The sequence below is a fragment of the Alosa pseudoharengus genome, unplaced genomic scaffold, assembly GCF_046254945.1.
Source record: "Alosa pseudoharengus isolate Yale_2024_CS ecotype anadromous, Long Island Sound unplaced genomic scaffold, YU_APseudo_1.1 YU_APseudo_1.1_scf_11, whole genome shotgun sequence".
Classification (NCBI taxonomy): Eukaryota; Metazoa; Chordata; class Actinopteri; order Clupeiformes; family Clupeidae; genus Alosa; species Alosa pseudoharengus.
Genome location: NW_027468576.1, coordinates 25,941,970 through 26,226,390, shown reverse-complemented (window position 1 = coordinate 26,226,390; position 284,421 = coordinate 25,941,970). Strand labels below are relative to the sequence as shown.

The window sequence follows — 284,421 nt, the reverse complement described above, 5'->3', positions numbered from 1 at the left end:
TTGGACACTGTTTATGCCCATTTTGTGGCTGGTGAGTGGAAAACTTGGCACAATCATTATAATTATACCTGTAAAATAAATCCAGATAAAAAAAAATTCAACTTAGAAAAATGATTGGACTTACTCATTGTGTTCCTGCCATTGGTTGCATTGTGCTCATCATGTTGGAAAACTGTAGGACTTTTATATATTTGAACTATTTTACCGTCTTCTTTGTTTGTCTTCTGTTTGAACAGATTAGAATCTTCACCAACACATTCACCTTGACACCTTACAACGGAGCAGAGGCATTGGTATGTGTACTGTGTGTATTAACCTACTATTCTTCCTATCAACAGACAACCATACGGTATCAAGCCTCTCCAAATAAATCAAAATATCTAACTTGACCGTTGACTCAAAATATCTAAATTATTGAATGTTACTCAGACCTTATTCTATCGTAGAAATCACTTATGATCTGCACAACAATTTCTACTAATATCATTTATACAGACGGTATAGATGAAACAGTTAGTTAAAGGCTATAACATGTTTGTTAGCAATACTTCATGCTGTGTCCTTTATTGCCTCATTAAATGTAAGGCTATCTATTTACAGTGCTCTCTAGTGGCATTTGGACCCATTTTGACTCTTAAAGTTTTTTGCTGATATTTGTTTAAAAACACCCTCTTGTGTTTAGACCAACGTATGGCAGTTTTATCACTTTTAAAATTAGTGCACATGAAAACATGCATTTTAATCAGCGTTAGTTGCTCCTGTTACCTGATACCTCAAGATATGCGGCAGCCTTGATTTTCCGCCAGCCAGACGCTTGGAAGGCTACACCACACTTGCACTATGAATTATAGAATACATTCACTTGAAACACTTTTGATGACACTGGTATGTTACCATCTTAGGTTTTTAAGTCGGGTGCTTCAACTTGTCTTGGAAATTTAATGTAGGCACATGTCAGCAAGATTGCATATCTTACAATTGAGTTAATGTTCTGAATGTAATGTAAAGCAAACACACTGTGTAGCTTACTTAACTTAATTTAGCTTTCTTTTAACATTAACTTCGTCTACAGAGTGAAAGCGAATATTGTAGGTGCCATAAGGAATTCCTTTATAGCGTTGTCTAATGTTTAGTAAAAGGGAGTAAATTTCACTTTCAGTTTGGCGACAGTAAAGGGACAGTAAAGAACACACCCTAAACACCATTTTAATACCTCTTGTAATTTGTCCCATTAATTGGGTGCAACAATGTGATTTCAGTGTGGAAGGGGTGGATGTACAACAATACCACTGTGTAGGACTGACATTATAGTTGATTGAACAGAAATGAGTGTCTGGTCAGGTAGAAAGCTAGTTACAATATACTGTATGTTCTTACAGGATTATGTGAGAGGATGGAAATGACTCAATTAATTGATCTGTCCTTACACACACCCCCGTCCCCCGCCCCCGTATTGAATACACAGTAATGTCCTTGGTCAACCCTTAGTGCTCTCCTCTCAGTCCACAGTGACTCAGCTGTCATTTCATCTGTTGTTTTTCCTGTTCTTTCTCTGGCAGTTCTGGCTGTTCATGCAGAAACCTGAGTCCCTGGATCCTCTGGTCAAATACCACAGTTTGACCTCTGGGCTCGGCAAAAACTACACTCAGCCTCATAAGGTCAGAACAGACAACCCTCCATCTTATCACTATTTTATCTCCTTTCAATTTAATCACCTTGGAAATGGGCTGGTTTAGTGCCGCATAAAACCACCTCTAATCCATACATGCCAGCACAGCTTTGTCAGAAGTTGCATGATGTGTGCTGGTAAAGCAGTGCAATTTGATGTAAACTGGACATTAGAACATTACACAAACACCTTATCAAAAGCCTGTAACAACTCAACATTACTACCAATTGCTAACTTATATGGATAGCTCTTTAACACCAATGGGACATTAGACTACAAGCATATTTATGATCTTTCACAAAGTGTTGAGCCTCACTTCCATAGTGAATTTCTTTCTTCTTTTCAACTTCTTGAATTTCCCCTGGGGATCAATAAAGTATCTATCTATCTATCTATCTATCTAGTGACATGTAAACTAGGGTTCTTTTTCAGTTATTTCCTTTATTTTCTTTTACGTTATTATGATTTATTTCCATCCTAAGCATCATAGCATGGTCTACTCTTGTTCATTTAATATTTTCCATTATGTCATGTAAAGCACACTTAACCGCATCTATCAATATCTTTGTCACTCTCTAGATGGATATTGATGAAGACTGGTCAGAGGCCCTTTATAAAAAGCTGCGAGACCTTGAAGACAAATTACGGAAGAAATTGGCAGAGGAAGACCAGAATCAGTAATATATGGCATCAGTAATTTGAACAAAATCCTATCATCTGTAGGGTTATTTTGGTCCCAACTCAAACAAGGTGTTGGTTGTTGGGTGTTGGTTCCCACACCTCAGGTCCTTTGGTCAAGGAGTTCACACCTACTGATGCAATACAAAAGACAATATTGGCTTTGCCAACTTTATTTAATTTATCAAGGAAACTGATCATGCAATAGTTACCTCGTTTAGAACTCCCTGAGAGTTTTTAGTTATTGATGTCGTATTTCACTATTCAATGACATATTGGCAATATTTTGCCAGTGACAGGATTGTTTTTTTTTTTTTGCAATAGAAATGTGTCTGTCACTTCTTTGAAGCCTTCTAAAACAAACCTCAAATAAAATGTTTAAATTGCCTAAAGCCTAACATTTGGGGTACATTCAACATTGAGGTTTAATTCCTTTTCCCGCGTCTTGTGAAATCTTATTATATGGCTTTTAAGGGAATTGTAAGATAATTAACATTCCAGTAGTTTGGGGAATCAGTAAAGTTTGCTTTGGAGGATGCTGCATTAGCTCTGCAATTCCTTCAGGCTGCAAGAGCTGATCAGGTGAGGTCTAATCTAATGCATTATATTACATCTTCAGTATATCTTTGTGACAGAATCATCCTGTTTAAAACCAGAACAGGCCCTGAACATCAGTCCTAATTATTTGCTGATTACTGTGAACTGTCCTCTGACAGAACCAGCTGTTCTGGTTTGAATGATGTCACTCTGTCCCTCTCAACCTCTCTGTTCTGTTGTGAACACAGAGCAGCCATCCGGAATCAAATAAAGGACGGGCTGGGGCACAGGGACACTGAGTCTGCAGTGTCATCACCTTCCATTGCCGCGACCTCGGTCGGCATGGGAACTCGTGTCACAATAGCATGATTCTCTGGTTCTCTACAGTTAAGTGTGCAGCTTGCACTCCCCGTTTATTATGAAATTTGATGTTCAAAACTGTTCTTTTCTTATCTTCTGTTATTTTCCAGATAATGACCTTGAGTTAATTTAGTTGTTGGTATATTCTATAGCAAGCTTTAATCAATAAAAAATACATTTAAAAACATGTTGCACAGTGTGTGCTTCACTTCCGGAATGTATTGTCTTTCACATGTCACTCATGTTTTTGTGTGTGTTTTCAGTAACTGTTCAGATGTGTTAAGAGTGCCTTTGTGTACATTCCCTTTACAAAATAAGCAATGTGCCTTTGTGTACATTATCTTTATATAATGCATTACATGTGGAATATGTGATGTATGTATACTATACATATGTTAATAATAATGTTAAACTGATTCATAGTACCAACAGTGTAATAAAAACTTTGGAAGATAAATATTTCCTCCTTGTTGGAATGGGCTTTCTGAGACAAAAATGGTAAAGCCTGACAATGGTTTTTAGAGCTTTAATGTGGAACTCGTCTGGCAAACATGCTCCAGTGTGTGGAACTGTCCTCATGACATTTGAGCACTAAGGTCAGTATAGGCTAATGAAGATATTTTAGCAGTAGAGCTTCTCCAAACTTAGAGCAGTTAGTGAACTTCAAAAGCTGTATGGAAGAACACATGCACACAATCAACCTGCAGAAGTTATAGGCTATGCACCATTTCTGATCTAAAGCCAAGTAAATAACAGCAATGGAACACTGCAACACATTTTAATTGTGAAACGTTTCCCCCCACTTCCATAACTTCATAGCCTGATAGACAGGACAATTACAATCTGAAAGAATAAGCCCATCCATTACGTGCTCTTCTATTGATTTGTTATTAATACAAAATCTTCAGGTTTCCTATATTTCATTGAAGTAGCTTAGGTTAAAGAAGGACACTGACCGCCTTGTAGATCACCTCACCTGTATAGTTTGTCTAAAAGCTGTTATTCCATTCTGTGGCCGCTCCAAAAAACTAAGCAGGCTATCCGTATAGCCTAAAGCAGTTACTTTAAAGAAAAGCAATGTGTCCATTAATGTTCATGATGAGGTAAATGTATGACGTCCCCTACGTTCTCCTCCGTCGTCTATTAAAGTGGTATCAAACCCTGCAGTGCACTTTGAAGTCTCTACAATCCAGTCCCGTGTTCTCTGCAGTTGCTCTGGCGAAGCCAGATGCTCCAGTGGAATGTCGTTAAATGTTAGATAATGAGTCTCGGACTCAAGAATATCGTCATCAATTCCGCTCAGTTTTGGGTTGCAAAAAGCCCAAACCATACCGCAGAAATAGATAAAAAACGTCGCCATCACAAAAAACATCAAAGCATAAGATTCAATCATTGCCTCGCTCACGGAATTTGACATGATTCACTCCTGAGGGTTTTCTTTTTTTAATTAACAGGTGTATTTAAAAGTCAATCTAGTTCAGAGATGTTTTGTATGTGGTCCCGTTCCCATATGACGCTGCGCGTTTTGTTGATGCTGCATCACACCCCATTGTGATGATGCCATCAGCAACATATAATTTCATTCTATTTTGTAGTAGACTACGTGGTCTACAACATCAAAACGTTTCTAAGCACTTCTATGCATGCGTGCCAGAAATATGTCTTTTGTCGACTGCTTAGCCTATTTCTACTGAAGATGTGACCAAACATTTTGTCTATAGATGTCTATATCTCGGAACAACCCTCACTGACAACTTAGGTCACCTTTCCTCATTTGTCAAAACCACATGCAAGAAGTTGGGTGTCTTTGACTCTGGGCTTTCTCTTGATAAACAGATCTCTGTTTAGGCTACTGTCAAGAGGAGCTTTTATCAGTTAAGAACCATCACCAAACTTAAACCTTTTCTGTCATATCACAACCTGGAAGCCACTCATGCATCCATCACGGCTTGATTAGGCCTAGCCTACTGCAATTCCTTCTATCTGTCTCCCCCAATCACTGTCACGCCGCAGATGGCCCAGAACGCAGCGGCTGCTGACTGGTACACAAAAAACTGGAGCTTACCCCAGTCTTTATAGCCTCCCTTCACTGGCTCCCAGTCCATTTAAGGATCCAATTCAAGATTCTGCTAATGGTTTTTAAAGCACAAACCCAATCTACATCTTTGACCTCAGCGTAAGCTATATAAAAGGAAATTTTACTTACTTAGGCCTATGTCTCTCTAAAAAAAACGTGACAAAACGTTCTGTAGCCTATCGAGTTCATCTTCATATGGCCTATTCAATCCAAGTGTCTTCAACACACAAAAGCCGTAGCCTACACTGGTTTAAGGCACAGTTGTTGTTAGCTGATATGTTGTGTTCGCCTCAAAAGGCCTCAACATGTTGCACACGACAGCTCATTTAGGCTAACTGTCATAAGTCACACACACATGGGGCCAATACGGAAAACAATTGAATTGCGCACCACAGAAAAAAAGAAACACTGTTTCAGTTGTTGCCTACTTGCGGCCTAAACATTCTGATAGCCACAAGGAGCACCTCGACAAAACAGTGGATATGCTACTGTTATAAAGAAAGTTATTTTGTATGAGTAAGCCTACATCTATCTTCCATTAGCAATAACTTGACACTTAGCGTTGTCCATACAACTTTGCATAAGTCTGCAAACTGCCATCTAGAAGTGTTCCAAACATTATTAAAAACAGCTACATTCTTGACAGGCTTTTCAAGTTTGTCGTGAAAACGCATCCCTCAGCACGTAAACTGACAGGCAGGCTTTCACTTGAGGCAAGTGCATTGTTCGCTTGGCATTGTTGGGACTAGTAGTTCTCCTACCATAGCTCTGTGTATATCCCTTGCCTGTCAAGACTACATGCCCCACATGGCGCAGGAGTTGAAGTCCCGGATGTCTATCACGCCGGAAGAGAAGGCAATTCCTTTCCCAGCCATCTTGTGGCATCAACTAGCGAAGTGTTCGCACCAAGCCTCGTAGAATCGGAGGAGAATCCTGCTGAAGGGGCGCCATCATGCCCGGACATCTGCAAGAAGGTTTTGGCTGTGTTGTAACCAATCGGTTCGACCAGCTATTAGACGACGAAGATGACCCATTCGAGGTTTTAAAGGAGGCAGAAAAGAAGAAGGACGCGGTTCCTGGTGGTGCCGCCAAGACTGCTGCCCAAGCTGCAAAGGTGGCCAAAAAAGAGTCTCAGAAAGACAGGAAGAACCCTGTTCCCGAGAAGAAAGAAGAAACACAGGCACCCGTAGCCCTTAAGAAAGATGGTATGGTTGTTTACTTAATCGTCTCCATAATTTGAAGACCCGAATGTCTTGGTGCAAGTTGCGCGCTTGAAAGTCCATGCCCCCCCCATGAGGTCAACATGGTCCCTTTTGTGTAGCGTTAAGGGACTTGGGATGCTTAGCAGAAAGTCTTGAATACGTTATCGGTTTTCCTGCGAATTTTGCATTAACACCCTTAACCTCTCTCACTTGAGAAACATGTTTTCCTCTGCGTATTTCTGGTATGTGTAACTAACATTAGCCTACATCTCCTATGGCTTAACGTTAGGCCTTTAGTTCACACTAACTTGGGAAAGTGGTCCTCGTATTCATGTTGACAAATTAACGTTAATGTGCGCGCGATTCCATGGTGTTGTTATGTGCTCTGATATAACTTGCATTTAACGCTAACAAGGTGCTTGTGTTCCCGCCATGTAGTACTCAAACAAATCACTTAATTGTTGGTCTGGTGTGAAATCACACAGTGACTCAGTAAGACTAGCAAGCAGGCTAACTTAGCCGATTAGCTCACGTATCATGGATGGCTAGCAAGCTTTAGCGTTGCGTGACAAACCTCGTGGCTGAAGTTAAGGATGTTAAAGCGTCAACAAGCTTCAGGATAGTCACTCCCTCGAGTGCGTTAAAGTTACAGGCGCACATGAAGGGTAGTTTGTGTACTAACTTGGGTATCACGATTTCTACAAAAATGCTATTTGCCACTCATCTAGTAAAGTTGTATAGAAGTGGTATTTGTAGGCTGCTGAATTGTTGAAATAGAATAAGAATAGGGGACGGTAAAATGTCGACTTGTCTGTCAGATTGGGCGAGACCAGAGAAGACCAGACAGGTGCACACACGAACGTGTTAGCTAGTTACCAGCTGCTGGGGTGTGTGGCTAGCCTCTGGCAAATGTCTATTTTGGTAGGTGGAGGGAGGGCTCAACCAATCCCGCTGGAGGCAGCATCCTTAGCCGAAACGCAGCGAAAATAATGGCGTTAATCTGGCTGGTTTGCCTGTATCTTTGCCTCAAAATACTCACCTAATGCCCACTACTGTGTGATTCATTAATACATAATAGTTTAAGTTCAAACCATATTCAGGAAGGTGTGTTTAAAGCCAAAAAAGGTCACGTGGTGTATTGGTGTGAAACACTAGCGAATAATAAAGGATACCCATTCGATTACAAAACGATTGTGGATGTACACATGCACCTTGTCCTTTGTATTTGATAGACGACAAACATGCACATTTTAACTTAATTCCTCCTCTAATTTACGTATCACATGTAAACAGTCTGGTATCATTACATCAAGACCTGTGTCCCTTTTCATAGATGATCCTCCAGTAGAGCTATATCTAAATCCTAAATATTTGTGTCCTTTTGCATTACTAATGAGCTAAACATTAGCTTTGTATTTGGCTAGTGAAGCTGCAGAAACTGGTAACAAGGATGCCACTACTATCAAAACAGAGTAGCAGAGTTATACTAAGAGCAGAGAAGCAGAGTTATATTAAAGCTATTTTTACATTCACACAAGCAGTAACATGCTTTAAAAACTGGCTAGCATATGAGACCCAATGGATTTTGTATGCGTAACATGTTTTGCCAGAATCTATATCTTCATTCATTGATCCCTGTGGTGGACGAGTTGGGATGTTTACTTGGGCTATTTACTACTAGATGTTGTGTGTGTTGCCAGCATTATCTGTAAATGAACATTCCACTCATCTTGACCACACAATATCCATGTAAAATAGGTTAGGAAAGGTTGCTTGAATTAATCATGCGAACATGCATATTTAATTACATTGTTAATAATTACAATTCTTATAAGAATAATTCACTTTCCCTTGCATTGATGCAGAAACCTGGCACAGATTGATCATAGTCTGAAATAAGTTGAAATAGGTTAAGCACTAAATCCTTTCAGTAGAGCTGTAGAACCGGGTAGTCACTTTTCGTCATTTATTAGCTTTTAGTTGTTTCTTGAGCTGGTCGGCTACCAGCTGTCTGGGGTCTTAAAGAGCCACTTTTCTATTTTAGGGATGAGGAGAATGGGCAGAAGACCTGACCAGCCAGGCCAGACAGGGTCCCAGCAGCAGGGGGGTCAAGGGGAGGGGCGTCCTCCCACGGAGAGGCGGACAGACCGGAGGCCACCACGTGAACGCCGGTTCGACAAGCCTGCTGATGAGAAGCCTGCTGAGGGAGGAGAGTTCTCCGTTGAAAAGTGAGTGACACTAATGATTTTTGCTAACTAACGATGGCTTTCTTTGCAGTGAAGCACCAACACCCTGTGTGAAAGTCAAGTCATATGAAAATATTTTTTTAAAGGTGAAATAGCGGGGGGGTGTCAAGTCATGTGTTAAGTATCACACATAAATCCTAAGACTTTTTTTTTTAGTGCTTCATAAAGAAACTAAAAGAAAACAGCAATATTGTATGTATTAAAATGCAAAAAAAATTAATAGGATAAGATCTAAGGTGTGATGCTTGTCTGCGAATGCACCCTTAGGCCTGCTGGTGACCGGCCGTTCAGGGGCCGTGGTGGCGGCAGAGGCGGGCGTGGAGGACGCGGCAGGGGCATTGGCAGAAGCGACGGCTTTGATGCTCGTGGAAAACGTGAATTCGACAGACACAGCGGCAGTGACCGATCGTAAGTCATGTGTGCACAATTGCTATTGATTTATTTCAGCATTAGTCTACTTTACAGTCTATGTTTTGTCTGGTACTGTCTCCACACTAAGTATAAATTTTTGCTTCAGCAGCCTGAAAGCTGAGGAAAAGCGTGGGGGAAGTGGATCTCACAACTGGGGGACTGTCAAGGATGAATTGAGGTTAGTTTTGAAGAGAGATGAACTGAATCTTAATGTTTGTGAATTTGCTTTGAGTCATGTCATGATGGGTATCTACTTGGAACAGGATAGTAAAGATAATTAATAGGGGTCATTCCACGTCAATTCAACCAGGGCCCACGCACTTAAGTCTCAAAAAATTCTGAAAAAATTACCGATGTACCTTTGTGTTACCCAGGAGACACACTGTAAAATTACTCTTATGTAAGATCAATACTTTCCAAGATACAGCCAGTTTTACAGGGGGAGGGGGGTGTCGATTTTGTTCGGGCTCTTTTTTTTGTCAAAGTTCACAAGCCCACAGCGCAATAACTAAACCATGTAGGAGGCTCAAATTTTGCATGCTGGTACATAAATAGGAATAGTATGTAGCAAAATTGTCACGTTTGGTCTGGATAATCCTGCATGGTCATAGCTGTCCCTCAAAGTTGATACACATTTTATTGGAGTTTTTGGCTGGGCTCTGTTTAAGCCTTCAGAAAACATATTTGTACTCAACATAGGCTCTTGATGTATTTTCCTTACTGAGATAAGTAGAAACACTCTCAAAAAAACAATGAACAGAAAATAAATTCCTTCAGGGTCTGAACAGCAGACCTTAGAAGTCTAAAAAATCATTTTAGTTCTCATTTTCAGAGCACCTAAACACCTTGTGGGAATATACAAAGATTTTTAAAATATTTTTTTCTTTATTCTCCATGATCTTTTCTTTTTAAAAACACCAATTTGACTTGTCTTATGCAAATCTTTCTTTTTCACTTTCCACCCTGAGCATGGGAAAAATGCACCATTGACATCAATATGTTTTGTATAGAGCTACCACAGGTTACTCTATACAACCACAGGTGGCAGTGTGGTGACTATATAAAACATATTGATGTCAATGGGGCATTTTGCCCATGTTCAGGGTGGAAAATAAAAAAGAAAGATTTGCAAAAGACAAGTCAAATTAGTGTTTTCAAAAAGAAGGGATCATGGAGAATAAGGAAAAACATATTTAAAAAACCTTTGTATATTCCCACAAGGTGTTTGGGTGCTCTGAAAATGATAACCAAAATGATTTTTCAGACTTGTGAGGTCTGCTGTTCAGACCCTGAAGGGATTTATTTTCTGTTCATTGCTTTTTGTGAGAGTGTTTCTACTTATCTCAGTAAGGAAAATAAATCAAGAGCCTATGTTGAGTACAAATATGTCTTCTGAAGGCTTAAACAGAGCCCAGCCAAAAACTCCAATCAAATTTGTATCAACTTTGAGGGACAGCTATGACCATGCAGGATTATCCAGAACAAACGTGACGATTTTGCTACATACTATTCCTATTTATGTACCACCATGCAAAATTTGAGCCTCCTACATGGTTTAGTTCTTGCGCTGTGGGCTTGTGAACTTTGACAAAAAAAAGAGGCTGGACAAAATTGACACCCCACTCCCCTTGTAAAACTGGCTGTATCTTGGAATGTATTGATCTTACATAAGAGTAATTTTACAGTGTGTCTCCTGGGTAACATAGGTACACCTGGTAATTTTTTCAGAATTTTTTGAGACCTAAGTGCGTGGGCCCTGGTTGAACTGACGTGGAATGACCCATAGTTAATTGGAAATGGCCCACTCCAATAGAGTACCGAAGTGTGACGTTCTGTTTTCATGACTGCAGTGTCATTGGAATTAAACAAACTTTTGAGGAGGCATCGACAGCATTGCATTTAGACAAGTGGCATCATTTTTAAATAGGCTATAGCCATTTAAACGTGTTTTACCCGCTAGGCAGCCGCTTAGCCACATAACACGGATTCCTTGTCTTATAAAATGCTGACGGCTGTTAAGAGTGTCGTTTTTTGCCTCAAAAATAAAGCCAAGACGCATCTGTGAATTTAAGGACTTTTACCGCATGCTGTGATGTTGTATGCAGGTCTTTTTTACGGAGAAAACCCATGCTAAAATAAAACTCTATAGTCACAAATATGATCGGGTTGGTAGGAATATATGTTGTAGTATGTGATTCCTACAATGTAAAGAAATTATACTGACGTCTTGGAAATGTTGTAAAATTATTTAAATAGATTAAAAAAGCCACCGCTATGGTCACCGCTATGGTTAGATCGATTTGTTTAGATCCAGTGGAATTGCTAGGTCAAGGCTTTGGTATTCTATTCTAATTAAATTTCAAGATGATGCAAATATGTGTGATTAATGTAGGTTTTATTGTAGTTATTGTTTACTGTAGTTATTGTGTGCTAGTGTAAACTATACTTTTATGTGAGTGTGAGTTCGGCTGTTATTGAATTCTCTTTTCACCCCCTCATGCAGTGAGCTTGACCAGTCAAACGTTACTGAGGAGACCCCGGAGGGTGAGGAGCACCCCCCTGCTGATTCTGAGAACAAGTGAGTATCCCATCGCTACAATGAATGCAGAATCACACCCACATAATGACCATTTGTAGAATAAACAACCGGCTGCGTACTACACAAGCACCAGAGCGGTAAATGTTATATACAAAGTAGGTGGTGCATAGACAGGACAAAATATAAAGTGCAGTGTAGACAGTAGTATACAGTTGTTTTCAGAAGGTGGTTTAGAGTAGTATAAATGAAATAAGTATGTGCAGTGTATTAGCAGTAACCTTATAAGAGCAGAATAAATATGTCTTATGTAATATGAAGAATAGCCCTTTTCCACCGACAGAGAACCGGTTCCAGTCCTGTTGGCGAACCAACATATGAACCATTCACAGCAAATGAAACCGTTCGAACATGGCACTTTAGTTCGGAGCTGGAACCAAAAAATAGTTGTCTTCTCCTGCGAACCTGAGTGGCCGTGTCATTCTACGGTTCAGAGGGGAGAAGGCTAAAAGCGTATCAACTGTTGCCATGAGTAAACAAACTAGTCAACTAGCACTACACTGCAGTCATTATCTAGCATTTTACACAGCGGTCATGTCCTCCTGTTTATACATCTAATTAACTTGTTTATGCATGCAAGAGTGTCACAACACTCTCTCTCTGGCTCTGGCAAGCAGAGTTGTAAATAAAGCCAGTTTTGCATGCTCTGAAATGAGCCTTTACTATTGCTACTAGCATTCATGTGAATATTGATTCTCGCGTATGCGTCAGATTAATTTTTGAGGACATGCAAACCAATGCACCAAATGGACACTGTATACGTGGCAGCCATGATGCGTACGCGTTGTTAAAAGCAAGTATATCCAAGGCCAAAGTGTGATACAATTTCTGACAACCTGTGCTTTCTGTCTGCATCCGCGAGCCGGTATGGAGCTCTGTTTTGATGCTTCCACCTGTAATCAGCAATGTCCTTACCATTGGCATGTCTCATCCCAGGGAAAACGAGGCCGGAGAGGTGAAAGAGGAAGGGGCCAAAGAGATGACCCTGGATGAATGGAAGGCCATGCAGGATAAGGAGAGAGCCAAAGTGGAGTTCAACATCCGCAAGGCCAACGAGGGAGCCGACAGCCAGTGGAAGAAAGGATATGTGCTGCACAAGTCTAAAACTGAGGTAGCTGTAATTCCATGAATTATGTTATTGATGTAGTGAAATACTTTGCTTAGGAACCTACAGCGATTGTATTAAAAATTAGATTAATTTAAAAAACGTGTAAAAATATTTTATGGTATTAATCCTGAGTGTCCAGTATAAAGTTTATTCTAATGACATTTTTCTTTTTTGTCATGAAGCCTGGCATGATTGATACTGAAGGGGATATTGAGACAAAGGTATGTATACATAGTATTCATGAATTATTGCTGTTTAAGGTTATAGCAATAATCTATTCAGCTTTGTAGACCGAGATGTACTGACCTGAGTAAACTCTTCTCAGACCGACGATGATCACGCCTCAAGGAAGCCAGCCCATGACATCACATCTCAGCTGGAGATCAACTTTGGAGATTTGGGACGCCCAAGCCGCGGACGCGGAGGTCCAAGGGGGGGCAGGGGAGGCCGAGGAGGTCGTGGAGGCCATGGACCAGAAACCGCCAGGCCGCCACGCGGTGGTCGCACTGATAAGGTAAAATCTAGTCTGATGCCGTCAACTTGCAGACTCTGCTTTATTTGGCTGTAACTGGTGCTGTTGTAGGCATCTCCTCTCATACCCAATATTTTAAAGTCACCAAAATGGCAAATTAATAATAAAATGTAAGTAATATATGTCTAGAAATGAGAAAAGGTACTACAAAATTGTGGTTGTTACCAAACTATCAAATAAGCTCCTGAACAAACAATGCTGCTATCTGTATGTAACATTGAATGTGTAACAACTTACATTTTCTATGTGTTATCTTTTGTGGATGTGCAACATATCTAATACAATTATTGTGAAGAGACTGATCTGGGTGCTCTGTTCTCATCTCCTCCTGTAGCCAAGTGGAGTGTCTGTCCCGAACGTGGACGACCCTGAGGCCTTTCCGGCCCTTGCCTGAGTCCAGTCCCAGTGAGCTGGACCTGGAGCGCCCCCGCTGGGCCCCTCCTCTACGAGGCTTGCATGCTTAAGGATCCTTCAGCAGATGAAATGATGGAAGACTGTCATCCATGCCATTCACCCCTGAGGACTGAAATTTTACCTGTTTTAAAAAAAGGAAAAAAATTAAGAAAAAAAAGGAAAGGACTTCTTGCTACTCTGAAGCAAATTATTGGTAGAGGTTTTGTATTTTAGAAAACAAGGTAGCAGGGATGTTTTCATACAGTATTTTTTTCAGAGGTTATGCATTCTTCATGGATACTTTTTGTATTGCTGCTTGAAAATGCGCATTTCCAAACAGATGTGAAGAGTGCAGCAGTAAGTGTGTGGTATCCTATGGGTTGCGTTTTGTTATTGTAAACAGTTGCCTCCAGTCAAGCACCTTGGGGATCAGACAAGCTCTTACTATGTTGAGTATTTCTGAAAAGGTTACTGCCTTTAGTAAATTGTCATTTGAAATGGGCAGAACTTATCAGTTCTGTTTAACTCAAGGGGGCCAGCTACCAGGGACATGGTAATATGGTCCCTGTGAGTTTCTTGGGTGAATCTTCATGGAAGATTCAAGTGTTAAATGTTAAAGATGTATGCCAAGCTCATCCATCTATACGCCACTGGTGATTATGAAACTTAATGTGAGATGAGTTCAAACAACCCGATGACATGAATGTGACTTAAAAAAAAAAAATTGAATCTGGGGGGGAAAAAAATCCATTTGCTATGTGTACTCTACACCACTTAAGTTCTTTAAAAGCCCATCAATTTGATAAATGTTTACATGATGCACTCCTGTTTACTGAAACTGATGTAAACTCACCTGGTAAGCCTGTTCATGAAAAAAATATCTGTACAAGTGATCATTCTTTCGTATCCCTTATGCTTTACCAACAGCACTACTGCGCAATTGCTCTGAAAGAAATACGGTTGTTCAGTGTGGGACAACTAAGTGCTTATAAAATGTGTGAATTCCAGCCCTGCTATTATATAGACCTCTGTCCATAATTAAAAAGATGGTCGATTCATTTTTGATTGTAGTGTGGCGTTTTCAACCAGTGTGTGAAATACCTTTTTTTTTTTTTTTATTCTGTCAGCAGCAGTCTTTTGAATCAGCTTTGGCCGTGACTCTTAAAGTATTGGAGTTAAGCTTTTCTTTCTTTGTAGCGCTATCCTATTGCGTGCAGAAGGAATTTGAAAGACAACTGTTTATCCCGTCCCTTGGATTGAGCCCTGCCAATGGTGTACCCAGACCCAACATCTTGATGTGGGTCTGGTTTGCCAGGCTACACCTCCAGCTTAATCTCTCCGAAACCAATCTTTTGGTATTCCCAGCTAATACAGCTATTCTCAGACAGTTCAGCACCCAACTTTGGCCCATTTTCATGTATGTAACCAAAGTCCTTTTAGGCAAGTCCCTTCACTCAGTGGCCATATTGCAATGCTTTTTGGGCACTTATTAGGCATCTATTTCGGCAGACGTGCGCATGCTCAAGGCTTCACGACACCAACCTTGCTCCAACGGAGAGATCACAACACATGATTGGCTCTATGTATTCACATGTCAATGTTTTGCCGCGGAAGCGGTGGGATGTGTAGACAACTAACCCCATGCATTTCTATGGAGGAATTTTTGAGTGCTGTGTCCTCATTAGAAAGTAGCCTCAGTCATAGTCATGTCAGTTAATCTTGTACAATATTAGGAAGATCTGACCTTATATAACACAGTATCCCACACAACTTGTGCAGGTTGCCTGTGTAGTGTGAGACCACCACAGATCATTCAAAGGTCAACAGCAGCACCTCTGGTCTAATCAGTCAGAGAAGACACGTTTGTACCTCCTAGAGCATCTGAAATTAAATTCATATTTAATTTAAACTGGATTATATTACATTTTATTGTCATTGTGCAGAGTACAAGTACAAAAACAACGAAATGCAAGATCTGCACTTTGCTTCTTTAACTCCATGATCCAGCTAAGTCCCCTCTCGACCACTGCGGTCCTCTGATACGTGTTTGTTGTGTTGACCATCACAGTTGAGACTTTTTCCCCTGATCTGGTGGAATGAGTTACCTTCTATTTCCTTTCAAAAAAGACTCCTGTTCATCTTGCATTTGATTAATACTTATGGTTATATGCCTTGTATATTTATATTGTTAATATGAAAAGTCATTCATTTGGTTATTACTATACTATTACATTTTCAACAGCTCCATATGTGCCGCTATCTCCAGAAAGCCAGCGTCCCGAGAAATGATTAATCAAGGATCAAAGTCTCCCTCCAGAGGCTGTGGCAAGCAGTGTGGTGCCTGACTTCGCAGAGAGTCTGGCCTAGATCCATTGGCAAACGTTTATTTCCTGGTTGGTGGACGCTTGTCTGAAGTTTGAAATCATTGGAGTTCAATAACGTTTGGTAAAGACGTATGTTAACCACGGGGGATACAACGATAACGATAGGCTTGCAATTTAAACATAATCGCTCTCAGGAACGCCCTCTGTTCGCTGGTTGGTTCGGAGACAAGTTGGCTTTGTGAAGCAGTATTTGCAGGTGTCTTGTCCTGGCTCTCCGCCAGAAGACCTCAAATTTGGGTTTGTGATGCACAAGAATCCTCTTTGCAATGAGTGACCAGTGAGGTAACAGTTGCAGTGAGCCACCAACTTTACTTCACTGGCTCTGGCTGGGCCACAGACTGCAAACAGAAACAACGCAAAGCACAGAAACTAAGGACAATGTCTTACATAAACCAGAAAAGTCAAAGATGACCTGTGTAGTGAGGTGAACACAAACTGAGCCATACGGTTAAACAAAAAAATCTCCATAGAATTGTGATTGTTAACGTCTGGTGTACTTACTTCATTAGACTTTGGTGTGATGTTGAGCTGTTTCATCCTCTGATGGACTGAACCTTTCTGAAAGAAGTTTTGGCTGGCGTCTTTGCACGTAGCTCCTGGCCCTCCCCCACTTACTCAGGGCAAGACCTCAGATTTGGGCTCGCAAATGCCTCATGGCCAGTGAGGTAATTCAGCGTGTACAACCAACTGGTGTTATCATGTCATATCAGTGGGTGAAGGTAGGGTGACCAGACGTCCTCTTTTGCCCGGACATGTCCTCTTTTTGAAACCTAAAAATGTGTCCGGTAGTGTTGCACGGTGTATCGATACTAAAAAGGTATCGCGATGCCTTCACGCAAAAAACGATACGATTTCAGACGTTTTTAGAATCGATACTTTATTAAAACTAGATGTACCGCGTAGCGGTACAAAATATGACCGCCGCTCAGTCCTGCACATCCATTACGCGAAAATAAATCATATTAATGAATTTGTCTCCATCTTCTACTCCATCCCCCACTCTTGAAACTTTTGTGTATGCTTGTTTGGAATGTGCACACATTCCGCACACAAAGTAGCCTACTGGCGCTGCAAAGGTGAATAGATTTGTTTCTGGGCCAAAAAATCTGTAACATTGTTATAAAACCTTTAAAATCTCTAAACAATCACAAGTAGGGCAGTTCATCATAGTCCATCCATTGCAACTGGACTGATGAAAGGTACACCTGTAGGCTACATTGTATTTGGGAAAAGCAGAAGGTAGCAGCATAATGTATTTATTTATTTATTATTAAACTAAAACAATCCCTGTCAGTTCCATGCAGTTTTCAACAGCTATCAAGAAGAGAGGTCATGTCATGGATTTTTGTGAATGTTTCTTCTTCTACATATGCATAGGTTTAGTCATCTAGTTCAAATTATATTCAGCTTTATTGTCAATGCACAAATTAAATACCAGTAGTCTAAAACAAAATGCCGTTTTACCCAGTGGTGCAAATAACTGACATGTCCAAAAGGGCCTTCATGAAATGCGTTGCGAGACTGTTCATACACATTTTAACGGGCAAAGTTGAAGAGCTACTCTCCGTTATTGTTTGTGCAAATAATATGCTGATTCATGTTCCCTTGCATTTTGCAACCATGAGGTCCATGGTTAAGCTCAATCTTTTGACGCAATCTTTTGATTTTCACCCAGCCTAGTCCATGGTAGGCGCCCGATAGAAATATTGTTTAATTTTGCGATTGAGATATCCACGCACTGGCGCCCCCCCTGCGACGTGTTCGCCCCCCGGTTTTAGAGCTATTCTAAATGCAAAAATGCATAGACATTGCATGACAAAACCGTGACTGTTAACAAACTATAAGCTATATAAGGTAGGCCCTATGCTAGGCCTATTACACAACACAAATTGTCACCAGGCTATGCTGGCGACCCAAATAAAATATCCGTTGGAACCAATGGCTTACACCTTACAGTATCAAGCTGCCACCTCTTGGCGAAAAGTTAATAGTTTTGCATATCAGTAGTAATACATTTCACGTAGCTGTGAATCACGGAAAGGGCGAATGAAGTGGACACTTCTAAATGGAACCCAACCCACTGTACAGTAACTCAAGGTCTGTGGCTAAAGCAGCCATAATGAAAGCGTTATCATTGTTTGGATACTTCACACACACGTGTTTTTTAATCGCATAGACTACAACTACCAAGCTGGAATCAAAGCACATCGACTCCCCTCTCACACCCTAAACACGCACTTCGAACAAACAAAAAGCGCCTCAGTCTCACGGAATAGCCATAGGCAAAACTGTATCTGACCGGTGTAACGTTGGTATTAAATCATCCATCGCAAAGAATGATTTTTGTAGCACGTGCAACAAATATGTGTAGGTACAGCCCTGCCCTGAATACATCTCAACGTGCGCTCTAAAACATCTGGTTTAAATGGAGATGTAGATCATCACGGGATCATAGACAGGTTATCTTTCAGGTAGCCTAGGCCTATATATTTTCCATTAAAAAACCATCACGTAGCGAACGTGTTGTGGCTAACTCACTTAGCTCCTGTTAGTAGCCTAGGTTATGGTCATAAGCAAATGAGATGACAGTCGAAAGATACAATTAGTGCTGTTATCGATTTGCTTGGTAGCCTATAAACGCATTTATGGTTTTCTACAAATACATCAATAATCAAATTGGCCTCCATCACTCAACCATGCTAACGGTAACATTATTTTACCTACGTTCTGCTATTGATAGGATTAACGTAGCCTACCTGCAGTAAAAAACAAGCATGTCCGATAAACATTCAAGATTTATTTCGGCTTCATTTTCGGAAATGGGAATTACATTTCATGCAGAAATCATCCTACCCTTAGACGTTCTCTGCGGTAAACTACTGTAGCCTACAGTCTTGTCCTTGTAGGAAGCATAGTGTCTTTCCAACCCATTTAAGATTAACTTCCAACAAAATTACGTCTCACTGCAACGATGCGCCATCTAGTGGACAAACGACTACTTATCGCCAATACTGGAAATGCAGCCATGATGATGATGATGAATATTTATTTTGGTTTTCTTTTAATCCTACTGAATTTGTAATTATGTATCGGCCGTTCTAATACCGATAGTATGTGGGTGCCTGTGTGTGTGTGTGCATGTGTATATGTGTGCACCACCATCTACAGGCCAATGAGTGTAGAGTCACTAAATGTACACATAACTTAATTTTTTAGACCCCCCCATGGATGAAATTCTACGAAACTTGGCATACCCCCAGAGAATGTCAGGTTAATCATACACATAAAATTTGGTGCAGTTCTGAACGTCTTTACTGAAGAGAGGGGCGATTAAAGCAGAATGATATTGCATTTTCATTTTTTACCGGGGGGGTGCAAATCACAAATGAGTGATTATGGGCTAAGTTGATGTGGGCCCTTGAGACCAACATACCATAAAAATTTCTTCATCCTCGGTGCCACGGTTCAGGTAGTTATTGAGGAAAAACTGCATTTTTTGGGTTTCGGGGGGCCCAGCGCGGAGGGGGAGTGGCCCCCGGGGACCAAACGAAATTTTTCCGTAAAAGTCTAGTGGGGCTACATACCCACCAAATTTCATGTGCCCTGGTGTTTCGGTGCCCCGGGTATCGTTGACCAAAATTTCAGGAAGTAGATGACGGGAAAAAAAAAAAAAAAAAAAAAAAAAAAACTTTGACAATCCCTATATGACCGCTTCGCTAGCGGCGGTCATAAATAGCGGCGTATTGTTACAGTACGTGCTAGCAAATCATGTTATCAAAGAAATAGACGTAATGTAGGAATGCACACAGATATATTGCAACAGGTAATGGTGTAGGCCTATCTGACGAAGACCTGAGTGGTTGGAACGTCGTACTTGTACAATGGGCGCAAAGAAGACTATCCTCACATTATCCCCTTTGCAACTGTCAAAGAAATCCCATGAACACGGGAAGGCCTAGGGTAGCCTATACTGTACATCAGATGGCCTAAAGATTAGGCCCCTCTGCATAGCATTCAGTGATTTGCATGCAGTAATTTTAACACTGACCTTGATCTAGCCTAGTTTGGCTATTTAAAGCTACTTTATTGCCAAAACACAACACAATGTAAATTAACTATAACAAACAATAAAGGACTTAATCACAGAAAGTAGCCCTACTACTTTACTGACTATAAAAAATAATAATTATGTAGGAAGTTTAGAAATTTAGAACCCAGAATTGACCTACACACAAAAGTGCACCAAATTCAACACAAATGACTCAATACACTTGGAGGAGGTATGAGTCCTTTTTTTCTCCAGATATCTTAGGATTTCGCCGTAGTATCGTTTTAGTATCGAGCATCGTGATATTTATGGCAGGTATCGTATCGAAGTCATAATTTTGGTATCGTGACAACACTAGTGTCCGGGCGGAATTTCAAAGTCGTCCGGGATTTTGTTATTCTAGCCTCAAACATGTTTACAGCGAATTTGCATTGCTCTCTCTTTCATTCATGGATATATCTATGTCTTTCATTCACATACTAGTCACGGCCTCCCCCTACAGTTCGCTTTGCATTGAGTGGAAAGTGTGTAGAGAGCCTGACCTAGCTACCGTCATTGGTCGATAGTAATCTCAAACATTTAATTGGTCAGTCAAGTCACCTCAATAGCGCAAACTTCCTTGTTTAGTGTAAGTTCACTGACGAATTAAAACGTAAATTTCCATGTTTTTGTCTCGGTCGATATCAACATGAAGCTGAGTGCCGGACCTGCAAAGCACTTACGCGTCGGTCGCAAATAAAGGTGCCAACGACCTACAGTAGGCTACACAATGTTCAGCAAAGCATCGAACGGCAGCGAGGGGTGAGCTCATCAGCTAAAGTGACAGAGTTTTTCGACCTTAAAGGGGTGGTTCAGGATTTTGGACATAGGACCTCATTTCCAAGTAAGCAAGTGTGATATTTATCAGTGGAGACCGTTTTCAACACGTTTCATCCAGTCCTTCTAATTGCGGTTTATAAATAGGGTATATTTGGGTCTTTTTCTAAACTCTCCCCTATCGGGATTCTTCGGGGCTTTATTTCCCTTACTCAGGACATATTGAGGATTCAAAATCAGTTAAGTTTGCTTGTGTTGCAATTTGTTCAACCTTGACCCCTATTTTGGCTTAAAATGACTGGACTATGGCAGGTAGGTCACGCCTCCAGCCTTCACTGCAGTCTGGACCAATGTTAGGGCCACAAAGTCACTGTTTTTGACAATTTGGTTATTGACCAAGGCTGGTTAGGTCTTTCTCGAGCTCCAGTTTGATGTCCTGAGACAACGGGACAACGCCCCGACCTGAGACAACAGGACAAAAAACTGGAAGACATTTACTAGCATCAAGTCTCAGGTCAGATTTCAAATTACTCACAAAACTGCGAAAGGCAAAACGTGCTAACATGCCATGCTAGTTTATCAGGAAAATGGTTTAGACGGTTAAGCGGTTAATTCCCAGGAGAGGTCGGTTATGGTTTGAACATGGTCAGTGGCAGTACAAGAAAGGAAAGTCTTCATAACTACATTAACAACAGTAGTACGACTGAAGGAATTTTAAAATTTTACCCCATATGTAGAACCTTCATCAGTTAATAGTGGCTAACGTTAAAGCTAGGCTAGGTCCACACTTTCACCTAGATTCTATGTCCTAGAACAAAAAACTTTCTCCCATAACAAGGTTCTAATCAAGATGGGGCATTATGTATTTGAATAGGCCTAACTATCGAATTTCCTAATGAAAGGCTCTTCATATACAGTAATTAGTTTTGTTGTATAGAATAGAAAGAATAGTAAGAATAAAAGAGGTCTTTATTCTGTGATAACTACATTGACACAAACTACATTGTGAGCAGTTTATGCTTAATGACTCCCCCTTTATGCAAGCAAAACATTTTACAAATATGATCAGTTTTTTTTATTTTTCAGGTATATTTTCCATTACAAAACCATCGCGTTAGCGAACGCGTTGTGGCTAGTAGGCTAGGCTATGGTCAGAAAAAAATTAGATAACAGTCGAAAGATACAATTACAGTGCTGTTATCAATTTGCTTGGTATAACCGCATTTATGGTTTTAAAATAAATACCAACAATCAAACTGGCCTCCATCACTCACCAATGCTTACGGTAACATTATGTTGCCTTGGATAATTGATATAACATTTAGCATAACTAACATTATCGTACTGTGATCTGTGTGAATTGTGGGACTGTGGGGATTGTTAAAGGAGAATTCCGGTGTGATATTGACCTAAAGCAAAGAGTATAGAAGTAACAAGAGGCGAAACTCTGTTGCAGTTTTGACAACAATCGCTAGTTGGCGCTGCTGTCGCGCTTTCGCCATTTTGGACTGATCATGCCACTATGGCCGTTGACTACAATCAGAACATGCCAACGTAAACCAGCAAGATTGGTCACTATATTGTGCTCAATTTCGAACCACTAGTTCACTTTTAAATACTACAGGTCATATGTATAAGAAAAAAAAATATTTGAATATCACACCGCTCAAATTAAACGGCAATAATATTAGCCTATGTAGGGCTACATACAATACATGGGCTACCTACAGATCATGTCCATTCACTGGGCAGATCTACAACAAGTTTGACAGAAAGACTTTACAATGGATTTTTAATCTACAACATAACAGAAAGTTTACTTTCCATCACTGTTTCCTCCGAACTGTAAGTCTACTTGAAAATACAGTAGGCCTATGTTTAAACTGGAAACAAAATAGATGGCCATCACTTAGCTCAAGCTACGTTAGCCAGCCTGTCAACTGGAATGACTAGAGAGGAAGCTAACTAACTAGCATACATGGCGATCAGCAAGCGGCAAAACGATAATTCAATAATTTCACGACGAGGGACATACAGTTGGATGAAAAGGTAAATAGGCTAATCTTACATAGCCTACCAACTTCATTTCTCTTAGAAATCGATCCATTTTCTTAACTGTTGGCTACTTTACAATCAGTGCCCCTGCTCAGCTTCGTAAATCAAAGCACCAATTACCACCCCTTTCGTTCGAAAATTCTAAAACAACGATGTTTTTTAATACCTCAAAATAACATTTGATAAATGAACCTTACATTTTTCAGTAGCCATGGGTGTGTAGATTTAAACCAAATCTGGTTTGGTTCTTACCGGGGCTTTTACTGCCTGAAATATCCGATTTTGTTTACCACGCTCAGAGTTTAGTGCTGGGCTGGTGGGTGCCTATTTTCCATCTGTCAAATTTGTTGGAAGCTAAATTATTATGAATAAATGTATAGCCTTACTCATCATATTTTGCATTTCTCAACACGATTTATGACAGTTGGGGAATTCAGGGTATAAGAAAAGGTTAGATATATATTTTTTTTTATACTGTAAGAAACGTTTAAATCTGGACCGATATCATTAAGTTATATGACAGTTGTGTTGCGTTCAGTCCAAGATGGCGGAGCTGCAGCTCGGTTATGGGTGTGTTTGTTGCAATGGGACGTTCTATTGAGTTTCGCCTCTTGTTACTTCTATACTCTTTGCCTAAAGTGTGTTGAAACATGATACCGAGTGTGAACGTATGTCTCATAGCCCATCTCGGCTTGTCCCCTGCACTCCAAAATCTGGCGCTAGTTAGCCGATGCTACCAACAGCTTTTTCAATGGTGGTGCTTCGGCATCGGGCTAGCCATGCAAATAAATCACTGTTTTACACCATTTACGAGGCTCAATGTATCTCCACACCTCATTGGTAGACTTCCAAGGGCCCTGACATTTAAAACGAGACATTGAGAACTTTGAAAAAGCACTGGTGCTTGCTACTGGAAGAAACTGGAATCCATGCATTTCCACTGAATTATTTTTGGAATCTGATCCCTTATCAACTGCTTCCTCTGCCAAAAACTGTTTCAAAATAAAAGTCCTCACTACAATATTTCACTGTTAAATAATTTAACCCTTTAAACTACTGAACTTTTTAACTGTTCAGCCATTGTAACTGTTACTTGTCATCAACTATGACTCCTACCCACTGTAGCTAGTTAGCATGGTTAGCATTTTTAGCAAAACTGTTAAAAATGATTAGCTAAGTACCATGGTTAGCATAGCTAACATTGCTAGCATTTTTAGCAAAACTGCTAAAAATGATTAGCTAAGTAATATGGTTAGCATGTTAGCATGCTAGTTAGCATAACTATTAAAAATGATTAGCTAAGTTAGCTAAGTCACATGGTTAACATAGTTAGCATGCTAGTTAGCATTGTTAACATAACTACTAGAAAATATTAGCTAAGTTAGCTAAGTAACATCAAAGATTGTTAAGGCGGAGCAAGATACTTCGTCGTAGTTCATGTCTATGGGCGCGAAAGGGGGATCGATTCCTCTGCATAAAGAGGCGTGTCGCTGACGTATTGATGACGTTCCACCTTCAACAGCTTGGCTCAAAAGTGCCTCTACCCCGTTCACCGCGACACAGATGGCTGCCATAACATCCCGATGTACAGGTAAGATGAATGTGTAAAGATAACGTTAGATGAATAATATAACAAGATGTAACTAGCGAATTATGTTTGTAATATATGTTTTATGTATACGTCAATATTTATCTAGAAAGAAAGCTTTGATAGCCTAGCCTACGATGAAAGGAAACACCAACAAACGGTTATACAGCAGGCTAGCTAACGTTACTGTTTTACTTCTCTAAGAACATGCTGTAGTTAGCTTGCTATGTTTGTTCATGATGTAGGCTACACATCCAAATGAAACCACGAGGCCGTATTTCGATGAAAGGAAAGACACCAACGAAAGATTGTACAGTAGGCTAGCGACTTTTTAAAAAAAAAATTTTGAACAAGAACATGCTGCTTAGGTTGAAGTTAGCTTGATGTTTGTTCATGATGTAGGCGACACGTCCAAATGAAACCACGAGGCCATATTTCGTTTTGTAGAAAATGTAGAATTTATGTATCATTTTTACACATACGCACTCACACACATTTGATAATGCTCAACAGATAACACATTAATCATTATGCTCAACAGAACATTAATCATTGGTGGACAAAGTCGAAGTTGAGTTGACTGAAAGTGGACTGAAAAAGTCCAGTGAAGACTGAACGTGGAGGTACAATGAGTAGCGTTAGTGTTCAAGACGTAAAACATTTCAGCTTTCTCTTGGCCCCTAGTGTTTTTTTGGGCGCATATATTTTGGGGTCATTTACCCTTCTTAATTCAGCATCAATCCTGCAAAGGACAAACTTTGGGACTGTAATTTTCTCCAGCAGTAATGCATGCTCAGGGTGAGCATTCGCAAATTCATGGAATGTGTTTGCCTGCTTTATTTTTTGCATTAATTTTTGTTTACATTTTTGTTGTGACCAATAAAGGGGAATGCCCTCAGCCACCTCTGACTCCAGCTGCTGCACGATCTTGAGAAATATATCAGACGGCTTAATAAGACCAGCGGTTGATGTGTATTTTTTATGTTCAATGAACATCCCCCTGTCTCCTTTGGTGTATGAGTGGTCTTGTGATGTTTTCAGAAGGAGCTCCTGGCAGGTGGAACATGATTCTAAATCTGGGTCCTTAGACGCCACGTTGAGGAGCCATCCTTGATATACAGACCTCCTGTTGTACACAATCACCTACCATGATGTCCTCCCCTTCCACTCCAGCCAAAGAGTCTACTGGAAGATCTGCCACATCTCCTATGACAGACTGGATGACGGTGTTGAAATGTGAATATATGGTAATTATGTCATTTCAATTATTTAGACATGATTATACTAAGACACTCTCCTTGACCATGTAGCTTTGTTATCATTGATGAGAGAAAACAACATATCTGTACAGAATGATGTCTAATTACATACGTGGCAATCAGGTGTACTTTGTTGAAGTCCTGATGGCCCTGGGCCCTCTGTGTTCCCATCCAGGAGCGGTGTTGCGGTGTCCGGCAGGCAGTTGCCCTTGTCGGATTGGAACAACTCCGTGACCGAAGCACTTGTGAGGGCGGCTGCAAATTCCCTACTCGTAGGGTTGTAACGGTGACCTCCAGATTCTGTATAGGAAGGTTTGTATCAGTTATTGCAACTTATCACCCGGTTGCCACTATAGGCGATAGTCATGACTTCATAGCATGCAAAAGAAACAAGTGGTTCCGTTTAAAAAAGAAGCCAACTTTTTGTTTTACAACTTTCTTTGGCCCTATAACAGTGATTGTGTGGACAGTTAACTTGTTTACAGTTGATTCCATTGTTACTTATTGTCATCATACTTACTTCAATGCAATCCTGGTTCAGCTTTGCTGTACAAAGGAACCGGATATTATTTTTGTCCATCTGTCTCCATAGGGAAAGGGTGCTTCTTATTGACAGCACCAGGCCCCACTGGCATGAAGGTATGAATGCTTGTCTGAAATCACATTTGAAAGTAAGTTGCAAATTGATTAAAATTATTTTGTGCTTCTTATTTTAGAGAGATGTGTGTGTGTGTGTTTGGTGGTGGAGGAGGATCACAACCTGAACTCCCAAGTTGGAATTTGGGCTATTTGCTCCTGTAGGTACTGTACTTGGACAGAACTTCCCTTCTGCAAGGGGCGCCGCCAAGGATTTGGATCCTTGCAGTGTCTGGGGAAAAATATATTTCAGATGTGAATGTTGTATGTGACTTTACTACTATGATCAGTGTTTGACACTTCTGGGACCACTATGTGACTGATGGGTTTAGATTGGCATGTTAGTTATACCTTGAATTGAGGATGTCAAATAGCCTATTCATCTCCTCAAAAAAGTCAGCTGTGGTCATGGCCTCAACAGGCAGCCGTCCCATATCGACCAGTGTCTTCATTCCTAAGTAATGACACCATATCATTTTTAGTTTGCAATGTCCATTAGGATATACCCATTTGTACTGTATTCTCCTCACCTGCTGACACAGTGTGACTGAACACCTGTGTGGCCAGCCGGACACGCATGTTCATAAATGGGGGTAGATTGATGTGCCGTTCAGTTAATTTTGGTGCCAGTCTGAGAGTATTCTGCCGGTCCACTTGGAAAAATTGTTCCAAATGTGCCCATTTGGCAGATTTGTCTGCAATCTGTGATAACATATCATCTTTGTCACTATTTTGATATTACTTGATTTCTGAGTTCTGTGTTGAAAGATCTGTTATTGGCAAATCATTGCTATACAAGTTGCATTGAAAGTTAGCTCTGGGGTAGCAAAAATCTAAGTGTGCCGCCTTCACGTACCGGAGATCACAGTATCCACTCGAAGGCAGAGGACAAAAGTGTGTTCAGGAAAACGTCTGCATTTCAGACTTTTTCATCCCCGTGAGAGTTTAACAGGTGCGATAATTCAAAATCCCCATGTTATTTTCCCATAGGAAAAATCGCCAGATACCGGATGTCAAAGATGGCAGCTTTTTTGTAGGCGAACTTCAGAGGTCTATTTCTCATCCTTCTCCTTCTGAAGAGCTGTCTCCAGCTGAGTAGCTCGCTACGAAAATGTAAATGGGTGGAAACCCATTACAAGAGTGTGCTATTGTTTTTTAAAAGTCATGTCTTATTATGCCACAATATTTTTCTGTTTACCTCTTTTTCCTTTTCAAGTGCCTGCTCCAGTTGTTTAACACGCTACAGAACATGATGCAACCGTTATATTTGACATGCTTTGAGATTGTTGTTGTGATTGTTGTTTTTTGTTACCCCTTACCCCCTTTACCTCAAATAGACCTGTTTCTCCATTACTTTGGGAGACTAGTTCTTTACTCGTACTGAGATGAGAGCTGGCTGTTCAAATTCCATGTGTCTCCACTCTGATTGATTTAGGTGGATTAGGGCAATTAATAAGAATGGGCACAGCATCATTTGCAAGGCGCTTCCGTTTGTTCTGTAAAGGTGATGATACACGGGGCAACTTTTAAGGCAATGTTGACGAGAAATACTTTCTCATTGAGGTTGGGCAACTTTTTTGTATCTGAACACTTTGGATACTTTAACGGAAACTTTTGAGATCATCCAATCAGAATGCTGGCAATGAGTCACATGACCATCTTTGAGCATCTGAAATTTCCAACAAAGATGGCGGCGTCTCAGCGACAGTGGAGCGACGAAAAAGAGAGGCTGCTGATATCTTTTTACAGCGGTAAGTTGACATGTTGAAACCAAAACTATGGAAACTTTCAAGGGATTTAATAAAAACATCAATGAAATAATTTACAAACTTTATAGAAAATACGTCACTGATCACATTAAGTTACCCCAGCGCCACCTCATCGTTAGAAGTTGCTAGCAGGATTTGGTTTAGCTGACCGGCGAATGTGTTGTCAAGGTAGAGCGTACGTAGCAACCATCTAACAGCAGCAGAATAAATAACCGGCGCACACCTCATATAAGGTCAATTTTCTCCAGACTGGAATGCTCAAAAATGCTAAAAATGTACTTGAAATGTTCAGAAGGTGTTGGGGATCATGAAAACGTGCCCAAAATTCACATTCCTAACTCTATAGAACTAAGATCTTAGCATATGTGGTGAAATTCTGAGCTATGCCATAGACTTCAATGGAGCAGTCGCTGCCTCTGCTCTGCATAAAGGGGGATTTTGACCCCCCCTCGTGCGATCCGGGTTCCCGGAAGTGGCTCCTGATGAAGTATCTTGCTCCGCCTTAACAATCTTTGGTAACATGGTTATTAGCATGTTAGCATAGTTAACGTTGTTAGCATGCTAAAAATGAATAGCTAAGTTAGCTAAGTCACATGGTTAAAATGTTAGCATTCTTAGCATTTTGGCATAACTGCTATAAATTATTAGCTAAGTTAGCTAAGTCACATAGTTAGCATTGTTAGCATAGTTAACAGCATTAGCATTATTAACATTTTTAAAAAAACTGCTAGAAAACATTAGCTAAATTAACTAAGTTAAGTAACTTGGTTAGTATTATTATCTTTGTTAACATAGTTAGCATAACTAATAGCAAACATTAGAGCCATTTCAACTGTCAGTTATCGTCAACTATCTACCTAAATAATTTAACCATTTAAACTATCCACCTATTTAACTGTTCAGTCATTCCAACTATATTAAACCTCATCTACCTAGCAACCAATATAGTTTGTTTTTACTCTGTATGATATTTTACATCATATTTTTGCATTTTCATGCACTGTATTTCCTTTAGGAAATGCTTTTCTAGTTGAATGAACTGCAGGTGTGGCTGATTGGGGTTACCTGAAACGGAACTGACAAAAGGGGAATGGGGGAAGCGAGAGGGAGATCTACTGACGGCTGCGATTCGACACTCTTGGGTGCGGGAGGGTGTCGTTCGCAGTCCTTTAGGATTGCCGGCGACGAAGACAGGTAGCCTAGCCGGGTTATTCGCTTCCTGAGTTAAGAGGGGAGGTTTGCTGCCTCCTGTATGTAGCCAGGGCCGGGGCCTTAGTAGAGTGAGGAGCCGTGTCTGTCTGCTGTCTGGTGTTCCGTGGCATGGGGTGAGCCGATACGTCCTCCCTCCATATCTGCGCTGTCTGGTTCCATTGGGACTCGAAAGTCAGCGCCACAAACTCAGACCCCAGGAGGGGGTGTCGCCGGTCGGCGAGTTAACTTAAGAGGGTGCGAATCACAAATGAGTGATTATGGGCTAGGTTGATGTGGGCCCTTGAGACAAATACACCATACAATTTTCTTCTTCCTCGGTGCCACGGTTCAGGTAGTTATTTAGGAAAAACATTTTTTGGGTTTCAGGGCGCCGATATATTAAAATGAAATATATCGGCGCAATGTATGATTTCCAGCCGTCTTATTTGCTATTTTGGAACTATTTTTTCAGACACCTCACAACCGCGTATAAACTTCCGCTCAATATTTGAACCTGAAGCATAGACGGTGGCGCAGTAATATCAACGTGCAATGAGTCTTCCAACAGAAATCAATGGGATTTTACAAAAGGGCAAATAAAACACGACAGAAACTATATTTCGCTACGCTACTTGTTTTGGAACATCAACGAACACCACTAACCTCTTGGTGAGTTGCACAGTTTTGAAAATGAACATTAATGGTTGTTTTAGGACATGTTTGAGTATGCCTGTTGGCAGCCACTCTGAGTAGTCAAAGGCAATTCAAAACGAGTCAGAAAAGTCGAGACAGGACCAATCGTCAAAATTTCGGTGTCCACCACTCTAGTTCATCCAAAACAAACCAGAAAAGGGACTCAAAGTGCTAAATACCAGAATTTTCCTTTAACACACCTTAAAAATCAGGTGTTCTGTTTGCTACATATCTAAAGCCTATTTAGACCTCGAATTTCGACTCCACACTGTAGTAACAACATCTACAAAGTCTAAACATGCTAGCCTGATGATCAGATGAGGGCTTAAATACATTTTTAGAGACCCTCAGCCCTTGTAAAAGCAGTAACCAAAAACAGCCCATTCATTCATCGGTCTACACATCGAATTTCAACTCTACACTGTTGTAACACCATCTCTATGGTCTTAAGAAGTGAGCTAGAGTGTCTGATAACGTTTTTAAAGTATTTCCATGGATCGTCAGGTCATTACAGCGGCGATTGATAGCGCATTCATTCATTTTCAATGCATTTAGCATTGCATAGCATCTCGGTTCACATTCAAACTAGCACACAACCTCAATGTCATCGTTCTCAGCCACTCCCTCTTTTCGCTGATTGGACCTGCAGATTTTTGCAGGACAAAACCCGCGAATATACCGCAGACCCAGACGATGTACCAAACATTGTTAAGAGTCTGGTACAGGTCCGGACGCTCCACGTACCACTCGTCATGGCCCTGCTGCAGCAGCCTCTGCACCTTGCTCACTGAGACAGCGCTGAGTCGGGGAATCAGGGTGACCACACTCCTGTCCACAGCACGCTTGCCGCAGATTATGGCAGGGAACATGCTTTTGACGGCTGGGGCGAGGTTCATCAGAATTTTCGGACTGTACGCCAGCCAGGTGTACTGCTGCTGGGCACGGTGGGCGCCGTCCTCCTCGTCATCGTAGTCGTCGCTGTCGTCTGCGTGCGCTTGGCTCGGCTCCTCCCTCAGCTTGAGACAGTGTTTGCACATCAACCTCTCGGTCAGCAGGGTGTAATGAAAGTTCATGCCGCACACTTGCCTGGCGTAGCTGCTGTACCCTCTCTTCTCCAGGTAGTACTCTGGCGGTGCAGGGCAGTTGGTGTTGGGGCAGCGGATCAATGAATTCATCACGCCGACCGGGTGCCAGAAGAAGGCAGGGGTGGTGAAGAAGGAGAGCATGTTGGGCACAGCTCCTTTGACGGCCATAGCAGGTGGGGGCGGGTGGAACTCCATCTTCTCCTTAAAGAGCTTCCTCTCGGCCATCTCTCCCCTGACATTCTTGTACTTGGACACCCTCTTGAACAGCCTGTAGGTCTCGTTGGTCTTCAGCCACTTGATGTTCGCTGGGGCTATACCAAGGGCTTGGGCGGATTCAGGCGGCTGCTCCCAGAACTTCTGCCAGCCCTCCAGCACGACACCACCGGGTTCTGAGGTCTCTCGGTGGGACGAGGGTCCGGGCCTGTCGTCCTGGCACACAAAGCTGGCAAGGTCTCCCCGGGTGGTCAGCTGCGTGCTGACCGACGCCTCGGACTCGTCCAGGACATTCTCTGAAGAGGAGAACACCACAAAAATGTATCAACTGCATTGCTCAATACATACTGATGAATTTCACGTGGCACAAACACAAGTCCTAGCAGCTCTACAGCATACTACAAAGTCATTTCATGTTGATTTCAGCATAATACTACTACACCTGCAGCAGCCAACAACTCGGCATTGCTGGCGTAGTTAGGGTCCTGCTGAGAGAGGTCGGGGACGGTCGGAGGAGCCTGATCTTTCTTCGACAACGCTTACTGCAGAAAATAAAATAAGAGAATAATCTCTTATAGAATAATCTCATAAAATTATACTTTTACTAATACTGGTTACTACTTAACATCAATTACTCAGGTCTAAAAGGTAACCGAGTTTATCTTACCTTCAACCTCCTGTCAAGGTGCCATGTGACAGGAGGGAACTCTCTGGCGTACTCGAGCAGCCGCTCCTTCTGCCACTTCAGCAGCTCGTTCTGCTCTCCCTGCTGGCAGTACTGGAACAGCAACCACACCAGCCAGCCAACATCGTTTTCTAGAAGCCACCTGAAGGTCTGACCGGCGTACTTCCCGAACACGATGACCAGTTGACCTTTCCACAGCTCACCCCCGGACCTCTTGGCAGCCGCCTCTGCTGTCTTGGGATCCAGCCACGTAGGGGCAACAACGGTGCTGGGGTCAACAACGGTGCTGAGTGCCTCTGCCACAGATTTTGTTGCCTCTGTACAATGCAGCCTGGCCTCTCCTTGCCGGTACAAAACAATGTTAGGGTACTGGTGTTGCTGTTGATGGCTGACCAGCGATGATTTGGTGGTCAAGCTCTTCTTGCAGACATCACAGTCAAAGGTCTCCCTAGCAACAGCATGGATCTTCAGATGCCTCGTCAGGTTGGACTTTTCAGTGAAAGTCTTGTCGCACATGCTGCACCGATGTCTAGGCTTCTCCATGTTTCATCTGGTACAGTAGAAATAAGGAAGCGTGCTCAAAACCCTATAGTAGGCCTACTTCAACTGGGTGCTTAAACTTTATTGATAATAAATCAAAGACTTTGAAAAATAAATAAAGCAAGCACTCGACAGTTTCGTTTATTTTTTAATTGCCTCACAAACGTTTCGGGCTGACGCCCTTCTTCAGTGTGAAAAATGGCAATTTCACCCTTGACCCCAAGTAGGTGTGTTTAAATAAACTAGATCATCACCTTAACAACAGCATAAATATGTGACAAACATGAACAACCTATGTCAAAGTCCTGCACACTCCAAACATTACCATATACCACATATTACAAAAAACAAGACGATATAATTTCCTCATTCATCCCTTTGGGAATGAGAGTGCCCAGGGAGTGTATCCAATAAGCCTCCCTCTGAAGTAGTCTATTCTCTCTATACCAGGGGTGGGCAACTAATTTCCCCAAGGGGCCACATGACAAACTGGGACTGTTGACGAGGGCCGGACCCAAAATACCGAACTCAATTCTGTCCAATTCTATTCTGTTCTTGTATAACATTAATTAAATCATATGGTTTTGTTTACTACTACTCGTAAGAACAGATGAAAATGTGAGGGAGACAAAGAAAAAACAGCAATAGGCTATTTAATCTATGTCCAGTATTTAATCCTCATTCTCGAAAATGATTTTTTGACATTGACATTTTTTTTTTCAGTTTTCAAAGACTGATATAAAAAAGTACTACAATATCTATATAATTAGGCTAGGCCATGAAAATGTTAAGGAGTCAGTACAACCATAGGCCTGTGCCACCATTTCATCAACACTCAGCAATATATCATCATTAAATCATTACCATCATTAAATTAACTCTATGCAGAATTAGACTATGAAAATGTGGAGCAGACAATAGTAGGCTGTCATTAGTTAATCAACATGCACAAAGAAAACTATTCTAAAAATGTAGGCTATATTTTTGCTTTAACTTTATGCACAAAACTGTGATTGGTCAACTCGCCCTGTGTTGAGCCGGCTGCTTCAAGCAACCTGTGGGTAGTAGCATCATACTAGTTCGCTAACATAAGCTTTGTAAATAAACTCTGCCAGTAACGTTTTGAAATTAACACTTCGTATCGCCAACAAACAGCAGGAGTTCGTTCTTACTACCTTTGCGGTGGTGAGCGACGCAGACATAAGACACACAAAACTTTGAAAGGTTTACGCCGACTTAAAGGCAACTGCATTGTGTCGACGCAGAAGCATAAATTCTATTCACCAGCACAATTCAGTGAGGGTGTTTAGGCCTACATCGTATGCATCCACGCACAAATGTATGGGCTTACAAATAGCAGTCGCTTTCAATTTAAAAGCAACGATATTGATTTGCGTGCATTATCTCTATGCTAGGCTCTTGACTATTTGTTCTTTCACAGACCTTACGCGGGCCGGTCAGGGAAAGCCCATGGGCCGGATGTGGCCCGCGGGCCGTATGTTGCCCATGTATGCTCTATACCCACCTCTGCGAGGCATTTCCACAACCTCAATCCCCATGTATTTTAAGTCATTGGTACTATGGTTAACCCGGTTAAAATGTCTAGCCACTGATGATTTCTCATCGTGGTTGCGTATAGAACATTATGTTCACATATTCTAGTTTTTAGTAACCGTTTTGTTTTCCCCACATAATACAAGTTGCAAGGACACTTAAGAAGGTAAACCACATACGTGGTGTTGCATGTAATTCTACCTCTCACTGCAATCTTTTTTCCTGTGTTGGGGTGCGAAAAAGTGTTCCCCTTAATCATAGCATAACAGTGTACGCAGTTATGACATGGGAAATTGCCACTGGGTAACACCGGATCTGTGACAAAAAATGTGTGGGCCTAGATGTAAGCAGCTCAGATCGATAAATCTGCACACCTTTCCCAAATGTTGGTTAAGTAAATTATCACCATACCCCCTATCCCTGAATCCATCGCACAGGACTTTGGCATGGGACTCAAACGTCTCGTCAGAGTCGCATATCCGCTTCACTAGTCAACTGGCTGTAAGGGAGGCTTCTCTTTAGAGCAGGTGAATGATAACTGCTAAAATGTAAAAAAGTGTTCCTGTCTGTCTCTTTCTTAAATAGCTCGGTATGCAAGACTGTACCCACTTTTTTAACAAGAACATCCATAAAGGAAATGCGTTCGAAACTAAATTCTAGTGTGAATTTGATCGAATCCATTTTCGAGTTGAGATATTCATGGAACTTGTTTAAATCATCAGTACTGCCACTCCAAATGAAAAATAAATCGTCAATGTACCTCCAATATGTCTTAAGGAACTTAGAATAAGGATTGTTGTTATAAACAAAGTCCAACTCAAATTTACCCATAAATAAATTGGCGTAATTGGCGCACTTTTTAAAACACTGAATGTTACTGAGAGGTACATGTTTTAATGAAATAAAGAACTTATAAACACTACATATTTTTTAAATTAATGAAATAATGTTACATGTTAAATTATTAAATATCCTTTAGTAATAAATTTAGATTTTTACATAACAATTCTGGTTACACTTTATTTTAGCTTCTTAAGAAAACAGGTGCTGAATAGCAGCCAAGGCTTCATCTAACCCCACCACTGAATGCCTATGAACGTCAAAGACAGCCCCTCTGCACTTCGGGCAGTAGTCGTGATCCTCCATCCACCTGTCCACACACGCACTGCATCCTAGCAGGCTTCGGCAGCACACACCAAAAATGGGTTCCTTCATCATTTCTGCAATTTTAGAACAAATGTAAAAATGCAACAGTAGTATTATAGGTAACTCAGCATAGGGAGTCTACAGTAGTCCAAAATTTCCAAGGGATATAGGCTAATTTGACATACCTGTACAAATTAGACAGCTGAAAGCAGTTTTAATTGCCTCCTTCTGATTCAGGCTGAGTGGGGGTGTGAGGGTCAATTGATTGCTGTTGACATAATAGTCAACCAGCTCTCTTAACTTTCTGGACACAACTTCCAGATTGTCCTCCACAGACACAGTCTGGTTGCTGTAAAGTATGTGTGAGCACTCATTCAACCAGCACAGTATTGATGTCATGCATAACTAGAGCTTGTCAAAATCTTTCAGGCATCTACACATACACATATGCTACATACACAAATCGCCAGATTTTTTTTAAATAGACTTTGTCTGTTTAGCTGATACCTTTCTCACCTTCTTTTGTGGCTTCGCAGCCTTTCAATTTCTGCCTCGGTCACAGCAAAGACCTTTCTGGCATGTTGTCGCCAGAAAGCAGAACCTGTGTGGAAAACCTGGTTATGGTCATCTAGTAAAAATATTGATGACTCCTGAACCTATGTTAATAAGAAATAATAATTAAATAATAAACAGCTTATCATAATATCTCAATCCAACTTCCAAAAACAGAATGACATGCACGAAAGATCATCATTCATCAAGTTTTTTTTTCAAATTATATGTATTCAAACACCTTTTTCATTTTTTTACATTCAAACAAAATGACTTATGAAAAATCTTTTGCAACCCCCCTCCACCCCCATGTATTCAAACATCTTTCTTTTGTTTCTGTTTTGTTTTTTACATTAAAAAAATCACCTGTGAAAATCTTTTGCAATTACATCCCTGTCCCATTTACAACTTTACAATACTTATAATATTAACATAGAATATTTGTACTCTTATATTTTATATATATTTCTTTTTCAAATCATTAAGCATTAAAAATATAAGAACCTCAATACATATATATTTTAAATCACGCATTTAAAATTTGTGGAACCGCTTGAGGAAAGAAACTCCTCCTCAGTCTGTTTTAGCCATGTGTGAACGTCTGCTTGACCTCAGTGGTCTTACTCCCTCAGCAGACACCAGACTTCCCACATAGCGGACTTCCTTCTTGAAGAGCTCGCACTTTGTTGGTCTGAGCTTCACACCGTGGCGCTGGCTCAAAACATGTCTCAATGCCTCCACATGAGCTCCTAACGTCTTGGCATAGCAGAGGACATCATCTAAGTAGGGGATGCAGCATTCGTCCCGCAAGGAGTTGAGCATCTCCTCCATACTCCTCTGGAATGCTGCTGGGGTGTTGGAAAGGCCAAAATGGATACGTACCCAGCGTGTCGATAAGATCTTGGATACGGGGCAGGGGGTCTCTGTCTGGAATGGTCTTTTGGTTTAGCAGCCGATAATCAATGCAAAGCCTCAAGGTTCCATCCTTCTTGCAGACACAAACGACAGGAGCGGCATAAGGGGATTTTGATTTTACGATCCACTTCTTAGCCAGCAAGTCCTGGATACTTGTCCTTGTACTTGTCCTTATCCTGGATACTAGTCCTTGACTTCTTTGCAGAGGGGTTTAGGGACAGCTGCATAGGATCGCTGCACTGGGATGTCATCCTTCAGTGTTAAGCTCATCTGGAGACTTGGGACACATCCACTAGGCAGTATCCAGTCAATTGACAAGGTTGTAGAGACAGACCAGAGGCACAGCTTCGAGGTCAACAGTGTCAACTCACCTGAGCTTGTTCCTGTTGGGGAGGATGAAAAAGACCGAGCAGAGCCTATGTCCCAGCTGTGGCACCCTCCTGTTGATATAAGCCATCTAACAGATGAACAACAAGCAACAGTGAGAGGAACGCTGTATGAGGAGTCCAGCGCCTTTGCACGGGATGACAACGACATTGGATGTGTCCCAAGTCTCCAGATGAGCTTAACACTGAAGGATGACATCCCAGTGCAGCGATCCTATGAAGCTGTCCCTAAACCCCTCTACAAAGAAGTCAAGGAGTATATCCAGGACTTGCTGGCTAAGAAGTGGATCGTAAAATCAAAATCCCCTTATGCCGCTCCTGTCGTTTGTGTCCGCAAGAACGGTACTGCAGACCACTTCTAACAAGCAGAGCTACCGTCTCGCGAACAAGCTGTGGCGGCAAACTGGAATGAATAACGGTACTGCAGACGGCTAGCTGACGTCTCTTGGTCCATGTTCATGTAACATAGCATTTTGAGCTCCGACACTGCTTGTTAGAAGCGTTTATGTTGACAAGTTTAATGAGTATGATTTAACAAATACACACGGGTGAAAATGAATAAGTATACACACTGGTTCTAGTAACGATTATTTTGCCAACTTTAATGAGAATGAATAAGTACACACTGGTTTTAGAAACGGTTATTTTGTCAACTTGAACAAGTATGAATTAGTCCACACACACAGAGTTTACAAATGGTTTTGTAAATGGTCATTGCTGTTTAGTTTAAGTGATTTAAAGTGATTCTTATGTCTTGTAGCCTTTGTCAGTAATCAAATGGAGTTTCAATGTTTTAGTCCAGTATTCGCTAGGCAGCTATATGCAGCTACAACTTTAATTACAATGTAGCCATGTTAAAGTACTCTATGAAGCCACAGTGGCCTTGGATAACTTATATGTTGGAATGTGAATATAGAGTACTATATGATATGTGATATTCTGTTATTTTGGGAGATGGCAATATGGCAATGTTTTGTATGAATTGTTTATGTATGCATTGGGGATAAGATTGCTATCTACTATTATATATTTACAGGGCCGTAGTCACCATAGACATTGAGGGGGACGTGTCCCCCCCAATATTCAAATATGACCAAAATGTCCCCCCCAATATTCGGACATAGAAAAATAAAGAAAGAATAAAGCGCTATACTAGGCCTACAGGAAACCAAAACGTATCTGAAATGTAATCAAACGTAAATAACGCACAAATTAGTGACCTATGGTTCCAGAGTAGCCTACACCCCTGGGTGGTTTGTCCTGGTGATTTTCCGTTTTTCGTTAGTGGCGTGCGCTATCAAAAGCTTCCATTTACTGCACCCTACTGCGGTGAGGTAGGGCTGTCAACAATATCGCAAAAGCTACCGGTACAATTTTCACAAAACTTCTTGGAAAGGTGTAGCACAGGCTAAGGAAATCCCATACATGTTTGGAGCCGATCAGACTGAAAGGGAACATTTTCCATATTGTAGCCTATTCTCGCAATGATAGCGAAAGTGAAACGTTTTATTTTAAATGATGAATTTGTGCAAGCTTGTGTCATTTCTTTCACATCTTTCAACATAAATAATGCATTCATATGCTAGTAGTAATGCCAGAAATTACCATGTATAGGCCTCTTAGAAATTATTGTTGCATCTTGCATATTATTTAAATGGGCAATCGTGCATCCATGCAGGCAAAACGTGATCAAATGTGGTGACGTTTACAATACGTGATGGCCTACAGTTAATGTGAATCGCGGACAATAACCAAAGAAAGGAATTTGCACCTCCATTCACCAATTAAAGGCTTTTGTAGGCCTAGTGTTTCTACATGTTGGCACAAAACGTCATTCTGTCAGAAGCCAGTCTATAATGCATACAGGGGTAACATGAGGTGAGTCAGACAGAAGAGGGGCCTGTCTTAGTAGCCTATTCCTGAATCCTGTCCCTTTCAAACTACGTTAAAATTGTGTGATTAGCCGCCAGCATAATAAAATCTAAATTAAAAGACAAAATCTTATTAGGCTCCAAACCTATGAGTCTAAGGCTTCAGGTGTAAGTAATAAGTCAAAGAACCACATTCTGTGTAACATAGAGGTTATCATAAGATATTTAAGATGGACCAGTGAAGTTGCTTCTTCTCCACCCTTCTCTTTTCACAAAACTCACGGGGGGGGGGGGGGGGGGCGCATCTGTGTCCGTCAAAAGTTTGGAATAACCTAATTGACTGACCTAACTAACGACTTGTTTGTGATTTTTAATAATATTTTTGCATGGTAGGAAATGTATTGAAATTCTGTTTGGGGGTCCCTCAGACCCCACCACAGATTTGGTCCCCCCCAATGTTGACATCATGACTACGGCCTTGTATATTTATATATTATATGCTTTATATATTGTACACCACACTGGAACTTTATATTTTACTTAATATACTATATATTTTATATATACTTAATATTCTATATATTTTGTGATTTATTTTGAATAAATAAACCAGATGCAATTTGGGAGAAAACATGGAAAGCTGCTGTGACTAAATCTCCTTTTATTTCACCTGTCTTTCAGTCCCGTATTGTTATTGTTGATTAAGATAAAAATCATAGCATTAAAAAATAAGTAAGGTAAGTTAATCAGGTGTATGTAGCACCCCTCTACTCTACTTAATAATAAATTGTACTTTAAAGTAAAAGGAGGTGCTTCTATGGGTTACTGTTAAGTTTAGGCCAGTTCTAGGTTCGGCATTAAGGGGGGAGTAAATTGACAAGGACACCAGTATGTAAAATGTTATAAATAAATAATGCAGGTTTATTAAATGCAAGAATATCTTTTCTCTAAGAGAAAAGAAGAGAAAATATTAGTAAATAGAAAATAAATAGTAAATAAATACAAAACCTTATAAAATAATAAAAGAGCTCTTAAAAATTCAAAGTATCAAATCAATAGTAAAAAACTCAAATGTCCAAATAAAAAAGAAATACCCGGGTAAGGTGGTGTGAGTGTACAATGTCAGTGTATGTGTGAAGGCTTATCTGTATCCAGGAAACAGATCCAAGGGGTTGGTTATCCAGTATAAAAGGGCAGTTCAAGGGGTTTGTTATCCAGTTGGTTATCCAGTATGAAAGGGCAGTTCAAGGGGTAGGTTATCCAGTATGAAAGGGTAGAACAGTTCAATCGTTTCAAGGGGACTGACTCGCCATCCAGTGTTCCAGTATACATAAAAAACCAATCTGCATACAGCAGTTTGAGAATACAATTAAGGTTATATATTCAATATCAAAGTCGTAAGATATCATTAAATTCCAATTGAACTACAATTCCAGTTCAATTAAATCCTATTAACTTAGCTAGGCACAAACTACGACGTTAGCGTCGCTGGTAATGAGAGAGAAGAGGTGCCGTTCTCACTCACACACACACACAGGCTACTACTGTGCGCGCTCCTCTAAACATTCTAATATTAACGTCTCCTATCTCTTAGGAGTTCGTTACTACCAACGATCATATATTTAAAATCATGTAATTCAATATATTCATTAACAACTTCTCTATTACTCAAAAACATACTTAAAGACAATATCGTTACAATAGCAGCACTTAAAAGGACAATCAAATAAAACATATCTCCGATTGGTTTTTGATTAGTTAGCTCAGTTTTCTAGCATGCTAATCATCCTATTGACTTGAATGTACTATCAGCTAAGGGTGCTAATTACTCGCTAGCAGAATGCTAGCGAAGTATTTTAACTCACCGGAGTTCGAGATTCAAACAACACAGGTCTTCAACAATCCGTAGAAAAATAGATATAAGGAAACGTAAAATGATTCAATACGATCAATAGATTTAGAAAAAGTTAGATTAGAGTTAGATAAAGTTATTATTAATTTTCTTAAGAGGATTATCAGTAACGTCTAATCAATTTCATTCAAGTGGAGTCTCGAGAGTGAAAAACAAACCCGTCACCTAGGAGATGACTATACCACAATAAAAGTATTTTAGAATACCTGCACTTTCAAGCAGACCAAAAAGAGAATGAAAAAGAAATACATATAATTATGTAAACTCAGCTTCTTGTTCTTGCTACTTCGTCATATTTATTCTATTTATTCATATTTATATATTAAAATATTTATTGTAATCAAACCATTCTAAAGCTAAAGTTACGGTCTTAGTAACCAAACTTTAAGGTGGGTTACACCCTCCCCCCTTAAATCACCCTGAGTCCCTTCATGGGTGTCTACAGGTCTATCTTTCTGAAAGCTATATCCTCAGGAGTGAGTGATTGTCTAGCTCATTAAAAGAGACCATGGCCCTATTAAGACCATCTAATATGGTGTGGGCAAAAGAAATAAGGGGGTTCCCTAGCTGGGAATACTGAAAGCGGCTGGGAGCTCTCTGTGATCTCTCAGATCTCCTGGTCGGAGGATCTTCAGAAGGCACTTCATCATCTGGCACCTCATGGAGTTCAGGTGCATCCGAGGGCTCTTTCTCGAAGTTCCCAAAGAGGGGGTCATCTTGAGACTCATTTGCCATATCTGTCCAACGGTCATCCACAGGCTCAGGTAAGCCATTCTCACCGATCGCTGCTCTTTCAGCTTCCGCAGCAGCAACAGAGGCAGGGCTTCCAGCGGCAGAGACAGGGCTTCCAGCAACAACAGCACCACGGACAGGACCCTCAGCAGCGGCAGCACCATGGACAGGACCCTCGGCAGTGGCAACACCATGGACAAGACCCTCAACAGCAGCAGCATGGACAGGACCTTCATCCATGGATTCCACAGGTAAGTATCCCTCATGCTTCTCAGGTCCGGCTGGGTGAACAGCTGGGGAGTCATGGCGGCACTTGGGAATCTTGTAGACTCTGGAGAATCTTGTCTCATAGGGAGTCGGGGGACTTTCCGAGCAGGATGAGTCATCACTCTCAGGGTCTGAAGCTTCACTTGCTGACCGTTGAACAGGGTTGTTCCTTGTTCGGGGTCGTAGTGTCGTTCCCTTCTCGGGTTGCTCTAGAGGTTCCTCATCAGTCAACACTCCACAAGGCAGCAGCAGATCTCTGTGCAGAGTGCGGGTTGGACCATCCGTCCCCTTAGGTTGGACAACATAAACAGGTACGTCATCAACTTGTTTGATCACCCTGTAGACACTGGATTCCCACCGGTCTGCCAGTTTATGCTTGTTCCGTAGTCGAATTGTTTCAAACCAAGACACGGTCTCCCTCTTCGAGAGTGGACTCCCGGACAGACTTATCGAAACGCCTTTTGTTCCTGACAGCCACCTTCTCTGCATTTTTCATAGCCAGTTCATAACTCTCTTTTAGGTGAGCCTTGAGCTTTCTCACATACTGAGAGTGGGAGGTTGACTGAACTCCTTGAACGGGCAATCCGAATGTGATGTTGATGGGTAGACGGGGTTGTCTGCCAAACATCAGCTCATACGGGGAGAAACCGGTGACTTCATTCTTGGTGCAGTTGTAAGCGTGAGTGAGGGGTTTGACAAAGTCACGCCATCTGCTCTTCTTGTCCTTCAGTGTTCCCAGCATACTGAGGAGTGTTCGATTGTACCTCTCCACGGGATTACCTCTTGGATGGTACGGACTGGTTCTCACTTTCCGAATTCCGGTAATGGCACAGAGCTCTTTGATTGTGTGCGACTCGAAATCTCTGCCCTGGTCACTGTGGAGTCTCTCGGGAAATCCGTAGTGGACGAAGAACTGCTCCCAAAGACATTTGGCTACCGTGCAGGCTTTCTGGTCTTTTGTTGGTATAGCCACTGCATACTTGGTGTAATGGTCGGTAATCACCAAGATGTCTTTTGTGTTCTTGCTGTCAGGCTCGAGGGACAAGAAGTCCATGCACACCAGCTCCATCGGTCGTGTGGTCTGAATGTTGACAAGAGGTGCAGCTTTCTCAGTCTGAGACTTCCGTCTGACACATCTGCCACAGGACTTGATCTTCCTCTCGACCTCAGCAGCCATCTTCGGCCAATAGAAGCGGAATCTGACCAGGTCAAGAGTGCGTTCAATCCCAAGATGCCCCATGTCATCATGCAGACTCTTGAGTACAACAGATCTCAACTCATGAGGAAGCACAAGCTGACAGACAGGGCGGGAGTCACACTGCCGGTTCCTGTACAAGACGCCATTCTTCAGTTCAAAGCGGCTCCACTCTTTCACCATCAACTTGAGCTCAGGAGAGTCTGCCATAAGTTGAGGCGTGGCTTGTGCACCTGATTCCAGCAGGGAAATGACTTTTCCAATAACAGGATCAGCTCTCTGGTGGCGGCTCAGTTCATCCTCAGAGAACATGGGGACGGTGACTTGTCCTTCCAAGCAGTCATCCTCTTCAAAGACGTCTGGCACAGCCTCAGGATGGAGCGCGAGGGATTCAACCAGTGTCATGGGTGGTGAGTCTCTGGGGACAGCAGAGATGTTTGTGACAAGCAGCGGAAACCACATCAGCAGATAAGTTCAACTGATCATCTGAGGATGACAAGTGCTGAGAGGTGAACTGCTCAATTCTTTGCTTTTCTTCCAGTGACACACGGTCGTTTACCACCTCGCCATGAGGACGTCTTGAGAGTCCGTCAGCATCCTGATTTTGCTTCCCAGCTCTGTACTTGAGGTCAAAGTTGAATGTCGAGAGGGCTGCCAACCAGCGGTAGCTTGCGGCATCAAGTTTGGCTGAGGTCAGGATGTAGGTCAAGGGGTTATTGTCGGTTAAGACTGTAAAGGTGTTTCCGTAGAGGTAGTCATGGAACTTCTCGACAATAGCCCACTTCAAGGCCAAAAACTCCAACTTGTGCGCTGGATATCTTGACTCACTTGATGACAATCCTCGGCTGGCATAAGCGATGACACGGCTTTGCCCGTCTTGTTCCTGATAGAGAGCTGCTCCCAGGCCTGTGGTGCTGGCATCTGTGTGTAGCACGAAAGGCAGCTTCATATCAGCGAACCCAAGGACAGGGGATGTCGTCAGTTTCTCAATGAGAGTCAAAAACGCCTGCTGACATGCAGGGGTCCAGCGGTCTGCAAACGGCTCCTTGGGATAAAAGTATTTCCCACCGCTGCCAGTCTTGTTCTTGTGATCTTTCCGGGCAGGTGGATATCCAGCAGTAAGGGCATTCAGAGGTTTCACGATCTTGGAATAATCTTTTACAAAGCGGCGATAATATCCAGTGAATCCCAAGAAAGACTGAAGTTCCTAAAGAGTTTTGGGCACTGGCCAGGTGGTTAAAGCTCTTATCTTGTCAGGATCGGTATGGACTCCATCCCTTGAGACAACATGTCCCAGGTATCGCACAGAGGTCTGAAAAAAGCGACACTTATCTGGAGACAACTTCAGGCCGTTTTCTCTGAGCCGTGTCAGAACGTTGGTGAGTCGGCTTTCATGCTCCTCTAAGGAACTGGAGAAGACGATCAGATCATCGATGAAGACAAGCACTTCCTTCAGATGGATGTCTCCCATGCACTTCTCCATGAGCCGTTGGAAGGTGGAGGGGGCGTTGGTTATCCCTTGTGGCATACGATTGAACTCGTAAAATCCCAATGGGCAGACAAAAGCGGTTTTGGGCTTGTCAGACTCTTCCATCTCAATCTAGTAGTATCCAGATTTCAGGTCCATGACCGAGAACCATTGGGATCCAGAGAGAGCAGAAAAGGTTTCCTCCACATTTGGCAGTGCATACGCATCTTTGATGGTTTGGTTGTTCAGTTTCCTAGCATGCTAATCATCCTATTGACTTGAATGTACTATCAGCTAAGGGTGCTAATTACTCGCTAGCAGAATGCTAGCGAAGTATTTTAACTCACCGGAGTTCGAGATTCAAACAACACAGGTCTTCAACAATCCGTAGAAAAATAGATATAAGGAAACGTAAAATGATTCAATACGATCAATAGATTTAGAAAAAGTTAGATTAGAGTTAGATAAAGTTATTATTAATTTTCTTAAGAGGATTATCAGTAACGTCTAATCAATTTCATTCAAGTGGAGTCTCGAGAGTGAAAAACAAACCCGTCACCTAGGAGATGACTATACCACAATAAAAGTATTTTAGAATACCTGCACTTTCAAGCAGACCAAAAAGAGAATGAAAAAGAAATACATATAATCATGTAAACTCAGCTTCTTGTTCTTGCTACTTCGTCATATTTATTCTATTTATTCATATTTATATATTAAAATATTTATTGCAATCAAACCATTCTAAAGCTAAAGTTACGGTCTTAGTAACCAAACTTTAAGGTGGGTTACATGTATAAAACAGAAATTGTAATTACCTTTTGAAGGCACCCTGCCACCATCACCAACTATGTTAATTCTTGATATCAGTTTATTTGTGAGGGCTCTGTCAAAAATAGGATTTAATAAAAAATATGCATGCTGTACAATAACTTGAGTTGCTGTACAATTATTGAAATAATGATCAGTCAATGATCATTATTTGAAATAATGATCAGTTTGGCAGATATTTAGAACACTGCTCACATTACCACCAACACAATGGTAAACAAATTGCTAATTTACAAAATCCAAGACTATTTTAAGTAGCTGCAATAATCATGATTAGTTTCTGTATTTGCATTACATAGCACATATGTCAAACAAATTAGAGCATGCACAATAACATACCCCCATAGCCCTCACCATGTAGCAACAATACAATACAATACATTCAAAACACAAACACTTACACCACGATGAAGGCAGCAGCGATGAATACCAGACATCATCAAGTAGCAGGTAGTACCATCAGGACAGACCGACTTTGACCTGGACAGTTGAAGGAGCCCTCTATACAGTCATAACAACAAACACGCATGAAAAGAGGGGATAAACTAAACACAGTTACAGACACAAATACATGCTCACATATTATAATGTTATGCGATTATACGTGTGTGTGTATACTTCAAACAAGGGGCAAATAAGGGCTAAAGTATAGGCTACGTGCCGTTGGTCAAACAAATGCTTCTTTCAATACCATTGGCTTGTAGGAAAAGAAAAGAAGAGTTATTGCGAATGTAACAAAGTTTAATAGGCTTTTCTTGCATTCTTCAGTTCATGCTTGTTTTCATCGGGAAAGTTTAGATTGTTGTTGAGCAGCAGCTGTGTGCTTGGTTTTCCAACTACTGTGTGCTTGGTTTTCCAAAACTACATGTCCCTGTAGTTTTAACCTTCTAGTAGAATTCTTGTCTTGCTGTATTCAATCCCCTCCGTTATGTTTTGAAGAAGATGAAAATGGGTGCCTGTAAATCCACTGTATATCCGACGTAGGCTACAAGCCCGCGGTGTAATGTCAGGCAGCGGTTCGCCCAAGAGCTGCAAAGGGATGATGCTGTCCAATGTCCTGGCCCACTCTTTAGGTTCCGCTGCGTTCCGGTCGGTGCTTTTGATTGTTTCAGTCTAGCCCACGACTGATTAAAGTGTAGACAGCATATAGAAGAAAGCGCATCCAGGAGTGTTGTCATTTGTTTCCTCGACCGAGTTCGTCCTATACGAGAAAATCTTCAGGGGTCTCAAAGCACACAAACTGCAAGTCATCTTACAATGAAACTTTTTTTTTTTTTTCTCACACTGTCTGATTATTGAAAACATAGTCTGCCTTCCTGTCGACATCACAAGTTGTATAATATTGTTCTGAACATCTCACAAGTTACTCGTTGCTGGATCTCCAAGTAAAGCGAATCACCAAAGATCCTGTTTTTACGCGCAGTGTCAATCGATGTTTGATAAGCTAATATCAGTGTACTTCATGGAGTTTTGCTTATCAGCAGTTGCTACTGCATCATATGTTGTCAACTTAGACGCAGCATTCGATTGACGTGTGTCTGCTATTACGTATCAGGTCTATAAGCCGTGCGCCAAGGAGAAGCGCCCATTCACGTCGCTGGAGCTGCCATGCTTTGCTCTCGTCGTTAGTGTTCTATTAGCTGGCCTGGCGCTCTCGGGGCTGAGAGGCAGACGGGTAACACGCGGGAGGAGCTTTAAGTAGGCTATTTTGACCGGTAGCTTTCGCTTACGGCCATACCACGCTGAACACGCCCGATCTCGTCCGATCTCGGAAGCTAAGCAGCGTCGGGCCTGGTTAGTACTTGGATGGGAGACCGCCTGGGAATACCAGGTGCCGTAAGCTTTTCCCACCTTCAGCCAGTGCAACTGTTTTTTGTTTTTTTTAGGCTGTCTTTCTGTGCGTGCCTGCTCCGTTCACCATTGGCTGCCCGGCAATTTTTCTACACCTTGACTGTTTGCTTCCTGTGTTTGCAAAACCATAAAATAAATAAACAAATGAAAATGCATACGTATTTTCTAAAACAATGTATAAGCGAGCAACCGGTTGGGGAAGAAAAGGACGAGTTGACTGCCAACAGCTGGCTTGGCGTTCTCGAGGCTGAGAGGCAGGCGGGTAACACGCGTGTGACTCCTAGCCGGGTTGAAGAGGCTTTAAGAAGGCTACTTTGACCGGTATCTTTCGCTTACGGCCATACCACGCTGAACACGCCCGATCTCGTCCGATCTCGGCAGCTAAGCAGCGTCGGGCCTGGTTAGTACTTGGATGGGAGACCGCCTGGGAATACCAGGTGCCGTAAGCTTTTCTCACCTTCAGCCAGTGCAACTGATTTTTTTTTAGGCCGTCTGACTGTGCGTGCCTGCTCCCTACCTTCCTTCACACATTTGGTCGCCTTTTCTACCCCCTTGACTTTTTGCTTCCTCCGTTTGAAAAAACAAAGTTCCCGGTTTTGCGCGCAGTGTGAATTGATATTTGATAAGCTGATTTCAGTGTACTTCATGGAGGTTTGCTTGACAACAGTTGCTACTGCATAATGTGTTGTCAATTTAGACGCAGCATTCGATTGACGTGCGTCTCCTATTACGTATCAGGCCTATATGAGCCGTGCGCCAAGGAGAAGTGCTCATTCGAGTCTCCGTCGCTGGGGGGAGCGCCGCGCTTTCAGTCGTTAGTGTTATATTTCTGGACATGTATGGATCATTGTCCACCGGTGACCCTATTTCACAAGGCGAGAACTACAGTTGGAGCAGGTAATTGTGTCTTTTTCCGTCCAGTAGTTAAAGCAAATTGGACCCGTGAAACACCTGTCTTGCTGTAGCCTAGTATCTAGCGTTCACCACACACGATCTGTATGCGCCTTCCTAACTGGCCAGACAGACCTAACTCGGAGCCTCCGCATCCCGTCGGCTAAGTGTAACTTGTTTATATGGAGAGGCTTTCTGAAACGAAGCTGATATTTAACGAATTGTAAATTAGGGCTGTTCTCTCGAGTGAAACGTCCCCCAAATGTTTTCACTCTGCTTAAAAACAGCACTTTTGTTTTTTTTCTTTGTTTTTACTTCGTGTTTTGTGTTTCATCTTTTTTTTTTCCTTTTAAAAAAAAGGGGGGGGGGGGGGGAAGCTGATCCTTTTTACTCTAATGATATTTTCAAACATCTATTTTAGTTAAGCTTACTTGTGGTAGTTTCACTAAGTGTACACCAAGTGGTTTTTGCCATGCTATGTCACCTTTAGAATCTGTTGAGAATCTAAACAAATCTGTAAGCGTCTTAATCAGAGATGATTTTTCCCGACCTGAAAAAAAAATACCTGTATATGAGAGCTTTTTGTTAACTCATGTTATCTTGTAGCCTATTTCTTCACATTATTTTACATTCCACTGCTGATATTTACAGGGTCTTCCTAATTCACTGCACTGGTTTTACTAGGCTATTGTATCTATCTCCTTTCCACCCTCTGAATTCTCGTCTTTACTTTATTCTAAATATCTGATGTTTTATTTATCGGTTTGTTTATTTGTATTATTTTATTTTTCATTCTTTTCCTTTTTCTCTATTATTGGGTTAAGTGCTCCAAACGTAAAGCACTTTGAGCTGCATTCTGTGTATGAAAGGTAGGCTACTATGTAAATAAAACGTAGTATATTATACCCTACACAAGTTGAACTGTGAGTAAAGTATAGCCTACGTGCCGTTGGTCAAACAAATGCTTCTTTCAATACCATTGGCTTGTAGGAAAAGAAAAGAAGAGTTATTGCGAATGTAACAAAGTTTAATAGGCTTTTCTTGCATTCTTCAGTTTACAATTTTTTTTGTGAAGCTTAATGCTTGTGTTCATCGGGAAAGTTTAGATCGTTGTTGAGCAGCAGCTGTGTGCTTGGTTTCCCATGTCCCTGTAGTTTCAACCTTCTAGTAGTAGAATTCTTGTCTTGCTGTATTCAATCCCCTCCGTTATGTTTTGAAGAAGATGAAAATGGGTGCCTGTAAATCCACTGTATATCCGACGTAGGCTACAAGCCCGCGGTGTAATGTCAGGCAGCGGTTCGCCCAAGAGCTGCAAAGGGATGATGCTGTCCAATGTCCTGGCCCACTCTTTAGGTTCCGCTGCGTTCCGGTCGGTGCTTTTGATTGTTTCAGTCTAGCCCACGACTGATTAAAGTGTAGACAGCATATAGAAGAAAGCGCATCCAGGAGTGTTGTCATTTGTTTCCTCGACCGAGTTCGTCCTATACGAGAAAATCTTCAGGGGTCTCAAAGCACACAAACTGCAAGTCATCTTACAATGAAACTTTTTTTTTTTTTTTCTCACACTGTCTGATTATTGAAAACATAGTCTGCCTTCCTGTCGACATCACAAGTTGTATAATATTGTTCTGAACATCTCACAAGTTACTCGTTGCTGGATCTCCAAGTAAAGCGAATCACCAAAGATCCTGTTTTTACGCGCAGTGTCAATCGATGTTTGATAAGCTAATATCAGTGTACTTCATGGAGTTTTGCTTATCAGCAGTTGCTACTGCATCATATGTTGTCAACTTAGACGCAGCATTCGATTGACGTGTGTCTGCTATTACGTATCAGGTCTATAAGCCGTGCGCCAAGGAGAAGCGCCCATTCACGTCGCTGGAGCTGCCATGCTTTGCTCTCGTCGTTAGTGTTCTATTAGCTGGCCTGGCGCTCTCGGGGCTGAGAGGCAGACGGGTAACACGCGGGAGGAGCTTTAAGTAGGCTATTTTGACCGGTAGCTTTCGCTTACGGCCATACCACGCTGAACACGCCCGATCTCGTCCGATCTCGGAAGCTAAGCAGCGTCGGGCCTGGTTAGTACTTGGATGGGAGACCGCCTGGGAATACCAGGTGCCGTAAGCTTTTCCCACCTTCAGCCAGTGCAACTGTTTTTTGTTTTTTTTAGGCTGTCTTTCTGTGCGTGCCTGCTCCGTTCACCATTGGCTGCCCGGCAATTTTTCTACACCTTGACTGTTTGCTTCCTGTGTTTGCAAAACCATAAAATAAATAAACAAATGAAAATGCATACGTATTTTCTAAAACAATGTATAAGCGAGCAACCGGTTGGGGAAGAAAAGGACGAGTTGACTGCCAACAGCTGGCTTGGCGTTCTCGAGGCTGAGAGGCAGGCGGGTAACACGCGTGTGACTCCTAGCCGGGTTGAAGAGGCTTTAAGAAGGCTACTTTGACCGGTATCTTTCGCTTACGGCCATACCACGCTGAACACGCCCGATCTCGTCCGATCTCGGAAGCTAAGCAGCGTCGGGCCTGGTTAGTACTTGGATGGGAGACCGCCTGGGAATACCAGGTGCCGTAAGCTTTTCTCACCTTCAGCCAGTGCAACTGATTTTTTTTTAGGCCGTCTGACTGTGCGTGCCTGCTCCCTACCTTCCTTCACACATTTGGTCGCCTTTTCTACCCCCTTGACTTTTTGCTTCCTCCGTTTGAAAAAACAAAGTTCCCGGTTTTGCGCGCAGTGTGAATTGATATTTGATAAGCTGATTTCAGTGTACTTCATGGAGGTTTGCTTGACAACAGTTGCTACTGCATAATGTGTTGTCAATTTAGACGCAGCATTCGATTGACGTGCGTCTCCTATTACGTATCAGGCCTATATGAGCCGTGCGCCAAGGAGAAGTGCTCATTCGAGTCTCCGTCGCTGGGGGGAGCGCCGCGCTTTCAGTCGTTAGTGTTATATTTCTGGACATGTATGGATCATTGTCCACCGGTGACCCTATTTCACAAGGCGAGAACTACAGTTGGAGCAGGTAATTGTGTCTTTTTCCGTCCAGTAGTTAAAGCAAATTGGACCCGTGAAACACCTGTCTTGCTGTAGCCTAGTATCTAGCGTTCACCACACACGATCTGTATGCGCCTTCCTAACTGGCCAGACAGACCTAACTCGGAGCCTCCGCATCCCGTCGGCTAAGTGTAACTTGTTTATATGGAGAGGCTTTCTGAAACGAAGCTGATATTTAATGAATTGTAAATTAGGGCTGTTCTCTCGAGTGAAACGTCCCCCAAATGTTTTCACTCTGCTTAAAAACAGCACTTTTGTTTTTTTTCTTTGTTTTTACTTCGTGTTTTGTGTTTCATCTTTTTTTTTTCCTTTTAAAAAAAAGGGGGGGGGGGGAAGCTGATCCTTTTTACTCTAATGATATTTTCAAACATCTATTTTAGTTAAGCTTACTTGTGGTAGTTTCACTAAGTGTACACCAAGTGGTTTTTGCCATGCTATGTCACCTTTAGAATCTGTTGAGAATCTAAACAAATCTGTAAGCGTCTTAATCAGAGATGATTTTTCCCGACCTGAAAAAAAAAATACCTGTATATGAGAGCTTTTTGTTAACTCATGTTATCTTGTAGCCTATTTCTTCACATTATTTTACATTCCACTGCTGATATTTACAGGGTCTTCCTAATTCACTGCACTGGTTTTACTAGGCTATTGTATCTATCTCCTTTCCACCCTCTGAATTCTCGTCTTTACTTTATTCTAAATATCTGATGTTTTATTTATCGGTTTGTTTATTTGTATTATTTTATTTTTCATTCTTTTCCTTTTTCTCTATTATTGGGTTAAGTGCTCCAAACGTAAAGCACTTTGAGCTGCATTCTGTGTATGAAAGGTAGGCTACTATGTAAATAAAACGTAGTATATTATACCCTACACAAGTTGAACTGTGAGTAAAGTATAGCCTACGTGCCGTTGGTCAAACAAATGCTTCTTTCAATACCATTGGCTTGTAGGAAAAGAAAAGAAGAGTTATTGCGAATGTAACAAAGTTTAATAGGCTTTTCTTGCATTCTTCAGTTTACAATTTTTTTTGTGAAGCTTAATGCTTGTGTTCATCGGGAAAGTTTAGATCGTTGTTGAGCAGCAGCTGTGTGCTTGGTTTCCCATGTCCCTGTAGTTTCAACCTTCTAGTAGTAGAATTCTTGTCTTGCTGTATTCAATCCCCTCCGTTATGTTTTGAAGAAGATGAAAATGGGTGCCTGTAAATCCACTGTATATCCGACGTAGGCTACAAGCCCGCGGTGTAATGTCAGGCAGCGGTTCGCCCAAGAGCTGCAAAGGGATGATGCTGTCCAATGTCCTGGCCCACTCTTTAGGTTCCGCTGCGTTCCGGTCGGTGCTTTTGATTGTTTCAGTCTAGCCCACGACTGATTAAAGTGTAGACAGCATATAGAAGAAAGCGCATCCAGGAGTGTTGTCATTTGTTTCCTCGACCGAGTTCGTCCTATACGAGAAAATCTTCAGGGGTCTCAAAGCACACAAACTGCAAGTCATCTTACAATGAAACTTTTTTTTTTTTTTTCTCACACTGTCTGATTATTGAAAACATAGTCTGCCTTCCTGTCGACATCACAAGTTGTATAATATTGTTCTGAACATCTCACAAGTTACTCGTTGCTGGATCTCCAAGTAAAGCGAATCACCAAAGATCCTGTTTTTACGCGCAGTGTCAATCGATGTTTGATAAGCTAATATCAGTGTACTTCATGGAGTTTTGCTTATCAGCAGTTGCTACTGCATCATATGTTGTCAACTTAAACGCAGCATTCGATTGACGTGTGTCTGCTATTACGTATCAGGTCTATAAGCCGTGCGCCAAGGAGAAGCGCCCATTCACGTCGCTGGAGCTGCCATGCTTTGCTCTCGTCGTTAGTGTTCTATTAGCTGGCCTGGCGCTCTCGGGGCTGAGAGGCAGACGGGTAACACGCGGGAGGAGCTTTAAGTAGGCTATTTTGACCGGTAGCTTTCGCTTACGGCCATACCACGCTGAACACGCCCGATCTCGTCCGATCTCGGAAGCTAAGCAGCGTCGGGCCTGGTTAGTACTTGGATGGGAGACCGCCTGGGAATACCAGGTGCCGTAAGCTTTTCCCACCTTCAGCCAGTGCAACTGTTTTTTGTTTTTTTTAGGCTGTCTTTCTGTGCGTGCCTGCTCCGTTCACCATTGGCTGCCCGGCAATTTTTCTACACCTTGACTGTTTGCTTCCTGTGTTTGCAAAACCATAAAATAAATAAACAAATGAAAATGCATACGTATTTTCTAAAACAATGTATAAGCGAGCAACCGGTTGGGGAAGAAAAGGACGAGTTGACTGCCAACAGCTGGCTTGGCGTTCTCGAGGCTGAGAGGCAGGCGGGTAACACGCGTGTGACTCCTAGCCGGGTTGAAGAGGCTTTAAGAAGGCTACTTTGACCGGTATCTTTCGCTTACGGCCATACCACGCTGAACACGCCCGATCTCGTCCGATCTCGGAAGCTAAGCAGCGTCGGGCCTGGTTAGTACTTGGATGGGAGACCGCCTGGGAATACCAGGTGCCGTAAGCTTTTCTCACCTTCAGCCAGTGCAACTGATTTTTTTTTAGGCCGTCTGACTGTGCGTGCCTGCTCCCTACCTTCCTTCACACATTTGGTCGCCTTTTCTACCCCCTTGACTTTTTGCTTCCTCCGTTTGAAAAAACAAAGTTCCCGGTTTTGCGCGCAGTGTGAATTGATATTTGATAAGCTGATTTCAGTGTACTTCATGGAGGTTTGCTTGACAACAGTTGCTACTGCATAATGTGTTGTCAATTTAGACGCAGCATTCGATTGACGTGCGTCTCCTATTACGTATCAGGCCTATATGAGCCGTGCGCCAAGGAGAAGTGCTCATTCGAGTCTCCGTCGCTGGGGGGAGCGCCGCGCTTTCAGTCGTTAGTGTTATATTTCTGGACATGTATGGATCATTGTCCACCGGTGACCCTATTTCACAAGGCGAGAACTACAGTTGGAGCAGGTAATTGTGTCTTTTTCCGTCCAGTAGTTAAAGCAAATTGGACCCGTGAAACACCTGTCTTGCTGTAGCCTAGTATCTAGCGTTCACCACACACGATCTGTATGCGCCTTCCTAACTGGCCAGACAGACCTAACTCGGAGCCTCCGCATCCCGTCGGCTAAGTGTAACTTGTTTATATGGAGAGGCTTTCTGAAACGAAGCTGATATTTAATGAATTGTAAATTAGGGCTGTTCTCTCGAGTGAAACGTCCCCCAAATGTTTTCACTCTGCTTAAAAACAGCACTTTTGTTTTTTTTCTTTGTTTTTACTTCGTGTTTTGTGTTTCATCTTTTTTTTTTCCTTTTAAAAAAAAGGGGGGGGGGGGAAGCTGATCCTTTTTACTCTAATGATATTTTCAAACATCTATTTTAGTTAAGCTTACTTGTGGTAGTTTCACTAAGTGTACACCAAGTGGTTTTTGCCATGCTATGTCACCTTTAGAATCTGTTGAGAATCTAAACAAATCTGTAAGCGTCTTAATCAGAGATGATTTTTCCCGACCTGAAAAAAAAAATACCTGTATATGAGAGCTTTTTGTTAACTCATGTTATCTTGTAGCCTATTTCTTCACATTATTTTACATTCCACTGCTGATATTTACAGGGTCTTCCTAATTCACTGCACTGGTTTTACTAGGCTATTGTATCTATCTCCTTTCCACCCTCTGAATTCTCGTCTTTACTTTATTCTAAATATCTGATGTTTTATTTATCGGTTTGTTTATTTGTATTATTTTATTTTTCATTCTTTTCCTTTTTCTCTATTATTGGGTTAAGTGCTCCAAACGTAAAGCACTTTGAGCTGCATTCTGTGTATGAAAGGTAGGCTACTATGTAAATAAAACGTAGTATATTATACCCTACACAAGTTGAACTGTGAGTAAAGTATAGCCTACGTGCCGTTGGTCAAACAAATGCTTCTTTCAATACCATTGGCTTGTAGGAAAAGAAAAGAAGAGTTATTGCGAATGTAACAAAGTTTAATAGGCTTTTCTTGCATTCTTCAGTTTACAATTTTTTTTGTGAAGCTTAATGCTTGTGTTCATCGGGAAAGTTTAGATCGTTGTTGAGCAGCAGCTGTGTGCTTGGTTTCCCATGTCCCTGTAGTTTCAACCTTCTAGTAGTAGAATTCTTGTCTTGCTGTATTCAATCCCCTCCGTTATGTTTTGAAGAAGATGAAAATGGGTGCCTGTAAATCCACTGTATATCCGACGTAGGCTACAAGCCCGCGGTGTAATGTCAGGCAGCGGTTCGCCCAAGAGCTGCAAAGGGATGATGCTGTCCAATGTCCTGGCCCACTCTTTAGGTTCCGCTGCGTTCCGGTCGGTGCTTTTGATTGTTTCAGTCTAGCCCACGACTGATTAAAGTGTAGACAGCATATAGAAGAAAGCGCATCCAGGAGTGTTGTCATTTGTTTCCTCGACCGAGTTCGTCCTATACGAGAAAATCTTCAGGGGTCTCAAAGCACACAAACTGCAAGTCATCTTACAATGAAACTTTTTTTTTTTTTTTCTCACACTGTCTGATTATTGAAAACATAGTCTGCCTTCCTGTCGACATCACAAGTTGTATAATATTGTTCTGAACATCTCACAAGTTACTCGTTGCTGGATCTCCAAGTAAAGCGAATCACCAAAGATCCTGTTTTTACGCGCAGTGTCAATCGATGTTTGATAAGCTAATATCAGTGTACTTCATGGAGTTTTGCTTATCAGCAGTTGCTACTGCATCATATGTTGTCAACTTAAACGCAGCATTCGATTGACGTGTGTCTGCTATTACGTATCAGGTCTATAAGCCGTGCGCCAAGGAGAAGCGCCCATTCACGTCGCTGGAGCTGCCATGCTTTGCTCTCGTCGTTAGTGTTCTATTAGCTGGCCTGGCGCTCTCGGGGCTGAGAGGCAGACGGGTAACACGCGGGAGGAGCTTTAAGTAGGCTATTTTGACCGGTAGCTTTCGCTTACGGCCATACCACGCTGAACACGCCCGATCTCGTCCGATCTCGGAAGCTAAGCAGCGTCGGGCCTGGTTAGTACTTGGATGGGAGACCGCCTGGGAATACCAGGTGCCGTAAGCTTTTCCCACCTTCAGCCAGTGCAACTGTTTTTTGTTTTTTTTAGGCTGTCTTTCTGTGCGTGCCTGCTCCGTTCACCATTGGCTGCCCGGCAATTTTTCTACACCTTGACTGTTTGCTTCCTGTGTTTGCAAAACCATAAAATAAATAAACAAATGAAAATGCATACGTATTTTCTAAAACAATGTATAAGCGAGCAACCGGTTGGGGAAGAAAAGGACGAGTTGACTGCCAACAGCTGGCTTGGCGTTCTCGAGGCTGAGAGGCAGGCGGGTAACACGCGTGTGACTCCTAGCCGGGTTGAAGAGGCTTTAAGAAGGCTACTTTGACCGGTATCTTTCGCTTACGGCCATACCACGCTGAACACGCCCGATCTCGTCCGATCTCGGAAGCTAAGCAGCGTCGGGCCTGGTTAGTACTTGGATGGGAGACCGCCTGGGAATACCAGGTGCCGTAAGCTTTTCTCACCTTCAGCCAGTGCAACTGATTTTTTTTTAGGCCGTCTGACTGTGCGTGCCTGCTCCCTACCTTCCTTCACACATTTGGTCGCCTTTTCTACCCCCTTGACTTTTTGCTTCCTCCGTTTGAAAAAACAAAGTTCCCGGTTTTGCGCGCAGTGTGAATTGATATTTGATAAGCTGATTTCAGTGTACTTCATGGAGGTTTGCTTGACAACAGTTGCTACTGCATAATGTGTTGTCAATTTAGACGCAGCATTCGATTGACGTGCGTCTCCTATTACGTATCAGGCCTATATGAGCCGTGCGCCAAGGAGAAGTGCTCATTCGAGTCTCCGTCGCTGGGGGGAGCGCCGCGCTTTCAGTCGTTAGTGTTATATTTCTGGACATGTATGGATCATTGTCCACCGGTGACCCTATTTCACAAGGCGAGAACTACAGTTGGAGCAGGTAATTGTGTCTTTTTCCGTCCAGTAGTTAAAGCAAATTGGACCCGTGAAACACCTGTCTTGCTGTAGCCTAGTATCTAGCGTTCACCACACACGATCTGTATGCGCCTTCCTAACTGGCCAGACAGACCTAACTCGGAGCCTCCGCATCCCGTCGGCTAAGTGTAACTTGTTTATATGGAGAGGCTTTCTGAAACGAAGCTGATATTTAATGAATTGTAAATTAGGGCTGTTCTCTCGAGTGAAACGTCCCCCAAATGTTTTCACTCTGCTTAAAAACAGCACTTTTGTTTTTTTTCTTTGTTTTTACTTCGTGTTTTGTGTTTCATCTTTTTTTTTTCCTTTTAAAAAAAAGGGGGGGGGGGGAAGCTGATCCTTTTTACTCTAATGATATTTTCAAACATCTATTTTAGTTAAGCTTACTTGTGGTAGTTTCACTAAGTGTACACCAAGTGGTTTTTGCCATGCTATGTCACCTTTAGAATCTGTTGAGAATCTAAACAAATCTGTAAGCGTCTTAATCAGAGATGATTTTTCCCGACCTGAAAAAAAAAATACCTGTATATGAGAGCTTTTTGTTAACTCATGTTATCTTGTAGCCTATTTCTTCACATTATTTTACATTCCACTGCTGATATTTACAGGGTCTTCCTAATTCACTGCACTGGTTTTACTAGGCTATTGTATCTATCTCCTTTCCACCCTCTGAATTCTCGTCTTTACTTTATTCTAAATATCTGATGTTTTATTTATCGGTTTGTTTATTTGTATTATTTTATTTTTCATTCTTTTCCTTTTTCTCTATTATTGGGTTAAGTGCTCCAAACGTAAAGCACTTTGAGCTGCATTCTGTGTATGAAAGGTAGGCTACTATGTAAATAAAACGTAGTATATTATACCCCACACAAGTTGAACTGTGAGTAAAGTATAGCCTACGTGCCGTTGGTCAAACAAATGCTTCTTTCAATACCATTGGCTTGTAGGAAAAGAAAAGAAGAGTTATTGCGAATGTAACAAAGTTTAATAGGCTTTTCTTGCATTCTTCAGTTTACAATTTTTTTTGTGAAGCTTAATGCTTGTGTTCATCGGGAAAGTTTAGATCGTTGTTGAGCAGCAGCTGTGTGCTTGGTTTCCCATGTCCCTGTAGTTTCCACCTTCTAGTAGTAGAATTCTTGTCTTGCTGTATTCAATCCCCTCCGTTATGTTTTGAAGAAGATGAAAATGGGTGCCTGTAAATCCACTGTATATCCGACGTAGGCTACAAGCCCGCGGTGTAATGTCAGGCAGCGGTTCGCCCAAGAGCTGCAAAGGGATGATGCTGTCCAATGTCCTGGCCCACTCTTTAGGTTCCGCTGCGTTCCGGTCGGTGCTTTTGATTGTTTCAGTCTAGCCCACGACTGATTAAAGTGTAGACAGCATATAGAAGAAAGCGCATCCAGGAGTGTTGTCATTTGTTTCCTCGACCGAGTTCGTCCTATACGAGAAAATCTTCAGGGGTCTCAAAGCACACAAACTGCAAGTCATCTTACAATGAAACTTTTTTTTTTTTTTTCTCACACTGTCTGATTATTGAAAACATAGTCTGCCTTCCTGTCGACATCACAAGTTGTATAATATTGTTCTGAACATCTCACAAGTTACTCGTTGCTGGATCTCCAAGTAAAGCGAATCACCAAAGATCCTGTTTTTACGCGCAGTGTCAATCGATGTTTGATAAGCTAATATCAGTGTACTTCATGGAGTTTTGCTTATCAGCAGTTGCTACTGCATCATATGTTGTCAACTTAGACGCAGCATTCGATTGACGTGTGTCTGCTATTACGTATCAGGTCTATAAGCCGTGCGCCAAGGAGAAGCGCCCATTCACGTCGCTGGAGCTGCCATGCTTTGCTCTCGTCGTTAGTGTTCTATTAGCTGGCCTGGCGCTCTCGGGGCTGAGAGGCAGACGGGTAACACGCGGGAGGAGCTTTAAGTAGGCTATTTTGACCGGTAGCTTTCGCTTACGGCCATACCACGCTGAACACGCCCGATCTCGTCCGATCTCGGAAGCTAAGCAGCGTCGGGCCTGGTTAGTACTTGGATGGGAGACCGCCTGGGAATACCAGGTGCCGTAAGCTTTTCCCACCTTCAGCCAGTGCAACTGTTTTTTGTTTTTTTTAGGCTGTCTTTCTGTGCGTGCCTGCTCCGTTCACCATTGGCTGCCCGGCAATTTTTCTACACCTTGACTGTTTGCTTCCTGTGTTTGCAAAACCATAAAATAAATAAACAAATGAAAATGCATACGTATTTTCTAAAACAATGTATAAGCGAGCAACCGGTTGGGGAAGAAAAGGACGAGTTGACTGCCAACAGCTGGCTTGGCGTTCTCGAGGCTGAGAGGCAGGCGGGTAACACGCGTGTGACTCCTAGCCGGGTTGAAGAGGCTTTAAGAAGGCTACTTTGACCGGTATCTTTCGCTTACGGCCATACCACGCTGAACACGCCCTTTTTGTTGAGCTTCAGTGTGCTGTCGGTGGCTGCAGTGGAGGGAGAAAGGCTCCCTCGTTTTGAAACTTTTTGAAGATTTGTTTTCGTTTAAATCTTTACTTTTGAGTTTTTATTTTTTGAGTTTTCTGGGAGCTAACCCAGCGGAGTCTGGGGGAGCTAAACCCCGCTCTGAAGATGAATGGACCTCATGGCAATCGACTCGGAATCCCTGACAAAGACATGGACAATCCCAAAAGCATGCCTAAGAAATACACGGTAAAAGACACGGACTGTACAACGACTAAGAGCATGAATGGAGTTCTGAACACAACGACAAGGCAAAGCATGATGAGGAAAGAAGCGGCGAAAGTCGTGGACGAAAACAAAGATGGAAACTATGGTGAACAAAGCATGATGAAGGCAAGTGTGGAGAAGGAGGTGGTGAAGGATTCGGCGAAAGTCGTGGAAGAAAACAATGGAAACTATGAAAAACAAGTGATGGATACCCAAACAAATAACCAACAAGAACGGAAAGAGAAGGGAAGTGAGAATGCTGCAAGACATTTTTCAAGAGATCTGTCCGTAATCCTGGAAACAGAAGATCTGGTACAGGTGAAGCCAATCGCACTGATAAAAGAAATCGAGAAACTGGTGGGTATTGGGAAGCTCATGGCCCTAAGACCAAAAGGAAAACAATTCGAGGCTACTTTCGATAATATTGAGTGTCTAGAGATTTTAGAGGAGGGGATCTCTTATGATGGGAAGTGGGTGGAGGTTACAAGGCTCCGCAGATATGAGACCATGGTCTCTTTTTTACATCTACCTCCCTATACCACAGATGGGGAAGTTTTGGATAAATTGGTCAGGTGGGGAGTGAAACCCATCTTACCCTTAAGAAGGCGGTTTTACCCCGGTACGACGGTGGCAGATGGCACAAGATTCATTAAAGTATTATTTCCTAAGGAGGTCGCCTCGCTGCCCTACAGCGTGAAGTTTGATACATCGGAGGGTCCGCAATATTGCCGAGTGATTCATGACAACCAGGTTAAAATCTGTAGGCAGTGCATGGGACCTGGTCATGTAATGAAAAACTGCCCAGACTTCACCTGCAGAGAATGTTTGCAGCAGGGACACTTCGCGAGGGACTGCACTACACTAAAATGTCCTGACTGCCGTCGAGCGGATATTCGATGCACCTGCAGAACATCGGAGGTGGAGGACGAAGGAGAAGTCAGCGACAGTGCTGCAGCAGAAGAGGGGAGAGAAGCTGTCTCCATATTGCAGGAGGGTAGGCCCAGCTCGGGGGAGGAGAGCCTCCCGTGCACACAACAGTCCGTTGAGTTGACGTCCTCGGTGTCGGGAAGCGCAGGCAGAGGCTTGGACATGTCGATGGTATTGGAAACAGAGACGGAGATCGAAAACAACACGCAGGGTACACAAGGTGAAAACATGGACATGGATTTTAATTATGACAAAAAGAGGAAGAAGGACATAGAAGATGAGGGTGGGTTTTTTTCCAGACTTCTTTCTTTTAAACAACCTAGATCTGCACCTAAACCGACAGTTAATCTTAAAGGGGCTCTAGAAGCCCAAGAAAGCCGAAGGAGGAGAAGGTTGGAAGTTACTCTAGCAGGAGGGGAGGACTAACTGACTTAAAATGGGTTGTTCTTATTTATCTGAGTTATTTTTTGTTAGATATTTGTTTTTATTTATTTGTTTAATGGGTTTAAGTTTTGTCTCTTTGAATTTAAGGGGAGGGATAAACCCTGAGAAGTTACAACGGCTGGTGCAAGAAACTGAAAAAAATGACATTATTTTATTACAAGAAACAAACTGGACAAATGTGGTTGTGGAGGGTTTCAAGAAAAGATGGAATGGGGAGGTTTTTTTTAACAACAGTGAAGGAAGAGGACGAGGAGTTGCTATATTAATTAAAAGAAATGTGTGTGATAAAGTAACGGAAATGTATAGTGATAAAGAAGGGAAAATCTTAAATGTTAGAATTGAAAAAGATAATGAAAAAGTAAATATTTGTAATATACATGCACCAAATGAAGATAAAGAAAAGGTTTATTTTTTTAAGAAACTTAAGGGGTTATTAGAAAATTGGGGGGAAACTGTGATTGTGGGTGATTTTAATACGTTTTTGGAGAAAGAAGACATTGCTGATAATATGGTTTTTAAAGCAGAAAGAGGAAGAAATGAGTTAAAAAATTTAATGGATGATTATAATATGCAAGATGTGTGGAGGGAAAGAAACAAAGGAGTGCGAAAATATAGCAGAAAACAAATAGTAGTGGATCAGTTGAAACAAAGTCGAATAGACATAGTGTTAACAAAAAGGAGTTTTGAGGACCATATCAAAGGTATTTATTATAAAAGGTGTGGTTTTAGTGATCATGACTTTATTGTGTTTAAGATAGATCTCAGTAAAGTGGAAAGGGGTCCTGGAGTGTGGATTTTAAACACTGATGTTCTCAAGGATAATGTGTATAAAATGGAAATTGAAGAAATAATTGCTAACAGTAGCAGGGAAATGGCCATATATGGGAATAACTTGGGAATATGGTGGGATAACTTGAAATATGATATTAAAAATTATTCAATAGACTTCTGTAAAAAAATAAGTAAAAACAAGAAAAGCAGGGAGAAAGTGATAAGGAAAGAACTGGAGAATGAAATAAGAAAACTAAATGGAGCAGAAGAAGACATAGATAAAGTGGTAGAGCTTGAAGATGAACTTAAAAAAATAGAAGAAAATAAATATCAAGGAGCAATGATAAGAAGCAGAGCTAAATATATGGTAGAAGGTGAAAGATGTACAAAATTCTTTTTTGATCTGGAAAAGAATAGACAAAAAGCAGAAGAGATCAAAGGCATTAAAAATGAAGATGGGGAAAGGATAATAGATAGAGAAAATATACTTAGGGAAATACAACATTATTATTCCAATCTATTCACTAAACAAGGAGTTGAAGAGGAAGCAAAGAAATCTCTTTTGAATAACATAATTAAAAAAGTTGGTAAAAAAGATAAAGAAATGTGTAACAAAGACATTGAAAACGAAGAAATTGAAAAAGCAATTGATGGAATGAAAAATGGAAAGAGTCCTGGGTTAGATGGATTGCCATGTGAATTTTATAAGGTTTTTAAACATTGTTTGATGCCTTTTTTGAGATTAGTTTTTGAGGAGGTGTGGGAGGGAGGAGCGCTTAGCCCCACCATGACAAGAGGGGTCATTAAAATCATTTATAAAAGAAAAGGAAATAAGGAAGAGCTTCAGAATTTCAGGCCAATAAGTCTTCTAAATTGCGATTATAAAATATTGGCTAAGATAATGGCAAATAGGCTAAAACAGGTTCTGCCATCAATTATTCAAACAAATCAAGCTTATGCAGTAATGGGGAGGGATATCTCTGACACAGTAAATAGTGTCAGAGATAAATTATGGTTCATGGAAAGAGAGGGAAAGAGTGGTTACTTAATTAGTGCGGATTTAGAAAAGGCTTTTGATAGGGTAGAACACAGTTTTTTATTTGCAGTTTTAGAAGAGTTTGGTTTTGGTAAAAAGATAATAAAATGTTTGAAATCTCTTTATGTAGAGGCCAAAAGCTGTGTGAAATGTAATGGTTTTTTAACTGATTTCTTTTGTTTAACAAGATCAATAAGGCAGGGCTGCCCGCTATCAGCATTGCTATATTCTTTAGTGGCTGAGCCCTTAGGACTAGCCATTAATGCTGACTGTAATGTCAAAGGTGTGGTAATGGATGGCCTTAATAATGCAGAGACAAAAATTTACCAATACGCAGATGACACAACTCTGATTTTACAGGATGAACAAAGTGTTATTGAAGCAATTAAAGTCCTAGACTTATATAGTAAAGGTTCAGGAGCTAAGATGAATATGAGGAAAACTGAATTTTTAAAGATCGGTAATAGAGATAATTTATCAATGACTCTTCCCTTTAAGGAGGTCAAAAATAATCTCAAAATTTTGGGAGTGAGAGTAGGACCAAATGAAAAGGAGAATACCAAGGTAATGTGGGAGGAAATGTTTGGGAAAGTTAGAAACAGATTGGCCTTCTGGAGGATGAGAAGTTTAACTCTTAAAGGAAAGATACTGGTGCTTAACACATTATTTTTATCCAAAATCTGGTACGTCCTTGGATCAGTGAGTCTACCAATAACCGTAGCTAATGACTTCAAGAAAATAGTCAGAGATTTTATCTGGGATGGTAAGCCATCCAAGATAGCATACGATACGCTAGTAGGAAAAGTAGAGAAGGGGGGTTTAGGGTTATTTGATCCAAGCATAAGAATGAAGGCATTACGGGTTAAAACGGTTAAACTTTTTCTGGGAGAGGAGAATAAAGAGTGGAAAGGAACTATGCTATACTTTTTAAACAATCAGTTTGGAATGGGGACATCAATCTTATGGATGAAGACGAAGGATTACATGACTGTTGGAATCCCTGAGTTCTACAGGGAAGTGTTAAGGGCATGGGGGGATTTTATGGAGAATGTGCATGTTAAGCCAGAAGGGAGAGAAGAAATCCTTAATCAACCCATTTTTTTCAACCCAAATATGCATATTGGGGATGGGGGTATTTCAAAACAATGGTTTGATGCTGGATTCCGTAGAATAAGAGACCTCCTTTATGAGGTAAGATCTGGATTCCTACCGTTGCAAGCATTTGTTGATGAGATTGAGAGAGTGAATGAAGATTATACAAGAGAGAAAATCAAGAAAGATTTTGATATCATCAAGAAAGCAATACCAAAAGAATGGTTGTGGACAATTCAATGTAATGTAAAAAAGAAAGAAGAGAAATCAATGAAAATATTTATCAAAGAATTAGAAACACCCCTTGATATATGTGTGCTGAAGAATTTTTATGTCTATTTCAGGGATAAAGCTTTTAGACAACCAAAAGCAAATGAGTATTGGGCTAAAATGTTTGACGATTTAAATGTGGGAGAAATTTGGACTAATATAAGAATCTCCTTGAAGTGTCCACTTTTGGAAAATTTTGATTTTCTTTTGGCGCACAATTGTATCTTAAATGAAATGAGACTTTTTAAAATGGGTTTTGTGAAAGATGAGCAATGTAAAGTGTGTAAGGAAGAGAAAGAAGGGCTAAAACATATGTTTTTTACATGTAAAGAATTAGAATGTTTCATTAGAATCGTGAAAGAAATAGTAATGCGTTTTGGACAAAAAGAAACATATATTCAAGAAAACTGGGAAAAATTGTTTTTATTTGGAATCCTTGAAAAACAAAAGGGAAAAAACAATCAGGCACTTAACATATTTCTATCAGTAGCAAGGCATTCAATATGGATAAGAAGGGCAGTAATTAGAAAAAGAGAAAGGTCTATAGACATTTGTAAATTGTTTGAAACAAAGTTGAGAAGAGTGGTGGAAACATTGTATGCTTACTTCAGTTCCAGTGGGGATGTTGAGTGTTTTAACAAAATGTTTGTTTTCAGCAATCCTTTCATCCTTATTACATGGGAGGGGGTGAGACTAGAATTGCCTAAATGCTCTGTACATTAATGTGTGCTTTTTTAGTACTGTATGTAAATAATTGTACAAAGTCATCTTGCAGATTCGTATAAGTTGAATAACTAGAATGAATTTGTAATATTGTCATAATGTAATATTGAGAATGTGAAATGTAAGGTAATGAAACCTTTTTGTACATTTATAAATAAAAGACAAAAAAAAAAAAAAAAATCTCGTCCGATCTCGGAAGCTAAGCAGCGTCGGGCCTGGTTACTTGGATGGGAGACCGCCTGGGAATACCAGGTGCCGTAAGCTTTTCCCACCTTCAGCCAGTGCAACTGTTTTTTGTTTTTTTTAGGCTGTCTTTCTGTGCGTGCCTGCTCCGTTCACCATTGGCTGCCCGGCAATTTTTCTACACCTTGACTGTTTGCTTCCTGTGTTTGCAAAACCATAAAATAAATAAACAAATGAAAATGCATACGTATTTTCTAAAACAATGTATAAGCGAGCAACCGGTTGGGGAAGAAAAGGACGAGTTGACTGCCAACAGCTGGCTTGGCGTTCTCGAGGCTGAGAGGCAGGCGGGTAACACGCGTGTGACTCCTAGCCGGGTTGAAGAGGCTTTAAGAAGGCTACTTTGACCGGTATCTTTCGCTTACGGCCATACCACGCTGAACACGCCCGATCTCGTCCGATCTCGGAAGCTAAGCAGCGTCGGGCCTGGTTAGTACTTGGATGGGAGACCGCCTGGGAATACCAGGTGCCGTAAGCTTTTCTCACCTTCAGCCAGTGCAACTGATTTTTTTTTAGGCCGTCTGACTGTGCGTGCCTGCTCCCTACCTTCCTTCACACATTTGGTCGCCTTTTCTACCCCCTTGACTTTTTGCTTCCTCCGTTTGAAAAAACAAAGTTCCCGGTTTTGCGCGCAGTGTGAATTGATATTTGATAAGCTGATTTCAGTGTACTTCATGGAGGTTTGCTTGACAACAGTTGCTACTGCATAATGTGTTGTCAATTTAGACGCAGCATTCGATTGACGTGCGTCTCCTATTACGTATCAGGCCTATATGAGCCGTGCGCCAAGGAGAAGTGCTCATTCGAGTCTCCGTCGCTGGGGGGAGCGCCGCGCTTTCAGTCGTTAGTGTTATATTTCTGGACATGTATGGATCATTGTCCACCGGTGACCCTATTTCACAAGGCGAGAACTACAGTTGGAGCAGGTAATTGTGTCTTTTTCCGTCCAGTAGTTAAAGCAAATTGGACCCGTGAAACACCTGTCTTGCTGTAGCCTAGTATCTAGCGTTCACCACACACGATCTGTATGCGCCTTCCTAACTGGCCAGACAGACCTAACTCGGAGCCTCCGCATCCCGTCGGCTAAGTGTAACTTGTTTATATGGAGAGGCTTTCTGAAACGAAGCTGATATTTAACGAATTGTAAATTAGGGCTGTTCTCTCGAGTGAAACGTCCCCCAAATGTTTTCACTCTGCTTAAAAACAGCACTTTTGTTTTTTTTCTTTGTTTTTACTTCGTGTTTTGTGTTTCATCTTTTTTTTTTTCCTTTTAAAAAAAAAAGGGGGGGGGGGGGAAAGCTGATCCTTTTTACTCTAATGATATTTTCAAACATCTATTTTAGTTAAGCTTACTTGTGGTAGTTTCACTAAGTGTACACCAAGTGGTTTTTGCCATGCTATGTCACCTTTAGAATCTGTTGAGAATCTAAACAAATCTGTAAGCGTCTTAATCAGAGATGATTTTTCCCGACCTGAAAAAAAAAATACCTGTATATGAGAGCTTTTTGTTAACTCATGTTATCTTGTAGCCTATTTCTTCACATTATTTTACATTCCACTGCTGATATTTACAGGGTCTTCCTAATTCACTGCACTGGTTTTACTAGGCTATTGTATCTATCTCCTTTCCACCCTCTGAATTCTCGTCTTTACTTTATTCTAAATATCTGATGTTTTATTTATCGGTTTGTTTATTTGTATTATTTTATTTTTCATTCTTTTCCTTTTTCTCTATTATTGGGTTAAGTGCTCCAAACGTAAAGCACTTTGAGCTGCATTCTGTGTATGAAAGGTAGGCTACTATGTAAATAAAACGTAGTATATTATACCCTACACAAGTTGAACTGTGAGTAAAGTATAGCCTACGTGCCGTTGGTCAAACAAATGCTTCTTTCAATACCATTGGCTTGTAGGAAAAGAAAAGAAGAGTTATTGCGAATGTAACAAAGTTTAATAGGCTTTTCTTGCATTCTTCAGTTTACAATTTTTTTTGTGAAGCTTAATGCTTGTGTTCATCGGGAAAGTTTAGATCGTTGTTGAGCAGCAGCTGTGTGCTTGGTTTCCCATGTCCCTGTAGTTTCAACCTTCTAGTAGTAGAATTCTTGTCTTGCTGTATTCAATCCCCTCCGTTATGTTTTGAAGAAGATGAAAATGGGTGCCTGTAAATCCACTGTATATCCGACGTAGGCTACAAGCCCGCGGTGTAATGTCAGGCAGCGGTTCGCCCAAGAGCTGCAAAGGGATGATGCTGTCCAATGTCCTGGCCCACTCTTTAGGTTCCGCTGCGTTCCGGTCGGTGCTTTTGATTGTTTCAGTCTAGCCCACGACTGATTAAAGTGTAGACAGCATATAGAAGAAAGCGCATCCAGGAGTGTTGTCATTTGTTTCCTCGACCGAGTTCGTCCTATACGAGAAAATCTTCAGGGGTCTCAAAGCACACAAACTGCAAGTCATCTTACAATGAAACTTTTTTTTTTTTTTTCTCACACTGTCTGATTATTGAAAACATAGTCTGCCTTCCTGTCGACATCACAAGTTGTATAATATTGTTCTGAACATCTCACAAGTTACTCGTTGCTGGATCTCCAAGTAAAGCGAATCACCAAAGATCCTGTTTTTACGCGCAGTGTCAATCGATGTTTGATAAGCTAATATCAGTGTACTTCATGGAGTTTTGCTTATCAGCAGTTGCTACTGCATCATATGTTGTCAACTTAGACGCAGCATTCGATTGACGTGTGTCTGCTATTACGTATCAGGTCTATAAGCCGTGCGCCAAGGAGAAGCGCCCATTCACGTCGCTGGAGCTGCCATGCTTTGCGTCGTTAGTGTTCTATTAGCTGGCCTGGCGCTCTCGGGGCTGAGAGGCAGACGGGTAACACGCGGGAGGAGCTTTAAGTAGGCTATTTTGACCGGTAGCTTTCGCTTACGGCCATACCACGCTGAACACGCCCGATCTCGTCCGATCTCGGAAGCTAAGCAGCGTCGGGCCTGGTTAGTACTTGGATGGGAGACCGCCTGGGAATACCAGGTGCCGTAAGCTTTTCCCACCTTCAGCCAGTGCAACTGTTTTTTGTTTTTTTTAGGCTGTCTTTCTGTGCGTGCCTGCTCCGTTCACCATTGGCTGCCCGGCAATTTTTCTACACCTTGACTGTTTGCTTCCTGTGTTTGCAAAACCATAAAATAAATAAACAAATGAAAATGCATACGTATTTTCTAAAACAATGTATAAGCGAGCAACCGGTTGGGGAAGAAAAGGACGAGTTGACTGCCAACAGCTGGCTTGGCGTTCTCGAGGCTGAGAGGCAGGCGGGTAACACGCGTGTGACTCCTAGCCGGGTTGAAGAGGCTTTAAGAAGGCTACTTTGACCGGTATCTTTCGCTTACGGCCATACCACGCTGAACACGCCCGATCTCGTCCGATCTCGGAAGCTAAGCAGCGTCGGGCCTGGTTAGTACTTGGATGGGAGACCGCCTGGGAATACCAGGTGCCGTAAGCTTTTCTCACCTTCAGCCAGTGCAACTGATTTTTTTTTAGGCCGTCTGACTGTGCGTGCCTGCTCCCTACCTTCCTTCACACATTTGGTCGCCTTTTCTACCCCCTTGACTTTTTGCTTCCTCCGTTTGAAAAAACAAAGTTCCCGGTTTTGCGCGCAGTGTGAATTGATATTTGATAAGCTGATTTCAGTGTACTTCATGGAGGTTTGCTTGACAACAGTTGCTACTGCATAATGTGTTGTCAATTTAGACGCAGCATTCGATTGACGTGCGTCTCCTATTACGTATCAGGCCTATATGAGCCGTGCGCCAAGGAGAAGTGCTCATTCGAGTCTCCGTCGCTGGGGGGAGCGCCGCGCTTTCAGTCGTTAGTGTTATATTTCTGGACATGTATGGATCATTGTCCACCGGTGACCCTATTTCACAAGGCGAGAACTACAGTTGGAGCAGGTAATTGTGTCTTTTTCCGTCCAGTAGTTAAAGCAAATTGGACCCGTGAAACACCTGTCTTGCTGTAGCCTAGTATCTAGCGTTCACCACACACGATCTGTATGCGCCTTCCTAACTGGCCAGACAGACCTAACTCGGAGCCTCCGCATCCCGTCGGCTAAGTGTAACTTGTTTATATGGAGAGGCTTTCTGAAACGAAGCTGATATTTAACGAATTGTAAATTAGGGCTGTTCTCTCGAGTGAAACGTCCCCCAAATGTTTTCACTCTGCTTAAAAACAGCACTTTTGTTTTTTTTCTTTGTTTTTACTTCGTGTTTTGTGTTTCATCTTTTTTTTTTCCTTTTAAAAAAAAGGGGGGGGGGGGGGGAAGCTGATCCTTTTTACTCTAATGATATTTTCAAACATCTATTTTAGTTAAGCTTACTTGTGGTAGTTTCACTAAGTGTACACCAAGTGGTTTTTGCCATGCTATGTCACCTTTAGAATCTGTTGAGAATCTAAACAAATCTGTAAGCGTCTTAATCAGAGATGATTTTTCCCGACCTGAAAAAAAAATACCTGTATATGAGAGCTTTTTGTTAACTCATGTTATCTTGTAGCCTATTTCTTCACATTATTTTACATTCCACTGCTGATATTTACAGGGTCTTCCTAATTCACTGCACTGGTTTTACTAGGCTATTGTATCTATCTCCTTTCCACCCTCTGAATTCTCGTCTTTACTTTATTCTAAATATCTGATGTTTTATTTATCGGTTTGTTTATTTGTATTATTTTATTTTTCATTCTTTTCCTTTTTCTCTATTATTGGGTTAAGTGCTCCAAACGTAAAGCACTTTGAGCTGCATTCTGTGTATGAAAGGTAGGCTACTATGTAAATAAAACGTAGTATATTATACCCTACACAAGTTGAACTGTGAGTAAAGTATAGCCTACGTGCCGTTGGTCAAACAAATGCTTCTTTCAATACCATTGGCTTGTAGGAAAAGAAAAGAAGAGTTATTGCGAATGTAACAAAGTTTAATAGGCTTTTCTTGCATTCTTCAGTTTACAATTTTTTTTGTGAAGCTTAATGCTTGTGTTCATCGGGAAAGTTTAGATCGTTGTTGAGCAGCAGCTGTGTGCTTGGTTTCCCATGTCCCTGTAGTTTCAACCTTCTAGTAGTAGAATTCTTGTCTTGCTGTATTCAATCCCCTCCGTTATGTTTTGAAGAAGATGAAAATGGGTGCCTGTAAATCCACTGTATATCCGACGTAGGCTACAAGCCCGCGGTGTAATGTCAGGCAGCGGTTCGCCCAAGAGCTGCAAAGGGATGATGCTGTCCAATGTCCTGGCCCACTCTTTAGGTTCCGCTGCGTTCCGGTCGGTGCTTTTGATTGTTTCAGTCTAGCCCACGACTGATTAAAGTGTAGACAGCATATAGAAGAAAGCGCATCCAGGAGTGTTGTCATTTGTTTCCTCGACCGAGTTCGTCCTATACGAGAAAATCTTCAGGGGTCTCAAAGCACACAAACTGCAAGTCATCTTACAATGAAACTTTTTTTTTTTTTTTCTCACACTGTCTGATTATTGAAAACATAGTCTGCCTTCCTGTCGACATCACAAGTTGTATAATATTGTTCTGAACATCTCACAAGTTACTCGTTGCTGGATCTCCAAGTAAAGCGAATCACCAAAGATCCTGTTTTTACGCGCAGTGTCAATCGATGTTTGATAAGCTAATATCAGTGTACTTCATGGAGTTTTGCTTATCAGCAGTTGCTACTGCATCATATGTTGTCAACTTAGACGCAGCATTCGATTGACGTGTGTCTGCTATTACGTATCAGGTCTATAAGCCGTGCGCCAAGGAGAAGCGCCCATTCACGTCGCTGGAGCTGCCATGCTTTGCGTCGTTAGTGTTCTATTAGCTGGCCTGGCGCTCTCGGGGCTGAGAGGCAGACGGGTAACACGCGGGAGGAGCTTTAAGTAGGCTATTTTGACCGGTAGCTTTCGCTTACGGCCATACCACGCTGAACACGCCCGATCTCGTCCGATCTCGGAAGCTAAGCAGCGTCGGGCCTGGTTAGTACTTGGATGGGAGACCGCCTGGGAATACCAGGTGCCGTAAGCTTTTCCCACCTTCAGCCAGTGCAACTGTTTTTTGTTTTTTTTAGGCTGTCTTTCTGTGCGTGCCTGCTCCGTTCACCATTGGCTGCCCGGCAATTTTTCTACACCTTGACTGTTTGCTTCCTGTGTTTGCAAAACCATAAAATAAATAAACAAATGAAAATGCATACGTATTTTCTAAAACAATGTATAAGCGAGCAACCGGTTGGGGAAGAAAAGGACGAGTTGACTGCCAACAGCTGGCTTGGCGTTCTCGAGGCTGAGAGGCAGGCGGGTAACACGCGTGTGACTCCTAGCCGGGTTGAAGAGGCTTTAAGAAGGCTACTTTGACCGGTATCTTTCGCTTACGGCCATACCACGCTGAACACGCCCGATCTCGTCCGATCTCGGAAGCTAAGCAGCGTCGGGCCTGGTTAGTACTTGGATGGGAGACCGCCTGGGAATACCAGGTGCCGTAAGCTTTTCTCACCTTCAGCCAGTGCAACTGATTTTTTTTTAGGCCGTCTGACTGTGCGTGCCTGCTCCCTACCTTCCTTCACACATTTGGTCGCCTTTTCTACCCCCTTGACTTTTTGCTTCCTCCGTTTGAAAAAACAAAGTTCCCGGTTTTGCGCGCAGTGTGAATTGATATTTGATAAGCTGATTTCAGTGTACTTCATGGAGGTTTGCTTGACAACAGTTGCTACTGCATAATGTGTTGTCAATTTAGACGCAGCATTCGATTGACGTGCGTCTCCTATTACGTATCAGGCCTATATGAGCCGTGCGCCAAGGAGAAGTGCTCATTCGAGTCTCCGTCGCTGGGGGGAGCGCCGCGCTTTCAGTCGTTAGTGTTATATTTCTGGACATGTATGGATCATTGTCCACCGGTGACCCTATTTCACAAGGCGAGAACTACAGTTGGAGCAGGTAATTGTGTCTTTTTCCGTCCAGTAGTTAAAGCAAATTGGACCCGTGAAACACCTGTCTTGCTGTAGCCTAGTATCTAGCGTTCACCACACACGATCTGTATGCGCCTTCCTAACTGGCCAGACAGACCTAACTCGGAGCCTCCGCATCCCGTCGGCTAAGTGTAACTTGTTTATATGGAGAGGCTTTCTGAAACGAAGCTGATATTTAACGAATTGTAAATTAGGGCTGTTCTCTCGAGTGAAACGTCCCCCAAATGTTTTCACTCTGCTTAAAAACAGCACTTTTGTTTTTTTTCTTTGTTTTTACTTCGTGTTTTGTGTTTCATCTTTTTTTTTTCCTTTTAAAAAAAAGGGGGGGGGGGGAAAGCTGATCCTTTTTACTCTAATGATATTTTCAAACATCTATTTTAGTTAAGCTTACTTGTGGTAGTTTCACTAAGTGTACACCAAGTGGTTTTTGCCATGCTATGTCACCTTTAGAATCTGTTGAGAATCTAAACAAATCTGTAAGCGTCTTAATCAGAGATGATTTTTCCCGACCTGAAAAAAAAAATACCTGTATATGAGAGCTTTTTGTTAACTCATGTTATCTTGTAGCCTATTTCTTCACATTATTTTACATTCCACTGCTGATATTTACAGGGTCTTCCTAATTCACTGCACTGGTTTTACTAGGCTATTGTATCTATCTCCTTTCCACCCTCTGAATTCTCGTCTTTACTTTATTCTAAATATCTGATGTTTTATTTATCGGTTTGTTTATTTGTATTATTTTATTTTTCATTCTTTTCCTTTTTCTCTATTATTGGGTTAAGTGCTCCAAACGTAAAGCACTTTGAGCTGCATTCTGTGTATGAAAGGTAGGCTACTATGTAAATAAAACGTAGTATATTATACCCTACACAAGTTGAACTGTGAGTAAAGTATAGCCTACGTGCCGTTGGTCAAACAAATGCTTCTTTCAATACCATTGGCTTGTAGGAAAAGAAAAGAAGAGTTATTGCGAATGTAACAAAGTTTAATAGGCTTTTCTTGCATTCTTCAGTTTACAATTTTTTTTGTGAAGCTTAATGCTTGTGTTCATCGGGAAAGTTTAGATCGTTGTTGAGCAGCAGCTGTGTGCTTGGTTTCCCATGTCCCTGTAGTTTCAACCTTCTAGTAGTAGAATTCTTGTCTTGCTGTATTCAATCCCCTCCGTTATGTTTTGAAGAAGATGAAAATGGGTGCCTGTAAATCCACTGTATATCCGACGTAGGCTACAAGCCCGCGGTGTAATGTCAGGCAGCGGTTCGCCCAAGAGCTGCAAAGGGATGATGCTGTCCAATGTCCTGGCCCACTCTTTAGGTTCCGCTGCGTTCCGGTCGGTGCTTTTGATTGTTTCAGTCTAGCCCACGACTGATTAAAGTGTAGACAGCATATAGAAGAAAGCGCATCCAGGAGTGTTGTCATTTGTTTCCTCGACCGAGTTCGTCCTATACGAGAAAATCTTCAGGGGTCTCAAAGCACACAAACTGCAAGTCATCTTACAATGAAACTTTTTTTTTTTTTTTCTCACACTGTCTGATTATTGAAAACATAGTCTGCCTTCCTGTCGACATCACAAGTTGTATAATATTGTTCTGAACATCTCACAAGTTACTCGTTGCTGGATCTCCAAGTAAAGCGAATCACCAAAGATCCTGTTTTTACGCGCAGTGTCAATCGATGTTTGATAAGCTAATATCAGTGTACTTCATGGAGTTTTGCTTATCAGCAGTTGCTACTGCATCATATGTTGTCAACTTAGACGCAGCATTCGATTGACGTGTGTCTGCTATTACGTATCAGGTCTATAAGCCGTGCGCCAAGGAGAAGCGCCCATTCACGTCGCTGGAGCTGCCATGCTTTGCTCTCGTCGTTAGTGTTCTATTAGCTGGCCTGGCGCTCTCGGGGCTGAGAGGCAGACGGGTAACACGCGGGAGGAGCTTTAAGTAGGCTATTTTGACCGGTAGCTTTCGCTTACGGCCATACCACGCTGAACACGCCCGATCTCGTCCGATCTCGGAAGCTAAGCAGCGTCGGGCCTGGTTAGTACTTGGATGGGAGACCGCCTGGGAATACCAGGTGCCGTAAGCTTTTCCCACCTTCAGCCAGTGCAACTGTTTTTTGTTTTTTTTAGGCTGTCTTTCTGTGCGTGCCTGCTCCGTTCACCATTGGCTGCCCGGCAATTTTTCTACACCTTGACTGTTTGCTTCCTGTGTTTGCAAAACCATAAAATAAATAAACAAATGAAAATGCATACGTATTTTCTAAAACAATGTATAAGCGAGCAACCGGTTGGGGAAGAAAAGGACGAGTTGACTGCCAACAGCTGGCTTGGCGTTCTCGAGGCTGAGAGGCAGGCGGGTAACACGCGTGTGACTCCTAGCCGGGTTGAAGAGGCTTTAAGAAGGCTACTTTGACCGGTATCTTTCGCTTACGGCCATACCACGCTGAACACGCCCGATCTCGTCCGATCTCGGAAGCTAAGCAGCGTCGGGCCTGGTTAGTACTTGGATGGGAGACCGCCTGGGAATACCAGGTGCCGTAAGCTTTTCTCACCTTCAGCCAGTGCAACTGATTTTTTTTTAGGCCGTCTGACTGTGCGTGCCTGCTCCCTACCTTCCTTCACACATTTGGTCGCCTTTTCTACCCCCTTGACTTTTTGCTTCCTCCGTTTGAAAAAACAAAGTTCCCGGTTTTGCGCGCAGTGTGAATTGATATTTGATAAGCTGATTTCAGTGTACTTCATGGAGGTTTGCTTGACAACAGTTGCTACTGCATAATGTGTTGTCAATTTAGACGCAGCATTCGATTGACGTGCGTCTCCTATTACGTATCAGGCCTATATGAGCCGTGCGCCAAGGAGAAGTGCTCATTCGAGTCTCCGTCGCTGGGGGGAGCGCCGCGCTTTCAGTCGTTAGTGTTATATTTCTGGACATGTATGGATCATTGTCCACCGGTGACCCTATTTCACAAGGCGAGAACTACAGTTGGAGCAGGTAATTGTGTCTTTTTCCGTCCAGTAGTTAAAGCAAATTGGACCCGTGAAACACCTGTCTTGCTGTAGCCTAGTATCTAGCGTTCACCACACACGATCTGTATGCGCCTTCCTAACTGGCCAGACAGACCTAACTCGGAGCCTCCGCATCCCGTCGGCTAAGTGTAACTTGTTTATATGGAGAGGCTTTCTGAAACGAAGCTGATATTTAACGAATTGTAAATTAGGGCTGTTCTCTCGAGTGAAACGTCCCCCAAATGTTTTCACTCTGCTTAAAAACAGCACTTTTGTTTTTTTTCTTTGTTTTTACTTCGTGTTTTGTGTTTCATCTTTTTTTTTTCCTTTTAAAAAAAAAGGGGGGGGGGGGGGGGGGGGGAAAGCTGATCCTTTTTACTCTAATGATATTTTCAAACATCTATTTTAGTTAAGCTTACTTGTGGTAGTTTCACTAAGTGTACACCAAGTGGTTTTTGCCATGCTATGTCACCTTTAGAATCTGTTGAGAATCTAAACAAATCTGTAAGCGTCTTAATCAGAGATGATTTTTCCCGACCTGAAAAAAAAAATACCTGTATATGAGAGCTTTTTGTTAACTCATGTTATCTTGTAGCCTATTTCTTGACATTATTTTACATTCCACTGCTGATATTTACAGGGTCTTCCTAATTCACTGCACTGGTTTTACTAGGCTATTGTATCTATCTCCTTTCCACCCTCTGAATTCTCGTCTTTACTTTATTCTAAATATCTGATGTTTTATTTATCGGTTTGTTTATTTGTATTATTTTATTTTTCATTCTTTTCCTTTTTCTCTATTATTGGGTTAAGTGCTCCAAACGTAAAGCACTTTGAGCTGCATTCTGTGTATGAAAGGTAGGCTACTATGTAAATAAAACGTAGTATATTATACCCTACACAAGTTGAACTGTGAGTAAAGTATAGCCTACGTGCCGTTGGTCAAACAAATGCTTCTTTCAATACCATTGGCTTGTAGGAAAAGAAAAGAAGAGTTATTGCGAATGTAACAAAGTTTAATAGGCTTTTCTTGCATTCTTCAGTTTACAATTTTTTTTGTGAAGCTTAATGCTTGTGTTCATCGGGAAAGTTTAGATCGTTGTTGAGCAGCAGCTGTGTGCTTGGTTTCCCATGTCCCTGTAGTTTCAACCTTCTAGTAGTAGAATTCTTGTCTTGCTGTATTCAATCCCCTCCGTTATGTTTTGAAGAAGATGAAAATGGGTGCCTGTAAATCCACTGTATATCCGACGTAGGCTACAAGCCCGCGGTGTAATGTCAGGCAGCGGTTCGCCCAAGAGCTGCAAAGGGATGATGCTGTCCAATGTCCTGGCCCACTCTTTAGGTTCCGCTGCGTTCCGGTCGGTGCTTTTGATTGTTTCAGTCTAGCCCACGACTGATTAAAGTGTAGACAGCATATAGAAGAAAGCGCATCCAGGAGTGTTGTCATTTGTTTCCTCGACCGAGTTCGTCCTATACGAGAAAATCTTCAGGGGTCTCAAAGCACACAAACTGCAAGTCATCTTACAATGAAACTTTTTTTTTTTTTTTCTCACACTGTCTGATTATTGAAAACATAGTCTGCCTTCCTGTCGACATCACAAGTTGTATAATATTGTTCTGAACATCTCACAAGTTACTCGTTGCTGGATCTCCAAGTAAAGCGAATCACCAAAGATCCTGTTTTTACGCGCAGTGTCAATCGATGTTTGATAAGCTAATATCAGTGTACTTCATGGAGTTTTGCTTATCAGCAGTTGCTACTGCATCATATGTTGTCAACTTAGACGCAGCATTCGATTGACGTGTGTCTGCTATTACGTATCAGGTCTATAAGCCGTGCGCCAAGGAGAAGCGCCCATTCACGTCGCTGGAGCTGCCATGCTTTGCGTCGTTAGTGTTCTATTAGCTGGCCTGGCGCTCTCGGGGCTGAGAGGCAGACGGGTAACACGCGGGAGGAGCTTTAAGTAGGCTATTTTGACCGGTAGCTTTCGCTTACGGCCATACCACGCTGAACACGCCCGATCTCGTCCGATCTCGGAAGCTAAGCAGCGTCGGGCCTGGTTAGTACTTGGATGGGAGACCGCCTGGGAATACCAGGTGCCGTAAGCTTTTCCCACCTTCAGCCAGTGCAACTGTTTTTTGTTTTTTTTAGGCTGTCTTTCTGTGCGTGCCTGCTCCGTTCACCATTGGCTGCCCGGCAATTTTTCTACACCTTGACTGTTTGCTTCCTGTGTTTGCAAAACCATAAAATAAATAAACAAATGAAAATGCCTACGTATTTTCTAAAACAATGTATAAGCGAGCAACCGGTTGGGGAAGAAAAGGACGAGTTGACTGCCAACAGCTGGCTTGGCGTTCTCGAGGCTGAGAGGCAGGCGGTTAACACGCGTGTGACTCCTAGCCGGGTTGAAGAGGCTTTAAGAAGGCTACTTTGACCGGTATCTTTCGCTTACGGCCATACCACACTGAACACGCCCGATCTCGTCCGATCTCGGAAGCTAAGCAGCGTCGGGCCTGGTTAGTACTTGGATGGGAGACCGCCTGGGAATACCAGGTGCCGTAAGCTTTTCTCACCTTCAGCCAGTGCAACTGATTTTTTTTTAGGCCGTCTGACTGTGCGTGCCTGCTCCCTACCTTCCTTCACACATTTGGTCGCCTTTTCTACCCCCTTGACTTTTTGCTTCCTCCGTTTGAAAAAACAAAGTTCCCGGTTTTGCGCGCAGTGTGAATTGATATTTGATAAGCTGATTTCAGTGTACTTCATGGAGGTTTGCTTGACAACAGTTGCTACTGCATAATGTGTTGTCAATTTAGACGCAGCATTCGATTGACGTGCGTCTCCTATTACGTATCAGGCCTATATGAGCCGTGCGCCAAGGAGAAGTGCTCATTCGAGTCTCCGTCGCTGGGGGGAGCGCCGCGCTTTCAGTCGTTAGTGTTATATTTCTGGACATGTATGGATCATTGTCCACCGGTGACCCTATTTCACAAGGCGAGAACTACAGTTGGAGCAGGTAATTGTGTCTTTTTCCGTCCAGTAGTTAAAGCAAATTGGACCCGTGAAACACCTGTCTTGCTGTAGCCTAGTATCTAGCGTTCACCACACACGATCTGTATGCGCCTTCCTAACTGGCCAGACAGACCTAACTCGGAGCCTCCGCATCCCGTCGGCTAAGTGTAACTTGTTTATATGGAGAGGCTTTCTGAAACGAAGCTGATATTTAACGAATTGTAAATTAGGGCTGTTCTCTCGAGTGAAACGTCCCCCAAATGTTTTCACTCTGCTTAAAAACAGCACTTTTGTTTTTTTTCTTTGTTTTTACTTCGTGTTTTGTGTTTCATCTTTTTTTTTTCCTTTTAAAAAAAAAGGGGGGGGGGGGGGGGGGGGAAGCTGATCCTTTTTACTCTAATGATCTTTTCAAACATCTATTTTAGTTAAGCTTACTTGTGGTAGTTTCACTAAGTGTACACCAAGTGGTTTTTGCCATGCTATGTCCCCTTTAGAATCTGTTGAGAATCTAAACAAATCTGTAAGCGTCTTAATCAGAGATGATTTTTCCCGACCTGAAAAAAAAAATACCTGTATATGAGAGCTTTTTGTTAACTCATGTTATCTTGTAGCCTATTTCTTCACATTATTTTACATTCCACTGCTGATATTTACAGGGTCTTCCTAATTCACTGCACTGGTTTTACTAGGCTATTGTATCTATCTCCTTTCCACCCTCTGAATTCTCGTCTTTACTTTATTCTAAATATCTGATGTTTTATTTATCGGTTTGTTTATTTGTATTATTTTATTTTTCATTCTTTTCCTTTTTCTCTATTATTGGGTTAAGTGCTCCAAACGTAAAGCACTTTGAGCTGCATTCTGTGTATGAAAGGTAGGCTACTATGTAAATAAAACGTAGTATATTATACCCTACACAAGTTGAACTGTGAGTAAAGTATAGCCTACGTGCCGTTGGTCAAACAAATGCTTCTTTCAATACCATTGGCTTGTAGGAAAAGAAAAGAAGAGTTATTGCGAATGTAACAAAGTTTAATAGGCTTTTCTTGCATTCTTCAGTTTACAATTTTTTTTGTGAAGCTTAATGCTTGTGTTCATCGGGAAAGTTTAGATCGTTGTTGAGCAGCAGCTGTGTGCTTGGTTTCCCATGTCCCTGTAGTTTCAACCTTCTAGTAGTAGAATTCTTGTCTTGCTGTATTCAATCCCCTCCGTTATGTTTTGAAGAAGATGAAAATGGGTGCCTGTAAATCCACTGTATATCCGACGTAGGCTACAAGCCCGCGGTGTAATGTCAGGCAGCGGTTCGCCCAAGAGCTGCAAAGGGATGATGCTGTCCAATGTCCTGGCCCACTCTTTAGGTTCCGCTGCGTTCCGGTCGGTGCTTTTGATTGTTTCAGTCTAGCCCACGACTGATTAAAGTGTAGACAGCATATAGAAGAAAGCGCATCCAGGAGTGTTGTCATTTGTTTCCTCGACCGAGTTCGTCCTATACGAGAAAATCTTCAGGGGTCTCAAAGCACACAAACTGCAAGTCATCTTACAATGAAACTTTTTTTTTTTTTTTCTCACACTGTCTGATTATTGAAAACATAGTCTGCCTTCCTGTCGACATCACAAGTTGTATAATATTGTTCTGAACATCTCACAAGTTACTCGTTGCTGGATCTCCAAGTAAAGCGAATCACCAAAGATCCTGTTTTTACGCGCAGTGTCAATCGATGTTTGATAAGCTAATATCAGTGTACTTCATGGAGTTTTGCTTATCAGCAGTTGCTACTGCATCATATGTTGTCAACTTAGACGCAGCATTCGATTGACGTGTGTCTGCTATTACGTATCAGGTCTATAAGCCGTGCGCCAAGGAGAAGCGCCCATTCACGTCGCTGGAGCTGCCATGCTTTGCTCTCGTCGTTAGTGTTCTATTAGCTGGCCTGGCGCTCTCGGGGCTGAGAGGCAGACGGGTAACACGCGGGAGGAGCTTTAAGTAGGCTATTTTGACCGGTAGCTTTCGCTTACGGCCATACCACGCTGAACACGCCCGATCTCGTCCGATCTCGGAAGCTAAGCAGCGTCGGGCCTGGTTAGTACTTGGATGGGAGACCGCCTGGGAATACCAGGTGCCGTAAGCTTTTCCCACCTTCAGCCAGTGCAACTGTTTTTTGTTTTTTTTAGGCTGTCTTTCTGTGCGTGCCTGCTCCGTTCACCATTGGCTGCCCGGCAATTTTTCTACACCTTGACTGTTTGCTTCCTGTGTTTGCAAAACCATAAAATAAATAAACAAATGAAAATGCATACGTATTTTCTAAAACAATGTATAAGCGAGCAACCGGTTGGGGAAGAAAAGGACGAGTTGACTGCCAACAGCTGGCTTGGCGTTCTCGAGGCTGAGAGGCAGGCGGGTAACACGCGTGTGACTCCTAGCCGGGTTGAAGAGGCTTTAAGAAGGCTACTTTGACCGGTATCTTTCGCTTACGGCCATACCACGCTGAACACGCCCGATCTCGTCCGATCTCGGAAGCTAAGCAGCGTCGGGCCTGGTTAGTACTTGGATGGGAGACCGCCTGGGAATACCAGGTGCCGTAAGCTTTTCTCACCTTCAGCCAGTGCAACTGATTTTTTTTTAGGCCGTCTGACTGTGCGTGCCTGCTCCCTACCTTCCTTCACACATTTGGTCGCCTTTTCTACCCCCTTGACTTTTTGCTTCCTCCGTTTGAAAAAACAAAGTTCCCGGTTTTGCGCGCAGTGTGAATTGATATTTGATAAGCTGATTTCAGTGTACTTCATGGAGGTTTGCTTGACAACAGTTGCTACTGCATAATGTGTTGTCAATTTAGACGCAGCATTCGATTGACGTGCGTCTCCTATTACGTATCAGGCCTATATGAGCCGTGCGCCAAGGAGAAGTGCTCATTCGAGTCTCCGTCGCTGGGGGGAGCGCCGCGCTTTCAGTCGTTAGTGTTATATTTCTGGACATGTATGGATCATTGTCCACCGGTGACCCTATTTCACAAGGCGAGAACTACAGTTGGAGCAGGTAATTGTGTCTTTTTCCGTCCAGTAGTTAAAGCAAATTGGACCCGTGAAACACCTGTCTTGCTGTAGCCTAGTATCTAGCGTTCACCACACACGATCTGTATGCGCCTTCCTAACTGGCCAGACAGACCTAACTCGGAGCCTCCGCATCCCGTCGGCTAAGTGTAACTTGTTTATATGGAGAGGCTTTCTGAAACGAAGCTGATATTTAACGAATTGTAAATTAGGGCTGTTCTCTCGAGTGAAACGTCCCCCAAATGTTTTCACTCTGCTTAAAAACAGCACTTTTGTTTTTTTTCTTTGTTTTTACTTCGTGTTTTGTGTTTCATCTTTTTTTTTTCCTTTTAAAAAAAAGGGGGGGGGGGGGGAAAGCTGATCCTTTTTACTCTAATGATATTTTCAAACATCTATTTTAGTTAAGCTTACTTGTGGTAGTTTCACTAAGTGTACACCAAGTGGTTTTTGCCATGCTATGTCACCTTTAGAATCTGTTGAGAATCTAAACAAATCTGTAAGCGTCTTAATCAGAGATGATTTTTCCCGACCTGAAAAAAAAAATACCTGTATATGAGAGCTTTTTGTTAACTCATGTTATCTTGTAGCCTATTTCTTCACATTATTTTACATTCCACTGCTGATATTTACAGGGTCTTCCTAATTCACTGCACTGGTTTTACTAGGCTATTGTATCTATCTCCTTTCCACCCTCTGAATTCTCGTCTTTACTTTATTCTAAATATCTGATGTTTTATTTATCGGTTTGTTTATTTGTATTATTTTATTTTTCATTCTTTTCCTTTTTCTCTATTATTGGGTTAAGTGCTCCAAACGTAAAGCACTTTGAGCTGCATTCTGTGTATGAAAGGTAGGCTACTATGTAAATAAAACGTAGTATATTATACCCTACACAAGTTGAACTGTGAGTAAAGTATAGCCTACGTGCCGTTGGTCAAACAAATGCTTCTTTCAATACCATTGGCTTGTAGGAAAAGAAAAGAAGAGTTATTGCGAATGTAACAAAGTTTAATAGGCTTTTCTTGCATTCTTCAGTTTACAATTTTTTTTGTGAAGCTTAATGCTTGTGTTCATCGGGAAAGTTTAGATCGTTGTTGAGCAGCAGCTGTGTGCTTGGTTTCCCATGTCCCTGTAGTTTCAACCTTCTAGTAGTAGAATTCTTGTCTTGCTGTATTCAATCCCCTCCGTTATGTTTTGAAGAAGATGAAAATGGGTGCCTGTAAATCCACTGTATATCCGACGTAGGCTACAAGCCCGCGGTGTAATGTCAGGCAGCGGTTCGCCCAAGAGCTGCAAAGGGATGATGCTGTCCAATGTCCTGGCCCACTCTTTAGGTTCCGCTGCGTTCCGGTCGGTGCTTTTGATTGTTTCAGTCTAGCCCACGACTGATTAAAGTGTAGACAGCATATAGAAGAAAGCGCATCCAGGAGTGTTGTCATTTGTTTCCTCGACCGAGTTCGTCCTATACGAGAAAATCTTCAGGGGTCTCAAAGCACACAAACTGCAAGTCATCTTACAATGAAACTTTTTTTTTTTTTTTCTCACACTGTCTGATTATTGAAAACATAGTCTGCCTTCCTGTCGACATCACAAGTTGTATAATATTGTTCTGAACATCTCACAAGTTACTCGTTGCTGGATCTCCAAGTAAAGCGAATCACCAAAGATCCTGTTTTTACGCGCAGTGTCAATCGATGTTTGATAAGCTAATATCAGTGTACTTCATGGAGTTTTGCTTATCAGCAGTTGCTACTGCATCATATGTTGTCAACTTAGACGCAGCATTCGATTGACGTGTGTCTGCTATTACGTATCAGGTCTATAAGCCGTGCGCCAAGGAGAAGCGCCCATTCACGTCGCTGGAGCTGCCATGCTTTGCGTCGTTAGTGTTCTATTAGCTGGCCTGGCGCTCTCGGGGCTGAGAGGCAGACGGGTAACACGCGGGAGGAGCTTTAAGTAGGCTATTTTGACCGGTAGCTTTCGCTTACGGCCATACCACGCTGAACACGCCCGATCTCGTCCGATCTCGGAAGCTAAGCAGCGTCGGGCCTGGTTAGTACTTGGATGGGAGACCGCCTGGGAATACCAGGTGCCGTAAGCTTTTCCCACCTTCAGCCAGTGCAACTGTTTTTTGTTTTTTTTAGGCTGTCTTTCTGTGCGTGCCTGCTCCGTTCACCATTGGCTGCCCGGCAATTTTTCTACACCTTGACTGTTTGCTTCCTGTGTTTGCAAAACCATAAAATAAATAAACAAATGAAAATGCATACGTATTTTCTAAAACAATGTATAAGCGAGCAACCGGTTGGGGAAGAAAAGGACGAGTTGACTGCCAACAGCTGGCTTGGCGTTCTCGAGGCTGAGAGGCAGGCGGGTAACACGCGTGTGACTCCTAGCCGGGTTGAAGAGGCTTTAAGAAGGCTACTTTGACCGGTATCTTTCGCTTACGGCCATACCACGCTGAACACGCCCGATCTCGTCCGATCTCGGAAGCTAAGCAGCGTCGGGCCTGGTTAGTACTTGGATGGGAGACCGCCTGGGAATACCAGGTGCCGTAAGCTTTTCTCACCTTCAGCCAGTGCAACTGATTTTTTTTTAGGCCGTCTGACTGTGCGTGCCTGCTCCCTACCTTCCTTCACACATTTGGTCGCCTTTTCTACCCCCTTGACTTTTTGCTTCCTCCGTTTGAAAAAACAAAGTTCCCGGTTTTGCGCGCAGTGTGAATTGATATTTGATAAGCTGATTTCAGTGTACTTCATGGAGGTTTGCTTGACAACAGTTGCTACTGCATAATGTGTTGTCAATTTAGACGCAGCATTCGATTGACGTGCGTCTCCTATTACGTATCAGGCCTATATGAGCCGTGCGCCAAGGAGAAGTGCTCATTCGAGTCTCCGTCGCTGGGGGGAGCGCCGCGCTTTCAGTCGTTAGTGTTATATTTCTGGACATGTATGGATCATTGTCCACCGGTGACCCTATTTCACAAGGCGAGAACTACAGTTGGAGCAGGTAATTGTGTCTTTTTCCGTCCAGTAGTTAAAGCAAATTGGACCCGTGAAACACCTGTCTTGCTGTAGCCTAGTATCTAGCGTTCACCACACACGATCTGTATGCGCCTTCCTAACTGGCCAGACAGACCTAACTCGGAGCCTCCGCATCCCGTCGGCTAAGTGTAACTTGTTTATATGGAGAGGCTTTCTGAAACGAAGCTGATATTTAACGAATTGTAAATTAGGGCTGTTCTCTCGAGTGAAACGTCCCCCAAATGTTTTCACTCTGCTTAAAAACAGCACTTTTGTTTTTTTTCTTTGTTTTTACTTCGTGTTTTGTGTTTCATCTTTTTTTTTTCCTTTTAAAAAAAAGGGGGGGGGGGGGGGAAGCTGATCCTTTTTACTCTAATGATATTTTCAAACATCTATTTTAGTTAAGCTTACTTGTGGTAGTTTCACTAAGTGTACACCAAGTGGTTTTTGCCATGCTATGTCACCTTTAGAATCTGTTGAGAATCTAAACAAATCTGTAAGCGTCTTAATCAGAGATGATTTTTCCCGACCTGAAAAAAAAATACCTGTATATGAGAGCTTTTTGTTAACTCATGTTATCTTGTAGCCTATTTCTTCACATTATTTTACATTCCACTGCTGATATTTACAGGGTCTTCCTAATTCACTGCACTGGTTTTACTAGGCTATTGTATCTATCTCCTTTCCACCCTCTGAATTCTCGTCTTTACTTTATTCTAAATATCTGATGTTTTATTTATCGGTTTGTTTATTTGTATTATTTTATTTTTCATTCTTTTCCTTTTTCTCTATTATTGGGTTAAGTGCTCCAAACGTAAAGCACTTTGAGCTGCATTCTGTGTATGAAAGGTAGGCTACTATGTAAATAAAACGTAGTATATTATACCCTACACAAGTTGAACTGTGAGTAAAGTATAGCCTACGTGCCGTTGGTCAAACAAATGCTTCTTTCAATACCATTGGCTTGTAGGAAAAGAAAAGAAGAGTTATTGCGAATGTAACAAAGTTTAATAGGCTTTTCTTGCATTCTTCAGTTTACAATTTTTTTTGTGAAGCTTAATGCTTGTGTTCATCGGGAAAGTTTAGATCGTTGTTGAGCAGCAGCTGTGTGCTTGGTTTCCCATGTCCCTGTAGTTTCAACCTTCTAGTAGTAGAATTCTTGTCTTGCTGTATTCAATCCCCTCCGTTATGTTTTGAAGAAGATGAAAATGGGTGCCTGTAAATCCACTGTATATCCGACGTAGGCTACAAGCCCGCGGTGTAATGTCAGGCAGCGGTTCGCCCAAGAGCTGCAAAGGGATGATGCTGTCCAATGTCCTGGCCCACTCTTTAGGTTCCGCTGCGTTCCGGTCGGTGCTTTTGATTGTTTCAGTCTAGCCCACGACTGATTAAAGTGTAGACAGCATATAGAAGAAAGCGCATCCAGGAGTGTTGTCATTTGTTTCCTCGACCGAGTTCGTCCTATACGAGAAAATCTTCAGGGGTCTCAAAGCACACAAACTGCAAGTCATCTTACAATGAAACTTTTTTTTTTTTTTTCTCACACTGTCTGATTATTGAAAACATAGTCTGCCTTCCTGTCGACATCACAAGTTGTATAATATTGTTCTGAACATCTCACAAGTTACTCGTTGCTGGATCTCCAAGTAAAGCGAATCACCAAAGATCCTGTTTTTACGCGCAGTGTCAATCGATGTTTGATAAGCTAATATCAGTGTACTTCATGGAGTTTTGCTTATCAGCAGTTGCTACTGCATCATATGTTGTCAACTTAGACGCAGCATTCGATTGACGTGTGTCTGCTATTACGTATCAGGTCTATAAGCCGTGCGCCAAGGAGAAGCGCCCATTCACGTCGCTGGAGCTGCCATGCTTTGCGTCGTTAGTGTTCTATTAGCTGGCCTGGCGCTCTCGGGGCTGAGAGGCAGACGGGTAACACGCGGGAGGAGCTTTAAGTAGGCTATTTTGACCGGTAGCTTTCGCTTACGGCCATACCACGCTGAACACGCCCGATCTCGTCCGATCTCGGAAGCTAAGCAGCGTCGGGCCTGGTTAGTACTTGGATGGGAGACCGCCTGGGAATACCAGGTGCCGTAAGCTTTTCCCACCTTCAGCCAGTGCAACTGTTTTTTGTTTTTTTTAGGCTGTCTTTCTGTGCGTGCCTGCTCCGTTCACCATTGGCTGCCCGGCAATTTTTCTACACCTTGACTGTTTGCTTCCTGTGTTTGCAAAACCATAAAATAAATAAACAAATGAAAATGCATACGTATTTTCTAAAACAATGTATAAGCGAGCAACCGGTTGGGGAAGAAAAGGACGAGTTGACTGCCAACAGCTGGCTTGGCGTTCTCGAGGCTGAGAGGCAGGCGGGTAACACGCGTGTGACTCCTAGCCGGGTTGAAGAGGCTTTAAGAAGGCTACTTTGACCGGTATCTTTCGCTTACGGCCATACCACGCTGAACACGCCCGATCTCGTCCGATCTCGGAAGCTAAGCAGCGTCGGGCCTGGTTAGTACTTGGATGGGAGACCGCCTGGGAATACCAGGTGCCGTAAGCTTTTCTCACCTTCAGCCAGTGCAACTGATTTTTTTTTAGGCCGTCTGACTGTGCGTGCCTGCTCCCTACCTTCCTTCACACATTTGGTCGCCTTTTCTACCCCCTTGACTTTTTGCTTCCTCCGTTTGAAAAAACAAAGTTCCCGGTTTTGCGCGCAGTGTGAATTGATATTTGATAAGCTGATTTCAGTGTACTTCATGGAGGTTTGCTTGACAACAGTTGCTACTGCATAATGTGTTGTCAATTTAGACGCAGCATTCGATTGACGTGCGTCTCCTATTACGTATCAGGCCTATATGAGCCGTGCGCCAAGGAGAAGTGCTCATTCGAGTCTCCGTCGCTGGGGGGAGCGCCGCGCTTTCAGTCGTTAGTGTTATATTTCTGGACATGTATGGATCATTGTCCACCGGTGACCCTATTTCACAAGGCGAGAACTACAGTTGGAGCAGGTAATTGTGTCTTTTTCCGTCCAGTAGTTAAAGCAAATTGGACCCGTGAAACACCTGTCTTGCTGTAGCCTAGTATCTAGCGTTCACCACACACGATCTGTATGCGCCTTCCTAACTGGCCAGACAGACCTAACTCGGAGCCTCCGCATCCCGTCGGCTAAGTGTAACTTGTTTATATGGAGAGGCTTTCTGAAACGAAGCTGATATTTAACGAATTGTAAATTAGGGCTGTTCTCTCGAGTGAAACGTCCCCCAAATGTTTTCACTCTGCTTAAAAACAGCACTTTTGTTTTTTTTCTTTGTTTTTACTTCGTGTTTTGTGTTTCATCTTTTTTTTTTCCTTTTAAAAAAAAGGGGGGGGGGGGAAAGCTGATCCTTTTTACTCTAATGATATTTTCAAACATCTATTTTAGTTAAGCTTACTTGTGGTAGTTTCACTAAGTGTACACCAAGTGGTTTTTGCCATGCTATGTCACCTTTAGAATCTGTTGAGAATCTAAACAAATCTGTAAGCGTCTTAATCAGAGATGATTTTTCCCGACCTGAAAAAAAAAATACCTGTATATGAGAGCTTTTTGTTAACTCATGTTATCTTGTAGCCTATTTCTTCACATTATTTTACATTCCACTGCTGATATTTACAGGGTCTTCCTAATTCACTGCACTGGTTTTACTAGGCTATTGTATCTATCTCCTTTCCACCCTCTGAATTCTCGTCTTTACTTTATTCTAAATATCTGATGTTTTATTTATCGGTTTGTTTATTTGTATTATTTTATTTTTCATTCTTTTCCTTTTTCTCTATTATTGGGTTAAGTGCTCCAAACGTAAAGCACTTTGAGCTGCATTCTGTGTATGAAAGGTAGGCTACTATGTAAATAAAACGTAGTATATTATACCCTACACAAGTTGAACTGTGAGTAAAGTATAGCCTACGTGCCGTTGGTCAAACAAATGCTTCTTTCAATACCATTGGCTTGTAGGAAAAGAAAAGAAGAGTTATTGCGAATGTAACAAAGTTTAATAGGCTTTTCTTGCATTCTTCAGTTTACAATTTTTTTTGTGAAGCTTAATGCTTGTGTTCATCGGGAAAGTTTAGATCGTTGTTGAGCAGCAGCTGTGTGCTTGGTTTCCCATGTCCCTGTAGTTTCAACCTTCTAGTAGTAGAATTCTTGTCTTGCTGTATTCAATCCCCTCCGTTATGTTTTGAAGAAGATGAAAATGGGTGCCTGTAAATCCACTGTATATCCGACGTAGGCTACAAGCCCGCGGTGTAATGTCAGGCAGCGGTTCGCCCAAGAGCTGCAAAGGGATGATGCTGTCCAATGTCCTGGCCCACTCTTTAGGTTCCGCTGCGTTCCGGTCGGTGCTTTTGATTGTTTCAGTCTAGCCCACGACTGATTAAAGTGTAGACAGCATATAGAAGAAAGCGCATCCAGGAGTGTTGTCATTTGTTTCCTCGACCGAGTTCGTCCTATACGAGAAAATCTTCAGGGGTCTCAAAGCACACAAACTGCAAGTCATCTTACAATGAAACTTTTTTTTTTTTTTTCTCACACTGTCTGATTATTGAAAACATAGTCTGCCTTCCTGTCGACATCACAAGTTGTATAATATTGTTCTGAACATCTCACAAGTTACTCGTTGCTGGATCTCCAAGTAAAGCGAATCACCAAAGATCCTGTTTTTACGCGCAGTGTCAATCGATGTTTGATAAGCTAATATCAGTGTACTTCATGGAGTTTTGCTTATCAGCAGTTGCTACTGCATCATATGTTGTCAACTTAGACGCAGCATTCGATTGACGTGTGTCTGCTATTACGTATCAGGTCTATAAGCCGTGCGCCAAGGAGAAGCGCCCATTCACGTCGCTGGAGCTGCCATGCTTTGCTCTCGTCGTTAGTGTTCTATTAGCTGGCCTGGCGCTCTCGGGGCTGAGAGGCAGACGGGTAACACGCGGGAGGAGCTTTAAGTAGGCTATTTTGACCGGTAGCTTTCGCTTACGGCCATACCACGCTGAACACGCCCGATCTCGTCCGATCTCGGAAGCTAAGCAGCGTCGGGCCTGGTTAGTACTTGGATGGGAGACCGCCTGGGAATACCAGGTGCCGTAAGCTTTTCCCACCTTCAGCCAGTGCAACTGTTTTTTGTTTTTTTTAGGCTGTCTTTCTGTGCGTGCCTGCTCCGTTCACCATTGGCTGCCCGGCAATTTTTCTACACCTTGACTGTTTGCTTCCTGTGTTTGCAAAACCATAAAATAAATAAACAAATGAAAATGCATACGTATTTTCTAAAACAATGTATAAGCGAGCAACCGGTTGGGGAAGAAAAGGACGAGTTGACTGCCAACAGCTGGCTTGGCGTTCTCGAGGCTGAGAGGCAGGCGGGTAACACGCGTGTGACTCCTAGCCGGGTTGAAGAGGCTTTAAGAAGGCTACTTTGACCGGTATCTTTCGCTTACGGCCATACCACGCTGAACACGCCCGATCTCGTCCGATCTCGGAAGCTAAGCAGCGTCGGGCCTGGTTAGTACTTGGATGGGAGACCGCCTGGGAATACCAGGTGCCGTAAGCTTTTCTCACCTTCAGCCAGTGCAACTGATTTTTTTTTAGGCCGTCTGACTGTGCGTGCCTGCTCCCTACCTTCCTTCACACATTTGGTCGCCTTTTCTACCCCCTTGACTTTTTGCTTCCTCCGTTTGAAAAAACAAAGTTCCCGGTTTTGCGCGCAGTGTGAATTGATATTTGATAAGCTGATTTCAGTGTACTTCATGGAGGTTTGCTTGACAACAGTTGCTACTGCATAATGTGTTGTCAATTTAGACGCAGCATTCGATTGACGTGCGTCTCCTATTACGTATCAGGCCTATATGAGCCGTGCGCCAAGGAGAAGTGCTCATTCGAGTCTCCGTCGCTGGGGGGAGCGCCGCGCTTTCAGTCGTTAGTGTTATATTTCTGGACATGTATGGATCATTGTCCACCGGTGACCCTATTTCACAAGGCGAGAACTACAGTTGGAGCAGGTAATTGTGTCTTTTTCCGTCCAGTAGTTAAAGCAAATTGGACCCGTGAAACACCTGTCTTGCTGTAGCCTAGTATCTAGCGTTCACCACACACGATCTGTATGCGCCTTCCTAACTGGCCAGACAGACCTAACTCGGAGCCTCCGCATCCCGTCGGCTAAGTGTAACTTGTTTATATGGAGAGGCTTTCTGAAACGAAGCTGATATTTAACGAATTGTAAATTAGGGCTGTTCTCTCGAGTGAAACGTCCCCCAAATGTTTTCACTCTGCTTAAAAACAGCACTTTTGTTTTTTTTCTTTGTTTTTACTTCGTGTTTTGTGTTTCATCTTTTTTTTTTCCTTTTAAAAAAAAGGGGGGGGGGGGGAAAGCTGATCCTTTTTACTCTAATGATATTTTCAAACATCTATTTTAGTTAAGCTTACTTGTGGTAGTTTCACTAAGTGTACACCAAGTGGTTTTTGCCATGCTATGTCACCTTTAGAATCTGTTGAGAATCTAAACAAATCTGTAAGCGTCTTAATCAGAGATGATTTTTCCCGACCTGAAAAAAAAAATACCTGTATATGAGAGCTTTTTGTTAACTCATGTTATCTTGTAGCCTATTTCTTCACATTATTTTACATTCCACTGCTGATATTTACAGGGTCTTCCTAATTCACTGCACTGGTTTTACTAGGCTATTGTATCTATCTCCTTTCCACCCTCTGAATTCTCGTCTTTACTTTATTCTAAATATCTGATGTTTTATTTATCGGTTTGTTTATTTGTATTATTTTATTTTTCATTCTTTTCCTTTTTCTCTATTATTGGGTTAAGTGCTCCAAACGTAAAGCACTTTGAGCTGCATTCTGTGTATGAAAGGTAGGCTACTATGTAAATAAAACGTAGTATATTATACCCTACACAAGTTGAACTGTGAGTAAAGTATAGCCTACGTGCCGTTGGTCAAACAAATGCTTCTTTCAATACCATTGGCTTGTAGGAAAAGAAAAGAAGAGTTATTGCGAATGTAACAAAGTTTAATAGGCTTTTCTTGCATTCTTCAGTTTACAATTTTTTTTGTGAAGCTTAATGCTTGTGTTCATCGGGAAAGTTTAGATCGTTGTTGAGCAGCAGCTGTGTGCTTGGTTTCCCATGTCCCTGTAGTTTCAACCTTCTAGTAGTAGAATTCTTGTCTTGCTGTATTCAATCCCCTCCGTTATGTTTTGAAGAAGATGAAAATGGGTGCCTGTAAATCCACTGTATATCCGACGTAGGCTACAAGCCCGCGGTGTAATGTCAGGCAGCGGTTCGCCCAAGAGCTGCAAAGGGATGATGCTGTCCAATGTCCTGGCCCACTCTTTAGGTTCCGCTGCGTTCCGGTCGGTGCTTTTGATTGTTTCAGTCTAGCCCACGACTGATTAAAGTGTAGACAGCATATAGAAGAAAGCGCATCCAGGAGTGTTGTCATTTGTTTCCTCGACCGAGTTCGTCCTATACGAGAAAATCTTCAGGGGTCTCAAAGCACACAAACTGCAAGTCATCTTACAATGAAACTTTTTTTTTTTTTTTCTCACACTGTCTGATTATTGAAAACATAGTCTGCCTTCCTGTCGACATCACAAGTTGTATAATATTGTTCTGAACATCTCACAAGTTACTCGTTGCTGGATCTCCAAGTAAAGCGAATCACCAAAGATCCTGTTTTTACGCGCAGTGTCAATCGATGTTTGATAAGCTAATATCAGTGTACTTCATGGAGTTTTGCTTATCAGCAGTTGCTACTGCATCATATGTTGTCAACTTAGACGCAGCATTCGATTGACGTGTGTCTGCTATTACGTATCAGGTCTATAAGCCGTGCGCCAAGGAGAAGCGCCCATTCACGTCGCTGGAGCTGCCATGCTTTGCGTCGTTAGTGTTCTATTAGCTGGCCTGGCGCTCTCGGGGCTGAGAGGCAGACGGGTAACACGCGGGAGGAGCTTTAAGTAGGCTATTTTGACCGGTAGCTTTCGCTTACGGCCATACCACGCTGAACACGCCCGATCTCGTCCGATCTCGGAAGCTAAGCAGCGTCGGGCCTGGTTAGTACTTGGATGGGAGACCGCCTGGGAATACCAGGTGCCGTAAGCTTTTCCCACCTTCAGCCAGTGCAACTGTTTTTTGTTTTTTTTAGGCTGTCTTTCTGTGCGTGCCTGCTCCGTTCACCTTTGGCTGCCCGGCAATTTTTCTACACCTTGACTGTTTGCTTCCTGTGTTTGCAAAACCATAAAATAAATAAACAAATGAAAATGCATACGTATTTTCTAAAACAATGTATAAGCGAGCAACCGGTTGGGGAAGAAAAGGACGAGTTGACTGCCAACAGCTGGCTTGGCGTTCTCGAGGCTGAGAGGCAGGCGGGTAACACGCGTGTGACTCCTAGCCGGGTTGAAGAGGCTTTAAGTAGGCTACTTTGACCGGTATCTTTCGCTTACGGCCATACCACGCTGAACACGCCCCCTTTTGCTTCAGTGAGCGTTTGGCTGCAGTGGAGGGAGAAAGGCTCCCTCGAGTGAAGTCGATTTTTATTCTTCATTCATAGCACGTTTAAACCTTTTTTTCAGTTAGTTTTTGTTTCTTTTTTCTCTCGGGAACAAGACCAGCTCAGGCTGGGGGAGTTCAAACCCAACAGATCACACGGTAATCGACCTGGACTGGAAATGGAGGATTCTGAAACAGACGCGGAACGGGCAAGGACAACGAATTTGGACATGACAAAGGTGGACATCAGTACAGAAAGTGTGGAGAAGGAGGTGGGTGAAGGAGGAAGAAGAGAGGAGAGAAATCAAGAAAAAGTGAACGACCCCAGTGGAACAAAACTAGGCCTACCAGACAGCACGAAGATAAGACATTTCACAAGAGACCTTTCCGTGATCATCGAAACGGAGAAATTGACGAAGGTGAATCCAATTGTGTTAATTACAGAGATTGAGAAGTTGGTTGGAGTTGGGAAGTTAATGGCGTTTAGACCAAAAGACAAACAATTTGAAGCTACTTTCGAGCACGTGGACTGTCTGGAGATTTTAGAGGAGGGAATGTTATATGAGGGGAAGTTGGTCGGAGTAAAAAGACTACGAAGAACCGAGATTCTGGTTTCTTTCCTACACTTGCCGCCTTACACGACTGATGGGGAAGTATTGGAGAAACTGGCTAGGTGGGGAGTGGAGCCAATCCTTCCTTTAAGAAGAAGGATGTACCCGGGAACAACAGTGGCAGATGGAACGAGGTATTTAAAGGTCAGATTCCCAAAAGAAGTGGCTTCATTACCATATAGTGTAAAGTTTGAGACGTCAGACGGACCGCAGTATGTGCGAGTGATTCACGACAAACAAATAAGAATATGCAGACAATGTATGGGGCCAGGACATATCATGAGGGACTGTCCAGAATTCACATGTCGAGAATGTCTCCAGCAGGGGCACATGGCCAGGCAGTGCACTGCGCTCAAGTGCCCGGACTGCAAGAGGGCGGACATTAGGTGTATCTGCGACACCGGAGAAAGAGAAGATGGAGAGGAGAGCAACGAGAGTGCAGGAGAGGAGGCTACGTCGACGTCGAAGTTGGTGAGAGCAACAGAGTTGGATGGTGGGAAACAGACAGAGGGAGAGGAGGTGACTGTGCAGATGGGGGGAGAACCAGTGTCGGAAGGAGAGAGACAGACTGCAGGAGTGGAGGTGGAGACGCAGTTGGTGGGAGCAACAGTGTCGGAGAACGAGAGACAGACGGCAGGAGTGGAGTTGGAGACGCAGTTGGTGGGAGCAACAGTGTCGGAGAACGAGAGACAGACGGCAGGAGTGGAGGTGGAGACGCAGTTGGTGGGAGCAACAGTGTCGGAGAACGAGAGACAGAAGGCAGGAACGGAGACTACGACGAAGCTGGTGAGAGCAACAACGTCGGAGGGGGAGAAAGATGACACGTCGTTGCTGCTGACTGCGGAGAGTATCGATGGGCAGCAGTCGAGACATGAGACGGAGGAAGATGAGAGTGAGGAAATGGACCTTGAAAGTCAAAACAATAAGAGAGAGCGGGAAGCAGATGATGAAGGTGGGCTTTTTTCCAAACCTATAGGTTTCAAACATTCAAGAACTAGGTTAAAGCCAACAATTAATATAAAAGCAGTGCTGGCTGAGCAAGAGAAAAGAAGACTAAGATTGCCAGTGCCGGAGTGTCTGTTGAAAAAGACATAAATAATAATGGGGGGGAGTTTTTCACTTTTGTTTTTTATTAGATTTTTTGTTTTATTTATTTTGCTAATGGGACTTAATTTTATTTCTTTAAATTTAAGAGGAGGGGTGAACCCAGAGAAACTACAGAGACTGATCAAGGACACTGAAAGAAGTGAAATAATCATCTTACAAGAGACTAACTGGACAGACAAGGTGGTGGAAGGAATAAAAACGGGGTGGGACGGAGAAGTTGTTTTTAATAATGGAAAAAAAGGAAGAGGAGTGGCTTTCTTAATTAAAAGGAATGTGTGTGATAAAGTAACAAAAATATATAGTGATAATGAGGGGAAAATATTAAGTGTAAGATTTGAAAAGGACAATGAAAAAGTAAATATTTGTAATTTACATGCACCAAATGATGATAAAGAAAAGGTTTCTTTTTTTAAGAAACTTAAGGTGTTATTAGAAGATTGGGGGGAAACTGTAATTGTTGGGGATTTCAATACTCCTTTGGAGAAAGATGACATTGCAGATACTATGGTTTTTAAAACAGAGAGAGGAAGATATGAATTAAAACGTTTAATAAATGACAATGACCTGCAAGATGTATGGAGAGAGAGGAATAAGGGAGTAAGAAAATATAGCAGGAAACAAATTGTGCTTGATCAGTTGAAACAGAGTAGAATTGACATGGTTTTAACAAAGAGGAGTTTTGAGGAAAGTATCAAGAGCATTTATTATAGAAGATGTGGGTTTAGTGATCATGATTATATTGTTTTCAAGATAGATTTGAGTAAAGTAGAAAGAGGTCCTGGAGTGTGGTGTTTAAACACTGATGTTTTAAAAGATAATGTGTATCAAATGGAAATTGAAGGTATAATTGCTAACAGTAAAAGGGAAATGGACCTGTATGAGAATAATTTGGGTATTTGGTGGGATAATCTAAAATTTGATATAAAAAAATATTCAATTGATTTCTGTAAGAAAAGGAGTAAAGATAGGATAAGCAGGGAAAATGTGATAAGGAAAGACCTGGAGAATGTAATAAGAAAATTAAATGGGGCAGAAGAGGATATAGATAGAGTGGTAGAGTTGGAAGAAGAACTTAAAAGAATAGAAGAAATGAAATATCAAGGGGCAATGATAAGAAGTAGAGCTAAATACATGGTAGAAGGTGAAAGATGTACAAAATTCTTTTTTGATTTAGAAAAGAATAGACAAAAATCTGAAGAGATTAAGAGCTTAAAAAATGAGGAAGGGGAAAGAGTAACAGATATAAAACATATACTAAAAGAAATACAAATGTATTACTCCAAGCTCTTCACAAAACAAGGAGTTGAGGAAGAAGCAAAAGATTTTCTTTTGAGTAAAATAAAGAAGAGGGTTGGGAAAGCGGATAAAGAAATGTGCAACAAAGACATTGATTATGAAGAAATAGGAAAGGCAATTGAGGGAATGAAAAATGGAAAGAGTCCTGGGTTAGATGGTTTACCATGTGAGTTCTATAAGGTCTTTAAACATGTTTTGATACCTATTTTGAGACTAGTTTTTGAAGAGGTGTGGGAGGGAGGATCACTTAGCCCCACTATGACGAGAGGGATAATTAAAATAATTTATAAAAGAAAAGGAGATAAAGAAGAGTTACAAAATTTTAGACCAATAAGTCTTTTAAATTGTGATTACAAGATATTGGCAAAATTAATAGCAAATAGATTAAAGCATGTTTTACCGTTAATTATTCAGACAAACCAAGCATATGCAGTATTAGGAAAGGATATATCAGATACAGTAAACAGTGTTAGAGATACTTTATGGCATATGGAAAGAGAAAGAAAGAGTGGTTTTTTAATTAGTGCAGATTTAGAAAAAGCTTTTGATAGAGTAGAACATGGTTTTTTATTTGCTGTGCTAGAAAGATTTGGGTTTGGAGAAAAAATAATAAACTGTTTAAAAGCTTTATATGTTGAAGCAAAGAGCTGTGTTAAGTGCAATGGTTTTACAACTGATTTTTTTTATATAACACGATCAATAAGACAGGGATGTCCTTTATCAGCATTATTGTATTCCTTGGTGGCTGAACCCTTAGGGTTAGCAATTAATGCGGAGAATAAGATAAAAGGTGTGGGGGTGGGGGAGTTTAATAATACTGAAACGAAGATATATCAATATGCAGATGATACAACATTGATCTTAAAAGATGAACAGAGTGTTAATGAAGTGATAAAAGTTTTTGAAGTATATAGTAAAGGCTCAGGAGCTAAAATGAATATGAATAAAACTGAATACTTGAGGATAGGTAAAAATGTCTCATCAATAAAACTTCCCTTTAAAGAGGTACATAGTAATCTTAAAATTTTGGGTGTGAGAGTAGGAGCAAAAGAAATAGAGAATACAAAGACAATGTGGGAGGAAATGCTTGGAAAAATGAAAAATAGACTGACTTTTTGGAGAAGGAGAAACTTAACACTTAAAGGAAAGATTTTGGTGCTCAATACCTTATATTTATCAAAAATATGGTATATCCTGGGATCAGTGAGCCTTCCAAAAACAGTGGCTAAAGACTTAAAGATAATAATCAGAGATTTCATTTGGGATGGGAAACCATCCAAAATAGCCTATGACACTTTAATTGGGAGAGTGGAGGAGGGGGGGTTGGGATTGTTGGATCCAAGTATAAGAATGAGGGCATTGCGGATCAAAACAGTAAAGCTTTTTCTGAGCCAAGGGGATAGAGAATGGAAAAAAACGATGCTGTATTTTTTAAACAAACAATTTGGAATGGGAGCCAATATCTTATGGATGAAAACCAGAGACCATATGACTATAGGAATACCAGAGTTCTACAGAGAAGTCTTGGGAGCATGGAGTGATTTTATAGATAATGTACACTTTCAACCTGAAGGGAGAAAAGAAATTTTGAACCAACCAATATTTTACAATCCAATGTTTAAATGTGTGGGAGGGGAGACTGCAAAACAGTGGTTTGAAGCAGGATTCCATAGAGTGGGAGATCTTTTCTATGAGGTAAAGAAAGGATTCCTGCCTTTAACAGTTTTCTATGATGAAATAGAGGCTGTAAATAAAGATTATGGTAGAGAGAAAATTGAAAAAGAACTTGAAAGTGTAAAGAAATCAATACCAAAGGAATGGATGGAGACAATTGACTGGAATGTTAAAAAGAAGGAAGAGGGAACAATGAAAGTTTTTCTAAAAGAAACAAAAGTAACACTAGATATGTGTGTACTGAAGATTTTCTATGGATATTTTAGAGATAAAGCTTTCAGACAGCCAAGAGCAAACATATATTGGACTAAAATGTTCGAAGACTTAAATGTTGAAGATATTTGGAAAAACATAAGAAATACCTTGAAATGTCCAACTTTGGAGAATTTTGATTTTCTATTGGCCCATAATTGTATTTTGAATGAAATGAGACTGTTTAAAATGGGTTTTGCGGAAGATGAACTATGTAAAGTGTGCAGAGAAGAAAAAGAAGGTCTAAAGCATATGTTTTTTGGTTGTCAAAAGTTAAACATTTTTCTTAAAATGATGAAGGAAATAGCAAAAGGTTTTGGACAAGAAGAAATATACATACAGGAGAATTGGGAAAAGTTGTTTTTATTTGGGAGTAGTGATAAGGGGAAAAAAAGTAACCAAGCATTGAACATTTTTTTGGCAGTAGCAAGACATTCGATCTGGATAAGAAGAACAGTAGTTAAAAAAAGACAAATGGGTTTGAATATTTGTCAATTATTTGGATTTAAATTGAGAAAGTTGATGGAAACACTGTATGTATACTATGGAAATACTGGTGATATGGAGGTTTTCAATGAAATGTTTATTTATAATAACCCATTCATTCAGATTACATGGGAAGGTGTGAAAATAGATTTGCCAGATTGTTCTGTATATTGAGACAAACCTGCTTTTTTGCACATATTTATGAAAGCTCAATGTGATGTATGTAATGTAATGTAGAATGGAAATGCTATAAAGCATGAGGAACGTTTTTAAGGAATGTAATGAATGTAATGTTATGAAGACTTTTGGTATTTTTATAAATAAAAGACAAAAAAAAAAAAAAAAAATCTCGTCCGATCTCGGAAGCTAAGCAGCGTCGGGCCTGGTTAGTACTTGGATGGGAGACCGCCTGGGAATACCAGGTGCCGTAGGGGAGCGCGGGGCACAAAGTAACGCGGGGTTAAATGTAACACGGACTTTTTCCCTATTTGCAGGGGGTTGATCGAGGCATGCTATTGGTCAGTTAATCACACTACTATGAGACGGTGTTCCACAAATTTTCAGTCAGTATGGACGTGTTTCCACGTAGATCTGCAGCAAAACGCCTTTTGAAGACATCAACGTAAATGTCTAGGTTGTACTTGTCTTTCCAATACTGAGTTGTGGGTGCAGCTCACTGACTCCAATCTTGTATCATCTTAATAACCGTCTTGTAGGCTAAAAATGAACACCGTTTTGAAACATGTAGCCAACTCATAGCAGGAGCTAGCTTATTTTATAACAAACGTGACCCAGCGGGGTTAGTTGTAACGCGCTGTTACAACTAAGCCACTCATACTGTATAATGATGTTGCAATACAAAAATATGCGCGTATTAGTGTTAGTTTAGTTAGTTTTTGTGATGTTTTGCATTTTGCCTCATGTGTTTTCAGGTTTGAGGGCTTTTCTTGGCAGGATTGACCTTGGTTAGACTCTTAGCTTCCATTGGCGCATATTTCTCATGTTATTTCTCCGTATAGAAAATAAAGTCAATTTTCGACACACGTCTGTTGTTAGTTCATGACTTATGTATCATAAATAGTCAGATCCTATTCTATCATACACATTCAGATACATTTATTGAATTAATTTAATTAAAAACAGCCTTTGGGATGAGTGTTACAACTAACCCCGCATATGGGGCAGGTTGTAACATTTCACCTATCGCCACTCTCGGTGGAATTGTAAAAGAACAGTAGCTCCTACAAACAAACTTCCAGTGCATATGTGTAACAGAGATATGTATGTTGCTTGTTAAAAAGTATAACTAGTGAAACTCAAATGATTTTAGAATTATTTAGCCATAACCAAAAAGTGTTACTTTGTGCCCCGCGCTCCCCTAAGCTTTTCTCACCTTCAGCCAGTGCAACTGATTTTTTTTTAGGCCGTCTGACTGTGCGTGCGTGCCTGCTCCCTACCTTCCTTCACACATTTGGTCGCCTTTTCTACCCCCTTGACTTTTTGCTTCCTCCGTTTGAAAAAACAAAGTTCCCGGTTTTGCGCGCAGTGTGAATTGATATTTGATAAGCTGATTTCAGTGTACTTCATGGAGGTTTGCTTGACAACAGTTGCTACTGCATAATGTGTTGTCAATTTAGACGCAGCATTCGATTGACGTGCGTCTCCTATTACGTATCAGGCCTATATGAGCCGTGCGCCAAGGAGAAGTGCTCATTCGAGTCTCCGTCGCTGGGGGGAGCGCCGCGCTTTCAGTCGTTAGTGTTATATTTCTGGACATGTATGGATCATTGTCCACCGGTGACCCTATTTCACAAGGCGAGAACTACAGTTGGAGCAGGTAATTGTGTCTTTTTCCGTCCAGTAGTTAAAGCAAATTGGACCCGTGAAACACCTGTCTTGCTGTAGCCTAGTATCTAGCGTTCACCACACACGATCTGTATGCGCCTTCCTAACTGGCCAGACAGACCTAACTCGGAGCCTCCGCATCCCGTCGGCTAAGTGTAACTTGTTTATATGGAGAGGCTTTCTGAAACGAAGCTGATATTTAATGAATTGTAAATTAGGGCTGTTCTCTCGAGTGAAACGTCCCCCAAATGTTTTCACTCTGCTTAAAAACAGCACTTTTGTTTTTTTTTTTTCTTTGTTTTTACTTCGTGTTTTGTGTTTCATCTTTTTTTTTCCTTTTAAAAAAAAAGGGGGGGGGGGAAAGCTGATCCTTTTTACTCTAATGATATTTTCAAACATCTATTTTAGTTAAGCTTACTTGTGGTAGTTTCACTAAGTGTACACCAAGTGGTTTTTGCCATGCTATGTCACCTTTAGAATCTGTTGAGAATCTAAACAAATCTGTATGCGTCTTAATCAGAGATGATTTTTCCCGACCTGAAAAAAAAAAACCTGTATATGAGAGCTTTTTGTTAACTCATGTTATCTTGTAGCCTATTTCTTCACATTATTTTACATTCCACTGCTGATATTTACAGGGTCTTCCTAATTCACTGCACTGGTTTTACTAGGCTATTGTATCTATCTCCTTTCCACCCTCTGAATTCTCGTCTTTACTTTATTCTAAATATCTGATGTTTTATTTATCGGTTTGTTTATTTGTATTATTTTATTTTTCATTCTTTTCCTTTTTCTCTATTATTGGGTTAAGTGCTCCAAACGTAAAGCACTTTGAGCTGCATTCTGTGTATGAAAGGTAGGCTACTATGTAAATAAAACGTAGTATATTATACCCTACACAAGTTGAACTGTGAGTAAAGTATAGCCTACGTGCCGTTGGTCAAACAAATGCTTCTTTCAATACCATTGGCTTGTAGGAAAAGAAAAGAAGAGTTATTGCGAATGTAACAAAGTTTAATAGGCTTTTCTTGCATTCTTCAGTTTACAATTTTTTTTTGTGAAGCTTAATGCTTGTGTTCATCGGGAAAGTTTAGATCGTTGTTGAGCAGCAGCTGTGTGATTGGTTTCCCATGTCCCTGTAGTTTTAACCTTCTAGTAGTAGAATTCTTGTCTTGCTGTATTCAATCCCCTCCGTTATGTTTTGAAGAAGATGAAAATGGGTGCCTGTAAATCCACTGTATATCCGACGTAGGCTACGAGCCCGCGGTGTAATGTCAGGCAGCGGTTCGCCCAAGAGCTGCAAAGGGATGATGCTGTCCAATGTCCTGGCCCACTCTTTAGGTTCCGCTGCGTTCCGGTGGGTGCTTTTGATTGTTTCAGTCTAGCCCACGACTGATTAGAGTGTAGACAGCATATAGAAGAAAGCGCATCCAGGATTGTTGTCATTTGTTTCCTCGACCGAGTTCGTCCTATACGAGAAAATCTTCAGGGGTCTCAAAGCACACAAACTGCAAGTCATCTTACAATGAAACTTTTTTTTTTTTTTTCTCACACTGTCTGATTATTGAAAACATAGTCTGCCTTCCTGTCGACATCACAAGTTGTATAATATTGTTCTGAACATCTCACAAGTTACTCGTTGCTGGATCTCCCAAGTAAAGCGAATCACCAAAGATCCTGTTTTTACGCGCAGTGTCAATCGATGTTTGATAAGCTAATATCAGTGTACTTCATGGAGTTTTGCTTATCAGCAGTTGCTACTGCATCATATGTTGTCAACTTAGACGCAGCATTCGATTGACGTGTGTCTGCTATTACGTATCAGGTCTATAAGCCGTGCGCCAAGGAGAAGCGCCCATTCACGTCGCTGGAGCTGCCATGCTTTGCGTCGTTAGTGTTCTATTAGCTGGCCTGGCGCTCTCGGGGCTGAGAGGCAGACGGGTAACACGCGGGAGGAGCTTTAAGTAGGCTATTTTGACCGGTAGCTTTCGCTTACGGCCATACCACGCTGAACACGCCCGATCTCGTCCGATCTCGGAAGCTAAGCAGCGTCGGGCCTGGTTAGTACTTGGATGGGAGACCGCCTGGGAATACCAGGTGCCGTAAGCTTTTCCCACCTTCAGCCAGTGCAACTGTTTTTTGTTTTTTTTAGGCTGTCTTTCTGTGCGTGCCTGCTCCGTTCACCTTTGGCTGCCCGGCAATTTTTCTACACCTTGACTGTTTGCTTCCTGTGTTTGCAAAACCATAAAATAAATAAACAAATGAAAATGCATACGTATTTTCTAAAACAATGTATAAGCGAGCAACCGGTTGGGGAAGAAAAGGACGAGTTGACTGCCAACAGCTGGCTTGGCGTTCTCGAGGCTGAGAGGCAGGCGGGTAACACGCGTGTGACTCCTAGCCGGGTTGAAGAGGCTTTAAGTAGGCTACTTTGACCGGTATCTTTCGCTTACGGCCATACCACGCTGAACACGCCCCCTTTTGCTTCAGTGAGCGTTTGGCTGCAGTGGAGGGAGAAAGGCTCCCTCGAGTGAAGTCGATTTTTATTCTTCATTCATAGCACGTTTAAACCTTTTTTTCAGTTAGTTTTTGTTTCTTTTTTCTCTCGGGAACAAGACCAGCTCAGGCTGGGGGAGTTCAAACCCAACAGATCACACGGTAATCGACCTGGACTGGAAATGGAGGATTCTGAAACAGACGCGGAACGGGCAAGGACAACGAATTTGGACATGACAAAGGTGGACATCAGTACAGAAAGTGTGGAGAAGGAGGTGGGTGAAGGAGGAAGAAGAGAGGAGAGAAATCAAGAAAAAGTGAACGACCCCAGTGGAACAAAACTAGGCCTACCAGACAGCACGAAGATAAGACATTTCACAAGAGACCTTTCCGTGATCATCGAAACGGAGAAATTGACGAAGGTGAATCCAATTGTGTTAATTACAGAGATTGAGAAGTTGGTTGGAGTTGGGAAGTTAATGGCGTTTAGACCAAAAGACAAACAATTTGAAGCTACTTTCGAGCACGTGGACTGTCTGGAGATTTTAGAGGAGGGAATGTTATATGAGGGGAAGTTGGTCGGAGTAAAAAGACTACGAAGAACCGAGATTCTGGTTTCTTTCCTACACTTGCCGCCTTACACGACTGATGGGGAAGTATTGGAGAAACTGGCTAGGTGGGGAGTGGAGCCAATCCTTCCTTTAAGAAGAAGGATGTACCCGGGAACAACAGTGGCAGATGGAACGAGGTATTTAAAGGTCAGATTCCCAAAAGAAGTGGCTTCATTACCATATAGTGTAAAGTTTGAGACGTCAGACGGACCGCAGTATGTGCGAGTGATTCACGACAAACAAATAAGAATATGCAGACAATGTATGGGGCCAGGACATATCATGAGGGACTGTCCAGAATTCACATGTCGAGAATGTCTCCAGCAGGGGCACATGGCCAGGCAGTGCACTGCGCTCAAGTGCCCGGACTGCAAGAGGGCGGACATTAGGTGTATCTGCGACACCGGAGAAAGAGAAGATGGAGAGGAGAGCAACGAGAGTGCAGGAGAGGAGGCTACGTCGACGTCGAAGTTGGTGAGAGCAACAGAGTTGGATGGTGGGAAACAGACAGAGGGAGAGGAGGTGACTGTGCAGATGGGGGGAGAACCAGTGTCGGAAGGAGAGAGACAGACTGCAGGAGTGGAGGTGGAGACGCAGTTGGTGGGAGCAACAGTGTCGGAGAACGAGAGACAGACGGCAGGAGTGGAGTTGGAGACGCAGTTGGTGGGAGCAACAGTGTCGGAGAACGAGAGACAGACGGCAGGAGTGGAGGTGGAGACGCAGTTGGTGGGAGCAACAGTGTCGGAGAACGAGAGACAGAAGGCAGGAACGGAGACTACGACGAAGCTGGTGAGAGCAACAACGTCGGAGGGGGAGAAAGATGACACGTCGTTGCTGCTGACTGCGGAGAGTATCGATGGGCAGCAGTCGAGACATGAGACGGAGGAAGATGAGAGTGAGGAAATGGACCTTGAAAGTCAAAACAATAAGAGAGAGCGGGAAGCAGATGATGAAGGTGGGCTTTTTTCCAAACCTATAGGTTTCAAACATTCAAGAACTAGGTTAAAGCCAACAATTAATATAAAAGCAGTGCTGGCTGAGCAAGAGAAAAGAAGACTAAGATTGCCAGTGCCGGAGTGTCTGTTGAAAAAGACATAAATAATAATGGGGGGGAGTTTTTCACTTTTGTTTTTTATTAGATTTTTTGTTTTATTTATTTTGCTAATGGGACTTAATTTTATTTCTTTAAATTTAAGAGGAGGGGTGAACCCAGAGAAACTACAGAGACTGATCAAGGACACTGAAAGAAGTGAAATAATCATCTTACAAGAGACTAACTGGACAGACAAGGTGGTGGAAGGAATAAAAACGGGGTGGGACGGAGAAGTTGTTTTTAATAATGGAAAAAAAGGAAGAGGAGTGGCTTTCTTAATTAAAAGGAATGTGTGTGATAAAGTAACAAAAATATATAGTGATAATGAGGGGAAAATATTAAGTGTAAGATTTGAAAAGGACAATGAAAAAGTAAATATTTGTAATTTACATGCACCAAATGATGATAAAGAAAAGGTTTCTTTTTTTAAGAAACTTAAGGTGTTATTAGAAGATTGGGGGGAAACTGTAATTGTTGGGGATTTCAATACTCCTTTGGAGAAAGATGACATTGCAGATACTATGGTTTTTAAAACAGAGAGAGGAAGATATGAATTAAAACGTTTAATAAATGACAATGACCTGCAAGATGTATGGAGAGAGAGGAATAAGGGAGTAAGAAAATATAGCAGGAAACAAATTGTGCTTGATCAGTTGAAACAGAGTAGAATTGACATGGTTTTAACAAAGAGGAGTTTTGAGGAAAGTATCAAGAGCATTTATTATAGAAGATGTGGGTTTAGTGATCATGATTATATTGTTTTCAAGATAGATTTGAGTAAAGTAGAAAGAGGTCCTGGAGTGTGGTGTTTAAACACTGATGTTTTAAAAGATAATGTGTATCAAATGGAAATTGAAGGTATAATTGCTAACAGTAAAAGGGAAATGGACCTGTATGAGAATAATTTGGGTATTTGGTGGGATAATCTAAAATTTGATATAAAAAAATATTCAATTGATTTCTGTAAGAAAAGGAGTAAAGATAGGATAAGCAGGGAAAATGTGATAAGGAAAGACCTGGAGAATGTAATAAGAAAATTAAATGGGGCAGAAGAGGATATAGATAGAGTGGTAGAGTTGGAAGAAGAACTTAAAAGAATAGAAGAAATGAAATATCAAGGGGCAATGATAAGAAGTAGAGCTAAATACATGGTAGAAGGTGAAAGATGTACAAAATTCTTTTTTGATTTAGAAAAGAATAGACAAAAATCTGAAGAGATTAAGAGCTTAAAAAATGAGGAAGGGGAAAGAGTAACAGATATAAAACATATACTAAAAGAAATACAAATGTATTACTCCAAGCTCTTCACAAAACAAGGAGTTGAGGAAGAAGCAAAAGATTTTCTTTTGAGTAAAATAAAGAAGAGGGTTGGGAAAGCGGATAAAGAAATGTGCAACAAAGACATTGATTATGAAGAAATAGGAAAGGCAATTGAGGGAATGAAAAATGGAAAGAGTCCTGGGTTAGATGGTTTACCATGTGAGTTCTATAAGGTCTTTAAACATGTTTTGATACCTATTTTGAGACTAGTTTTTGAAGAGGTGTGGGAGGGAGGATCACTTAGCCCCACTATGACGAGAGGGATAATTAAAATAATTTATAAAAGAAAAGGAGATAAAGAAGAGTTACAAAATTTTAGACCAATAAGTCTTTTAAATTGTGATTACAAGATATTGGCAAAATTAATAGCAAATAGATTAAAGCATGTTTTACCGTTAATTATTCAGACAAACCAAGCATATGCAGTATTAGGAAAGGATATATCAGATACAGTAAACAGTGTTAGAGATACTTTATGGCATATGGAAAGAGAAAGAAAGAGTGGTTTTTTAATTAGTGCAGATTTAGAAAAAGCTTTTGATAGAGTAGAACATGGTTTTTTATTTGCTGTGCTAGAAAGATTTGGGTTTGGAGAAAAAATAATAAACTGTTTAAAAGCTTTATATGTTGAAGCAAAGAGCTGTGTTAAGTGCAATGGTTTTACAACTGATTTTTTTTATATAACACGATCAATAAGACAGGGATGTCCTTTATCAGCATTATTGTATTCCTTGGTGGCTGAACCCTTAGGGTTAGCAATTAATGCGGAGAATAAGATAAAAGGTGTGGGGGTGGGGGAGTTTAATAATACTGAAACGAAGATATATCAATATGCAGATGATACAACATTGATCTTAAAAGATGAACAGAGTGTTAATGAAGTGATAAAAGTTTTTGAAGTATATAGTAAAGGCTCAGGAGCTAAAATGAATATGAATAAAACTGAATACTTGAGGATAGGTAAAAATGTCTCATCAATAAAACTTCCCTTTAAAGAGGTACATAGTAATCTTAAAATTTTGGGTGTGAGAGTAGGAGCAAAAGAAATAGAGAATACAAAGACAATGTGGGAGGAAATGCTTGGAAAAATGAAAAATAGACTGACTTTTTGGAGAAGGAGAAACTTAACACTTAAAGGAAAGATTTTGGTGCTCAATACCTTATATTTATCAAAAATATGGTATATCCTGGGATCAGTGAGCCTTCCAAAAACAGTGGCTAAAGACTTAAAGATAATAATCAGAGATTTCATTTGGGATGGGAAACCATCCAAAATAGCCTATGACACTTTAATTGGGAGAGTGGAGGAGGGGGGGTTGGGATTGTTGGATCCAAGTATAAGAATGAGGGCATTGCGGATCAAAACAGTAAAGCTTTTTCTGAGCCAAGGGGATAGAGAATGGAAAAAAACGATGCTGTATTTTTTAAACAAACAATTTGGAATGGGAGCCAATATCTTATGGATGAAAACCAGAGACCATATGACTATAGGAATACCAGAGTTCTACAGAGAAGTCTTGGGAGCATGGAGTGATTTTATAGATAATGTACACTTTCAACCTGAAGGGAGAAAAGAAATTTTGAACCAACCAATATTTTACAATCCAATGTTTAAATGTGTGGGAGGGGAGACTGCAAAACAGTGGTTTGAAGCAGGATTCCATAGAGTGGGAGATCTTTTCTATGAGGTAAAGAAAGGATTCCTGCCTTTAACAGTTTTCTATGATGAAATAGAGGCTGTAAATAAAGATTATGGTAGAGAGAAAATTGAAAAAGAACTTGAAAGTGTAAAGAAATCAATACCAAAGGAATGGATGGAGACAATTGACTGGAATGTTAAAAAGAAGGAAGAGGGAACAATGAAAGTTTTTCTAAAAGAAACAAAAGTAACACTAGATATGTGTGTACTGAAGATTTTCTATGGATATTTTAGAGATAAAGCTTTCAGACAGCCAAGAGCAAACATATATTGGACTAAAATGTTCGAAGACTTAAATGTTGAAGATATTTGGAAAAACATAAGAAATACCTTGAAATGTCCAACTTTGGAGAATTTTGATTTTCTATTGGCCCATAATTGTATTTTGAATGAAATGAGACTGTTTAAAATGGGTTTTGCGGAAGATGAACTATGTAAAGTGTGCAGAGAAGAAAAAGAAGGTCTAAAGCATATGTTTTTTGGTTGTCAAAAGTTAAACATTTTTCTTAAAATGATGAAGGAAATAGCAAAAGGTTTTGGACAAGAAGAAATATACATACAGGAGAATTGGGAAAAGTTGTTTTTATTTGGGAGTAGTGATAAGGGGAAAAAAAGTAACCAAGCATTGAACATTTTTTTGGCAGTAGCAAGACATTCGATCTGGATAAGAAGAACAGTAGCAGGGGCGATTCTAGACCTAGAGCTTTGCTGGGGCACAGGCCCCCAACTCTCAATACATAAAAAAAAAATAATAATAACTGTGCGCGCAATATGAATAAATGGCTAGCCTGATTTGGACCATCACATATCTCCCCTAGGTCACAGACATCCTCCTCCATACTCTGAATAGTTTTACGCCTAGCCCCCATCATGTCCTCATCCGTTTCTTGCCTGTCTCTCCTCCTCCTCCTCCTGCCTGGTATTGGACTGCCCAGCCTGTGCTCTTTCTCCCCTCTCTTCTCGACCTTCTCCTCCTCCTCCTCCTCCAGCACTCTCTCCCTCAATTGTTGTAGCAGCCACTATCCAGCAACATCCAAACACATAGGCATAAGTAGGCCTATACTCACATGCATTAATTTAATAGGCTTTCCTACTAACACAAGGGAAGCTTATTTTTAGTCAAAAGTGAGATATACTTCCCTCCCAGGCAAGGGTCCTATATACATCCTGGCAATACTGCAGTTCTTTGTAGCTTAAATAGCCTACTAAAGCCTTCATACTGAGTTTTGGTGATAATTTGCAAATGTAGCCTATAATAATCTACACAGATGGCTATTCTGATTCTGTGTATATTATTATAGGCTACATTTGCAAATGCAGCAAACTTATTTAAGTTTGCCATTAAACCATTGATCAAATCACAGCACTGGCTATTACCAGCATAAATGTTAATGTTACCGTTAATGTGGGCAAAATGATCATACCTCCCTCATCCTCCTCACTGTTCCTCCCCCTCTGTTCAGGAAGAATTTTCTGATGTCCATCTCTGAATAGTCAGAAGGCTGTGTTTAGTTTTACAGTAGGACAGCTTCACAAACAGTATAGGCTACTTTTACAGGAGTCTCTACAGTATACATATAAATCCTTATTAATTGTCCGCATGTGTGCATGCAGCCTACGCATGGTGTGCGTGTGTGTGTGAGGGAGAGAGCACAAGCTGGTAAACTGTTGCTAAATTTAGGCTACAATGACGCTAAGCATTGAAAAACAGATGCTAGTTATGTTATGTTACCCTAACACTCTCTAACAGCGATCAACTTGTATTTTTTTCTGTCAAACAAGTTGTGAATTTGTTGTAACATTAAACAGGGGACGACTTACTCTATGCTCAAAGTGATTCCACAATCCACAGTGTATGTGTGTGCAGTACAACGAAACACTCGGAAGAATCATGTGAACGATTTTCATTGGTTGTTGCGTTCAATCTTAGCCAGCTACAGAGGTGCTATTTCCTGATTGGCTATTATGGCCCCTTTCTTTATTCCTTGTTTTTTTTTTATTATTGGCTGGTAAGTGACAGACTCGAGCCATGATTAAAGCAGGCACGGAGATGCGCTCATGAATGCCGTTTCCAGCTAGAGCCGCGCTAGAATTTTACTGGGGCACTGGAGACTTTTACTAAGGCACGTGCCCCAGTGAATAAGGTCTAGTGACGCCCCTGAACAGTAGTTAAAAAAAGACAAATGGGTTTGAATATTTGTCAATTATTTGGATTTAAATTGAGAAAGTTGATGGAAACACTGTATGTATACTATGGAAATACTGGTGATATGGAGGTTTTCAATGAAATGTTTATTTATAATAACCCATTCATTCAGATTACATGGGAAGGTGTGAAAATAGATTTGCCAGATTGTTCTGTATATTGAGACAAACCTGCTTTTTTGCACATATTTATGAAAGCTCAATGTGATGTATGTAATGTAATGTAGAATGGAAATGCTATAAAGCATGAGGAACGTTTTTAAGGAATGTAATGAATGTAATGTTATGAAGACTTTTGGTATTTTTATAAATAAAAGACAAAAAAAAAAAAAAAAAATCTCGTCCGATCTCGGAAGCTAAGCAGCGTCGGGCCTGGTTAGTACTTGGATGGGAGACCGCCTGGGAATACCAGGTGCCGTAGGGGAGCGCGGGGCACAAAGTAACGCGGGGTTAAATGTAACACGGACTTTTTCCCTATTTGCAGGGGGTTGATCGAGGCATGCTATTGGTCAGTTAATCACACTACTATGAGACGGTGTTCCACAAATTTTCAGTCAGTATGGACGTGTTTCCACGTAGATCTGCAGCAAAACGCCTTTTGAAGACATCAACGTAAATGTCTAGGTTGTACTTGTCTTTCCAATACTGAGTTGTGGGTGCAGCTCACTGACTCCAATCTTGTATCATCTTAATAACCGTCTTGTAGGCTAAAAATGAACACCGTTTTGAAACATGTAGCCAACTCATAGCAGGAGCTAGCTTATTTTATAACAAACGTGACCCAGCGGGGTTAGTTGTAACGCGCTGTTACAACTAAGCCACTCATACTGTATAATGATGTTGCAATACAAAAATATGCGCGTATTAGTGTTAGTTTAGTTAGTTTTTGTGATGTTTTGCATTTTGCCTCATGTGTTTTCAGGTTTGAGGGCTTTTCTTGGCAGGATTGACCTTGGTTAGACTCTTAGCTTCCATTGGCGCATATTTCTCATGTTATTTCTCCGTATAGAAAATAAAGTCAATTTTCGACACACGTCTGTTGTTAGTTCATGACTTATGTATCATAAATAGTCAGATCCTATTCTATCATACACATTCAGATACATTTATTGAATTAATTTAATTAAAAACAGCCTTTGGGATGAGTGTTACAACTAACCCCGCATATGGGGCAGGTTGTAACATTTCACCTATCGCCACTCTCGGTGGAATTGTAAAAGAACAGTAGCTCCTACAAACAAACTTCCAGTGCATATGTGTAACAGAGATATGTATGTTGCTTGTTAAAAAGTATAACTAGTGAAACTCAAATGATTTTAGAATTATTTAGCCATAACCAAAAAGTGTTACTTTGTGCCCCGCGCTCCCCTAAGCTTTTCTCACCTTCAGCCAGTGCAACTGATTTTTTTTTAGGCCGTCTGACTGTGCGTGCGTGCCTGCTCCCTACCTTCCTTCACACATTTGGTCGCCTTTTCTACCCCCTTGACTTTTTGCTTCCTCCGTTTGAAAAAACAAAGTTCCCGGTTTTGCGCGCAGTGTGAATTGATATTTGATAAGCTGATTTCAGTGTACTTCATGGAGGTTTGCTTGACAACAGTTGCTACTGCATAATGTGTTGTCAATTTAGACGCAGCATTCGATTGACGTGCGTCTCCTATTACGTATCAGGCCTATATGAGCCGTGCGCCAAGGAGAAGTGCTCATTCGAGTCTCCGTCGCTGGGGGGAGCGCCGCGCTTTCAGTCGTTAGTGTTATATTTCTGGACATGTATGGATCATTGTCCACCGGTGACCCTATTTCACAAGGCGAGAACTACAGTTGGAGCAGGTAATTGTGTCTTTTTCCGTCCAGTAGTTAAAGCAAATTGGACCCGTGAAACACCTGTCTTGCTGTAGCCTAGTATCTAGCGTTCACCACACACGATCTGTATGCGCCTTCCTAACTGGCCAGACAGACCTAACTCGGAGCCTCCGCATCCCGTCGGCTAAGTGTAACTTGTTTATATGGAGAGGCTTTCTGAAACGAAGCTGATATTTAATGAATTGTAAATTAGGGCTGTTCTCTCGAGTGAAACGTCCCCCAAATGTTTTCACTCTGCTTAAAAACAGCACTTTTGTTTTTTTTTTTTCTTTGTTTTTACTTCGTGTTTTGTGTTTCATCTTTTTTTTTCCTTTTAAAAAAAAAGGGGGGGGGGAAAGCTGATCCTTTTTACTCTAATGATATTTTCAAACATCTATTTTAGTTAAGCTTACTTGTGGTAGTTTCACTAAGTGTACACCAAGTGGTTTTTGCCATGCTATGTCACCTTTAGAATCTGTTGAGAATCTAAACAAATCTGTATGCGTCTTAATCAGAGATGATTTTTCCCGACCTGAAAAAAAAAAACCTGTATATGAGAGCTTTTTGTTAACTCATGTTATCTTGTAGCCTATTTCTTCACATTATTTTACATTCCACTGCTGATATTTACAGGGTCTTCCTAATTCACTGCACTGGTTTTACTAGGCTATTGTATCTATCTCCTTTCCACCCTCTGAATTCTCGTCTTTACTTTATTCTAAATATCTGATGTTTTATTTATCGGTTTGTTTATTTGTATTATTTTATTTTTCATTCTTTTCCTTTTTCTCTATTATTGGGTTAAGTGCTCCAAACGTAAAGCACTTTGAGCTGCATTCTGTGTATGAAAGGTAGGCTACTATGTAAATAAAACGTAGTATATTATACCCTACACAAGTTGAACTGTGAGTAAAGTATAGCCTACGTGCCGTTGGTCAAACAAATGCTTCTTTCAATACCATTGGCTTGTAGGAAAAGAAAAGAAGAGTTATTGCGAATGTAACAAAGTTTAATAGGCTTTTCTTGCATTCTTCAGTTTACAATTTTTTTTTGTGAAGCTTAATGCTTGTGTTCATCGGGAAAGTTTAGATCGTTGTTGAGCAGCAGCTGTGTGATTGGTTTCCCATGTCCCTGTAGTTTTAACCTTCTAGTAGTAGAATTCTTGTCTTGCTGTATTCAATCCCCTCCGTTATGTTTTGAAGAAGATGAAAATGGGTGCCTGTAAATCCACTGTATATCCGACGTAGGCTACGAGCCCGCGGTGTAATGTCAGGCAGCGGTTCGCCCAAGAGCTGCAAAGGGATGATGCTGTCCAATGTCCTGGCCCACTCTTTAGGTTCCGCTGCGTTCCGGTGGGTGCTTTTGATTGTTTCAGTCTAGCCCACGACTGATTAGAGTGTAGACAGCATATAGAAGAAAGCGCATCCAGGATTGTTGTCATTTGTTTCCTCGACCGAGTTCGTCCTATACGAGAAAATCTTCAGGGGTCTCAAAGCACACAAACTGCAAGTCATCTTACAATGAAACTTTTTTTTTTTTTTTCTCACACTGTCTGATTATTGAAAACATAGTCTGCCTTCCTGTCGACATCACAAGTTGTATAATATTGTTCTGAACATCTCACAAGTTACTCGTTGCTGGATCTCCCAAGTAAAGCGAATCACCAAAGATCCTGTTTTTACGCGCAGTGTCAATCGATGTTTGATAAGCTAATATCAGTGTACTTCATGGAGTTTTGCTTATCAGCAGTTGCTACTGCATCATATGTTGTCAACTTAGACGCAGCATTCGATTGACGTGTGTCTGCTATTACGTATCAGGTCTATAAGCCGTGCGCCAAGGAGAAGCGCCCATTCACGTCGCTGGAGCTGCCATGCTTTGCGTCGTTAGTGTTCTATTAGCTGGCCTGGCGCTCTCGGGGCTGAGAGGCAGACGGGTAACACGCGGGAGGAGCTTTAAGTAGGCTATTTTGACCGGTAGCTTTCGCTTACGGCCATACCACGCTGAACACGCCCGATCTCGTCCGATCTCGGAAGCTAAGCAGCGTCGGGCCTGGTTAGTACTTGGATGGGAGACCGCCTGGGAATACCAGGTGCCGTAAGCTTTTCCCACCTTCAGCCAGTGCAACTGTTTTTTGTTTTTTTTAGGCTGTCTTTCTGTGCGTGCCTGCTCCGTTCACCTTTGGCTGCCCGGCAATTTTTCTACACCTTGACTGTTTGCTTCCTGTGTTTGCAAAACCATAAAATAAATAAACAAATGAAAATGCATACGTATTTTCTAAAACAATGTATAAGCGAGCAACCGGTTGGGGAAGAAAAGGACGAGTTGACTGCCAACAGCTGGCTTGGCGTTCTCGAGGCTGAGAGGCAGGCGGGTAACACGCGTGTGACTCCTAGCCGGGTTGAAGAGGCTTTAAGTAGGCTACTTTGACCGGTATCTTTCGCTTACGGCCATACCACGCTGAACACGCCCCCTTTTGCTTCAGTGAGCGTTTGGCTGCAGTGGAGGGAGAAAGGCTCCCTCGAGTGAAGTCGATTTTTATTCTTCATTCATAGCACGTTTAAACCTTTTTTTCAGTTAGTTTTTGTTTCTTTTTTCTCTCGGGAACAAGACCAGCTCAGGCTGGGGGAGTTCAAACCCAACAGATCACACGGTAATCGACCTGGACTGGAAATGGAGGATTCTGAAACAGACGCGGAACGGGCAAGGACAACGAATTTGGACATGACAAAGGTGGACATCAGTACAGAAAGTGTGGAGAAGGAGGTGGGTGAAGGAGGAAGAAGAGAGGAGAGAAATCAAGAAAAAGTGAACGACCCCAGTGGAACAAAACTAGGCCTACCAGACAGCACGAAGATAAGACATTTCACAAGAGACCTTTCCGTGATCATCGAAACGGAGAAATTGACGAAGGTGAATCCAATTGTGTTAATTACAGAGATTGAGAAGTTGGTTGGAGTTGGGAAGTTAATGGCGTTTAGACCAAAAGACAAACAATTTGAAGCTACTTTCGAGCACGTGGACTGTCTGGAGATTTTAGAGGAGGGAATGTTATATGAGGGGAAGTTGGTCGGAGTAAAAAGACTACGAAGAACCGAGATTCTGGTTTCTTTCCTACACTTGCCGCCTTACACGACTGATGGGGAAGTATTGGAGAAACTGGCTAGGTGGGGAGTGGAGCCAATCCTTCCTTTAAGAAGAAGGATGTACCCGGGAACAACAGTGGCAGATGGAACGAGGTATTTAAAGGTCAGATTCCCAAAAGAAGTGGCTTCATTACCATATAGTGTAAAGTTTGAGACGTCAGACGGACCGCAGTATGTGCGAGTGATTCACGACAAACAAATAAGAATATGCAGACAATGTATGGGGCCAGGACATATCATGAGGGACTGTCCAGAATTCACATGTCGAGAATGTCTCCAGCAGGGGCACATGGCCAGGCAGTGCACTGCGCTCAAGTGCCCGGACTGCAAGAGGGCGGACATTAGGTGTATCTGCGACACCGGAGAAAGAGAAGATGGAGAGGAGAGCAACGAGAGTGCAGGAGAGGAGGCTACGTCGACGTCGAAGTTGGTGAGAGCAACAGAGTTGGATGGTGGGAAACAGACAGAGGGAGAGGAGGTGACTGTGCAGATGGGGGGAGAACCAGTGTCGGAAGGAGAGAGACAGACTGCAGGAGTGGAGGTGGAGACGCAGTTGGTGGGAGCAACAGTGTCGGAGAACGAGAGACAGACGGCAGGAGTGGAGTTGGAGACGCAGTTGGTGGGAGCAACAGTGTCGGAGAACGAGAGACAGACGGCAGGAGTGGAGGTGGAGACGCAGTTGGTGGGAGCAACAGTGTCGGAGAACGAGAGACAGAAGGCAGGAACGGAGACTACGACGAAGCTGGTGAGAGCAACAACGTCGGAGGGGGAGAAAGATGACACGTCGTTGCTGCTGACTGCGGAGAGTATCGATGGGCAGCAGTCGAGACATGAGACGGAGGAAGATGAGAGTGAGGAAATGGACCTTGAAAGTCAAAACAATAAGAGAGAGCGGGAAGCAGATGATGAAGGTGGGCTTTTTTCCAAACCTATAGGTTTCAAACATTCAAGAACTAGGTTAAAGCCAACAATTAATATAAAAGCAGTGCTGGCTGAGCAAGAGAAAAGAAGACTAAGATTGCCAGTGCCGGAGTGTCTGTTGAAAAAGACATAAATAATAATGGGGGGGAGTTTTTCACTTTTGTTTTTTATTAGATTTTTTGTTTTATTTATTTTGCTAATGGGACTTAATTTTATTTCTTTAAATTTAAGAGGAGGGGTGAACCCAGAGAAACTACAGAGACTGATCAAGGACACTGAAAGAAGTGAAATAATCATCTTACAAGAGACTAACTGGACAGACAAGGTGGTGGAAGGAATAAAAACGGGGTGGGACGGAGAAGTTGTTTTTAATAATGGAAAAAAAGGAAGAGGAGTGGCTTTCTTAATTAAAAGGAATGTGTGTGATAAAGTAACAAAAATATATAGTGATAATGAGGGGAAAATATTAAGTGTAAGATTTGAAAAGGACAATGAAAAAGTAAATATTTGTAATTTACATGCACCAAATGATGATAAAGAAAAGGTTTCTTTTTTTAAGAAACGTAAGGTGTTATTAGAAGATTGGGGGGAAACTGTAATTGTTGGGGATTTCAATACTCCTTTGGAGAAAGATGACATTGCAGATACTATGGTTTTTAAAACAGAGAGAGGAAGATATGAATTAAAACGTTTAATAAATGACAATGACCTGCAAGATGTATGGAGAGAGAGGAATAAGGGAGTAAGAAAATATAGCAGGAAACAAATTGTGCTTGATCAGTTGAAACAGAGTAGAATTGACATGGTTTTAACAAAGAGGAGTTTTGAGGAAAGTATCAAGAGCATTTATTATAGAAGATGTGGGTTTAGTGATCATGATTATATTGTTTTCAAGATAGATTTGAGTAAAGTAGAAAGAGGTCCTGGAGTGTGGTGTTTAAACACTGATGTTTTAAAAGATAATGTGTATCAAATGGAAATTGAAGGTATAATTGCTAACAGTAAAAGGGAAATGGACCTGTATGAGAATAATTTGGGTATTTGGTGGGATAATCTAAAATTTGATATAAAAAAATATTCAATTGATTTCTGTAAGAAAAGGAGTAAAGATAGGATAAGCAGGGAAAATGTGATAAGGAAAGACCTGGAGAATGTAATAAGAAAATTAAATGGGGCAGAAGAGGATAGTGGTAGAGTTGGAAGAAGAACTTAAAAGAATAGAAGAAATGAAATATCAAGGGGCAATGATAAGAAGTAGAGCTAAATACATGGTAGAAGGTGAAAGATGTACAAAATTCTTTTTTGATTTAGAAAAGAATAGACAAAAATCTGAAGAGATTAAGAGCTTAAAAAATGAGGAAGGGGAAAGAGTAACAGATATAAAACATATACTAAAAGAAATACAAATGTATTACTCCAAGCTCTTCACAAAAAAAGGAGTTGAGGAAGAAGCAAAAGATTTTCTTTTGAGTAAAATAAAGAAGAGGGTTGGGAAAGCGGATAAAGAAATGTGCAACAAAGACATTGATTATGAAGAAATAGGAAAGGCAATTGAGGGAATGAAAAATGGAAAGAGTCCTGGGTTAGAGTTGTGAGTTCTATAAGGTCTTTAAACATGTTTTGATACCTATTTAGAGACTAGTTTTTGAAGAGGTGTGGGAGGGAGGATCACTTAGCCCCACTATGACGAGAGGGATAATTAAAATAATTTATAAAAGAAAAGGAGATAAAGAAGAGTTACAAAATTTTAGACCAATAAGTCTTTTAAATTGTGATTACAAGATATTGGCAAAATTAATAGCAAATAGATTAAAGCATGTTTTACCGTTAATTATTCAGACAAACCAAGCATATGCAGTATTAGGAAAGGATATATCAGATACAGTAAACAGTGTTAGAGATACTTTATGGCATATGGAAAGAGAAAGAAAGAGTGGTTTTTTAATTAGTGCAGATTTAGAAAAAGCTTTTGATAGAGTAGAACATGGTTTTTTATTTGCTGTGCTAGAAAGATTTGGGTTTGGAGAAAAAATAATAAACTGTTTAAAAGCTTTATATGTTGAAGCAAAGAGCTGTGTTAAGTGCAATGGTTTTACAACTGATTTTTTTTATATAACACGATCGATCAATAAGACAGGGATGTCCTTTATCAGCATTATTGTATTCCTTGGTGGCTGAACCCTTAGGGTTAGCAATTAATGCGGAGAATAAGATAAAAGGTGTGGGGGTGGGGGAGTTTAATAATACTGAAACGAAGATATATCAATATGCAGATGATACAACATTGATCTTAAAAGATGAACAGAGTGTTAATGAAGTGATAAAAGTTTTTGAAGTATATAGTAAAGGCTCAGGAGCTAAAATGAATATGAATAAAACTGAATACTTGAGGATAGGTAAAAATGTCTCATCAATAAAACTTCCCTTTAAAGAGGTACATAGTAATCTTAAAATTTTGGGTGTGAGAGTAGGAGCAAAAGAAATAGAGAATACAAAGACAATGTGGGAGGAAATGCTTGGAAAAATGAAAAATAGACTGACTTTTTGGAGAAGGAGAAACTTAACACTTAAAGGAAAGATTTTGGTGCTCAATACCTTATATTTATCAAAAATATGGTATATCCTGGGATCGATCAGTGAGCCTTCCAAAAACAGTGGCTAAAGACTTAAAGATAATAATCAGAGATTTCATTTGGGATGGGAAACCATCCAAAATAGCCTATGACACTTTAATTGGGAGAGTGGAGGAGGGGGGGTTGGGATTGTTGGATCCAAGTATAAGAATGAGGGCATTGCGGATCAAAACAGTAAAGCTTTTTCTGAGCCAAGGGGATAGAGAATGGAAAAAAACGATGCTGTATTTTTTAAATAAACAATTTGGAATGGGAGCCAATATCTTATGGATGAAAACCAGAGACCATATGACTATAGGAATACCAGAGTTCTACAGAGAAGTCTTGGGAGCATGGAGTGATTTTATAGATAATGTACACTTTCAACCTGAAGGGAGAAAAGAAATTTTGAACCAACCAATATTTTACAATCCAATGTTTAAATGTGTGGGAGGGGAGACTGCAAAACAGTGGTTTGAAGCAGGATTCCATAGAGTGGGAGATCTTTTCTATGAGGTAAAGAAAGGATTCCTGCCTTTAACAGTTTTCTATGATGAAATAGAGGCTGTAAATAAAGATTATGGTAGAGAGAAAATTGAAAAAGAACTTGAAAGTGTAAAGAAATCAATACCAAAGGAATGGATGGAGACAATTGACTGGAATGTTAAAAAGAAGGAAGAGGGAACAATGAAAGTTTTTCTAAAAGAAACAAAAGTAACACTAGATATGTGTGTACTGAAGATTTTCTATGGATATTTTAGAGATAAAGCTTTCAGACAGCCAAGAGCAAACATATATTGGACTAAAATGTTCGAAGACTTAAATGTTGAAGATATTTGGAAAAACATAAGAAATACCTTGAAATGTCCAACTTTGGAGAATTTTGATTTTCTATTGGCCCATAATTGTATTTTGAATGAAATGAGACTGTTTAAAATGGGTTTTGCGGAAGATGAACTATGTAAAGTGTGCAGAGAAGAAAAAGAAGGTCTAAAGCATATGTTTTTTGGTTGTCAAAAGTTAAACATTTTTCTTAAAATGATGAAGGAAATAGCAAAAGGTTTTGGACAAGAAGAAATATACATACAGGAGAATTGGGAAAAGTTGTTTTTATTTGGGAGTAGTGATAAGGGGAAAAAAAGTAACCAAGCATTGAACATTTTTTTGGCAGTAGCAAGACATTCGATCTGGATAAGAAGAACAGTAGTTAAAAAAAGACAAATGGGTTTGAATATTTGTCAATTATTTGGATTTAAATTGAGAAAGTTGATGGAAACACTGTATGTATACTATGGAAATACTGGTGATATGGAGGTTTTCAATGAAATGTTTATTTATAATAACCCATTCATTCAGATTACATGGGAAGGTGTGAAAATAGATTTGCCAGATTGTTCTGTATATTGAGACAAACCTGCTTTTTTGCACATATTTATGAAAGCTCAATGTGATGTATGTAATGTAATGTAGAATGGAAATGCTATAAAGCATGAGGAACGTTTTTAAGGAATGTAATGAATGTAATGTTATGAAGACTTTTGGTATTTTTATAAATAAAAGACAAAAAAAAAAAAAATGTCGATGTTTGCTACTGCATAATGTGTTGTCAATTTAGACGCAGCATTCGATTGACGTGCGTCTCCTATTACGTATCAGGCCTATATGAGCCGTGCGCCAAGGAGAAGTGCTCATTCGAGTCTCCGTCGCTGGGGGGAGCGCCGCGCTTTCAGTCGTTAGTGTTATATTTCTGGACATGTATGGATCATTGTCCACCGGTGACCCTATTTCACAAGGCGAGAACTACAGTTGGAGCAGGTAATTGTGTCTTTTTCCGTCCAGTAGTTAAAGCAAATTGGACCCGTGAAACACCTGTCTTGCTGTAGCCTAGTATCTAGCGTTCACCACACACGATCTGTATGCGCCTTCCTAACTGGCCAGACAGACCTAACTCGGAGCCTCCGCATCCCGTCGGCTAAGTGTAACTTGTTTATATGGAGAGGCTTTCTGAAACGAAGCTGATATTTAATGAATTGTAAATTAGGGCTGTTCTCTCGAGTGAATCGTCCCCCAAATGTTTTCACTCTGCTTAAATACAGCACTTTTGTTTTTTTTCTTTGTTTTTACTTCGTGTTTTGTGTTTCATCTTTTTTTTTTCCTTTTAAAAAAAAAAGGGGGGGGGGAAAGCTGATCCTTTTTACTCTAATGATATTTTCAAACATCTATTTTAGTTAAGCTTACTTGTGGTAGTTTCACTAAGTGTACACCAAGTGGTTTTTGCCATGCTATGTCACCTTTAGAATCTGTTGAGAATCTAAACAAATCTGTAAGCGTCTTAATCAGAGATGATTTTTCCCGACCTGAAAAAAAAATACCTGTATATGAGAGCTTTTTGTTAACTCATGTTATCTTGTAGCCTATTTCTTCACATTATTTTACATTCCACTGCTGATATTTACAGGGTCTTCCTAATTCACTGCACTGGTTTTACTAGGCTATTGTATCTATCTCCTTTCCACCCTCTGAATTCTCGTCTTTACTTTATTCTAAATATCTGATGTTTTATTTATCGGTTTGTTTATTTGTATTATTTTATTTTTCATTCTTTTCCTTTTTCTCTATTATTGGGTTAAGTGCTCCAAACGTAAAGCACTTTGAGCTGCATTCTGTGTATGAAAGGTAGGCTACTATGTAAATAAAACGTAGTATATTATACCCTACACAAGTTGAACTGTGAGTAAAGTATAGCCTACGTGCCGTTGGTCAAACAAATGCTTCTTTCAATACCATTGGCTTGTAGGAAAAGAAAAGAAGAGTTATTGCGAATGTAACAAAGTTTAATAGGCTTTTCTTGCATTCTTCAGTTTACAATTTTTTTTGTGAAGCTTAATGCTTGTGTTCATCGGGAAAGTTTAGATCGTTGTTGAGCAGCAGCTGTGTGCTTGGTTTCCCATGTCCCTGTAGTTTCAACCTTCTAGTAGTAGAATTCTTGTCTTGCTGTATTCAATCCCCTCCGTTATGTTTTTGAAGAAGATGAAAATGGGTGCCTGTAAATCCACTGTATATCCGACGTAGGCTACAAGCCCGCGGTGTAATGTCAGGCAGCGGTTCGCCCAAGAGCTGCAAAGGGATGATGCTGTCCAATGTCCTGGCCCACTCTTTAGGTTCCGCTGCGTTCCGGTCGGTGCTTTTGATTGTTTCAGTCTAGCCCACGACTGATTAAAGTGTAGACAGCATATAGAAGAAAGCGCATCCAGGAGTGTTGTCATTTGTTTCCTCGACCGAGTTCGTCCTATACGAGAAAATCTTCAGGGGTCTCAAAGCACACAAACTGCAAGTCATCTTACAATGAAACTTTTTTTTTTTTTTTCTCACACTGTCTGATTATTGAAAACATAGTCTGCCTTCCTGTCGACATCACAAGTTGTATAATATTGTTCTGAACATCTCACAAGTTACTCGTTGCTGGATCTCCAAGTAAAGCGAATCACCAAAGATCCTGTTTTTACGCGCAGTGTCAATCGATGTTTGATAAGCTAATATCAGTGTACTTCATGGAGTTTTGCTTATCAGCAGTTGCTACTGCATCATATGTTGTCAACTTAGACGCAGCATTCGATTGACGTGTGTCTGCTATTACGTATCAGGTCTATAAGCCGTGCGCCAAGGAGAAGCGCCCATTCACGTCGCTGGAGCTGCCATGCTTTGCGTCGTTAGTGTTCTATTAGCTGGCCTGGCGCTCTCGGGGCTGAGAGGCAGACGGGTAACACGCGGGAGGAGCTTTAAGTAGGCTATTTTGACCGGTAGCTTTCGCTTACGGCCATACCACGCTGAACACGCCCGATCTCGTCCGATCTCGGAAGCTAAGCAGCGTCGGGCCTGGTTAGTACTTGGATGGGAGACCGCCTGGGAATACCAGGTGCCGTAAGCTTTTCCCACCTTCAGCCAGTGCAACTGTTTTTTGTTTTTTTTAGGCTGTCTTTCTGTGCGTGCCTGCTCCGTTCACCGTTGGCTGCCCGGCAATTTTTCTACACCTTGACTGTTTGCTTCCTGTGTTTGCAAAACCATAAAATAAATAAACAAATGAAAATGCATACGTATTTTCTAAAACAATGTATAAGCGAGCAACCGGTTGGGGAAGAAAAGAACGAGTTGACTGCCAACAGCTGGCTTGGCGTTCACGAGGCTGAGAGGCAGGCGGGTAACACGCGTGTGACTCCTAGCCGGGTTGAAGAGGCTTTAAGTAGGCTACTTTGACCGGTATCTTTCGCTTACGGCCATACCACGCTGAACACGCCCGATCTCGTCCGATCTCGGACGCTAAGCAGCGTCGGGCCTGGTTAGTACTTGGATGGGAGACCGCCTGGGAATACCAGGTGCCGTAAGCTTTTCTCACCTTCAGCCAGTGCAACTGATTTTTTTTAGGCCGTCTGACTGTGCGTGCCTGCTCCCTACCTTCCTTCACACATTTGGTCGCCTTTTCTACCCCCTTGACTTTTTGCTTCCTCCGTTTGAAAAAACAAAGTTCCCGGTTTTGCGCGCAGTGTGAATTGATATTTGATAAGCTGATTTCAGTGTACTTCATGGAGGTTTGCTTGACAACAGTTGCTACTGCATAATGTGTTGTCAATTTAGACGCAGCATTCGATTGACGTGCGTCTCCTATTACGTATCAGGCCTATATGAGCCGTGCGCCAAGGAGAAGTGCTCATTCGAGTCTCCGTCGCTGGGGGGAGCGCCGCGCTTTCAGTCGTTAGTGTTATATTTCTGGACATGTATGGATCATTGTCCACCGGTGACCCTATTTCACAAGGCGAGAACTACAGTTGGAGCAGGTAATTGTGTCTTTTTCCGTCCAGTAGTTAAAGCAAATTGGACCCGTGAAACACCTGTCTTGCTGTAGCCTAGTATCTAGCGTTCACCACACACGATCTGTATGCGCCTTCCTAACTGGCCAGACAGACCTAACTCGGAGCCTCCGCATCCCGTCGGCTAAGTGTAACTTGTTTATATGGAGAGGCTTTCTGAAACGAAGCTGATATTTAATGAATTGTAAATTAGGGCTGTTCTCTCGAGTGAATCGTCCCCCAAATGTTTTCACTCTGCTTAAATACAGCACTTTTGTTTTTTTTCTTTGTTTTTACTTCGTGTTTTGTGTTTCATCTTTTTTTTTTCCTTTTAAAAAAAAAAGGGGGGGGGGAAAGCTGATCCTTTTTACTCTAATGATATTTTCAAACATCTATTTTAGTTAAGCTTACTTGTGGTAGTTTCACTAAGTGTACACCAAGTGGTTTTTGCCATGCTATGTCACCTTTAGAATCTGTTGAGAATCTAAACAAATCTGTAAGCGTCTTAATCAGAGATGATTTTTCCCGACCTGAAAAAAAAATACCTGTATATGAGAGCTTTTTGTTAACTCATGTTATCTTGTAGCCTATTTCTTCACATTATTTTACATTCCACTGCTGATATTTACAGGGTCTTCCTAATTCACTGCACTGGTTTTACTAGGCTATTGTATCTATCTCCTTTCCACCCTCTGAATTCTCGTCTTTACTTTATTCTAAATATCTGATGTTTTATTTATCGGTTTGTTTATTTGTATTATTTTATTTTTCATTCTTTTCCTTTTTCTCTATTATTGGGTTAAGTGCTCCAAACGTAAAGCACTTTGAGCTGCATTCTGTGTATGAAAGGTAGGCTACTATGTAAATAAAACGTAGTATATTATACCCTACACAAGTTGAACTGTGAGTAAAGTATAGCCTACGTGCCGTTGGTCAAACAAATGCTTCTTTCAATACCATTGGCTTGTAGGAAAAGAAAAGAAGAGTTATTGCGAATGTAACAAAGTTTAATAGGCTTTTCTTGCATTCTTCAGTTTACAATTTTTTTTGTGAAGCTTAATGCTTGTGTTCATCGGGAAAGTTTAGATCGTTGTTGAGCAGCAGCTGTGTGCTTGGTTTCCCATGTCCCTGTAGTTTCAACCTTCTAGTAGTAGAATTCTTGTCTTGCTGTATTCAATCCCCTCCGTTATGTTTTTGAAGAAGATGAAAATGGGTGCCTGTAAATCCACTGTATATCCGACGTAGGCTACAAGCCCGCGGTGTAATGTCAGGCAGCGGTTCGCCCAAGAGCTGCAAAGGGATGATGCTGTCCAATGTCCTGGCCCACTCTTTAGGTTCCGCTGCGTTCCGGTCGGTGCTTTTGATTGTTTCAGTCTAGCCCACGACTGATTAAAGTGTAGACAGCATATAGAAGAAAGCGCATCCAGGAGTGTTGTCATTTGTTTCCTCGACCGAGTTCGTCCTATACGAGAAAATCTTCAGGGGTCTCAAAGCACACAAACTGCAAGTCATCTTACAATGAAACTTTTTTTTTTTTTTTCTCACACTGTCTGATTATTGAAAACATAGTCTGCCTTCCTGTCGACATCACAAGTTGTATAATATTGTTCTGAACATCTCACAAGTTACTCGTTGCTGGATCTCCAAGTAAAGCGAATCACCAAAGATCCTGTTTTTACGCGCAGTGTCAATCGATGTTTGATAAGCTAATATCAGTGTACTTCATGGAGTTTTGCTTATCAGCAGTTGCTACTGCATCATATGTTGTCAACTTAGACGCAGCATTCGATTGACGTGTGTCTGCTATTACGTATCAGGTCTATAAGCCGTGCGCCAAGGAGAAGCGCCCATTCACGTCGCTGGAGCTGCCATGCTTTGCGTCGTTAGTGTTCTATTAGCTGGCCTGGCGCTCTCGGGGCTGAGAGGCAGACGGGTAACACGCGGGAGGAGCTTTAAGTAGGCTATTTTGACCGGTAGCTTTCGCTTACGGCCATACCACGCTGAACACGCCCGATCTCGTCCGATCTCGGAAGCTAAGCAGCGTCGGGCCTGGTTAGTACTTGGATGGGAGACCGCCTGGGAATACCAGGTGCCGTAAGCTTTTCCCACCTTCAGCCAGTGCAACTGTTTTTTGTTTTTTTTAGGCTGTCTTTCTGTGCGTGCCTGCTCCGTTCACCGTTGGCTGCCCGGCAATTTTTCTACACCTTGACTGTTTGCTTCCTGTGTTTGCAAAACCATAAAATAAATAAACAAATGAAAATGCATACGTATTTTCTAAAACAATGTATAAGCGAGCAACCGGTTGGGGAAGAAAAGAACGAGTTGACTGCCAACAGCTGGCTTGGCGTTCACGAGGCTGAGAGGCAGGCGGGTAACACGCGTGTGACTCCTAGCCGGGTTGAAGAGGCTTTAAGTAGGCTACTTTGACCGGTATCTTTCGCTTACGGCCATACCACGCTGAACACGCCCGATCTCGTCCGATCTCGGACGCTAAGCAGCGTCGGGCCTGGTTAGTACTTGGATGGGAGACCGCCTGGGAATACCAGGTGCCGTAAGCTTTTCTCACCTTCAGCCAGTGCAACTGATTTTTTTTTAGGCCGTCTGACTGTGCGTGCCTGCTCCCTACCTTCCTTCACACATTTGGTCGCCTTTTCTACCCCCTTGACTTTTTGCTTCCTCCGTTTGAAAAAACAAAGTTCCCGGTTTTGCGCGCAGTGTGAATTGATATTTGATAAGCTGATTTCAGTGTACTTCATGGAGGTTTGCTTGACAACAGTTGCTACTGCATAATGTGTTGTCAATTTAGACGCAGCATTCGATTGACGTGCGTCTCCTATTACGTATCAGGCCTATATGAGCCGTGCGCCAAGGAGAAGTGCTCATTCGAGTCTCCGTCGCTGGGGGGAGCGCCGCGCTTTCAGTCGTTAGTGTTATATTTCTGGACATGTATGGATCATTGTCCACCGGTGACCCTATTTCACAAGGCGAGAACTACAGTTGGAGCAGGTAATTGTGTCTTTTTCCGTCCAGTAGTTAAAGCAAATTGGACCCGTGAAACACCTGTCTTGCTGTAGCCTAGTATCTAGCGTTCACCACACACGATCTGTATGCGCCTTCCTAACTGGCCAGACAGACCTAACTCGGAGCCTCCGCATCCCGTCGGCTAAGTGTAACTTGTTTATATGGAGAGGCTTTCTGAAACGAAGCTGATATTTAATGAATTGTAAATTAGGGCTGTTCTCTCGAGTGAATCGTCCCCCAAATGTTTTCACTCTGCTTAAATACAGCACTTTTGTTTTTTTTCTTTGTTTTTACTTCGTGTTTTGTGTTTCATCTTTTTTTTTTCCTTTTAAAAAAAAAAGGGGGGGGGGAAAGCTGATCCTTTTTACTCTAATGATATTTTCAAACATCTATTTTAGTTAAGCTTACTTGTGGTAGTTTCACTAAGTGTACACCAAGTGGTTTTTGCCATGCTATGTCACCTTTAGAATCTGTTGAGAATCTAAACAAATCTGTAAGCGTCTTAATCAGAGATGATTTTTCCCGACCTGAAAAAAAAATACCTGTATATGAGAGCTTTTTGTTAACTCATGTTATCTTGTAGCCTATTTCTTCACATTATTTTACATTCCACTGCTGATATTTACAGGGTCTTCCTAATTCACTGCACTGGTTTTACTAGGCTATTGTATCTATCTCCTTTCCACCCTCTGAATTCTCGTCTTTACTTTATTCTAAATATCTGATGTTTTATTTATCGGTTTGTTTATTTGTATTATTTTATTTTTCATTCTTTTCCTTTTTCTCTATTATTGGGTTAAGTGCTCCAAACGTAAAGCACTTTGAGCTGCATTCTGTGTATGAAAGGTAGGCTACTATGTAAATAAAACGTAGTATATTATACCCTACACAAGTTGAACTGTGAGTAAAGTATAGCCTACGTGCCGTTGGTCAAACAAATGCTTCTTTCAATACCATTGGCTTGTAGGAAAAGAAAAGAAGAGTTATTGCGAATGTAACAAAGTTTAATAGGCTTTTCTTGCATTCTTCAGTTTACAATTTTTTTTGTGAAGCTTAATGCTTGTGTTCATCGGGAAAGTTTAGATCGTTGTTGAGCAGCAGCTGTGTGCTTGGTTTCCCATGTCCCTGTAGTTTCAACCTTCTAGTAGTAGAATTCTTGTCTTGCTGTATTCAATCCCCTCCGTTATGTTTTTGAAGAAGATGAAAATGGGTGCCTGTAAATCCACTGTATATCCGACGTAGGCTACAAGCCCGCGGTGTAATGTCAGGCAGCGGTTCGCCCAAGAGCTGCAAAGGGATGATGCTGTCCAATGTCCTGGCCCACTCTTTAGGTTCCGCTGCGTTCCGGTCGGTGCTTTTGATTGTTTCAGTCTAGCCCACGACTGATTAAAGTGTAGACAGCATATAGAAGAAAGCGCATCCAGGAGTGTTGTCATTTGTTTCCTCGACCGAGTTCGTCCTATACGAGAAAATCTTCAGGGGTCTCAAAGCACACAAACTGCAAGTCATCTTACAATGAAACTTTTTTTTTTTTTTTCTCACACTGTCTGATTATTGAAAACATAGTCTGCCTTCCTGTCGACATCACAAGTTGTATAATATTGTTCTGAACATCTCACAAGTTACTCGTTGCTGGATCTCCAAGTAAAGCGAATCACCAAAGATCCTGTTTTTACGCGCAGTGTCAATCGATGTTTGATAAGCTAATATCAGTGTACTTCATGGAGTTTTGCTTATCAGCAGTTGCTACTGCATCATATGTTGTCAACTTAGACGCAGCATTCGATTGACGTGTGTCTGCTATTACGTATCAGGTCTATAAGCCGTGCGCCAAGGAGAAGCGCCCATTCACGTCGCTGGAGCTGCCATGCTTTGCGTCGTTAGTGTTCTATTAGCTGGCCTGGCGCTCTCGGGGCTGAGAGGCAGACGGGTAACACGCGGGAGGAGCTTTAAGTAGGCTATTTTGACCGGTAGCTTTCGCTTACGGCCATACCACGCTGAACACGCCCGATCTCGTCCGATCTCGGAAGCTAAGCAGCGTCGGGCCTGGTTAGTACTTGGATGGGAGACCGCCTGGGAATACCAGGTGCCGTAAGCTTTTCCCACCTTCAGCCAGTGCAACTGTTTTTTGTTTTTTTTAGGCTGTCTTTCTGTGCGTGCCTGCTCCGTTCACCGTTGGCTGCCCGGCAATTTTTCTACACCTTGACTGTTTGCTTCCTGTGTTTGCAAAACCATAAAATAAATAAACAAATGAAAATGCATACGTATTTTCTAAAACAATGTATAAGCGAGCAACCGGATGGGGAAGAAAAGAACGAGTTGACTGCCAACAGCTGGCTTGGCGTTCACGAGGCTGAGAGGCAGGCGGGTAACACGCGTGTGACTCCTAGCCGGGTTGAAGAGGCTTTAAGTAGGCTACTTTGACCGGTATCTTTCGCTTACGGCCATACCACGCTGAACACGCCCCCTTTTGCTTCAGTGAGCGTTTGGCTGCAGTGGAGGGAGAAAGGCTCCCTCGAGTGAAGTCGATTTTTATTCTTCATTCATAGCACGTTTAAACCTTTTTTTCAGTTAGTTTTTGTTTCTTTTTTCTCTCGGGAACAAGACCAGCTCAGGCTGGGGGAGTTCAAACCCAACAGATCACACGGTAATCGACCTGGACTGGAAATGGAGGATTCTGAAACAGACGCGGAACGGGCAAGGACAACGAATTTGGACATGACAAAGGTGGACATCAGTACAGAAAGTGTGGAGAAGGAGGTGGGTGAAGGAGGAAGAAGAGATGAGAGACATCAAGAAAAAGTGAACGACCCCAGTGGAACAAAACTAGGCCTACCAGACAGCACGAAGATAAGACATTTCACAAGAGACCTTTCCGTGATCATCGAAACGGAGAAATTGACGAAGGTGAATCCAATTGTGTTAATTACAGAGATTGAGAAGTTGGTTGGAGTTGGGAAGTTAATGGCGTTGAGACCAAAAGACAAACAATTTGAAGCTACTTTCGAGCACGTGGACTGTCTGGAGATTTTAGAGGAGGGAATGTTATATGAGGGGAAGTTGGTCGGAGTAAAAAGACTACGAAGAACCGAGATTCTGGTTTCTTTCCTACACTTGCCGCCTTACACGACTGATGGGGAAGTATTGGAGAAACTGGCTAGGTGGGGAGTGGAGCCAATCCTTCCTTTAAGAAGAAGGATGTACCCGGGAACAACAGTGGCAGATGGAACGAGGTATTTAAAGGTCAGATTCCCAAAAGAAGTGGCTTCATTACCATATAGTGTAAAGTTTGAGACGTCAGACGGACCGCAGTATGTGCGAGTGATTCACGACAAACAAATAAGAATATGCAGACAATGTATGGGGCCAGGACATATCATGAGGGACTGTCCAGAATTCACATGTCGAGAATGTCTCCAGCAGGGGCACATGGCCAGGCAGTGCACTGCGCTCAAGTGCCCGGACTGCAAGAGGGCGGACATTAGGTGTATCTGCGACACCGGAGAAAGAGAAGATGGAGAGGAGAGCAACGAGAGTGCAGGAGAGGAGGCTACGTCGACGTCGAAGTTGGTGAGAGCAACAGAGTTGGATGGTGGGAAACAGACAGAGGGAGAGGAGGTGACTGTGCAGATGGGGGGAGAACCAGTGTCGGAAGGAGAGAGACAGACTGCAGGAGTGGAGGTGGAGACGCAGTTGGTGGGAGCAACAGTGTCGGAGAACGAGAGACAGACGGCAGGAGTGGAGTTGGAGACGCAGTTGGTGGGAGCAACAGTGTCGGAGAACGAGAGACAGAAGGCAGGAACGGAGACTACGACGAAGCTGGTGAGAGCAACAACGTCGGAGGGGGAGAAAGATGACACGTCGTTGCTGCTGACTGCGGAGAGTATCGATGGGCAGCAGTCGAGACATGAGACGGAGGAAGATGAGAGTGAGGAAATGGACCTTGAAAGTCAAAACAATAAGAGAGAGCGGGAAGCAGATGATGAAGGTGGGCTTTTTTCCAAACCTATAGGTTTCAAACATTCAAGAACTAGGTTAAAGCCAACAATTAATATAAAAGCAGTGCTGGCTGAGCAAGAGAAAAGAAGACTAAGATTGCCAGTGCCGGAGTGTCTGTTGAAAAAGACATAAATAATAATGGGGGGGAGTTTTTCACTTTTGTTTTTTATTAGATTTTTTGTTTTATTTATTTTGCTAATGGGACTTAATTTTATTTCTTTAAATTTAAGAGGAGGGGTGAACCCAGAGAAACTACAGAGACTGATCAAGGACACTGAAAGAAGTGAAATAATCATCTTACAAGAGACTAACTGGACAGACAAGGTGGTGGAAGGAATAAAAACGGGGTGGGACGGAGAAGTTGTTTTTAATAATGGAAAAAAAGGAAGAGGAGTGGCTTTCTTAATTAAAAGGAATGTGTGTGATAAAGTAACAAAAATATATAGTGATAATGAGGGGAAAATATTAAGTGTAAGATTTGAAAAGGACAATGAAAAAGTAAATATTTGTAATTTACATGCACCAAATGATGATAAAGAAAAGGTTTCTTTTTTTAAGAAACTTAAGGTGTTATTAGAAGATTGGGGGGAAACTGTAATTGTTGGGGATTTCAATACTCCTTTGGAGAAAGATGACATTGCAGATACTATGGTTTTTAAAACAGAGAGAGGAAGATATGAATTAAAACGTTTAATAAATGACAATGACCTGCAAGATGTATGGAGAGAGAGGAATAAGGGAGTAAGAAAATATAGCAGGAAACAAATTGTGCTTGATCAGTTGAAACAGAGTAGAATTGACATGGTTTTAACAAAGAGGAGTTTTGAGGAAAGTATCAAGAGCATTTATTATAGAAGATGTGGGTTTAGTGATCATGATTATATTGTTTTCAAGATAGATTTGAGTAAAGTAGAAAGAGGTCCTGGAGTGTGGTGTTTAAACACTGATGTTTTAAAAGATAATGTGTATCAAATGGAAATTGAAGGTATAATTGCTAACAGTAAAAGGGAAATGGACCTGTATGAGAATAATTTGGGTATTTGGTGGGATAATCTAAAATTTGATATAAAAAAATATTCAATTGATTTCTGTAAGAAAAGGAGTAAAGATAGGATAAGCAGGGAAAATGTGATAAGGAAAGACCTGGAGAATGTAATAAGAAAATTAAATGGGGCAGAAGAGGATATAGATAGAGTGGTAGAGTTGGAAGAAGAACTTAAAAGAATAGAAGAAATGAAATATCAAGGGGCAATGATAAGAAGTAGAGCTAAATACATGGTAGAAGGTGAAAGATGTACAAAATTCTTTTTTGATTTAGAAAAGAATAGACAAAAATCTGAAGAGATTAAGAGCTTAAAAAATGAGGAAGGGGAAAGAGTAACAGATATAAAACATATACTAAAAGAAATACAAATGTATTACTCCAAGCTCTTCACAAAAAAAGGAGTTGAGGAAGAAGCAAAAGATTTTCTTTTGAGTAAAATAAAGAAGAGGGTTGGGAAAGCGGATAAAGAAATGTGCAACAAAGACATTGATTATGAAGAAATAGGAAAGGCAATTGAGGGAATGAAAAATGGAAAGAGTCCTGGGTTAGATGGTTTACCATGTGAGTTCTATAAGGTCTTTAAACATGTTTTGATACCTATTTTGAGACTAGTTTTTGAAGAGGTGTGGGAGGGAGGATCACTTAGCCCCACTATGACGAGAGGGATAATTAAAATAATTTATAAAAGAAAAGGAGATAAAGAAGAGTTACAAAATTTTAGACCAATAAGTCTTTTAAATTGTGATTACAAGATATTGGCAAAATTAATAGCAAATAGATTAAAGCATGTTTTACCGTTAATTATTCAGACAAACCAAGCATATGCAGTATTAGGAAAGGATATATCAGATACAGTAAACAGTGTTAGAGATACTTTATGGCATATGGAAAGAGAAAGAAAGAGTGGTTTTTTAATTAGTGCAGATTTAGAAAAAGCTTTTGATAGAGTAGAACATGGTTTTTTATTTGCTGTGCTAGAAAGATTTGGGTTTGGAGAAAAAATAATAAACTGTTTAAAAGCTTTATATGTTGAAGCAAAGAGCTGTGTTAAGTGCAATGGTTTTACAACTGATTTTTTTTATATAACACGATCAATAAGACAGGGATGTCCTTTATCAGCATTATTGTATTCCTTGGTGGCTGAACCCTTAGGGTTAGCAATTAATGCGGAGAATAAGATAAAAGGTGTGGGGGTGGGGGAGTTTAATAATACTGAAACGAAGATATATCAATATGCAGATGATACAACATTGATCTTAAAAGATGAACAGAGTGTTAATGAAGTGATAAAAGTTTTTGAAGTATATAGTAAAGGCTCAGGAGCTAAAATGAATATGAATAAAACTGAATACTTGAGGATAGGTAAAAATGTCTCATCAATAAAACTTCCCTTTAAAGAGGTACATAGTAATCTTAAAATTTTGGGTGTGAGAGTAGGAGCAAAAGAAATAGAGAATACAAAGACAATGTGGGAGGAAATGCTTGGAAAAATGAAAAATAGACTGACTTTTTGGAGAAGGAGAAACTTAACACTTAAAGGAAAGATTTTGGTGCTCAATACCTTATATTTATCAAAAATATGGTATATCCTGGGATCAGTGAGCCTTCCAAAAACAGTGGCTAAAGACTTAAAGATAATAATCAGAGATTTCATTTGGGATGGGAAACCATCCAAAATAGCCTATGACACTTTAATTGGGAGAGTGGAGGAGGGGGGGTTGGGATTGTTGGATCCAAGTATAAGAATGAGGGCATTGCGGATCAAAACAGTAAAGCTTTTTCTGAGCCAAGGGGATAGAGAATGGAAAAAAACGATGCTGTATTTTTTAAACAAACAATTTGGAATGGGAGCCAATATCTTATGGATGAAAACCAGAGACCATATGACTATAGGAATACCAGAGTTCTACAGAGAAGTCTTGGGAGCATGGAGTGATTTTATAGATAATGTACACTTTCAACCTGAAGGGAGAAAAGAAATTTTGAACCAACCAATATTTTACAATCCAATGTTTAAATGTGTGGGAGGGGAGACTGCAAAACAGTGGTTTGAAGCAGGATTCCATAGAGTGGGAGATCTTTTCTATGAGGTAAAGAAAGGATTCCTGCCTTTAACAGTTTTCTATGATGAAATAGAGGCTGTAAATAAAGATTATGGTAGAGAGAAAATTGAAAAAGAACTTGAAAGTGTAAAGAAATCAATACCAAAGGAATGGATGGAGACAATTGACTGGAATGTTAAAAAGAAGGAAGAGGGAACAATGAAAGTTTTTCTAAAAGAAACAAAAGTAACACTAGATATGTGTGTACTGAAGATTTTCTATGGATATTTTAGAGATAAAGCTTTCAGACAGCCAAGAGCAAACATATATTGGACTAAAATGTTCGAAGACTTAAATGTTGAAGATATTTGGAAAAACATAAGAAATACCTTGAAATGTCCAACTTTGGAGAATTTTGATTTTCTATTGGCCCATAATTGTATTTTGAATGAAATGAGACTGTTTAAAATGGGTTTTGCGGAAGATGAACTATGTAAAGTGTGCAGAGAAGAAAAAGAAGGTCTAAAGCATATGTTTTTTGGTTGTCAAAAGTTAAACATTTTTCTTAAAATGATGAAGGAAATAGCAAAAGGTTTTGGACAAGAAGAAATATACATACAGGAGAATTGGGAAAAGTTGTTTTTATTTGGGAGTAGTGATAAGGGGAAAAAAAGTAACCAAGCATTGAACATTTTTTTGGCAGTAGCAAGACATTCGATCTGGATAAGAAGAACAGTAGTTAAAAAAAGACAAATGGGTTTGAATATTTGTCAATTATTTGGATTTAAATTGAGAAAGTTGATGGAAACACTGTATGTATACTATGGAAATACTGGTGATATGGAGGTTTTCAATGAAATGTTTATTTATAATAACCCATTCATTCAGATTACATGGGAAGGTGTGAAAATAGATTTGCCAGATTGTTCTGTATATTGAGACAAACCTGCTTTTTTGCACATATTTATGAAAGCTCAATGTGATGTATGTAATGTAATGTAGAATGGAAATGCTATAAAGCATGAGGAACGTTTTTAAGGAATGTAATGAATGTAATGTTATGAAGACTTTTGGTATTTTTATAAATAAAAGACAAAAAAAAAAAAAAAAAAAATCTCGTCCGATCTCGGAAGCTAAGCAGCGTCGGGCCTGGTTAGTACTTGGATGGGAGACCGCCTGGGAATACCAGGTGCCGTAAGCTTTTCTCACCTTCAGCCAGTGCAACTGATTTTTTTTTAGGCCGTCTGACTGTGCGTGCCTGCTCCCTACCTTCCTTCACACATTTGGTCGCCTTTTCTACCCCCTTGACTTTTTGCTTCCTCCGTTTGAAAAAACAAAGTTCCCGGTTTTGCGCGCAGTGTGAATTGATATTTGATAAGCTGATTTCAGTGTACTTCATGGAGGTTTGCTTGACAACAGTTGCTACTGCATAATGTGTTGTCAATTTAGACGCAGCATTCGATTGACGTGCGTCTCCTATTACGTATCAGGCCTATATGAGCCGTGCGCCAAGGAGAAGTGCTCATTCGAGTCTCCGTCGCTGGGGGGAGCGCCGCGCTTTCAGTCGTTAGTGTTATATTTCTGGACATGTATGGATCGATCATTGTCCACCGGTGACCCTATTTCACAAGGCGAGAACTACAGTTGGAGCAGGTAATTGTGTCTTTTTCCGTCCAGTAGTTAAAGCCAATTGGACCCGTGAAACACCTGTCTTGCTGTAGCCTAGTATCTAGCGTTCACCACACACGATCTGTATGCGCCTTCCTAACTGGCCAGACAGACCTAACTCGGAGCCTCCGCATCCCGTCGGCTAAGTGTAACTTGTTTATATGGAGAGGCTTTCTGAAACGAAGCTGATATTTAATGAATTGTAAATTAGGGCTGTTCTCTCGAGTGAATCGTCCCCCAAATGTTTTCACTCTGCTTAAATACAGCACTTTTGTTTTTTTTCTTTGTTTTTACTTCGTGTTTTGTGTTTCATCTTTTTTTTTTCCTTTTAAAAAAAAAGGGGGGGGGGGGAAAGCTGATCCTTTTTACTCTAATGATATTTTCAAACATCTATTTTAGTTAAGCTTACTTGTGGTAGTTTCACTAAGTGTACACCAAGTGGTTTTTGCCATGCTATGTCACCTTTAGAATCTGTTGAGAATCTAAACAAATCTGTAAGCGTCTTAATCAGAGATGATTTTTCCCGACCTGAAAAAAAAATACCTGTATATGAGAGCTTTTTGTTAACTCATGTTATCTTGTAGCCTATTTCTTCACATTATTTTACATTCCACTGCTGATATTTACAGGGTCTTCCTAATTCACTGCACTGGTTTTACTAGGCTATTGTATCTATCTCCTTTCCACCCTCTGAATTCTCGTCTTTACTTTATTCTAAATATCTGATGTTTTATTTATCGGTTTGTTTATTTGTATTATTTTATTTTTTATTCTTTTCCTTTTTCTCTATTATTGGGTTAAGTGCTCCAAACGTAAAGCACTTTGAGCTGCATTCTGTGTATGAAAGGTAGGCTACTATGTAAATAAAACGTAGTATATTATACCCTACACAAGTTGAACTGTGAGTAAAGTATAGCCTACGTGCCGTTGGTCAAACAAATGCTTCTTTCAATACCATTGGCTTGTAGGAAAAGAAAAGAAGAGTTATTGCGAATGTAACAAAGTTTAATAGGCTTTTCTTGCATTCTTCAGTTTACAATTTTTTTTGTGAAGCTTAATGCTTGTGTTCATCGGGAAAGTTTAGATTGTTGTTGAGCAGCAGCTGTGTGCTTGGTTTCCCATGTCCCTGTAGTTTTAACCTTCTAGTAGTAGAATTCTTGTCTTGCTGTATTCAATCCCCTCCGTTATGTTTTGAAGAAGATGAAAATGGGTGCCTGTAAATCCACTGTATATCCGACGTAGGCTACAAGCCCGCGGTGTAATGTCAGGCAGCGGTTCGCCCAAGAGCTGCAAAGGGATGATGCTGTCCAATGTCCTGGCCCACTCTTTAGGTTCCGCTGCGTTCCGGTCGGTGCCTTTGATTGTTTCAGTCTAGCCCACGACTGATTAGAGTGTAGACAGCATATAGAAGAAAGCGCATCCAGGATTGTTGTCATTTGTTTCCTCGACCGAGTTCGTCCTATACGAGAAAATCTTCAGGGGTCTCAAAGCACACAAACTGCAAGTCATCTTACAATGAAACTTTTTTTTTTTTCTCACACTGTCTGATTATTGAAAACATAGTCTGCCTTCCTGTCGACATCACAAGTTGTATAATATTGTTCTGAACATCTCACAAGTTACTCGTTGCTGGATCTCCAAGTAAAGCGAATCACCAAAGATCCTGTTTTTACGCGCAGTGTCAATCGATGTTTGATAAGCTAATATCAGTGTACTTCATGGAGGTTTGCTTGACAACAGTTGCTACTGCATAATGTGTTGTCAATTTAGACGCAGCATTCGATTGACGTGCGTCTCCTATTACGTATCAGGCCTATATGAGCCGTGCGCCAAGGAGAAGTGCTCATTCGAGTCTCCGTCGCTGGGGGGAGCGCCGCGCTTTCAGTCGTTAGTGTTATATTTCTGGACATGTATGGATCATTGTCCACCGGTGACCCTATTTCACAAGGCGAGAACTACAGTTGGAGCAGGTAATTGTGTCTTTTTCCGTCCAGTAGTTAAAGCAAATTGGACCCGTGAAACACCTGTCTTGCTGTAGCCTAGTATCTAGCGTTCACCGCACACGATCTGTATGCGCCTTCCTAACTGGCCAGACAGACCTAACTCGGAGCCTCCGCATCCCGTCGGCTAAGTGTAACTTGTTTATATGGAGAGGCTTTCTGAAATGAAGCTGATATTTCATGAATTGTAAATTAGGGCTGTTCTCTCGATTGAAACGTCCCCCAAATGTTTTCACTCTGCTTAAAAACAGAACTTCTGTTTGTTTGTTTTTACATGTTTGTGTTTCATGTTTAAAAAAAAAATAAAAATAAAAAGCTGATCCTTTTTACTCTAATGATATTTTCTAACATCTATTTCAGTTACTTGTGGTAGTGTCACATGGTGTACACCAAGTGGTTTTTGCCATGCTCACCATTAGAATCTTTTGAGAATCTGTAAGCGTTTTAATCAGAGATAATTCTTCCCGACCTGAAAACATACCTGTATATGAGAACTTTTTGTTAACTCATTTTATCTTAGCCTATTTCTTCACATTATTTTATTTGACTGCTGATATTTACAGGGTCTTCCTAATTGAGAGGCTTTCTGAAATGAAGCTGATATTTCATGAATTGTAAATTAGGACTGTTCTCTCTAGTGAAACATCCCCTAAATGTTTTCACTCTGCTTAAATACAGAACTTTTATAGCCCATTAAATACTTAGTTTAGGTTGTATATTCTCATGGCCTCTCTTCTTTCCTAACCTTTGTGTTTCATCTTTTTTTGGAAAAGCTGATTCTTTTTACTCCATTGATATTTTTCTAACATCTATTTTAGTTAGCCTATACTTGTGGCAGTTTCACATGGTGTACTCGAAGTGGATGGATAATTGGCCACGAATGATTCTAGCACATATGGGGAGAACTGCTGTTGGAGCAGGGTTTTTTTCTTAGGGCGGTGGTGGTAGAGTACTCAGAAAAGTTGTGGGTTGAATTCCTGGCTTCCACCATTGTGCCCTTGAGCAAGGCACTTAATCCTGAGTTGCTGGGACAATGTAACAATGTTAAGACACAAAATAATTACAATTAGCACCCCAAAATAATGGGACATTGCCTGTTTACTCACTATGAAATTATTCACAAGTTTTCTTTTGCTAAGTAGAAGATATGTTGTGCAAAATGTATCTTTGCAGACAGTGGCTGATTCGTTTTAGATTCTGCGATTTTCTGTTTTCATATAGGCATCAACATAGTTATCAAGATTTACATGACCTGGTAAACTACTGTAGATATGAGAAATATTATCATGGCATCGACAGAAGCTAAAATAATGAATGTTACAGAGATTGATGTATACGGGCCTTCAGACATGCTTTGTCCACACAATGCAACCAATGTAACATAATTGGTTGTGAAAATGTTTGAATCCTGCATGTAGAAAGCTTCAAGTCATTGGCTTGTCCAAGGGAAATTGGCAAGAATTTCAATTGTCCATTGGTATTGTAGCTTTCTTGCTTGACACTGGCATAAAGTTTGTTAAGGCTATTGGAGTAATTCCTAGATGTCATGTTTTCAGCAATGCATAAAAAATGGTTCATCCAAGAAATTGCTACAGTCAATTTTCACAGAGTCCAAAGTAAGCTTGCCCCCAATGGAAACCTTAGGGTCAAAGAGCGGACAGGGAAGGAACCTTGGTCCATCCGTACACACGTCCTCTTCCTCTTGCTGCTGCTCTCCATCGCTCTCACCACTCAGCATCCCTTGTGAGGAGATGTAGTCCACAGTCACCTCTGTGTTCTGAGACTCTTGGGTCTGATAGGACTCGTGCGAGAAGCTCTTCAGGTAGGCACTAGGGGACTTGAGGCTGAAGGAGAGGCACACATCCTGTCCCTGCTGCTGACCGCTGCTGGTGCTGTCAAGGCCCATCAGTGCACCGGGAATCGAGCTCTCGCTGGGCATCTCCTGCACCTCCACTGTGTCCGGTTCATCCTCGCTCACACTAGAGTCACTCAGGTACAGTTTCAAAGTCATCTCACCCTGTGGAGAAATGGTGGTGGGGGTGGATAGGGGGGTTGATGTAAGATAATGGTATGATGGTATGAAGAACAAAATGTAACTGACACATAAGATAAATGGTATGCCTACCTTTTCACCTGAACACTCTTTGGCCCATTTACTGTTGGCTGGATCTGGAACCATGTCCGGAAGGAGGTGACAGCATCTCAAAAATCTAGAGTGAGAGAGGCCACAACAAATCGGATATCAGTGTCATAACCCAGTCACAGAGTTGGAGAGTAGAAATACAGCCAAATACTTTTTTTCATTTTTAGACCACTGCAAGGTAACACTAAGGACCTGATATCCGTATGTTCTCTTCTCTGTTCTCTGACTTTTCTCAAGAACATTTTTGAAGTTTTGTTGACTGTAAGCTAAACGCTCAATATTTAGGCTTGTATAAGAAAGTGCTCTTTCATGAATTAATGTTATTATCTTGTCGTTAGAGATGTCCGATAATATCGGCCAACCGATATTATCGGCCCGATATTAGCATAAAAATGTAATATCTGTTAATATCGTTATCGGATTTTTTTTGCCTTAAAACCGATAACATAATGCTTGCGTTACACACAAATAGTGCCTATGCGCTCCTGAAGCGTTTACCGGCGCACAGATGATGACCTCATCAATCTGCGTCTTGAAGCATACAAACAAGCGTGGATTGTCACTCCCCGATGTGAGTCGCTACCCGATGTGAGTCACGCATGCTCAGATTGATAGGTTTTACGGCATAACGCCAAGGGATCCGACTGAAATCCATAAAATAATTCACTTTTCTGTTTCAAAAACGTTTTAGCTATCTAAGATTGTTTGATTGCTAACGTTAGCAAACTCCATTCAAGTGACAGCCTTTGTTGTGCTTGATTGCTTACTTACTTGCCAGCAGTTAACAAACTTCGTTATGTAGGTACATTTTTATTGATATTACAGAAGTCTCTCGCTAGCAGGCTACTTCAGCCTCTAATCTAGAACTGACATTAGAGATCATGCCGTGAAAATGTGATGCCTTACGCTAAATAATACATTATTGCTGTGTAGGCTAATGTCATTATTCTGTGGCTAACAGCACAGGTAGTCGCAAAGTAGCAAAGTGACGCATGCGCGACTCACATCCGGTAGCGACTCACATCGGGGAGTGACATGGATGGCTGCAGTAACAAACTTGCTCGTGGCCGTAGTAGCCCCTTGCGTTGGCCGTGACGCCCCTTTGAAAATCAGAGGTTTACAGGCCACGGTGGCCTTGGTGCCCCCTTCTTTAAATATTCTGCTTTGCGTCCTACTAATAGCGATATATATTTAGCCTATGGCCTATGGCCAAATTACGCAGTGGAGAAAGTGACAGCGCAAGAAAGAAAGTGCGTCCAAATTAACCCATCCTACTCATCACACAGACATCACAAGTATCACACGAAAGAGCTTTTTCTCAGCTTTTAATCGATGTTAGCCGCTAATTGCTGTGGTGAACGGTTCGCGAGAAAAGTAAATATCATTCAATTTAATCATAAATTCTACCGAAGGTTTTGCGTCCATCTCCCTACCCATTCATCTCGGTGAAATACTTCAGAACCCTTCGTTTAACACATGACAAACCATATATCAGAATAAACAGCAGACCTTACCGAACAGAAAGGTGTAAAGCAGTCCCCTGTACAGTTAGCCGTTCCAGACTAATCCCGTTTTGAATTTGCAGTAAATTTCAACATACATGGATGTCTCCAAATTTGGGATTTAAGTTTTACACTGTGTTTAAATTGTTCCACATTATTTCATAACGGGCCAAATACAAAACAAATATTACAAATGTCGCCTAGATATCGGTAAATCAGAGGACAGCTGACTATAAGAGTTTGTGAAAGTAGCCTTCATGATCACAAAATGCTAAGCATGCATCTAGGCTATTTGAGTTTCTTAAAGCTGAGCTGTGCTTAAATTGTTCAATACATGATTTCATAACAGGCCAAATATAAAATAAATGTTAAATATAGCCTAGATATCTGTATATGAGGAAGGACGGGTTTAGAGTGAGGGTCTGTCTTGTCTGTAAAAACAGACACCCGTGACTCATATTTGTGCATTCATTCAATTAAGGTGATTGAGTTTTAGTTAAAGAAACAGTTCATGAAGAAGTCAATTTGAAAAAGTCAAATTTGCCGTATTTGTTGTGGGCATTGTCAAGATTCTCAGGGAGAGTGTAATCCAAACTGTTGTTTGAGACAATTAAAAAAAAAAAAATAAACATGGCACTTTTTCCCTAAATTAAGTTGAAGTATTTTTCTTAGTTTGCACAGACAATGTTAACATTTGGAAAGCCTTGTTGCATTCAAGAATGCATCCAGTGGGGCATCACAATAACATTAAGCATGTTGTGTTAATTCCATAACAGGAGATATGTGATGTTACCTAAATTAGTTTTGAGGAAAAATAACCCACATATCGACATCGGTATCGGCTGATATCGGAATCGAAATTTGAGAGTTGGACAATATCGGCATATCGGATATCGGCAAAAAAGCCAATATCGGACATCCCTACTTGTCGTCTTTACCTTTGGTGAAGTGAGAAGATATGACACAGGCACATGAGAACCACAAGAAAAGGCACAACACTGCAGCTGGCTACCAGGATCCCAAAGACCAGAGGTGAAGTTTTCTCTGAAATCACGAATAGAGTGGTTCAATTAAGGACAAGACAATGATAGAAGGTTGAAGATCTCTGGGAATTAAGTTCATTATGTACTTTTACTTATTCCAGTTACATTCACAGCTTACATTCACAGCTCGGATACGGTAAGGTAAGTTTGCAGAGTGGAGCATTAGCTCAGGTGATTTAGGCATAGATAGTACCGCAATTGCAAAAAAGTTGGGAAGCAGTGTAAAATGAGAATAAAAACTGCATATGGTGATTTGTAAATCATGTAAACCCTGTATTTAATTTATCTTTAATGGTTAAATTCCTTGTGCTGTAGGGTATTTCCCACAGTGGTCAATCAACAACCAAGCCTATATAAAGGAATTTTTACCAACACATTAGCTTATTTGTCATCTCCCCCAGAGTTAGAGAAGATGATATCCGTGCCAATGATACCCTCATCTCTGTGAGTGCAGAAACTCAGTCTGACACACTGTTAGTCTACATTAGCATAGCTCACTGAGGTGGTTGGAACTAACTAGTTCAGCTTATAGCTCCCAAAAGGGACAAAATAACTCCAACACTTACCTATTTACATGTTGTGACTAGTATAATTATTCAAATTTGTACAAATAGCAATGTAAGAGACTCAGCGATTTTCTAAGCATATGCTTACTTGGAACTATATTCTCATTCAGGCGAAGCACTGCTGCTTACAATTTTGCACATGGATTTGCAGAAGCAACAACAGGGCTTTTTGAGGTGCTTTGTGCAAATCACTCCGCCCAAGTAGCAGTGCTTCTGTCACTGCATAACCACAATGCACAAAAACAATTAACTTTCCATTAGGCAACTTACGGTGTTTAACGGTGAAGGAGTGGGGGTCTCCAGGTGGACTCTCTCCAGCTTCGGTCCAAGCAGTCATAAATACTCTGTACTGCTGACCATCTGTAAGACCAGAGACGCTGAAGTTTTTAGACATGAGCTCTGTCGACACATCTAGAAGAGATAAGGGCATAGTTTCAGCGGAGCCTATGAAATACTACAAGACTCCCTACAGTATATTCTACATTTTGTACTCAAGTAGTTTACAGGAGTACACTTAATTTCAATGTAAAATTAGTCAGGATCCCAGTGTTGTACCAGTGAGGAATTAGGGCATCTTTGCTTTGATCATTGCTGTTGAAAGTGTTTAGTGTTTACCATATTGGACACTGGTCCTTGGTCCTTGAACATAGATGGTGTACTTAGTGAGGCAACCCCTCAACTTTTGTCTTGGGATTGGCATCCATGTCACCAGCATGGTGTTGTCCACTGTGACCAGTGACTGAATACGATTAAGATCAGGGCCTTTCTCTGGAACTGCAAAATTGCTATGTTCAATATAGAGCAGTTGTATATAAATTCATATGGTTCTTTGGTAACACACCACAATTAAAGGATGAATCTAGCTTGAAAGATTTCTGCAGATACAGTATGTTTTCCATTTAGACTTACCCTTAGGCTGAGGAGAAATGTAAAATTCTGCCTTTCCTCTTCCGTCTTTGAATAGAGCGTAAACTCTGACTTTATAACACTCATGTGGCTCAAGACCTTTATACAAGAGAACAGTAACAGACAGGGGTGAGGCAACTGGAGATACTGAATAAAAAGGTTAAACTTACTTCTATTTGCTTTTATTATTCAGTTTAGACAACTGTTAAACTGTCATAAGATGGAAATGTACGTAATTTACAAACATTACAGAGGTACCGGTAATATTGTTCCAATCCTCAACAAGTGGGTTGTAAGAGGCTGCTCATTAATATACTGTAAATGTAAGGAAAAAAGCACATCCTTATTCTGTCTGACATCAAATTAGTGAGTGTGCACACCGACCTGTGATGTTGATACTCAGTTGCTCTCTGTTCAGTCTTTGCCACTTAAGTTCCTTATAGAATCTGCCAGCAGGGCACCACTCCACAAGGTAGCTAGTCACTGCCCCCACTGCTGCAGTGGCAGGCTTCTGCCAGGAGATGGCAATGCTGCCATCACTCTGAGCTACATGGGACACTTTCTGAGGAAGTTGTGCTGAGAAAAAGAACCATGGAAAACACTCATTCATTGAATATTGCTAATGGATTTAGACAAGACCACCATAGGACCACAAAACGGCCACTATGCATGGGAAAGAGCCACATCCAAACCACTGAACAGTACACTCCATGATACAAAAAGTACACTTAAAGAAGAATGAATTTAAGGGTTTGCTGAGAGCCTACCTCTTTCACCTAGTATGGCTATATTAGCAGGTGGAGAATAGCCTCTAGAGTTGAAGGCTGAGACGGTGATGACACACTGAGAGCACAGCTGATCAGTAACATTTGTGAACGTGTTTGTTACGTTCCAGGATGTGGTCTTCTTTGTCGTAGTGTTCTTAACTAATACTGTGTATCCAAGGATTCTTCCCCTGGCTTCTGTCTGATTCAGTTCCTGGGATCAAGACAGACAACTCACAGTATTTCATACACACCTGAGAACAAGATACCATGTAACATCTAATAATGTATGCAAATTGTAATCATTGAAATAATAACTTCAAGTGCATCATAAGCTCAATACTTCAACAAAAATAACACCTGTAGGTTAAGCGGCGTAATTAAATCTACCATAGAACCTGAGTGCCATGTTACTCTCCATCATTGTGGGCAGAACAACAAGGATCAAGTTATATAGACGTTTCCTCTCTGTGACTTGTAAATTTGGTATTTATTGTAAACTGAAACTCCTGAGATGTTGGACATCTGGTTTCAAACTAACACGTCAGATCACATTCTGGGTTCACACTTCAATTCACACTTCAAGAGCCGCAGGTAGCAAGTGGCTTTGGGGGATGTCTGTGCCTGCACTGCCAGCCCCAGCACATTTGGGCCACCATGCTTCATCTGTCTGTCTGTCTTTCTCTGTGTGTGTGTCCTTCACTGTACCAAAAGGAAGAAGCACCACAACACCATTTTCAACTCTGTCTGAAGAGCCTTGTCCAGAGCCAACATATAGCACAATGACTTTGCTAAAAAAAAAAAAAATCACCACACCATTTTCAGCTTATGAGAAAAAAAAAAAAAACAACCTCTCACACTTTCATTCTTCAGTTATGAGCGGAGATTTGGTCTAGATAGATACAATTTAGGTGCTTTTATTCAACAACCTTCCTTTCTTGACATCATGAAGGGAAGAGTTCTAAACGACTCATTCTTGTGTCACTGAATCATGTTTCCAACCCTAGGCAGCTCATAAACGAACTGGGTTTTGTGATTTTGTTGTTTTTGCATTGGCAGCTATCCCAGATACCCAAATAAATGCGTAAAAGCTCTGAGAGCTCTTTTTTTTACATGCAAATATTTATTTATTTATGTATGTATGTATGTATTTATTTTTGTGAAACTAATCAACTCCCTGCACGCCTAAGGTTCGTCCTTACCTTGACCCCAGCACACTGGATTTCTTGAAAAATCTTCACACCCACATATATATAAATAGTAGATGTGTAAGTCACAAAGAGGAAGAATCTATAATTTGACTGTTGTTGAACAGCTACCTGGGCAGTTTTGCTGTTCTGCCCAAGTAATGGTGGATATTGTGGCACAGGTCTTTTTTCGAAGACTGCAGTATATTTACATATCTACCTAAAATTATGGTTTCTTTTAAATACATATTTCTTCTGAATGTTCTTGGTAATGACTCATACCTTCCAAAGTAAGATTATCCAGGGTGATTCTTTAATGTACCAAATATCCAGCTTTTTAATTGGTGCTGAAAAAAAGACATACATGCTGTTAAGAAATCCATGTCTTTACTAAGCCTGGGTAAGATTTCTTGAAGGGTATATTTATGTTTAAAGATCATATATTGTAAAAACTGTGCATAGTGTGCTATGACTGTTCTAGGTCTTCACACTGATTAGCATCAACTCTATGTTCACAGATTTTTTTCTCAGGACGTGTGTCAGCAAAGACTAATTTTCCAAAAATGTTTTTCCATGCAATCAGATGTGTGTGTAAATCATGTAGATATTTATATCAGGCTATTGCTAAACCTGACAAATATAACTTATTTCCTTGCATTAGGCAAAAAACAAATCATACAAATGTAAAGCATATCTGTAACTACACAATGCAGGTTTAAATTCCTGACCAGCCATGACTATTTTTATATTTCTTACCACATCACCAAGTTCAGATTTAATTACATAACAATAGATGGCCTATTACTCTTTGCTACGTGCTATTGCACTGTGCAGTAGTCAGCTAATTGCAAAATCATCTATAATGGGTGATTATAGTTTTGGGGTAATTATTAGAGATTAAATCAAGCACATTCTGTACATATATGCATCTGTCTCATGTGAAATGCAAGTGCTAATAAAGCATTGACTCTTCTGTTCAGTTGTACAGGAACTGTTAAAACATTGTCATGAGAAGAATCACCTTCTTCCTCAGTCCGCTGGTTGAAACTGCTCCACTGGCTCCACAAACCCATGTGTGGTCTTAACTTCAATTTGACACGGAAATGGTAAAACACGAAGGGCTCCAACGAGATAGAGATGTTCCAGTTGTGGTTTGACTCTGTGCGCTGGAGAGAGATTTACACCGATCATCAGACCACAGCTGCTCACTCTAATATTTTCATTGATGAAAAAGCATATGAACACACACACGAACAGGAATGAGCCCCCGGATGTGCAGTGATGTCACCCAAAGCTTGTTTGAGAAAAAAGGTCATTTAACAAAATCCCCATTCTGTGACATTTCTCCCTCTCAGTCTGATTCACCAAAGAGGTCTTGTGGTGTACAGTTTGAGTAATTTCTGTGAGGGTTTTGTGGGCCCGCCTGCGCACCCTGAGTCAACTTCATGTTGATGCTGCTCGCCACTCTGCGTAAGCAAGCTAATCAGCTCATCTTGGCTGTATGCGCCCGTATTCGTCTGCTGGTGTCTTGATTAACCCAAGCTTCTCCTATCTATCAACCACATCATATGCACACGTAGGTGCACACACACACACACACACACACACACACACACACACACACACACACACACTTGTACACTACAACAGTTGATGCAGTGCAAGTTGTCTACCTACATTGAATAGCTGTGTAGACCAGTGCCCATGATTCCTTCTGTGTTGAACCTCAAGCATGTGACAGGAGCCCACGTTGGTGATGTGGAGGTGGCAAAGGCGGGAGGAACATTCTATCTGAGCCAGAACTGGAGGTGTGGGTCTCACTGTAGACAGAGGGAGAGGAGGTGATGTGAGTGGCCAGAGGCAGCCAATGAAGGGGTCATCCTCTTACTGGGCCATTAGAGCCAGTGTGTGGGCAGTTTCACGAACACTGCATGTCAGAAACAAGCTAGGCTGATCCTGCACCACTACAAAATGGACAAATTAAAGGAACACGCCACCCAAAATCAGTAGTGATATATGTTCTTACCAGGCTTGGAATTTCACCATTCTGGGGGCAAGGCCACTTGGCCTTCGGTTGGGCATATTTGGTGGGGGGCACAAAGGCCAAAGTTAACTATACAGTAGTAGGCTATAAAAATGATCAAAGTTGTATTTAGCCTATTCACTGCAGTACACCTGCATCACTGTATGAAACATTACAAAAACATGAAACATGACATTACATAGAACTGTAAATCATCTGATCATCTAATATTTACAGATATCTAGGCTATATATAACATTTATTTTATATTTGGACTGTTATGAAATCATGTATTGAACAATTTAAGCACAGCTCAGCTTTAAGAAACTCAAATAGCCGCATGCTTAGCATTTTGTGTACAGGGGACTGCTTTACACCTTTGTGTTCGGTAAGGTCTCCTGTTTATTCTGATATATGGTTTGTCATCTGTTAAAAGAAGGGTTCGTAAAGTATTCCACCGAGATGAATGGGTAGGGAGATCATGGGACGCAAAACCTTCAGTAGAATGTATGATTAAATTGAATTATATTATTTACTTTTCTCGAAAAACCGTTCAACACAGCAATTATCGGCTAACATCGTTTAAAAGCCGAGAAAAATCTCTTTCATGTGATACTTGTAATGTCTGTGTGATATAGGCTACTTCGCGAGTAATTGAACTGAGAATGGGTGAATTTGGACGCACTTTCTTTCTTGCGCTGTCACTTTCTCCACTGCGTAAAAGACTAAATTAATTTGCGCTGTAAATGCTAAGATTATTTTGACAGGCCACAGGCTAAATAAAAATCGCTATTAGTAGGACGCAAAGCAGAATATTGAAAGAAGGCCACAAGGCCACCGTGGCCTGTAAACCTCTGATTTTCAAAGGGGCCTCACGGCCAATGCAAAGGGCTACGACGGCCATGGCCGTCGTGGCCGCCGTGAAATTCCTACCCTGGTTCTTACCGTAACTTTCACGAGTTGAGTCGTACCTCTCCCGCGTCGGTAGGTGCACTCAAACGCTCTGTCGCGCGGCGCGAATGTGTTAGCATGTTGCTATGCTAGCGGGCTCTGCCGTGGCCGTAGAGAGAGGCACATAGCAGTATTCAAACACCTCCATGTTTTACCTACTTAAATACAGTTGCACGAGTAGTTGATGAAAAATGTTAGGGCACACAACATGAAACATGACGATTTTCCAAGCGAATAAACAGGAGAACTACAATGTGTGGCGCAATAGCACTTGGGAGTACTTCGACCTAGCGTGGTAATATTATTAACACCTAATTGTAGATCCTATCCACCACAGAGTTTAGAATCCATGCTGGATCGACCCTCAGCCTCTCCCTCCCCTATGAGCGAGAGAGGCACACACACTAGAGATGCGCTGATGGGCTATTATTTCAACCATAACTGCATAGCAAAACTTATCATCCATCAGCCATCCATCAGCACCAAAGTTTGTTGACCAATTTTCAAAACTGCACCCGCCCACCATCCGCTGGTTGTTTTAATGTAGGCTATATGGGTGATGCAGCGCTGCTGACGTGAGGCTAGAAAGCCCTTGCCTGTTCTAGAAAGACTGATCTAATGCAGCAAATATATTAAAAGGCAAAAGTCGTACATTGGCTAGGCCTATCCCCAGAATATCAGCAGCAAACTCAGTCTCTGTCGCGCAAAACAGTCTCCAAATAAAACGCACATCGGCCTGTTGCCTATTCTGCCAGCTTGTGACAATATATCGTCCAAAATGCTTGATTGCATTGCATTCTCCACATTTTTAGCTAAATTTTCATGTACCACATCAGCATTTTTGTTCAGTGAATCTTTTGTAAATTGCTTTACAATTACCGTCGGGCCCTTGTCAGCAGACTTCGGCTTGCCTCTTGCCATATTCACTCCTTGTCTTCCGATGTCATTTCTGAGTCATCTACAGATGTTCACCTCCCTAAATAGAACCAACTTCAACCTGTGTTATATCCTAGATGAGACTGCCTGGGTTATTTTGTTTAGATATTAGCCTAGCCTATATATAAAACACATAATTGTAGCCTACCATGCAGGGAATAGGCATTTAAAAGAGAGACAGAGAGTGATATGACTAAGAAATGACATCGGACGATGGCAGTGCGAGATGTTCAGAACGTAAGAGCTAAAACTTCTACAAACTCACTAACATCCACAGCGGAAAAAGAAGGTAAGAAAAATAGTCGGAAAACTTAGATGTGTAAGGCAAGCAAGCAAGTTTGGCGGTTGTTACTAAAAATGTGAACATGCACGTTGCATTGTTGTGCGGTGGACTTTCAGAATGAATGGAGTCGGAGTTTCTTTAATATCGAGGCGTCATATTTGTCCGATGGCCTGCTATAAAATGAATTGCGATGTCTGTCTAAAAAAGACGCGCTCGTGCAGTCAAAATGAATGGGAGTCTTTAGAACAGGCTTGTCAGTCAACCTGACATAACAGTGTGTAAAGTAGCCTATAATGTGAATGACTTGTTATTTTATCAAGGATTTCTTGCAAAAAATAAAGTACAATAGGCATTAATTAGTAGGCCAGGAGCATGCTGAAATTATGTGGCAAATTGCGTTTTTTATTACAATGATAAAATTGTAAAAGGACGTGACCGAAGCTGAGGCAAGCCAGGCAATAGGCCTATAGGCCCGACGGTAATTGTAAAGCAATTTACAAAAGATTCACTGAACAAAAATGCTGATGTGGTACATGAAAATTTAGCTAAAAATGTGGAGAATGCAATGCAATCAAGCATTTTGGACGATATATTGTCACAAGCTGGCAGAATAGGCAACAGGCCGATGTGCGTTTTATTTGGAGACTGTTTTGCGCGACAGAGACTGAGTTTGCTGCTGATATTCTGGGGATAGGCCTAGCCAATGTACGACTTTTGCCTTTTAATATATTTGCTGCATTAGATCAGTCTTTCTAGAACAGGCAAGGGCTTTCTAGCCTCACGTCAGCAGCGCTGCATCACCCATATAGCCTACATTAAAACAACCAGCGGATGGTGGGCGGGTGCAGTTTTGAAAATTGGTCAACAAACTTTGGTGCTGATGGATGGCTGATGGATGATAAGTTTTGCTATGCAGTTATGGTTGAAATAATAGCCCATCAGCGCATCTCTAGTGTGTGTGCCTCTCTCGCTCAGAGGGGAGGGAGAGGCTGAGGGTCGATCCAGCATGGATTCTAAACTCTGTGGTGGATAGGATCTACAATTAGGTGTTAATAATATTACCACGCTAGGTCGAAGTACTCCCAAGTGCTATTGCGCCACACATTGTAGTTCTCCTGTTTATTCGCTTGGAAAATCGTCACGTTTCATGTTGTGTGCCCTTACATTTTTCATCAACTACTCGTGCAACTGTATTTAAGTAGGTAAAACGTGGAGGTGTTTGAATACTGCTATGTGCCTCTCTCTACGGCCACGGCAGAGCCCGCTAGCATAGCAACATGCTAACACATTCGAGCCGCGCGACAGAGCGTTTGAGTGCACCTACCGGCGCGGGAGAGGTATGACTCAACTCGTGAAAGTTAAGGTAAGAACATATATTACTACTGATTTTGGGTGGCGTGTTCCTTTAATGTAGTCTTCCATCCTGAGTTTCTCAGCATAGTTGACAGGGCAGATATATGTCAGACAAAGTCTTTGCCTTGTCTTTGTGTTAGCAGTGAAGTAGTAGATAACCACATTGCAATGGAAACACACAGCTGGAGAGAACGATTAACATTTTACCTATGTGACTGAGAGTGAAATTAATGTCACCAGCAGCACTGTGTCCCAGTCTGTTGGAAGCCCTCACGCTGACAAAGAACTGAGTCTCAGAACCGGGATGGAACGTGGCTGAATGCTCCTCAGAGATGACGTCAGGGCTGTTGTCAGATGCAGTCCTGACACTGAAAGAGAATAATGCAGTAGAATCCACCAGCATGAACTCACAGAATCTCACTCCATGACATTTTTAGTTGCAAAGATGGAAAGCACGCTGACACCTCATGCAGTTACTTATGTTATTTGCACAGCTCTATGGTCGTGTAGCTGCTAAAATATATACAGGTGGGTCTCAGAAAATTCAACATCAGTGAACAAACTTAAAACATCCGTTATGTTGTTACCAGATCTTTGACATTTCTTGTAAGTGCATTTTGTTTCTGTTTCTGCTGACCTAAACTCTGATGTTGTCTGCAGGCCGGTGTCCTTTCCTGGTTTCCAAGTGCAAGTGACATTTCCAAATTCTCCGTTCTGCTCACAGGTCAGATTTTGAGGGACCTCAGGTAGGTCTGAAAGACAAGATGGCGTACTCCTAAACTGAGCAGCACCCTCTGCATAGCATAATGCATATAGACAGACTGATAGGTTATATGCTACTGAGATCACTTTGCATGTCAAGATTAGGTAGCATTTTACAAATACATATAAAGATTAAAGGCCTGCGAGCAACACTTTGGTTTCAACAGTCACAACCACATAGGCTAACACATAATGCGTTTCACTATTCAGTTTACTGTATCTACAACTATAGTGAAACACAGCCATTTTCATTTGACATACACTCTTAAAACAAATATGTTGAAAATAACACAACTTGTTTTGTTTTTAAACACATATCTATGTCCAGATATGAACAACACCGTTTGTGTTGTTTCTAACACAGCACTTTTGTTATTCATTTTAAGAGTGTGTTGTTTTATTTAACACATCTCTATGACGAGATAGGGACAACACACACATTCGTTTTAAGAGTGTACTTTATTATACATATTTAGAAGTTAGATGTGTAGCCTACCATGAATAACTATAAGATAAATAAAGACATGTAATGTTAAAACATAGTGTAGCCTAATACTTACATCCAACAACTATATCAACGCCACAGACCAGAGACTTCTCCGCACATTTGCAAGTATATGTGCTATTCCCCATTATTCCCTGAACCTCGTGCATTACTGTTGTGGCATTTACTCGTTGGTGACGTTGTTCGTGATTGGTATCGCGGTGAACAAAGATACTCTTGCAACCACCTTGAATGACGCAGAAAATGCTGAAATTTGCGCCCACTTCAACAAACTTGCCAAGGCTGGGATTTGCTTCGCAAGGACGCTGGGCTGAATAACACAGATTAACTTAATGAGTGACTTGTCATTCTACATTTAAATATTTCAAAACGATTTAGGCCTATCATGTATAAAATAATTCCACATGCACATCTACATTTAAACATTTGCCCCATTTCTTCCTGAACATAGAATTGCAATTTGCCATGTCCATCGATCATTGTTGAAACATAATGCGTATAACAGTGATTAGTCCTAGGCTATAAATTGATGCAACGAACCTTTGCAGATTCCTACTGCGCATAGCAAGAGGAAAAGTGCGTGGATTGTCATTGCAATACATGCCCCGACAGAACGCTGATCATCAACATGGGTCCACTGCACGTCCACATCCAGTTACCTACAACTGTAAGATTAGCGGCATTTTAGCCAGTTGAAATAAGCAACAACTGAAAAATATTCGTCATGGAAAATTACCAACTTTTCAGCAGTAGGCTAATCTTATGTTGAAATGAAAATGTGGTGAAAAACGAATACCAGGCTAATGGATCAGGATGATGACCCGCTATTATCAGAGTGAGTTCATCTAACTTTTGAGGTTTCTTCATTAAAGAACAAGAGATTTCGTCTAGTTATAGAGCGGCCGACACCCGCGAAAGTAAAATGCAATGTTTAAATCTATATTTAGTTGACTTGTTAAGTCGCCATTTTTCGTATTGGTAATAGAGGTAGATGTCTTACTCACACAACCCATACAGGTGGTAATGTCGACACCGTCTCCGACGACTTCATCTAGACCAATTGTCTTCGACATTAAAGCGTAATATGCCTTCGTCCATCATCCTGAGGTTATTTGGCAGTTCCCTGAACATTGTTTAGTTTCTGTTTCAGAGTTTCACTGATATCGACAGTACCATATTTGAGAGTTGAAGTCGTGCTTCTTGCCCCATCGAACGACTGGAAGTGTGTCTTTGGGTTGACATTTCAGTGCATGACCTCAGTTCCCAGTTCCCCCTCCCCTGTGGTATGCGTATGCGTAGCCTAGCCTGTGCTAGATGGTCCACACTCTTCTTTCAGCACCACTATGCACCTTCATATTTATGTAACTTTGTCATTTGTTTCATTTAAGAGCATTAAGATGCTGCAAACAAATAAAACCAAATAAAGTATTACTCTGTCTGGAGTAGAGGAGTTACACACTGAACTATTTTAAACCACAAAAATCTAGTTCGAGTAGGCCAGCCAAAGCATCAGACTCACAGTGAGTTAATTAGACCATGTTTGTGTTTGTGGTTATTTGAAAGGTTATTTGAAGGGGACAGTGTCTGATGGAGAATTTGTCTCTCACTGATTGACACTAACCAGATTTTAAAGAAACTGCAACAATTTGCCACTTTTAGAGGCATGCTTTTGTCAAGCAAGTTTTGCTACCATCCTCAAATTCATTTTGATGATAGATGGTCATGTTAAGGACATAATAGGTGTTATTCCCAGACTCCAACATGCAATGAATAGAAAACCTTTCACAGCAAGACATTGCTGACTAAATCAGCACAACACCAGTTACAGTGTTCAGCTTCTAACATTGTAAACAAAGGCTCTAGGTGAAGTTTGCAAGGTTTTGCATGCCTTAGGTAGCTAGTTTGATCGTTTTTTGGCTAACACAGTGCTGCTTTGAGCCTCTAAATGTCTATTTAGGGGGCAAATGCTACTTGCTGTAAATCTTTTGTGGGAATTATTTCCTATTTTGCTTACATTCACAACACAAGAGAGCTTAAATGAGCCATCCAGACAGTACTTTAATAGAACAATAAACACATACAACATCCCAATTACAAGCCTCATAAGCGCAAATGCTTTGTGGTCATCAGTTGCCATTGAAATAGTTTGTGAGCTCAATATCACACTTCTCTTTTGGTGACTATTCCTGGAAACGCCTCTCCCTCCGGCTCAAGAGCATGTCTTAGCCTAGTGGTAATTCACACGAACACTCTCATGCCAGCCAAATAAACACTTTTTTCTTATGTATAGTGAAATGTTGAAATGTTTACTTTTTGTGTGCATTCCTATGTGACATTCCTTAACAACAGTTGAATGAATCAGGCAGAAACTAGCATCCAACAGCAAAGCTAAACTAAGACGTAGCAGCAGGCACTGCATGATGTGCAAACCAAGAAGCAGCAGAAGGGAGTGCAAGAATCTAAATCAGTAAAGAGGCAAATATACACTCTGAAAGATGCCTTGGAGGATGTGAGAAACAGAACTTCAGGAAGTAACTTAACTGCCATGCAGTCGTGCAGATGTGGGTAAACTCTGTGGCCTTGAAGTCAAACAGAGGGGAAATAAACATAAACATGCACATTGCACAACCATCAAATTATCTAGATAGCACAGGGAATATCTTAGGTTATGGCACAGATAATGACATTTATGGATGTGATTTACAGCATAACTGATGTACATCTAAAGGAGTAATTACATATGATATACATTTACAATTTATGAACATTTTAATTAATAAAGTGATTTTCAAAGGGCCCAGTGAATGCTCTGCCAGACCGTTGTCAACACAACTTAATTGAAGATGAAAAAGGTTTGTTGTCTAAATATGAATTGTGCAATTAATTGTGTAACATGCATTGAAGTGAACCCTGTTTCAAAACTTTTGAACTCCCCTCATGGTCATTGATTTCACTTTCCTCAGTGTGAGCACATTGTACTTTCCAAGTACAGTAGGAGGGGATGTTACCACTGGCAGTTACATTCACAGTTATGATGTGAATATCTTTTCATGGCAGTTGAAGCTGTTACATTCTCCATAGTATTTCACTAAATAGGCCTATATGGATAATGTAGATTGTTTGGCATCAGTATTTCTGCAGAAACGGTAGATGCATCTGTTAGAAAATGTGCATTACGGTTTTACAATACAGAGGTGAGATGTGTCAGAATATGAACCAAAAGAGAGTTAGGTTGATGATTACAGTCTCAATATACACTATAAGCTCAGGGTGCTTACAGCTCATAATATTTTTAATGTTTCCAGTTACATGCAGCAGATATGGAAAGTGTTAAGTGCATTTGGCTATCAGATACATAATGTCTTAAAGAGTTCAAGTGACAAGTCTGATATAATGCTTAATGACAGCAATTCAAATTGCTTTCCCAGTTGTGTACATTCACAGTCCAAAGTGCCCTCACAGCAGAGTACATCTCCCTGTGAGGAGGTCTCTGTAGTTGTTGGAGTCCAAAAGTCTCCATTAGGTATTATGTGCAACTTTAAGCCAACATCCCTGAGGTGAGTAGGGGTTTATCTGTGGTGACCGAGTAGTTAGCAGGTCATTAGGCAATACAGTCTGCTCCTCAGTCAGCAAGGCCAGTGAGAAACCACTCATGTCCCTCATGCCAGCACTCATATTTGTGTGCCACTCAGTCTGCTTGGGGTCAAGCAAAGGGGGACAAAGAAGATTCCCTGTGACCCCTATGCCCTTGAAGCCTCCTAAGGTCACATCACCAAGGCCAATATCCTTCCCATAGGAAGGCTGTGGGAGACATGCCCACAGGGGGCACTCTTCCTCTGTGTCCTCCTCGGGCGCCACCTCAGGGGTTTCAGATAGATGGGTGGAGCTGACTTGACACGAGTCTGCCCACTGCGGCTTGTAAGGATCCACAATCTCCGGTCTGGCCACTCGGACCTCCTTGGCTTTCTCTTTGTCGTGGACGGAGGGGAAGAGGAACGTTTGGACGATGGGCTCTGCGATGTCCTCCACAGGGGAGATGGGCGGGTCGATATCACTGCATACTGACATCCAGAACGAGTCTGAGCCGCACCTCTCGTCCTACATGGGGAAACCAAAACAAACAAATAAACAAACGAAAAGAGGAAGATGTGGTTTCACTGAAATTGGTGAGCATCGCTAGCCTGGGTGCCATTCCAAACTTAGTCCTGCCCACAACATTTGAGGTTAGGAAGTAGAATTGAGTATGACTACGTCAGGCTAGAGCATCGCTACATTAATCAAATGAAATAAAGTTTAACATTTAAAATTTAAACATGGCCGAGCACTGCACATTCATACAAATAAAACAAGATTCTCTTAAGATATAGATGTGCTATGGACTCTTTACCTTCAATAATTTGATGGCATTGCTATTTCCGACTTTTGGAAATGTCTCAAAAAGCCATGCTGGTCCAACTGTTACACACGCTGCTCTAATTCTGTTGGTTAAAATGTTCACAAATAATAATTCAGAAAACGAGTTATGTACCCATAACTGACAGTTTTATTTTTTATAAATACATTTTCACATTTAGAATTGTATTATGTATTACATATGCAATAGTGTCCTATATACACCATGCAATTAAATCGACATCTGACAGTCTATGTTTATCGTTACAAAATAAACTCTAAGGACAACTGTATTAACTGTAAAACGAAGAACTGAAACTCAGAACTGCACACAGAAAGCTCTAAGCTTTGGCCTTCACAAGGCTAAGTTGCAGTTAATAAAAGACACCAACTATGAATTCTCTATTTCCATTTTATCATCATAAGATCAAGAGATAAAAAACACTCTAATTATACACAGATGACTAACAGGCATTTCAGTTCCCAATCAATCAATTAGCTCATCAAAAAGTGGTACAGCCCGGCCTGGTGTTATTGGGTAACTCTGACATCTCAGACAAACAGACAATATTAATAATATTAATATACAATCAAGAATATTTTGAGGATATTGAAACATTCAGGTAACACTGTCAACTGATAACACTGCTTTACTTAGATCATACTCCTCTTGACTGCTTACCTTGTACGAGCACATTTCAAGCATATCAGGTTTGCTACAAGCACCAAGGGGACAGCGGCCACCACCCAAATCCCGACAAACATTCCATCTAAATCAGAAATGTATGGACCAATGAAGATGGTAAGAATTTCTGAACTCTATCCTGAAGTTGAATCTGAGGGGGGGGGGGGGGGGGGGGCGTGTGAGTTAGGATGATTCAGCACTGACGGGGCCCCCAGAGAGCGCCCCCCAATAATACTAGACAACTATTATTGTCTGTCATAGGGCCCAAATGATCTAACAGAGCCCCTGCAAAGGGGTCAGAAGTCTTGTTTCCTATCAGAATTTGGTGTTCACTTCCTCGGTATATGACTGACTTCTTGGCAAACCAATCAGGGATGTGACATCAGTCAGCTTTACAAAGTGTTCTTGGGGTTTATAATGGAAACTTTTCTATCCTCAGACAACCAATGCCCTCTTGTTTAGCTTAGACTTGTTGTTAACCAAATGTACCCGTGAAGTTGTGGTCACAACCCCAGTAGCAGTCTATAACTGCCATATATTTTCAGATGGCAGACTGCAGTTATAAATAGTCAGTGAAACAAACAGAAAAACCTGAATAAGAACATAAAAAGCTGACGGACAGACTGCTGGTTAGTAAAATCCTCAATTATGGAAAATAAAGGGCTGGCGGACAAACAAACGTTTCTCTGACGGCAAACACTTGTTGTGTTCATACGAACCTTCTCTGAAGACAAGACAACTTTGTCCTTTGCCCTCTGTGTACATTCATTTTAGGCTATAATACTAATTAAGACAAATTTCCACGACATGTTGGAGTTAGATTTGAGCCTGTGGACTTTGAATCTTACTCATTCATGTGTTTTTTTAACGTACATGTACCAAAATTCATAGACTACATGCTCAGTGTCTATTCCACAATGGCTTCTGCTACTCAGTAGTACATATAGGCCTTTATGGGTATTTACTAATAGAGAGGGATCTCCAATCTCTAATCTTAATCTTAAAGAATGGGGTGGGAACCAACAGTGGCTAAATCTGAAGCTAGCAAGAGCAGCAAAATTCACTGACTGCAGCTTTTTAACTCCCTGTGAAAATAGAAAGCAGCTGTCAGCAGCATTATTTTTATTCCTTCTCTACAAACAAACAACAGACCTGATTTCAGTCTCTGATAGGAGATAGGCACCCCTTTAAGTCCCTCTCCTGCAGCATTCCAGGCCGATATACAAAGCTCAAAGCCAGTGTCCAGTGTGTCCAGCGACTGCTCTCTTGGAGATGAAGCGTTAACCTGAACTGGAGGTGAAACAACAATGACTTCAGGAAGAGTGAACACAGGAAAACAAACTCAAATTCAAATTATGTAGCTAAAGGATTGAATGTTTCCAGAGTTAATGTATTTGCTGATATGAAAAATGACTGAAAGTGTAAAGGCTTTGAAGGATATCTGTTGTATTCACGTTTACTGACACTGTACACCGTTTTCTGTTTGTCAAGGCTGTGAAGACATGACTCAAGACGAGAAAAACGTATAGTTTGTTTCCTGTTAGGCTTCATGTGTCGCGGTTACATTTAGACTTCACCGAACATGCTTTCTCAAACATATCACACAACTGTACAGCAGGGAGAACTAAAAACGTTATTGTCATCAGTTAGTCTGGGGTCTGTAGTAGCGAGTTCGGCTTCTGGGTGACAAAAACTCTCACTTTGCTTCTCGCTGAGAGCGTGTGCAACCAGCCGCGTCTTCCGCCGCAGCCTGCACTTCCTGTACTACTGAGAAGGCCTGTGTTAAGAATAGCCCCTGATTTTTGCCGAAACAGCAGAGGTCAGGGCATTCGCAGAAGAAGCAAGTCTGCTGTCGAACGCACTCTGGACCTGACCTCCTGATATGTAAATTCACTGGTCATTTTTTAGGGGTGTAGCTCTATTTGAAGGGCAGCAGATCTGAGAATAAAGCAGGTGTAAAGTCAGTTAAGTGAGTGTGTTTCTTCATACTCTTGTCATGCCAAAGTTCAAGGTGTCAACTACATCTTGAATGTATGGGGGGAAGGGGTGGGCAGAGGGGCTTTCTCACTGGAGGGGTTGGCATGTCTGCTCTGGTATGGCCTACTGAATGACCCTTTTCACATCTGCCGCCTGGTCTGATTCCTCGATCTTCTGTTGAAATGCCTGCAGTGCTATTGTGGGACACGGCTGGCGGTAGTGCTGTGCAAGCTCTACTGGATGGGGCCATTCTCACAGCCTTTGTGATTCAGAGCCACAAGAGGAGAGGCGTTCCTGTAACCAGGCGCCTCTTTCAGTAAATGGTGGAAAACCCTGCTCTTGCACTGTGGCTTTGGGGGATGTGTCTACTCGAAAAGAAATGAAAAGGTAGACATTTGTTTTTCCGCTACGAGAGGGATGGCGTTGTGAATCTGAGACCGAGAGCAGGCCTTACACATTCCTGTGTGTGTGTGAGAGTGTACTTATACACACTTGCACATGTGCATTCACCAACATACATATTAACACCTCCCCAAACCCAGCCACCCACACATATGTACATGCCCACACACACACACATGCTCAGTACACCAATACACAGGGCTGTAGAACATAGCATTTTCTCACACATTGGTTTAAAATTTCCAGTTCCGTGCTTGCGGATGTAGATGGTATAGTGGGTGATGAACCCTCTCTGCTCTTCAAGGGTAGGCTCCTCCCATATGACCTGAATGTGCTTTGAGCCAGTGCTGTGAATAAAGGCCTTCGGTCCAGACAGTGGCTCTATAGGAGAATTGTAACAATTGTAACATCCAAACTAAATTGTAACAATTGTAACATCCAACAGTGGGATATATATAGTATAACCTGGAATATATATATATATATATATATATAAAATATATATATATATATATATATATATATAACATAAATATATTATATAGACTTGCTTGTATCTCTTAGTTGATGGATTTCATGTGAGAATTACAGCCAAAGCACAGTCAAACAACAATCCATTTCTCCAATCCAATTCCATACTCATAACCATCTAACTACAATGTGTAAATGAAGACTCCTCAAAAGCATTTCATTATAACCCTGCAATGTTGGGTAAAACACTCACTTCTCTCCTCTGAGTACACTTGCAGAAAGGCAGGTTTAGAGAGCCCTCTTGTGGTCTCAGCTTGTAACAGCACATCATATCTCCAACCTGGTTTCAAGCCTGAAACAGAGGATACCTTTTAGGGTTAGTCTCAAAACGTCTCACCTTATACAGTCTCTGCCTCCAAGATACACATGGAGATGATCTGATCTGATAATTCTTTAGGATATTTAACATGTTTACACAAGTACATCTTGACACTGCCTTAGAAAATGCTTGTTTTCATAAACGGTGTGCCTTGTTACAAAAACATTTCAGAACCAATGAGCTAGCTAGAGGTCCAGCCAACATGCGAGCCTGGAAGCAGTCACCAGCAGCTCAAGTCCTGACTCATATAACAACCAACCTCCAGCCGCCTTTTCCTCAATGCCTCATTCACAGGGATGGATGACTGAAGGGCCTACCAGGCCCAGGGGCCCAAGGGGGCCCTGAAGCCCAAGCCTCTGTGTGAAGATGCTATTTTTGCCTCCGCTGGTATCTGAATGGAGCCCCTCAGTCAAATAACACATGCCGTAAGATCGTTCCCAGGACTTGGTGCACTGCCCAAGTAAAGGGGACAGGTACAGGACCTACTCATGCAGCCTTTGCTCTGTGATCACAAGGCTGTGCTCAGTGGCTCATAATCCGTCCATGCTTATCCAAATGTTATATCCATATTGTTCAAGTCTTGCCTTGATGAATTAGCAAGCTGACTACTACCAGAAGCCAACAATGACAAGACTATGGGTGTGTGTGCTCTCTCTCATACAAAATGTGTGCATGTACTAGGGCTGAACGATTTATTGCATTTGCGATAATATCGCGATATGATGAAACGCGATTTTCAAACCGCAAAAGCTGCGATTACGCTTCGTAATCTGTGACGTCACCAAAACGCATACTTGCGCTTGCCGACGCGCCACGATTCTTCACACCGACCACTGAAGAAGCAAAAAACGTAAACAAGAGGACCAGCTAACAGTGTCAAAAAAGGTCTGATCAGTAGAGCTACTTTGGTTAAAACTAAACCTCTTCATTACCTTTTGCTCAAACCTGCCATGTCCCTGGTTCTAGTTCATAATTCCCCTGTGCTGCTACTCTGGCTGGTAACTTCGTTCACCAGCTGATGATTAAAACTCCACGAGTGTTTAGGCTGCACTGCACAGCAGCCATTCACCTGTGCACTGGGGACTTTGTTTACTGGAGTACAGTGACAGTGGGGGCATTTGCGATATCCAAGGGGGTTGGCTGCGCAAACATTTCATCTCACAGGTAATGAATTGATGCATAATGTTATCCGCAAGTAGTTGACACAACCACCATAAACCCAGCTGTTCCAACATTAGCTTACCTACTAAGGCTCTAGGCTACATACATGCTGCTAACTGCTGCTAACTTTGCCTGTTTAAAGAGTTTTGTCTCCGCGATTGGCTTTGTTGTGATAAACAAACTAGTTAATTTGCATGCATGCGTATTGCGCTGCGGTGTTGATAATGCTAACCTTTAGTTATCACCGAGCGGACCGGTCATTTGGCCGCATTTATTTGTGCTGCAACAATCTACAGTAGTTTGTTCCGATTCACGTGCAAGTAGCCAACAGAGGAGAGGAGCGGTTGTGTGTGTGTGTGTGTGCGTGTGCGTGTGTGCGCGCGCGCGCGGAGAGCACAGGACAAGGAGAAGCCGTGTCAGTGCCACTGCATGTAGACCTAACTGTTAACTAACGAAAGAAGATCATATCTACATAAAATAGAAACGTATAAGAATCATTAAATGTTTACAAGGCTGGAAGTTCAACAAATATAGGTCTACTAATATGATTAAAATAGTTAAATAAAAAAATATTTCATTCATCAATCTTATTCAATGACCTAATGCCATCATAACATAGGCCTGGGCTCCAGGAAATAACAGTTTATGTTTAACTTATCTAATTTTGTGTTAGGTCTACTAATGTGATTAAAATAGTTAAATAAAAAATATTTCATTCATCAATCTTATTCAATGACCTAATGTCATCATAACATATGCCTGGGCTCCAGGAAAGAACAGTTTATGTTTAACTTATCTAATTTTGTGTTGGTCATACTATATTGCTTGTCTTTGTTGAATAAGACAGAAGATAAAGAGCTTAAAAATAATCGCATATCGCATCGCAATCGCAATATTGGTGAGAAAAATTCGCAGTTAGATTTTTTTCCAAAATCGTTCACCCCTAGCATGTACTGTAGGTATGCAAAGTTTCATCTTGTGTCTCAATCCGTATGTACAGTTATAGACAAAATTCGATTTCAAATTGGTAAATTTTTTAATGTTGAAAAAAATAACGTCTATACACAGTGAATAAGTTTACTTAGAGGAGTGAACACATAAATAGAACAAAAGATTGCATACAATTACGGAATTACTAATGTAATGCGATGTATGCTCTCACCTCTGATATATGTTGAGTTACAGTCTCTGGACAGTCTTCTCCATTGGACCGGGGAGTCCTTGCATTGCCACTGGATGATATATCCCAGTGGAAACCCTGTAACCCCAAGTTTCATCTGACAAAGCCAGGACAGAAGCACAGTGTCCTCCTTTGGGGAGGAGACTCTCATTACCGGAGCTGCGATATCTGAAAGAACAGTAAGGAACACATTCATGACAAGACCTCAGACATATTGCTGTGACTGCGAATAAAATCTACAGTGGTAAAGCCACACAGGAGCAATGGTTAAAAAAGGACACCGATTTGTATTTCCTACAATAATAATAATAATGATAATAATAATAATAATTATAATAATAACAAGTTTATCCAATGTCCCTCTTATCTTAACCCATACACACACTTGCTTGATTCAGTATCCCCTATTTTGTGTCTAATAAGTTTTGACTTTTTCTTCTCCCCCCGACCATTTCGGTGTAATTGCTTACTTGTGTGGGTTAGACTCAGAGAGGCAGGAGGGGAGCTCCCTGCTGATGTGACGACAGTGAGGTTGACCTCCTTTACTTCGGCTGGTAGCTGAAGCTGCACCTCTGAGACATTGACTGGACAGGGTACCAGTCTCTGACCATGCTGCCAGTAAGACACCTCATAGTACAGGGTTTTGAAATCCTCAGATTCCATGGACTGCAGAAGCAGAAGCATCAGGTGAGTTATATTTGCGTAATGCATAATAATATACAGCCAGATTTTCTTAGCCACATGTATTTATTCTTAGACATGAATGAGTATATATTATGCTATCATGGTCACCCAATAATGTTAACCCCTTATTTAAGTAAATTTGTTTGCTAGTAAGTAATGGGCTTTCTATGTATTACAAACATTGGTACTTGCATATTGCAATATGTCATTCATTTAAATTGTACTAGATGGCGCCATTGTATAACTTTGTGGAAATCTTGACACGAGAGATTATTCTCATGCAAACGGAGAGGATTAGTTGATTGAACATGGGTAAAATACCAGTAAAAATCAAACAACAGAATTCTGTGTTCTGTTACTACACACACTCGGTAGGATACCATAAGTAGGACAAAATTAGTTGTGAGAAATATAAAACCATTACCTCCCAGAGCACAGTCACATTCTGAACACCAGGCCTCTCTGTGTGACCAACTGTTCTCCAGGCAACAGGTTTTTGTGTTGGTGCTATGTGATATCAAAACATAATGGTAATTGAATTGGATTGTCATGGCACAAATATTATTTAGGATATTGGTGTTACAGTTGTAGAACTGGTGTGTGACCTTATGATAGTGCCACATTACCATCAATACTGATATTATTATTCCAGAATGTGAGCAACTACCATATTACAGCCGCAAAGAAATAAAACTTCAGTATGCATATTGGGCAAGCCTTTCAATTTATGCAATGATAAACCTTACTGATTAAGTCTTAACTGTAGCAGTTACTACTTGCACTTTCCATTTACAAGGCTCAACATTTCAAAATAAAAAGGTGTGTTCACAAAATAACCATGGACACATATATTCCAGGGGCAGTCATATTGTGTTGGAACAGAAGATCTCCAGTCCAGTTATCCTCACCAATCCCTGGGGTAACTGCGCCAATGGGTGCACTCCACAGGCTACACTTTGGCTTGGGGACTTGGGTGCACACCCTCAACTCGATTGTGTACATGGTCCTCGACTTCAGACCCTCCACTGCAACACTACCTCCACTGCCACTACTCTGGGTGGCATTTCCCTCCTGGTGCATGGACAAAATATCACATTTGCATCAAGTTAGCACCATTTCTGTGTAAGAATTCAATAAGGGGAAATACAATTTACAAGGATGGCTGTATATGATAGGCTACATGTCATGTGATTTAAAAAGAACAAAGAACAAGCAAAAGGAGAAACTGTACAGTGTGGTGTAGGTATCGAGTGTAACTTGTCACTGCCTTACCCAGATCAGCTCCGCACCAAGGTGAATTCTGTGCTTCACATGCTCAGAAGACTCTAAGCTGTTCCAGGTCATTAGAAAACTGGAGCCTGTCATGTGAGTGAAGTTGACCCATTTGATAGTGGGGGCGTTGGGTATCACTGTAAGGGAAGAGTAGACATTCACTTCTTCAACAATAGCACTTTATATACAACAAGTCTGACAAACCACTGAATATTGGCAACCACTGAATTAAAACACAGCCTAAGCTCCAAAGGTCACACGCTACCGTTTTTAAACAGATACAGTTACACAGCAAAAGATGATGTACAGTCCAACACTGGAAGGTCAGACATAACTTACAAAGAAACTTGCATGCATATATGCACGACTAGCTGGGGCTTTCTTACCTACATCTCTGACTGAGAAGGCGTAGACATCAGAGGTAGAGATTCCCAGAGCATTTTGCGCAACCACATGCACATCATACTTTGCACTCTTGCTGAAGCTGGTTCGTGGTATGCTAACAGAGCTGCAACCTGGGCGCTGACAGGGGAAATACTTGCTTCCATTTACACTGCATTGAGATAGCAAGAGCAAAGAAAGACCCAACCAGTAGACGTTAATGACTTCATCTCCAACCGATGTCAAGACTGAGAGAGTGATGGGGGCTCTCCACTCACCTGCTAAATCTAACTGAATAGTTTGTTGGAAGGTGGGATTCCCTTCCGTTAATCCAAGAGCAGTTGATGGTGTCAGACTTAATTGGTGTGAAACAGTTAAACTGAGTCGCTTTGGCTGGCCGATCTGGGAAGGACAACATAACACACATACCTCAGCTTCATAGCATTTGGATCATCATTCTTTCAATATTTATTCATATTTTTATGCATTTTTAGTCAGTAATTAAATTAGTCAAATATGCAAAATATATTTCAGCTGTAAAATTGTGTAAAAATGCATAAAGTGTATTGATATATTTTAACCTTTTGATAATATTAAAGCAACACCAAAGATTCTTTTGTACCCCTTTTATAACCGCACTAATGCAAGTTTGCCAGATCGGGTAGCGGATCTGTAGTTTGAACAAGACATAAGAAACTACAAATTTGCTTTACGGCAAGCGTTACAATAGCCGATAGGTGGAGCAAGGCTCTGGGTGGAACCAAGGGGGCAGGCGAATTCCCGGAAGTAGAAGCATCGATGTAGCGGTGGTTATCAACTCTCTGCTAACCCCATAGAACGCCCATTCATTTAGGATTTTTTTGAACTCCCATAACTTAATATAACATATATCATGTGCCGATATTTTAGCTTCTGTGTTATCTACATAAACTCGACTACCTCGTACGTAACGTTAGGTTCCCGTAAGAAGAATGTTTAGCATGTCCGGTTGAAGGTAAGTTAACGCACTGAAGCGAGATAACCGTATTGTTTGGATAAGAAGCGTAGTCCAGCCAGCACGGAAAATCGTGAACAAAGCTATGTAGCCTGCAATAGCATTGTAGCCTATGTTAAGGTAAAGCATAGAGGCAAGTAAACCTAATGGAAAAACAGTAGTTTTACCGTTAGGTAGTCTAACGATAATCATTTCAGAGGTTTTCGATGGATTGACGTAGGTCAGAAAAGTGGAAAGAAGATTAGCCTCAATGCTATAACTTTTTTGTTTTGTTTTACCATAACTGTTTTTGAAGATGATCATGTGTGGTAGTTTCAACATTAACACGACTTGATATCACTTGTGAGGATGATATTAATAATAATACATAAATAAATGTTTAACTTTGATGACTTTGAAGGCGAAGGAAGTGTGAGAAGAATTTCTGTGTAGCCTATCTATCATATGAGTTACGATGGCTAACGTCACGAAGTTAAGTGCGAGTCTGCGCAGTACTGGGGGGACCAACTGAAAAATGACTCTTCTGTTCGTCCGTGAAATGAAATGTCTGTTCGTCCATTTCTTTTACTGTCTATTAGTGGGGGGCCTTAAGCACATTTTCGCGCAAATTCATCTAAAAGCGCCAAATTTTGCACAGATGTAGCTTAGGTCATACTGAAATGATTTAGCTAGGGCGCCGGAGACAGCGACCCTTGGGGCCAAGATGGCGGCCAAATCCAATATGGCCGCTGCGTGAAAAGGGTTCCGGCTATAACTTTTGAACTACATGAGTTACAAATACAAACTTGATATCTTTTTCAGCTTAATTGATCATGGTGAATACATTGGAATGTTAATATTTATGACCCGGTGCATCTGGACCACTTATTCCTCCAATTCTAATATGGCCGCTGTCCAAAAAAGCAGTTTCGGCTGTAGTATGGGGCCTTACACCCCATTGTTTGTGCAAATTAATCTACAAGCAACAAATTTGCCACGGATGCAGCTGAGGGAATAATGAAATGATTTAGCCAGGCCGCCCAAGCCAGTGGTCCCTGAGACCAACATGGCAGCCAAATCCAAAATGGTTGTCGCCTGAAAGAGATTCGGCTATAGCTTTGGAGCCAGATGCGATACAAATACAAACTTGATGTCTATTTTACCTTTTTTGATGATGGGGAAACCCATAGGAATACTTACATGATTATGATTGGGTTTATCAGGACCCCCCAAATTCCCTAAATTCAATATGGCTGCTGTCCGAAAAAGGGTTTTGGCTTCAAATTTTGAACCAAATGCGCTACAAATGAGGATGTTGTGTCTATTTTTAGTTTATTGACCACAGGAAGTCCATGGGCATATTTTATATGTATGCTTGTGTAAGTCTGGAACCTGTATTCTTTTCAAGACTTTGGTTGAAAATCTTTTTTTACCACAACTTTGAAGGTTATTCTCAATGTGGATTAATTTCCTTATAAAAGTGAAATGCTTTCAATGTACCACAGGTGAATACATTTTGAAATGTAATCATATTAGAAAGAATAAGACAATTATTATTGCAAGGCAATATTTATAATATGTCAAATTGTTGAAAAGAATAATATAGTCAATTTGTCCAAAACTCTTCAAAGGTTTGCTTAGCATATCAAAAAAACAGCAATAACATAAAAACAACAACAGTGAATTCTCATGGTCTCTCTCATGAATGTTTGCCTGAAGAAGACCCAGCAGGGTCGAAACGTTGCCTGTTGTGCATTAAATATATGGGAGTCAAAAGCAGTGTTGCGGACATTATATTTTTTCAATTGAGTAAGTTTTAATTTGTCCTGCACCTGCCAGAAGGTGGGATGTGCACACAATAACTGTTTGCTCTCTCATGAATTCTCATTCTCATGGTCTCTCTCACAATTGTAGTCATAAGAACAAAACACTTATGGAAAAAAATACACCTGGTTAGGAAGGAAGTTGGTAGGAAAGGAAGTAGTTGGCTAAACACTGTTGTGACCACTACATGGACCCATTACAATTTGCATACCGTCCAGAGGTGGGTGTGGAGGATGCCTTAATCTGCTTCATAGAACACACTCTCACCTGGACAGGGGCTGGTAGTATTGTGAGGATCATGTTCTTTGATTTCTCAAGTGCTTTTAACACCATACAGCCTATGCTGCCACGTGACAAGCTTTGAATGATGCAAGTAGACACCTCCACATCTTCATGGATTACTGATTACCTGACTGACAGAGCACAGGTTGTGAGCATGAAAGGGTGTGTGTCTGAACAGGTAGTCAGTCGCATAGGAGCACCAAAAGGGACTGTGTTGTCTCCTTTTCTTTTCACACTGTACACCTCAGACTTCCAGTACAACTCTGAGTCATGTCACCTGCAGAAGTTCTCAGACAGTTCACAGACTGCAGTTGTGGGGTGTGTCAGTGATGGTGAGGAGACGGAGTACAGGCAACTGGTGGACCACTTTGTGACATGGTGCAGAAACAGCCACCTTGTCTTGAATGTGGCTAAGACAAGGGAAATGGTGGTGGACTTTCGTAGGGCCAGGCCTGAGCTAAATACCATTTCAATACTGGGTGAGGAAGTTGTTGAGAACTACAAATATGTGCGTGTTCTTACAGACAATAAACTGGATTGGAGGTACAACACTGAGACTGTATACATATATATACTCTTTTGATCCCATGAGGGAAATTTGACTGCATTTAACCCAATCCGTGAATTAGTGAAACACACTCAGCACAAAGTGAACACACAGTGAGGTGAAGCACACATTTATCCCGACGCAGTGAGCTGCCTGCTACAGCGGCACTCGGGGAGCAGTGAGGGGTTAGGTGCCTTGCTCAAGGGCACTTCAGTTGTTTCTACTGGTTGGTGTTTGAACCGGCAACCCTCCGGTTATAAGTCCGAAGCGCTATCCAGTAGGCTACGGCTGCCCCAAAGAAGGTACAGAGAAGACTCTTATTTTTTGAGAAAACTTAGGTCATTTAATGTGTAGTCATGGTAAAAAAATAGTTTTCATCTGTAGCTTATTCGTTTCAAAAGTTGTAGTCAAAACCCTTTTTCGGACAGTCACCAGATTGCATTTGGGGACTTTGAGGGTCCACATATACCCAATCATAAATATATATATATATATATATATATATATTGTGTTTCCCATAGACAGAAAAGGTGAAATATTTATTAATTTTACATTTGTATCTCATCTGGGTCAAAATATGTAGCCTACAGTAATCCCTTTTCAGGTGGCGGCCATATTGGATTTGGCAGCCATCTTGGTCCCAGGGGCCACTGACTCCGGCATCCTCGCTAAATCATTTCAGTATGCCCTCAGCTGCATCCATGCCAAATTTTGTGCTTGTAGATAAATTGTCGAAAACAATGGGGTGTAAGGCCATATTGGAATTGGAGGATTAAGGGGTCCAGATATAATGGGTCATAAATATAAACATTTATATGTGTTTCCCATGATCAATTAAGCTGAAAAAGACATCAAGTTTGTACTTGCAGCTCATGTGGTTCAAAAGTTATAGTCGGAACCCTTTTCGGGCAGCGGCCATATTGGATTTGGCTGCCATCTTGGCCCCAAGGGTCGCTGGCTGCGGCGCCCTAGCTCAATCATTTCAGTATGACCTGAGCTACATCTGTGCCAAATTTGGTGCTTGTAGATTAATTGGCGCAAACAATGGGGTATAACTACAGTCAAAACTGCTTTTTTGGACAGGGGCCATATTGGAATTGGAGGATTAAGCTGTCCAGATATACTGGGTCATAAATATAAACATTCCTATGTGTTTCCCATGATCAATTAAGTTGAAAAAGACATCGAGTTTGTATTTGTAGCTCATGTGGTTAAAAGCTAGTCGGAACCCTTTTCGGGCAGCGGCCATATTGGATTGGCTGCCATCTTGGCCCCGAGGGTCTCTGGCTCCGGCGCCCTAGCTAAATCATTTCAGTATAACTTGAGCTACATCTGTGCCAAATTTGGCGCTTTTAGAAGAAATTGCGCGAAACGACCTATTTATGTGCTTAAGGCCCCCCACTATATGGGTGGAGCGTACTCGGCAGGTACATATAAATGGAAGACGGTAGGCTGCGGTAGGTTAAATTATTTACGACAGCGGTAATGGACAATTCTACTTCCAACCTGTAGGGGGGCCGAAGAGGAAAAGTGCTTTGGAGTTGCTTTAAATCAGCGTTTCTCAAACTGTGTGTCGCGGAGACATGCCATGTGGGGCGCGAACTGACGTGAAAAACAGGAGTTTTTTTTATTTGTAGCCTAGGCCCAGGTAGCACCCGATGCGCAATGGACGCACTGTGTTATTCATAGGGAAGCGCTCGTGTCAAGGCAGCTTAGTTAGTCCCGACCTACATGAGATTTTGAATGTTGTTGTGAGAGTGATGAATTTCATCAAAAACCGGCGCTTAAAAGCGCGTCTATTCTCCGCATTTTGCGAAGAGATGGTAGCTGACCAAAAGGCTGTACTGTTTCACAGCGAGGCAAGGTGGCTTTCCCGAGGTACAGTAAAGTGCTGTCGCGCGTGTTTGAGCTCCGAGTCGCCTCTTCTTGGAGGAAGAGCGCATGTTTGAATCTGCAAGCACGTTCACTAATGAACATTTCTTGACGAAGCTGGCCTATCTTAGCGATATATTTGATATATCTTAGCGATACATGAGTTAAATGTCCAGTTACAAGGCAAAGACAAGCACCTATACCTCACCTAGCAAATAAGATTACTGCATTCACCAAAAAAACTTATATGGGACAGGCGCCTCGATCGCGATGCCTTTGAGATTTCTGAGCGAAATCGGCTGATTTTAACTCTTTTGAAGGGGATATTTAGAACTTGTCATTATTTCAATAAATTTGACAATTTTAAGCTTGACCTACCACTTTCTTAGAGCGATGAGGGACAGGTGGGGCTCGAGAACGCCCCCTTGATCAAAGTGGGGAATGAAAGAAAACGTTTGAGAACCACTGCTCTAAGGAGTGACTCAGAAAGTCACACAGACAACTGTCTCACTCTCAAGACACTAACTTATAGCTGTCTCACTCCCAGGGTACTAAGCTACACAATAACATAATGGGAATTTGTTGTCTCATTGGTTCCTTATACCTTATATAGGAAAGCTAACAGCTTTCTATAAGGATCTAGTTTGTTAACTACCACAGTCATGAGTTGGGTCGCGATAGTCTCATTTTTCAAAAGTGGGTCCCCAGAAAAAAAGTTTGAGAAACACTGCTTTAAATCAAGCTAATATATATCAAGTATTTATGCAGCCTAAGCTTGAAGCAAAACAAATATCAACTTACGTCCAGATTTCAGGTCTATTCCACAAACAACTTGTTTGCCCACTAAACAAAACAGATGGGAAACCAAGGCAGTCATGTTGGCTATGTGGAGCCGGGCTGTCGTGCAGTTCTGTTCCACAAGGAGTAGTGGCTTGTAGTTGAGCTTTATGGAGAAGGGGTTTTGAGGACCTGCATGGCACTCATTTATCTGGCAGAAGACGCTCAACGAAGACCCCCATTCCACCAGTGGGCCAGGGTCCAGCGTGAGTTTCCCCGTACAGGTCACCTCCAAAGCCCCTGGGGCAGGAAAGAAGCATGGTCACATTCAGATTATCACTGAACAAGAATAATGTGCTATTTTCATCCTGGGTGTATCAACAGTCAGGACACTTAGGCATGTATTTTGTTGTTATGAGTGAGTTCAACTGAATCATCTATATAGTTTGTCTTTAAGTGTACAGTATGACAAATATAGATCACAGACATTGACTCATTTAATTGACTTTGATATGCTCCCCCATTTCTCTTCAAAAACAACTGATCCAAACAGTCTAGACAATGACAACAAAACACTTTTTTTATTTTGTACTTACAGTTTTGATGCATGATGGAGGTTAAACATAGAATCACGAAAGCAGGCCAATTTGGTGGTGAAGCATCCATTCTGCTTTAACCTCAGTTCAACTATCATGCCGATTGATTTGGTGAACTCTTGTTGCTCTTGCTTGTGTTCCTCCTTTCATTTCCTCTTACTGCAATTATTTTAATTGGAATAACAAAGGAGTGACACAGGTTGCTATCATGTTCTGCAAACCATATGTGTGATCATTATCACAGGCATGCTTGTTAGAGACAGTTATCAAGAGGAACATTCACGTTATTGTTCATTTTGACATTAGCCAGAGTTGGAAAGCCTTGCTCTTGCTTTTTCGCACACTTGTCCTCATTTATAGGTTATTGACCTAGATTTGTGGCATTTCTGCCTACCTCAAGAGCTTTGAACCTCACAGTGAGCAGGCAGTTGTCCCACATTGTCAGCCACCTTTTCTGTCACCACAAGCAGAGTTGTTTGCTCAGTCCTTCCTTTTTACACTTCATTTGAGAAATAAAGCCTTTCACTGGAGAACATTTGAGCAACGTTTTTGAAAATATTCAGATTCTGTTTAGTGCCGTTATGTTTGACTCGCACAATGCGTATAGTGACACATTATCCTAAACGATATGGAGAGTAACCTAAGCTACAGTAAACATTGGATTATGAGCACGCCATTTGATGTGGCGTTGGTAGAGAAAAAAAAACTGTTCTGATTGTTACATGAAGAACAATGATCTGCTGATAAACATCAAAATATGTCTAAGAGACTGGATCTTATACTTACCACTCAGGTTTTACATCAAGGTGATTCTTCTTTACTTTGACATGTTTTTGGACACCTCAAAGGGTCAATAAGAAGACTTGGTCTTTTGGTCTGTAAAAGACAGAAATATTAGAGGCACGTACAGCAAAGCCAAATCATAACGCCAGCCTGTTAAACCGGTCGGTCCATCCTTTTACATAAGGACCAAATACAGCTTAATCCAGAACAATGTTCTCCAAGATTCGAATTCTAGCACAAATGCAGAGGCAAAACATCAAAATAAACAATGTTTCCCTGCTGCATGGATATTTATTAAGTGGCATATGGATATTTACCATGGTGCAGTTCAGACAGAGCAGCCATCCTTTCTGTGCCATGTCCTCTTGAGTACTCGTCATGAGTGAGAGTGTGTGTGTGTGTGAGGAGAGATACCACGCAGTAGTAATGTGGTGACTGACTGTGGGAGACAGACTGTGCGAGAGCGCATGTGACCTTCCTCTGAGTTTCCATTTCCATCTTCAAAATGATTGTGTGTCTGGGAAAGTCCCATCTTTGAAGGACAGCATGAGATGAACGTCCAGAGGGCAGTGATTGAGAAAGGCTATTGGCATGCCATTGCCGGATGCATGAATGGGTGTTTCTCTAATTGATTGGTATCTAAGTACATGATATCATATTTGTTCGGTTTACCAACAATGTGTTTTCTTTCCAGATCTATGGCTATTGGTTGATTGAGTAACTTCTAACTCCTGAGTGGCAAACTGAAATACCGTCAAAGTGATAAATACTTGCTGATAACAAGGTGCAAGGCCATATCAAAAGACTTGGCAGCTGAAACCTGCTATGCAAAACATGCAAATGCATATCATTTCATCTGTATGTGCTGGCAGGTGCTGTGAAAATCAGATTAATTGATATGAATCATGTTTTTACAAGAACCTAATCTCATCTGTATAGATGGGTTTCTAGCCATCTAGTTCTTCATTACAACCTCAAGGAGAAATACCCTAAGAACAAGTTTTTTGCATGGTCAGGACAACTTCAAATCCAGATTCTCCGTTGAAATGTATGTGTCCATCATTGATACTTCTAGATGATCCCAATTAACAAGTTCATCTACTCAATGTCATATGAGGGATTTTAAAAAGATTGACATCGATCCCAGTAACCACTCTTTAAGTGGCATGTATTAGTTAAAAGATTAATTAAATTAAATGAAAAGTATAGGATATCAATTTCACATTGTTCCTGTCTAGTTATTTACTTCAAAGCGAAGCGTTTGCATATTTCAAACATTTTTCATTAGGAATGAATGTGTAGGTGTTGATGATCTCATGTGCTGTGTGACTGTTAAGCCTTTGAAGTCCCCCCCATTTCCTGCACTTTCATGTCTGATAGAACCTGTACATCACATTGAGTGATAACCAGTTAGTCACGCATTAGAACTAACAGCTGAGTTTCCCAACATGCAGGACATATTGACTCTTCGATCTGTTAATAATTGACACACTGCATTTGCAGCATAGGCATATTGTGCAGTCTCAATGGAAAGCAATGAAGTAGAGAACATGAGACCCACATTTGCTGGCTATGTGGTAAAGTGACCTGGATTTCAGTCATACCAGAAGTGAACACATGCATCTTACATTCAACATGTGTAGTCTACATATGCAAGTCACACCAGATCATGTGATGTCCATGGAACATTGTACGGTTTAGTATGCATTAACCTATCGAAATGCAGTGTGCTACAGTCATGCAACCCCACCACTGGCTTTGCGCAATCTCTGAACCAGGGTGACACTTTACACAGATTTGCTAGAATTAAGCAGACTTAAAAGTGCTTAAAACCAGCTAAAATGACTTTTCTTTTCATTTGAACTATGATACTGCCTCCAAAACATACAAAGAAATACCTGTAAAAACACTCAGCCAAAAGAGTATGAGACTCTTGATGATTTTATTGCAAAGAATTAGGGGGCAAGAGAAATCAAAAAGAACTTGGATATCTCTGAGAACTTGAATCAGAAAACAGATACAAATAAAAAATAAATTAAAAATAAATTAGACGTAGAAAAGCAATTTACATCTCTGCAAAACATGATTTAGAAAAAACATGTGTTCCATCTTTAAAGAGAGGAGATACAAACAACCACCACAAATAAAAATAAAAAAATTTTGGCTGTAGGGGTGAAAAGGAGTCTGGAGACTAACATAAAGAAAACAAAATAAAAGCAGAGAGACAAAGGCCCTGTTGTTCTGTTTTATGGTCATTGTCCTTTAATTCGGCTCCATTTTTCATTTAATCAATCATTTATTACAAATACATGTACATTTCCCTGAGGATGTAAAACCACTCAAGGTTTATAAGTCCTAGTGGCTGAACTGTTCTTTAGACAGACACAAAATGCCTCTTTATGTGTTGTTAGAACACACAGTAAAAATGATACATTTACAACATATTTTTCTTCAATTTGTTTTCTATGTACCTTTCTATGGAGTATAACATGTTAGATTAGAGCTGTGTTTAAGGGCATGAGACATCTTGAAGACAAAATTAAATTAGATTTCGGTGTCTGCTTCCAGATTTGCAAATTACATTTGATTAAAGACTGTGAATAAGGTGCCTGGCCTCTTATCTGACAACAGACTGTATAAAGCCCCCTTAGCAACCGCATGGTCCCGTGTAAGGGCACAATTGGGAAAAGGTATTGACACAAAGCACTTCTACAAGATAAGGTGTTCAACAGTATATAAATAAAAAATCTGCAGCAACAATTAAGAAAGCAGTTTTCACCCATGAGTACATTTGTTGTGGGGTCTAGCCACTGTTAGAAAGATAGAGGGAAAGGCAAACAGAATGACAGAACATCGTATAACAAAGACCATGAGAAAAAGAAACACATTCAATAAAAGACTAGAACTTTCCATCTAGTTTGAATGAATCGCTCCTGTTTACAGTGGAATCCCTTATTTCATGTTTTAAATAAAATGGGCATTGCATTGTGGTGATGACTTAAATAGGTAGACATTGACCTCCTTTTAAAAGATCAGTTCAAGAGCCAAATGTTATTTTATAAACCTCTATGACAAAAATGAAAAGGGAAAAAAGGGGAAATGCCCAGTGGATGTACACTGAGAACAAAAGAGATCAATACGCATACCAGCCCTCTTTCCAGACATGACAAGACATTTACATCATCTCAACAGCACAAAAATATACAGACAGACATCTGATCTGGACAATCTATGACCAAACAGTACCAAAAAAACAATACAAAACAAAACAAACAAAAAAACATAAAAAAGCCCTTACTCTGATATTAAAGAACAAACCTAGAATTGTCTAAACACACCTAAACAATTCCATTTCAAAAAGCTTAATTTAAATACATGAATAAATGTACATCTCAAACAAATATACAGCCGGAGTTAAAGTTTTAACAGTCCACATATTTGGACACACTAAAATATTCTAACAAATTTTGGAGCAATTGTGGGACATTCTTTCGGTAAATTTGATATTTCCAGCATTTTATTTGAACACTTTGGGAACAGTATATATATTGTAATGCTGAAAGCATATCTCACATTTCAAAAGAGGAAGAATCATAGCGGACCAGTTCAAACAAGTTTGAAAAAGTTGCCTCTGACCCTCAATAGACTAACTGGGGACAAATTGGAATAGGTACGTTATGAGTTAAAGATAGCATGTAAAATCAAATGAGATTAAGATGACAGGTATTTTCTGCTGAACATTTTTTTTTTTTTAAAAAGTCTTCCAAACTAACTTTATTTTGGGAAAATCATATTTTCATCATCAATAAATCACATGGTCAAACTGCAACATATTGTAGGTCCATGATTACATTACTCATCATAAATTGTATTGACTTTTCCTGAAATACCAACCATGAATACGTTTGAGGAAAAACTTTTCCTTTTTCGCACCTGACTAAAATCAGTGCCAACACCTACAGTACATCCGTATCGTACATAGTGTTGCTGGCATTACAACAGCACCTATGGACACTCATACGCCAGTCTGCAATACTTGACTGTAAATCAGATGTTCAGTTGGGTTCTCCTTATACTGACTTCCATGTGAATAGACAAAATAAACTCCTCAGGAACCCCCAGTTGGGTTCTCCTTCTACTGACTTTCATGTGGAAATACAAATCAATTGCTCAGGAAGCCCCACTGCTTGATAATAAAGAGGTGCTTGACGTCGGAGGACCAAAGATGAGATGATTTGGAGAATACAGCGAGGCAGAAGGCCAGCTAGTGCAGAGTGAGAATGCTCAGGACACATTACTTACACTGCTGCTGAAATCTGATGTCAATTCCAACACGACGCAACGTATACTATATATATATATATATATATATATATATATATATATATATAAAGACCTTTAAAAAAATACCTCACATGGACATGTGCTGTATTTAAGCTGATGCTTTCCCTAAGTGGACATACACTGGATTCTGACATGATATGTCACCATTTAAAGAGAGGAAAACAAAACAATTAAACCGAAAAAAATAAAATAAAAATTGCATACAGGACAGACAGACGTGTGGCTTTTAACCCTGCTGGCCAAAATTCCTCGCCTGCAACGCATACACGGCATGAAATGCTGGCGAGAGAGAGACAAACAGCACTCTTGCAGGAAGGCCAGCGATACACCTCAAACCAAAGCCTCTTCTCGGTCTCCCCTCAGGCCCCCATTGCCTGTACGGAACAATGTGCTCTATTGGGAGGGCAGCCCACGCCTCTGATTAGTGCTGCCGGCGGTGAGTTTGATTCTCATTCTGAAGAGCCCAGCTCTAACAAATGTGTCCACCTTGTCAGTAGCGAACCCAGTCGATGTGTTGTTTGTTTGAAAAAGAAAGTGCACACAGCAAAGGGACTTTTTTCACAATGCCTGGCCTTTTAGTCTGCATCATCATCATACTAAATTCTTCCATGGGAAGAAATGAAAAAAAAAAAAAAAAAAAAAAACAAATCGATTAATATATAGGTGTAAAAATGACTGTCTTGCAGATCCATCAAGGTTTTTCTGTTAATAACTTACGGGAGTTTATGATTTCACATGCATGAGTAGTTGCTTTTGAATGCAAACCTTTGGCATGCAGCCTGTATATAACAGCCTAATTTAAACAACAAGTTTACAATTGCATCAGAACACTTGGAGACCTCTCTACTCCACGGTGAGGATGGCTGGCTGCTGGAGAGAGGTGGGCAAAAGGGTGTCGTGTAAGAAAAGCACAGACTGCCTGTTTGTCGTTCTTATTTTTTTTCTTTCATTTTTTGATTACCAAAAAAAAAAAAAAAAAGAAAGAGAAAAACAGTGGTGCGTTGCACAGGATCTCAGCACTGTAAAAAAGAAGAAAGAAAAAATACATTGGGTTTCAAAGCGATACCATTGAAGTTGGATAACCCAGTAGCAGGCTCCCCAGTGTTTCCAGGCTCTCTGAGTGGCTGACCTGCAGTTCCCAGCCTGGGGGCACCACTCAGCACGAGCCTGAGGGGGGTGGACAAGTCTGAGCAGAGACAAAACACAAGAAAAAAAAAAAAGCACACAGCCCTAGTTGTGTCCATGGCCACAGCTGCAGGTGTCGTAGTAGGAGGTATAACTCTTTCAGTTCTTGCCATTGCTGTTTGTCCGTGTGTTTCTTTTTCCCAAACCTGGGTTGTTTTTTTTCTGTCTCTTTTTGCTTTTTGCGTCTAGAACATCTTTTATAAATGTTGACCGTTTTCGACACATTTCTGCTGCTCTGGTCCCAATTTAAGCATGGGCAACAGGTTGGGGGCACTAGTAGTCTTGGGGGAGGAATAGGATGGGGGGCGGGGGGATGCTAGGATGCTGGGATGATCTGGTACGAGCCGTTCTCTGGCCGAGGCGGGGGCTTGGCCTCCGTGGTGGTTTTGGGCTTGGGGGGCCAATCGGGGTCCACGCTGAGCTCCTGGGCCAGGTGCATGTAGCGCGCTTTGGGCACCTTCCTCCTCTGGCAGGTGAGCCACGACACACACCGGTGGCCCCACAAATCAACACTGCCCTAAAGAGACACAGGCAGACAGGTGCCAAGGAGGAGAAGGACAGAGAGAGAGAGAGGGGGGGGGGGGGTGAGAGAGTAAAAGTAGTAGAAGAAGAGTAGAAAATCCACTAAAATCCAAAAGATGCAGACTTTTAAAATGCTTTTTCTGGTGAAAGGACAAGGACACGAACATTTCATGAATATAAAAAACAAGGAGCGAGTGCACCCTTTTATCTTAACTTTAACCTTAATTTGAGGGCAAAACTTTCCATACCATGCAGTTGCAAACTATCAGCGACATACCTATAGGCCTGCTGACAGTTAGAAAAGCTTGGCAGTGGACAATTCTCATAAACAATATTCACAAATGTCACGTGGCAGTCAAACCATCAAGGTTATACTTCAAAGCATGGCTGCATCACATGTATCAATGTTCTCATGCAAAACTGGGACACTGCCCTCAATTATGCATGAAGATGATGTTTGCACAGTCTCCACTGCATGTCAGTAATCGGGGTCAGCATTACCATAAGCTCAGTAAGCGAGTGGGTGAGACTCAACCCCATTACCAAGTGCATGCTCAGCACTTGAAGAGATACGTACCTGAGTCACGTTGCTTATTCAAATACACCAGTGTATATGCACTCACGCACACACATGCATCCCCACACACACACACACACACACACCAGATAAACAGAGGCCTGATGGGCATGCAGCAATGTTGGAGCCACGGGACAGAGAGAAGGTACACACAGACAGAAAGAACAGGGGTAATCGGTCCCCTTGAGCTGCAACAGCAGTGACAGGCCACTAGGGGGGGCGAAGAGCACATGGAGGAAAATCATGTTGGAGCATGCAGAGGCAGAGGTTAGGGGGAGTGTGGTGCGAGGGGAGGGGGAGAACAAACAGCCAGGACCAGATGAGATTACATACACATCAAAAGTATAAAGAGACTGCATTAGTCAAAAATGTAATCAGGATTTCACTGCTTGAACCGCAACTGCCTGAGCCCATACGTTTTTAACAAGGCAGCTAGTGGGGAGCAGTTATTCTCTAATGTGTTGTATCACAAGTATGATTAATAATCACAATGACTAATTAGAATACATGTTCACATTCCTCAAGAATTGTTGAGGTGATACATCTTTTTTCATTGAGTACTACTGGTATGCTTACTCATACTTTCACAATGAAAAGTGAAGGCTTTTTATAGAGATGTCTTGTACACTATTCCCTTACTTTAGGAGAAAGAAATGTCAAGCACTCGACTTGACCGTTACAGTGTAACAGTGTGTTACACTGGACATTGGCCTTCTCAGTTGACTAATAAGTAGGCCTACGTCACAAGGTCTAGAGTCTTACAACAAATCAACCACAATTACAAGCACACAGCTCAACCAATCTAATGTGAAGTGTTATTTATCTGCGATTCTATTGAGCCACATCAGTCAGGACACGTAGAGACTGATGGACAAGCTAGTGCAAGAAAAGTAACACTGGTTATAAGCTGCTGGCTCAAGCGAGCTGCTAGCAGCTACTACATATTAAAAATACACGCAGAGGACTGTGAATATGTGCTCTTTATGCACTGCTTGTGCTCTGTATATTCATCTGGTCTGGAGAAAAGAGGTATCAGTGGAACAGGGGGAAGAGAAGAGATGGGGAGAGGAGTGGAGAGGGAGGAAGGAGGTGTGAGTGTCCGAACCTGTGGTGTCGGGGCGGCAGGGCTGGCGGCGTAGCTGCCCTGCTTGTCTCGGCTGAACACAAGCTTCCATAAGACGACGTCAAGGACGAGGGTCTATGGAACAAGGCCGTGGTGGAGCGGGAAGAACGGAGAGAGCTACTGATCACACTGCTGGTTCATTCAAGATTTGTTTGTTTGCTTGCTTGTTTGTTTGTTTCACCCAGTCTTGAACATTTAGAATAGACGCTACACACTGTGCTTGCTTTGTGTTTGCTTTACTGTTGGTGATTCAGGCTGTGCGTTAGTCATAAGAAGAGGCAGAGAGGATGTTGCGCACTTTACAGAAAAAAAACAACAATAATTTAGGTGATTATTGTTAGCAAAACACACCATCTATAAGACACTGAATCACTGTGTTGTGGATTTATGAGGTAAAAACACTTGATTGGACAAACTCGGTCCACACTGATTGGATGCTTGACAGGTGCAGAGGCCAGGCCGCGGCGGCATTGGCTTTACTAGCATCTAGAGGGGGAGGGGGTTATCACTAGGGCTAGCGGCACAGGGCAGGGCAAGCCATGGGTGGACACAGCCAATCAGAGTTGAGCACTGTGGTCTGCCCATTCCTGGGAGAGACCAATAGATTCTCTCCATCTCTCAGGCAAGATAAAGAACTGGAAACAGAATAACTATGAAAATCCACACTACAAAATCTGGCTGACAATGGTATCATCGCATGAATATGACATAATGAGGTAATTATGTTTTATAGTTTCATGTGTGTTGAGATGTATGCCAGATAGCAGATGAATGTTGGCGTGAGTCAGGGAATGAGTGAGTGTAAGACTGAGGGGGTGTGTGAGGCATATACCAAAAAGCAAATGAATGCTGTTGAGTGAGCGTGTGAGAGAGGCTTTGTGTGTGAGTGTGTGCAAGCGAGTGTGAGAGTATGGGACTGCGTGTGTGTCTGTGTGTGTGTGTGTGTGTGTGTGTGTGTGTGTGTGTGGTGAGGCCTTGTCTGAGTCCAGGTGCAGTAGCTGTTTCATTGGGTTACAGTCAGGTGTTAAAACAGAGAGCTGACATAGAAAACAACAAACTACATACTTAACAGACTTGAACTAAATGTGATGATGTGTGACAATAGTTTTAAGTATTATATAAGGTAGAAGAAAACAAAACTCAACTTCAGGTCTGCAATCTCATATGAAAGTGGTTTTGATCATACTGACTACATAGACATGAAAAGTGTACAGAAAATGTCTTACCTCCACAAAGATAGAGACAACAGCATTGAGGAAGATAATTAACAGTATGGTGAGGCGCCATTCCATAGGAACACACACAATCTGGGGATGAATCAATTAATCAAAATGTCACAAAAGACATTTCCAAGGACATCTCTATGGATATTATGTCCAGATAGCCTCTCAGACCTTAAGTGTGTGTAAGCAAAATAACTGACAGCCATTTGTAAAAAGTGTATCAATCTGCAGTCTGAGCTAAGCCATAAAGCACTGACCTCCAAAAAGTCGTCGATGGCACTGTTGCGGTAAAACAGGAGGAAGAGCAGAAATGCGTACAGGCTGCACGCTGACAGCACGAAAGGCCCTGGGGAGACAGACAACAGCCCCTCGCTCACTTCATTCTCCACAAACTGTCATTTCTCTCATGTTCAGAGTACTTAAGGAAAGCAAGCAATAAAACATTCATTGCAGGCACTTTGGGTCTGGCAGTCAGACCTTGTAGGTAGGTGCCTTTTGGGTTGTACAGACGCTCTGACAAACCCACTGTTTTGTTATCACACTTTATTGTACCAGGCAAAGGGCTTTGTTTATAATGGACAATTGCAACATCAAGTACCGAAGCATGCCTGGACATGTCCGTGGTGCTGTTTAAATTTTTTTGCTCATTAGGTCTGGCACTTCTCTCAGTATGGGATTTGCCATGGCAAATTAAGTATGTTCTGAACAAAGCTTTAGTTTGCCACTCACAGTTTTTATAGCTTGGCTGTCGGAAGGGCTTCCCCTTGGAGAAGACAATGGCCACAATGAGGTACTGGAAAGAGGAGACGTAGAAGAGGGTAGTGTTCTCGTAGTTCTTAATGTTGTGGTCATCCAGCTCTGTGTCATTGTGCTCGACAGAGATGTTGCTAGAAGAGGTCAGGTTGCAGGCACTGCAACATACAGAGAACAACAATTGTGTTAAAATTACAAATGTTACATAAATCTAAAACACAAAATAGTAATCAAATGTTACATAAATCTAAAACACAAAATAGTAATCTAATGGTTTGAGTTGATATGGTAACCATTTTCCAACTGAACATGCCGACTTCAACATTTTGGCTTGAATATTGGCAAACATCTTTGTAGCCTTATAAACATGGGAAACTAACTGGACATCACAATTTGTTACAATGACGTACATGTGACACATTTCATTTTATTTCATGAGTCAACTGCACAGAGAGGACTGTCTCCTTGTTCTGTCAACAGCAACATAGAACCGGAAAAGTTTACCCCGCCATGAGAGAGACAAGAAGTGAATATCAAGGTAGCCCCCCCTAAGGGGTTTAGAGTCCAGGCAGCCACTGGCCACATGCCCAGGCAGGGTGGAGTACTCACTCGGACGAGGGCGTCCACCTGTTGTACCAGCTCTGCTGGCTGACCCAGAGGAAGGCTAGTGTTTGGAAGCCGAAGCAGATGAGGATCTGGGTGAGCACAGAGAAGAGCAGCGGCCCCGAGATCAGGCCGGACGGGGGCCGCCGTGGGACCAGCTCCTTCCACGCCGGGTTCAGACTCACTGTAACAAACACACACACAGACACATAAGAACAAATACAGACTACACACACACACACACATATGCATAGGTAGGAACAAGCAAACCAATGGGAGCACCACATGCTACTACTCACATCTGCGGAGAAATTTGCAACTTGGCACACACTTACTGGTGAAGACGATGATGAGGATGATGGCGATGTCTATGAAGAGGAACTGGAAGTCTCCCAGATTGCTGAGGATCTGAAACACAAGACGCCAGAACAGCCCTCGTCAGCACAAGGCCCGCCACAAAAATACCCAGCAGGCAGTGGGTCTCCATAGACACAGAGGAAGCGGCTTGTGCCCCCACCCCCCACCCCACCCCCCCCACACACACACCCAGGAGTCAGTCCCATGGGAGCTCTGAGCTGTGCAGGAGGATGCAGTGGGACAGGGCACTTACAGAGTAGAGCAGCGTGACGCTGATGTACTGGATGATGCTGTAGAGGGCCATGAACTTGAACACACAGAAGGACGTAATAAGGGCTGCCCGGCCTTCCCTGTGGGGAGGAGTGCAGTGAGGAGGCGTTACTGACACAGTGGCCCATGGATTTACTCATTTACTTCCACACAGCTGGAACTCATAGAGCTTCAGATGAACTTATTAATTAGTCTCCGTTTACTTATTACCAGGGCAAAATACGCAGGATTTTACAGGTGGAACAAAATATGTGAGACCTACTAATGCTAAGTGCTCTGGCAATGTGAAAGTATAAAGCAGCACTCTAACTTGATGATGTATCTACACTTTAATTTGTAACAGTATTATAGAGAGTGTGCATCAAAACATGGTTTGAAGTCAAGGCTCTACATTCGCCAAAAGTGTCCTTGTTGGTCCTGAGCAGCATGTGTGTGTGTGTGTGTGTGTGTGTGTGTGCAGTGCAGTCTGTACCTGATGAGGTTGGGCACGCAGGAGATGTTGGGCGTTCTAGAGGTGAAGGGGGAGGCCACGGATGCCTCCAGCTCCGACAGAGAGATGCCCCCATGGGCTCTCTTCAGCGCCTGAGGAGACATGGGTCCAAGACGGATGCACCACGGTAGTCAGAGGGTATGTCTCTCTCTCTCTCTCACACACACACACACACACACACACAGACAGACAGACAGACAGACAGACAGACAGACAGACAGACAGACAGACAGACAGACAGACGCACATACACACACACTGCAATCTGCTCATTTTTTTGTAGTCGGGATTTAAAATGTAAACATTCCAAATAAGTGACATCCCAAGACAAAACACATTTAGGGGAAAGTACATACAAGAAAAAAGTATTAACTAATATCAATTCAGTATGTCTGTGTGTGTCTGTGTGTGTAATGAAAATTAAATTTGTGAATGAAGGGGAAAAAAGCCACTTACACCACAGTCGTTTGCACCATCACCACACATTCCCACAAAATAGCTGAAAAGGAGGAAAGAGAAGAACTTATGCTATACAAGGCAGGACACAGGTTGCATCATACACCTGGGTGTGGATGTGTGAATAAACATAACTGTACAGTGTGTAACTACCCCTCCCCCCATTGGGATGTATATTCTCTATGAAACTACATTCTCCTGTGATTGAGTGTGTGTGGGTGTGCTTATCCTATACAAATATCTATGTTTGTGTGTGTGTGTGTGTGTGTGTGTGTGTGGGCATGTACACTCACTCCACACTCTGCAGCGCCTCCACTAGCTGTGTCTTCTGATCCGGCGCCATCCGGGCAAACACTGTGCCATGGAGCACCAGCTGTCAATCAAGCAAACAAAGATCAGGGGAACTTCAGATCACATTCACAGATTACAGACATTACTAAATGTGGGCTCTGGAATGTGGCTCGTTTGGAGAAGCAGGTTCCTCCGATGTGTAGAACAGGACACAGCACACGCATTTAATAGAAAATAAAAGAGTTACGAGAGACATCACTCATCAGTCATGGTCAGCCAACAATTTAAACCATAACAGCAACCAGCACTTATAGTGCCAGACTTACTGGTTACTCTCTGGGGGAAAATTGTGCCTTGGGGCCCTGCAGGCAGACTAGCCACTTGGCACACTACACACCAACAACAAAGTATTGATAAACTGTACACAGACACAAATAATGGCAGTTCACAGCCAGACTATTTCAATCCCAATAGTCATGGGGGTTGTGCTGGTGTGGTTGCTACCTTCGGCAGCAGGTCCTGGAAGTGCTCGGTGATGACGGCAAAGGCCTTGCCGCTCATGGCAAAGTGGTAGCTCTCCTGCGGCTTGAGTTCATCGCCCTGGGCCACGTCCTCCAGGCTGATCTCCACTTCCTGTGCACATAGGAAGCCACAGACAGGTGTGAAACAGCGTTTTTAGGATATCACCATAGCACTGCGGTTTCGGTGCCGAGGTGAGGGGGTGGAGAGAGAGTTGAGGGTATGAGGGTATGCTGAAGGTTGGCACCATGCCAAGTGTTATTCTGGCTGTGATAGCTGGCTAGGTGGGTAGCATTCGTTACAGAAGCCCAATCTACAGAAAGACTGCTGAAGCATACAAACAACCCATGAAAACTATGGACCTATCTAAGCAAATAGACAAATAAGGAACAACTTACAATGGCAATGCAGGATAAACAAATCTATCCAAATGCTTTTGTCAGGTAATTTGAGTCATGCAAATGTAACCCTGGCAGCTGCAGCGCACCTTCAGGATTTACATGAAGAGGAAACACCCCCTGCTTCCTCTGCTCTCAATGATAGAGTGTGTGTGTGTATGTGTGTGTGTGTGTGTAGGTCCGCAGTAGGTCCACTCAGCTGTCCATTGTTTTCACAAGCAGCCAGACAGCATTGGCCTCCATGGGCGACTTTGGAGACCAACAAAACACATTCATTCATTCCTCGGACCCAACGTCACTACCAATTTTGAACACTGATGTCACGCACACACACACACAGACACACACACAGACACACACACAGTATGCCTTTGACTGACACTCAAGATTAGTTTGTTTGTGCAACTTGGGGATCTGAACTGAATCTGAAGCTAATCCCAGGTCATTCAAATAAACAGGTGGAGAATCAGAGCCCTGGAGAAAGTGATGCATCTCAATGAGGTGTCTGTGTGCTTGAATTTCAATTGTGCCAGGGCAAGCTGATCCTGTGTTCTAGAAGAGTTTGCTGATCCCAAGTTCTTTGTATTTGTAACCTTTCCAGTATTTTGGTTGGAATGACAGATAAACCCCTGCCTAGCCAAGGTATTTCTAAGCAACTTAACAATGCTTAATAAAGAAAATGATTACAAAGTGAGTAACGTTATATAGTGTGTGCTGTTTTCTAAACTGGCCTCTTTGAAAACTATGAAGCTTTTGTATGTCCAACAGAGGGCGCTGACCTCCAGCCGTGGAGCCTTGGTGGAGTTCTTAGTGGGGTTGTCCGCGTAGCGCCAGTTGATCTTGGCCGCCTGGCCGTCCTTGGGGGGCAGTGCGTCGGCGATGATCACCCGGTCCTCGGGAGGGATCATCCCACAGTCCCGTGCTACAGATATGGCCGTCAGCATGTTGTCACCTGAGCCAATCAGACACAGAGAAACAAACAGACCAAGGAGAGAGAAGAGAGTGAGAAATTAGGAAGAGCGGAAGCTTATGAAGGAAAAGGGCCGTAAGAGAGAGAGTGATAAGACACTGGAGAAAGAACTCAAGAGAAAGACTCATTTTTCACATGGCTTGATTTCGTGGAGGTAAATGGGGTGCTTTCATTCTTCGCTGCCTTGTTCTCAGACACAGCGCAGTTATATAATCACTTTGGCCCTCACCCAAATGGGCTGCATGTCCCTGACCAGGTTGTGTGCGGGGGCGAGGGAGGGAGAGCAAGCGGGCGGAGTTGGAGGCGAAACTCAATCTAAGAGCATGATTACATTTACAATGGCGGGTGGGGGGGGGGGGCAGCTAGCCGGCCTCTCCTCAGGCTCTGGACTTTGGAGCTCTTTGACGGTAAGCCGCAGCACTGAACGCTTTATTAGACGGGATTCCAGGAATGCCGCGCAAATGCGGGCGGAATTAAGCCCTGAGCCTCGCAGGAAAAACAAGCACCCTTGGCTCCCCTCGACCTCTCCTTTGTTCTACCGATGCCTACCCGCTCAAACCACACGCCTCAGACAGGTGGGTGAATGGTGTGTGGGGTTGGGGGGGGGGTTATATGGTCTTATGGTCTTTTGGACCCCGACAATCTACTTCAAGGCAGCGCTGCCTGGCGCTAGGGCAAGGCAAGGGTTAGATGCCTTGAAGTCGACGGTGACAGCGCTGCCTTGAAGTCGACGGTGGGGCCCCAAAGGACCATGATATTCATCTCACCTATAGGTCACCTATAGAAGTGAGGAGGCACATTTGATCTTGCCTTGTTCCCTTTGGCTCACTGATGGCAACCACTGCCAGTCTGAGCTACTATGGTCCTATGGGGGAAGAGGGTGTGTCTGAGGTGTGTCCAAAAACTACCCCCGCACATCAACACTTGTTCTACATAAAACCTTTCATTAATAAAATAAATCAAGTCACAGCAAGATCCAACTCTAACTTACTGCATTCCAAAGGTCTTTTGAAGAGTAGGCAAGCCCGCGCTTGACGACGGTCTGGCATGCCAACACAAAGCCATCCTCTGCACAGTAGTGCCCACCATTTCCGTGCTAAGGGGCTAAACGCTCAAACAGCCACACTCGTACCTGTGACCATGACGGTGCGGATGTTGGCTCGTCGGAGGTCCTCCAGCACACCAGGGGTCTCTGGCTTCAATTTGTTTTGCATGATGATCAGGCCAAGGAACTCCATGTTGGCTTCAATATGATCCCTAAACACAGACAACACATGTGGGAGAGAGAGAGAGAGAGAAAAAGAAAACAATAGACTTACACCAGCAGGCAACGGCATATGGTGTACCTGCTTGTTTTGCGGAAGGTCAATCCAGGTCAAACAACAGCAAGAAATATAAACACACGCTGCTGTGATCAAAGCGACCACACTCATTTGTGTATTGTCGTATGGTTACACATTATACAGCAAGTGTGAGGTGAATCAGATTGTTAGTCCATTGTAAAAGTTTAACTATGAACTCCATTGGGAGAAGGGAGGGCCTTCCTCTCACTCCTCAACCACACACACACACACACACACACAGGTCTGTCTATGTCCTTTAAAAACTTACCGGTTCACGTTCTGGACTTTGTGCCAGGTCAGCTTGGACTCCAGGCGTCGGTGTGCCAGGGCAATGACCCGGAAGCCCTGTTTTGTGTAATCCTCCAGTACCTCCGCAAAATCCTCTGGCACTGCATCATGGGGAAAAAAATAATAAAGGATATTTCATAGAGTCAAGAATAAGGATTTGGATTTATTTCTGGTCTAATCAGTTAACCATTTCTGCAATACTGAATGATTTCTGATAGCTGAGCTATTTGTCCTCAAAGCTGAGTTAGTCAAAGCAATCACAACGTGTTTAATTTTCTTGGTATGCAAATGTATCCCTTAGCCAAATGTACTGTACACGTGAAATAATGCTGGACATCCACACCACGGACAATGGGACTGTCCAGCTTTTGAGATGTGTCTGATCAGACTAACAGGCCCTGGGGCCTGGTAAGGAAGGAAGGAGAGCAGCCCCTGCGTGCCCACCTGAGTCCTTCTTGCAGAGGCTGGCCACCACCTCGGGGGCGCCCTTGAGGAAGGCGTCCATGCGTTTCTCCCCGAGCGTCCGCGTCACCACACACATCCTCTGCAGTGCCGAGGAGAAGGGGAACTGCCGCACGATCCCAATCTCGTAACCAGTCTGCTGGAAAAGAGAAACGGCATCGGAGCGAGAGAGTGAGCAGGCTTTTGTGCCACTGTGAACGCAGCTATGCAAGATTCATGTGTCTGGTACTGGTTGCGCTCGTCTCGTCTCGTGTCGTGTGTCAACTCACCGACAATTCATACAGCTCCTGTGGCAGCGAGGGAGAGAGTGAGAGTGGGAGAGAGAAAGTCATTAGAGTGAGCCAATCAGCTCAGTGCAGTGTAAGGGTTAGCCATTAGCCTCAGCTGCACTCAGGTCAGGTCAGGTCAAATCAGACAGGTCTACGGTTACACAACACTGCAACAGATCCCAGTTACTACTAGACTTTAATTAGTAAGTAGTTACTACTTCCAGATCTCGGTGTGTGTAAGAAGTGAAATCAGAATATGTGAAATGTGACTGATCTCAAAAGTACACAAAGCATGCATACCATTTTGCTATGCCAGAGAATTTGTCCAGTGCAATATTGAGGACAAGGAGGGATCATTATAGAAGATTTAATCCAACAGAACTGTGACATGCAAACACTATCTGCATCATAAAACCTTTTTGGAACCTAAGGGTGTGTGTGTGTGTATAGCAACTGTACCATGTCCTGATCAGGTGACACGATGGGCTCTGGAAGGAGCTGTTTGGGCGGGCGCACCACAGTGGGCATGATGCGGTTATGGAGCGCTGTCTCCTCCTCTGTGGCCTCCTCCAGGATCTGATGACACACACACACACACACACACACACACACACACACACACACACACACACACACACACACACACACACACACACACACACACACACACACACACACACACACACACACACACACACACACACACACACACACACACACACACACACACACACACACGGACAAATTTAAAGCAAAATGCAAATAGCAAAATGAAAAGCCACGTGTACACACAAACACACACACACAATCATAACCATAACCCAAATTACAGGCAAGTCCAGGTCTCCCATGGCCTATATGCAGCCACAGCCATAAACCACTTCACAGATTCCAGCTTGAGGACATAAAACAAGCCTGTTGCCTGCCACACAGACAGGCCAAGGCTAAAAGCTCACTTCATAGCACATATGTATACTTTTGAAAGATGAAGCCACTTCAAATGCCTGATTTGCCGAGGTCCATGTGAGTACAAATGCATCAGCATGCCCTTATGCACCATACTAGCGCACGTGAGTGACCATGACAGTGACTAGCCAGTACTAACTGGACTTCAGCTAACCCTGCCTTTAGCTAAACAAAATAAAATGCTGCATCATTGTATGAAGTCAACACAGATCTGAGTGTTCCATTCTGGAACAACCTGACAACCATGTTGCATGTTTGCTGACGCTATGTGTAATTATTTACAACCACCAGGAAAACAACTTTTGATTAATAAGTGTGCTAGCACTAGAGGCCATGCTGGGGGCTCTTTTAATCAGTGAACTTCATTAGCAACAGGACAGTTATTTTATAATACTAACTTTACTTTTATTAATGCCTGTACTTTATGGGATTAAATTGTGAGGTCTTGGTTTAAACATAAACTGTAATTCATTATCACATGACCAATATACAAATAGTTATCCAGACTGCTGTCATCAAAACATCCTGACAGGCACGCACATCTGGAGTTCATCATCTCAGCAGCTATGACATGTCTTAAGTGTGCTCTTCACAACTAGCACTGACTAATCTAACCATAGTCTTGGCCGGCTTGCTTGGGTGTTGAGATCATGCCAAATAAACAAACCCACTAACAGCTCCGTTAATATTTCAGACTCAGTAGTTTGAGATAACGTGTAAACCTAGACTTGCTATTTGAAGACAAGAGTGTCACTGTGCATAAGCCCCATTCACATATACAGTGACTAACTGCAAGAGACCATGTAATGTAATTCAGCAATTATAATAGTAATAATAATAGTAGATATAAACAGCAAATTAATCACGTGACAAAGAATAAAAATCACGTTTGAACTTTTGAGGCGACAAGTGAATCGCTGTATATGTGAATGGGGCTTTGGTGTCAGGTGGGGATCCCTACTTACCCAGCCAGTGGCCTCAAACATCTTGAGGTCCAGGGGGTCCCCAGAGATCTGGCCCTCGATCTTGGTGAGGGAGTGGCAGGCGGCCATGCACGCCACAAACGAGGACTTCACTAGACTCTCCTTGTAGGGGTTCTCCTCCGACAGTAGGAAACTAAAACACCACAATGGAGGCAACAGGACTTTACAGTAGGAAACTAAAACACCACAATGGAGGCAACAGGACTTTACAATGGGGACATGGCTTGCAGGCTTGTGCAAAATTCCAGAATTTAATTGAAACTGGCTCTTAAATTCCAATTCAATTCTTGAATTTCACTTGCATTTCAGTTGAGGTAGCAAACAGGAAGCAGAATTGCAATTGAATTGTGCACAACCCTGATGGCTTGTTTGCCATGATTAGAGTGAGGGGAGTGGCAAGGTGTGTGTGTGTGTGTAGGTAGGTGTGTGTGTGTGTATTCGCGTGTGTGTATGCGTGTGTGTATGCGTGTGTGTAGGTGTGTGTGTGTGTGTGTGTGTGTGTGTGTGTGTGTGTGTGTGTGTGTGTGTGTATTCGCGTGTGTATATGCGCGTGTGTAGGTGTGTGTTTGCGTGAATGCGTGTGTACACTAGCGTGGAGCAGGATGTGTTATGCCTCATTGAACATCATAATGCTGTTCTCTCAGGTCGTGTGTGTGTGTGTGTGTGTAGGTGTGTGTGTGTGTGTGTGTGTGTGTGTGTGTGTGTGTGTATGTGTGTGTCTACTCCAAAAGGAACAAAAGCTGCTGCTGACATTCAAGGCACAGCCACAGCCGGTTTTCTGCCTCTGCACTGCTGTTGTGTTGAGTAGGCAAACGTCTTTATTACGGTTGCAGCACAGGCAACTACAAATATAACAGCAGCAGTAACCTTATCAACATGCCTTAAGCAAAAACACTGACAGTCATGATGGCGAGGAGGAGGAGGAGGATGGCCAGCATCTCACCTTTTGTTCTCCACTCTCTGGACTCCCCACAGGTCCAGGCCATCCTCGGTGAGGGTGCCCGTCTACGAGAGAGAGGAAGAGGGGTTGAGAGGTAAGGTAAGGTACGTTTATTTATATAGCGCATTTTTATGTGCACAGAGTGCAACCCAAAGCACTCCACACACAGACATCAAGACATAATCAGACAAATTAACAAATAATTGATAATAATCGGAAACAAGATGCCGAACGGAGTGGCGTATTGGCCAGCGTACCCGTAAAGTGCAGACATCAAGACCTAACGTTAAACAGACAAATAGGCTTAGCAACACATGGGCATTGGGCAGTGAGGACGACTCGTGTCATGTGAAAAACATGAAACATAAAACATATGGTGCTCGTGAACAGTTAATACACGGGTTTCCCGTTTACCAACAAAACTAGATGTGCGCGCAGCCGTGGGGCAGAAGACGATTGGTGGCCGTCAACAACGTTAGAAACTTTAACCTAAACAGTTGGCTGCTGTAAGCTACAATCGGAATTTTTTGTATACCCCTGTTGTCTCAATGATAATAACATGTCATTTCAGACTATATTTCAGAGTTTGCAGGTTCATTTGCATAATTAATATAACATCGTATTTTGTCATTTTTGGCGAAGACATGCATTCCGTTAGGGATATTGAACATAATTGAACATTCTCTAACCATTGTGATTTCAAATTGGTGCAGTTTTCAGCACAAAAACTAATTTTATTCTTTTCATAGACAGCACTGCTCTATGCTATTCTGTGGTGCTTTCTGCCTCTTAGTTGCACACGCATGTTTTCGTGACATTGCATAGAAATCCATGTATAGAAGCACAGGTCAGCGGTCCTCCGCAGTTTCCCCAGTCAAGGTTAGAGGGGTGGGGAGAGAGACAGTAACGGCATTCCTTCCCTCCCCTAACTGTTCCCACAGTGTTAAAATGTTAAAATGTTACCACACGTGCCGGCCCAGATTAGCAGATAACCCAGTTCAACTCTGTTCACAGATACTTGTGGAGGAGGGCTGCTTGCTTGCCTACCGGCGGTCTCACTATGCGGCCTCACTATGAGGTATTCTTCGGGCAACCTTCAGTTGGAGAACTGGATAGAACTGGTTTGACTAAATCGGTGCAATGACTTAGGCGTACAAACATTCAGTACCTCCATGTCAACCAGTGACTGAATACCTTCCCTTTGTTGTGAAACGTCATGTCTTTGCGGTGGAAATTTATGGTTTTGAGTCTTGGCTCAAGATATAGCAAATATTGTCTTAGTCAGATTGCACTTGTGTGTTCTGTGTGTGTGTGTGTGTGTGTGTGTGTGTGTGTGTGTGGTTGGAACGCTGACCTTGTCGAAGCAGACCAGGTTGAGCTGGCCGCAGATGTTAATGCGCTGCGGGCTGATGCAGAAGATGCCGATGCGCTTGAGGCGGCGCTGGGCGTAGACGATGCCCGCCGTCATGGCTGCCGGGAGAGCAGGGGGCACCGTGATGGTGATGATGTCCAGAGACTCGATGATGATGGTCTTAGCTGGCACCTAAAGGGTGAGGAAAGAGGATAAATGAGAACGAAGACCTGACGGGGGAGAGGGAATTGACTACAAATATGCATCTTAATGGCCTTAATCTAAGTCTGAATATTGATGTCCTTAAAATAAAATAAAAATAAAAATAATAAGAGCAGTGTGTGCAATTGTGTTGTTTATAAAAATCAACAACACAATTGCACACACTGCTCTTAATTCTTGGAGACATATGCATATACCCATCTCTTTTTAACTCCTGTCCGAAAGGAGCCCTAACTCCTTGTGAGTGTTTCTGAGTGACCTCACACCTGGTTCATGACGCTGAGGACGATGGAGTAGATGAAGCCGATGCCGGCCACAGCCACCAGGCAGAGCAGAAAGAGGGAGGCGTCACGGTACAGCTTGAAGTCCGTGGGCTTGGGGTACAGAATGGAGCGCACCAGCTGCCCTTTGGCTGTGCTGAAGCCTGGAGAGAGAGGATGGTAGTGTGAGTATCTTACACAGAGAGAGAGAGAGAGAGAGAGAGAGAGAGAGAGAGAGAGAGAGAGAGAGAGAGAGAGAGAGAGAGAGAGAGAGAGATAAACAATGATAAAACTGATATTTTAGGTACCATCATCATATATTTAATGTTTTCTTTTCTTAATAGTTATTATTAGTAGTCATGCTTATGTTGTAACTTCTAATAATGCTTTGGCAATATTGCATCTTTAGTCATGCCAATAACTGGATTTAATTTAATTGAGAGAGAGGAAGAGAGAAAGAGAAAAAAAGAGAAACAAAGAAAGAAAGAGAGAAAGAAAGAAACAAAGAGAAAGAGAGAGAGAGAGAGAGAGAGAGAGAGAGAGAGAGAGAGAGAGAGAGAGACAGATGTTAGAACAGAGTACAGACTGATTTATTGGCAGACAAAGACACACAAAATCCATACAAATATAGAATCAAATGTATTACTGGCCCATTAAATGCTGCAATAGACAAAACAGGTCATCAACTCTCTAAAACTCCCAGCAGCACTAAAATACACAGAGCACTCCCAAACACAACTCCCAAACACACAGCAGCTACAAAGAGAGCATTCAGGCTGCTGCTGGGTGGATGCTCTCCGAGCCAGATGGTCTCAAGTTAATGTAATCAACATGCTGAGAGAGCACAAACACACACGCACACACAAACACACCACTTCAGCCCATCCAAGAATGACTGACGTGCACACCCACAGATACGCACACCCTCAAAACCACAGTTCCGCACACACACACAGACCAGCTTGAAAGCACATAAAGACAATATGTTATGCAAATATCAGTGTAAATCCTATATGTGAGGACGAACACCACAATGCACAAACAGTCTCTCTCACACACACACACACACACAAAGACTTACAGAACAAACAGAACAAGCACACAGTCACACACAAAATATGCTGTGTGTGTGTGTGTGTGTGTGTGTGTGTGTGTGTGTGTGTGTGTGTGTGTGTGTGTGTGCACGTGTTCCTCACCAGTGCGGACCACCACGGCTTTGACCAGCTCCCCTGAGTAGAAGCGGGTCTGGATGACATTGGTGCCACAGAACAGAGTGTGCCTCTTGTGTTCCTCGGTGCAGTAGAAGCCATCGCCCTCGTCCCCCTTCTCCCCCTGGCGTGGGTTGGGCAGGTTGGTTTTGGTGACGGGCACACTCTCACCTAGGACACACACAGGGACATGAAGGCAAAACTCAGTATAAGAGCCCATTTAACAGCACCAGTGATACGAATATGCAAACAAACATGCATTTTTCATCTCATGGGGATGTTTTGAGTCAGGGACACAATCCCATGGGAGGCAAGTGTAAATACAGGCAGTTTATTTTAATTAGCTTCCTTACAGAGATCCAATAAGTACTTAACTGCACTTAAATCTCTGAAACAACACTCAGACAGCCATGACCTTTATAGAAGCCTTCAGAGGCCTAAGTCTTTGCTTTCAAACATGCTGGGATAAAAGAACATTGAAGAGAGGAGCTTTTTGCAGAAGATTCTTTTCTTTCTTTTTTTATTTTAAAGTGCTGGATGCTCACCTGTGAGCATGCTCTCGTTGACAATGCATGTTCCACTGATCAGCACGGCATCGCAAGGCATGATGGTCCCATTGCTGGGGATCACCATGACATCACCCGGGACGAGGTCAGTGGACATGGCCTCCTCGATTTCTGCGGTGAGAGGAGGGATATGACAGAGACAGAGAGAGAGAGAGAGAGGAGAGAGAGAGAGAGAGAGAAAGAGAGAGAGAGAGAGAAAGAGAGAGGAGAGAGAGAGAGAGAAGACAGAGGATGAGAGAGAGAGAGAGGAGGGAGAGAGAGAGAGGAGAGAGAGAGAGAGAGAGAGAGAAGACAGAGGATGAGAGAGAGAGAGAGGAGGGAGAGAGAGAGAAAGAGGAGAGAGAGAGAGAGAGAGAGGAAGAAGGGGAAGGAGAGTCAATAAAACAGGTCAGTGGACAGAACGAGTGAGGTATTGTGTACAAAAGAGGGTGTGAAGGGGAGTGAGGGGAAGGACAGAACAGTGAGAGAGGGAGGGAGGGGAAGTCGGGGAGAGAGCAAGGAATGGAGAGCAATGCCAAAGAGAGGTCAGAACCGAAAGGTCCAAAGGACAGAGGGAGAGATAGACAGAGGGGGGGAGAGAAGAGGAAGAGAGAGAGAGAGAGAGACAGAGACAGAGCAGGACAGACGAAACGGGGCCACAGACAGACAAAACAACAGATAGGAGACAGAAAGACAAGTGCGTGGTCAGAGCATCAGGCCACCTCTTCCCCTCCCCGCCCCACTTCTCTCTCTTTCTCCCTCCCTCCCTCTCTCTCTTTCCCTCCCCCTCTCCTCCTCCCTTCCCTGTTCTCTCTCCCCCTCTCCCTCTGGCTCAGCAGTTCCCTCATTCCTCACGCTCCTCTGGGCAGCAGGCATACTGCTGAGTCATTGCCAGTGGAGGCCAGTGCACCAGGTAATACACCACCCCTCCAAACAGCCCTCTCTACATCCCTCTATCCATATCTCTCTTACTTTCTCTATCCCCCTCTCTATCCCTCACTCTCTGTCTCTTAGTCTCCCTGACACTCACACATATCTGCTTCATACACGCATACTTCCACACGACACACACACACACACACACACACACACACACACACACACACACACACACACACACACACACACACACACACACACACACACACACACACACACACACACACACACACACACACACACACACACAGCACTGTCTGAGGCACTTCTGGGAGTCGGCCACATAAAAGTCTTGAGCAGCTCTCTTTCCACGCAGATATGGGCCAGGCTTAGATAACGTCTCCCGGCTCCTTCTCTGGCCCATTCAAACGCCTGCGAGCTCTTGTGTGGTCCGATTCCATACCGTTACAATACACACACACACACACACACACACACACACACACACACAATACACACACACACTCCACTCTGCTCAGGAGCATTTTCACTTTCAACTCCGTTATATCCAGGGGTTCACACTGTGCTTGGTAAAAATGCAACGATGTGCAAGAGACCAGAGAGAGAGCAGGGAAAACCTGGGCATCTGTCCTTAATCTACTATGGCTGGCTGAAAGAAAGGGACTCTTACCATTATTGGCTCTGATAATGGAAACTCGGACAATACTGTGAGCTGCCACCATGTCATGAAGCATGACGTATTGCTGTAGAAAGAAACACAAAAAGTATTTCAGGATAAATCAATTCAAATAAATAATTAGCTGGTCATGCTTTTCAAAGATAAACTGTAGAATTATTAATAAAACTGCTGTTTCTTTTCTTTTTATTTCTTTCATTTACTTCTGTATGGCCTCCACCAAATCACATGCAGTCACTCCTTATGCAGTGCTTTTTGCAGTACTTTTCACACAATGTTTTCTTTCCACTACATCCTGTGTCTGTGTATCCTTGTTCTCTGTTGTGCAGTGTCCTCTGTGTCTGTGTCTGTTTGTATGTAGTGTATAGTGTCTATGAACTTTACAGTGTTCCGTGTTTGTGCTTCTGTTTGTACGTGATGTATAATGTGCCTTTTTAATTATACAGTGTCCTTGGGTAAATTGAAAGGTGCTTATAAATAAAATGTATAATAATAATAATAATAATAATAAGAAGAATATTATTATCATTATTATTATTATAAAGATTTAAGAGGTAGAATGACTGGAGGAATTATAACAGAGTTTTATGGTCTCTGCTCTCAGGCCTTTTATTCCCTTACAGAGGTACAGTAAAACCAGTGGCAGGCGCAAGTTGGGTCAGTTCCATGCCAAGTTGAGGAACTCAGCAGAACCCTCCTGCCATGCTCTGTGCCTCGGACCAATTCAGCAACTTGGCCGTTCCAGTCCGTGGCCAGTAAGAAAAGCTTAGACAGCGGAAAAACTCGCGCCAGCTCTGCTATTTGATAAGAGAGGTAGCCTGACTAAGTCGACCCACTGGAGCACTCTCCGTCATAGCCATCACCTGAGCCATGCACTCAACACAGTTCAACTGTGAATAACAACTTTTATGTTTCATTTTTTTTTTACATTTCCATTTAACCATTTGGCAAAAAATGTCAAAGGAACAACAAATCAAGCTTCTGTAATTTAGAGACCTTTTGAGAGTCAAACAAAGGTCTAGTCTATCTTACTAAAGTTTCATTGTTCCTTCTTAACAGAGCTTCTACAATGAATCAGAACATCTGACAGAATTTCTAAAATCAACCAGACTTTTTTTTAGCAGAACCACTAGAAGCTCTTCTACAGGGAACCGGAATGAACCCCTTCTTTATCCGGCCAGCCAGTGCGGTCCATCCAGCCTGTCTCTGAGCCCCCAGGGGCTGTGACCCCACGGTCTCCCTGGGCAGCAGACCGTGCAGAGATGGGCCCGTGCATGTGTGAATGGGTCCGGATTAGACAGGCTCTTTCCATGTCTGACGCAGGGGCTTAGTGTGTGGGGGACTCGGTGGGGGTAGTGGGAGGGCTACTGAGGGGCGCTCACCTTTTTGATGGTGTACAGGGAGGTAGCTATCGATATGACAGACATAAAGACGATGGCCGCGGCGTAGTAGTAGTACTCGTCCGCACTCCAGAGGATTACACTGAAGAGCTGGAAGATGTAGAAGGGGTTGAGGACCTGGGAGGGAGAGAGAGAGAAAGAGAGAGAGAGAGAGAGAAGGAGAGAGAGAGAGAGATAGAGTAGAGAGCGAGAGAGAGAGATAGAGTAGACAGAGAGAGAGATGAACAAAGGCAATGAATCAAGGGGGAAGAAAGAAAGAGAAACGAGAGAAGAGAGTCAGCAGATGATCAAGAGTTTGTCACGTGCAAGAAGAAAAGTCAATGGGGAACATTAGAGGAAGGCAAAAAGACAGCGGTGAGGAGATAAAGGAGGAAGTGGGGGGGGGGGTGAGTGGTGGGGAGAGGAGGAAAGAGGAGGAAAGACAAGCAGAAGGGAGATTTACAGCACTTTGATCAAGGCATACGTTTAAGTACACTTTACATCAACTCTGGATGGAAATGAATAATTAATGACGAAATCATCATCTTTGGCTAGATCACAGGGGTAACATGATGCGTTTGCTGCATGAGCAATTCAGGGCTAAGGGGGTATACTATACCTCACACACATACACACACAGACACAAACCTACCTCCTTAATTAGCAGCTTGAAAACAGAAGGCACTTTCACTGCAATTTCATTCACTCCAAAAAATAATCTCCTGTTTCAATGATAAGAACACATGAAGGAACAAATTAGCAAATTAGCACTGCGTATTTCTATGTGTGTGTGTGTGTGTGTTTTTGTGTGTGTGTGTTTTTGTGTGTGTGTGTTTTGTGTGTGTGTGTGTGTTTCTAGCGTTCCTCCTGAGCAGTGGAACCTCAACCACCTCCACTGCTCTGAGAGAAGCCCTAATCTACTCAGGTGAGGGGAAAGCAGATCAGGTGCGGAGAGCGGGCAGGTAAAGTGGGTTAGCGCTGGCCTGGCCACAGGGAGTACCGTTAAGGGCTCAGCGGGTGAGGGAGTGGCTCCTACACCCCCCCCCCCCCCCCCTCACTGGGACTGGAGCAGGAGGGGGAACACTGCAGTTCCTTCACCCTCACAAGAACAACATAGTTCCTATAAAGATCTGAGAAATACTTCTGCAGGGACTTTGGAGATTTGTTTCCACAGAGAACCCTTGAGTGGCAAAAGAGGTTCCCTGAGGCCATTAAATATGCTATAAAAGTGCAAAGCCCAGTTTTCAGTAGACGCTTCAATGGTTCTTCCATGGAGACATGGATTCTGCATTGCTGCCTATTTTTCCAAAAGTGACCAGATAAGCTGATCTGCAGCAGTGTGTCTGGGAGGATTGGCTGGCCTGCCTTGTCCAATCCCTCTCGGGGGATCTCCTCGCCGGCAGGATTTAGTGGCGCGACGCTTATCTAACCAGCACGGTACCGGGACTCACCGGCTCCACCTCATGGGCCCGAGCCACTCAGTCAGGTGCATTTAGCAATTAAGGAGCCCTGTAATTACACTGTGCACAGTGCTCACTGCAGTGTGTGTGTGTGTGTGTGAGAGAGAGAGAGAGAGAGAGAGAGTGTGTGTGTGTGTGTGTGTGTGTGTGTGTGTGTGTGAGTGTGTATGTAAGTATGAGTGTGAGTGTGTGTGTGTGTGTGGGGGGGGGGGGGGGGGGTTCCCCCCCCTCCTGCTGGTTCCTTGAGAGCCCTGCGCTGTGCTTCGAGTGGACGGTGGAGCAGGTCACCTCCAGATCCTCCAGGCCACTACACAGGAGGCGGAAAGAAGGTAGAGACAAGACAGCAACTTCAATAACTTAAGGTTGTAGCGCAGGAGGCAGAGATTACTTCAAGGTCACTGGACATCTCTGGACTATTGTGTGTGGGGAGAAAGCAGAAACACTTACGTGAACACCTCAAAATTCTGGGACGTGTCACTCCAGTAGTACTTTGTGCTGTGGAGTGTGAAATAGCGGATCTGGAGGACAATGAGGAAATGAAGGTCAGCAGATTCAAATGAAACACATTTACTGTCAGTATGCTTCGTGAAGTGTGTGGGGCAGTGAGAAGATAATGTGTGAGAAAATGAATGAACGTGTGAGTGTGTGTATAATACGCATCATGTCAGACCTATGTCTGTGCGTGTCTAAAAATGACATATCTGTGTGTGTGTGTGTGTGTGTGTGTGTATGTGGGTCTTACCTGCACAGGCTGGTACTCGGCATACTTGTGGATTAACTCCTGGGGGGGGCTTTGGGAGTTGTGGGTGGTATGGCCGTTGGCCACGGAAGTCGAGGTGGTCTGAGAGTCCAGGTCGTCAAACGGGTCCCTGCCAGGGGCCAGCATCACGCGCACCTTAGCCAGGAACCAGCGTTTGAACTCGTCCTGAAACACACACAAACGTATTGTGGCACCAACTAGGACATATGTAAAAGTGAACCAAAACAGTTTAGACAAGTATTAGTGTGTGTGTGTGCATGTGGTGGCACAGGACTATCTCATCCCCTAATATGGAAGTACAAAGTATGTGTCTGTGTGTGTCTGTGTGTGTGGGATTGATTCAGTTTATGTGTTTTTATGTGTGTTTATGCATAGTCATTTCTGTGTGCTTACGTTTGTGTGTGTGTGTGTGTGTGTGTGTGTGTGTGTGTGTGTGTGTGTGTGTGTGTGTGTGTGTGTGTGTGTATCCCATACTGTGGACTGGAGCAGCACCATCTCGGCCTCCTTAACGGTGGTGCGAGTGCAGGTGGCCTTGACGCACCACTCAGGCATCCAGTAGAGCAGCAGCAGCAGGAAGCCGCCCGTGCAAACCACCCCCACCCCCACCAGTGCCAGCTTCCAGCGGCACAGACGGTACCCGCCGATCTCCTACACAGGGGGGAGGAGGGGTGAGAATCACACTTCCAGGAAAACAAAAACAAATACAAACAAACAAACAACCCACTGTACTCAGCGTGGAGGCTGGCATGACTGACTTTCAATCTGTTCAATGGTGGCTCGGATCATATAAAAGCCTTGTTCCTCAAATAAATAAAATACCAAGACTTCATCATTTCTCATAGCTTTGGTCCTCTGAACTGGCTGTTTATTTTATAAGCATGCTCAAACAAGTGCTGTTTCCCCAACACACAAAGCCCACAGTGGTCTGTACGCACATCCGAAGATGAGAAGTCTAAATGGTTTGTGTGGCTAGGCAGTGGTCACGGCTAGATGCCCATTTTGCACAGTGCTTAGGCCATGTCCCGCGGAAATGTGATTGGCCCAGTGGTAATGAGCGGACGTAAATTAGATTGGATTTGCCAAAGTCATTATGCTGGGAACCAGTCGAGTGGATCTGGTGGATATCTCTCTGGAAACTATGCAGGGAGCGTGTGGGTGTGTTTTTGTGCGTGCGTGCATGTGGAATGCAGCTCACTGTTTAGGCTCTAAGGGAACCAAAGACCTGAGTTGAGAACAGCTTTTAGTTGCCCAGACCACCAGAGAAGACCTTGGCTGCTGCAAGTCCTATTAATTCCTGTTATTAAAGATTGTTGAGTTTTTCTGTTGATCTTTAATACTCCACCTATTCCCACTTCTCCATGCACCACTATTCTGTTTTTTTTTTCCATTCGTCTCCCTCCGTGTTCATCCATCCATATATTTACCCAGCTCTCCATGCACTTAGACATACCATCTCGTCCTCCAGCCCCTTGTTGACGATCTTCAAGTCCTCCATGGTGAAGCAGAGTCCAGCCCAAACCACAGCTGCTTACCTGAAACAGACAAAGACACCATCCAGAGCATATTAAAGAACCCAGTCAAAATAACATGGTGCAAGTTTTTTTCCACAACCCTTGAAAGAACTCAAATAACTTCTAATAAAATGAAGGAGAGACTGGCTCAGAGCTGTGAAGCAGATGAGCAGCACGTTAAAACTGCTGTTGTCACTCTCCATGCTTCACGTTCCATATTTGACCCATGCGTTGTGGTCTGATTATATCGGGGCCAGAGATCAAGGGTACAGTACGCGAAAAAGGGCCACAGATGGAAAGGCCTTCATGCGCAGGCACGCTGAGGGGGGTTCGACAGTCACGGCAGCACATGACTGTCAATGTGGAGAGGAGCTGGGACTAAATTACACATGGTGCCTGCTGGCCACAACACCAGGACACACCCTGAATATAGAAATGCTCACCAACACATAAAGATATGCACGCGCGCACGCATGTGCACGCGCACGCATGTGCACACACACGCACGCGCACACACACACACACACACACACACACACACACACAAATGCGAGTGTGCATGCGAAGCATTTCCGGCCCCAGTGCCCCGAGACAGCTGAGGCCTCTAAGAGGAGACTCTGGATTGCTCCGGCTGGCACACATTTGATGACACAGTCAGAGCCAGGGTGACCGGGACACTGCAGCCTGACAGTAACATAACCTCAACCCTTCTGTGTGTCTGTGTGTATGTGAGAGTGAGAGTGTAAGTGCGTGTGAGTGTGTGAGAGAGATTAAGTGAGATTAAGTGAGTGTGAGTGTGTTTGTGAGAGAGAGTAAGTGAGTGTGTGTGTGTGTGTGTGTGTGTGTGTGTGTGTGTGTGTGTGTGTGTGTGTGTGTGTGTGTGTGTAAGTGAGTGTGAGAGAGAGACAGAGATAGAAGTGTGGGGAGGAGACTGAGGATTGAGGACTACTGGAAATGAGTATGCCAGTGGCTTACTGTGGGGCAGAGAGTGAGAGAGTGTGTGTGTGTGTGTGTGTATTATGGATGTATGTGTGAGTGTGATTTAGAGAGACAGAGTGAGGGGGGAAGGGGGGGGTGGCAGGGGGAGGCAGCACCTCTAACACACAGCCGACTTTTCATGCCAAGGCTTTAGTTCCATGAGATAAACCTGCAGATATAAGGATCATTACATAAGATCCAAAGAACCAACAAGCAATTTGGGGCCACAAGCCCAAAGCGGACTCTGAGTAAACCCCTCATTACTGTAGACAGAAGGGAGCTTAATGCATAATGAATGCTCAGACACAGCCTATACCTCAGTGGGACACTAGCCAAAAGGATCTTCTTTTATAATTTCCCCCAACACTGCAAAGAAAACAATGAAAGAAAGAATGACTGAATGGTCTGAATTTGACAAGTTATGCAACCACACCCCTCAGTCCCTTTTGGTTAAACTCTTAGAACTCTTTCACACTCTCCAAGTTCCTTGTGGGAATTTCTGAAAGACAAAACATAATACTATACCTACTATACCTATATATAAGCTCTCTCACACACACACACACACACACACACACACACACACACACACACACACAGCTAGCTCTAGCGCCAACCCTCAGGGCCCTGCAGGAGGGCATGTGTGGGTAAATAAATAAGTTAAAAAAAAATAAAAATAAAAAAAAGATTGTGCCAGGTGCTTTTCACCAGCCCACAAAAATACCAAACATATGCTCCGGAGCGGTATAGTGCCCAGAGGGGGTCTATCCTCTCTTTGTATGCGGCGCTGTTTGCGTTGCATGAAAGGCCAGATCAGGGAGATTTAGCCGCGCTGCTGCGCTGAGGGCCACAGGCCGGGGAGGAAACGGGCCTGCCTGTGCTCGTCTGTGATTAGCAGGAGCACAGAAGGCTGGTCTCTCTCACACATACACACGCACACGCACACACACACACACACACACCACACGAGCACACCCAACCACACACGTGAGGGCATGCGTGCACACATGTGGACACACAAAATCTCTCTCCCTCCCTCCCACTTTCTCTCTTACTCTCACTCATTCTCTCTCACTCTGACACACTCACACACACACAAAATCACTCACTCACACCACACCGGCAGCCGTTCCCATGGAAAGAATGTAGATTTTAGATACTCCGCCAATTTCACATGAAATGCCCTTATCATTCCATTCCATGACGGAATGTGCTGAAAGCAAACTCCTACCCTGCAACGGAAACTACTGATAATCCAATTACCCATCCACAAGTAACGGCACGACTAACCTATGCAGTTAGCGATTCATTCGCTAATTATGAATGATTCACAGATGTTTAGTATCAGAGGTCAGAAGTAGCCTTACTACTCATGCGAAGGCAGGACACACCACAACACTGAGTTGAGGAACGAGGAAACCAAAATGTAAATCAGTGACACTGGTCAAACTCAAGCACAGAGCAGTTATTTACGCCTGCATGGCAGCAATGCAGCCTCCACCTACTTGGACCCACCGAGATAGAGAGAGAAAGAGACACACAGACAGAGTTAGACAGAGACAAACAGAAAGATAGACAGGGACGGGGACGGGGGTGGCAGAGAGAGATTACAGATAAGGAAATCACATTTTATACGGACAGCTCTGCTGAAATAACAAGAGAGTGACAGATTAAAATGACTGATTAGAGAAAGGGAAAGCCAACACAAGAAAAGGCCAATTTAAAGAGCTCAAGAGACAGACAGAGAGGAGGAGAAATAACAAGAGAGAGTGGGAAAAAGAAATAGAAAGATATGCAGACAAACAAGCACAGTGCATGCAAGACAGAAACAATGAGTGTTGGGAAGAGAGGAGGAAAAGATAGAAAAAGGAGGCGAAGACGACCAGTATAGTGCAGACTACAGAGCCCAGTATAGTGGCAATGAGTGCAAAGGAGACCCAGCTAGTTGGCGGTGGCTGTGTGTGAGTGTGTGTATGAGTGTGTATAAGTGTGTGTGTGTGTGTGTGCTGGTGTCGTGGCTCTTGGCAGAACTTGCCGCCGTCTTAACAATTGAAGGCTGTCGCACAGTGGAGGCAGCCAGGCTCGAGAGCGTCGCTGGGGCGGCTGACCGCATCACCGCCACCAACCAACCCCCCCCCCCCCCCACTGCGCTCCTCACCTCACGAAGCCCCTGTCCCAGTGCTGTGCCACAGGCCCTGATGTTATCTGCCCCCCGCTCTTTCACAGCCACACAAGGGGAAATTTTGCTTGGGGCCAAGCCCTTCCTCGTATTTATTGCCAGGAGGCCAGGCGCTAGGCTAGCACGTTTCTGATGACAATAATAAGGGAGGGAAAAAATTGGCCCGAGCAAATTTTTTTAAGAACTGTTTAAGCAGACAAATGACATTGTTTTTTTTTTATGCTTGGAGGGAGGGAGGCCGGCTTTGCCCTCATGTCTAAACAAAGAAAAGGACAAAGACTCAACAAACAAAAGCTGAAACTCATAGGCAAGTGACGTCATTCAGCTAATGGGTTTTCATTACAGTGAAAGTAAATGTCACATTGGACTTGATTAATAATCATGAATTCCCACTGATTAAGTAATGTTCTCATGTCACCGTCACAAGAAATTTCAAGACAACCATCTGGATCAGTGCTCAAACATGCTCTTCATCAAAACCCATCTCAATTGTTCACCCAGGAGAGCTGACGATTTAACCAAACCCAGAGCAGCCAACTGCTGCTTGGTTCAATCACCTGAAAGAGTGGTCTTACCTGCACACCTGGGACGCAATGGCCCAGGATAGCCTTCAGACTAGAAGAGCTCTCTCACGGCACAAACCTGGACCCCTGCAAGCAATGAACATGAGAGAGACTTTTGAGTAATCACGCACACATACACACACTCCAAATTCTTTCCTCATCACACACCCTATTGTTGCACTGTTGACCGGTCAGGTCAGTTTGCTCCAGATAAATCTTGCATGTACAGAGCAGTCCAGAGTTAAGTTGAATAGACAATGAGGTTATTTATCTACTGAGGTGAAATACATGATGTCAAAGAGAGTACAACTTCTTCAAGTAATGATGTTGCATTCCTGATATCCCTTTATTTCAGAAGAAAAAGTCATTTACTACATCATTCTGGTTAACACTGCCACATGACAAATGCATCACACATTACTCTGTCACTGAGGACTGAGGCCATAACACTACTGAGGACTCCTCATGATACTGTACCAAGACAAACAATCTACTCACTGTACTACTAATTCTGAATGTCATTCCATAAGCTAAAAATAGGTCTACTTCCCAACACCGCCCAAAGCATTTATGGTTAAAAAATCGTCTAACAAGATTGCTGAACAAGAGGTCTAAACATAGGCCAGAATCAAACAACACATAAATGATGACCACTGCACTTCTCATCTTCATTCGATTAGTCCATTTGAGCTGGCCACCCACCGGGGACAAAGATGCGTCCCCTCAGGGGGGCATGCGGCAGAGGAGAGTGTTGGGGCCGATCCTCCCGGCCTCTAGTGATACCCACAGGGGAACGGACATTAGTCTCTGTCATGTTTGAACCTTTTTGTCAATGATGCTCTCAGAGTCTTCCTGACCTAATCTTCAATTTGAACTGGTGCATTAGAATGGATGCAGATAATTACAATGACCAGAAAAAAAAGGATGACTAGGCTCAGCAGGAACAGATTCGAAATTAACCGCACACTGCATCTGTGAGTGTGACAGCACCAGTTGGTTTGCGGGACATTTCGAGGGCCTTACAAACAGCCGATGGTGAGCCACCATTGTGTCAGAGACCACCAGGTTCATGAAAATTCAACGGCGTGATTGAGACAAACTTCAGCAGAGCTTTGCATGATCTGCCTGCGTCTCTCCAGCCCCTAATCAGGAAGAGACATTTCAGTGATTTAGAGGAGATTAGACGGCCCGAGTGCCTGGGGCACATGCACTTGCCCCCTCACTCCATCTGTGGACAATGAGACCGCAATCTTTAACAATGAGCATGACTTAATGACCAGGACAAGAATTCTAGGAAACTTTCAGAGGAAGGGCCCTTTTTTTTCTCTCTCTCCCTCTATGCCTGCGATCATACTCTGAGCTCAATCTGCTTTTCTTTATCGCTTCCCTCTCTAATCACAATCTATTCTGTGGCGGGGGGGGGCTACTGTCCCCGTTCGGCCGGGCTGAGCCACACCGCGCCGCCATATATCACCCCCGACCCGCTGCCCTGTCCCACAGTCACGCGGCCCCTCTTCCTGTCACTGAGGTCACCGCCTAGACCTGCACCCCGCACTCCCACACCCAGTCTTCGCTCACTCACTTACCATAAATGTGTGTGAAAGTAAGAGCGAAATGGGTAGGACTGGTGTGTGTGAGCGTGTGTGTGTGCATGTGTGTGCGTGTGCGTGTGTGTGTGTGTGCGCGTGTGGACTGAATTGAGAGTGAGATAGATGAGTGAGAGTTGAATTCGAAGCTGAATGGAAGAATGGCGCGCTGAGGACACTGATAAGCCTCCAGCCCAAACCACTCATTCATGGGCCCATGCTGTCAGACACCATTCAGCAGCTGGGTGGGCCCTGTAGTTATGGTGTGACCCAAAGCCATACTATTCAACCGCTGACAGCAGGAACTCCATCATAACTGTCTACATTCCTTCCTCCAAGTCAGCAGCTCTTGGTGAGAAATACAAACTGCACAGAAGACGTTGTATCTGCTGGGCCTACAAAGAACATTCAAAAAGTACTTAATCTTTCAAAGAGAAAGAATAAGATACTACTTACAGCAAGAGGAGGGAATTCAGAGGCATCTCAGAGACCAACACTTAGATAATGGATACACTCCTCTCTTGGGTTGGCTATATGGAGCCAACAGTTAACAGGGTACATGTGTTTAGTCATTACCCATATGTGCCCATTATAAGAATGACAACGCATGGCCAACCACGGTCATCGCCACAAGACAAGGAGATGAGCAAATGTTCAGACAGCTGAGTAGTGGTTTCACAAACATCTGATTCATCACTCATCACAGACTGACAACAGTGGTTCTTTAGCCTACCACTAAAATATCATTAGCTTGTATGTTATCACAAAGAGGTTTTGACTATAAAAAACCTTGCAAACAAATGGACAAGCAAGGACCTTTAATAACTCTGTCTTACTGCACCTTGCTTGAATCTGAATGGTTGCCAGATAGGATTGTTTACTGACGGAATTCTATCTTTGCAATTATCTGAACTTCCTGGAAAGAAAAATTGCACTATTGCGATCAGTAATCAGTGCTATCAGGCAATGACCAATGAATCCTGAACTGGTGCGACACAAGAGCTCCTTTTCAGCTAGTACTGGTATTTAACAAAAATATGATTTTCTCTGACAAGTTTATTTTTAATTGTAAGCTGCTTACACAGCCAAGCTGATAATGTTAATCCGATTGAGGGTCAATAACTTGCATTGGGGGTGTGATCAAAGCGAAAATGATGTTGAGAAAATAGCCCCTCTCAATGTGAGAATCAGCCTACCAAAGTGCATGGACTTAAGAAAACGTCAGAGTCTAAACAGTTATATTTATTTCTGTAACGTTAATTTCTTCAAGAGACATATGAAAGTAATTAAGTTATTCAGCACACTATGTCTGAACTTCACCCTCTCACACAGAGTGTTAATTACAACTTACATCTCTTTCCACTACACATTGTACTAGTCTAAGCATGTACAATGGACTTACATGTTCTCCAATAAAGAGGGGATTAAAAAAAATAACCCACCTTATTGTGCTTTCCGCTAAATATCAGGACGTCTCCACAACATTTACAATCTTCCCTGGGTTGTACACCTGCAATAACAGGCACCTTCGGCCGGATCGAACAATATGGTAATTGAGAAATCCTCTACACTTTATAGCCAACACGGATGGCAGACGTCCACTGCCTGGTTAGGAAAGTGAACACTGAAGGAGATGAGGGACAGGGCAGGACTTGAGTCGAGCCTTGTGATGCGTCGCACCTCACTGTACACAGCGAGTCGCACATTAAGAGTGTGAGAGACAGAAACAGAAAAGAAAGAAAGGAACACTTTAAATCTTTTAAGATCTAACAGCCTTGGACCCTTAAGTCAGGCCACATGTTCCTGGATTAGTGATACTGAGCTACAGTCTAAGAGGGAAAAAAACTCCAGATAAACCTTGACCAGATTAAGCCTCTTTTTTACATAAATCATAATTGTTACAGAGGTCGGAGTAGCCGCCACTTTGCCCTGCTGCAGGTAGGACTGGGGTGGATCCAGCGCTCTTCTTCAGACACTGAAGAACATCTTTCATGTTGAATATAAAAGAAAAGAGAAGCAGACATTCTCTGTAGAAGAATATGACAACCTTGTGACCGTGTAACTTGAAAGGCTTCAAGGAGTCTGTGACTGTTTTGAAGCAAGTCACTTATTGATGTACAAGCTGAACGAGAATGATACATTCCTTGATCTTCTATTTTACCAGATCCAGAAATGTTATTTTCCTGAACAGTAACAAATTGACACTGTGGTTGTACTTCATTGATCTGGTCTATCTGTTCTGTTCTTTTTCAGGAAAGAACAGTTTGAATTTTGAACTCTTGGCTGGAGTCTTCACTTTGATCTTCGCACAGTCTTCCCAAATTTCACATTTGTTTCTATTTTCATCCAAAACACTTCATCACGCCCCCGGAACGGAGGGCCGGTTTATCTTGGCCTTGTCGGAGGTAAACCGCAGGCAGGGCACTAGAAAGGCCTCCCTCTTCACAGTCCGTCCCCGCGTCAGCGTGAGCAAACACGGCTCAGCTGCTCAAGGGACTTGCACCATGTCAGGACATTTCTCAAGCCAGCTCTGATTCAACACTGGCAGCCTTTCTATCATGGGCTGCTGTCTTGGAGTGCACCTGTGAAAATCACATTCGGCTCAGGCTCAAAGGCCCCCAGGACAAACTGCTTGTGGCGCCTCCGTAGCTCATTCCAAAGGCTCTTAATCCTCAATTGACTAGCCTGGCGGGTAGGGGTGTAAATCGGAGTCTTCATGACGATTCGATACAATATCGATTTCTTAAGCCAATGATTCGATTATTTTCGATACTTCAGAATTCCCCACGATACGATTCGATACGATTCAATACTCAATATTTTTACATGATATCTATGAAGTTTCAAATAAATCAACAAAAGTTCGGAATGTAGGAGGTATCTAAAGCCTTCGTTATACAGCCTCATGTCTTTGCATATAAAAAAAAAACCCACCCGCAGCTTAGGAGTAGGTAGTGCGCTTACATCGGAGCCATAGACAGAAAAAGAAAGGTCGGAGCTGATGCTGAAAATAGATAGGCAAACAAACAGGCGGCAAAATAAACACATTAATCGATACTCTTGCGGACGAATCGATGCATTGAATCGCCTGCTGCATAATCGATGCATCGATACGAATCGATTAATATTTACACCCCTACTGGCGGGCCATCCTATATCATTGAAATGTATAGTCTGGAATCGAATCATTCACCTGCTTAATCCAAGGGGCGGGCAGAGAATTGTCTTTCAAACTGCCTAGGCATGCAATAGGCCAGCGCTACGACCATATCCGTATCCGGTCGGCAAAACGGCAAATACATCCTTCTTCGAAAGGAATGACTTAAGTGCATTGTGTTGCTCTACTTTCAAAGAAAGTCCAACTCCTCCAAAGTTGACGCCAACACCGATTCAAACAACCGCTCTTCGTTCGCCATAGCCACCTTCCTTGTTGTTCACCGTCGCAGGACTGTCGTTATCCTGTTAAGCCCGCCTTAAGACTCTCTAACAAAATAGAGCGCTGTGATTGGATGAGGTCCACGGCGTCAGCCAATCAAAATTCCTATGGTTCGATACTAGACGTACAGGCTGAGCAAATTAATTTGCTGCCGCTAGGGTGCGTCTAGATCAATCGACATCATCGTCAGTCAGGATAGGGTGAGTGTTTTGGTTACTGGTGTAGCAAGGGGGAGTAATTAAAGGTATGGTCTCAAATGCTGACTCCAGTTTAACCTTGGCATTGAGAGACAGGATGGCCCCTGTGGCTTGAGGTTGATGATGTGAGTGTGACCCATTGCTGGTGTCACATAGAGGGTGACAATTTTTCGGGACTCCCGCGGGTCACGGTATTCCCGCGGGTTTCCCGCAGTACGGGAGTAAATTTCACTGTTGGTAACGTGATTGGGACGGGACAGGAAATAATAAACGGGAGCTGGCGGGAAGCCAAAAATTAGGCTATTAACTTAAAAAAATGACAATGCAGTTAGTGCGCCCAAAGACGTGAGACATTTCGTTTTAGAAAAGATAACCAATTACAACCCACAATACGTTTGTTGTTGATTGGTAGCCTATCAGAGCAAGACAAGCAGCTGCCCTGTTCACAATCAATCAGCTTCAGATAGGCCCTAATATAAGGCAAATGGATGCAAAGAAACAGTTACAGGCGAAAGTGTCAGCAAAGGACAGCTCTATTCAATTGCACGAGCTGTCCGGGAAAGCGGATCTCGTTGTTTAATGTGTCATGCAATGTTGGGGCATGGCACCTCAACGATCGCATTCCTCAATATATTTAGTAAGGGATAATGTATAGAACGCCGGTCATTGTCGGGAGATAGGTCCCGACAGGGCGAACCGGACCCCGACGCGCAGCAAAACGACACAATAAACTCCCCACGATATGACTCTTTAGCCTACATAGCCTAGGCTATAGCCTATTTGTTACCGTTTCATCATGGCTTTTGCTGAGAAACAAATAGTTCGCAACAACACACGCTGAACTTGAATCAAACATTCTTTAGAACACAGCTGATCAACCGTCTGCTTTCACTTTTGAATAAAGTTCCAATCCTTGCGTAGTGATATGAAAGAATTGACTTAGAAGCACAAAGACCATTTTCCTTGACAGCGGTCTGTTATACTTAGCAACGGTCTGTTATTCAGAATTAGCAGACCGCCGAACGTTGGGAAGGCCCATTCAAGTGAATGGAGCATTCTGCAGCACTATGAAGAGCCGTGTAATAAGCCTATATATCGCATAACCTGGCGGAACGCAAAAAATAGTTTTGTTTACTCATAGCAACAACGTTGCTATGCTTCGCTGGTTTAACGTGATGAGAACGGTGCAAACTTAACTGATGGGATGAGATCTATGAAATGATTTAAGCATAGCCTACAGCAAAGTACTGTAAAATATGTAATTTTAATGTAGCCCAAAATGATCGGCTATTAAAGAAAAGTTAGACAAGGCTTTCTGCCCTACCAAAATGTAGCCTATGGTCACCGCACGGAACTGTAGCCTAACAGTCGGATAACTTTAGACATCAACATATATAGGGAGTGGGACGGGATTCGGGAGTCTTTCTCTCGGGATTTTGCGGGACAGAATTTTTTTGGGGGGGCTGTCACGTGATCGGGATATGACGGGAGTATTTGTGCGGGCTCGGGATGGGACGGGAGTGAAAATTGCTTCCCGTGTCACCCTCTAGTGTCACACCACATTTGCAGGTGTTGGAGTAAGGAAAAACCCAAACAATGCAAGCAAAACGAGATGTGGTTTTTGTGCCCTTTCATACCCAAGCTGGCAGAGGTCAGGTCTGTGAGCAGCATCAGTGTGCTCTTTCGACTTTAAATGTCAGACAGGCTACATTGTATGACTTGGCTTGAAGGCCACACAAAAAACAAACAAAACTGGTCCTTAATAGGCCAACTGCCAAAATCAATGTTTCTCCATAGATTAAGTGCAAGCAGTTGACAGAACGTCACTTGAGGGAGTGCACATAAACTCTGCCATAATAACCCTAACTTTTGCCCTAACTTAAGAATTGTGCATTCCGGTTGAATCCTGTGTTTATTTCTCCAGCTGAGGAGAGCCAGGTAAAATAAATCTCAATGAAAGAGAGAGAGCAGAACAAAGGCCATGTCTATTTGTTAATCTAGGAACTCTGACAATTGTTATATCACTTTTATATGGCTTCTTGATTACTCCTTCTGCAGAGCATCATCTTGAACACAAAACAAAACATCAACACAACCCCTGCAACTTCAAAGCGGAGTGAAATATCTGGAAGAATTACGACATTTGTTGATAGCAGCAATGGGACGTGTAATGACCTCACTTGGCGGGTCTGGTCAAGTACGGTCTCGAACGATCTCCCAGCAGATCAGGAAGTTTGCCCATTTTTAAGCAACAGGTCTTATGCAACACATTTTCATGTCACTAACTTCCAGTTAGCATATGGCTTGCCTGCCTCTTGACAGGCTTTAGGGGAAGTAATTCTCAACAGTCTAGGCCTGGCTGATGTTTTTGACTTCCACTCACAACTTCACAGTATATAAGAGTAGGATATATAAGAGTAATCTAATAAGTTAAACAGAACTTATTGCTATGCCTATTGCTCAGGCATATAAGTGTGACTGAACAGTGTTGGGAAAGTTACTTTTAAACAGTAGTGTTCTTAAAAAGTAACCAGTTACTTTACTTAGTTACCCTCTATGGAAATTAACTTTTTATGTTACTCGTTACTTTTACGTTACTTTTATGTTGCTCGACTTTGGGCAGAACCCAATATCTGTTCCTAAATATGTAGGCCTACATAAAGTTCTACTATGAAGGACATAACAGGTATTTCTTTTGTGCTCTTTATTATAAAAAATGACACAAACAGAGCACTTGACAAGAAAACATTGGGCTATTATAGGCTTCAACACCAACACTAAAGCCTTATGAAACAATATCAAATAACATAGCCTAGATACATCTTAAGGGCATATAGGTGAACAAAATACATAAGGGATTATTTTTATGCCTTATACTCTTTCATTAAACAGGCTCCTCCGAAATTGGTGCAAAGCTGGTGCAAATCGTATCAATAGGCTGGCAGTTGAGTTTAATGGCAGTGGACAAAAGTTTCTCACCAGGGCACAGTGTAGGCTACACTTTACACTCACATCCCTCCCCTTAGTTTCAACAAGTTTGACGTAATGTGAATACCATCCTTCAGAAGTCCGTCTCGTCTCGCTTGCTATGATTGCTCTTCATTGCCACCAGCCTCTGTCACGTACTGTGTGGAGCTATGATTGCACTTCATGCTACCTTCCTCTGTCACGAAGGCTGCCGTGTGGAGCTTGTGCCTGTTGCGCAATTGCGCAGCTGAGAAAGCAGTGTCGCTGTCAAATCTGTCCCTTGGGAAAGTAACGTTTCACTGATTTGAAAAAGGAACTACGTTACGTTACCAAATTTTCAGTAGTTACACTACTTTTTACCCGAAAAAGTAGTTGCGTTACTTTGTAACACGTTACACACAACACTGCTCCTGAATGTGGAACTCAACATTGTGTTGTTGATTCAAACCAAGTTAAACAGAAATGTCCAGTACGTTCTTGTCACACTATGGGAATAGAACTCTGATCTACATTGAAAAATCCAAATAGTTCCTATCAGATCCTTGTCACGAGACTGACGCAATTTTCTGGCCACATCAGACTACCACAAGACTGCATTTACTGTCCACAGGCCAACAGATACGGCCATGCTCAACATTTTCCTTGTAGCGGTTTATGCTATTCATAAGAATGGAAGTGGGTAGACCCAGCCTTACCCGATACATTATACCACAAAGCTGTAGGGGGAGCTCCATAGAAAAAATGTGACAACAAAAGTGAGAAATCAGCAAAGAAACTAGTGGAGTTACAGAACATATAAGGGCCTTGAAAACATAATTTGTATTGTGGAGATCAAAACAACTATCAAAAGAGTATGACATTTCTCAAGAATATGATTAGACCACCCAAAGGACAAGCCACCTGTGCATTGTGGGCTGGTCCTCTGCTTCCTTTTGAGGCTTATCATATTTGATTGCATACAATTTGATTACATACAATATTTACTCAACTGCTTTAAAGGGATATTCCACCATTTGGGGAATTACACTCATTTTCCACCTCCCCTTGAGTTAAATTGATTTTTACCTTTCTTCAGTTCATCCAGCCGTTCTCGGAGTCTGGCGATACAAGTTTTTTTTCTCCAGCCTAGCATAGATCATTGAATCTGATTAGACCATTAGCTTCTGACCTGCTAGCATCACGTTTAAAAGTGACTAAGATTTCCATGTCAAATCAGCCTAGAAAATCGCTACGTTTCATTTTCCGTTGGTCTTATTACACTTTCTAACTTGAGAGGAGACAAGTTTTAAATAGGAATATTACCGGAAATCTTAGTCACTTTTAAACGTGATGCTAGTAGGCGAGATGATAATGGTCTAATCCGATTCAATGATCTATGCTAGGCTGGAGCTAAAAGTGGTATCGCCAGACTAGATGAACGGCTAGATGAACTGGATAAAGGTAAAAATCAATTGTTTAACTCAAGTGGAGGTGGAAAATGAGTGTAATTCCACAAATGGTGGAATATCCCTTTAAGTGAGCCTTCAGTACACTAAAAAATAAAACATGGGTTGTGGTAGCACAGTGGTTAAGGAGCTGGGCTAGCATGCAGTAGCCAGAAAGTCCTACAAAAAGTTAGCAGGTTGATGGGAAAAACACACTTGAACAGTTGCAGAATAGTAAAGCAACTATAGTGTCTAGGAATGAATGATTAATGTAGCCCAAGTCATTGTATGCTTTCTTTTCTTGAGCAATGATTTACCAAAGGAAACAAGAAATTATTTTTTCCAAGCATGATATATATATATATATATATATATATATATATATATATATATATATATAATAAACTTATTTATAAACTAATAAAAATACAAGAAAAAACTACGGCATACAATACATGTTCATTCGTGAGTTGTGTACTTGTGTACTGTGCTGAACAAATTTTGGCATCTGGATCTCTCTGGACCTCATTGCAAGTAGACTATTCAACATCCAGCAGGAGATCGACAGCACTTTTACAGAAGACGCCATCATAGGACAGACTTTGGCTTGAAATACACTTGAGTGTAGGCCATAGACAATAAAAGAAAGTAGGCTACAACATGCACTCAACACTCCACTGAGATAAGCGCTCATCAATGAAATGTACCGGTAAAAAATAACGAAAAAGTTACACAATTTCAGCGAAATTAGAAATGGGCAGGCTTAGCACTTCTATTATTTCACACATTTTATAAAGGATTAGCCTCTGTCAGGGATGAAATGTTTTTCAAAGAAAACTCGTGTATAATAAAAGCATTTAAGGTAGTGCGTTCGCAGTAGATCTGAAAGGCGCCTTCAAGTCTTCAAGTCCCGCTGCAGGTAAACGTGAACAGATCCTGCCCTACTGCAATCTTCTGTCGCACCTGATGACATCGGAAAAACGGCAGAATGGTCTAAGTGAAATAAGGTCAACAGAACGTAGTGTTGACTGGGAACGACCAGCGCGCGTTCAGCTTGTACAGTGCTGAAGTTCTTTGCGACATCGATTAGCGACATAAATGTGTATTAAAGTGTTGGAGATACGTTTTGCTGAACTAACAGGCAACATGTGCAAGCTACTGTCCCTCGGCGTTGGCGAGCTAGTTATGCTAGCTACTGCCCATCAGATCTTTGGCTAGCTTCCCATTTGCATTTGGCGCAAAGCCACAGCTGCTACACATTGGTGCAGGCTGTCATGAACAGCACTGTATAGCGACTGTTTCGCTATCTGATTAAAATAACAATACGTAAGTTTATCTATTCAGAATGTGTTGAATTGATTTATCCACATAATTGACTCTCGAATATCATCACGCTAGTGTAGGATGCAGCTTGCCTACCTAGCAATCGGAAAACCTGCTTGCACATCACCACTGATGTCTGGTACCATGTTCGACCATGGTAGCGATAGATAGTTAGCTCGCTAGCTCACCAGCACAGCTACCGTTAGCGCGTGGCGGTGAAATTCAATGTATGCTAGCAATCCTAACAAGCTAGCTGCTATGGTATTCAATGTAAACAACAAATAACCTAAACAGTGGCTAACTGGATTCGCTGTATATGATAACGTTACAGTACTACCACGGGTAAACTAGCGAGTAATCTGTAAACGAATAACGTTAGCCAAACATTAACTAACGGAACACTGACAGTCTATTATAAACACCCCCACGTTGACTTACGTTAACCTAACACGGTTAAGCCAGAACGTATTGAACACTGCATGCCTCTGCGTATTTAACATATATGGTAGCAGTTATTCGGGACTAGCCAGCGACAACTGATTGGTTTCCAATGTCAGCTATCTATCTCAAAGTCTTTAAAAATACATCTGGTACATAATTATACGTTAGCATGGACAGATCATGTTCGACACTGTACGTATCGGAGAAAAGACGTCCCTTAAACGATTAAGTAAAGTGGCTTCTCGGCCAAGAGTTCACCGCCAAAACTAGCAAACGTTACACCCCAAATGCTTACAGTGAGTTTCATCACAACGGAATTCCTACTTCGTGACACATGCAAATACTCCTTCCTATCCTATCCACCTCAACTGAGGGCGGACTCAATGGCTGGTGACTAACACTAGCATCGCTCACATGCTGTGAGTGCCCAAAACGAAATAAAGACGAATCTTACCAGAACCACCTGGACACTTTAAGGATCACCTCAGAGTCATAATGAGACGATTTGATCTCGTTTCAAAGGACAATCCGCCAAGGACCGTTTTGACTCAAATTAAGTTTTGTAGTCGGCAGCCTATGTCTGTCAGACGGAGCGTGTGGTCTGTTGACAGCTCGTCGGAGGAACAAACGTGTCGTGGTGGGGGATTGACTGCCTAAGCTTGCTTGCTTGCTAGCTGACGATCGGAGGAAGTGAGGCACAGGATGTGAGATCACTACAGACACACTCAGGGTCAGGTGAAAATGCGCAAACTGGCATCATTATTGAGAAGGTAAAAGTGTCAGTCTTTATGTAAGTCATTATACTACGGCTGAGCTGTGCATTTTACCGTGTTCCTTTCTGCGAGATATAACCTAGGCCTATATTGTGTTGCAGCAGAGTAGTTATTGCAGTATCTTCTGTGGCATTATGCGTGATACACTTTGTCAGTTGCAATGGCCCATATCCTGGCCTGGGTTGGTTAGTGAGCAAATGTGTGGGATTTCTGATGCGAGCATCGCTCTCATTTTGCCTGTAGTCTATTGGTGACGCATTAAACACTCTTAGGGGTTAAGAAAGAAAAACATCGAAACCCCATTCACAATTTTAGTTTTGATGTCCTTTTTTCCTCTCTGAAAGTTGTAAAAACAAAATTCCACCAATCTGGAGTACGCTGGAGTTTGTTTGTTTTTTGCCTTCAGTCTCCAAAAAGAGATGGGATTAACCTCAAGCCCTACTGTAGACACTCAGAAGCCAACTGCTTAGTAAAGCAAATTAAATGACATAAGAGTTTTTGACATAGAGGTCTATAAGCCTGCTTTACTTTTTGCCAAGTCAGGAAATTGTTCATTTAGCATCACCTCTCCTTTTCTAGTGTGTAGGCTGACTACAAGGGTAGTGAGCGTAAATTGAGAGGTACAATTTCTGAACTTTTGGTTGAAGTACCAAGACAAAGTTCAGGAGGATAGGAGTAAGGATTGTGACATCAAGGGCCGCTGCACCTAGCCTGCTTATGGGCTATATGGAATAAGAAACACTGCATACTAGCCTATTCGTTTTGAGTAAAGGCAATTTCTAATTTTCATTTCAAATTAATGCAAAAGTTTCGTTTTCACTTCGAAATTGTAGATAAATGTCTATCGAACAATTTTGGTTAGAGGGCCAATCAAGCTGATCAAAAAATGCCCTCCAATTAGTTTATAGATTTCCCATTGAAATGAATGGGATTCTTTGGATTTAGGTGGAAAAGGATACAACCAGTACACTTTGGTCTAAACCATGAAGGGGAAACGGATTCTCCCTTATATACCATATATTTTTTGAAAGGTTACACCCTTAGGATGTGATCTGATATGAATTGTATAAAGTATCTGAAACCCACACTTGAGTAGAAGTACAGATATTTGATCAGAAAATGACTTAGTATAAGTATATATACTTTTTTGATCCCGTGAGGGAAATTTGGTCTCTGTATTTATCCCAATCCGTGAATTAGTGAAACACACACAGCACACAGTTTACACACAGTGAGGTGAAGCACACACTAATCCCGGCGCAGTGAGCTGCCTGCATCAACAGCGGCGCTCGGGGAGCAGTGAGGGGTTAGGTGCCTTGCTCAAGGACACTTCAGCCGTGCCTACTGGTCGGGATTCGAACCGGCAACCCTCCGGTTACAGGTCCGAAGTGCTAACCAGTAGGCCACGGCTGCCTTTTACTTAGGTAAAAGTAAGTCAACTATAAGCATACCACTTAAGTAAAAGTATAAAATAATCTATTATTTACAGTACTTAAGTATGACAAGTAGCCCAGTATAAAACATACTTAAGTACTGAAAGTAGAAGTACTAGTAAAAACCTTTTTAAACCCATGCATGCTATTACACACAGGACTGTGCCATGAAGGAAAAAGTATCCTCTCCGTCCCCCTAAACTATACCTTTTCTAAAAGCATATTCCCTCAGGAGATCATGAAATACTGTAAGTTGAGACATGTCCCACCCTCCCCATCACTTTGCTACCAATGTACTCTATATTGTATTGGGTATTATCAATAAGGGTGTACAGCCAATACCTTCGGTCTTGTGACCAGGGTTAGTGGGACCTGTCCCAACTTATGTTTTTTCATTTGTCCCCCCCCCCTCCAGCATAATATACATGGGCTTTAAGAGTGGGGTGGGACATGATAAAATGTTTTTAGTTTGAATCTTGATTGTATAAATAAGCTTTTAGAAAATACATGGTTTATGAGGTCTTACCTGTTTCACCTATGGTGCTGGACTAAATGTTGTTAGCTATACCCCCAATTTGCCAACAGCCAATTTATTATTATGGACTGCATAATAATGAGAAGGTGGGACATACCTCATGCCATATCATATCACATCCTGAGAGTGTAAGCTTTCAGGAAATATATGATTGCTATGGTAGAATCAGTTTCCCCTTCATTATTTAGAGAACAAAATGTACTGATTGTAAACACTTTCGCCTAAATCTCAAAAATCCCATAAACTCTACATAACTACATACACTCTTAATTGGGGAGTAATTTCTTGATCAGCTTGCTTGGGCCTCGAACCAAAATTGTTCTATAGAGCCCTATCTTCCATTTAGAAATGAAATTTAAACTTTTGCATCAATTTGAAATGACTGAGTGCCGATGCACCCTACTATATTATAAGAGCTTGCCATTTATAAAATCTTGTCTGACAGAAAGAGAAAGGTTTGTCATGATCTAGCACAGAAAGTCACCGCTTTGCCTGTCCAGTCAAAGGCAAATAATAGGGAAAACTTAGGCCAGTGCTCTATTTATCCATATTAGACACATCATAATGAGTAAATGTAATGGGGAAGCAAAGAATGTGCTACAAGACTTGCATCTAATCTGCACATTGTCCTGGTATCAGACTGGAAGGGAAGTCTTGTCAAAGCCCATCTGTTAAAACAAGACTAGCAACCAGACACAATGAGGCTGAGCCTCTGAGTTACATGACAAGACAAGCAGAAGAGGGCCTATTACAAAGCGAAAAAGCTGGCTCTGGCCACCTTGTCTGCCTCTTATCAAGCTGAGCTTTTTTCCAGTCCAGCCCTGATAAAAAGGCAGCTATCAAAATAAAGGAAGCGACCCCTTGACTTGAACAGACTGTAAGTGGACACACTCTCGCTTTATTGTGGCAGACAATGTGACACCTCCCTCCATTTATCATTATTTAGTGCCATCTACACAAAAACAGTGAGCGATAGTTTTTTTAATTATTATTATTTTGGTGCCATCCCATCAATCAGTGGTTTGGCTTAGAGGAAGGAAACCACGCCTGGAGCCAATGCGAGTGAAAGGGGGAGTGCTGACCAAACAAGCTCCCTCGCGAGGCAGATCTGAACCATTTAGATATGGTGCGACTCTGACTTAAATGCTGCAAGCAACATTAGTGGTTTCTGGAAACGGTCAGACATGCTGTGCGTACAAAAACAAATTGCCAAACAGGGATGTCCATGAAAAAACTTGTCAGTGTGGCTGAACCATTCAAGCCCTACTGAGAATTCCAGAGTTGTTTTCCCACAATAACATAAAGAAAGTACAAGTAGCGTATAACAAAGTTCACTTCCTGTATGCCTCAGCATCCAATATGTAGAATATATTCATTTAGACAGTTATTTGGAAACTAAATGCCAGGTGGATCCGTTACTGGGGCAGCCGTGGCCTACTGGGTAGCACTTTGGATTTGTAACCGGAGTTGCCGGTTCGAACCCTGGCCAGTAGGCACGGCTGAAGTGCCCATGAGCAAGGCACCTAACCCCTCACTGCTCCCCGAGCGCTGCTGTTGTTGCAGGCTGCTCACTGCGCCGGGATTAGTGTGTGCTTCACCTCACTGTGTGTACTTCACTAATTCACGGATTGGGATAAATGCAGAGACCAAATTTCCCTCACAGGATCAAAAGAGTATATATACTTATACAGAAACGTTGGGTAATTTGTGTCAAACTGTGATATGCACTAGCAATTCAAATAAACCAATTAAGCATTGATAAATCATTATGATTGGTTTTATTATATAATGTAATCCTATGACAACGTGGTAGTGCAAGGTTGTTTTCTACTGTTGTTAGTTGTAGCCCATGCTCGTAAATTGCGGTGTTGGTCGGCAAGGGCTCTCCAGTTATTTCCCAGAGCATGACTCAGTCTTCTCACAGTCTGTCAGTTCGTCAGCAGCCATCTTTATGGTCAGACCCTTGTCATAAGAGCAGAAGGGAGTGCCTGGTTGGGTGTTGGCGGTCAGGGTTGGCTTCACTGTCCACGGCTGCAGAGGAAAAGCCTCCATGCAGTCCTGCTCCTTTGAAACCTTGCACCACTGCGTAGAAGCTGCCTCCTCAAAATCCCACTGTGCAGAAGAGACCAATTTGAGTAAAGATAGTTTGTAACTGTCAGTCATGTACCAATAACTTGTTTTAGAAGTATTACAACATGCATGATTAAGACTTGACACAGGGCACTGAAATGAGAATAACAGATTAGCCATGGGATACATTTATAAAGTACAGAACATTGATACACTGGATGTCCGCCAACTGGACATTTGCCCACCCTAACAAAAGAGGTGTTTAGATATAGTCATCTAGATGAGTGCCACACTAAATGGAGCACAAGCTCATGTCTAGACAGTCACTTCCTTTAAAAGGGAGTCCTCATAATGTCTTTCTAATGCTGCTTTCAGAGACAAGGTTAAACTAAACTCCCAAAAATAGCAGAGCCAGAGTCCTCCTCCCCATGGACTGCCTTACCATATTGTACCACTTCCGGAACAAAGGGGGTCCAGCCCCGGACTTTAATCATAACGTTCTAACAGAAGAACAATCGGGTCATTTCACAATTCCACTCAAGTCCAAATGAGACTGCTCAAGACAAGTGACATAGAAAGTATTCCTTAACTGGACTAACTAAGATGGATTGATCAGAGTGACTACTAGTAACACAAACAGTGCACGTCTTTGTAGTTACTGGTCAATTGCTAAATATTGTTTTAGTTGACTTTTTTTATTTTTAAATCACATTTCACGCAATGACCAGTCCAATGACTGAGTTGACCCAGAATCCAGGGTACGATTTGCGGGAAAGTTTTAGGAACAGATAAGGCGTATGCATGAGTGAGATGTGTTGCTGAATCCTATCAGACGACCTTGACCTTTGCCAGGGCTGAGGACTGACAATAAAATATAGACCGAGATATCTACTCTAGATTTGTTAGCTGTACAAAGTTGAGCAAAGAGCAAGTGCCCCATTATTGGTCTTCTATTAGTGCAATTACAAACAAGCAGAAATATGTTAGAAAATGAAATCTTATTACACATCCAAATTGCTGATTATCACTAAAGTTGGAACATGAAAAGTAAAAAGCACATTGTGCCACATTCTAGCCACACTTTTGTTTGTGGGAGGCTCACATGCGTTGCCTCTTCCTGTTTAGTGAATTGCATAAAGTACCAATTGTTAGCACTCCAAGTTCTTTTGCCTTTGTTTCGAATTAAATGACATCCTCCATCACTAGCCTTCTCAGGGAGTCACTGAGAAAGTTCTTGGCATGATCAGAGTGAGGTTGCGATGTTTCACTATAAGGAAACACTCCATGGCCAAATCTCAGAGAATATTCACAAAAAGAATCAACAACACACATTTTAATACAAACATTCATTTTGAAACACCTAAATGAAAACACCTTATGGGATTCAGTTTGTTCTCACAGACTGTTAAATTATATATCTCTACTGTACAAATGACAGGCCTTACTGGTCAGGACCATATTTATAGCTTAAAATGTTTATATTTATTAAGCATACATATACAATCCATTGTAATTTAACATTAGTCAGTAATTTCCTTCAATTTGTCTCCATCTATTGGCAAAATCTATACTTGCATCCAAATATTTAAACCTGAATATTAGGGATATTCTCTGCTTGATGTTGTTGTGAGCCATTTTTATTTGAATTTTTAAATTGAGTTTGACAATATAAAACTTCCCATGGTGTGATGAACAAATTGTATTTCCACACTTATTTCATGTGCCTTCATGCTGAACCTCAATTTGCACAAAAAACAGTGCTTAAGAGAATGCATTCACCGTTGCCTGCAACTGCCTGGTGAGGAAATGGCTGCTAACCTCTAGGTCGTCAGAGTAGAATGAGGAGGAGTCTGAAGAGCTGCCTGAGGAACAGGCGTCATCGACCCTGACCACTTTTACCGTCCTCTTCAGCGGCTCACTCCCACACTGACCCTCACGTGACACCCTCACTTCCTTCAGACACACCTGCAGAACAAACAGGTGTGAAGTGCTCAAAGGGGAAGTCAAGACATTGATGTGATAGAAATCCTCTCTGTATTACTCCATGATGAATCCGACTAAACTAGGTTTGTTACTGCTTCTAATGCACCTCTAAGCGGATGCAGCAATTTAATATTGTTGATATTAAACCACATAATACTGAGACATGATATAGAGCAGCACATGTTCATTTTATTTTATAGAACCCCTCCGCCACTGAATGTGGCAAGCAGTGTTTCTGTACACTTCTATCCCCTCAGCTGAGCACATTTGAAACTGGTAAACTAACATAATGCAGTGACAAATGCAAAGTTACTGAGCGATTGCTGCAACAGCGGTCAAGGTAAGGAAACACAGATTTGAAGCATGGTTTCAGTCACAACTTTCACCTACTTTGTGCCGTTAAAAAAAATCATCTGATTTGATATTAACATTTTTAAAAGAAACATGTATAGCCTATGCCTAGTGGTGTTGTGCAAGTTTACACCATCAAAAACAGATTCACAGTGAGTACATATTCAACAATGGTGTTTCCCATCATATTTTCTGCCCTGGTCCAGTTCAGGGATGGACAAAAATACATCAAAATACACTTTAAAATAAAATAGCAAATACCCTAATTTGAAGTGTATCAAAATGAAGTACAACATACAGTAGCCACGCCATACTATGCCATGTATTTTGAAATACTAAAAATACTCTTTAAATAACCGTCTATCATTCTTAGAAAATGTAGGGGTGTTCCATTTTATGTCAAGAAAAGATTCTTCTATATTCTGCGAAAAGGAATATCAAAGTGTTGTTCTTCCCCGAAACCCACAGATACGTCTGAACAGGCTTTACAGGTTTGTTTATCTGGCTTAGGCCAGGAAAACCGAGGAAATGCAACACACTCCCACTTATATCCGAGTGCATACCAGGTGAGTGAAAACAATTCCCAAATTCTGCACCAGCGCACCCCAGAGCTAACGCCCCCACGTTACAATGATCAAGTAAAGCCAATGAACTGCAACAGAGACTTTCTAATGTGGAGACACAGCACTCAAAAAATACTCCATAGAAATGCATGGGGCTAGTTTGTCACGCCAATATGGCCGTTGTCTACACATATCCCACCCCTTCCTCGGCAAAACGTCGACATGTGAATACATTGAGCCAATCATATGGTGTGTTGTGGAGACATCGTGCCAATCATGTGTTGTGATCTCGCCGCTGGAGCAAGATTGGTGTCGTGAAGCCTTGCGCACGCGCAGTTCGACCCAAAGACTGTGCCCGATGAGTGCCCATAAAACGTTGGTATATGGCCGCCGAGTGGAGGGACTTGCCTAAAAGGACTTTGACTGCAATCCCACTACATTCATATGTATTACTGTATTACTGTATATTTGTTACATCATACCCCAGTGCATTTAGCAAAAAGTGTATGACCTCTGCTCACGTAATAACAAAAAAACATGCTTGGTTTTTTTTATTATTATTATTATTATATTGTGTGATCAATATGCCAGAATAAATGCACCGGGGTGCAAATAGCATACACTGATATTTGTACCAGACGGGGTATTAATAGAACACATTGCTGTGTGTACCGGGTACGAATAGCATACATTGATATTTGTACCAGACGGGGTACTAATAGGACACATTGCTGTGTGCACCGGGGTACGAATAGAATTCACTTCGTTCTTATTGCACCAGGGTACGAATAGCATACACTGCTAATTTTACCAGGGGTGCAAATAGCCTTACCCAATAAAATAACATTAAGTAGGTTAACCATAGGTTAATAATGCATGAAAAAAATGGTGTTTTGACCGCAAGTGCTAACATTATGGGATTCCATTCCCCAGATTTTGCTCATAGCCTATAGCCATAGAAAGAAAGAGCCTTAAAAATGAACAAAATCTCTGTGGACCGACCTTAGTTTTTTTTTCTAAACTTGATCATCAGACTCTGCCCCGCCTATTTGTCATCCCAGCTACTGGTCTATTCCATATCTGTCTATTTAATCTATTCCTTCATCAATACACTGACTCTGTTGGTTAAGTGGACAGTGTTTGAGAGCAACAGCTTTTCTCTGCCTACAAGACATGCCATTAACCTGCAAACAGTCAACAGATCAACTATGCTGACCTACGTGTTACATCTCATAGCCTAAATACTGTTATCAGAGATGCACTCAAAAGTCACAACTGAACTGGTCAAGTGGTACAAAGTGGGGACTCTGTCAGTGTCAATGCATGGCCAGATGGCTTGATATTGCACTGTGTAACACTGTGGATCAGGTAGGATGACCCTTTTAGTTTGTTTTTAAAGGTGCTCTAAGCGATACTGGGTAACGTCATTTCTGTTGACATTCAAACAAAACAAAAAGCTAGCTCGCTACTTCCTCCCCCTCCCTCCTGTGCAATTGAAACTCTCCTAAACAAGCATCTTGTCTGTGATTTGTTGGAACAGTTTGTTATATTTTTATGGGCTAGGTTTGCCCAGGTTGTTTTTGTTGGCGTTTTTAGAGCCTGGGCTGTCCACAGATCGCGTTTTTTACAGTGTATTCAGGACACAGGCAGATAGCGGATGGTGAGGTGATATTTGCTGTAAGTGACAAAAAATGTTTTAGCCTAAAAAACGTGTGGCATCGCTTAGAGCACCTTTAACTAATTGGGTACTGTGTAAGCGCTAAATGGTGTTATATTGACGTCAAGGGGCATATGAATTTTTCATTGTGTAGCAATGTTGGATGGCAACCACATAAACAGTACCACGTGTTTCAATTGGACGATTAAACTTCATCACATCAGTGTCATCACATCACCAAAAGTATTGGTTTTACCAAAAATATTTGGCAATGTTTTTAAACTACAGAAATACAGTACACACCTTTAAAGTATTTTGTACGAAGTACGAAGCCATTTTCTTCAGCTCAATAAAATACTAATTTTGTATTTGAAATACGTATTTTAAATACATGCATCATAAATACTGCCAATCCCTGGTCCAGATAGACTATAGTAGATGTAGATTGTGTCAGAGCCGCTAACAACTCACCTTACGTACAGGCTGAATGTTAACATCCATATAGTGTCCCATCTCAGTCCTCTTAGGTAGAGTACAGTTAGTCGTTGGGTAAAAAGGAGGTGCATCTTCTTTGTCCTGGAGCTAAGCAATTAAAAACACCAGTTATATTTTTACACTTTTACGGGTCTCAAAGTACTATGCATGCAACTAGTATAGTGCAACTACACTATTGAATGCATAGTGCACTAGCTGCACTATTGAATGCATAATGTTATATATATATATATATATACACACTGCTCAAAAAATTAAGGGAACACTTACAGTTTTCCACAATTGTTAAAACACATTTTTTGAAACCTTCCACCCTTTATATATGTGTGGGAAATTGTTGGATGGCGATTTACCTTGCGTTTCCTGGCACCCTTCCCTGTGTGACTGCCACTAGCCAACAAGGCCACAGTGTCTGAGCTGAGAGATCTTACCGTCTGATGACGGACAGATCTCCTTCTGCTAAGGGACAGGGCCAGGATCTGGGGTCAGAATTTAAGGCACTTAAGCAACCTGGGGATTACATTTTACTTTGAGAGCTCCAGTGAAGTAGGCCTAACGAATTATGCTGATTGGATACAAATTCAGATACTAATATGATTCATTGCTGTACATGACATTGATGCATTGAAGAATTTTGATAATCTCAATTCATAGTTTTGTTTGCATATACTACTGACTAGGGTTTATGACCCGATGAGTCAGAAGAGAACAGAGTAACAATCATAGTTTGAGTAGCGTTGGTCAACCCAATGGGCAAGCAGGTGAGGTGGATAGGCCATCCCATAGCTTAAGAAAACAAATTAGTTCAGAATTCCATAAAAAAATTAGGTAAAGTCTTACCAGTTATTTTGCATTTGCATTTGCTTTGTAAAACCATTACTATTTTTGCTTAAAAGAGGCAAAGGATACAAGGAATTCCAAGACTCCCCAACATGTTGAGGACATAATCCATGGCAAGGCTTTGACAACAAATGAAAGTCTTGTGTCATGGATCAAGATGGCAGCTGTGTAAAGGCCACCAGCCACAGCATACAGAATCCCAGCCATGGAATGAACTGTTCCTCTTTGCTTTCTATTGTACTAGGAAGATGCATTTTTGTCAATGTAACAAGCAGTTCATAAAAGGTAATTTAAAGGATATATCAAAATATTTATCTTAGAGGCATTTTATTTACAACTCTATCATGTCAAAATTGTAATAATTTATTTTAAAAAATCATATGAACAATATTAACTGTCAACAAATAACACGTGACAACCTGAAATATAATGTTACTGTATGTTTACCAGTCAGTCATGACATTTCTGGATTTCAGATGTTGCATCACTTACAACGATCACAATAACTGGAAAACGGGACGTCCAGCTGATCACAAAACTCAGCAGACCAAGTATGTAACCCAGGAGCTCCAAACTGTCCTTTATCAAAAAAACAATATTCAAATTGCTCACCATTGACACGTTAACCTTCTTTGCATAATATTATTGGATATGAAAACATGACCGGGCTGTTCAGATATCTATAGGCCTACAGTAAATCAACTGTAGACAGTCATTACTGTTTATATTACATATTCTAATGCTTCAGTACATCCCAGGGGAAGTTCAACTGTCTATTGAAATCAACACAGCCTTTTAGATTAAGGTTGGAACTAACTGTACAAATTGTGTAGCTGAAATACAGCGGAATGCCTTGTGGAGTGCTGGTGTATTTACTGACCTCTAGAGTATTATTAATTGTGCATTTCATATGACTTTGACTCACATAAACAATGGCACCTAAAAGTCGTCTCCTGTAAGGACCATAGGTGTCTACAGGGTGGGCATGACTCCTGGCTGTCAGGTGCATTCCCCCTCCGACCACCGTTAACAGGAGACACACACTCAACAGGTTCTGTCTCCTCCTCATCTTCATCATCCTCATCCTCCTTCCTAATTAGACAGCAGATGTTCTAGCTTATGGTATGTTGCATATCCATTGCCAATCAGATGTGCAAGTTATGGACATCATCATCATCATGAATGTAAGGTGACCACACTGCTAAACATTTCAACCTTTTTAACAAGTAATTGTAATTTCAACAAGTCAAAAAATTAACGTTTAACGTACAATAACAGAACCCGTCCTCGCAATCAACATAATCGGCCATTCTTGTAAAAACAATATAGGCCTAGGCTATATATAAACCTGACCTACAGTTGCGTAAGAGGTGGCACTTCAATCAAACATTTACTGTACACATCATATATTTGTTTTTTAGGAGGCTCCCAAACGGAATTAGACCAATAAGAAGCTCAAGGGTCCTCTAGGCTTACCCTTTTCCGAGTGAGAAAACAAGTACATAGGGAGCAAGACGGCGAAGAAAGTAATCAAATCCAACACTGCCCAAAATGCACCCATTATGACCTGTATATAAACCAAAGAGAACATTGACATTTAATCCCCCAAAATAGGGCTACATCATAAGTCTACCATTACACAGTAGGCTACATCTCACCTGAAAGGATAACTGCTTGGAAAGAAACGCTCCAACACTGTGGCACAAATGGCCAAGGACACAATAGACGGCGCAGGTGGCAGCGTCGGCTGTAATTTGCTTTCTCAAATAGCATCTTTGGTATGTCAGGCTACAGAAAAGAGTAGTTTATAAGATAAATTGGGTGATTAGGTAAAATATGTTCAGATCACTGATGAATGCCTATGTGTAGCCTACTCACAGTAAGCATGCGACGACTGACACAAATGCAGACAGAAGGCAGAGTCCATATGCGATACAAACTTTCTCTTTATCCTTGAAGCAGCTGACAAGTACATCGTGGCTAAACCAAGATGATGACTCAAAAATAACGTTGTTTTTCTGAACGCTATCCCTATCTGCATCTGCTAGAAACAGAACTTGAAACATTGCTGCTAATTCCAATTTTCACTGGAGTCTTGCAAAATGACTTCCTCGAATCGATTCCCAGTTTCAATCATGGCTTGCGGCTTGGCAAAACCCGAGACCAAATTTAAAGGGCAAAGTCTGCAGTTCATTATGGCAAGTGCTTACCGGTAATCAGATTTGACAACCTATACAATAAGCGTGATAAATTAACTTTTACACTTCTTCCTGCTCAATGACTACTGATGGTTCATGAATTATTTTGGATAGAAGGAAATATTCTGGATATTTATGGCCCTCCCCCCACCCAATTTCAAAAGGCTTGCTATGGCCCTATTACAGTTTTTCTCAGTTGCTAAAACCCTACAACCCATAGGCTGAAGAAAGTTCTCAGTTGCTTGAACTCATTAAGCGAATTGTTCAGTCTGTTGTCCTTAAACCATTTCACAAAACACAATTTGCAGATCTCACCTACAATTTTTTAGCAAAGCGTTGAACACATTCTCATTCTCAAAACACATTCTGCACTCTAACGCACATGCATCCATACTGGTAAACACAAGTGGCAAAAATGAAATACAAATAGACATACACATGTCACTTAACATTGTGCTTTCCATTTATTTACAGTACTGACTGCGCAATAGATTTTGACTGGTTGCATCAGAAGATAAGTTTGTGAGATGCAAGGTACTGTAAAAATAGGGGTACAAGGAGGAGGAAGAACAAAAAAATGCAAAGAGCAAAGCAAAGTACTTAATGTTTTCGTTCATCAAAAGACAATGACGGAAAAATATGACATTTGTTTTGAGATTAAAATGTACTTCTCCTTAAGAACTATATGTTTTGAACAAAGTTTACTGACTGCTTGATATCATTTTGATCACTTTGTTTATGATTTGAGAGCAGTGTTTGATTTTGAGCACAAGTAAAACTGTTTTGAAGCGAAAGTTTGATTTTGCAAGAGGAGTCAGAGGTTTTGTAAATAGTGCTTGAAGCTGAGGTTTTGTGTTTAATGTTTTAAGAAAACGGAGCAAGGTTTCAGAAGTTGTGTTTTAGCAAATGAGAAAAACTGTATTATATAACAAAGTGAGTTACACTAACTTACTAAGCTAAAGGAAAAAAGAGGCCTAAAAGAGGCCAAACTGCAAAACTGAACAAGAAACGTGTCATGAAATCAGAAAGACAAAAACAGGAAAATATTTTATTCAAAACTGGAGTGTAAAGTTCACTAAACTGTCACAAGACATTAGTCAAACTATTTACAAAGGAGTGCATATTTTCAAGTCAGAGTGGCAATCAGAGGTTATTTTTGTTTATCCAAGTAAGGATGTCATTGAATTGTTGGTAAGTGTGCCATTAGTGGCCGTGTGCTTATGGCAGCTCAGAACAGTTCAGCTCAACTTACAAAGCATAATTCCAAATATGAGAGACTACAATTTTTCCAAGAAAAGGGATATTTGGTCCTCCTTCACACTTTCATTTCAATCCAATTTACCACAAGTCAAAAATCCTTATCCAATGGTGAATTCCATATCATCATCCAGATCCTCCTCCTCTTCTTTCACCTGTTGCTGTGCTGCTCTTGCCGCCCTCTCTCTCTCACTTGGCTGTATATAATTGTCTTCAATGAAGCCATCATCATCCTCTTCATCTCCTTCCTCTTCCTCTTCCTCATCATCATGATCTGCTATTCCATTTGATATCGTGCCTGCTCCTCCCCGCGAGGCGAAGCCCACCTCATACACATCTGGGTCATAGTGGCTTTCTGAGTCTATGTTAGAAAACCGTGAGTGACGATAGCTGGCCAGGTACTGGTGGAGGAGTTTGCATTTGGCCACTACTGCAACAATGATGGACAGTGTTATGGCTGTAATCAGCACTCCCACTAGAAACTTCCAGTTGTGAGCGGGAACGCGAACAGGAGTAGTGTCTGTCAGTGGAAAAAGAGATGTCACCCACAGCTTTGTATAAAATATTGTTGTTAGTGTATTGAGAGGTGAATGCTTACCATTAAGGGTTGTGCTTGGAACTGGAGTGGTTGAAGGGAAGGGATCTTCAGCTAGTAGTTTTCTGTGGTTTACTTTACCACTGATACGTTTTTCCTTGAACCCTGAGAGTTATACACAAACCAAACTGTTATCACACAAATACTTAAGTTAAATGGGCTGCTGACTGAGCTGAACATAATAGGGCTGACCTTCATAGTCATGGTCATGTACATGTCCTTTTGATGCTTTGAATCTGGTCACTTTCTGGGCTCCCTTTTGCTCATCATATGGTGCAGAACTGTCACGAGGATTGCCTTGTAGGTCCAGGTAGGATAAGACACCTCTAAGTTCCTTCAAGGTGGTAGACACTGAAGGTTGCAGTCTGTTGTGCCCTAGAAAAAGCCTCTGTAACCTGGGCAAGCCTTCAAAGGCTTCTGTGTCCACTACAGAGAGCTGACACCTGCTGAGGTCCAGGACTTCCAGAGATGGGAGGCTGCTGAACAAGCCTCTGGCCAGCAGGGGGAGGTAGTTAGCTGACAGATTCAGGTGGACTAGCTTCTCAAACTTCTGCAGTGTTCTCGGAGTGTCAGGATGGCTGAGGATAAGACCGTTGTCTGAGAGATCCAGTCTGGTTACATTGGTCCATATTTCTTCTGGAATCTTTGTTAGCTTCTTCTGACCACATTGGAATGATGCCTGAATTGCACAGGAAGGATACATTTAACCCCAAGTCTACAATATTGTTTAATATTTCTGTAACATCAGAACACAAGGTAAATATCTATCAAACAAGTCATAAAGACAGACTAAAGACATTCATAATACTTTTCCTAACTTATACATACATATCAAAAAATCAAAACAATTTAATGGATCTATATACGGACAAACTTGAGGTTAAATCATTTAGCTGATGAGCTGTTCATTAAATCATTCATTGACGATCGCTCATTTGAATATATATTAACCAACCAAATGATTATTCTGGATATGTTTATAAAGACCAAAAGGGCTTACACTAAGAATGCCGCAATGAAATCATTACACACTAAGGTCCCGTGCCGTGACACATTAGACAAGACTTTGCTCCAGAGTCACCTTGTCATCAAAAACAGGAAATTTGTGCCTACAAACAGGATATTCCCAGTCCTTGTTATCCACTCAGTGGTCTGGAGAACAAAAGGGGCAAAAAAGCAATGTTTTCCACACACCTTGCCTGTGTCCACCAAGCAGGGGCCCACGGTGTGGAGAGAGGCATCAGTGACAGTGGCAGAAACGCACAGAAGCAACGACACACAGAGCAGGTGACCCCATGACCCCATCCTCCCCCTGCTTCCTGAGAAAAAAAATCACAGTTCAACCAAAGATAACAAATACCAGTCAGACTAATGATGATGGCCTCTGTCTTGCAGTCTGAAAATGTAGTCACTGTAAATGAAAGATTTTCCATAACAGGCAGAAAAGAGTCAGAGTCAACATTAACCAGCAGTTTAAAAGGAAATCAATATCTATTGTCATTCTTTAATGCTGGGCAGTATGATCTACTCTATGTCCTTTGGAGATGATCACAATGAGTCTAGTTTATTGCTGTATCTGACCTCTATTCTCATGAACTTAAACTCTAAATGACCAGACTTAGCCTTTTCATTTTCTCTTTTCTGGTTCTGTAAAATGTCTTGCATTGCCTATTTTATTTTCCAGCCAAAATCAATAAGTTCTCTTTATAAATGAATTACTATAAGAACAGTGTTCAAACTTTACTGTTCCACCCATACATCAATAGAGTTCCCATCATATAAAGATTTCAATACAGAATGCACAACTCAACACACACAATTATGTTGTAAAATTACATAAACACAAGATGCTCTGTTCTCTTAGTCTGCATGAGAACTTGCAAGGCAATTTCACAAGATACTTTGAATACCACTTGAACAGAACTTCTGTCAAGGAGGAAAGTGTCTCCTGTTTTTACTTTTTGACTTTTGAGTGTGCATAAGGGGAGCAGTGTTGGAGTAACTTGGGCAACATGATAAATGATGTTCAGCATTGAGCACATTGAGAAGTGTCCGCCGATCATAAATAATTTGGTCAATGTTATGGTGAAAACAGCTTAAAGAACCTACACGGTCTACCTGTGGGTCTCACACTTTGCACAGTGCACACTGACTATAGAGTTGCACGGTCTGAAAGTGTTACAATACCACCGTGCCCTATGCCTCCCATAGGTCTGTGTGTACGTGTGCACCCCTAGTCTTGTAGACCCCTCTTGGCACAGAAGCCATTTTTCAGCGAGGGGCCTGGTCTGTTATTAGACCTCTTCCCCTCTCTCCCTCCTGCTATTGAATTCTGCATTGTTGGCTGTAAACACTCGTTAGGGGCTCCCATTATCTCTTCCTGTCCCACTCTGCTCACAGGCACAACAACACATCACGCTGCACCCTGCAGCCTGTGAGGTGAAGCAGGAGTGGCTGTTTGTGTGTGTGTGAGTGAATGTGTGTGTTTGTGTGTGTGTGAAAGGGAAGAGTGAGAGAGAGTGAGAGAGAGAGAGAGAGAGAGAGAGAGAGAGAGAGAGTGAGTGAGTGAATGAGTGAGTGAGTGTGTGTTTGTGTAATTCTATGTTTTTTTTTAAGTAAAAGTCCAGAGACGTAATAGTATGTCGTAGTAAATCATGTGCTCATGCAATTTGTAAGTTTCTCTTTGTCGTAATATATTTGATACACAAAACGTATCAAACATATCACTCAATCATGTCTGCAATCTTTTCTATGTCATACTATATTATGTCTAGTTTTATGTGGGCCATTGGCCCTGCACAATAAGCATCTTTCCCACCAACACAGTAAAACATCAGACACCCAGTGCCTTATCTTACTCTGACCAGTTGTTACTCAGAGTGGAATTTAATGTGTTCCCCAGGCTTCTTTCGTCTCGTCAGACGGCGCAAAGTGCGGAAATCTCACACAAAGAGTCCTTCACTTGACCCCCATGGTGAAACTTGGTGCTCAAGCCCAAGAGTAATTCCCTTCCCCCATGTACATACACAATCTCTTGTCTTTGCTTTAAATCTCAGGTAGATTACATGATATCATTGTAATTTACCACCCAGTACACAGAGAGAGGCCAATTTCCTGTGTTTCCCTCATGTTATGTCATACACTTAGATAAGACACAAACAAAGATTCAGCTACAGTATGTTGTGGTTTCCATTAGCTTATGCAATTCAGACAATATATGTCTCTGTGTTTAGTTCAAGTTAGTTATATTAAGGCTAATTCTCACCCTCAAGCACATGAAACCATTAGCCGTTTAACACTTGATAAACAGGGTGAATAGGGAACAGATTATGTATTTTGTTTTACCTTTGGTTGTTACTGTAAAGTTGTTACAGGCAGCCCCATGAAGAACAATCCAGTTCTGTATTCTACTCTGAATGGAAACTAGAAGAGAGATCACCTCTCTTCAAGATCATACCTGATCTTATTTTGGTTCAAAACAGAAAGGCATGCAGTGTTATACGGGTTAGACTAAATGTAGCATAACACAAACACTGACCATTCCTAATCCTGTTCACCTCTCAGTAGATTATCTAGTACGTTTAAATGATACATTTAAGATCAAGTGTTAGACTGAATTCTGAAATCAAGTGTTAGACCACTTACATATGAAAGTATGAAAGGTATGAATTCAGTGCAAGCACACTGTATGCTAAGTGCAAAGTTCAGTTTCACCCACCATAAACATGGCTGGGAAGACATCTTACCAAGAATCTGACGTTGTTTAGTCCAACAGCTCCTGGTATATCACAGCTACGTCAAAGTGTAATGAGGGATAGAACTGTTTACCTGGATGAAGACAGAGGGAGAGCCATGTTGTGTCGAGTCTGAGAGCATTGTGTCTTTACATGTATAGTTTCCCTTAGTCTGGTTAATAAGTAACTCTGTAACCAGATAAGTCATCCCCCCATTCTCTTTGTACTTTGACTTAACCCAATCACCGTCAGAGGAAATTAGAATGTCAACAATTATTTCTTTGGAACACGGAACACAAGAAAAACCACAAAAGTTATATGACTCAGAATGATCTCAGAATAAATTCAAATGGTTTATGTATATGTGCTAAGATACACTTCAACAGGCTGAACTTAATACTTGTTCTAAAATGACTTGTAGCTAAAAGTTCTAAATTATGCAGCACTTTGGATTTAGACACTTAAGTCCTTGCTATCACGAAGGTGACGCAAAGCAGTGACCACCATTTTGGTGGCTGTGAAGAAAATAAGGATAGCTAAACAATGGAGTAATCCCCCCCTCTGTCATGTGTGTGTGTGTGTGTGTGTGTGTGTGTGTGTGTGTGTGTGTGTGTGGGTGTGTGTGTGTGTAAAAGTTACTTAGTTGTCAAGTTTTAAAGCAAGTCTGCATGAAAAAGTGAAATTTCTTCAGATAGCTTTCCACCATCTTCACTCTGCAACATTTTAATCTGTTTCATTTGTTTGATTATTTTCATTTTGAGTAATATGTACATTCTTTGGTACATGTTATGTTCCATAACCTCCTTCTCACCTCATTCATTTTGTTTCATTTGCAGCTTCATTTTTATTTGTGGCAAAAATGAGCTCTTCACTCTGATGGGTGTACACATATGCAGTGTAAGTGTAAATTATCATTATAATGATTCATAATGACAATAATTGTTGTTGTTAATCATGGTGATTGCATGTTTGTTTGTTTGTGTCCCTATTGTTGCAGATGTTACAGACATGGCTGGTGTGGAGAGGGTCACAGGTCTCCACAGGGACAGCTGCAGTAGCTTCGCTCTGTTGGTCAGGAAAAACAACTGACACAAAAACAATAGCCATGGAGTCCACAAGGTCTACTCACTCAAGATGCGGGTGTTTGGCACATCATACCCTATTTAGAGATTCAGACCAGCTGTCTGGATATCCCACATCTTTTTCTCACACTCTCACTCTCTCAATCTCTCTTCCCTTCTCTTTCTCTCTCTCTCTCTATCTCTCTCTCTCTCTCTCTCTCTCGCTTACACTCACTCTCTGGCACACACATACACTTATACCCAACCCCCCCCCCGTCCCCCCCCCCCGAACACACACACACACACATACACTTATACCCTTCCCACACACACAAACACACACACACACACACACACACACACACACAACCACATGTTGCATACTCTGGTTATTTTGCATCTATACAGTTCCTTATAAGCATCTGAACATTCCATCCATTTTGAAATGGGAACTACCAACATCCTCACTGCATTGAAAACCAGATGTGATTTGTTCAGATGGTAATCCAGTGATTTTTATCACAGCACTGTTTAGTTTGGCTCATGAGCATGTGAACAAGAGGGTTATGACAACAGAACCAATATACTTTCAAAAGCCTATGTAGTGAAGGTTTGTTCATTTCAGCACTGCACTCTGTGAAATCTACCTGCCCCTTGTTTTGTCCTGATTTGTTCAACACAGCTGTTGGAATGTCAGCCAATGCATGCACACCATAGACTATATATGTTCTATACAGTCTATGATGCACACATATCAAATAGTTGCACCAATGTGACTGCTGATGTTACTGTTGCTTTAATACAAATTTAAAAAAATAATCTTTTGAGTGTATTGGTGATCAGGGGGCATTCTTCACCCATTTACTTAAATTCATATTCTCCCAGATGCAAATGACTTGTCTCCTAAACAGCAGCAGTCAACAAGTGTGTCATTTTGTGTTTTACAGGCACCTTTCCCCCCGGTTGTCGTAGCCTGTAAATGCTTAAAAGTCACATTCAGTGTCCCAGATTAATTGCCCCTCCAACCTCGAATCCATCGAAACACACTTCAAATCTTAAACAATAATCTAACATAGTTTATAGCTCAAACAAGCTACACTTTTACTACACAACAACACAAATGAGAATGTTTACTGTCAGTATTAAATATTTTACTGAAAATAACTATTTAACATGCTATGGTTGTATGATGTCATAGTTTTATTTTCTGCAAGTGTAGTTCAATAAGATCAAACAACATATAACCAAGGAGGACAAACTCAACAACTAATCATTAAAAGAGCAAGCTAAACTGTAACACACTAGACATGACAGTCTTCCAGAGTTGACCAGGGACAAAAGTCCTTCCAGCATTTACACCAAAACAAAAATAATCTTAAATCTCAGCTGTGGTACAAGTGGCTGCAGTATCCATACCACATTCTGGTTCATGTGCTCATGGGGATCTGAGTTCAAATCTGATTCACGGTTGTTTCCCAATCCCATCTATCTCAATCCTATCTCTCTCCCATATCGTGTTACTCTTCACATATTTACTGTCTTATCTGAACAAAGGCTGTTCTATACCTGAATGAAGACAAAAAGCCTGTAAAAGAAATCTGAAACCTCTGGCATGTATTTTCCATATCTCAGGGGGTAATATACAACATGCATGAAGACCCCCAATGAGTCAGCAGTAATATGTATACATATATGTATGTTGCTGAGTACTGCCTTACTGCATGTGTTCATGGGGTGCTTTGTGAATCTCTTGGTCAGGGGCGGAGCTACGTGGTGGCCAGGGGGGGCCACGGCCACCACTGGTCAAAGCTTGGCCACCCTGCTGGCCCCCCCAGCTCCGTTCAGTGAAAAGTAAAAAAAAAAGATTGCTGCCGTTTTCAACGGTACTTTGAAAGGAAGTGTTGCCTACGGTTCTAATCAAATCGTGAGTAGGCCTAGTGCAGCAGCATCAGGGGACAATTCAAGTCATCTGTTAAAAACACTTGACAGTAGACTACTACTTACTTAACCTCAGTGACAACAGGTGAGTTGATGATGACTTGGAACATTAATGTTAATAAAATGTTAAAATGTGACACGAATCATAGCAAAGTGAGCTGCGTTGGGCTGTTCTTAGGCTCTGACATTGAAGTGTGAGGCTGATCAAAAATAAGCGGATGCCCGCGGTAATTTTGATAATATTCCGGTGAAATGCAAGCATATTAGGCACATAACTCCCGATGGCTCCAATAAAAGTAGGCTAATAGTGTCTAGCCTAGGCTACTTTATAAAAACATAATTTGCTGACTGCGTGTGGTTCTTGCCATAGCTGGTCAGGCAGAGGCAGGCTGCTGCGTTGCCTGAGTTCTTTGTTACATTGCTCCGGTAATTGCAACGAGATGAAACCTTAACTGCGTGACAGAGCAGAAGTGGGGCTTTCCAACGAGACTAAACACTTGTCTGTGCGATCAAGTATGAAAATACAAAAAATCATGAAATTAAATCAAATTGCATCATATTTAGTTCACCTGCGCACCCACACTCTCGTTTGAATTAGGCTACTCGCGAACCCGTGATTGCATAGATATGGCATATCAGAAGAAAGAGGAGGCACAGGGCTATCCATTGGTACCAAGTATATCAATCCTTCTGGGCTATAAAAACAGACAACGTGACTGCAAAATAACATCATGTACAAAAACCAACGCTGCACAGCCATTACTCTCGTTTGAATTAGGCCCTACTCACGAACCCGTGATCGGATAGATATGCCACGCATGTCAGATGAAAGAGGAGACACAGAGCTATCATTTGATACCAAGTACATCCTTATAAAACAGACGAAGTGACATCAAAATAATAACTTCATATAGCTCGACTTACTTACCCCACGTTTTTGTGTGTTGTTGTGGTGGCAAAGCATGTTCATAATCCAACGCTATAATGTGTTTCTCTATGGCATAGCATGTTCATAATCCGGTTTTGAGATCCTAGCAAATTCCTACATGCCATCCAATTCAAGACTCACATTGCATCCCAATTTATTCGACAAAGAAACACCTTTTTCCCTTCACTTTGTTCATGGCTCATTGTTCTTGTTTGTGTATGGCACTTACAATGACCAGGATAAATGCTTCTAACTAAAGGTAGTGAAAAAGCCCTTAAAACAGTCTAGGGTTCTAAGGGTTAATGTCTTAATTCAGAGCCATGTTACTTACAGCCAAGTACTTGGAGTGGATAACAGAAAGAAATATAGTTTTGCCATCAGTATAAGATTAAATATCTGCATACCATATTTGTAGTATTTATTATTGTTCTTTGAGTTAACATCATTTGAATATGACTGATTAAGTAAGGTGCATTATCATAATGTACTTTTTATAGCATTGGCCTATTTATGGAAAATGTGTTGGAGTGGACAACAAACTGTTCAGGTTGTCTGTGAATGGACCTGTGTATCAGTGTTGGCTTTACACAATTTATTGCCGTTATTAAAACAGGGTATCCTAATCTTCAAAACTTTTGAGTAGTTTTCATATTGTAGTTTTGATTCCCAAGTGCCACCCCAATAAAAAGTCTGGACCCAGCTGGCCCCCCCTATAAAATAATCCTGGCTACGCCCCTGCTCTTGGTCATGTGAATAAGCCCCCCAAAACACTTACTGTGGAAGTCACCATGAAACCGAAGTGTACATTACCATAAACCAATACTACTGCATGTGTCACACTGATAGAATTCCTGGTCAGGCCCAAGTGCATGCTGGGCCAATGGCGTGCGGCCACCACTCCAGCTGCTCTCCAGAGAGGCTTCTGGGATAGGAGCTGTGGGCTGAGCAAACACACAACAGACAGGAGGCCAGCGCAGGACTTCCTGTTTCTGCTGCCCACTGTTTCATTCCCGCTTGGCCCGTTTCCTGCTCGTATATCAGTTCCAGCAGCAACGCTTCCTGACCCAGAGGCTCCAAAGGCCGGCAGAGTCCACCGCAGATCTGTCCATCTTTCTCTCTCTCGCTTATATGTGGTTATGACATATCTGACTATCTCCTCTCTTGCCTACTCCTCCAAACCTCTCGCAGCTTTGGTTACTGCACAGCTGCAATAATGCACTTGTAGTCATAATTAGTGCATATGCTGCTTTTTTCTCACCCTCTGTCATACACTAGAATATCTGTTTGTTAGGTTGTTCTCAAGTTCTGAAAACAAAAGAAAAACAGTCACTGGGGTAGAGCTACATACAGTACCCTCCAAGATTATTGGCACCTCTGCTAAAGTTGACTAAAAACCGGTATAAAAAATAATCTGTTGGTGATTTATTGTAATCTCACAATGAAAAAAAAATAGGAAAATCTCATAAATAAATAAATATTTTTAACTAAAACACGTTGCTCACAATTATTGGCACCTCTGAACAATCTTATATACAAAACCTAACAGAAGCATTTTCCTAACTAATTTGAATTTATTTAAGTTAATCAGTGTCTGTGAACTTTCAGAAGTAGTTCAAGACTTTCTTTTTCACTATGGTATGAAAATAAAGTCACACAGAGGCTAAATCCTCTAGTCATTTTTCAACATCTGAATGGCAAGAGAATACTATAAATTATAGGGACTTTGTTGAAAATGCCCATATTTACAGTTAAAACATGATCAAATGATCAAAAGGTTCTAATCATCTGGAAAAGTGACAAACATGCTTTGACAAAGACCCTTGGTTATCTTGCGTACAGTAAGGAGGATGGTAAGATAGGCAAACAATTCCATAACAACCACTATTGGAGAGTTACAAAGTCCCCCAAAAAATCTTCAAAAGTGACCTCATTGCTAATAGCTTATTTAGAGGGCATGTTAGGTAACAGCCTGTCCAGTCATTTAATTAATGTTAAGTAAGGGATAACGGCCGTCGAGGTGTCCTGTTATACGGAATTAATGGACGAGGGCGAGGGGCAAAGAACTCCCCGACGGACAGCGGAGGGGAGTTGCCTCCGCCCGAGTCCATTAATCCCATATAACATGACAAACCTTGAAGGCCGTTATCCCACTTATCACCCGGTTGCCACTGTAAAGCCATGTCTTTATAGCACGCAAAGGAAACGTGGTTCCGTTTAAAAAGAAGCCCATAGTTCAGCTTGTTGTACAACTTTCGTTGGCCATATAACAGCGATAGTGTGGACAGTCAACTTGTTTACAGTTGATTTTATTGTTGCGAAGCCTGCCTCCAGTCTCAACCGTCGTCTTACTGGTTGTTATTTACCATTCATAAGCATTAATATGGAACGGCGATTAAACTTTTTTTACCACATCTACTTAGGTGTCCTGTTATTCAGAATTAAAAGCCACCCCGCCAGCCAATCAGAAAAGAGTATTTCTTCTCTCCGGGTGATAATAATTAATTAACAGAAGGTGTTACTAAATGGTACAGTAACTTTGTTTGGAAGTGTGGTCTATTGTCAGATTAAATGAAAATTGTGGTCTTTGGCTAGAAACACGTTAGGTGTGTTTGGCATATATAGAAGAATGACTATACTGAAAAGAATCCCATACCTAATGAGAATTATGGTGGAGGGGCTGTGCTATTGTGGTGTTTTTTTTTTTATTCCCAAAGGCCTTGGGAATATAATTAAGGTGCATGGTATCCTGAACAACAAGAAAAACCTGAACATTTTCAAAGGAAATCTTGTCAATCTCTGACAAGACACTAAAAGTTGGTCATGATTGGATCATTCATCAGGTCAATGAACCAAAACAATCGTCCAGATCGAAACAAATATGGTTTACTGAACACAAATATAAGCTTCGGACATTGCCATCTCAGTCCCCTGATCTAAACTCCATAGGAAAACAGTGGGGTGAGTCAACGAGGAGAATGCACAAGTGTGGACCTATGGAATCTGGACAATCTGGGGAGATTTTGTAAAGATGAAATCTCTCTCTTATTCTCCAACTTTATGGGGCGTCATAGGTGAATATTACAAGCTGTTTTATTGGCAAAGGGAGGCTTAGGAAGGTATTATAAGCAGGGGTGCCAATAATTGTGAGCAACATGTTTTTGTTAAAAATATTTATTTCTTAATGAGATTTTCCTTTTTCTCAAAATAAATTTGCTTCCCTTTTAATCAACTTTAGCAGAAGTGCCAATAATTCTGGAGGGTACACTATATTGCCAAAAGTATTGGGTCACCTGCCTTGACTCACATATGAATTTAAGTGACATCCCATTCTTAATCCATAGGGTTTAATCTGACGTCGTACCTCCCTTTGCAGCTTCAACTCTTCTGGGAAGGCTTTCCACAAGGTTTAGGAGTGTGTTTATGGGAATTTTTGATCATTCTTCCAGAAGCGCATTTGTGAGGTTACACACTGATGTTAGACGAGAAGGCCTGGCTCTCAGTCTCCATTTTAATTCATCCCAAAGGTGTAGGGTGTGTCAGGACTCCAGACCAAACTCTGTCGTACTTGTCTGACTGCATTGTGCCAAGCAAAGGTGTAGGTTTGGTCTCAGTTTGGTGGGGACACATCCCCAACTCCTAATTGTCACAATATCAAAAGTATTGTTTTAATACCAATACCAAGTGAAGAATCTCGATTTATTCTCTTGAATCTCTTGATTTGATTTGAGGGCCCCCACCACCTTGACGCCATCAGTAATATTGAATATTGTGGGATCATTCACATCAGTGGCGATCATAGAATTTGATTGACCCTCCACACACACACACACACACACAGAAGGTGACGGTTGTCATATATAGGTTTCTATTTCATATTTTGGAATTCATATATATATAATTATTTATAGTATTTTATGATCTGCATAATTATTAATAGCTAAACATATTAAGTCATTTAAATACATCATATTGATATTTACATTATTAGGCTACACTTGTTTTTAACCCTTAGAACCAGACTGTTTCAAGGGCATTTTCACTACCTTTAGTTATAAGCATTTATCCTGTCATTGTAAGTGTCATTTAGACATGCTATATATTTTTTTCAGCACAAGCTACCCAGATCTGCCACCATTTCATATATAACTTCTTACATTGATTTGATTTTGATTTTTAAATAAAACAAAGATCATTTGGAATGTATCTCCCCACAGCAAGCTGCCAGCTGGACATGACTTTCATGTATGTGTAGGCCAGACTGTCCTGAATCTGGGGCTGAGCAATTTACAGACATATGTGGTGTGCGCCCTACAGAAATAAATACCTTTTTTTAAATTTAGTGATGAAAAATGACCTTTCTGCGCTCCATATCTGTGATACGAACTGATCTGACCTGACTTGACCCGAGTTTGCGTGTTAGGCTTTAGCCTATGTGTGCACTCAAGATGATACTCTACAACAACTTTTTACTGCATTGGCATGAACAAAGTAAAGGCAAAAAAGGTGCTTCTTGTCCATGACTCTAGCTTATGGTCATATTTAACATATCTAAAACCCATTTAACACCGGATTTCCCCTTTAAGCACTACCCTAGTTCAACTTGCATGCTACAGGAGAGGAAGGGCAGAGAGAGAACACAGTGTGTGAGCTCAATCTGTACATTCGCTTTTAGAATTCCACGTATTCTGCAACTTTCACATCCACGGCGCTCGGGGGGATCTCGCCCGGGGAGTAATTGAGTCTAGAACCGCCACTGGTAGTTACAACATCCTAGACAACGAAGAGCTTGGGCCAGGACCGACTCCTAACATTAGAAAAACGGAAAAACCACCAGAACAAACCACTCAGGGGTGTAGGCTACTCTGGAACCATCACTAGGTCACTAATTTGTGTGTTATTTACGTTTGATTACATTTCAGATGGTGGTGCTAGTTGGTTTCCTGTAGTATAGCGTTTTTTTTTAAATTAATTTTTCTATGTATATTGGGGGGGGTGCATTTAGGTCATGTTTGCATATCGGGAGGGACACGTCCCCCTCAATGTCTATGGTGGCTACAGCCCTGGCCCTACCTATTTTGCTATGTCCGTATATTTGAATATTGGGGGTGGGGTGGGGGCACGTCCCCCTCAATGTCTATGGTGACTACGGTGTGTGTGTGTGTGTGTGTGTGGGTGGGTGGGTGTGCTTCTGTGTGTGTGTACGTGCATGCATGTGTGTGGGAACATTGGTGGTAAGTTGTAGGAGTGTGTGTATGAAGATGTCTTTCATCTCCTGGATGAAAATTATACTCTTTCCCATTCCCATCTGGTTTGAATCCTACCTCACAGGACGCTCGTTTAACGTATCATGGCTTGGTCAGCTATCTGCACCTCACCATCTCACCACAGGGGTCCTCCAGGGCTCAGTGCTGGGCCCCCTTCTCTTTGCTATCTACACCACCTCCTTGGGACAGATTATCCGTTCGCATGGCTTCTCATACCACTGCTATGCAGACGACACACAGCTCTATCTGTCCTTTCCACCTGAAGACCCCTTGGTTTCAGCATGGATCTCGGATTGCCTCTCAGACATAGCTACATGGATGAAGGCACACCACCTCCAGCTGAACCTCTCAAAGACTGAACTGCTGGTCCTCCCAGCTAAACCTACTATACACCACGACATCAACATCAAATTTGACTCCCTGTCTGTTTCACCTACCAGGACTGCAAGAAATCTAGGAGTTGTTCTCGACAACGAACTAACCTTCTCAGATCATGTTGCCTCAGTTGTCCGGTCATGCCATTTAGCACTCTACAACATATGGAAAATCAGGACTTACTTGACTCAAGATGCTACCCAACTTCTGGTTCAGGCAATAGTCATCTCATGACTCGACTACTGCAACGCCCTCCTGACAGGTCTCCCAGCCTGCGCAGTGAAACCTTCAGATGATCCAGAACGCGGCGGCACGCCTGGTCTACAACCAACCCAAAAGGGCACATGTTACCCCGCTGCTCATCCAGCTACACTGGCTACCTATGGCGGCCCGCATCAAATTCAAGGCTCTAACCCTTGCCTACAAAGTAGTCTCCGGTTCTGCTCCCGCCTACTTGAATGCCCTCATACAGACATACGCTACCTCTAGACCGCTGCGCTCCTCAGACGAACGACGTCTAGCTCTACCACCAGTGCGCTCAGGCCAATCCAAACTTTTCTCATCTGTTGTTCCTCGTTGGTGGAACACACTGCCAGTTCTTACAAGGGCAGGGACATCCCTCTCCATTTTCAAAAAACTCCTGAAGACCCAGCTCTTTAGAGAACCTCTCCTCTAATAGCACCACTTACAACAAGTCTTGCTGATCCTAGCACTTACCAGCCATCTTGAACTGACACGTAACTGTTAAAAACAGCACTCACTGACACACTTATTCTTACTGTACTGTTTTTAAATTGTCCTAAAATTGTTGAGAATTGCTTTAAAACTTAAACTGTTTACCATGTTGTTAGTCGCTTTGGTTAAAAATGCGTCAGCCAAATGTAATGTAATGTAATGTAATGTAATGTAATGTAATGTAATGAAATGTAATGTTTCCTATGGCGGTCATTTTTGACCGTAAGCAAAAAAAGTGTTACCAAATTGAATAAATCACTCAAAATTCAAAGAAAGTAGTCACAATGAATTCTATGTGTTCAAATTCCTTTTTTGAAGGATCATAAGGTCTTGAGGCAATCTGATGAAAAATGCCATATTTATGGTACAGGGAATGTGTAAATCGGTCATTTTCGACCGGAACAGTGTTTGAAGGTTAAAACAGAAAGTCAGCTGGCCTCGCCTTTACTGGCCAAGTAAAACCACAGAGCCTGTGCCTGCGGCAGCTCAGAGATAAGGCAGGTCGGCTACGTGGTGGTGGTTTCTCTCCGTGTGCTTATGTTCATAGCCTCCTACAAGACTTACACAACAATGTGGTATGTATTGCAGCCTTTATTACTGCTTGGCTAAATTAGACTTTATTCAGGGATGTGATTGGTGAATGATCAAAAAAGTAGGATGAGTATGAGCATGCGAAAAATATAAGGAGTCAATTATTAGTCAAGTATGGTAATAATATTATTTCCTACCAACATTTTAAATTTTGCTTAAAACACATGATACATTGTAATAATACATTATGTAAATCATATTTTGTTCGGTTGTGTGTGTTTTGCAGAAATGCCATCTCTTTTAATTCTTTCTTTAATCTGTTAAAGAAGTTATCATTATAACTGAGTCACTAAAAAAAAAGACACAACAATGCACACACACACACACACACACACACACACACACACACACACACACACACACATACACACACACACAGTCAATGTTACCACTTAGTAAATACACCTGTCTATCTTTCTTTCTTACTTTAGGACAAATGTTCAAACTACACAATGCATTTTGCTGGCTTTTTTAACGGGCTGCTTTGGTGAGTCTGTGTGTGATCAAGATGACGAAAGCTGTGTCAACCGAGACGTCTATGACAAAAAGGTCACAGCAATCCCGGTCACACTGAAAAAAGAAGGGGCCAAAGAGGTCTTTTTTGTGGGCAGTCCAATCAGTTTAATTCACAAAGGTGCATTTGCCACAAATCCTCAGCTTGAGAAGGTGGAGTTCCTTGGTACCCCTACAGATTCCATTGAGCCTGGAGCATTTGAGGGCTTAAATAACATTAAGACCATTGAGATATCTAACACACCACTGAAGTCACTTTCTGTGGGAGTCTTTCAGGATTTGAACAGCCTTGAAGCTCTTGTCCTGAAAAGCAACAAAATCCAGAGTTTACAGAAGGGATTGTTTGATGGTCTTGAGAAACTCAAAGATCTACAGCTGCATATAAATGAAATTGCTACCATCGAGGATGGGATATTCGATCAGCTAGAAAATCTTCAGACTCTTCATCTGGCAAAAAATAAACTTAGCTCCATTTCATCATCTCTCTTCTCAGAATTGAAGAAACTCAAAGTAATCAGACTGTATGAAAATGAATTACCATCTCTACCTGATATTTGGAGAAATGCCTAAACTTACAGATTTAAGTTTTAAGAGCAACAATCTCACCACACTTCCTCCAGGAGGTCTGACTGTCCTTTCAAAGCTCAAAAAATTGGATCTGTCAGAGAATCTGTTTGAAACTGTGGCAGGAGAGTTTTTTGTTGGTTTGGAGAAGGTCGCAGATCTTAATCTTCAGAAAAATTTTATTACATCTTTAACATCAAACAATTTTGAGCCATTAAAAAACTCTATATCAACCCTGAAACTTTCTAGAAACCAACTGAAATGGCTACCAAATGATGTTTTCAGTTCTCTACCAAAACTGAGTAAATTATACCTCGATGAAAATCCTTGGCATTGTGACTGTAACCTGAAACCCTTTTACGAATGGATGAAATCCAATCCCAAAATGTTAAAATCTGTAGTACTATGTGCCTCACCTGAGTCTTTGAAAGGCCAAGAGATCATCAAACTAGAAGAAAGTGTCTTAATATGTCCCACAACAATACCTACAACAACACCGCTTATGACAACAACAACACCAACAACCACGACATTACCAACAACGACACCGCTTATGACAACAACAACACCAACAACCACGACATTACCTACAACAACACTGCTTATGACAACTCCACCAACCACTACTGAACTTACAACAACTTTAAGAACATCAACAATTACAACAACTTTAAGAACAACAATTACAACAACACAGCCCACCACACCTGTGGACCATGTGACCCCAACAGAAAAGAGGAGAAGACCACACACAACCCCACCACGAAGAAGTACACCCCTACCCACCATCAATGCCACTACAAAATCAGACCAGGGTGAGGACACCAGTAGTGGACAGGGCAATGGTACAAGCCAGTTACAGGACAATCATTTAATCATCATTACAGTGGTCTGCATGGCCGTCGTCGTCAGTACCATTTTAGGCATGGCCTGCTGGAGGAGGTACAAGAGAGATAGCAGAGACTTGCACCAGCAGCCAAAGTCAAACTCAGTCATCTAGCCCATTTTACAAAAGGTTGAAATCAGAGGTATTTGACAGTCAGTTCTTACACATACTGAAATAAAAACTCTTTTGGACAAAGACTTTAGATTTTCATTTTGTCAAAATCTCCTAAAACATTGCTTTAAACTCTATCATATAATCACTTTGGCCTTTGTGATTTGAATGATTTGAAATTCTTTGTACATATTTTGAAAGTTTAGTCAATTGAATGTTGACTTTTAATATCTGCTTAAGGATTTTTTTAGGATCTGTATTTATACATAGTACAGTCATTTGCCAGATTGTTTTATTTTTTATATGTGTTGTGCCATGTAGAACCCAATTATATAATAATTTCCCAATAATGTAATAACTCCCAATAATGTAATGAAAATCTCTACTTAACTTCATCAAACATATAATAATAACTTCCTAATTATGCAATAAACTGTTCCAAAACCTAAAATGGAATCATTTCCCAATAATGTGGTTGATGTTTTGATAGTTTGCTACTAATAGTTTGGGGCAAACAGTGAGTTGTAGACATTCCATAGTAGACAGCTCAGACATTACTATCTCAATGTGGGTGGCAATGTTTAGTGTGTAAACCAGTTCAATGCCTTCTATCAGTATAACGTTACACCATGGGTAGCCTGTGCATGAAAATCTGACAAATGTGGTATTTGTGAAAAAGTTCACATCATCCACTGTTGCTTTAACAGTGTCATCGATTGATCAATAAGTATCATGAAAGGCATAATGCAGGTGTCCTTTAAGGGTATAGTTTTGAAGTAAGAAGTCTCTTTTTATCGGTCTTTCTCTCTTACGTGCTCTCTCAGTTAGCACCTCTATTTTTTCTGTCATTTATTCATACAGAATTTTTTTTTCTTCTTGATCTCTTTGCCTCATGAATACACACAGTTCATAAAAACCACACCCATGTCCTGTCCAATATCAAAACTTCCTGACTGTGGTTCTATTCCCGAGAGATATCGCTGGTTAAAATATCATCCCAGTCCATGTTATAAATAATTGTAAAGGGTAGGTTGTCCTATTCCTGTGGTGATTGTCCAAGCTCTGTGCCTAAAATTACCTCACAGATAGTCATTATCTCCTTCTGTTATTGTAACCTCCACAAGGAGCAATATATAAGCCGACAGCCAGTCGACAGTTTGTGTGCCCCAATCTGACTTCTCATAAGAGGAAAATGTTTTTCTTTGAAAAACAGTGAGTTGAAATTATTTACTCTTCAGGGGGAAGAACAGATGCCACTGCTAAATTGGCGAGCCCATTCCCCCAAAAAGAAAAGTGCCTCTGACAACGAGTCTGGCAGACAAATAGAGGAATACTGCATGATATCGACACCAGATATGTTATGATTACTACTTCCCTCTAATAAACTGTGGGCTGGGAGTTCAGGAAGTACATGGACATCTTGTTTGACTGACTTAGTCATCACCTGCAGAGACCTCCCATTCTCTTCCTTCTTGTCCATCCCATTATACCACCATACTACAGCATATGCCAGCTTGTAGTGTCCAGCTTTGTGTGTGTGTGTGTGTGTGTGTGTGTGTGTGTGTGTGTGTGTGTGTGTGTGTGTGTGTGTGTGTGTTTGTGTGTGTTTGTGTGTGTTTGTGTGTGTGTGTGTGTGTGTGTGTGTGTGTGTGTGTGCGTGTGTGTGTGTGTGTGTGGGAGCTCCCTTGGCTGGAAGGAAAAGTTATGCAGCATTGTAAATATGGCATGGGGTCACTATGAGAAGCTATGTTAGCGTTAGCAGGAATGGCAGATGACCAGGGCGTGATAGGAAACACAGCACAGGCCAGTGGCTGACTCAGGGGAATGGTCACACTACACCCGGATGGAGGACTTCCCCCTGGTCAACACACATGGTATGTGACAGCACATGGAAACAAGGCTGAATAATGACAATATGAGTAAAAAGCCAGGGCAGTCTTTGTGGAAATATGATTGCAGAGTGCAACACAAAACTGACCGAGACCTCCTACAGTAGGAGCAATGACTCACAATAAGTTAATTCCACATGAGATGACAAGTATGAAAAGCTTAACCAACAGCCTGTGGAAATATCAGACCCATCCAGTGCCTGCATATTTGAACTGTTTCTAATTCAGTATAAACGTATTCTGATCCAGTGTCTGAGTTTTATCCTTTTTGTCATGTTGCCGGTTTTGGCACCAAACATGCTCAAGGATGACTTGAACTGAAAAAGTGGAATAGTTAATGGCTCCTTGAGCAACATGATTCTCACCAAAAAACAGATTCAACACATTTTCTTTTACAGAATCAAGACAAAACATGGCCACCAGCTGAAGTAAGGGAAATCTTACAGGTGTGTGTGACCTTGTCGTAGCGTTATACAGAAGATATTTTTTCCATTACCCAGTAGCTACATCAAGCGGTAGGAAATCATTAATATGTCACTAAGGCACTGATACCAGTGCAGAGTGGAAATCAGGGTATGGGATGACAGAATATATTTTTGCATCACAGATATTTGGCTCAAGACATTTAAGCACATTTTCTTTTTTCCAGCCAGAGGAGGAGGAAAAGGAAAGAGTGCAGAGAGTGTGCCTGACATGCTGGGTAGTTTCTACACTTTCTTCTGAGCAAGCGCTTAGCAAGCACTCTGTACATGGATATAATTTACTCCCTGTACAGTGAGCTCATCTGACCTCCCATTGACAAAATAACATTGTTTGCCCATTATATCAGATCTCTGCATGAAATATAGCTTAAACTGGGTTAATAAGCACTACTATAGTTTGTTTTCAAACTACAGTGCCATGAATACAGATATAACAATAATGTTAGATATTATCTGCTTGTAAGAGATAGGCCAATATTTATGACTCACAAAAAAAAAACAAGTAATTTGTTCACAGTAAAAAATATGTTTAGAATGTCAAAAATTGTTTGTCTGATGCACTTCAAAAGTCTCTGTCCAGTCCATCTCTGTGCACATGTTTGTGTGTTTGCATGGGACAACGCCTGACAAGAATAACCATGTTAACAATCGAAGGTCAGCGTATGGAGCTCGGCGGGAGCGTAGGAAGTGTTGATCCCCTTGGCGTCCCGGCCTGCAAGATCTCCTTTCTTTGTTCTGTCCCTTCCTCCACCCTGCCCCTGTATCCTCCTCACAAGGTCCCTCAGGCCTGCTGCTCATCATCAAACATCGGTCTCTGTCTCTGTCGCTCTGCTGTTCTGGCCCTGACTGACCGCGTCCAAGGAAGGGAACATCTTCCCTCAGCCAGGCCGCCTTGTTTATTATTCCACGGAGCACTGCAGGACAGATCTGACCGTCCCACATGTACAGAACGCTGACAATATTATTCCAGTGACTCTGGAATAAAACAGGGAGTGACATCTAGGATGAAGGATGGATTGATGTTTGTTTGTGAGCTCTCAAACACAGAGGAGCTTTTTCCCGCCACCCTGGCAAGGTGGGAAAAGTGGGTGCGCAGGAAAAATACTCGCTGCAGTGCTGGGCCGGAAGCTGATTGATGGATTGTCCTGACAGTATACACAGGAGGTCCGACACTTATTTCCCAAGCTGCCCAGTGTTTTCACCCTCTTTTATCGCGGCAGGGATTTCCTGCAGCCTCCCTGAGGTCTATCGCAGCACCCAGAGCGCTCAGGATCCCAGGCAGGGTTTCCTCTATGGGGGCCCGCTCGGTCGTCTCAGATCACGCACCCCCCCACCGTCACAACCCGTGTGCCACGCACGCACACACACACACACACACACACACACACACAAACACACACACTCTTGCTCTCCCTCACACGGAGTGGTTCGGTGCGTGTGGAAGTCTGCCAGTGCTCCTCACAATGGGTGGAAATGGGAATTTAATACAAACTTTCTCACAAGGCTTTCACATCCAAACCCCCATCACACATGCATAGCACAAAAAAAAAAGTGCCAAAGCAGTGCCCGGGTGTTTTAAGTGACTCTCTCTGGGAGAGAGCAGTGGTGAGATTTGAAATATTCCCACAGATTCATAACAGTACTGTTTAGAAAAACACTTAACTAAACTGCAAACCCACATTAAGATAATTTATACACAAATACATAAAACAATAGCAAAATACTATGACTGAAATTGAAACATAAAATAAACATACCAGTAACTTTAAGTTGAAAAGGTACTGATAAATCACAACAGTTCCTTGTTTTTTGTTTTTGAGATCTCTTTTTCTCAGACATGACCTTGCTGACCATGTGCATATTGTCTGCTGACCCCAAAAAGGAAGGCATGTAAAGAAAGAGACACAGAGAAGGACTTGTCTTTGTCTGATGCAAGCAAAGCAAAAACAGCAAGGAAAAATAATCAACAAGCCTTCCACTCTCATAATAAACTCAACACATGATTGCAGCGCGGGACAACAAAAGGCGGCTGGGACAATGGCTGCTGGTGCTTAAAGAGTGACGCTGTACCCCAGCCAGGTCTCCACCCCAACAGAGCAGACCGCACATCTACACACCCTGTCTCGCAGAGCCCAGGGTCCAGTGTCTGTGTTGATACAGCATGTGGTCCTTTTCCCGTGAGGTTTCCCCCTCCTCCTCCTTCTCCTCAGTGATGTCCTCTCCACACTGGGGTACGTGAAACACCAGGTACTCAGTCATTACCCATGTGACCACTGGAGAACCATAAAACATTGACATCAATTTGATATACTTGGTATGTTGGAATGTTAGTTATTTCCACTGAAATACCCCATAGGCATGCATACATGTCTATCATCTTTACACTTGAGGCAGTCAAAACAACAATGACCCTATGTTTACAAATGTATTGCTTCTTAAGCATATTGTCAATACTAAAGAGCATATTACAGAGTATATTTAAAAAGATAATCAACTTCTTTTTAATATATCCAGTGGCAACAGTTTTTTTTTTTTACAGATGAGATTTTTTATGGGTGTTTTGCATTTTTGGCCATGTGCAAGGGGAAAAGGAAAGGCTGCTCAAGGTAATGTGCTATTCTTGGTGTGAGAAACACTCCTGCAGTGGACTTTTAGTGGCAGTGCCAAAAGAAGACTAAAGAACATTCCGCTCTGTCCAGTGTCTACTTTGCAGTGTCTTCAAAGGTCACCATAAGAAGTAAAAAAAAACAATGGTACTTCAAGATAACCTGCTTGCATAATGTGCATGCATAAGCATATAAGGATGATAGACCTGAATGATAGCTGTGTGAAACAATGAACAAAACTGAGAAGAAGTACTAGTCAGCAGAAGAATATATAGAAGTGTTCATACTGTTTTTTTTATCTTAGCCTATGACAAACTGAAAACAGGAAACTCCAACAATACCGAAGTGAGTCAACTCAAACTGCGTACAGTGATCAGGAAACCAAGGGAAAGCATGAAATCAACACTTTTGCAATCCGCCCATCCATAATTGTCCAAAGTGTGCTGAAGCGCTCCCTTAATGACTTTAAAAAGTGTGATACTGGATGATTTCCATGTAATTACAGGCCAGACTGAACAGACAGACATAACAAAGGCAGTGCAAGATTGTTCTTCATTTCCTCACACTCACTGAAGTAGTGGAAGAATGTTTGGATGATCACAATGCTGATGACATTTCCAATCTGTTCAATCCAACAGACCAATCCAAAGTTGAAACCCATGTGTTGTTCTTGATTATCAGGGGAGCTGAAGCATAGGCACACATCACGAAACCACAGAAAGGTTTGTGTTATAGGCAGTGCACGTGTTCCCAACAGCATAGCCTAAGAATTTTGAATCACGTTCAATTGGTAACACAGGTGAACGACGACCATCTGTTTCTATGAATGTTTGCGCAATCACTCTCTGTGTTTTGCAACCTGCACATGCAGATGAGTGGCATACAGGACAGAATGGACATGTAAAATCTGAAATGCAGCTGCGTGGCTGGTTTAAATGAACCTCAGTCGGACCCATAGCATATAGGCTAAATCAGAATATTAAACACATAAATAAGTAAAAGTGATTAGAGAAATATGCTAATAAGTGCAATGCAAGCCAAAAATGATTAAAAATGATACATTAATTCATTTATACCATTAATTCATTATTTGTCAAAAACCTCAAAAAAATCGGAGAAAGTTTGGGGTAGCTGACACATTTCTCACTAATATTGTAGTAGGTGTTATATACGCAGATCAAAGGTCACCTTAGATTATTAGCACATGACATCTGAAGAAATACTTTTATCCTATAAACTTACTATAATCGAAGTTAACAGGCTCTATGTATTGTACTGCATACAACAAGTATGCCATGTTTTGATGTCAAACAATGTAGTGCCAAAACCCTCAATCCTCTCTCTCCAGCGCCGTGACGCGTTTTCCTTCCTTTCCCACCCAGAGGAGAGGAGTTTACTGAGAACACATAGCTTGGTTATTGGACGTATTAGACGCTTTTACATCAAGAGACCTCAGAAAATATCAGATCTTGTCTGAATTTAATGGTACGGATGTAACATCGTAATTCCTGGAGATGCGCATTAACGCGCCACAGTGGAATAATAATCTGGAAAGCAGATCTTATACCAATTTGAAAATATCGGAGTTATCCGCAAATTAACGGATTACAACATATCTGGAATTATGATTAACGTAATTTTACTGTTATGTTTTATCTCCACATCAGGTGAGTATTGATTTAATATTTACCCGCTACTATGAATTAAGGTTTTGTGTATGGCTAGTCAGTCTAGCCCGAACCGAACCCTACACAAAAAAATCAACTTTATACGATTAACTCTTGCTCCGTGTGTAGAGTCAGTGTCAAGATGTAGTTTACATACGTTATAGTATTTAGCATTAGCTCACATTATGTGGTAAATGGGTGAATTTTCAGACGTTTCAAAAGGACTATCAATCCATCGCAAATCTGATGTGTGCGTGAAATCTGGTCTGGTATGGACAACTCAAGGCACCTCTACACGGACTAAACTTACAGTATGCCCAGCCAATGTCATAACTTTACTCTTTACAGCCAGTAAAATACCTTCCTGGTTGGTAAGGGAACTCACCAGCCCACAATGTCTGGAGTGGAATGTGATCTCTTGAGATTACCAGGGCTCATCTTTGTTTCCTACCATTGTTTGGGGGTCATATGCCTAGTAATGGCATGTAGAGGAAGGGGATAGATGGAGGATGGAGAGAACAACAGTCTCAAAGCAGCAGAAGCTACTGATTGTAGACATGTTGTTCTTCTGCGAAAATGGCTTAACATGTTGTTCTTCAGCGAAAATGGCTTAACTATAACTTACCTCTCTTTGGGAGCATCCAAAATATGGTCACTGAAGTTATTTCTTTGTTACATTAGGGAATATAAGGCAGTAGCCTACAGTAGCCTAATCAAATCTGGGATAACAGTTGTTTTAGATGTTAACTGGACAATACATTGTGTTAAAAGTCATGGATAATGGGACCACAGTTTAAGGTTTTCAGTTTAAACATTACATGCTTGCATTGTCTTTTGTAGATTCTGTCATGGATCTCACCATGATTTCTAATGTGGGGCACAGTAGTAACGGGCACAGTAACACGCACACCTTGACATGTGTCAGTGGTGAGCGCAACCCCAAACTTAATCTGGAAATCAAGAAAGACGACAAAATCATCAGGTATCCAGAAGAACCCAAGTTCAAAGTGACACAAGTGGCCAGTGTGGCCAATGAAGCCAGTAAGGTGATTGCATCTGGCTTCCACAACATAGAGCATGCAGGCATTTTTCATTGCCGTTCCAGCCATCATACTGTGACTTTTGTCAGCAACCTCAACAGAGGTAAGATGGAGTAATGACAATAGACACAGGCAAACTATAAAATGATGTTCTGTCACTTGATTTGTGTCATAGTAAACATGTTTTATTTATATGAAACAAAGGGATGTTGGTCCCAGCACAACTTTCCGTGACTGCCAATAAGGGGGATACAGTGGAATTGGTCACACATATCCACAAAACGGACAGAAAAGAAGAGATCACATGGAAACATAATGGTAATAATATCTTCTCTTTCCTCCAAGTAAACAAAAACGTGATTTTGTGAGCTGCATATATTGCTTTGTTGACTAATTAAGCTCAGGAATACTCCTCTTCCTCTTCTATGTTACCTAAAGTTACCTGTGTTAAATGGCCTGATTTCATAAGATGATAAATTAAACATTTTAACATTTCAGGTAATTTCTACTCCACAACACATGTGCAAGAACGGGTAGACAATACAGCCAGGCTGACTTTAAACCAAGTCACTGAGGAAAGCGCTGGGATCTACAGTGCCAACTTCATTGGTGAAAGTCTGCTATTTGGTGCCATAATGAGACTCATTGTGAGAGGTATGGAGCATTACCCATTGTAAACCACAAGTATACATCATGTTTAGATGATACCTGTTGATGTTGGAGCTGAGGCTAACCACCCTGTTGTGTGATTGTACCAGCTTGTCCAGGCATGAAGTGGGGGCTCGCATGTGATCAGGACTGTCCCGAGTGCCTCAATGGGGGTGTGTGTCATGACAAGAGTGGAGACTGCATCTGCCCGCCGGGGTTCATGGGAATGCGCTGTGAGACAGGTGGGTGTGGACGGCTGGAAAGGTTCGCCCTGAAGTGAATCATGCTCCTGGTGGTGTCTGAGACAGGACATGGAACTTTCTCCCACAGAGCTGGGGAGGGAGAACACCCATCCGACTGTACTGTGTCTGAGTAAAAAGTCCATTGTCTATAATGATCTTTTGCTTCCTAAAATGCCTCTGTATTGTCCTCTGCAGCATGCCGGGAAGGGAAGTTTGGTCACAACTGTCAGGAATCATGTAATAAGTTGATGAACTGCAAAGGATTAAGCTTCTGTCTGCTGGATCCTTATGGATGCTCCTGTGCCAGTGGTTGGCATGGAGCTCTCTGCAATGAAAGTAAGAGCAGCTTCAGCTTTAGTACACCTAGTATAGGTACATCTACTGTAGTATGTGGCAAGTCTGCTCTTTATGTCTTTTTCGTGTGTAGAGTACTTCATTGGTTAGGTTAATGATTCTGTAATGAAGTTGTTGAATGGGTTATATGGGACACTATATTGTTCCTCTTCCAAATGCAGGATCTTGGAGTCTAATCATTATATTACAGGAGTAAAACACTTACATTACACACATTATGTATTTTGTTTCAGAGGTGAGGACAGGATCAGTGTAGATTACTGTGTATGAGACTTGCAGGAAAAAAAAAAATGTGCGACTAAGATCCTTTGTGCCTTCTGATAGAATGCTCTGATGGCACGTATGGTGCGGATTGTCGGCTGCGCTGTGACTGCAAGAACGGGGGAACCTGCAACCCTTACAGCGGGTGCCAGTGTCAGACAGGATGGCGCGGACAACACTGCGAGAAATCAGGTGAGAGAGGAATTTCAACTCAGACACATGATGCACTAATTGGGAGAGATCAGGGTATCACAGGGAAGGACTCACATCCAGACCTCATGGGCCTTCCTATGTCCATCATTTCAATTTGAATTAAATTTGGGGAAAAATGTTGAAATATTTACTTATTATTCGAACGACACCCCATGCAGTTGGTGCTATGCAGTGACTCCTCTCCAGTGGTATTCAACACACCACAAGATGCTTATGTTTGGTGAAGTTTGTGCTCATTACTCCTGCTGGTTTACTGCCTTCCTGTTGTTTTTAGCACTCCTCAAACACTCCTACATCTGACACCCAGATGCTTTGTAGATGATGATTTAAGTCAATGAGACTATAAAGAGACTGGGTTAAAATATTAAAAGACTAAAGTCTCTAAATACAGGAATGGCATTTAGCATTTTTGTTGAACTGTGTACTATATCACCAGCAGTGGCTGGAGAGGTACAGTAGAGGAGTCGTTCACTAATCAGTAGGTAGCTGGTGCTAGTGGAAGTGTCCTTGAGCTTATTTGCTGAATTGCTAAATGTCTGAATTTGAAGCTGTCTTAATTTGTCAGCTGTCCAATGGTCTTACTCTGCCCTTGTAGAGCATGCCCCTCGGATCATTGAAATGGACGACAACCTGGAGTGGAACCTGCACTCAAGCCCGAAGCTCACATGCTCTGCCACGGGCAACCCCCCGCCTAGGCACATGAGCATAGTGCTGCGCAAGCTGGACAGCACTGAACTTCAGGTAACATGTCAGTGTGTGTGTGTGTGTTTGTGTATGTGTCTCTCTGTGTGTGTGTGTGTGTGTGTGGGGGGGGGGGGGGGGGGGCGGAGTGGGTAGATGTAAGTGTGGGTGTTACAGTCATTTTCTATTCAGCATTAACAGAGTTTCTCCATGTTCTGTCACCAGCCTATCCGCACGACCACAGACTCGAACAAGAGCACCGCCCATTTTGAGATCCCACGCTTGCAAGCAGAGCACGGAGGCCTGTGGGAGTGCAGAGTGTCGACAAACGGCGGGCAGGACTCACGCAAGTTCAATCTCACTGTCAAAGGTAAGCAAAGACGCTCATAATGATCAAAAATATGACAGTGGAAACGAATAGACGCAAATGGGAAATAACAGAAGTGGTTGTCGCATATGTGATGAAAAAAAAAACACATTTAAACACCAATGGCATTATATTGTAATGTATTGTCTTGTTAAACCAGAAGTATATTTATGAACATACTTAGACTCTTAAAAAACTGTCATAGCAGTTACAGTTCACCATTCTCCTCTTAATGGACTCAGCCTACATTGTACATTGGTAGATACTCTGACGTGATATTGCCTCTCATGACAAAATCTGCCTTCTCCACTCAGAGCCACCATGTCCTACTACACCTCCAACACTGCTGGAGAAGGGCAGCAAGCAGCTACTGGTGAAGCTGTGGGACGCCTACAGAGGAGACGGACCCATCACCTCCACCAAAGTCCTCTACAAACGTTTGGACTCAACGGACCCGTTCTCCTCCTTTAGCGGTGAGTTCACGCTGAAGGCGTACGAGGCTGTCTGCTGACACTGTGCCATTGTGCTTGTTTGGTCTACACTCACAGGATGGATTTGTAGTATTAGATGTAGTAACAGCTGATGTCATATACTAATGAAATGAATGGGGTAAAATGCATGTTGTTTTATTGTACAGCTGTATTAGCACAAGGCGTATACAGTTCTTTGAGACAAGGGTGTCATCTCACCTTCGATTAGTCTGGAAAGAGTTAGTCTGGCAGAATTGGTTGCTTCGGAAGACAACCATTAAGGAATCTGTTCTATGGGTAGCAAATAAATAGCAATTCAAAATCTCTTTCAAGTCTCCTCAAAAGTCTCCTCAAAAATTGCTGATCACATCTGGCCCTGCAAGTCAAAAATAGTAAGGCAAATCCCTCTGTGAAATGTTTTCTATTTAAAGCATAAATAGGTTGTGTACAGATCAAGGACCCATCAGAGAGTCTTTGTCTTTGACTCTTTCTCTTTCTCTTCCAGTATACAACACTGACCCCATCAGCCTGATGCACCTGCAGCCCTCCACCAGGTATCTGGTGCAGGTTCAGCTCAGCCGGCCTGGGGAGGGAGGAGAGGGGGCCTCGGGACCAGAGGCCATCATGAAGACCGACTGTCCAGGTAAGGGACATCAAAACCCGTCCAATCAGTGATACACAAAACCAGGGCAGTCAGGGCATGAGAGTAGTGAGCACAGTACAGTAAATTGGTCAGTGTAGAACAGAGAGGAAAGAATCTTGGCATCATAGCTAATTCCATTTTATTGGCCCGCTAGCTAGCAGCAGTGGGTAGCTGAAAGTGACCCAGCCTGTCTGTGAGTGATCCAGCAGGCATGGCGGACTGCCTCTGACTGCATGTTCTGTGTCGTCAGAGCCCACGGCCAGGCCGAAGATCGATTTCCGCTCGCTGGAGGGCCGTAACGCCACGGTCAAGTGGTCTCTGCCTCAAGGCCACGGCTCAGCCACAGGCTTTTTAGTTAAGTTCTACGGACCAACGGGGACGAAGCTGTGGGAGAAGCACAACATGCTCAGTGTGCACTCCATCGATCTCCACAACCTGGAGTACCACCAGGACTACCGCGTGGTCGTCCGTTTGGTCAACTGTGGCAGTCTTGGGCCGGCCTCAAAGCCCTACATCCTCCGCGTCAACAGCCAGGGTAACATTTCCCCTTTAACCATCCACGGCAATGCCACTCTGTGCTTGACTCAGAGGCCTGCGAGAGCTGCATTTGTGCTTTCTACGTCAGGTCCAATGCTATAGGTGCACAGTTTTAGCTAGACTCTGAGAGAATAGAGAGAGGAGGTCTCAGGGACTTGTTATTCTTTGAAAAGTTACTAAATTGCAGTAGAGGCTAAATTTCAGATGTACTAAAGCAAGTGCAGGGAAAGTTACTTGAATGTGGATTTGTAGTGAAAGAGAGTCCACCTCTGGTAGTAACCTGTTTTGTGGCTTTCTTTTACGTAATTTCATTTCAGGACCTTCGTCACCACAGAACATTCGTGTGGACCACATTTCCTTCAACGCAGTGCGAGTCCAGTGGCAGCCGCCAGTGGACCCCAACGGGGGCATTATTAAGTACACCATTGAGTACCAACCGGTTGGCCAAAAGAGCGTGCATCTCTGGGTGGACACCGAAGATGGCAATAAGACCACCAAGGACATTACTGCCCTCAATGGCAGCACCCACTATCAGTTCAGGGTCAGGGCATTTTCGAAGGTGCCTGGAGAATGGAGTGCGTTTGTGGAAGCCCCGATCCAAGGAGATGGTGAGTGTCTGAACATAAAAAGTGAACATAAAGAAATCTTAATATGTTATTGCTCAGGTTGTGAAATATTTTTAAGGTTATTTAAGTGCTGTTTAAGTGTTGTTAGAAAAGGTCAAGAATGATACTTGCAGTTTTAAAACCAACATGTGGTGTGGCAAATGCCATAATAGGCACTTTTTGTTTTGTAGTACCAAAGCCTTTATCAAGGATATTAGCAATGAGACAGAGTAACAAAGTTGTAGTTGATAAAAAAGGACATATGGTGTTTTGCCTAAAACTTGCAAGCTTACTAGCTAACTGTCAGCCACCAACAACAGCAAGTGATGTATATTTGATGTCGTGTTAAAAGCTGATCTGTAATTTTTTTATTTTAATGGCACAACTACAAAGGGGTTAGACTGCAAGGCTAGAGGAAATGACAGGTGTGGCTATAGTCTGTTCTCATAACGCTGTCCCATTTGATTGAATTTGAGGATGCCATAAAAACTAGATACTCATAAAAAATACTGTTGAAAAAGAATTTACCCTTAAAAGGAAAATATCTACACAATACATGATGAGTGTTTCAAGAGAACACTTCTGTGCTAGTCTCGTCAGAATCACTTGATATTGTAATGTACGAGAAAGTCTTATGCTCAAAGCATTTTTCATGATTACCTATTGAGACCTGCAATGCTTGTTTTACTAATACCTATTTTCTTGTAGCACTACAATAACACATTAAACTGATTCATAGAGCCAATGAAACAAGGGTGGATGCTCCTCTGGCTGCTCTGAGACTTTAAACTATCTTGCTGCAGGTACACTCAGATTCACACCCACCACCCAGGAAGTGATGAAACCAGGAGGGGACAGCTCTCAGCTCCTGGTGGCAGTGGTGGGCTCAGTGACCGTCACCTGTGTCACCATCCTCCTGGCCCTCGTGGTCCTCTTCTGCATACGCAAAAGTCTGCTCAAACGTCGGCGCACGTTCACCTACCAGTCTGGATCGGTAAGCATTGCAGTCCCCAACTTTCTGAATAGTAATGACACACACACACATACATGCACACACACACACACACACACATACACACATACACACACACACACACATGCAAACACACACACACAGGCACACACACACACACACACACACACACACACACACACACACACACACACACACATGCACACACACACACACACACACACAGGTAAAACCTGTACTGTTCTTCATAGTGCCAACTGGTCTAATCACACGCTCATAGGCATTGACACCTCGTGGAGATCATGCCTTTCTCCCTGTTCCTGCTCAGGGGGAGGAGACCATTCTGCAGTTCAACTCAGGCACCCTGACCCTGACCAGGCGCCCAAAGCCCAACCCAGAGCCTCTGACATACCCCATCTTGGAGTGGGACGACATCAAGTTTGAGGACGTTATCGGCGAGGGCAACTTTGGTCAAGTGATCAAGGCTATGATCAAGAACAAGGACGGCAATAAGATGAGTGCTGCCATCAAAATGCTGAAAGGTGAATCGTGTGGGAGAGACACGGATAACAATGAACACAGACACACACAGAATATGCAGGATCGTACATGTGTCCAACTGTCCAACTGTCCAATTGACCAACGTGTGTGTGCGTGTGTGTGTGTGTGTGTGTGTCCGTTGTGTTTATCCTGTCTAGAGTTTGCCTCTGAGAACGATCACAGAGACTTTGCAGGAGAACTGGAGGTCCTTTGTAAGCTTGGCCAGCACCCCAACATCATTAACCTCATTGGTGCCTGTGAGAATAGAGGTGAGAGCGCCATCCTGTGGGTATTTCTGGTACTTACCTTAGACATAAATCGACCATCAGTTAAGTACACATAACAGTCAAGATATACATTATGATTAATCATTGTCTTAAATCTCTTGATATTTTGGTGTGCAAGCATACAGGAAATAGTTAACTTCTAGTCAGATTCAAATTTTATTAGATTCTTTTTTGGCACGCCAATATCAGCACTGTTAGAGAAATCTGGATGATTATGTTTGTTTTGTTTGTTTCTTTGCCACTATTATAGAAAACAAAACTTGATATGGGGCCCGAGTGCATTTTGAGTAAAAAGAAATCCCTTTTTGGCCATTCCCACAGCTTCATTAGAAACAGATTAGGTTGTTGCATGATTGCCTTGAAAGCAACTCATGCATAGAGTGTTCTGAGCAGTAATCTTTCAGTTTTTTTCAGGTGCATGTTCAACCAACGACGTATTTTGAGAGTACTCTCTCTTTAACACATTCAGAGTTGTCTTATATCCTTGTTCATTCACAGGGTACCTCTACATTGCCATTGAGTACGCACCTTACGGGAATCTGCTGGACTTTTTGAGAAAGAGCCGTGTCTTAGAGACAGATCCAGCCTTCGCCAAAGAGCATGGCACTGCCTCCACTCTTACCTCTCAACAGCTGCTTCAGTTTGCTGTTGATGTAGCCAATGGCATGCATTACCTTAGTGACAAACAGGTACGGCTCTGTGGCTGGCTTTGTACGGAGCATACATTTTTATGTAGTATTGTTTGAAATTGTTTTAAAAAAGGGGACTGCACTATTAAATGAGCAGAAGGGTAGAATGTGCTTTAGAATGTTTTTTTTTAACAATTTCAATTGTTCAACAATTTCACTCGTGTAGGGGCAGCCGTGGCCTACTGGTTAGCGCTTCGGACTTGTAAGTGGAGGGTTGCCCAACCAGTAGGCACGTCTGAAGTGCCCTTGAGCAAGGCACCTAACCCCTCACTGCTCCCCGAGCGCCGCTGTTGTTGCAGGCAGCTCACTGCGCCGGGATTAGTGTGTGCTTCACCTCACTGTGTGTTCACTGTGTGCTGAGTGTGTTTCACTAATTCACGGATTGGGATAAATGCAGAGACCAAATTTCCCTCACAGGATCAAAAGAGTATATATACTATACTTACATACTTGTTTTGTCTTTTGTCTCTTAAGATGAGGAAAATTTTATTTTAGCCACATGTTTTCTCACAGGGATAATACTTTTAGTTTGAGCACTGTGCAGATCTTTTAGTTCAGTCCTGATTAAAACCTAGTATGACCGCTCATCTCTGTCTCCAGTTTATCCACAGAGATTTAGCTGCCAGAAATGTACTGGTAGGAGAAAACCTGGTTGCCAAGATTGCTGATTTTGGTTTGTCTCGAGGGGAGGAGGTGTATGTCAAGAAGACTATGGTAAATGCACAGATTTTAGGATTTGGCATTTGGTATTTCATGTGTTTGTTTATGATATCTAAAATGCAAAATTTTTCTAGCTGAGCAGTATCAATTTTCCCTCATAATTTTAGCAGTGCATGTTTTGCATGTTCAATTTTAGCCAGCAGAGGTTAGCAGAGAGCCAAAATGCATGCCTCTCCTATCACAAAAAAATACATAAACACTTGTGGCCGAACAAATGCTAATGTTTAATTGCATCATTGCATTAAGAAAGAAAATGTGTGTGCATGTGTGTTAAATATTAAAGACCAAAATCTTTCTGTTTTATCTCTTAGGGGAGATTGCCTGTGCGATGGATGGCCATAGAGTCTCTAAATTACAGTGTTTACACCACAAAGAGTGATGTGTGAGTGTCTGGGGCATCACTCCCTTTCGTTACACTAATCCTATCTTGATTTGTATTATTCAGATCAATGAGTAAAAACCAATGTTGTGTTAAGTAAAAGTGGATAAGAACTGTGTTGGTGCAAATAAGGACAATGAGAGAGGTGCTGACTTTGATGCAAAGCAGCTAGGTTTGTAGCAACATCCATTACTCAGCTCCTAAAAAACCTGGGAATTCATAGCCAAGTAAGGCAACATCAGTGACTCCAGAGCACTACAGTCAGAACACCCACCGAAACACCCAATGATGCTAAGGTACAGAACTGAGGATGTTTCCCAGAATTCAGAAGCAATAGTATCAGACTAGATAAATGTACCGAAATGAAATTAAAATAATGAAATGACTTAATATTGCAATACTTGCTGCCACAAATATGATATATTGTGCCAAAAATATTTCAATACTGAAATATTCAATATACTGTATTGTTCCATTTCTACTAAACAACAACCAGTTGTTCGATGTCATAATGTGACCTTAATATAGCTTAGTAAACAACAATTCCTACTCTTCTACAACATGTGCTACTCTACACCCTGATAAATTCATGCAAAGGAACTGATAAAGTAAATGAGGAAGTTGGAGACTTCTGCCGCAAGCCTGCAGGCCCCCTGTCAAAGCCCTATTTTTATAGCCATGAGAACAGAGTGTGCTAGAGAGTTCAACAACCAAAGGAAGTTGGTGGCACAAATGGCAAGTGCAGAAGTGGCAGACAGCTTCAGAGGTGCCACCTCTTTTATTACCCATCGGCAGACTCGATTCTATCACATTGCAGAAGCACAAACAAATGCACCAATGTTTAAAGAAAGTTATCTTAAAATGACTGAATATGATTTTCTGCTCAGTTATGTTGTCTAGTAAACAACTCCAATCATATGTTATTTTGCTCTCTCTCTTCCTCCCTCTTCTCTCTCTCCCTTCTTCTCCTCTTCTTCCTCCCTTTCTCCCGATGTTCACCTCCCTGTTTCCTCACCTACCTCAGGTGGTCATTTGGGGTCCTTCTCTGGGAGATTGTGAGCTTAGGTGAGCAAATATGTCTTCTACAAAATGTCTGAATGTGACAATTTTCAACCACTGTAATGTGCACCAAGTACAATACCGTTCAAAAGTTTGGAGTCACTTAGAAATGTCCTTGTTTTCATCATTAATGTTGTAAATGACTGTTGTAGAAAGAAATGGCTAATCTTTAATGCAATATCTACATTGCCCATTATCAGCAACCATTCATCCAATGTTCCAAAGGCACATTCTGTTTACTAATCTGATATCATTTGAAAAGGCTAACTGAGAAAACATTGGAGAACCCTTTTGTATTTATGTAAGGACATAATGTAATCTGAAAACTGCTGCCCTGATTAAAAAAAAACAATACAACTGATCTTAGTTGGTATTCTGTCTATAATGGAGTGGAATGGAAATTTCTAAGTGACCCCAAACTTTTGAGTGTATATCTGGTGGAGAGAATTGACTTGAGCAACAAGGATGAGTATGACTGGGTGATGCTGGTGATGATAACAGTTAATTGCCACACTGATAATGATACTGTACTTGATAATTGTAATGTACTTGGTAATAATGAGGTTGGCTGGTTAGTTATATTGGTGTGGGTGTCACTCACTATCACTATCTATGCTATTTTCAGGTGGAACGCCATATTGTGGGATGACCTGTGCAGAGCTCTATGAGAAACTCCCACAGGGATACCGAATGGAGAAACCCAAGAACTGTGATGATGAAGTGTAAATATACCCACTCTCTCATTCTCACACAAACTCCACTGCAAGGCCAACAGCGTTATTAAGACATACGGCCTGATTGTTTATCTACTGTCGACTGATACATTGATGCTTTGCATTGTGCATTATAAGGAGGGATGTTAAAATGAATATAAAAACATATGTTGAAATTCACAGTACACCAAATGACTTGGAAGTGAGAACTGAGAGAGGCTTTTTTTATTCTTCAGGTATGAGTTGATGCGACAGTGCTGGAGGGATCGGCCGTACGAGCGACCACCGTTCCAACAAATCTCTGTGCAACTCACCAGGATGCAAGAGGCAAGGAAGGTGAGGGCCTGAATGCAAAAGTTGAAATGTAGTCATGGGCTACTTTGGTCCATACCAGTAAAGCTTAACTCAAGCAAAAAAGCCTTCTCGCAAGCCATTTTTAATTGGCCAGACAAAGACACAAAACTGTGGTGCTGAGGTAGAATTTGAAAGCACAGATTTATGGATATTGTTACAGTCACAAGTGATATGTGTTGTCACAGCAGTCAGTCTAAGCAAGAGCTGAAGAGGATAGCACGATAGCATGCAATTCAAGCCGCATTTCTATGTAGTGTGTTGCTGTGTTAGTCAATACCTCCTTATAACGCTTTTTGCTTCACAGGCCTACGTGAACATGGCGCTCTTTGAGAACTTCACCTATGCTGGTATAGACGCCACTGCTGAAGAAGCCTGACTACCCGCCCCCCCAGATCCTGAGAGGGCGCGCCGCCCGGGGAGGGAGCGCCGTGGCCGGACACCGCGCTACTGCCACCCCCCTGCGGCTCGTGCCGAGGTCCATAGCCGGCACTCCACCCGGACCACCTGGCTCTAGACAGCAAACTGTGAAAGGACACTGATGCGGGGGGGGGCCTATGGGAGCCCACCGTGGAGCTGTCTGCCGGGGAGGCTTGAGCCTCAGGCCTGGTGGTCTCGTGTATGGTTCTCGCCTCGGGAGCGCCCGAACATGGATAGGACTTTTCGAGCAACTCCCTGTGTTGGTGATTTTGCCAGACGACAGGGTCTGGGGGTGTACACTGCTCACAAAACTCTGCTGTCCCCCAACTATGGGGGACTTATTCCTTTGTTTCAGACTCAATGGACATACGTTGGATTACACTTGACTCAAATCAGCAGAGGTGAATAATGTCTCACAATGTAGCACTTAAGATAAATAGTATACACAATATAATGTATATACATGTTCGCTTCCTTCCTTCTGACTGGTGTATTTATATAAGGCTTTATAGCATATTATCTTACTGTATGTTGCCTTGTATACTTGTGTTTTGAGCCCATGTCATGAAGTGCAGACCAAGTCCATTTTTCATGAACTGGATGGAATGTGGAGTCTTTTGAAAAGTGAATATAAGCAACCTATTTTTACTGACATTTTATTATATAAATCTACAAGTAATGTCCTCATGTGTTTTCTTAATTAAAGGATCTTTGCTGTGACTGGCCTCACTACAAAGAGAAACGAATTTACTGCTCTGCCCTATGTTTTTAACATAAGTGATGCATGAATAGACTTAAGACACAGGGTTGCTTGAACTGTTTTGTTTTGTTTACACTAAACTTAGAGGCAATTCATAGCTCAAATGCTTCCCCTACTGTTGAAGAAAATATTTGGTTTCAATCAGGATTCTATGGTTTATACAGAGTCGCCTCTCCAGTTGATGATTTGTGCAAAATGGTCAACTTGCTCATTGTTATAGCAAGTTATTTTGTCAGTTACTGCCTACCATTATAAGCCTATTATCATCTACTTGCATATATGCATCAATACACGTGGACACACATACTGTGTGTTTACATGCAGACGCACATCAGTTAGGGATTAGTTGGGGGTTGTTGTAGGACAGTGATGGACCAGTGTAAACTTAGCCTCTTCCCTGCTGCAAGTCACTGATCTTTCAGAGGATTTCCTTGAGCAACAAGCCACAGAGCCGCAGGCTGTCATGCAGTGGGATGCCAGCACAGTTTCCTGAGACGGCATGTGTACTCATACTCACCCTTACACACACACACACACACACACACACACACACATCACAGTTGAAACATGGTTACTCCTCAATTAATTAATTTAATGAACTCTGAATGTTCTCTTTGTGGCTGCACATTTGTGAACAAACAATATGTAGAAGAAGCAAGGAGTCATGCTTAAACCAGTATGGGACTGATGTTTCACCCTTTCTGTGTCACCATAGTGGAGTAGGCTTGCACATCAGACATATTTCATAAACTTATGCGTTGGCAACTGCATTTACATCACACAGCTTAACTGATGCTGCTTGCTCCTCTACTCTTTGACGTGTATTAGACAGCCCACCATCAGATTAGCTGCAAGCTCTCGAGTGCGGTGGTAAAGTGGGCCACTATCTTGGTTTTTTCCAATGTATCAAGAAAAACAGTTTTTATTTTTCTGATTATACACAGGATAGAGAGGAAAGAGTTGGTGTGTGCGGGGGTGTGTGTGTGTATGTGTTTGTGTGTGTTTGTGTGTGTGTATGTGTGTGCGTGTGAGTGTGTTTTCTGAGGCCCTGCCTGGGTACTTGCCTCAATCCTCTCTGAACACACTTCCTGCTTGTCTGAGCCTTGCCTGATAGGGCTGCCTACCCCCCAACCAACACAGGCACAGACACAAACACCAACTCTGTTTATCACACCTTCAGTTCTCTCTCTCTCTCTTTCTCTCTCTCTCTCTCACACACACGTACACACACATGCAGTTGTTGATGAAACATGGGTCACTGAGCACCTGATAAAAACAGTCTGGTGCCCACCACCATGTTGTTCTGGATGTTTTTTGTCTGGCTGCAAACTTCTTGGATTTTGGCACAAGACATTGGGCCATCTGTCCAGGTATCGGAGAAAGGTAAGAAATCTGTAATTGGCACATTAACAACTCATTTGTTTTTATATACTTTGTCCCTTATAATGGTTCATAGGTTAAATTCATGACATACTCCTCAGCTGCATCTTAAGTCTTAAGTTGGTTTATTGCAAGCCTTATGTATATAAGATATACATAAGGCTTGCAATATATCTAGAGTATATCTAATATGCAGTTTAGTATTGCTGCTGATATTCTGCTTAGGCGTATGCACACAAATGACTGTGCATTTTAAGTTCCCTTCTCACACCACAGTGAACTTCATGAACTTAACCTGAGAATGGCCTTTCTCTTTTCAACAAATCACTGAAGTATTGCTACCTTCCAGCACTTTGACAGGAATGGTTAGCCTCTAGATTGATGAATTCAAGAATGCATTACATAGAGTAGCAAATGGTTTAAATCTGTTGCTCTTCCCTGAAATCATTAGTCATATAATATAATATTTCTTATTCTTAGTGAAGCTTGTAAACGGATGTCAACTGTTGTCAAGTAATGATGATGCTGTTCAGTCAAAAGATAATTATCATGATGATCTGTTTTTAAACAGAACTCCAACTTTTGGCTTTGGAAAATGACCCAAAGTGTTTTACGAGAACTGACTATGACTTCACATGCTTTTGGGAGGCCAGAGATGGACACTCTTATAATTTTTCCTATGCTATAGATGAGTAAGTATTCATATAATTGTGAATGCCAATAAATAGTGGTGTCATTATTACACTGAGAGGTAAACTGATGTTTTACACCATTTTGTTCTAAAAGAGAGAGAGAGATAAAGAGGGAGAAAAGAGGGTGAGTGGGCAGATGAATGCATTTATCACAGTGCATCACTGTGCTTGTGAGCTGTAGTATTGCCCATATCTGTTTGAATCACAGTAATGTTAAATCAAAAGAAGAGCACTCTGCATATGTAAACACTCACGCGTGCTGTTCCTTCTCAGTGTCTCAGAGACTAAGTCACAGTGCAATCTCACTCAGTGGACAACGGCAAGCGGCACCGTCCTACACATCTGCTCCTTCCCACGCTCCCATGTCTTACTCTACATCCCCATCACCATTAAGGTGGTGGATGCGCTCACCAACACGACAGTCTTCCAGAGGGAGATAAGTATAGATGAAACAGGTGAGCAGAGAACAAAGTGAAGTTTATTTATCTAACACATTTTTATTGCTTTTTCATTTATTTATTTTTTACACCCTTGTAAGGTGTTTGGGTCTGTGGGATCAGTTTTCAATGTTTGCTAAAAGAAACATTATGCTATTTATTATTTTTGGAAGAAGCAAGCAGTCATAAGATATGTGCCTTAACTGTGCCCTTCTCCTAACTTGGCCTGCTGTGTGTGTGTGTGTGTGTGTGTGTCTGTGTGCGGGAATGTTGTCTATCTGCACCTGCTATTCCCACACAAAGTTACCAAGCACTTGCACCTTTTCTGATTAAGTTCTAAGAAATAAGCATAAATAATGACCATGTTTACAATTGGATTCCCTCATTTTCTCACAAAAAATAACTAAATTCATACAATCATAAATCTGATCTCACAGGGGTAAATGGCAAATATGAACCATAAATGATGTCTTTATCATTGGTAATTAAGCTAAGTGAACATCAATAAGTATTTTTACATAAATTGTAATGGCTGTATTGATTTAAAAGCCTAATAATGTGGTGGGTCCACCAGACTCGGGAACATTGCCTGAGTAACAAAAATATGAACACCTCACAATTGTTAAAAATGAAATTGTTGTGCAATCTACCCAGCACCATACTGGTCGAGACCATATCTTTCTCTCTCTCTCTCTCTTGTACAGAATTACCATACCCTCCGAACAACATCTCTGTTGAAAAAACTGGGAAAGCTGAGCAACTGCTGGTGAGGTGGAAGGCAAATAAGCATAAGCAGTATGAGGTCCGATACTTCTCCCAGACAGAGCCTGAGAGGAGAAAAGTGGTATGGGACTCAGATACTCACACACTTTATCTTGCATTCTGTTTATGGTTATAAGCATGTCTGTTTAAACTTTACGCTTACTACATGAAGAAGCTATGTAGTAAACAAATTTTGTGACAACAGCAGAATACAATGACTGTACAGTATATTGTTTATGCGGTAGTGATATTGCCATATCAAATTTAAATTTCAAAACTCAAGTCTCACTAAACTACACAACTCCCCTATTGCTGTAAGAGAAATTGCATGTCTTTCAGATAGACCATGATAATGCTGTGCTGACATCCTTGGTCTCTGGAGAAGTGTACTGTGTTCAGATGAGAGTCAAGTCCAGAAAGAAAGGATACTGGAGTGATTTGACCGAACCTGTCATGGCCATGGTCCCTCAAAAAGCAGGTAGGCCTACACTTGAATGTGCAGCGAGAGGCAAGATAATGTGTTCTTACTTCCTAGGGTTACAAATCTAATCCACTTCACTTCTCAAGTTTATTGTACAATTGTCACAAAAATGGAAGACACTGTATAGTTGTTGTTTTTTTCATGTCTTTGAAAAAACACTCAAAATACTATGCAATCCAGTGTATATTACTGTAAATACACTGAGAAATATTGAAAATGTTCTTACAGGAAGCCGAGATATCACAAAATGTGCCTACTGTCAGCTGATTTAAATCTATAGAGGCCTGTCTGTCGCAGAGCAGTACAAAATATGACTGCCGTCTAGTCCTGCACATTCTCTCCACAAAAATAAATCACGCTTGTCAATTTGTCTCCATCTCCTACTCCATCCCCTACTTTTGCGCATGTAAAGGAGTGTGTGCATAGTGTGTGTTTATTTTTGTATGTGCTTGTGAGTGTGTGTGTGTGTGTGTGTGCATGAGTGTGTGTGTGTGTTTATGTGTGTATGTGCCTGTGTGCGTGTGCGTTCGTGTGAGTGTGTGTGATGCCTGTGTGTGTGTGTGCTAAACTTAGCATGTATTCAGAGGGTGTCATAATGATCTTATACTTCAAAATTTGTTTTTGCCTTATCATTTTTAACTAGGTGGTGCTATACCTCAAATGAGTGAATATGAGATGGGTTGACATGCAGAGACATACAAAAAAATAATTGCCAAAATAAATATACTGCATTAGGTTGTGTTTACTGGGATACTGCGGATTACTGAAATTTACTTGTAGACCTGAAATAGCTATTGAGTATTGACAAGAGCCAGGTGTGTACATGTCATGAACTGATCTTTTGCAGAGGATACGGGGTTCCTGTGTTACACCTCTGACCTACACAGCATCCAGTGTCAGTGGACCAAGCAAGCCCAGATCAATGGCAGTGCCAGCGACGAAGAGGTCACCATCTTCTACAGAGAAAAAAATAGGTCAGAGTTCACAGTTGCTTCTACCATCAGAGCAATGCTCTGAGTTTACAAAACATACAACAACAACAATAATCAAAATAACAAAACAAGAACAATAAAAGTAGCCTGGAAAGTCATGAGTTCAATTCCCGCCTTCCACAGTTGTGCCGTTGAGCAAGGCACTGCACCCTGAGCTGCTCTGGAGAATGGCCCTTGTAATATAATTGATATATGTAAATGAAAAATGAAAATGTAAATGACCTTGATGCCTATAGCATTTGTTCCCTGAATGGGACACAAATTGAGCAAGTTTCTCATTACAAATATCAGAGGGGTATTTCACAAAGACAGAATTAATAAATCCAAGATGTGATAAAGTGAAGCTTGATCTAGCGTTGTCTAGTCATTCTACATCAACACGTTTCACTAACGCCAACGCCACTTTAATTTGAGACCAAGATTATGCTTCTACAGGGGTTCATATGCAGTAAGCATTTTATTGTCAGTATGCATTTTGGATAACCTAAACACCTATGGGGAGTTTCCATAGGGCATTTTACAAAACGCATGAGCATACCTTGGCAAAATAATGGTCTAAAGTACTCAATATTTTCATTCTATATTGATCTACTTTTGAACACAAGACCTGGTGCTAGGGCTCAGTTGTGTTTCTAAGTCATATCAAGTGACCTAGAGGGCTGAAATGTGGTCAGTTTAGAGATGCTTGTTACCCAGCAGAAAGAAAAAACAATATTCTATAGCCTTAACAGAACTTCAACAGAACAGACATTATTATTAAAAGGGCTGACAAAGGCGGAACAGTAGTAGTATGGCATTCGAAAAAATATATTAAGGATATATATTAAGGAAATATATTAAGGATATATATTAAGGATATATATTAAGGAAATATATTAAGGATATATATTAAGGAAATATATTAAGGAAACTCAACGCCAATTACAGAACCAGGAATATTACATCAAGCTCACTAACAACCCATTACCTGCGATGAAGAAAGAGCTATAGATACACTACTGACTAAAGCAAGAGACTCTGGATGGATTACTGTGAAAGAATATGGCTTTTTACTTTGTGAACATAATAGACTGGCTACCTTCTACATGCTGCCTAAAGTCCACAAAGAACCACAGGACAATCCACCAGGCAGACCAATAGTGGCAGCAAATGGAAGTCTGACAGAACCGGCCTCCCAGTAGATCATTTTTTAAAACCCTTTGTGCAAAAGTTACCATCTTATGTCCAGGACACTACCGATGTATTAAATAAAATAAGCAACATGGAAGACATGACTTGGGACTTCTTGGTTACTATGGATGTAGAATCTCTATATTCAAATATTGATCATGTTGATGGATTAAGAGCAGTTAGCTATTATCTGTCAGATAGAGAAAGATAACTACCCCCTACACATTTTATTGTGGAATTAATTGACTGGGTGCTCAATAATAATGTGTTTTTGTGTTTTAAGATGAAATGTAAAGACAATGCAAAGGTACAAGTATGGGTGCATCTTTTGCCCCAGAATATGCCTGTTTATATTTAGTACTGTGGGAATTAGAGTATGTGTTCAATTCAGAAAAGAACCGCTTTAAAGACAACATCAGAATGTATTGCAGGTTTATAGATGACATTTTCCTTCTTTACAAAGGCAGCCAGAATGATTTAATAGACTTTTACAACTACCTGAACAATATGAATAAAAACATCAGTTTTGTTTTGTCATTAGACACAGTACGCAAACCAGACAGATAAAACAGATCATACGGTCTAACTGGAATATCCTCAGAAGGGATCCCTCCCTAAATGAAATATTTCAGAACTTGCCTACTTTTTGCTTTAAGCGAGCTCCTACCCTGAGAGACAGTCTTACTCATAGTTACCTCCCAGCTAAGAAAAAAGATTAGTGGTTAAAGAGACCAGTTGGTACTTTTGAAGTGCTTGCAATCATCATGTAATCACTGTGCGAACATTATACAACATAAAGAGTTTAAAGATTTTAAAACACAAGAAACATTTAGAAGTAAACATTTCATTAACTGTAACACAACTTTTGTAGTGTACCGTCTCATATGCCCCTGAAATTGTTTTTATATCGAACAAACAAAAAAAGCGTCTTAAAGATAGAATAGCGGAGCATAAATATGCGATTAGAAATAACAATGAGGCCTATCCGATGGCACGGCACTTTTATAGTTTTCATAATAATGATGCTAATCTGTTAAGAGTTGAAGGATTGGAACAAGTACAAATGCCCCCTAGAGGTAGCCTAGAAAACTAGACGCTAGTCTAGCAACTCTCCGTTGGCTTGTGAGCTCCAGAAATCGAAACTCAATCAGGCCAATGAAATCGTGTATAGAGTCGTTAGGTGGGCTTAACATAATGATTGATGGCAGAGTTGCAACGGTTTGGCTTCAATTCCCTGCTACTTGAAAACAAATAAGATGGATGTTGCTGTTGGCGAACAGTGTGACACGAGTTAAGCTTTTATTACGTTGGCAAACGTTTGAACTAGCCAACTAGCTCCGCTGGTGGGAAACGCATGGGACTCATAGCGCTGCCTCTGTCCTATTGCGTGCAGAGGGAATTTGAAAGACAACTGAGTATCCCGCCCCTCGCGCCTGAGCACTCGTTAAGAAATCTCTGACAAATGGGACTCTTCCGTATTACGCCCTGACGAAGACCCAGTGTGGGTTGAAACCGGTTGGCGTTTACTATATGCCCCAGCTTTAAAAAGAAAAGGGTTTTTAACTTATTTTCCTTGGCTCAGTGCGAGAGTTGCCTGAAGTAGTCCATACTGGCTTACCACATTTTTTGACTAAAAACTTAAGTAATTTTTTTTTACTTCAAGAGCACCTGGCACAAGTGGAGTTTACCGACGTTCACAACAAGAGCACTCAGCTTTTTCATTTTCTTTTAACATCACACAGTTCCTCTGATTGTTTTCCAAAAAACTAGTGTTTCAGCATTCCAAAGAGGTCAAGCATTTTATTATAGGCCAAGGTGGGAACAGTGGCCTCTGAAGCAAGCGCTGTGCAATTTCAGGCAAAAACTTGAAATTGGTATTGAGAACGAAGTAGTTAAAACGGTGGTGCAGAAAATAGCGTCATTCACACAAAGAGAACAACCACTTTTAATATAGACTAACAGTGAAGTAAAGATTTTCTTTTGTTTTCTAACAGCCTTCTTCTTACTGCAGCAGGACATAGTGGAATTAGTGTTTAATGTAAATGGACAGCTCTATGAAGTTAGGTGTTTTATTTTGGAATTTGGACTTATAGATGTAATATTTTGTCAAAATTGAAATTAAATAATAAATATTAATACATAAAATAATTTACATTTTCCCAGCACAAGGAGAATTCAAGGTAAAATACGCAACCACGTGTAAGTGCTTCCATTTCGGCATGCGATGTTATTAATAAAGAACTTGCCAATGCGAAGATGGACAAAGTATGACTATATAGCCGTTATATTGTCTTTATAACCAAATTCGTTGAAAACACCTTTGAATAATTGTCCTCCATTTCCAATCAACTAGCTTACTACAGTAGACTACTCATCAAACATCTATCAACAAAATAAGCAAATAATTATAAGGCTACCACAATTAAAAATTATCAAAAATTGATAAGTGTATGGTATTATGCAGACAACCTGTTGTGTTTTGCGAGCAAATACATTTACCAAATAGTATAGAAATGGAATAAACCTCTTTAAAAAATCACATGGAGGTCTCTTTTGAGCTTAATCCCTTATCTAGGTTTTGTGAAATACCCCTCTGGGAGTTTGGCTATAACAAACTATCATTTAAAACACATGTGCTTGCACTCACAAAAAAGGTAAAAATTAAATTGGGTGCACTTGGGTACAGGATCAGGTCTTGCTTCTCTCAGAATGACCATTGTTCAAGCAACTATAATGTCAGTTCTAGACTATGGTGACATTGTCTTTTACTAACAGCAGTAGATGGGGAAATTGGACACTTTGTACTAAGAACCACGGAAGCACCCCGAGCTGCAGCTTTAATGGACAGCAGTCTAGAGCCATCCAAGTGAGCCTCCATGAAGGCTCTGGCCCACTCAGTCGAACATTCTACACGGAGGAATTTACAATGCACAACAGCAGTGAGTTCAACTTTATAGCCTTGCATAATGTTCTCTATGGTCAAAGCAAAATCCTCAATAACATCAAGAAGATACCTATCCTGTATTAACGGAGTCTGTGGAAGGTGTGTTTTCACAGATGCCCTATCTCAATATAGAGTTGAAAGAGATTTTACATAAATAAAACACACACATAGATAAAATAAAATATTTGCACTACCTGAAAGAACAACTTGATTCTGACATGGCAACGATCATATACGTTATACGATCATATATACGTTATACGTATACAGGCCCAAAGTGTGGATGGATTTGACCTCTTGTCTGTGTGCTCAGTTAAGACTGAACCACCGATGGGGCTCCGGGCGGAGGCAGGACAGAGGCTTCATCTGCAATGGGATTGTCCCTCTGAGATCCTTGCAAAGCACTTGATATATCAAATACGCTACCACTCCAAGGATGAGAATGACTGGAAGGTAAGGAGAAAAAATAAATAAAATCAGCAATATTACTGGTTTGCAAAACAAATTCACTTAAATTTCATTGTGGTCACAGCACTTTGTATGGAACAGCTCAAGGACCAGTACATATCTACATGAACAAGCAAGCAGTCAATACTTCATCCAAGTCAAATCCAAGCCCTATGGTTCTTTCTACGGGGGATACTGGAGTGACTGGTCTAGCATGTTAACTGTTGAAGTACCCTCCAACTATGGTTCGTACAGAGCACAAAAATATAGTGAGATATGATTGTGGAGCTGCTTTGTAAGGTTATGTGGATGCATATTAAAAGGGAGCAGTACAGATTATTTTTTCTGTCCAGGCTTGGTGTTCATTGCGTGTATTCCTCTTGCGATCCTTCTCCTATCGGCTGTGGTTGCCTCTGTGCTTTCACAGTACTTCAGGTTTGTTTCTGTTACTTCAGCATGTTTTTTTTCTAAACCACCGTAATCAGAATGTGTCACTATCAGAGATGTTCTCCTACAGGAAACACAAACTCTCTGAACCTGCACTTTTTATACCCTGAAATGTGAACATATTTTTTAGTATTACATACAATAAGCTTGGTGGAAAAAAAATATATGGTTCAGGCAGCTGTCAAATATGTCTTTAATTATAATAAATGTACTTTTCTCCAACAGTAAAGTCAAACGGTATCTGTGGCCACCAGTCCCCAGACTTGACAAGATACTGGAGAGTTTTCTAGCAGAGAGGCCCCAATGGGTGAACAATGCATTATTTTCTTGTGTTTAACACTGACTAGCTGCATGATATTTATTGATTTCATTCTACAGACAGAAGACATTGCATACTTTAAAGATACAACATTCTGCAATATATTGTGTCTTGTAACATGTATATTGTATATATGGGCAGCCGTGGCCCACTGGTTAGCACTCTGGACTTGTAACCGGAGGGTTGCCGGTTTGAGCCCCGACCAGTGGGCCGCGGCTGAAGTGCCCTTGAGCAAAGCACCTAACCCCTCACTGCTCCCCGAGCGCCGCCGTTGAAGCAGGCAGCTCACTCCGCCGGGATTAGTGTGTGCTTCACCTCACTGTGTGTTCACTGTGTGCTGTTTGTGTTTCACTAATTCACCGATTGGGTTAAATGCAGAGACCAAATTTCCCTCACGGGATCCAAAAAGTATATATACTTATACTTATATATAACACACAACAAAGGGTAGTCCAGCAGTATTCCTTTCTCTGTGTTCAACAATGTTTTCACTGGCTAGTAACTAATGTAGGAAAAATCTGTCTGCTCTTCCCAGTTGAGTGTAATTGCAGAAATAACTCTCCAACAGAATTCGTTCATTTACGAATAGGCAAAATTATTTCCTGTTTTCAGGAACCGACATTCAGCATTAAGCAGTGTGATGAAACCCCTGCCTCAGTGCTGGAGATCCTGTCTGACAACCCTACCAGTTCTGACACCATCCAGGGGAACACAGTCTGCACCTCTGGCCCTGAAACAGGCTCCTACAATTGGGTTGCTCAGAAAGAAGTCGGTGGTCCAGTCGTAGAGGGTTGTGTGGAAGCTGGCCGTGACTATGTGACCCTGACCAGCGAAATCATCCCTTGTCTCCGCGGCAATGAGTATGTGTACGACGACATATCGGTGTCGTGCTCGGCGGAGATGCAATACCACTGCACAAACACACAAACCCTCACTTCTCCCGCCTCAGGCCTTACCCCAACCAGCATCTTCAACCTCTCATATCAGCTGCTCCACGAGCGCGAAGATGGCTGGGAGAATGAAAACGTCACTCATTACACCAACCTAGATTCTGCAGTTACGGGCACTGCCTGAAGCCTTCAGACAAAGATAAAGAAATCAAATGTACAGAACAGTATGAACTGGACAAAACAGCAACCCCATCCATTACAAAGCATTTTGTTTTTGCTGTAGCTCTGCCATTAACATGCACCTGGCTTGCAACATGCACCAGGTGCAAACATTCCAATTACAAGTCCTAACACACTGGAAGAAGGCAAGTGTAAAGTTCCAGATATGCCACACACTGTGATTACTGGTATTTCTGGAATTTCCCCTTGGGGATCAATAAAGTATCTATCTATCTATCTATCTACTTAGAGAAAAACACATGTAGGGACAGTCTTGTTGAAATCCAGAACCTTTGTGATAGGCCTCCTTAGAAATCATGTTTGTGGGGCAGGCTCTCAGTTGTCCAGTACATTGTATGAAGTAATAGTAGTACTCACAGGGATTACAAAAAAGCAGTGTAAATAGGGGTGGACAAAAACGACTGGAAACAGTATTACATATACAGTACAACTATAAATATATTTTAATGCTTATACCGTTTGTTGCGTTTTGCAGTGTTTGTGATGCAAAACAATATGTCATGTGATTCAGCAACATTTAAATAGTCTGTGTACCCATTCTTGCAGATATTGTCTGGACAAAAATGTATATTGTTAGTAAGACAAAATCCCTGTACACTGTCCGTTTTCAAATCCCATGTGCTGGTGATGCAGATATATCAGACTTCAAAAGTAAAGATCATTGCACACACTGGTATAATATTAGGGATTGTATATTTAGATTGAATGAATGGTACATTTTGCGGTCAGCTTCTTCACGTTCGCTCTGTGGTGATCTTTACTTTTGAATAATATAAAATGTGTTAATCTAAGTGTACCCTTCTTTCTTTTGCGTAAAAACATGCAGAAAATCCATGGTAAACAACCTGAAATGAGCTAGTCATCAGGTACAATTGATTAAATGTATTCTTAATATGTCAGCTGTTTATATAACTGTTTATATAATAAAAACTATACAGATAGTTAGGAACAAAATTATTCATACCCCTGGCAAATATTGATTTAATGTTTTCTCTTGACCAGTACATTTGTTCTGACTGAAAATGGCACTGTTACATGCCAAAAGGTTGTAAGACAATGTGGTAGAAACATGGAATCAGAAAGATTTTTTTAATGAAAAATGCTTTGTCCAAAATTATTCATACCCTTTTTAAATAATCAATGGAAACCTCTTTATCAATGGAAATATCTTTGTATATATGTATTATTTTAAACTATAAAAGTGTTACCTTCTTGATTCCAATTAAAAGCCATGCTTCCAAAACTCAATCTTTATTAAATCCACAAACACATTTACATACATACATTTAAAAGTTTGTTTTGAGAGAATAAAAGCACACCAATCAAGCAAAGGAATTCAAGACAGCGTATGCAAATCCAAGACAAGACAATACAGCACAATCACCTACTCCCTATTAAAACATACAATACTGTTCTTAATACACACGGGGAAGATTTACTCTCCCTTTCTAAAAATAATTTAAAACAACTTGAATGAAGTCAAAACTGTCAAAAAAGGCCTCAAGACCATTCACAGTTTTATATAATGTTTAGAGTGACATGATTATGAGTTGAAGGGTTAAATGGCAAACAGTTGAATCACATTACTGGTCTCAAAAGCTGTGAGAATTCTCAAAATTAAAACCTTTTTTTAAGTTTAAAACCACAGGTGACCCAAAGAGGAACCAAAACACAACCTGACTCAAAAAACATCACACTCAGAAACCATACATCAGCCACATGTGTCATAACACTTCAATGATGTGAAGGTCAAGCTCAACCTGGCTCACACTTCAAGACTTTTTCTGCACTTACCACCCAGTGTCCTCTAGAGGGGGTTAGTGAGGAGACTTATCAGTGGTGGGGCCCAGGAGACCCAAGATGGAGCCACAGACAAAGAATTAACTGGAGCTCATATTTGGAGACGAGTGAAAAAAGATGTTACCTGCAGCATTTAAGTCTTTTAAAGTGTACTTAGTTTGTTGGCAATAAAACATGCCATCCTGACTGGTAAAGTGCCTAGGATAATGGCTACTTCAAGTGCTCATCCTACAGGGCTCAGAGCAAGTTGTCCTGACGGAGTGTAGTTGTCAGTAGAGACAGATGAGTGAAGTTGTGTGAGACCTGGTGGGTTGTGTGGCTGGATTTCAGATGAGCACAGTTACATCCTCAGTCAGGCTTGATGTCACACAAAGCGTTAAGCCTAAGTTAGTCCTAGTACCCTCAAGCTCAGCAGCCCACGGGGAGTGGGCCATCCGGTCAGTCGGCCTTGAGGGCGTAGAGCACGTCGTCCTGGCTGACGTTGAGGCGAACGCGCAGCAGCAGGTCCAGCCGACTGGGCTCCAGGAGCAGGAGGCGGCACGCGCCCAGACGTTGGCACACTGCCTGCGACTCAGACACGCTGACTGGCTGCAGCCCCTCCACGCGGCACAGAGCCTGGTGCTGCACAAAAACCTGAGGGAGGTTTTACAGAGGGAGAAAGAGGAGTTCAAGCACTCCCTTCAAGTGTACCAAACACAAGTCCAGTAGCTAAAGCAAAGCATTGGCATTCAGTGTATATTTTGTTAAGCTAGGCATTCAGTAAAACATCTGAATCAGCTAAAGCCCTACATAGACACAATGATTTTCGCGGTGCAGTGATCTCTAACCTGTTGGAACGTAGCCTCCTCCAAACCGAGGCGTCGGAACTCTGCGATCACGGCCCTAAGGAAGAGCTGCTCTTGAACGGATGCACACCTGCAGGGCAATCGGCCATACATTAGATTAGATGCCATTACAGTAACACACACACACACACACAAAATATCTAGAGAATAGCGTGGACTAGTTCTGTCAAAGAGAGCCTTAACAGCAGACTTAAGACATACTTAATATTTAATTTCAGTTTAGAAATGGATTTTCCAACCCAAGTTCCCAGTGCCATCTTTGCCCGCTTTGTGCCCGAACTTCCCATTGAGTAGTACATCATTTGCGATACATTGAGATAGCACAGCTCTATCGAGATGACTGGTATCATATGTTATGGGTGATCCTAAAGTTAGGAATGTTTATTTAGGATTTTGGTGACTTCAGACATGTCTGTAATACACTTTTCCGATCTGAAGTTAGGAGAACACTGACTAAAGTGTTAATCTACCCACTCCATAGAGGTGTATAGCCTTGGGTGGTGAAGTACAATAATCTCCATTCTCTTCTGCCGTGTTATCCCAATAAAGTTAATTAGCCGGAACTAGCCGACTGGAAGATTGAACACAAGGCGGAAAGTAAAAATAGAAAAATAGTAAATACATTTCTAAAATGGGCGTGGCGGAATACCAATCTTTCTGTTGAAACAAACGCTCAAAAATAATTAACTTCACCTGATGGCAGTTATGTAGGCGGATGAGAACATTTCATCCAATGCTTGCATCACATGACTCATTCCAACCAATCCCGTGCCGCTCTTGGGATTGGCCGAGAATTCACAGATTTCTGTGGCCCGGCGGCAGATATCCAAGCAGCGTCGGGCATCACCTGACAACGCTGCCACCTGAGAGACAACCGATCAGAATCATTGTCATGTCCTGACATGGAAACACAGTTAGGCTACACATCATTGCACTTAATGACAGTGGGTTCATGTTTCAGCCATATAAGGCGAGTCCATCTTAAGAGAAGACACAGGTGGACATTTGATCTCAGTGTAGGTTAAGTTCAATGACTGTTCTGCAACCATGAATCTTTTTTGTTCAAACTGGCTGCAGCGGATAACACTGACAACCTTCAATCCCGATAAACTAATCAAGTCTGACAGTAACACTCAGGGATAAGGCTACTAAGAATGGAAAGTCTTCTCTGGTCATGGAGGTGCACATAAACACAGCTCTTATCTCACTGGATAGGCCATTATTCACCACAAACAATGTTCTGACCATGTGCAGCAAAAGGTGCTTGCCTTTCTGGACACCAGCTGGAGGGCATCCTCTTCAAATGCCCGCACCCTGTTCAGCCTGGAGGCAATGATCTGCTGCAGCTGCTTAAAGGTGTAGGGCTGGAACGACATCCGAGTGAGGCCCTACGACACAAACACACATATATACACAGACACAGACAGACATACATACATACAAGAAAAGAAACAGAAATTGAGCCATCGGGTCATTCCGTTGCTGCACCGTCTCAGACTTTGCTCAAAGTCTGTGTACCTGATAAGACCTGTAAAATATGTCTGTTAACCCCCCCCCCCCCCCCCCCTTGATTTTGTATCATTTTTACACTCAGAAATGCCTTATCTTGGAGGCCATGTTGAGCATTAATATCTTGAAAAGTATTATTCCTAGCCTGCCCAAACTTTGTAGGGTGGAAGACAGACATGTTCTCGGTATGACTGGACCATTAAACGTTTGTACTACATGCCCATTAGTTTCATAGATATCCCTAGATATAGAAAAAAGCGCAAAACTGATATTGGGGGTCTTGTAAACTATTTTTTTGTTTCAACATGGCACCAATCACTTTTTTGTCTACAAATACAATACTTTATTAATGTTGAGCCATTATTTGAGGTCTCTGCAACAAATTCACATGAAAATATTAAGGATAAAACAAGGTGTGATTGCATTCATGTTCATAGGACTAAAATGGCATGTGGGGTAGCTAGTAGTAACACGAAAATCAACGTGGGAATAGCTCAGTTTATAGTAATTTCGTGAATAAAGTACCAATGATGTACCATGCTTCATTCATACATAAATACACTTACTTGGTAAAACAATGATTTTGACTCAATTTATTTATCTATGGTACAACATTGGCACTTTGTACACTAAATGCC

General features: G+C 41.8%; 10 protein-coding genes, 34 non-coding genes and 1 pseudogene across 55 annotated transcripts in view; 39 read left to right on the top strand and 6 right to left on the bottom strand.

The window, feature by feature from the left end:
• The window catches only part of hsd17b7 (hydroxysteroid (17-beta) dehydrogenase 7), a 7,308-nt gene extending 3,618 nt beyond the window's left edge, over positions 1-3,690 (top strand). Inside the window, exons 6-9 of the mRNA XM_076278617.1 lie at positions 1-31; positions 237-293; positions 1,560-1,658; positions 2,249-3,690. The exon at positions 1-31 is cut by the window's left edge and continues 74 nt beyond it. Of these exons, the coding sequence (XP_076134732.1) occupies positions 1-31; positions 237-293; positions 1,560-1,658; positions 2,249-2,350 (289 nt within the window). The 3' untranslated portion in view covers positions 2,351-3,690. The remainder of the gene's footprint in view (positions 32-236; positions 294-1,559; positions 1,659-2,248) is intronic.
• Positions 3,691-6,173: 2,483 nt separating this feature from the next.
• Positions 6,174-14,867, top strand: serbp1a (SERPINE1 mRNA binding protein 1a). 2 transcript variants are annotated; one of them, XM_076278614.1, is made up of 9 exons: positions 6,174-6,526; positions 8,568-8,751; positions 9,037-9,177; positions 9,287-9,358; positions 11,684-11,758; positions 12,713-12,887; positions 13,067-13,105; positions 13,210-13,398; positions 13,751-14,867. In XM_076278614.1, the coding sequence occupies exons 1-9, from the start codon at positions 6,274-6,276 to the stop codon at positions 13,808-13,810; spliced, it is 1,188 nt and encodes a 395-aa protein (XP_076134729.1). In that variant the 5' UTR covers positions 6,174-6,273; the 3' UTR covers positions 13,811-14,867. The 2 variants fall into 2 exon arrangements, with proteins under 2 accessions (XP_076134729.1, XP_076134730.1); XM_076278615.1 differs by having other exon boundaries at positions 6,175-6,526; positions 9,290-9,358.
• A 32,457-nt stretch (positions 14,868-47,324) lies between these two features.
• Positions 47,325-47,443, top strand: LOC143117586 (5S ribosomal RNA). The gene has a single exon (XR_012986035.1). It is a non-coding gene; the product is annotated as a 5S ribosomal RNA (ribosomal RNA).
• Positions 47,444-47,781: 338 nt separating this feature from the next.
• Positions 47,782-47,900, top strand: LOC143117587 (5S ribosomal RNA). The gene has a single exon (XR_012986036.1). It is a non-coding gene; the product is annotated as a 5S ribosomal RNA (ribosomal RNA).
• A 2,447-nt stretch (positions 47,901-50,347) lies between these two features.
• On the top strand, positions 50,348-50,466 carry LOC143117585 (5S ribosomal RNA). The gene has a single exon (XR_012986034.1). It is a non-coding gene; the product is annotated as a 5S ribosomal RNA (ribosomal RNA).
• A 338-nt stretch (positions 50,467-50,804) lies between these two features.
• On the top strand, positions 50,805-50,923 carry LOC143117584 (5S ribosomal RNA). Its single transcript, XR_012986033.1, has one exon. It is a non-coding gene; the product is annotated as a 5S ribosomal RNA (ribosomal RNA).
• Positions 50,924-53,368: 2,445 nt separating this feature from the next.
• Positions 53,369-53,487, top strand: LOC143117583 (5S ribosomal RNA). Its single transcript, XR_012986032.1, has one exon. It is a non-coding gene; the product is annotated as a 5S ribosomal RNA (ribosomal RNA).
• Positions 53,488-53,825: 338 nt separating this feature from the next.
• On the top strand, positions 53,826-53,944 carry LOC143117582 (5S ribosomal RNA). Its single transcript, XR_012986031.1, has one exon. It is a non-coding gene; the product is annotated as a 5S ribosomal RNA (ribosomal RNA).
• Positions 53,945-56,389: 2,445 nt separating this feature from the next.
• Positions 56,390-56,508, top strand: LOC143117580 (5S ribosomal RNA). Its single transcript, XR_012986029.1, has one exon. It is a non-coding gene; the product is annotated as a 5S ribosomal RNA (ribosomal RNA).
• A 338-nt stretch (positions 56,509-56,846) lies between these two features.
• LOC143117579 (5S ribosomal RNA) lies at positions 56,847-56,965 on the top strand. Its single transcript, XR_012986028.1, has one exon. It is a non-coding gene; the product is annotated as a 5S ribosomal RNA (ribosomal RNA).
• Positions 56,966-59,410: 2,445 nt separating this feature from the next.
• On the top strand, positions 59,411-59,529 carry LOC143117578 (5S ribosomal RNA). The gene has a single exon (XR_012986027.1). It is a non-coding gene; the product is annotated as a 5S ribosomal RNA (ribosomal RNA).
• Positions 59,530-66,037: 6,508 nt separating this feature from the next.
• On the top strand, positions 66,038-66,156 carry LOC143117577 (5S ribosomal RNA). The gene has a single exon (XR_012986026.1). It is a non-coding gene; the product is annotated as a 5S ribosomal RNA (ribosomal RNA).
• A 2,446-nt stretch (positions 66,157-68,602) lies between these two features.
• On the top strand, positions 68,603-68,721 carry LOC143117576 (5S ribosomal RNA). Its single transcript, XR_012986025.1, has one exon. It is a non-coding gene; the product is annotated as a 5S ribosomal RNA (ribosomal RNA).
• Positions 68,722-69,059: 338 nt separating this feature from the next.
• LOC143117574 (5S ribosomal RNA) lies at positions 69,060-69,178 on the top strand. The gene has a single exon (XR_012986024.1). It is a non-coding gene; the product is annotated as a 5S ribosomal RNA (ribosomal RNA).
• A 2,443-nt stretch (positions 69,179-71,621) lies between these two features.
• LOC143117573 (5S ribosomal RNA) lies at positions 71,622-71,740 on the top strand. Its single transcript, XR_012986023.1, has one exon. It is a non-coding gene; the product is annotated as a 5S ribosomal RNA (ribosomal RNA).
• Positions 71,741-72,078: 338 nt separating this feature from the next.
• On the top strand, positions 72,079-72,197 carry LOC143117572 (5S ribosomal RNA). The gene has a single exon (XR_012986022.1). It is a non-coding gene; the product is annotated as a 5S ribosomal RNA (ribosomal RNA).
• A 2,446-nt stretch (positions 72,198-74,643) lies between these two features.
• Positions 74,644-74,762, top strand: LOC143117571 (5S ribosomal RNA). Its single transcript, XR_012986021.1, has one exon. It is a non-coding gene; the product is annotated as a 5S ribosomal RNA (ribosomal RNA).
• Positions 74,763-75,100: 338 nt separating this feature from the next.
• Positions 75,101-75,219, top strand: LOC143117570 (5S ribosomal RNA). Its single transcript, XR_012986020.1, has one exon. It is a non-coding gene; the product is annotated as a 5S ribosomal RNA (ribosomal RNA).
• A 2,452-nt stretch (positions 75,220-77,671) lies between these two features.
• LOC143117568 (5S ribosomal RNA) lies at positions 77,672-77,790 on the top strand. Its single transcript, XR_012986018.1, has one exon. It is a non-coding gene; the product is annotated as a 5S ribosomal RNA (ribosomal RNA).
• Positions 77,791-78,128: 338 nt separating this feature from the next.
• On the top strand, positions 78,129-78,247 carry LOC143117590 (5S ribosomal RNA). The gene has a single exon (XR_012986039.1). It is a non-coding gene; the product is annotated as a 5S ribosomal RNA (ribosomal RNA).
• Positions 78,248-80,701: 2,454 nt separating this feature from the next.
• LOC143117567 (5S ribosomal RNA) lies at positions 80,702-80,820 on the top strand. The gene has a single exon (XR_012986017.1). It is a non-coding gene; the product is annotated as a 5S ribosomal RNA (ribosomal RNA).
• Positions 80,821-81,158: 338 nt separating this feature from the next.
• LOC143117566 (5S ribosomal RNA) lies at positions 81,159-81,277 on the top strand. Its single transcript, XR_012986016.1, has one exon. It is a non-coding gene; the product is annotated as a 5S ribosomal RNA (ribosomal RNA).
• A 2,444-nt stretch (positions 81,278-83,721) lies between these two features.
• Positions 83,722-83,840, top strand: LOC143117565 (5S ribosomal RNA). The gene has a single exon (XR_012986015.1). It is a non-coding gene; the product is annotated as a 5S ribosomal RNA (ribosomal RNA).
• Positions 83,841-84,178: 338 nt separating this feature from the next.
• Positions 84,179-84,297, top strand: LOC143117564 (5S ribosomal RNA). The gene has a single exon (XR_012986014.1). It is a non-coding gene; the product is annotated as a 5S ribosomal RNA (ribosomal RNA).
• Positions 84,298-86,740: 2,443 nt separating this feature from the next.
• On the top strand, positions 86,741-86,859 carry LOC143117563 (5S ribosomal RNA). The gene has a single exon (XR_012986013.1). It is a non-coding gene; the product is annotated as a 5S ribosomal RNA (ribosomal RNA).
• A 338-nt stretch (positions 86,860-87,197) lies between these two features.
• Positions 87,198-87,316, top strand: LOC143117562 (5S ribosomal RNA). Its single transcript, XR_012986012.1, has one exon. It is a non-coding gene; the product is annotated as a 5S ribosomal RNA (ribosomal RNA).
• Positions 87,317-89,762: 2,446 nt separating this feature from the next.
• On the top strand, positions 89,763-89,881 carry LOC143117560 (5S ribosomal RNA). Its single transcript, XR_012986010.1, has one exon. It is a non-coding gene; the product is annotated as a 5S ribosomal RNA (ribosomal RNA).
• Positions 89,882-90,219: 338 nt separating this feature from the next.
• LOC143117549 (5S ribosomal RNA) lies at positions 90,220-90,338 on the top strand. The gene has a single exon (XR_012986000.1). It is a non-coding gene; the product is annotated as a 5S ribosomal RNA (ribosomal RNA).
• A 2,443-nt stretch (positions 90,339-92,781) lies between these two features.
• Positions 92,782-92,900, top strand: LOC143117537 (5S ribosomal RNA). The gene has a single exon (XR_012985989.1). It is a non-coding gene; the product is annotated as a 5S ribosomal RNA (ribosomal RNA).
• A 9,651-nt stretch (positions 92,901-102,551) lies between these two features.
• LOC143117596 (5S ribosomal RNA) lies at positions 102,552-102,670 on the top strand. The gene has a single exon (XR_012986043.1). It is a non-coding gene; the product is annotated as a 5S ribosomal RNA (ribosomal RNA).
• An 11,139-nt stretch (positions 102,671-113,809) lies between these two features.
• Positions 113,810-113,928, top strand: LOC143117592 (5S ribosomal RNA). The gene has a single exon (XR_012986040.1). It is a non-coding gene; the product is annotated as a 5S ribosomal RNA (ribosomal RNA).
• An 8,384-nt stretch (positions 113,929-122,312) lies between these two features.
• Positions 122,313-122,431, top strand: LOC143117581 (5S ribosomal RNA). The gene has a single exon (XR_012986030.1). It is a non-coding gene; the product is annotated as a 5S ribosomal RNA (ribosomal RNA).
• A 338-nt stretch (positions 122,432-122,769) lies between these two features.
• Positions 122,770-122,888, top strand: LOC143117589 (5S ribosomal RNA). Its single transcript, XR_012986038.1, has one exon. It is a non-coding gene; the product is annotated as a 5S ribosomal RNA (ribosomal RNA).
• A 2,441-nt stretch (positions 122,889-125,329) lies between these two features.
• Positions 125,330-125,448, top strand: LOC143117569 (5S ribosomal RNA). The gene has a single exon (XR_012986019.1). It is a non-coding gene; the product is annotated as a 5S ribosomal RNA (ribosomal RNA).
• A 338-nt stretch (positions 125,449-125,786) lies between these two features.
• LOC143117588 (5S ribosomal RNA) lies at positions 125,787-125,905 on the top strand. Its single transcript, XR_012986037.1, has one exon. It is a non-coding gene; the product is annotated as a 5S ribosomal RNA (ribosomal RNA).
• Positions 125,906-128,347: 2,442 nt separating this feature from the next.
• Positions 128,348-128,466, top strand: LOC143117531 (5S ribosomal RNA). The gene has a single exon (XR_012985983.1). It is a non-coding gene; the product is annotated as a 5S ribosomal RNA (ribosomal RNA).
• A 9,736-nt stretch (positions 128,467-138,202) lies between these two features.
• Positions 138,203-153,285, bottom strand: il12rb2 (interleukin 12 receptor, beta 2a). Of its 2 annotated transcripts, none has more exons than XM_076278612.1 (16): positions 153,051-153,285; positions 152,587-152,711; positions 152,102-152,356; positions 151,417-151,531; positions 150,987-151,147; positions 146,911-147,053; positions 146,255-146,399; positions 145,516-145,580; positions 144,050-144,260; positions 143,667-143,858; positions 143,286-143,381; positions 142,992-143,150; positions 142,647-142,787; positions 141,706-141,811; positions 139,248-139,332; positions 138,203-139,139 (listed from the first exon to the last, which is right to left on the bottom strand). In XM_076278612.1, the coding sequence occupies exons 2-16, from the start codon at positions 152,636-152,638 to the stop codon at positions 138,675-138,677; spliced, it is 2,391 nt and encodes a 796-aa protein (XP_076134727.1). In that variant the 5' UTR covers positions 152,639-152,711; positions 153,051-153,285; the 3' UTR covers positions 138,203-138,674. The 2 variants fall into 2 exon arrangements, with proteins under 2 accessions (XP_076134727.1, XP_076134728.1); XM_076278613.1 differs by having other exon boundaries at positions 142,647-142,736.
• Positions 153,286-154,086: 801 nt separating this feature from the next.
• il23r (interleukin 23 receptor) lies at positions 154,087-173,108 on the bottom strand. Of its 3 annotated transcripts, none has more exons than XM_076278611.1 (18): positions 173,002-173,108; positions 172,688-172,777; positions 172,296-172,426; positions 171,902-172,060; positions 171,330-171,605; positions 165,309-165,432; positions 165,036-165,202; positions 164,650-164,786; positions 164,286-164,448; positions 163,802-163,884; positions 163,164-163,359; positions 162,676-162,861; positions 160,227-160,325; positions 159,728-159,883; positions 158,276-158,413; positions 157,121-157,208; positions 156,434-156,524; positions 154,087-156,144 (listed from the first exon to the last, which is right to left on the bottom strand). In XM_076278611.1, the coding sequence occupies exons 4-18, from the start codon at positions 171,969-171,971 to the stop codon at positions 155,566-155,568; spliced, it is 2,553 nt and encodes an 850-aa protein (XP_076134726.1). In that variant the 5' UTR covers positions 171,972-172,060; positions 172,296-172,426; positions 172,688-172,777; positions 173,002-173,108; the 3' UTR covers positions 154,087-155,565. The 3 variants fall into 3 exon arrangements, with proteins under 3 accessions (XP_076134726.1, XP_076134725.1, XP_076134724.1); XM_076278610.1 differs by having other exon boundaries at positions 172,296-172,400; XM_076278609.1 differs by lacking the exon at positions 172,296-172,426.
• A 1,504-nt stretch (positions 173,109-174,612) lies between these two features.
• Positions 174,613-218,419, bottom strand: atp13a3 (ATPase 13A3). Of its 3 annotated transcripts, XM_076278608.1 has the most exons (34): positions 217,837-218,419; positions 206,021-206,095; positions 202,228-202,309; positions 201,252-201,425; positions 200,760-200,942; positions 200,465-200,535; positions 200,247-200,324; positions 199,210-199,285; positions 198,561-198,695; positions 197,173-197,245; positions 195,603-195,734; positions 195,046-195,228; positions 193,856-194,013; positions 193,371-193,559; positions 192,020-192,081; positions 191,059-191,209; positions 189,587-189,703; positions 189,128-189,145; positions 188,841-188,994; positions 188,377-188,497; positions 187,898-188,022; positions 186,575-186,747; positions 185,383-185,511; positions 184,881-184,960; positions 184,588-184,630; positions 184,114-184,223; positions 183,625-183,721; positions 183,350-183,422; positions 183,021-183,198; positions 182,388-182,569; positions 181,916-182,004; positions 181,662-181,742; positions 180,418-180,510; positions 174,613-178,730 (listed from the first exon to the last, which is right to left on the bottom strand). In XM_076278608.1, exons 3-34 carry the CDS (start codon positions 202,270-202,272, stop codon positions 178,530-178,532), a joined length of 3,774 nt encoding a protein of 1,257 aa, XP_076134723.1. In that variant the 5' UTR covers positions 202,273-202,309; positions 206,021-206,095; positions 217,837-218,419; the 3' UTR covers positions 174,613-178,529. The 3 variants fall into 3 exon arrangements, with proteins under 3 accessions (XP_076134723.1, XP_076134721.1, XP_076134722.1); XM_076278606.1 differs by lacking the exons at positions 200,247-200,324; positions 200,465-200,535; positions 200,760-200,942; ... (2 more) ...; positions 206,021-206,095; positions 217,837-218,419 and having other exon boundaries at positions 188,841-188,997; positions 199,210-199,549; XM_076278607.1 differs by lacking the exons at positions 200,247-200,324; positions 200,465-200,535; positions 200,760-200,942; ... (2 more) ...; positions 206,021-206,095; positions 217,837-218,419 and having other exon boundaries at positions 178,637-180,510; positions 188,841-188,997; positions 199,210-199,550.
• Positions 218,420-221,882: 3,463 nt separating this feature from the next.
• Positions 221,883-230,202, bottom strand: tmem44 (transmembrane protein 44). Of its 2 annotated transcripts, none has more exons than XM_076277601.1 (10): positions 229,961-230,202; positions 229,741-229,870; positions 229,559-229,649; positions 229,008-229,174; positions 228,575-228,661; positions 228,152-228,322; positions 227,596-227,721; positions 227,219-227,329; positions 223,973-224,158; positions 221,883-222,235 (listed from the first exon to the last, which is right to left on the bottom strand). In XM_076277601.1, exons 1-10 carry the CDS (start codon positions 230,146-230,148, stop codon positions 222,014-222,016), a joined length of 1,479 nt encoding a protein of 492 aa, XP_076133716.1. In that variant the 5' UTR covers positions 230,149-230,202; the 3' UTR covers positions 221,883-222,013. The 2 variants fall into 2 exon arrangements, with proteins under 2 accessions (XP_076133716.1, XP_076133717.1); XM_076277602.1 differs by having other exon boundaries at positions 224,012-224,158.
• A 1,106-nt stretch (positions 230,203-231,308) lies between these two features.
• cunh1orf210 (chromosome unknown C1orf210 homolog) lies at positions 231,309-235,596 on the bottom strand. Its single transcript, XM_076278605.1, has 5 exons — positions 235,478-235,596; positions 233,327-233,451; positions 232,325-232,811; positions 232,136-232,237; positions 231,309-232,057 (listed from the first exon to the last, which is right to left on the bottom strand). The coding sequence occupies exons 2-5, from the start codon at positions 233,435-233,437 to the stop codon at positions 231,639-231,641; spliced, it is 1,119 nt and encodes a 372-aa protein (XP_076134720.1). The 5' UTR covers positions 233,438-233,451; positions 235,478-235,596; the 3' UTR covers positions 231,309-231,638.
• An 11,064-nt stretch (positions 235,597-246,660) lies between these two features.
• Positions 246,661-249,244, top strand: LOC143115840 (uncharacterized; annotated as a pseudogene).
• A 5,967-nt stretch (positions 249,245-255,211) lies between these two features.
• On the top strand, positions 255,212-268,431 carry tie1 (tyrosine kinase with immunoglobulin-like and EGF-like domains 1). 4 transcript variants are annotated; one of them, XM_076278600.1, is made up of 23 exons: positions 255,212-255,476; positions 256,317-256,619; positions 256,721-256,834; positions 257,015-257,170; positions 257,275-257,406; positions 257,602-257,742; positions 258,085-258,213; positions 258,830-258,975; positions 259,141-259,285; positions 259,597-259,755; positions 260,258-260,395; positions 260,646-260,930; positions 261,250-261,540; positions 262,341-262,531; positions 262,791-263,052; positions 263,209-263,319; positions 263,836-264,026; positions 264,627-264,740; positions 265,058-265,128; positions 266,150-266,190; positions 266,810-266,906; positions 267,134-267,233; positions 267,556-268,431. In XM_076278600.1, exons 1-23 carry the CDS (start codon positions 255,434-255,436, stop codon positions 267,625-267,627), a joined length of 3,432 nt encoding a protein of 1,143 aa, XP_076134715.1. In that variant the 5' UTR covers positions 255,212-255,433; the 3' UTR covers positions 267,628-268,431. The 4 variants fall into 4 exon arrangements, with proteins under 4 accessions (XP_076134715.1, XP_076134716.1, XP_076134717.1 ...); XM_076278601.1 differs by having other exon boundaries at positions 255,213-255,476; positions 262,839-263,052; XM_076278602.1 differs by lacking the exon at positions 260,646-260,930 and having other exon boundaries at positions 255,213-255,476.
• A 1,152-nt stretch (positions 268,432-269,583) lies between these two features.
• On the top strand, positions 269,584-280,570 carry mpl (MPL proto-oncogene, thrombopoietin receptor). 2 transcript variants are annotated; one of them, XM_076278599.1, is made up of 12 exons: positions 269,584-269,811; positions 270,380-270,500; positions 270,774-270,955; positions 271,642-271,781; positions 272,039-272,177; positions 273,028-273,154; positions 277,121-277,281; positions 277,600-277,739; positions 277,819-277,978; positions 278,087-278,168; positions 278,406-278,487; positions 279,112-280,570. In XM_076278599.1, the coding sequence occupies exons 1-12, from the start codon at positions 269,724-269,726 to the stop codon at positions 279,571-279,573; spliced, it is 1,884 nt and encodes a 627-aa protein (XP_076134714.1). In that variant the 5' UTR covers positions 269,584-269,723; the 3' UTR covers positions 279,574-280,570. The 2 variants fall into 2 exon arrangements, with proteins under 2 accessions (XP_076134714.1, XP_076134713.1); XM_076278598.1 differs by having other exon boundaries at positions 277,118-277,281.
• A 147-nt stretch (positions 280,571-280,717) lies between these two features.
• Positions 280,718-284,421, bottom strand: part of orc1 (origin recognition complex, subunit 1) — an 18,728-nt gene continuing 15,024 nt past the window's right edge. The window contains exons 15-18 of the mRNA XM_076278597.1: positions 283,543-283,662; positions 282,968-283,137; positions 282,257-282,344; positions 280,718-282,062 (exon numbers count right to left, since the gene is read on the bottom strand). Of these exons, the coding sequence (XP_076134712.1) occupies positions 281,868-282,062; positions 282,257-282,344; positions 282,968-283,137; positions 283,543-283,662 (573 nt within the window). The 3' untranslated portion in view covers positions 280,718-281,867. The remainder of the gene's footprint in view (positions 282,063-282,256; positions 282,345-282,967; positions 283,138-283,542; positions 283,663-284,421) is intronic.

Coding starts and splice junctions, on each gene's coding strand:
- tmem44 (XM_076277601.1), bottom strand. CDS start 230,148: ATGTTTCAAGTTCTGTTTCTAGCAGATGCAGATAGGGATAGCGTTCAG. Junction 229,650..229,740: donor CCAAGCAGTTATCCTTTCAG/GTGAGATGTAGC, acceptor GTTTATATACAG/GTCATAATGGGTGCATTTTG. Junction 228,323..228,574: donor TTCCAGTTATTGTGATCGTT/GTAAGTGATGCA, acceptor GCATCTTCCTAG/TACAATAGAAAGCAAAGAGG.
- tie1 (XM_076278600.1), top strand. CDS start 255,434: ATGATTAACGTAATTTTACTGTTATGTTTTATCTCCACATCAG. Junction 258,976..259,140: donor TGGACAGCACTGAACTTCAG/GTAACATGTCAG, acceptor TTCTGTCACCAG/CCTATCCGCACGACCACAGA. Junction 263,320..263,835: donor TGGTGCCTGTGAGAATAGAG/GTGAGAGCGCCA, acceptor GTTCATTCACAG/GGTACCTCTACATTGCCATT.
- atp13a3 (XM_076278608.1), bottom strand. CDS start 202,272: ATGGAGGACTTGAAGATCGTCAACAAGGGGCTGGAGGACGAGATG. Junction 198,696..199,209: donor TCAAGCTGCTAATTAAGGAG/GTAGGTTTGTGT, acceptor TCTCCCTCCCAG/GTCCTCAACCCCTTCTACAT. Junction 184,631..184,880: donor GAGGCGCTGCAGAGTGTGGA/GTGAGTGTACAT, acceptor CCTCCTTTTCAG/CTATTTTGTGGGAATGTGTG.
- cunh1orf210 (XM_076278605.1), bottom strand. CDS start 233,437: ATGGGGTCATGGGGTCACCTGCTCTGTGTGTCGTTGCTTCTGTGCGTT. Junction 232,238..232,324: donor ACATGACCATGACTATGAAG/GTCAGCCCTATT, acceptor TATAACTCTCAG/GGTTCAAGGAAAAACGTATC. Junction 232,058..232,135: donor TCCAAGCACAACCCTTAATG/GTAAGCATTCAC, acceptor TTCCACTGACAG/ACACTACTCCTGTTCGCGTT.
- serbp1a (XM_076278614.1), top strand. CDS start 6,274: ATGCCCGGACATCTGCAAGAAGGTTTTGGCTGTGTTGTAACCAATCGG. Junction 6,527..8,567: donor CGTAGCCCTTAAGAAAGATG/GTATGGTTGTTT, acceptor TTTCTATTTTAG/GGATGAGGAGAATGGGCAGA. Junction 9,359..11,683: donor ACTGTCAAGGATGAATTGAG/GTTAGTTTTGAA, acceptor CCCCTCATGCAG/TGAGCTTGACCAGTCAAACG.
- mpl (XM_076278598.1), top strand. CDS start 269,724: ATGTTGTTCTGGATGTTTTTTGTCTGGCTGCAAACTTCTTGGATTTTG. Junction 273,155..277,117: donor TTCTACAGAGAAAAAAATAG/GTCAGAGTTCAC, acceptor TTTTACTAACAG/CAGTAGATGGGGAAATTGGA. Junction 278,169..278,405: donor GTGCTTTCACAGTACTTCAG/GTTTGTTTCTGT, acceptor TTTCTCCAACAG/TAAAGTCAAACGGTATCTGT.
- il12rb2 (XM_076278612.1), bottom strand. CDS start 152,638: ATGACAATCCACGCACTTTTCCTCTTGCTATGCGCAGTAGGAATCTGC. Junction 142,788..142,991: donor AAGGACCAGTGTCCAATATG/GTAAACACTAAA, acceptor TATCTCTTCTAG/ATGTGTCGACAGAGCTCATG. Junction 139,140..139,247: donor AAGAGTGTTCAGGTGAAAAG/GTAGGCATACCA, acceptor ATTTCTCCACAG/GGTGAGATGACTTTGAAACT.
- il23r (XM_076278611.1), bottom strand. CDS start 171,971: ATGGATGCTTCACCACCAAATTGGCCTGCTTTCGTGATTCTATGTTTA. Junction 156,525..157,120: donor TTGAAATGTGCTCGTACAAG/GTAAGCAGTCAA, acceptor TTTAACCAACAG/AATTAGAGCAGCGTGTGTAA. Junction 156,145..156,433: donor ATGCCATCAAATTATTGAAG/GTAAAGAGTCCA, acceptor TTCCCCATGTAG/GACGAGAGGTGCGGCTCAGA.